The following is a 288,358-nucleotide window of genomic DNA, read 5'->3' as shown; positions in this document are numbered from 1 at the left end:
ATAACCACTCAGACTGTAAAAGCAACCACATCAGATGATACAACACTCTCAGCATCACTTTCCACTGAACTTATTGGTAAATTTGCTCAGAACATGTCACCTCCTTTTTATGGCATATTGGTGATAGAACCGGGGCCTGAGTTTGTCCACCATAACCATCAGAAAGGCTGGGTGTATGTGTGGTTTCTGCCCTCAAACACGGCTTTGGCTGGGTTCCTCATGTTCTCTCACATCCTTCTTCTAGCTACAGGGTTGTCGCTTATTCTTGCTACCATGTATGGCATGTATCGCCTCCACAAGGCCACGTATAAGCTAAAGGCTGAGTGTGCTCGTCATGAGGCGTAGCGCTGGCTTATCGGGCTGGTGCACAACTAGATAAACGATCCTCTTCTAGCGGCTGACAATTACTGTGTTTGTTTTCTCTGAACACATTTCCTCAGGAAAATCAGACTTTGAAATATGATGGAATTGAACCCTGTGGGGTTTTTCAGAAAAAAGCACATTCAGATGGTATTGTGTTTAATTTTATATCACAGCTAAACTAATATCTGTCAATAGTCAGCATACAGAGCAAATATTTGAATGTTCATCAATCAAATGGGAAGATTTTAGGTCTATTTTGAAACTGGGTAGCTATGCAGACTGCTAAAGTCCTGCCTGTTCATGTCCAAATTATTCAAATTAAAAGTCCCCAACACTGGTAAAAAGATTCATGCTATGATGCACATATTCAAACTCTTTAAAAAATATTGTGGTGTAATTATGATAATAATGATAAAATGAGAGGATTGTATAATGCCTTATATACATATATCATTGTTTATTCTATAGTCATACAGTTTCTGTTAAAGCCGGAGAGAGCCACTGAAGAATCCACCTGTTGTTGACCACTGTTTGTTTTTCAAGCATATAAAGTGAAAACCTGGTTTCTTCCACTGGTCTTTTGCTTTCACCATGTCTCGAGTCATACACACTGATGCCTGCTGTATTTATAAATGTACGTTTTATCTACTATGCCAAGACTGCAGTGCTTCAGCAGCTTATAGATAACACACGTCAGTGTTAAAGCTGCAGGTGATTTGTTTCCCTCCAGTGGTGGATACTTGAAACTGCAAGACGAAAGCGCACGACTGGACAGTGTCTACTTTTATATTTGTGCTATTTACAGATGTTTATTTCAAAATGTTAAAGCTGTGTGTGTTGTGAGCTACACTTTATATACCCAGTGCCTGTTGTGTATTTCTCTTTGTAAGGCATTCATGTAATGGCCTTTTTTAAAAGCTAGGTTAGGGTTAGCTGTGATGCTGTCATCATTTGTATTTTATGCCATGAAAATGAATGATTAAAGTGGTTTTTTTTTTATATCTTAAACCTGTCCACTTCTGTGATCAAACTGCTAAATATTTGACCGATTGAGCAGATCGTGGTCAAGATTTTGGAGTATCTTGTTTAATCCCACAGCACCTGTTATTCGAACAGCTGCTGTAAACAACCATTATTCCTTATCTGGATTTGACTTCCTTTTCAGGAATGTTACAGAAATGTGCTTTCCCAGAAGGAATTACACATCTTCACAGGAAGATTATGCCCTAATCTTTGTAACAACGTTCAAAACAGGAAACACATCTATCCATGATGTCACGAGGTCAGTATGTTTAGCTTTTGAGATGACGAATCCATTTATGAAATGACGCCCCTGTAATTTCACAAGCCTCTGTCATAACCTCAAAAATGTGAACGTACATCCAGCCCAGTTCCCTTTTTAATAACTGTGCAACATGTTTCATTACAAAGCCGCTCTTTAATTCTACCGAAGTTTTGACACAAATGTTTTTCATGAGAAAGGAAATAACTAAAGGTGAAGTTCGTACATTTAAAGTTTCATTTGTGAGCAGCTTGTCCTCACAGTTGGACATTACACATTGTTCTGTAGAGACTAAACAAGGGGCCATATTTGCCTGAGTCACAATAATTTTTCAAGTCTTTTAAACCCTAAAAATGACGGCAGATGCCACAAATTCCACGAGAGGTGATTGGACGCTAAACCAAGCAGCAAACAAAAGAGGATGAATTGGTGAGCAGTGCCCAAGTTCATTGCTATGACAACAGGTGATTAGGACTTTCCAGCAGGCTGAGCTCACACAACAGTGGGCACATACACAGGGTCAGCGTGGGGAGAGGAAAACTGCAGGGGCACAAGAAATATTGGACCAATGTGGAAAACAAGACTTTAGGAAGAGAAACAAAAACCTGTTGATTCATAGCTCTGGGAGGAATCTTTCATTTGTCTATGTTAACCTTCTAACTTTGACCGTAATGCCAGCTGGGAGGGATTTCCCAAAACATGAGCAAATGTGGAATTCCCAGAGTCTTGGCTGCAGGGTGGAATTTTAATGCTCTTGATTAAGCTGATGGACATTATGGACAATGCTGGGCATCCTCTGCACACGGCCATAAACAACCAGAAGAGTCTGTTCAGTGACAGGTTGCTTCTCCCCAAGACAAGAACTAACAGACTTAAAAACTCCTTTGTCCCACACGCCATCAAACTGTTTAACTCCTCTCTGGAGGGGAGAGGGAGGGGAGACAGGGGGACAAAGGAGGGGGGAACAACTAAGCTGTAGTGCCTCTGCACCTCACTGTACAATACCTTGTGCAATACTTTTTGTAAATAGTCAACAGTGCAATAGACTCAATACTTGAAATGTGCAATTCACTTGTATTTTTATTTTTTATTCCTATTTATTCTATTTATCCCCTTCGTATATTTTATTTATATTTGTCTCTGTATTTATATATGTGTGTGTGTGTGTGTGTGTGTGTGTGTGTGTGTGTGTGTGTGTGTGTGTGTGTATATATATATATATAACAGTTCTGTAACTGTAACTTCGGTCGTTGCTGTGCTTTTTTTGGAAGTCGAATTTCCCAGAGGAACCCACCCGAGGGATTAATAAAGTTCTATCTTATCTTATCTTATCTTAAGCCCAATAATAAGCTGTTTATTTAAAAAATAGGAATCTGGAGAACTGGTGCCAGAGGAACAACCTCCTTCTAAACGTCAGTAAGACAAAGGAGCTGATAGTGGACTTCAGCACTAAGCAGGAGAGGAACTACCAGACCCCCGTCATCAACGAGTGCCCAGTGGAGAGAGTGGACAGCTTCAAATACCTCGGAGTTCACATCACGCAGGACCTGTCATGGTCCTGTCACATCAACACCGTGGTGAAAAAGGCCCGACAGCGTCTCTACCACCTCAGACGCTTGAGAGACTTCCAACTGCCCTCCAAGGTGCTCAGGAACTTTTACTCGTGCACCATAGAGAGCATCCTGACGGGAAACATCTTAACCTGGTTCGGGAACAGCACCATGCAGGACAGACGAGCTCTACAGAGGGTTGTGCGGTCAGCTGAGCGCACCATCCGCTCCGAGCTCCCTGACCTGCACTCAATCTACAGCAGGCGGTGCTGGACCAAGGCCAGGAAGATGGTGAAGGACCTCAGCCATCCCAACAACAGACTGTTCTCTCTGCTGAGGTCAGGAAAGCGATTCCACTCCCTGAAGACCAACACAGAGAGACTGAGGAGGAGCTTCTTCCCGCAGGCGATACGGTCTCTCAATCACACCACCACACAGTACTGACCCACACATATGGTTCTTACACACACACTGGACTTTCTGGACTTTGGTTTTGCACAACACTGGTCACTATATTCTTCATTTCCGGTTAATACTTGTACAGCTGCTGTTATTGTGTATATATTTATTTATATTTCTTCATACATTCTTATATAGTTCTATATTGTGTATTTTGTTGTACAGTTATTTTATTTTCAACTTTAATTTATATATTTTATCTTATTCTTTCCCAGTTAAATTTACCCTTCATTCTAATTTGTGTTGTACAGTTATTTCATTTTTAACCTTAATTTATATTTTATTCCTTCCTAGTTAAATTTACCCTTTTTAATTTTTCATATTTATTTCCTATCTTATTCATAGCCTTTTCCTTTTTTGTTTTCTTTAGGTCACGAGCAGTTGTCCAAGCATTTCACTACATATCGTACTGTGTATGACTGTGTACGTGACAAATAAAATTTGAAAAAAACAGGCTGTAAGTTGAGTCATACTGAATGTACATATCCTAATATTCCTTTCTAAATCCTCCGTAAAGAACATGCACTCGTTACATCACAAAGAAGAGCAGCTATAACTGTAACCCTGCTCAATCCGGCTTCTTTTTTATATATTATGTGTTCACTGAAGTTCACTGAAATAATAAGGTGAACATTTGATCAGTCTGTAAATCTGTGAAAGGATTTCAAAGCTTGGTATCTTCACATGGCTCTGTAACTCACAGCTAAGTGTTTTCAGTTGTCACAGATTGCATGTTCTGGTCAGTTGATTTTATGACTGAGAACTTCAGCACTCACAGTTACATGTGTAAGTTTGTAATAGTGCATTTAAAGCATTTCTTTAAATGCTCTCACCCCAACCAGTCACAGCAGATGGCTCCACCCCTGCCGGAGGTTTCTTCCTGTTAAAAGGGAGTTTTTCCTTCCCACTGTCACCACAGCGCTTGCTCATAGGCAGTCGTATGATTGTTGGGTTTTTCTCTGTATGTATTATTGTAGGATTTCCTTACAAAATAAAGCACCTTGAGGCGATTTGAGGCTGTATAAATAACTTGAATTGAATTGAATGCTGAGGAAAGGCAAGTGCTGAAGCTTTTCTAACTGCTCCGTAACATTAAATACTGTATACCAGTCCTCACTCATAAGTTGACATTTCTATGGTTCAGCACCATTAAGCTGGTTTGTCTGGATTGAAGCTGAGCGCGCTGGTTTTCCTGTTTGTTCTCACAGGCTCTCATGGGGGAAGGAATTCACTGTTTCTCCACAAACTGGTGTGCAGGTACGTGTCCCCAGCTTTCACAGGCTTGAATCCAGATAAGTGTTTCTTTGTGGACGCGAGTGGATCAGGCAGCTTTGTCCACAGGTAAGACAGGCAGGTGCAAAAACACGGTGAGTGGGTAATCTTACTCAGGAACAAGAAAACATGCTTCACCTATCAGGAGAGTCCAGTCTCACTACAACATGACAATTTTAGTTCAACAATCCAGTGAGGAATAGAGAGGAGAAACGAGGTGAGTGTAAGTGGAATCAGACATGCCACTGGCTACTAGGCAGCCACGCCCATACCTGTGAAGAGCACCTAATACTAATACTAGTACTAATCAAATGTCAATAATAAACATATGCCATGCGTTTCCAGCAGGAAATTCTTTTTATCCTGAACTCTTTTACTGAAAACTGTAGAATTAACAGGATAATAAACTCGGACCATTTTGCATTTAATCATTAGTTATTGGTTATTAAACTCTGGGTTTAAGCCTGTCTGTCCCAGAGGTTTCTTCCTGTCAATCTTCCTCTTTTTCTTTGCAAGTACTTTCTCGCAGAGTTGCATCTATTTGATGGGATTTTTCTATTATTGCAGGGTCTTTACCTTACAATAGAAAGCACCTTGAACAGAAGAACAGAAAATGCTATCTTGTCATGCAGTCTTTTGGGATACTAATTTAGAAGCTATTGTACACAGAATGTGGGATAGATTTGCTTTATAGTAAAATATGCAAAACTAAAAACATACAATAGCTCTCATGTCGGAGGCATGTAAATCAAATCAGTTATAAAACACAATTATTTATGTTTCAATATTGCAATAAAAGTGTTTAGGACAGTTTTGTGCACTGCAGCAACATCTGCCTTTAGATGAGCTCCACCCTCATTATCTGTTTCCAGTAGTTTCCTGTGTGATAGAGTTTAAAAGCTAAAAGCTGCATATCACTGGCAGATCAGAGCCATCTTTTTCACCTAAAAACCAGAAAACAAGACAAATTTAGCACTAAAGCTTAATCACATAATAATTCCCTTTACTGTTTGTGATATCAAAGAAACCGTTCCACTCTGTTTTGTAATAGCGTGTTTGGCTCACATGAGAAATATGCACACAACACGAGCAAAAGCTGTAGAGGCAAGGAAAGCTTCGTTGCTTAATTCTATCCAGATGTACTAAATGCTAAAAGTTGTTCCTGAACTTACCCGCACAAGACTTTCATTATGATATGAAAATAATAAGAAAATGAATAGAAAATGTATCATTTTTGTTACAGCAGAGAGAGTGAACGCTCATTCAGTGTGTTTGTGGGTGGATTGTGTTACAGTCTGTCCCTAAAAGTGGATTTGGGAAACCAAACCCATCCATTTACAAGCATACCATGAATGTTACTCCAAAGATATGTGCAGACCATACTTTGCACACCCAAGCAGACACACAAACAACATTGCCACAAACTAAAAACACAAAACAATCTCCATTGTTCTGTCCAGAGTCACTTGTCACCCTTCCTGTAACCACTAGCACACATATACATCTTTCCTTGTCCATTAAATAAAGAAGCTTGAGGCATTAAAAAAAGTGTCTTTGCTAAGATGAAACAGAGACCAAATACCCACATAAACACAAAATCAGTTCAGTCCCAGGCTGGTACCAGAGGGTGGGGCTTCTGCTGGTCTGATCCCCCTCCACCACATTTAGAAAAAAAGGGTGAGTGTGTGTGAGACACCGAGGGGGAAGGAACGGCCAGGAAGCTCAGAAACAGGATCTACACATTTCTTGTGTGAGACAGAGAGAAAAAAAGCTGACTTATAAAATTTGACTGATGACGAAGAGCAGGAAAATGTGATGGTGTGAAAGTTCAGGCAGTGCTGGAAACTTTCAGAGGATTAGTAAAACTGAGGAGGAAGGGAGGACGCACATAAAAGAACTCCACACCGACTCACTGTCTCTGTTCAGGGATCGCAGCACGAGAGGTAAGCTCAGCAAAACAGCACGCTGGCCTACTTTGTTCCTTTATTTGACTTTTTCTTTTTTTAAAACTTTTATTTACTTAAGACTTAAGATGTGTCCAGTATATTTCTGAGGTAAATGTAACAGGAAACAAACAAGATAAAGAAGTCGGTGACAGTAATGTGGAATAAGATATAATGTTAGTTTTTCTTCTTGTTATTTTTTAAATATTAAATTTATAATACGTTGTATAGTCATGTGTTTTCATGTGTAAAACAATTAGCTTTTTAATATGTCATTATTATAAGAGTTACGTTTTGAATTACATGACAAAGTGTATTTTTTATGTCATGTCAGCTACGGTGTTCATCAAAACATGCTAAATAAAACATGCATGGCCTTCTGCAGCTCTGCTCCTACGCTCTTTTCACAGAACATAATGTTCTGAGCCTTTAATTATCGAAGGGAGAAAAACATCTAAGGAATTACTGGTGAACTGGAAATGGTTTAACCATTATATTACAACACAGATCATTTCAGGCTGTCCCAGTGACGAAATGACAGTGGGTTTGGGTTGGACTGAGAGGATAAAGTCTGCCAGAGATGACACATAGTTTAGGTGTTAATTTACCTTTTCTTCTCCCTCCTGCTGGCTCCTCCGCTTTTTAATACGGCGAAAATGATCCCATATAACAAAAGGAAGGGTATTCCACGGATACCTAAATTTTATTTTTCAGTAGTTCGGTAATTAGAAACCCGTCTATGACTAAAGTCTGAACTCTGACCGGCCACATTCACAGCAGGAAAGAAAAAGGAAATAATCATGAAACTGTTCGGTGTCTCTTATAGGAAAGTTAAAAGAAATAAGAATTATGAGGAATTAAATGAGGTATTATGTTAGTATGGCTAGAAATCATGTAAACGTTATAAAATTGTAATAGCAGTGGAAACAATGACTTCACCCTCACAGCAGGAATCTAGTACCACCTCTCCAACCTTTTAATGAAAACAGAAAAAATGTGTTAAAATGTGAGCAGCTGGGACGGACCAGCATGGATTTTATGACCTCCTGCTTTTGATGAAAAAAAAAGAAAAGAAGGAAGTTAAGAAATCTGATGCCTTTGAGTTCGTTTGAAGGATATTTTATTTTGTCTTTACAAAGTTCCTTCCTGAAAGACACTCTTGTTGCAAACTAATACATCTCATCTACTGAGAAGCAACTCAGGCTTGCCAGCCCTCAGTTGCAGGACTGTGAATTTGGTGAATTTGTGTGGAGAAGCAGGTCATGATGCTGGCAAGGTTTTGTTCCAGGAGCCGTCTGTGCCTCTACAAACAGTGAGAACGGCTCAGCTTCCAAACTTGTGCAGGCAGTCTGGCATGCTGAGAAGCAGACAAAACACTGAATTTCATTTGCTAACAAATATTCAGTGTTCACTTTCAAAAAATTTTGCAAAGCAAATTATTCAGGCATGAGTGGTTCAAAATTACTGCTTAACACAAATGCTGCATACACGGTTTTGCTGCCAGAGGCCTGCCAAGCATTTAGCAGTCAGTTCTGTTGGTGGGCAGTGCTCCTAGCTACGGGCAACATTGGATTAATTTATGCAAATGTCGGCTTCCTGGACGAAACACAAACTCAGAGGCTACACCATGAAGACACTGTTACTAATTAGAGCTGCATTCAGTAGAACTTTCCTATCATTGTGATGGTTCTGGGAGCAGAGAATCCCAATCTGACATGGAGAGGAGATAAATAAATCCTTTTCTTTACTGCCCTGTAAGCAAAAAGGTTTTGCAATAATAAATCAAATTTCAGAGTAGGTCCAGTGGCGTTAACACACCAGAAATGCAACAATGTCCATTTTCCCTCATGAATATCCAAAGTGGAGCAGTTCAGTTACTTTCGTAAGCAAAAATAACAGCGTTTGTTTAATGAGCGCTTGCTGGCCTTCCACATAAAGCAAAATCCCCACAGGTTGTACACAATCTTAATGTATCCAGACTTCTTTTTCTTAAATATGGCAACAAACATGGCTCACACTGATTTGTTTAGTGACTTTGGCATGTAACCAATCAACATATGTTTCTTCTATTTTAGGGCAATAATGGAGCTGCCAACAACACTTCCTGTACTCCTACTTCTCATGGCCCTCAGTGTTGTCTGGGCGTGTCCGGATGGATGCCAATGTAGAGGAAGCACAGTCCAATGCGTTGGCCTGTCAAACTTCCCCATGCCGCTGCCGTCATCTGCCACCAAACTCTATTTTTCAAAATGCAGTTTTAACTCTCTGGAGCCAGAACACATGACGAATTCGTTGGATTTGTTGCTAATTAAAGAATCTCTTTTGAGGGAAGTGCGCCCTGGCACGTTTAATTCAACACCACATATCGGGTCCTTAACATTAACTGGTACCCAACTGCAGGATCTGCCAGAAGCCTTGTTGAAAAATCTGCAGAAACTTGAGGCTTTGACACTAAGCATCAACAACCTCTTAGTACTTCGGCCTCAGTGGTTTTCCCTGTTGACCGAGCTTAGAAGACTTGACCTTAGTAGGAATCTTTTCACTGCAGTACCTGTGGAAACTTTTCATCCACTGAAACAGTTGAGCTACCTTTCCCTTTCTGGTAACAAAGTCAGCCAGCTATCTAGAGAAACCTTTAAGGGTCTTTCTCAGATCATAACTTTACGCCTTAATAGAAACATGCTACAGGAGCTTCAAGTTGGTACTTTGGATGACCTTGTAAACCTGGGAGAGCTGTCACTACAAGACAACCAAATCACTCACCTCCACCGTGACCTGTTCTCCAAGACTCCAAAACTCCAGAAGCTGTTTCTCTCCAACAACAAGATCACATCTCTCCCAGAAGGGATCTTCCTAAACGTGCCAAATCTTTCCCAGATCTCCCTGTATGAAAACCAGCTGGAGACTCTGGGGCCAAGGGTGTTTGGGCCCACGGCCCTTAAGGAGCTGTGGCTGTATGACAACAAGCTGAGTCGTGTGGAAAATGACACGTTCAGGAACCTGACTCAGTTACGCCTCCTGGTCCTCAGTCGTAACCGGATTAGTTATGTATCCACCAGTGCATTTAGAGGATTGGAACAGCTGGGAGAGGTATCCCTGCACACCAATCTGATCACGACCCTGCAAGCTGGGACTTTCCAGGTGCTACCAAGACTGGTCAACATTTCTCTGGAAAACAACTTCATCAAATCCCTCCCACGTGGTTTCCTCCAGGGTCTGACCCACCTGGGACAGATAGACCTGCGAAACAATTCCCTCCCTAACCTACCACAGGAGAGTTTAGATGCCCTTACTGCATCAGAGGAAGTACTCCTCCAGCAAAATCCCTGGAGGTGTGACAAGGATATTCTGCCACTTAGGGACTGGTTGAAGCTGCACCCATCAAAGACCAACCAAAGCCTTGTGGTCTGTGACGCTCCTTCCAGTCTGAATGGCGAGATGATTGCTTTGCTGGCAGATGAGAACTTGGTATCTCTCAGCTCTACTCAGGAGCCCGTGCTGACCTCAACAGAGAAGAGGAGGAGGCCACATACACCTCCAGCCAAAAGAAGCCCTCCCTCACCAGCTGTCAAGACGACCCCCACCTCAGAGTATGAAAAGGTAACCAGGAGTGGACAAGGGAATACTGGAAGCATTTCTCGTGATATTTCAATCACCCTAATTGTCATCGCAGTAGTGTGCACTGTCATCATCAGCACTGTAATTATCAGCTGTATTTGCTGGAGGAGAAATAAGAGTGGCACGGGGAATATAGGCCGCAGGAGTACGAACTCTGTGCTGTAGACTGCAATTCAAACAAAGCACACGAAGAACTTTTAGAGGGCGACTTTGGAGAGTTGGTAATTGAGCCTGAAAGGCACCAGAGAGTTCATTACCTTTCAGTTTTATTCATCAGATTTACCCCTCAGTGTGTCTTCCTGACTGTGCATCTTTGAGGAAAGAGATGCCATCTTAAATACTAACTGTAACAACAAATGCCTTAACAACTTTTGGCCAACCTGGACATATTTGTGAATGTAAACTGAAACATGCTTCGCCTGTTGAGTTAACCACCCAACGACTGTTTTTCATTAACAATTGTTGCAGCTTGACGGCTGATTTTGTGCTAACAACCCAACATTTAGCAAATAGTTGAGCTTCTTTGCAAAAGCGTTACAATATACATACAAAAGATGTAATATGGAGTTCACTAGGGGCAGGGCTAGCTCAGTAGGTAGAGTGGTGGCCCCATGATCGGAAGGTCGGGGGTTCGATTCCCCTGAACAGCTACCCTGAGGTACCCCTGAGCAAGGTACCGTCCCTACACACTGCTCCCCGGGTGCCCAGTGGCTGCCCACTGCTTCACTGAGTGAATGGGTTAAATGCAGAGAGGGATTTTCCCCACGGGGACCAATAAAGTACACTTTCTTCTTCTACTATACTATACATCACGCTTCAATAGCCTGAATAAATGCAACACTTCTAGTGAGAGCATGTGCACGCTCTCTTATTTACTGAGCTTCACCATTCATACTAGGTTTGACAAGTCTGACATTATTTATATAAATATATACATTGTTTCATATTTGAATTCTTGTGAAAATGATTTTAAACACGTGAAAGTTTTCAGCATGACACTGACATAGTGGGTTGTACATTTAATAAAACGTAACAAAAACAACAACCCAGGAGTACTAATTTTTTTTCCATCCATCCATTCACTTCCGCTTATCCTTTTTCAGGGTCGTGGGGGGCGCTGGAGCCTATCCCAGCTGTCATAGGGCAAGAGGCGGGGTCCACCCTGGACAGGTCGCCAGTCTGTCGCAGGGCCAACACACAGGGACAGACAACCATTCACACTCACTTTCACTCTCACATTCACACCTAGTGGCAATTGGGATTATCCAATTAACCTATCCCTACAAGCTGCATGTCTTTGGACGGTGGGAGGAAGCCGGAGTACCTGGAGGGAACCCACGCAAACACGGAGAGAACATGCAAACTCCACACAGAAAGACCCCGGCCTGATGCTGGAATTGAACTCAGGGCCTTCTTGCTGTGCGGCAACAGTGCTAACCACCGTGCCACCGTGCCGCCCACTAATTTTTTTAAATTCATTTATTTTAATATGGTAAAATTAAAAGAAACAAGGCAAGCCTCACGCTTCAATCACATAAATCCATACATAATAGCCAAGTACAGAGTGTCAGCATGAGTACCATTGTCAAGGTCCGGCTGTGTGGGAGGCAGGATGTGGACCCAAACAGAGGACTTAGAAAACAATAAGTAAACTTAAAATCTAACTGTAATGCTGACTATCCACAGAAATAACAAAAGAGCAAAAACTTCTCCAGGGCAAGAACTGGAAATCAGAGTACAGGTATATAAGGACAACACGTGTCAGAATCAGAATCAGAATACTTTATTGATCCCTGGGGGAAATTATTTTTGTTACAGTGCTCCATTATAAGCCAACATTAAGACAAGACAGACAATACACTAACTAAGAATAGTACAATATATACATATATATATATACATACATACATACATACATAAGTCACTCATAAATAAATAGCTGAACAAGAAACATGTGTAGTTATAGCAGCAAACAGCAAACAAACAGCGTGTCAGGGAGACACGCTGCTATGAGGGAAGACACAGCAAAGAACAGAGGGAGACTCAGACGATAAAAACCAACCAGGTAATGTAAGAGATGGAAAACAAATTAAACTAAGAAGTCCAAAACACAATACCCTGGGTTAAACACCCAGTTACATCTACTATCCTCTTGGTAAAATCCATTCTACATCCACAGTACCTTCCATTACACTGCCATCTAATGGAAAACAGTCACGATAAAGTCTGAAATACTTTAGCTGGAATCCAAAAGTTCCACCTGAAGCTTGCCTATGATTACAAACTGGAAGCAACAAATTCATCAAAAATGATGTTGTGCATTTTTTCGTGCTGTTCCAGTGAGGAAGTAAAAAACCAAAATAACAAACACATGTGCGTTTTAACTGGCCTGAAATATTGTGTTAAGCATGTGTTAAACATTAATCACACAGCTATGTATGACGTTAAAGAAAAACTCCACAATCTTGAATGCACTCTGTAGACGTGTGCAGTAACTAAAAAACTGATGCCTTGCTCTTATCTCGGGCTGCAGAAGTGTGCTGCGCCACGCCTCAGATGCAACAGACTTACAGCCTGTTGGAGCCTCAGTAATAATTACCTAACTCGCATGTGTCTCGTTTTTGCTGGAGCTTCATCCTCCAAAAGAAATAACCTGGTAGGTACCCTTTTCTTTGATATTTGACTAGGTTTAAAAAAAAAAGATTTTCCAGAGAAATTGCAGGTCTGAATTTGATGCATCAAAAACAAATCATGCTAAATTACAAACCAAAATGTAATTCTTGAAAATTTTGTATGAGGGTAAAAATATTTTTTTCTTTTTCTAGTGAATAAAAATGTCCAGAGGCGAGATCATCGTTTTCTTTCTACTTTTCATGCCTGACTTTTCACTGGCTGAAACCCAACCATGTGAAAAGGCGACTGACTGCCCCAAAGAGAACCAGGCAGTTTTTAGCTCAGCTACAGAAATCCCACGCTCTCTCAGACCCAAAGTGACAGAAGTCTTTTTTTTGGTTAGCCATATTACAACAATACCAAAAGGAGCCTTTGCTGAAAACCCACAGCTTGAAAAGGTGGAGTTCATAAACAGTAACATATCATCCATCGAGCTGGGAGCGTTCGAGGGACTGAAAAACCTGAAAAATATTGAGGTCTCTGGCAGCAAATTAACGTCACTCCCAGTAGGAGTCTTTAACGACCTCAGCAACATGGAGGAACTCGTACTCAAATCTAACAAGCTTCAAAGACTTGATAAAGGTTTGTTTGAAGGCCTTAAAAAACTAAGACACCTCCTGTTGAATTTGAATGAGATTAAGTTGATTGAAGATGAGACATTTGACGGTCTTGACAACCTTTTAATGCTCCATTTGGGTAAAAACAATCTCTCTGCTGTGTCAACTCACTGGTTCTCCAACCTAAACAAGCTGGAGGCATTCCGACTTTATGAGAATCAGCTGACCACCATTCCTGAAGACTTGTTTCAGAATTTACCAAACTTAAAGGAAATCAGCTTGCATGGAAACCAGATAGAAGAATTGCCTCCCAATCTGTTCCCTCATAAAAACAAACTGATTAAACTGTTGCTGGACAATAATCTTCTAACTACTTTTCCTGAGGGGTATTTTGTTGGCTTCCCTCAGCTTAAAACACTGACCCTGAAGAACAACAGGCTGAAAAGTTTGCCACCAGTGCTGTTTGGAGAAATGCCCAAATTGACCGAATTAAGCCTCCAGCAAAACAATCTCTCCAGTCTCCCTAAAGGAGTTTTTGGCCCTCTGAAGAAAATCAGGAAGCTGGACCTGTCGAAGAATAAATTCGTCACCTTGTCCCCTGAATACTTTGAAGGCCCAGAAAAGCTCACAGAACTGAATCTACAGAACAACATGATAGAGTCACTGGATGAAGATCTGTTTGAAAAGCTACAATCACTAGCCACTCTCAAGCTTGCTCACAACAACCTCCAGACGCTTCCTGGAGATATTTTTGACCCATTAGGAAAGCTCGGGAAGCTTGACCTCAGTAACAACCCGTGGCTCTGCGACTGTAACCTGATAGCCTTCCACAGCTGGGTGACCAGAAATGCTGCAAAGCTCACGTCTCCTCCACTCTGTGAGTGTCCCGAAGATTTGAAAGGGACGAAAATGCCCTCATTAACACAGGATCAGCTGATTTGCCCAGCACTTCCACCCACGACTACCACAACAACTACACCCACAACTACACCCACGACAACACTTCCACCCACGACTACCACAACAACTACACCCACAACTACACCCACGACCACCCCAACCACAACTACACCCATGACAACAACTACACCCACGACCACCCCAACCACAACTACACCCACAACTACACCCACGACCACCCCAACCACAACTACACCCATGACAACAACTACACCCACGACAACACTTCCACCCACGACTACCACAACAACTACACCCACAACTACACCCACAACAACACTTCCACCCACGACCACCACAACAACTACACCCACAACTACACCCACGACAACAACTACACCCACGACCACCCCAACCACAACTACACCCATGACAACAACTACACCCACGACCACCCCAACCACAACTACACCCACGACCACCACAACTACACCCACAACCACCCCAACCACAACTACACCCACAACCACCCCAACCACAACTACACCCATGACAACAACTACAGCCACGACCACCCCAACCACAACTACACCTACAACCACCCCAACCACAACCACACCCACAACCACCACTACATCCCTGACTACGACAACTACACCCACAACCACCCCAGTAACAACTGCACCCACGACTACCACAACAACTACAACCACCCCAACCACAACTGCAACCACAACCACTCCGACTACAATTGCAACCACCACTACTCTGACCACGACTGCACCCACAACAACATCTACACCCACAACCACCCCAACAACAAGTACAACCACAACTACTACAACAACTACATCTCCTCCACCCACTCCAGTGATCTTCTCCTGTCTGAACGTGACAACCTCAGAGCAGCAGCAAGCTTACTTTGTTCCTCAAGACAGCACAAAAGTTCAGCAGTGCAAAACTCATCTGAAGGTTTACATTGTTATTCTGGTGGTAGAGATTATCTGCACATTGGCTCTGGCTAAGTTCACCATTTCACTTTATCACCTACTCCAGCGCAGTGAGAGGTTGTACCACAAAGTGAAACTCACCCGCTTCTCCTACAAGAGGGAAGTCATCCTACGGCCTCTGCGAGAGGCAGAGACCCGAGGACTTTGAATTTTCTGAGGTGCTGCTAGAGATCAGAGTTTAATCATCCGAAAGATCACCAGGATGGCAAATAGGCCAGAAGCAATCATACAACTTATCACAACATCCTTAAAGCTGTAATAATTCATCTTAAATGATTTGTGAGCAGTGGAGCGATAAGATGAAGAAAGAATAAGAAGTAAGAATGATGCATACACATGCATTAGGTTTTGTATCCCTTGCTCAAATGTAATGTTTCTGGATGTTTTCTCTGTTTTTGCTTAAAAATATATGCAAAAGATATTAGTTTTTTGTTTTTTTATGTCAAATATAATAAAATGTACATAATTAAAAAAGACGTTTCTGAAACTAGTCATTACTGAGATTTCCTTTAACACATTCTTACAGCAAGGGGGTGGCAGAGATCCATAAGATCTCACTCACATTCACCAAAAACAAAAAACAAGAGGTGCTAAGAATAGGACCAGTTCTGCAAATTAGAGACACTGTAACAGGTAAGAGAAGTGCTCACTAACACAGATTTGGACAGATTTGTGAACAATATTTGAGAGTCATGGGTCTTTCAATTTTAAATCATGCTTTTTATTTGTTCTTGTTTCTAATGTCTCTGTAAAGCACTTTGAATCACCTTGTTGTTGAATTGTGCTATACAAATAAACTTGCCTTGCCTTGCCTTTGTGCATGTAGAAAATGTTTCAGATCTTTAAAAAATGGGAGCAAAAGTGTTGCGTTTATATTTTTGTTCAGTGTAGTTCACTGCCACACAAAAGCAAATTCTCCCAACATGTTGAAATTGGGCTTGGTCTTCCCACACTCTGCCACCATTGCTACAAGCGATGAAGCGCCTTGAGGCGACTTTTGTTGTGATTTGGCGCTATATAAATAAAATTGAATTGAATTGAATTGTAACCTCACTACTCAACAAAGTGATCCATGTGATCCCTGTACTGACTCCTTCCCACCTCTGACAAATCCCACAACTGCAGAATTGTCCAAGAATAATTTTTTTACAGATCACACCGCTGTGAGTGAAATCAGGAGTGTACAGGGTGAAGAGAAAAGGCGAGAGTACGGTCACCTGTGGTGCTCCTGTGCTGTGACTGACACACACACACACACACACACACACACACTGTAGTATATAAACGCTACATATTTTCAGTATACAAAAGCATGGTGTCTTATCAGGGCCCCCTGGTGGATCACAAACGTACTGCAGGTGGGCTGCAGTAATAACAGGAATTCAGTTTGTACATTTCTGTAATTTCAATCACATTAATATAAATGTATTAATTGATATAATAAGTGAATAATTCAAGGTGGTTAGTTTTGGATATTACAACTGACCTAAATTTATTAAAGTTTGTGTTGGGTAGCATTAGCAATTTATAGCCAACAGCCTAAGAGCTTTATGTTCTTTGCATGGTTCACAAGGAAATGCATCATTTTCTGTTGTATTTGATTACAGTGAAGGTTTAATGATGGGTGGGTCCAATTTTATTTCCTGTTTTTTTTTTTTTTTTTTTTTTTCCGTGTATCGTGCCCACCCCCAAGATCCTATATGTATGTGTAATGAGAGTGTGAGTAACGTGAATGTCTAAGTTGTGGGATAAAATTGAGGCAGAGGCAGCCAGAAGGGGACAGAGGGGGGGGGGGGGGGGGGGGGTAGCCTCCTCTGCACCCTGGTGACATACCCCTACTCCAAGGTCCTGCATGTGTGGGTGGTTGTGGTGGAGCGGGAAGAGAGAGGCAGCTGGAGATGGGGAGGGAAGGAAGGGAGGGGCAAGGGACCCCTCCCTGGGGCCAGCTCCCCCGCTGACCCCAGTAGGCACCCCCATACTCCGCGACCTGCCAGGGAAAGGGGGCCCAGGCCCATCCAGACCGGGGCCCAGTGCAGCAGCGCCTCCCGGCCCCACAGAGCCCGGGACAGTCCACCCAACCCCACCACAGAGAAAACTGCACCCACCCCACCATCCACTCATCTTCCAGACTACATAAGACAATAAACACCCAGGCTGAGATCTTCCTCCACCTCTCCTGTGTCTCCCCCTCCTGCAGAGAGAGTTCCTGAAGAGAGGAAAGCTCCTGCAAGATGTGACAAACTCCCCCACCAGTTGAAGAGCCCCCCAGGTGGCTCGATGCACCGGCGGCACCCTGCTCCAGGGCTGGGCCCCCATGCACCCACCCGCCCACAACCCCGGCAGCACACCAACCAGGACCCAAGCCCCCGAGGCCCGGCCCGGGCCCCAGCCCAGAGACGGAGCGCCCCAGAACCTCACGCCCATCCCGGACCCACCCAGGGCCAGCCAGGCTACCAGGTCAGTAACCCACGTCCGTCAGCACAGACCCTCCCCTAGCCCCGCTGCACGCAGCCGCGAGGAAACAGTCACCTGAGAGCCAACAGAGCCCCTAACCGGACATGACCGCTACCCCGGGTTGAGCCCCCCAAGGAAGATGCCTCCGGGGAACCCCCCGACGCCCTAAGCCTGTCCCTACCCCCACATCAATCACATCAGTGAAGGCGGGACCAAACTATGACCCCCCACCCCCACTAGGTGATGGAGCTGATCAAAGGAGCCCAGAGCAATTGATCTGATGTGGTGGCAGAGGCTGTATCAAGACTAATGTAATCTAATAGATAATTTCTATATTGGTTAGAATTAAGATTATTTTTATTTTTCCAGTTCATGAGGACTGTTTTCTTGGCTATGCATAGGGCAGTGAAAACCATATGGGCTATATTGTTTTCTGAAGTGACATTATCTAAGCTGCCCAACAAACACACTAAGGGGGAAGTTGGAATGTTACATTTCAGACACCCACCCATTTCCTGGTTTTCAAATGAATCGCAGCACTCTCGGCTTTGGGAATGGCTGACATAGAACGTGGCAGTAAGTCTAGCTCAGGAGCATGCCAAATACTCTTGGGCAAAATACTGACCCAAGTTTCTCTCCCCTGCGTCCGTCGGACCATGAATGTGTGTGCATGTTAGATAGAAAGCACATACTTAGAAAACGGTGTTTGTGTGAATGACCAGGCTGATGATGCAAGTTGTATAAATTGTGCTGGTGTCCCTTGTTTTCCCTTTTACTGGTGTGTGTGTGTGTGTGTGTGTGTGTGTGTGTGTGTGTGTGTGTGTGTGTGTGTGTGTGTGTGTGTGTGTGTGTGGTGTCCTGGTTTTCCTGGGACACCAGGAAGGGTTGTTCCCACTGTGGGGACCTGCCTCACCTGGAGGCATAATCACACACACCTGCAGCTGACCAGGCTCGTCTGGAGAGCTTCATAGAAGAGTGGCTGAGCTTCTGTCAACGCTGGATCGTGGTGTGACCTCCAGTCAGTTTCTCAGCAGTAACTGTTTGTAGTCAGTGTGAGTCTGCCACAAACTGTGAATGTACTAACGGCTGCCTCTGTGATTTCCCAGGAGGACTCAGGAAACGAGAGGGCAGCGTCATAAGAGGCACCATAAATATATTAAATATATAAAAATGAAGCTGTTAGGTGATAAACAAATTCCTATGTAGTTCCATCTGATAGCAAAAACACGATTATTTAAAAATTTGTATTAACAAACATTTATAAATAACACAAACAATTTTTAAAGAAGACAGTAAAAAGTCTGATTACAAAAAGCATTTCTTTAAAACAACACAAAATTAATGATTACAATTTTCTTAAAAGTGTTATTAGTGTGTGAGAAGTATGTGGACACCCAGCTGGTTATTTATGTGACCAGCACACCATATGACATGTTTCAATTTATTTTAGTTTTTTAGTTATTTATTTTATCTTATCTCATTTTAATTTTCTTTACTTATGCTTTTAGCATGTACAGCACTTTGTGAACTCTGGTTTTATGTTAAAGTGCTTTATAAATAAAGGTGGTATGGTATGGTATGGTATAAGCTGTTCTGTCACATTGTGAGAGCCAACCAACCAGCAACCAGGATTCAACACACGAATGGCCTGACGACAAAAACTCCTCTTGAGCCTCTCTGTTCTTGTTCGGACGGTGTGGAACCTTCTGCCTGATTTCAGAAGCTGGAACAATTCGTTGTTGGGATGGGACGGGTCCTTTAAAATCTGAGTTGCTGTAGTCCAGCATCTCCTGACGTAAATGTCCTGTAGGGACGGGAGAGCAGCCCTGCGGCAGCGTTCTGCCACACGGATCAGTCTCTGAAGAGCTTTTTTATCCTTGACACAGCTGTTTCCATACCAGGATGTGATGTTCTGTGTGAGGATGCTCTCCACAGCGCCTGTATAGAAAGTCCTGAGGATCTCTGGAGAGACCCTGAACTTCCTCAGTTGTCGTAGGTGGTACAGGCGCTGCCTAGCCTTTTTGGACTGGACCTGATTGTCTGATTTATGAACAGTCTGCTGGGCACTATTGTGTTAAACGCTGAACTGTAATCAACAAACAGCATTCGCACATAGTTACCCTGTTTCTTGTCCACGTGGCTGAGGGTGGTGTGCAGGAGGTGGGCGATGGCGTCCTCTGTGGATCTGTTGGGTCGGTAGGTGAACTGCAGCGGATCTGTGGTGTCTGGGATGGAGGAAGAGATGATGTTCTTCAGCAGCCTCTCAAACACCTTCATTACCACCGAGGTCAGTGCAACTGGCCGGTAGTCATTCAGGAATGAGGGCTTGTTGTTCTTGGGCACAGGGATGATGGTGGATCTCTTGAAGCATGTGGGGACCACAGATTTCGCCAGTGACTCGTTGAAAATTGAAGTGAACACACCTGCTAGCTGGTCAGCGCAGCACCTCAGCAGACGGCCGGTGATGCCGTCTGGCCCCGTCGCTTTCCTTGTGCTCACTCTCCTCAGCGCCGCTCAAAGTCATGCTCTGCAATGCTGATCGCTGGTCCCTCTTTTTTTTTTTTTTTTTTTTGTGTCCTGTTTGGATCTTTAGCCATCAGAATTGTTGTCTTAAGGCCAAGAAAGATGCCAAGCGGATTTATTTTACCAAGTGGATCATCATGGCCTTGCCAAATTGGTCCATTTGATTGACCTTTATTATAATTATGAATTTATTTTATTTTCAGTTGCTACAAACGGGACAGACATGACTGGGGGATAGGACAGGGAGAAAGAATGAAAGAAAGAGAGGGAGAGAAAGAAAACCAAAGGGGCCCATCCGGACCGGGGCCCGCAGCAGCAGCACCGCCCAGCCCCACAGAGTCCAGGGCAGCCCACCCGACTCCACCCCAGAGAAAACTGCACTCCATCATCCAATCATCTCCCAAACTACACAAGACAATAGACACCCAGGTTGAGTTCATTCTCCACCTCTTCTATATCTCTCCCCCCACCTGCAGAGTGGGCTCCTGTAGTGAGGAGACCACCTGCAAAGATATAACAACCTCCCCACCAGTTAGAGAGCCCTCTAGTTGGGCCGATACACCAGAGGTCCCCTGCACTGGGGCTGAGCCCCCCTGCACCCACCCGCCCACTGCTCCGGCGACACAACAGCCAGGACCCAAGCCCCTAAGGCCCGGCCAGCACCCCAGACTGGGGGGCGGAGCACCCCCAGACCCCCAAGCCTCCACGCCCGTCCCGGACCCTCCCAGGGGCAGCCAGGCTACCAGGCCAGTAACCAACGTCCGCCAGCACAGACCCTCCCCCATCTCCGCTGTACGTAGCCACAAGGAAAACACCATCTAAGAGCCCCCAGAGCCCCTAACCAGGTCATGGCCACATCCCCCGGGTTAGGCCCTCTAGGGAAACGTCCCTAGGGACTCCCCAGACGCCCTAAGGCCGTCCCTACCCCCATATCAACCACAATAGCGAAGGCAGGACCAAACCATGACCCCCCACCCCCACTAGGTGATGAAGCCGATCAAAGGAGCCCAAAGGGATTGATCAAATGTGATGGCAGATGTTGTATCAAGACTAATGTGATCTATTAGATGGTTTTTATCAGAGGCGGAGCCAGACATTTGAAACACCCGGGGCTTAGCCAAAAAGGGTAGTATGCATGTGGGATTTTTTTTTTTTTTTTTGGGGGGGGGGGGGGGGGGGGGGGTTATAAATGACTGAAAGATTAATTGGCTCTGTTTTGAGTTTTGTTCAAAGAAGAATGACTTCATATACACTCAGAAAAATTATGGTTCTTAAATGGTTCTTCAGATGTCTTCATGGTTCTTTAAAAAACCATATATATATATATATATTCCCTATAGGGAAAAATATATATCATATGCAGGACACCTAAAACTAGTTTTTTAATTAGGCAGCAAGGCAGAACAAGGTCAGGGCTGTATCAAGACACGAGGACTAAACCCCAATTCAACCAGACCCAGAACTGATCCAGAATTAAAACAGGACTACAACAGTTCAAAATCAGGACTACTGAGGACTTAACCAAGACAGAACCAGAATCAGAACTAGATGATAGTAGCACTAAAAATCATCATAGACCTGCACTACACTTATTTTTTTAATTCTACCAAAGTCCACTATTTAGATTGAGAAAAGTTTATATAATTATTTAGCCTTGTTGTGCAAACAAGCCTGCATAACTTAATAAATATAGAATTTGAAAAATAACAAACCTAAAAAGAAACACTAGGTACGAGATACATGAGGACCTATGATACGGTGATACTTTTGGTAAACAACCATTTGATTAACATGTGTGTCTCACCTGCTCTTGTTCCACCTCTGTTCTGTCCTCATTCTCCATTTCCCTCTCTGCTCCTCTCTCTCCCTCTCTCTCCCTCTTTGTGCTGACAATCATCAAATATACAGTTATACAGATATTTACAAACTCTTCAGATCAAAACACTTTTATAATTGTAACATCAAATCAGACTAAATGTTTATTTTTTAGATTGATAAATATAAAAAACATATTTGTTAACTTTAAGAGTAAAGAGAGAAACTATCTGTATTTCTTAATTGTAAATGGCACCAAATTGTATTCAAACTGAGCCACACTTATGGAGCTCCACGATTCTTTTCCTGGTGTTTTGGTTGACATCTCTTGATTTTCCCATTTCAAAGAAACAGACTCTGTGTTTTGCCTTATATGCATCCACAGCTGTGCCACCAGTTTACTCACATGGACTCTACTAACCTATCAGAAGCTTCTTCAGCTCAGAATGGAATCGTCTGGAGTTTCTTATTAATTAACAATAAACTTAGAGTATATGTACTCCTAAATTTAATGAAAGTGATAAAAAATAGAAGCTCTGTCTCTCTTTATTCTGACATTTAACTAATTCAAAATATATTTCAATATTTATCTAAAACAAAAGTTTACTCTAAATTGATCTTGTACAGTAAAAATGTTTTATGTTTTCTCCCTAAAGTGTATGTAAATATCTGGTTACAAATGTGAATATCCTGCTGTGTACTGAAATCCCTCTTGTTTTGCATAGAAATATACTGAACAACATACAAAGCATAATATATAAAATAACATCTACCTGAGTTTTTTCTTTGAAAGAACCCTCTAATGTCCATTCTTATATTTCAGTACATAACTGAAACCGATTTAGTCGGGGAGGGTAAGAACTGAAAATATGAAATAAACACACGTAAGCTAAGACTCTCTAAAAAAATAGCATTTGTTCGGCTTTTCATTTTGCCATTTGTTGATTCACTTGAAGAGCAAGTAACGTAACATGGGTCAAGTGATCAGTTTGATATCAATCTTTCGTGATGCACCGTCATATTTACATTATTTGTACGGTACGAATGATTTGCTTTGGTACCTGGTCAAACTTAAGCTCTCCTTGGTATGGCTGGCTCCGTTTCTCCAACAGCGCACACAGGCAGCAGCTGCCCCGCCCCCTCGCTCAGTCGCTTAGTGTCTGAGCTCGGATCATACCAATATCAGGGGGGATTCACGCACAGTCGTAAATTCCCCCAAGTGTGCACTATGTGCTTCGAATATTGTGTGTACTTTTTGTTTTATACAGTTGTCAGCCAGGCATCTATGAAAAAATTACACTCCAAAAGACCCCGGGCTTCTGACAAAACAACCCGGGCTTAAGCCCAGTAAGCCACCCCCACGCTCCGCCCCTGGTTTTTATATTGGTTAGAATTAAGATTATTTATATTTTTCCAGTTAATGAGGACCATTTTCTTGGCAATGCATAAGGCCGTAAAAACAACGTGGGCTGTGTTTATTTCTGCAGTGACCTCATCCAAGTTGCCCAGCAAGCATACTAAAGGGGAGGCTGGAATGTTACATTTCAGACACTTTGATAAGTCTTCACATATCTCACGCCAGAATTTCTGAACTGGTGGACAAAACCAAAGAGCGTGGATGTAACTGTCCGGTGTATTTGCTGTGCAGTGTGAGCAGTTGTTGGAAGGCGTATAGCCCATCCTGAACATCCTATGACCAGTATAGTGCACTCTGTGTAATATTTTGTATTGTAATAATTGCAAACTGGGATTTCTGATCCATTGAAAGGTTTTTAAGCATACCTGAGACCAAAAGATTGGGTCTAAGCTGATTGATAAATCTGCTTCCCATTTTGCAACAAGAAGGGATATTGATTCATCTATTTTAGAAAGTGTTCTGTATATTTTAGACAATAATTTGGGGGGTTTTAGACTAAAAAACTGTACCACACTTGGTGGTGTTTGTAATTCAGCCTCACTGGGATTAAATTTCTTTTTTACTATGGATTTAATTTGTTGATATTTCAAAAATCATTTCTTGTTGATCCCATATTGTGTAACTAGTCTGGGAATCAATCGCATTGCACTTGACGCACTCCAGCTGACTTACCTTTGTTTGAATGATGACGTTTGGCGGCTTAAAAATAGCCAAAACTTGTACCCAACCATTGGTAAACTGGATGTGCACCTCCAGAGATTTATAATTACGAAACTGGTTCGCTGTGTATGTACTGACTCCACAGACAAGGTACGTAAAGATATCGGGGTAGGACAATGGCAGTAAGTCGTCAGGGTCTCTACTCCACTGGTGTATTTCCCAAGTACCGTCTCTTTGCATCCGAACGCAATCGGTCTCTATACCACCCTTTGTCTTTTGAGCTGCTTTTAAGCATGTTTCTTGCAACTGTCCTTCCAACACAGTGTGTTTGTTTTGATTCGTGGCCCAGAAATAGGGTGCAGCCCTATAGTTCCTCCACATGACACACAGGCTCAAAGTGATCAAAAACAGCAGAGCTGGTGAATTTCTTGGAAAGGTCCTGTGAAGGCAGGGCGATCATAGATCGACGATGATTTAACCTTACTGATAAAAAAACTGCAAAAACCTTTCACAAAAAGGAGAGGAACAATGGATAGGGAATATGCACCGACTATCATAAGGCCAGAAAAGGCAGAAAAATCAGGGATTGGGAATTCTGCGCCAGTAAACCGATTTGCTTTCTGGGGGATTCCAACCTGAACCGATACAATAATGAAACTATTCGCTGACAGCTATCTGGGGGCTTCCTTCTACCACTTTCACCAAATTTTAGAGAAAACTCCAGATCACCTGCTCTTTAAATTGGTGGTGTTATCAGTTGGAATAAACAACAAAGATCAGGATCCAGAAGAATCTTCAACTAAACAACTGAGGATGCTGTACAGGAAAGCTCGAGCAGTTTTTTCTTCTCTTCCATGGGAACAATGATGAAATTTGACAGTGATGAACAATTTCCTGACTGATCGCTTCCTGGTTCTGAACCTGCTTCCTGCTGACCAATTCCAAACAGTTGGGGATAACATTCTTAAAACTTATTTTTTTACTTTGGCTTTTGATTCTGTCTAGTTGGCTGTTTTAGCTTGTTGCGTTGTTACCTATTGTTTGTTGTCCTCTTCTATTGTTTGTTTTAACTGTCTCATGTTTTTATTGACTGTGAAGCACTATGGTCAACACTGTTGTTTTTAATATGTGCTATATAAATAAATTTTGATTTGATTTGATTTGAACATTCACTGGACACAGGACACAGCGGAGCGTACACTCTTACATTGGTGCGAACAATTATAGTTAAATGTTTAGTGCATATTCAACCTAGGGGTGGAAACGGGACCCACTGTTGATTTGTCGCGGGAGTGTTTTAAATCTGTCGGAATCGTTTCACCCCACAGAACGTCAGGTGCGTATGCTAGAGAGGGTCTCACCTGTATTCCAGTTCCAAAAACACATGATAGACTGGCGCTCCAGAGGGATCTTCATTTGTATCATAGGAAAATTAAACGAACTATTTCTCACAAAATAGGAATAAAAATAAAAATGCCTTGGAGGCAAAATTCCCTTTACCCTCTAACTGGGAGCCTGTATGGGAACAGGTGGACGCTAAGATGAGGCGCCGCTTTAGCTGCAATTAGAGCAGGGCGATATGGCCAAAAATATTTATCACGATATATATTTGAAAATTTGCGATAACGATATAACCGACGATATAATTGATGCGAGACAAAATACAACTCCACAACATTACTAGCGCAAAAAGACAATCTTCCATTTATTTTCACTTAAACAAGAAGCTGGTTTTTATGTACATTAAAGCTTTATAAAAATGTAACAGTGCAAATGCAAATTACTTGCTGAAAGTTTAACCAAAAGGCATTTCCAGTAGAAATGGGCTGACATATCCTGAGCATAACCATGTATAATATCCACTGAAGTTAAAAAGAGGTGCTTTGCAACATTAAACTGCAGTGTGCAGTACGCATTTTTCGGACCATAAGGTGCACGGGATTATAAGGCACATTAAGCGAAACAAAGCAGTCAGATAAATCAAACTTTATTAAACTCATTCTTCTTGCTTCCTCCACTTCTGTACCATTGATTCATTAATGTTGAATTCTCTGGCAGCTGCTCTATTCCCATGTTGTTGCAGTATATTAATGACTAACCTCGTATTGTGGATGGATTATCTCAGTTGTTCTCCTGACTGAAGTTTGGTCCGTTTACAGCATCCTGCCATGCGATTGCATTTGTTTCTAACCATGAAGAACCTTCACGTTAACTTTTATAAGTGGAAAAGTGTTAGTGTTCGTCCTCCAGCTTCACTGTTTATGTTATGCTAACATAGCTGTGTCGCTAGCGATCACGTAGCACATCATTATATACCAGCTAGCCCAACTTCAGTAACCGTACAAACGTCACTGCTGTTTAGTTTTCTGTCTTCATTTATGTTGGAAGTGATAGCAGAGCTGTACGTTTGATTTTTTTCAGAAATCTTTCAGTCAGAACATGCAATATCATGCTTAGGTAACTAGCGAAACTAGCGAGCTAACTTCCGCTAGCTTCCTGCTAACTTCTAACTCCGTTAAATGTAATAACTTTTGTTTTCATGGATGCCTGGAAGTTAAACTTTATAGTTACACCTGGTAAAGCAGCAATGCTGATCGTTTTATTAAAGATGAAAGAATTTAGACAGTTTTTAACTCTAAGTGATGCTGCAGTGTTGTTTGACCTGAAGCATACGGAGTTTAGGACCCAGATTACTCCCAGATTTAAGAGCATCTTAGTCCGACAAATACGACAATAACAACGGCCGCTTGCATGTTCTGCAAAAAAATGTGCTTTGTTGTGTATCTGACGGACAAACACCAAACCAGTTCCACATCACTGAAGTTGCACCATTTTTACAAACCAATTCTGGTTCATCTGTTTCACTCAACAATCGGCCATGTGCGTATGAAAACAAAGGCACTGCGCATGCGCGTTTTACTCCCATTCTATCACGATATTTCATTTTCCTATCGTTGCCTAACATTATACCGGTATTACCGTGAACGGTATAATATGGCCCAGCCCTAGCTGCAATGATTTTGAATTTAACGCCAAACAGTACCTCCAAGTGGAGGGACTGCAGTGGGAGACAGATATGCCCCATCTTATGCCAACTTCTACATGAGTGAATGGGAAAAGGGTGCTTTGGTGAAATGTCCCTGCAAACCTTTCTTCTACCTCCGCTTCTTAGATGACGTTATAGGGGCCTGGTCGTACACACGGAGGAATATATTGAGTTTTTAAAGGTGTTGAATGACCATCGTGCTTCAATTAAAGTTAAGAATACGTTAGATCCACAACAGGTGAATTTTTTGGATACAACAGGTTTTTTTTGAGCCTGTAGATGAGCAGCACAAAAGAATACTCACATGAGTATACTTCAAGTCGACACACACTCACGCCCTCCTCCATAAGACCATCTACCATCCCAAACATACATTTAAAGGCATTGTTAAGTCACAGATCATCAGATTTTACAGAATAGCATCCCGTGAAGAAGACCTCCAGGAGTCCATCGCTGTCCTCTTCCTCAGTCTTAGAAGTAGGGGATATTCAAACAGGTTCCTCAGGGCCATTAAGAAGAAAACTCTCTTAGAACTGGGCTCACCCGGGACCACTAGCCCAGGGGCGGGGGTATTGTACCTCTGATTACCACTTACTCTGCATCACATTTGCCTCTACAGCGGGCCTTCATTTGTAACTTTGAGAAGCTTCCAACCAGTGTGAGCCACTTCCAAGATTGTAGGGTGATAGCAGCTCACAGAAAGGACAAAAATCTAAAGGATGTGTTCGTTGAAACGAAGCTCTGGGATCACCATGAGTAGAGAAACCGAGGGACGAACCACTGGGCCCTAAGACAAAAGCAATACCTGTTCAATCCACATGGGGGAGCTGAAGCTCCAATTCTGAATAGAATTACACTTAATAGTAGAGGGTGGGCCATTTATATGGATACACCGTAATAACATGGGAATGGTTGGTGATATTAAAGTCCTGTTTGTGGCACATTAGTATATGTGAGGGGCAAACTCCTCAAGATGGGCGGTGACCATGGTGGCCATTTAGAAGTCGGCCATCTTGGATACAACTTTTGTTTTTGCAATAGGAAGAGGGCCATGTGACACATCAAACTTATTGGTAATGTCACAAGAAAAACAATGGTGTGCTTGGTTTCAACATAACTTTATTCTTTCATGAGTTATTTACAAGTTTCTGACCACTTATAAAATGTGTTCAATGTGCTGCCCATTGTGTTGGATTGTCAATGCAACCCTCTTCTCCATCAGATCTATTTTCCCTTTTTTAGAGGAATAAAAACCAAAAGGGATTCGTGATCATAAATATGGGACAAGAATAAAGAACTTACCTGAAGGAGAAATGGCAGGACCTGAGATGAGGGCCACTGAACCAAGTATAGGATGGAAAGAAGGCGACAGCACTCAGACTCCTGGCTGCCAGTGCACTGGACCCATAGTTTATGGCTACAGAAAAGCACTCTCTTTATACCTAACCCCTGCTAAGAGTAATGCACAGTTTTCTTTTGCTAAGTCACCTCCTGAGATCTTCAATCACAAACCGAGTCTCATTTCCACTTGTAGAAAGGGAAGCATCATTATTTATCCAGGCTTGAATGACTGGTGTGTTTTAGTCTGCTCTTCCTTCCCTATCTCTCTGTGATTTACAGATAAAGTAGCCACAGTTTTCAGACTTTCTGATCAAGCCAACAAACACAGAGTTGAAATAGTTGTTTCCACCACGCTGCCAGGGACACACTTCACATGGGATTGCTGAGAATGTATTTATTTATTTGTCTGTTAGCCTAAAAGTGGAAACGAATAAAGAAAAATATCATCAGCCACACTGTTATTTCTTTCTTTGAATGTGTAAATACCAGTTAGATTGCTAATGTGGCCAGAGTCACAAAGAGGATATGGAGGAAAGTGAAAGCTTTTCTTTTAGCACTTCTCGTCTAAGCACACGAGCTTGTGGTCCATCTTTCCAGCCTCATCCTCTCCAACAGTGGACTTTTTCCTCTTTTATAATAGATCCATCCATCTCTCTTTAGAACTGCTTGTCAGAGCCATGGTTTGAAAGCTGCAGCAGCTTGGAATGACTAGTTAGCCTAACATGCCTGTCTTTGGACTGTGGGAGGAAGCTGGCATAGAGAAGAGCACTCATGCAAGCACAGGAAAGAGCAACTAGTGGATTCAAACCTGTGAGACAAGAGTGCTAACCACTGCATCACTCTGCCACCACCTCTGTTCTTTGGTTACCTCGAGCTTGGGGTCGTATGATTGCAGAGGGTCGTGAAAACTGCCCAGCGCATCGCCGGAGCACCACTTCCTGCCATAAAGGACATCTACAGGAAGCAGTGTCTGAAAAGGGCTGGGAAAATCATCAAAGACCCCAGTCACCCATCACATGGACTCTTCACCCTCCTGCCCTCTGGGAGGCGCTACAGGAGCCTCCGGACTAAGACCACCAGGTACCGGAACAGCTTCTTCCCCACAGCTGTCAGACTCCTGAACTCTGCCTCCTGACATCTGACCCACGTTAACACATGGACTGAACATACACACCCCCACAATGGACAACTGTACCCTCAAACACAATAATAACATGGACTGAACCACCACTCACAACCACCAGCACTTTATATAGCCTCTGTAGAAATTATCCACACCCTCACTTATCTTAACTGCACTACTGTATAGCTCTGTGTAAATAATCATTCTGTACATTCGATAATCTTTAATCCTACAACTGTTTACAACTTGCATAGTTCCCATTTCTGTATAGCTGTATATCCCAGATTCTGTAAAGTTATTTATTTCATATTCTGTATAGTTTTTCATATTTATATCCTGTTCATATCCTGTACATAGCTTGTACTCACTACAGCCTGTACATACTTATAGTTATAGAATATTCACAACATACTTCATACCGTGTACATTATAACATACCATAATAGACCCATTTCTGTAATATACTCACATATCTATATTATTGCTAATATATATTGTAATATAGCTATATCACTAAAGCACTTCTGGATGGATGCAAACTGCATTTCGTTGCCCTGTACCTGTGCATGTGCAATGACAATAAAGTTGAATTCTATTCTATTCTATTCTATTAGCAGCTTTGTTCTGTTCAAGAGAAACGAAGAAGCCTTTGTGTAAAGTAACTTCTAAGATGTTGTGGGTTGATGAATAAGATACACATGCATTTATGTTACGCTGTCTATCTTCACATGGGACCAAACTTGATTTCTGTGAGTCATGATGGCATCACGTCACACCAATCTAGTTAAAATGCTGATTTTTTCTCTGTTAAAGTCAATAAATATCATTCGATTCCTCTAATAAATCTCCTCTTACTAAGATGGCTTTAGTGTCACAGCAGCCACTGTTGATCAGTAAAAACTCTGACTTTTCAATTAATCTTTTCATGTCACACAGATATGAAAACAATGCACTTTACCAATACATTACAAAAGAGAGCTCACATACAAAAAATTAGTTAGATCTACAAAAAAATTGCAATAGTTTCTTAGTTTAAACTGTTTATAAAGCAGTGAACTTTGACCTCTGCTAATCTGCAATGTGATAATTAACAGACAGCGAGGCAAAGGGAAGAGGATTTGATTCTTGTCAGAGTGTGAAAGTTGATTTGTGTCCAGAGGGAACAAAATATAATCGATGCTATGTCTTCTGCTTTTAGCTGTCACACAGCAGGTCATCTTACCCGTCGCACCAACAGTCTGCATGTCCTGTCTCTCATTTCCTCCATGAATCTTCTTCTTTTCCTCCTCCCATAGTCTCTAGATTTAAAATCCCTGTTCTCATACATACTGCACATATTTCTCTTTCCTCTTCCATTGCCGTTGGACAGTGTCCACTCACACCTTGCTGGCCAACAACACAGATCTTATTGATAACCTGAAGTTTGATTTGGCAAAGGTTTTGTAACGCAGACTCTTCCTGACACAACAGAGTACACTTTTGCTGTTCAAAAGTGATGTTGAATGAAAATGGAAAAATGTTCAATAGAAGTCCTTAAAGTAGCCAGACAGATTAAACCAAACAGACCTCACATTACTCCTTGTTTAGTGACCTTTTCCATTACCGCACAGGCCTACCATGAAAACAAATGAACTGTAATCAGCTGGCTTTAAGATCATATTTTGACGTTCAATGGCTTTACATTTCAGCAGTTTTAGCTGAGCCAAAAGATTATCATCCAGAAGCAGACAAAGTTGTCATATCCCTTGAAGACTCTGCTTTTAGGGAAGTTCTTCTAACGAGCCTGAAATGGAGCTGAGGAGGTAATTGCGTGTGAAAAGGGCAATGTACTGAAGAACATAAGAGGCTATAAAATAAGGAGGAACCCATTATAGCCAAAATAAGAGATTTCAACTGGAAAACAGTTTAAAGCAAGCAGGCAGAGTTTCAGCTGGAATGGTACAGCTGATTACCTGGGGTTAATGACCGGCAGGCTCCTATTATAGAGAACATATGATAGAGATGTGGCCAACTAATTTTGGGGCAAACTAACTTTCATTCTTCAGTGAATCTACTTGTTTTATGGTACAATGAGAGAAGCTGAGGGAAAGTTCTTGATCAAAAGTTGTTACAAAAGCCAGAAAAAACTTCAGTGACTGCAGTTTTAGTAGGATTTGATGCAAAAACTGCAAAGACTCAAAACTAAACAAAAAACTTTATAGATTTTCTCCACGTACACTGAATGCACCACAGCTACAGAGGTGCAGAAGTGTACAAAATGCCGGTCACACTCAAAACCTTATTTTGTTTGTTGATGAAAAATAAAATCGGGCATGGCAACATTTTTTATTTTATGACAGATATTTGGGGGGAAACGAATATTTAAAAAATGTAGCAGATTTCTTTTCGTTTGATAAAATATAACCAAGTGCAAATGTTTTTGTGAAACTGCAGGACAAACGTCAGGACTCCTTAACTGCTACACATGTGGGCATGTAGATTACCAGTTCAAAGCTTTTTCTCTTTGCTGCTGTCAGTTACTGGATATTTCTGCAGATGAATTATTTAAATCTTCCCAGAACAACAGACATCTTCTCTTGGCTCAGCAGGGTCAGTTTCACAGCTGCCTTCAGACAGGCTCACAGACTCCAGCAGCGCTGAAACCTGCTGTCAGGAGCACGTTCAACAGAAACACAGACACTTTATACTCATTTTATTTTTTTAAGTTTAGTGTATTACATGCAGTGTTGGGTAAGTTACTTTAAAATAGTAACTTAGTTACATCACTAGTTACTTCTCTCAAAAGTAACTCAGTTACTTCAAGTTACTCGTTACTTTCAAAGTAACTAGTTACTAGGGAAAGTAACTAGTTTTACTCAGAATTCTCTTGTTAATGTGTTGCTTCCATAACTGGATACCCAGCAAGATTACCAGTCTTCTAGCTTGCCTACTTGCCACAAGTGCACTGTGCCACCTACCAATAGAAAGGAAAAGATAATGTGCATATTTCCACAAGAGAAATCCCACGCCTGGACCGTCATTGACTGCTGCCATGATTCTAGCCTATGTCACAGCGTCATGTGCACCTTTAACACAAAAACTGCAGTCGTGGTGCTTTCGATTGTACTCAGAACTCGGAAATTCTGCCTTCTGAATAGGAAGATGTAGGTAACACCAGACTGCAGATGAGCCGCATACAGGGCTGGACTGGGACAGAAAATTGGCCCGGGCATTTTGACTAGAGACCGGCCCACCATTATAGGAAAAATCTTAAAGCCTTTGAATGAAAATAAACACTGTTGTGACAGTGATGTTCACTGTTCTGATGGTATATATGCATCAATCTATCAATCGTTTGTTGTAAGATTCAGTTAATTATTTTTTTAAAAGCGAGACATTTTAAATGAGAATAAGAAAGAAAAGTATTTCTTTGTGCCCCCCATTCCCTGTTAATGCCCTACATGCCCCCCTGGCAACACTTTGCTAGACCCGCCCCTGCACAGTTACCAGCTGTCAGCTACCTAAAAAAGGATCCTGGTGTTATTTGTCTCTCAGAAACAGTTCATAACTTCAACTCATCCATGTCACCTAAAAGGTAAACCTGTTTCTCCATCACAGCTCTGATGGTTCAGTAAGGACATCTCCTGGTTTCATCTTCATGTTTCCCTCTCACCACATATCCAAACCATCCTGACCAGCAGCTTTACAGCTGTGGCTCCAGCAAACATCAGCTGATACTAGAAATTAATATTAAATAAATTCTAACAACAGCTGATCAAGCTTAAACGTGCTGCTGTTGTTTAGCGCGACATCCGCTGGTTTCCTCTTTCGGCGCAAAGTGAGCGATAAACAAACAAGAGAGAAAAGCCGATCAGCTGATCATTGATCAGTTTCATGATTGAAGTAGAAACAGGAGAGGGAGGGGAGAGAATGAGAGAAGAAGAGGCAGCTGTGCAGCAAAGACACAGAATAACTCCAGCTTTGTGCCTTTTTCATTGTAGCTGAATTACGGGACAAACTGTTCCTTTTCACCTCAATAAGAAACGCGTAATATTTTCTCTGAATACGAGACGGGACGGTTGGCAACTCTAATAACTTATGAACAAAATAAAGTTCAACATCAGTAACTTCATAGCACCACCCAGCTGTATAGAAACTCCGTCATGCTAGCTGGCACGCAGTACGGAAAAAGTCAGAATAACGAAAATAAACTCCACCTACACTTGGTTTATATCTGACCCAGAGAGACTGCAGGTCATAACTTCTTACCTGAAGTTCAGTTCACACTCGGACCGGCGGCCACGTCGGGTCTCTTTTCCTCCTGCCTCCCTTTTCCTTCATCCACCTGCTGGCCTCCACCACTTGCTAATGTTACTGAATCTGTGGAAGCTCCGCGATGCCACCACACGAAGTAACGAGTAACGACCCTATCTAAATCCCAGTAACGACTAACGCGTTCCTGATTTTGGCATAATAACTAGTTACCGTGCTCGTTACCACAATAATAACGTAGTTACTGTAACGCGTTACTTAATAACGCGTTAGTCCCAACACTGATTACATGAATGCCTGCAAACACAGATGTTTCTGTACACAGCGGGAATTACGAGCACAAACTGTCACATCATGACAATGCTAGCTTCCTGATACTGACAGCATTAAGGTTTCTCTAAGGATTATATTTCTGCACAAATGCACATTTCTCTTAATGCCACAACATGAAATATTTGACACTTAAAGAAAAATCAATTTGGGTGATTTTCTTTTCAATTTAAAAATTTACATATGTCACAACCTAAACAAGAAAAAACATGGAAACTGTAATTTGTAGTATTTCAAAAGTAATTTGCAGCCTACATGTGGTGTGTTTTCCTAACCATAGTTATGGTTGTACCTCATACTTTATACCTTTACAGGCACTGTGTGTAAATCTCACCACTAGATGTCAGTAGACTGTGGATTGCAGTTAACTGAGGACTGTTTCCTTATCCCTCCCTATTCAAGTGCATAATCTACTGTAGGAGAAAGGACTGCAGTGAGTATAGACAGTGAGTCCAGTGTTTCTGTCAATATGTCAAGTGTCTATTTACTGCAGATGAGGCTGTAAACTTAGTCCAATATGAGCCGACGAGTCAGCGAAGCTCACTTCTGTCCATTGACAGCGTCACTGAGGAAGCTTTGAGGATTTCTTCTATGTCAGTAAGTGCTGCTGTTTTTCTGTTAGCCAGCATCAGTGCATCTGACATTGTTGGACTCGAACACTCAGAAAATAAAGTCTTATATGATGTGTGAACTGTTTAACAGAGAGAAAGTGAGATTTTTAGGGCGCTCGAGCCTCACATTAGCTGAATTGCTGTTAGCCGTCCAGTGATGGCAGGGTTGCGTGTCTATTGTCTGCTGATAATAAGTAATTGCAACAATTTTGGGAATAACAAAGCATGTATGTGCATGTTGAGTTTTCTTCCACCCCCTCTCAGAGGATAAAACAGAGGTGTGAGCCTTTATATGTTGAGTCTGAAGGTGCAAACGCAAATTAAAATTTGTCCCCATGGCACACAAATACCTACAAGTTCTGTCCTTTCCTTTCCAGTTTGTTAGAAGACGCAATTAAATATATTTTTATGAGTAAAGCATTCAGTTTTTCTATTAAATAAACTAAACATGACTGTCCCTTTAAATAAGTGTGGACCAACACGCTGTTGCTTAGTTTGTTTTACTGCAGTAGCCTTTACATGTCCATGAGTAGTCACGTATGCAGTGAGGGGGCCTGGACTCAGGCACTTGAAAGCACAGCCACCTTGGCGCTGGTGTCTTGCGCCTCCCACCCGAGGAGCATTCAGCAGTGCCAGCTGAGCCCAATCTCTGCATGGCAGCTGCACCTCCAGCTTAGGAGCTTAGGTCACCATGACACCTTCTCATCTGCTCCTTAAAATGGAATCAGCCAGGGAGCCTATAGAGAAGCTGCCTATAGAGTGCACACAGATTAGCTATCATTCCGTGTACTGTTAAGTATTACTAATATTAAGTGTCATCACGCTAAGTATGCCCTGACTGATATATGAACGCTTAAGCCCGCCCAGGAAATGACGACCTCTATCCAGGAAGTACATCCATACAGCAGCATTATGTGCTTATGTGGTAGAGTGTATATAATGATCAGTTACTGAAATAAAACCTTAAACAACAACCCTGAAACAAGTCTGTAACTGTGCAAATGTGACCACCGAGCATTATGCCACGATTCTGTTCAGTCAAGCATCTCAGGACAAATTAGAGTTATGCAGTCATGAATGGGCTTTCAATATGCTCCCTCAGCTCCTGTTTGTTGTAAATCAATGATGGTGCCAGGTCTGTCTTGTAAAAGGGATTATGCATCTCAAGTGACATTGCAGTTAACAAAGCAAAATCAATATTTAAAAGATTTTGAGTAGAATTCTCAATAAAGAGAGACGGTAAAGTGCAGCCTCAGAAAAACAAGCAGTTACATAATAGAAGGAGCCTTAGGAATTTAAGCAGGAATGTTAATGAATAGTAGTGTGGGATGTAAAGTCATAGTTTATAAACTATTAAGAAAATGAAGATATTTTAATTCCACCCTACAGTGATGCCAGTTGTAATAATACTCACATATCTATATTATTGCTAATATATATTGTAATATATCTATATCACTAAAGCACTTCTGGATGGATGCAAACTGCATTTCGTTGCCCTGTACCTGTGCATGTGCAATGACAATAAAGTTGAATTCTATTCTATTCTATTCTAATAGGAAAACGGTGAAACTTCATAAAAAGAAAGTGAAAAATGTTGAAGGGCCTGAGCTGACGCGAAGATGAATCTTGGACGATACGCTGCACACGACGCCAGCGGCCCAGCTGCCAAAACAGGAAGAAATAATGGCTTCAAGTAATGACTTGTCAGCCTTTGTATGAAGGAATGAGACAGAAATAGCTCCGCTTGAATTAAAAAAAAGAAGAAGAAAGTGAGTCTATTTTTACTCTGTCCTCTTCGCCTTTTGTCTAATTTTAGTCTAGAATTAGTCTCGCTGGCTGCCTGAGCAGGGGTCTCATCAAGCTGCACAAGGGTGCTGAAGATATTACAGGAAGGAGTGCACATTTCTTTTAACTTTAAACACCTTGATTCACACAAGCACACAAATATTCACAGTTCTCAGAGTCAAGGTTTATTCATGGAGAGGTCAGTGGGAGTCATCCGATTAGAGAAAAGCTTCAGGTATTTTGGGAGCTTTTCGACTCTGACATCATTGTAAAAGTCACTGCAGATGTGAGTGTCATTGACTTAATGAGCGGTTTCACCTTCGCTATACCCCCAGTGATGATGAGGCATTAGCTCAGTGTGCAGGACACCAGAGTACACTTTTGCCGTTCAACTTTAACATTTCCAGGCAAAAAGCACTTTGCTCATAATTGGCCTGTGCAATTAGCCAGACTCTCTCCTTTGTTCATGAACAGCAGAGCTACAGTCGGGGTGAAGAAAGAAGAACGTTTCATGTACTGCAGTTTTCATCTTGACCAACTATACAGCAGTTCAACACAAACTACTACTTTGCTTGTTTGTTTTGCTGGATGTGAAGTTCTTTTGACAAATGACAAATTAAAGGAAAACAAATCTCAGCTGTACGGAGGGCCTTTTGGTTCCACAAACCAATGGGACGATAGAGAGGAGCAGTCACACCCCTCAGTAAAACGATTAGGTTTTAACCTGACCGACGACAACATTCACACGTTACAACCTCAGGTTCATGATGGTGTAAAACATGCTTCTACATCACTCCCTGTCCACAGATTTGCGGAGTAAAAGACGAGCAGCACACCGCAGACGATGCTCCAAAGGACAGCACAGTCCATTTCTTAGTTATTATTTATGGATATATTATTGAGATTATTTCACGTTAAATACTGAAGTTAAATGGCACAGCTGGTCAAATGGTGTAAGGCACTTGGTGCTATAGCTAGTAACTGACATCATTTTCATACTCGTATCACTCAGTTGATCTTCTTGTGAACGATAAACAGTAAAGATTCGTATTTGATTGTGTTTGTGAGGGAATTCAACTCAGTTCTGAAACTATTTTCACCATCTATTGATTTTTTTTTAAATTCATGGGTTAAATGCTCTAGTGTGCAGTACTGTAGTTTCAGTAATGTGTTTATATAGCCATTATATTTATATACAGCTGATTTTTCAGGACAACTCTTCACTCCTACATGGACAGCGAAGAGTGAGCACAATTTCGGACATAAAGTGAGCAGCAGCATAGACTCTGATGACACAGCAGCCCTGATTGAGAATGAACAGTCTCAGTCTGAGGTAAATGTCACCTAAGCCTGAAATCAATTGCAATCTCCCCTTAGTGTTGTCTCCCAGGAACTGGATGTTCCTCCAGCCAGCAGTCCCGCTCTGCTTGGGCAGTACCGAGGATGATACCTGACACTTCCTAAACTTCCCCCTGGAAGCTGATGGAAAACTGCATCTTTAGAAGCTCACAGTAATGATAAGAACGACTAACAAGAGTTGGCTAAATGATAAACAGATGATGGGCTGAGTATCGTGTGCCTCACACAGCAGCATGGTCGACCTGAGTGCCGGTGTGTATCTCAGTCACACGGAGGTGTGTGAGACGACACAGGAGGTGATTTGGTGCCCCAACATGTGTCAGCAAGCAGATTCACACAATAACAGTCTGTACACCATTTATTTTGACACAAAATTCTCTGTCAAGGTCCCGATAAATCAAACGTGACTGTCAAACAGCCGGTGATTTTTCTAAAGAACAAAGACGTTTAATTTCAACTTAAAACATCCCATGAGGAATGTTCCGGTTTTAAACTCTTTCAGCTCAACAATTACAACAAACTGTCATCGATGTTGGATGAGAAACAGTTAAGAAGAAGATCTGTGCCTTTGTTTAAATGCTCAACATAAGCACTGGTGTAGCCGGATACAACAAATGCTGTCTGTGTGTGTGTGTAAAGTTAAAGCTTTGACGGTGTGATACTTTTGGATATGCTCCTGAGTTATATAGAGATCGATGTTTACCAGGTGTAGTAGCAGGATACTGCATTAGTCCTGGTGAAGGTCATTAAGAGCTCTGTGCAGGATACCCTTTGGTAATTCGGTGTATTGTACCTGTTTAACTGCAGTCACGCCACAGGAGCGATGCTAAACTTCCTGTCTTGGGTTTAGTTCACGCCAACATTTGCCTCCCAACAAACTGACAAACGTTTTGTTACTCAGTGACTTCTAGTGCCAAATGTCAGCTCCTCAGGAAACTGTGAAGATGTCTGATCATAAGTGTGAGCGCTGATGAAACATCCTTTACACAATTACTCTGATTACTTGTTTCCCTGAACTTCAGAACATGAACACTGCTGTTCAGGGTTACTTAGGTTCACACACACTCGCACTTGCTTGGACCTCTTACATTCATTCAGTACCATATGAAGATATTACCACAGTGCCTGTATTATGGAGGCCAGATCAGTTTGTTTCACACACAGTTTGTGTTTCCATCCACCAAGTTTCTTCCATTTATCCGATTCAGAGCATTCAAATAAATCAAATTCAAATTCAAATTTTATTTGTCACGTACACAGTCATACACAGTACGATATGTAGTGAAATGCTTGGACAACTGCTCGTGACCTAAAGAAAACAAAAAAGGAAAAGGCTATGAATAAGATAGGAAATAAATATGAAAAATTAAAAAGGGTAAATTTAACTAGGAAGGAATAAAATATAAATTAAGGTTAAAAATGAAATAACTGTACAACACAAATTAGAATGAAGGGTAAATTTAACTGGGAAGAATAAGATAAAATATATAAATTAAAGTTGAAAATAAAATAACTGTACAACAAAATACACAATATAGAACTATATAAGAATGTATGAAGAAATATAAATAAATATATACACAATAACAGCAGCTGTACAAGTATTAACCGGAAATGAAGAATATAGTGACCAGTGTTGTGCAAAACCAAAGTCCAGAAAGTCCAGTGTGTGTGTAAGAACCATATGTGTGGGTCAGTACTGTGTGGTGGTGTGATTGAGAGACCGTATCACCTGCGGGAAGAAGCTCCTCCTCAGTCTCTCTGTGTTGGTCTTCAGGGAGCGGAATCGCTTTCCTGACCTCAGCAGAGAGAACAGTCTGTTGTTGGGATGGCTGAGGTCCTTCACCATCTTCCTGGCCTTGGTCCAGCACCGCCTGCTGTAGATTGAGTGCAGGTCAGGGAGCTCGGAGCGGATGGTGCGCTCAGCTGACCGCACAACCCTCTGTAGAGCTCGTCTGTCCTGCATGGTGCTGTTCCCGAACCAGGTTAAGATGTTTCCCGCCAGGATGCTCTCTATGGTGCACGAGTAAAAGTTCCTGAGCACCTTGGAGGGCAGTTGGAAGTCTCTCAAGCGTCTGAGGTGGTAGAGACGCTGTCGGGCCTTTTTCACCACGGTGTTGATGTGACAGGACCATGACAGGTCCTGCGTGATGTGAACTCCGAGGTATTTGAAGCTGTCCACTCTCTCCACTGGGCACTCGTTGATGACGGGGGTCTGGTAGTTCCTCTCCTGCTTAGTGCTGAAGTCCACTATCAGCTCCTTTGTCTTACTGACGTTTAGAAGGAGGTTGTTCCTCTGGCACCAGTTCTCCAGATTCCTAATCTCCTTCAGGTAGGCCGTCTCGTTGTTATCAGAGATCAGGCCCACCACGACGGTGTCGTCAGCAAACTTGATGATGGTGGTGGAGCTGGTAGTGGCCACACAGTCATATGTGTACAAAGAGTACAGCAGGGGGCTCAGAACACACCCCTGGGGGGCTCCAGTGCTGAGAGTGGTGGAGGCTGAGACATGTCCGCCCATCCTTACTGCCTGTGGTCTGCCAGTTAGGAAGTTGGAGATCCACTGACACATAGATGAGCTGAGTCCCAGATGCTCCAGCTTGGTGGTGAGTGTGGAGGGAATCATTCACAAATGATTTGTATTGTTTTTATTTACAGTGAATCAACAAAAACAAAGGAAACAAACTTGTATTATACTCTTGATGCATCTCAGTCATCCAGGAAAGCAAAATCTCCAAAAGTTGATTCTGTTCATCTGGACGTAGCGTTTTGTGGGAGAAACGTTTCGTCACCCATCCTTCTTCAGTCTCAGCTGACTGCAGGTTTCAATCTTATAAACAGGACATTTGCATAATGACTGAAACAGCCCACTGAAGGAACAATGGGCTGGGAGGTCAGTTCCTTTATCATAATTATGCAAATTCTCATGACCATTGGTCAACAACCACTGATCAATCCCCACAGACACAGCAGCCAGGGAGGCAGAAGAACATCAAGAAGGCCCTGAATAAATGTGGTTATCCCAGCTGGACTTTTGTCAAAGCTGGAAAGGCTCCTAAAGAAAGCTCCAGCCGATCCAGGAGAGAAGGACAACCGCTGCCTAAGCGAAAACCTCCCATATGTGTCAGGAGTGTTGGAGCAGTTGAGACGCATTTTTTCTAAACACCGGGTCTCTGTGGCTTTTAAACCCCAAAACACGCTGCGCCAAAAATTGATCCACCCCAAGGATCGGGTCCCCCGACACAAACAGAGTAACATAGTGTACGCTGTTAAGTGCAGGAGGATTGCCAGGATTTATACATCGGGGAAACCAAACAACCTCTGGCTAAGAGGATGGCACAACACAGAAGAGCCACCTCGTCAGGCCAGGACTCTGCAGTCTGTTTACACCTACAGGCCAGTGGACACTCTTTCAATGATGAGGATGTAACATCCTGGACAGGGAGGAACGCTGGTTTGAGGGCGGAGTCAAGGAGGCCATTTACGTGAAAAGGGAAAGACCATCTCTGAATTGAGGAGGGGCCTAAGGGTACATCTGTCACCATCTTACAATGCTGTGATTGCAGCCATTCCCCAACTCTCTGTGACCGGGACTCATGGTTATTGATCAGTGGGTTTTGGTCAGTGGTTGTTGATCAATGGTCATGAGAATTTGCATAATTAAGATTAAGGACCTGACCTCCCAGCCCATTGTTCCTTCAGTGGGCTGGTTTCAGTCATTATGCAAATGTCCTGTTTATAAGATTGAAACCTGCAGTCAGCTGAGACTGAAGACGTCACCTGATGATGACGAAACGTTTCTCCCACAAAACGCTACGTCCTGAATCAACTTTTGGAGATTGTATTGACTAGATCTCAGTCCAGGTGCTGTCATTCTACAGGAAGATCAGGATGGACTCGACCACCCTGTGTGCTACTTCTCAAAGAAGTTCACTCTTCCCCAGAGAAGGTATTCCACCATCGAACAAGAAACCCTTGCCGTTCTGCTGGCTCTGCAGCATTTTGAGGTTTATCTCGGATTAAGCAGGGAGCCCATAAAAGTCTTTACAGACCACAATCCGCTTGTTTTCCTTTCAAGGATGTACAATAACAATCGTCGGCTTATGAGGTGGTCTTTAATCATTCAAGAGTACAACCTTCAAATCTGCCGTAAAAAAGGGACAGAAAATGTCCTGGCTAATGCACTGTAGTCTGTTTAGGGTTTTTGTTTGTGTTTGAAGGATCCAAACTGTTTGTTTGGTCTTGTAAGGGTGGGGGTGTTACGTGTCTGCAGGCTGCATGTTTTCTTTCCCTCCCATTTTGTTTGCCATTCCCTTAGGTCGCAGACTGCAGGCTGATGTCAATCTGGGGACGTCCAATTAATTAGAGGAGGGAGGCCCTAATTGGACAAACCAGGAGTGAAGCCCTTGATAAGGAGACTCACCTGTGGCTGGGGGCGGCTCTCTTCTCTCCTTGAATTGTTTGACACATGTGTGACGGTTTCCTGCTGTCTTTCTTTTGTTTGATGATTGTGGTGGGAGTAAAGTGGACTAGGTGAGTTTGGGGACCCCATACACTTACTCACGTAGAGTCTTTGTGTTAGAAACACTAGGTAAGTAGGTTGGTGCCACCCATGTAATTTTGAGCTTGTTTTAAGTTGAGGTTTGGGTCTATCTCTCCTGTTTGTTGCTTTTCTAGGATAGTAGCTCAGCTCAGCTAAGTTTTGGTTTTGTCTTTTTGGTGTTTTTTTTGGCACAACCTAACTGTCCCTTTTCCCCCCACATTTGTTGTTTGAGTCTGGGTTGTTTATTTTGTGAGAGTGCTGCCATTAAACCTTTTTCATAACACCTGTACTGAGTTTCCGGAGTTGTGTTATCCCCTCCTGCCCTCGGGGAGACGTAACATACGGTCATACCAATATTTTGGTCCTCCTCCCACTGAGTGCGGGTATTGTGAAGACGTCTCACCTCAGCGCAGCGATGGGCAAATTCAAATTAAAACTTTATGTCTTCTCAGTCCTTTGACCCAAAAGCTGTCAGCCAAACACGCGTCACTTAACTACAAATGCAAACGTGGAATAGCAAACACTAGCATCTGCCTTCTCTTCAAACGCACACTCGTGTTTGAAGACACACACCTCCTACTCTGCCTGCTGACATTCAGTCAGTCATGTCAGCAGCGATGTCTCACAGAGGGCCGTCTGCTGTGTCAGGATGCTCCCCGAGTTAACCTCACCACGGGCCGCTCTGAGCATTAAGTAGCAATATAAATGGAAATTAGACCTTCCAATGAAGAGTAAATGAAGTGCAAGGAAACAATATATGTTCCCAGATAAGTAACAATGATAAAGATGCCACAGAAATTAAATGACTGCCTGGATTACTTGCTTGTTGGAAGAACCAAAGACTGAATGGAATGAATGCCTCAATTAGGATTTGTGTGTCTTATTGTTAAAACATATACTTCTTTTGCTCCACCAAAACTGAGCACCATGATAACTATTTTAGTGGAGATGCTGAAAACTTGAACACGGGGTCAGGGGATTTTTACTTTCTACACTGCTGGTACTACACGTTGGCTTCTAAAACAATTTCAAGTTTAAACAACACTAGCTAAATATACCACATTAAACCCCTTCCCACATCACTGCTTCTTTAATCCTGCCTGAAAAAATGGTTGGGTTTGTTCAAACGGCAGAAACCAAACACGAGCTCAGTGACTTTCACTGTGGATGTTTGACGCTCGTGTTCCAGCGGGCAGGAATCTGTCAGGATCCAAACGTTTCAGAGACACGTTCGGGAAAACTTACGGAACGAGCTTTCACCTTCTCGGTTATAATAATAAAAGCATGATGTCTGGGTGGGTGGGTGACTGTGGATTCTTGTCTGTGTGTGGCTTTTTTAAGCCGTGCCTTCAGGGCATCGAGATAGCGATCACACCGGGTCACAGCAGCAAGCTGAAAAACGTGTAGCCATCATCTGCTCTGACAGAAGTAGCAAACGACCGCCTGAGTTCACAAGAGCCAACCCTCCCTCCTGCTGCTGCCAGCTCATCACATGAGCGCTACCGTGTTTCCATCATAAACAACAGAGGTAGCTGATTTCACACAGGCAAACATGAACCATCATGAACCAACAAACTAACCATTTAATAACCATTTAATCCGATTCAGACTCACGGGGATGAAGGCTGGGATTTTTCCCAGCTGTGAGAGGGCAAAAGGCACGGCACACAACCCGGACAGGTTGGCAGTCTGTCGCAGGATCTTTAAAATACGCATCAATATCAGTGTTTCTTTATTGTTATCCATTGTAGATGCTGTGTTAGTTTGTCATGGGTTGTTTCTTTGGGGTTTTTAAGGATTGAAGACATCTGTGTCCCAACAAAACTGGCTTAATATTTACAGAATAATGTTCGTCTCTCCCCTATTGCACCGTCGAGGAGCGTGCCAGCATACATTTCACTGCATGTTGTACTTGTATAACTATGCATGTGACAAACAAGCAACCTTGCATCTTGATCTTGAATCTTAACCAGAAATATTGTCGGCCATCTGAAATAATGTGTGAACCAATGAACTACAGGAACTAGCTTTGCTATAGTTAATATACACTCAGCCACTTTATCAGATGTTTTTGTGCGTTTAAAAACACAGCTGCTGCACATTCATGGTCAGTACTGTGTGTTTGGCTCAATCAACGAGTCACAAACACACAACAGTGGCTGGTGTTAGGCATGTGGGGCTACTTTGACTTTTTTAGTGGGACGTCCGAGCTGAGCGGCTGTTCCACAAATAGCTTCACTGGGAATTCAGGAATGCACCATAAGAACCAACAATTCCTGTTTCTGCTCAGTTCAATCCTGAATTAGACATACATGCCTAAATGCACTGAATTGCTCCGATGTGATTGGCTAATTATAGATATTTTATATATATATATATATATATATATATATATATATATATATAATTATATTACATTCTTTGTTAATGAGCAACTGAACCCGAGGTGTACCTAATAAAGTGGCTGGTGAGTGTACAATTTAAAATAAATACAAACTTATCCGTCCACTTGGAAACAAATACTTATTATTTCTGATAAAAAGTCTTTACATTTCCTGTGGGTGTAAATATTCGTTCCTCCAGGCTGCTGACCTCTCACAGATATCCTGCAGCCCCTTGCGACCCGGTGCTAGATAAGCAGGAACAGAAAAAGGATGGATGGATGTTTGCTGTTGTTTGTGCCAAGAGGGAGCATGACGCAGCGGTCAACCACCGAGGCCGGGCCCGTCAGGTTAGAGCGCCCTTTTTTTCCTCGGCGCTCTCAATCATCACAGAACAATCTCACATCGCAGCTCTCCCGGACCTGCCACATTTCATCTGGTGTCTATTTATCACGCTGGGGTCAGACGGCTCCTTCTCCTCAATAAAAATACTCACTTGTATTGTATTTTTTTTGGGTTGTATGGAAGCCCCAAACGCAATTTCATTGTTCTTGACAATGACAATAAATAAATACTACTACTACTACTTTATGTGACAAAATACTTTGAACAGTGGGTTTGCAGTTGAGCAAAATGATTCATGCAAATGCTGCTCGAAGAATTGTGCAAATATTATCACTGCGAGTCTGAAAGCAAAGAAAGGGAAAACAGATGTGCATGAATAAAACAAAGGGGCTGACACACAGAGATTTAGATAAAAATAAAGAAGACTGGAATGGAAAAGACATCCCCAACAAATCTCGACACCAGAAGAAGAAAAAATAAGTTTAAAAACAAGCATGAACGATTTTGAAGGGATACAGATCTGCATACTGTCCAGCACTAAACCCACTGAATGTGATGATGATTGAGGAGGTGGCACATTAGTCGTGTCTGCCCAGTGCAGACTCGTCAGTGTGCTGTGCCTTTTTGATAGTTGTTGATGGACTTGGAAGACTAATTCATCTCCATTACAGTGACATATTTCTGTGCTGTCGTGCTCAATTAGATTCCACATCAGTGAATAAACCTCTGTGCAGCACTCCTGTTTTTCCCTCCTGCCACTTTCAGTGATGACAATACTGGAGTCACTTTAAGCCTTCTGCAGGTGGCCTGGCTGTGGGCTGATTTCTGTAGGTGTGGAGCAAAGACAGAATTTGTCCTCGGTGAAATGACATCTGCTCGCGATCCCTGATGCAGAAACTCATAAATATACAAGGATTAAGGGGGAAAAGTCACTTTTAATTCAAGATGTTCTTTTTTTCCAAGACACCTGTCACGTTTCCAAGTAAACAGTGTTCATGTGAAAAATCCGCTTCAACAATGACACATTTACTCAGTAGCCCACGAGGTCCTGCACCCTCTCCTCTTTAATTCAAAACAAAAAGAATCATTTTAGGTTGCAGACACATGCCAGTACTTCACACTTCATCCTGTTTGTACTTTTGCATTAAAAATCCCCCAGCGAGACTAATTACCCTGCATGATTAGAAAAAACTATGGCCTGCTGTCAGCTCAGCGATGAGGAGTTGCTCAGATTTGGCAGGCGAGTGAGTAATGTGACAGAGGACTCTTAACTCAAAGTTGATCTGTGCTGATGCTGAACACTACAGCACAAACAGCCTGATTGCATTAAAATTCAGTTTGTCCTCCTCGACAGTTACCCTCAGTGTCCACCATCAGCCCGGAGCTCGAGCACTGCCATCCATACCCACATTAGGCACGAGGACCCTGCTTCAAACTCACTCAGAACAGCGAGTTTCACACTTCAAGTCATTTAGCTGTGATGTGTTTTTACTGTCTTTGATTGAAGCGCCTGCATGAGAGCAACTAGCAATCGTCATAAGTGTTCTTTATATTCAGATCATCAGCAACATCTTCAAGCCTTGTCAGGCAAGGTCACAGCTTCAAGTGGCCCACTGGAATTTCATGAAGCCAACACAACAGTGTGCTATCCAGCTCTTTTTGGAGTCTTATGCTGCAAAACCAGCCAGGGAATCCAGTCGAGAGCACAAAGCACAGGGTCTTTATACGTTTGCCTCCTATCAGACACTGAAACAAGCAACGTGCTATGATGATGCTGGCTGTGTTTGCCATTCACAACAAGAAGTCAGGTCTGTTTTTTATCTGTGTGTGTGTGTGTGTGTGTGTGTGTGTGTGTGTGTGTGAGCATTTCCACTAGGTACGGTCCATTTCATAACAACCAAACATAAAGTCTAGCTTCTATACACAGCTGACATATAAATCTCAGCGACTGCACCCATACAAAGCCCACATGTGCATCTTTTATGTGTGTTTGTGAAATGCTTGCTGTTGCTTACACACAGGAGAGTTGTTGAAAATAAAGAGAAAGGAACTGTGAACTCCCTTGGAGGTAATATAGCGTGCTTGCCAGTGTTACATAAGGCAGTGATTGCTCCTTTCACAGACACTGGCACCTCTGTGCTTTTCTCAACTCCATGCTCACGTTTTTAATACTAACAAACGCTGAAATGTCAGCAGTGTGGCTCTCACTCGGACCACTATGAAACCATAACATGAGTGGGTGAAACTGTGTTTCCCCTCAGTCCTTGTAATAAAAAAATGACACTTGCCTTAATCTGTAAGAAGCTTAACCCCCTACTGTGAGATGGATTATAATCTCTACAGACACAAATATGACAAGGTTATGAACTTTGCAAAGAAAAATCATCACAGCTGTCCTTGACCCAAGAATGCAAGTACTAATTAAGTTCAAGTTATTAAAAAAAGGCCAACAGATTAGTTCCTGATTATTTCCTAAGATCAGCAGAAACAGATGTCCAACTTGTTCATTTCGTATTTAGCTGCAGCTCCTTAAACATCGCACCTCTGCTGAGGTGCTGCTCAAACCCAGGTTGCTTTCATAGTAGCTTTTCCTTTATTTTTGGCTCAGGTGTTTCTCGTTTTCTTTTGGACAACACCCCGGAGATGAGTTAGGTTTAATAGTGTTACAACCAGAAAACCATCCGGTAGTAGTTTTGGCCCCGTGAGCAGCTGCTATGTGCTGCTGGAAAAGGAGATCTGCATGTTCACAAAGGTTCAATATTAGGAATGCATGTTTGTGCACCTTTTCCTTCCAATTTTCAATTAATTCGCTTTAATGTAGCAGCCAGCCTTCTGTGCACACCGACCATGTGGAAGGAGCATCATACGGACAAATAAAAGTTTGAATGTGTCGGAAGTAGGAAGTTTTGGACCCAAATTTAGGTTTCAAACTTCAAAATGAAATTCAAACAGAGACAGAATCAAAGTACAAAACTCCCCAAAATGTCTGGGTGGCAGGAACATACAACCAGAGAGAAACAAACAGATGCTTGGACAAAGGAAGTACAGGACTATAAATACTCACACTGCACTGACAGCTGACAGGGGAAGTGACCACAGCTGGGGAAAATGAGGCACAGGTGAACACAATCACTGGGGAGGACACAAAGCTAAACAGACACAGAAAACAACAAACCAATAAAACAGGAAATGAGTAAGAAAAACTAAGCAGGGAAACTGAAATGCAACAATAAATTAAAGTTGATGAAACGGCAAAGGAAGGCACAAAGGCAGAGGATGAGGACACTAACATATAAACAGTGACTGCAGCTCAGAGCTAGAGGTGATATAAATATATTCAACAGCAAATTGAAACTCAAAACCCTGGGTCTCAAACCCAGGGACCATGACAAAATATGAACAATAAGACCACGATCATCAAAACTAAACCAGAAAAAGGCTTAAAGTACTTTTGCTTTACATGGGATGAATATAGAATATATGAGTTTTCTCCTGAGATCCACTTGTAGAAACCTGATGCAACACTGGGTGTTTTAACATCCTTAACATCAGACGTTTTAGCGTGAAACATGGGAACTGGCTTTCTTTTGGCAACTATGATGAACTTGGAATTATTTTTCATCCCTGAAGGTTTCCGACTCGCTAAGAAACAAAACACACGAGCAATGACCTCTTTTACTGTTGCAGCTGTCTGCATTACTTTGCTCTGTAGCGTTGTTCGTGTAGCATGGCCAGTTTAAATCAAAGGAGAAATTGAGCCAATTACAATTTGCTAAAAAGATGGAAAATTAGCAAAAAAAACCATCATGTTCTTCACCGTGACTCAGTGCAAGAATGACTGCTTTAAGCTCTTAAGCTATTAAATTAAGTAGTTGGTTCAACAAATGTGAAGCTGATGTGAAAATCGCCAGTTTGCTTTCTGTTACAACGGCTCGTTTTATTCACAGCCACTGTGAGACGACTGCACCAAAGTCTGTTAAACTTTGGTTCATCGCACAAGTCAAAGGACAACCTGCACATGACTTCCTCTGTTTAGTTCAGAGATGCTTAAGTTCACCAGTCACTGATGAATTAGCAACTTCAGATAGTGACAGCTGATCTGTGTGTGTGTGTGTGTGTGTGTGTGTGTGATAATGCTCCTGACTTCAGAGGCACGGAAACAGCATCTGCATCAGGTAATACAGCTAAGATTCGTTTCTGAGTGTCTTTCAATATCTTTCAACAGCTTTTTGTTTGTTTTTAAATTCTAAACATGAAAATGAATCCATCCCGTTTGTATCTGCAGCAGAGGGTTTGAGAATGAAGTAAACAAAGTGTGTCGCTCTTCCTCCTGACTGCTCTCTCACGGGTCCCAAAAGAAGTAAAAACCAACAACAGTGTAAACTTGTGCACCTTCTGCTCATCTGTCACATTAGTGACAAGACTGAGCTCAGTGAAAAAGACAAACCTGCAGAGAGACTGAGAGTAATAGGCTTGGTGGGGAAGGGGAGGGGTGTTTCTGCTGCATTGCTGGGTTTTGCACTCCATCGTTTCTCCATCTCATTTAATTTATCAGATGCAGCCTGGTGGACTCACCCAACCTTGGCAGTGGTTATGCTCACCTTGTCAGTCAGTCCCTGTCTCTGGGATCACATGACATTTTCAGCAGCACTAAGAGCAATAAAACTTTTTTTGTTTGCATGGTGAGGGTTCATTTGCTGCTAAAACGAGGCATTCAGTGTTGTTTCAGATCTGCACCATTATCTGCTTTGGCAACATGTCTAGCTCAGTTTTTAATTCTCGTGACTCCAAGCTGCACGTTTTACAGAAGATCTGCACCAGTGACAAAAATGAAACAGCATTATCCTGATGGCGTGATGAAAAGTATTACAGCTTTAAATACTAGAGGGGGGGAAGCATTTAATTATGAATACTTTCCAATAGTCCAACACTTATTTCTTTGTATTTTGCTTCAAAGCAGTCAGAGTTGTTTTTTTCCAACACAAGGGATGAACCAGTGTTGTGTCTACACACAACATCTTAGTAAAGAAATTCAGTTAAAATGACATTTTATCACTGGGCACTTTCTTATAAGCAACCTGTCACAAAAGCACATTTATTTAGCTGAATCTATGCCAATGATAACACAGTTTGACAGGCATAAAGTATAATTTTTGCACCAACAAGGTGATTCCCTAAAAGCTGCAAACTTAGTGTGCAGTCTACACAAGTGAACAAGTGAAAGACAAAAGAAGAGGCAGACCTGAAGAAACCCAACCTGCAGCAAAGGAACAGTCTCTGAAAGTCATGTCCTTAAGAAATAAAATAAAGAAATTCATTAGGACTAAGTGTGTGTACCAGACTTCATATTAGTCCATGTCGTTTCACTGGCAACAAGAAACATCAGTCTCACGGTAGCGCTACAGAAAAAAGTCAGAGAATTAGAAGGAATCATTGGGGAACTTCATTTAATCAGGAAATCTCGGTACAGACCAACAGAATAAATTGCTGGACAGGCAAGCAAACCAACACACTAAATTAAACCGCCTGTAAGACTACATGAATGGGTCTAGAAAAAGCTGAATTTACCACTGTGCCAGATGTGCACGTCCAAATCCCCAGAGCCATTTGTAGCACAGAAATGAGCCAGCTGTTGTGGTGTGGTGGGTCAGCACTGGATTGTGCTGATTCTGATACCACACAGCTGCCAGAGAGTGAAACACATAATAACACTGTCGGGTTACGCTCTCCATCAGTCACGGCAGTGTTAAGATGCCCTTGAGGAAATGTGAAGTTCCCAGTAGACAGGCGGTGTCCGCTGTGGATGGATGGAGAGTGCTGAGAACAGATACATACGTAACTCAGATTTAACAACAGGGAGCAAACATGTGCTGTGTAAACAGGAGCTCTGCTGTTTGGTTAGTGTGCCAGCTATTGGATCACTTCTGAAATACGCAGGATTTTGTTAACCATCCAAAAAAAAAAACCCACACTACAGCTGCTTCAACATCTGCTTCCAGGGTGAACATTACTGTCACCGGGGCGATCGTGGTCAAGAGTTGGCCTTGTAATCAGAAGGTTGTCGGTTCGAGCCCCGGCTCCGACAGTCTCGGTCGTTGTGTCCTTGGGCAAGACACTTCACCCGTTGCCTACTGGTGGTGGTCAGAGGGCCCGGTGGCGCCAGTGTCCGTCAGTGCGCCCCAGGGCAGCTGTGGCTACAATGCAGCTGCCATCACCAGTGCGTGTGTGTGAAGGATGACTGGATGTAGTGTGACGCGCTTTGGGCTCCATAGGGACTGAGTAAAGCGCTATACAGTCCATTTACCCAGCTGCCCAATCGCTTTCAGCTGCAGCTTCCTCTTCCTGAATGAGGTCACTGATTGGCTGCAGGCCAAATAAATTATCTCTACTTCCAACCAAATATACCTGTGTGGCTGGCATTTTGCACTCAGGGCTCATATTACAGTTGAATTCTATAGATGTTGTGCACTATAAGCAATAACTTGTACTTTTTAATGTGTTATTAAACAATATTCATGATCCATGAGATGAAGGACTTTATACAAAAGAAGAATCGATAACATCTCAGTGCTCAATCCTCTAAAAACATGTTCAGTCTAATATTTACAAATGATGTCACCTGACATCTTACCTGCGCAGTATCACTGCGATACTACCATCCTGTGAAAATCTCACTATACTATTTCTCAGCATCGTCTTTAGTTCATTTCAGAGTTGTTATCCCTCCATGTGAATGAAGGCTCTTTGCATCTTTCTGAGAAGCTCTAATGGGAACAACAGAGTCACAGCAACTAGAGCGACGCAGCAGCGACATGCTGGCACACTCAGACTTCCAGCCGGAACTACAATCTTCTGTGCAGGTATTCAGTCAAGGTCAGTTTCAAAGCTGGCCAAGCTTATGTGACACGACTGGATGCGTTTGGGAAGATTGTCTCGCCATCTTTGCGGTTTTTGCAGGTTTGTAACTCTGAAGCTATCAAGTGCAGTGGTTAAGTCTTTTTACTTGGAAAGCAAATGGTTGCTAGTTTGATTCCAGTTGGAGGAAAAGCATGTGACATAGAAACAAACTAGTTGTTTGACATTCAACCTGATAGGTTTGTAGCTTGAACCTATTCGCTGGAATGTTGAGGACAATATAATTACACAGCAAGCAAGACCCGAAGTAGGCAAAGTTCTTCTTGTTACTCATGCATGAGGGAGACCTGCCTGGAGCCAAGTGTCGTTCCACCACTTGACCTCCATCAGACTCTCAGCCAGGTTCCCCATAGCACTCCTTTTATTGTGGTTACATGAATATGCATAGGGTCATTAACATATAGCATCTTACATAGGTATACATGTAAACAAAGAATACTGTGTGTGTGTGTGTGGGGGGGGGTACTGCTGATCAAAGGGTCATATAACATGAAAGCACAAAAGCAAACATCCTTGGTCAGGAAGAGGGTAGTCTCCCCCTCACCCTAGATGGTTCACCCTAGATAACACGGTGAGGAAGTCCAGCAGTTCATCTAAACAAAAAGCACTTAGACTAGAACAGATGTAGCTACGTTAATCCTACCGTAAAATAATAAGACAAAGTACGGCCTCTCTCGTGCTCCCAGAGTGCTCTCTAATGCACACAAAGTTTGCAGACTATTAAGGATCAAACCTCTACCAATCTACAATTAATTATAAAACTCTAAGCATATATAAGTAGATATTTTTAAGCATAAATGACAATCAACAATACAAAACCTAACACAACCAACTGTGAAAATCTGTCACCATTGACGTTTTTAGGGTTTAGTTTCTGCTGTATTTATCACCAGAAGGCTTTTTATACAAGCGTGTTGTTGTTGTTGAAGAGAGGGGGTCATGGACGTGTTATTGGCTGTCATCGCTGACAGGTGGCACTGGGAGATGACCACACCGTCGCTGTGTCAGCCTGTGAAACACACACCGGGCATGCAGCCAGCTCTGATGGGATTTACACAAGAGGAGAAGAAAACCCGCTGCTGACTAATCCTCGGGGAGCTAAATGTAATCATTTTTTGTCACACAGGTTGGACATGAAATGATCTGTGTTGAACTTGGCACAAATGTTACTTGTTTTTGTTTTTCTAAATCCAACTCAAAACACAAATTGCTGGCTTATATTATTATGTCATAAGAATGCATGTAAAAACCCACAATCACTTTATCATCATTATTTTTAAAGTATATTTTTAGCTGATATTTCTTTCTCTGTTTTTGCCCGGAAATCAACAGGAAACAGGCTGAGATCAAACCAGCTGCAAATCCAGCTGTGGCCTGGAGATGTTACCTGAGGTGTACAGAAGGACGGTGAAATGAGCGGTGCATGTGCATCAGCACTAAGAGTTGGAAGCTGCGTGTCATTTAGGTAGTAGTTGGTAGCCTGCAGCAGTTAACTGCCTGATTGTGGATGCTGTCTCGTACCTCATTTCTTCATATCGCCGGTCCCTTCGTTCTGAAGGTGTCGGGTTTCTGTTCATCGCTGTGAGCAGGCAAGTAAGACAGGAAGCAGAGGGAGGGAGATATCAGACAGGGATGACTAACTGCTCATTGGTACTAAAAGGACACTTTCACGTGTGAGCCAACCTGTTTGTCACAGTGGCGCAAAACTGCAATGACAAGATGTTCAGCACGTTTAACGGTGGGATCTCACTGGAGCTGACAAAAATAATTAAGAAATGAGAAAAAGACTTACCAAAGGGAGCCTGCTGAGATGTTTCATGCTGCTGTAGCCTGGTTTGTAATATAGTCATCGTAGAAAAACAGATGAAATAATTAAAAGCACACCCTTTGGCAGTTTTTTTATTATATCTTTATTGAAAAAAGGACTTGTTACAATAAAGTGCGTTAATATTATTTAGTCCTTTTGTTTTACATTCAGTAACGAAAAGTGAACTCGGTGGCTTGACAGTGTATACATAATGCAGCATGTTTAACTTATTTACATAAAGTACATTCAATACATATTATGGAGGGTCGACCTGACATTGTACAATACATGGGAGATACACCAATTCAGGGCTGGTCTCACCTAAATTCAGGGCGGATGGGGGACACAGAGCTAATCCATTATTCCATATTTTGTAGAATTGGTCTTTTAGAATTTTTAAAAAGAATGTCAATGTTTCCATTTTCCATATTTCAAAAACCGCATCAAACCAATCCTCAAGTGTTGGCGGAGTTGGATTTGCCACTTTCCGGTTATTGATTTTTTGCTTGCCGCTAATAGGGCTTGTAAGAGCTTTGTGTTCGGACCAAGCCAGCAACCAGGCCCAAGTACAAATTTACAAAATTAATATCAAATTTTATCTTAAAAACCTTAAAAACCTGGGATATTGCAATGTTTGTTAAAATAATCCCGCATTTGAAGAAACCTGAAGAAATCTACTTGTCTTAGGCCATTTCTTATTTGTAAAGATTGGAAACTCTGAAGTGTCCATTTATGTGTGAAGGGATGTTGTTGGTCCACTTTCTATCCAGGACTGAAATCTTTTATCACTTTCATTTGGTTTAAAATCTGTGTCATAAGCACACCATCTAAATTCTTTTAGTATTCGTTCACTACCACATATTTTAATCAATTTATTCCATATTTCTAGAGTGTGGCTTATCCATGTTCCTTTACCTTCTAAACCGTCTGCCAATTTTTTATCCGCAATTGAGGCTTGTAGTTGAAATTTCCCCTTGTGGGCCTGATAAAGGTATATCAAATCAAAAATTTAGGGGTTGTATTGAATTCTATGGATTTCCACTTAGCTTTCAAATTAGGGTTACACCATTGCAGCAGGGGGATGACCTGAGATGCATAATAATAGTATTGTAAACATGGGAGCACTGCCCCACCTTTTGCCTTGCTTAACTGTAAAATACTAAATTTAATTCTTGGTTTTTCCCCTGCTAAATAAAGCGCGAAATCCATTTGTCCCATTCCCCAAACTGTGTTTGACTTACTTCAACAGGCTAAATAAATAAATTCTAAATAAATAGAGGAGTCTTGGGAGTACGTTCATTTTCACTGCTGATATCCTTGAATTTAAATTTAAGAATCAATCAATCTGAATCGGATTTTATGGCCTGTGACAAGGGACCATAATTTACTTGTGATAGATTAGAAATATTCTTAGTTAGAATTATTCCCAAGTATTCAAGTGTTTCAGCTTCCCAATTTATATTATAATTATCTCGTAAATTGTTAAATGCTGTATAGTTTAGTGTCATTACCTGTGTACCTGTGTTTAGTTTATAACCAGACACTTCTCCAAAGTCGGATAGAGAGGACATCAACTCCTCAAATGATTCTTCAGGTTCCCTCAAAAAGACCAAAACATCATCTGCAAACATTGCAACTTTTTGTTCTTCACCGGCGGTACCTTTAATTTTAGTATTGTTTCTCATAAACTGACCAAGAGGCTCAATATAGAGTGCAAATAAAAGTGGTTAGACCGGACAGCCCTGCCTGGTCCCTCTTTCTAGAGTAAGTGATTCAGATAGATCTCCATTGACTTTCACCCAAGCCCTTGGTTTATCATAGAGGGATTGTATTATTGAGATCAATTTATTGTGAAAACCAAAAGTCTTTAATACCCTGTAAAGAAAAAGCCATCTGACTGAGTCAAAGGCTTTCTCAGCGTCCAGTCCCACCAACACTGCCCACACCCCACCTCTGTTTATTTGTTCCATAACATGTAGGGAACAATGTTGTCCACTGTTTGCCTGTCGGATGAAACCACACTGATCCAGGTGTATTTTGTAAATTTTTTTGAGTCTCCGTGCCAAAATTGCTGTAAATAGTTTATAATCCAAATTTAATACACTAATCGGTCAATAACTGCTACATGCTGTCCTATCTTTACCCTCTTTGGGAATGATGGAGATAACTGGACAGGAGTAGTGGGTTTGGAGAGAGTTCCATGATTTTAGGATGGAACTCTCTCCAAACATCAATTATCCCCAATTCCTCCATCAATTGATTTGATTTTTTTGTAAGAGCATCTGAGCTAATAGATGCTCCAGACACATCTAGTTTAGGGTTCAATCTCATATTGAAATCACCTCCACAGATTACCAGGCCTTGTGAATTCACCATTAAATCAAATATTTGTTTATATACTGTCCAGTTGCTTCCTGGAGGAATATACACATTTATAAAAGTCATTTCCAGACCTTCAATTTTGCCCGTAATTTTTATAAACCTTCGCTCCCCATCCTGTAGTTCTGATATGTGTTCATAATTAATTGTATTTGAAATAAGTATAGCAACTCCTCTCCTAGGGCCTCCCTTATATGAAGACGAAAATATGTTTTTAAAACCGTGTCTTCTCAGTGTATCATGTTCTGATTGACTCAGGTGGGTCTCCTGGAGGAACCTGTGCCTTTTCCCTTTTTAATTTAGACAAAATCTTACTTCTTTTGACCGGATTTAGAACTTCATTTACATTAAAGGATATTAATTCAATAGGTTCTCCCTGCATTCATACCTTGCAATTCCCCCCTTTCTCCCGCACTTCATATAAGCTGCTGCCTCGTAAACACAGTAAAACAAAAATTGCCACCAACAAAAAATAAATTGCGAAAACTTAACACTCACACAGCCCTCTTACTGACCTGCAGCAAGTCCAAGGGAAAGCCTCCAACCCAAAATGAGTTGCAGGGCCCTCTACTGCTTTGGCCGTTTTTAGAGATTTTACATATGATTAGAAAAATGACCTCGTCCTTGCCAGGATGAACAGCAGCATGGTGTATTTATTGTACAGTATCACTATTTGTTTAACTGAGGCAAAAACAGAAGCAGTGTGTGAAGAACCAAGTTCATCCCATGATCCACCTTTAGCAGCATGTATGACTTCATTAGTCTTTCACATTGTTGTGGAGGAATTTGGTTTCACTCTTCTTTACACCTTTGCTTCATCATCGAGGTTTGTAGGCATTCATTTATGCGCAGCCTCTTAATTTCCCACCGTAGCTTTTTAACCAGATTGTAAGTCGGAAAGATGGCCTCACATTTGACTCGGTGTTACTCAGCGTAACTGTATCCCAAAATATACAGTTGGGTTCATGGTTGGCTCAGTAACTGCAAGGCCCCCAAGTCCTGTGGCTGCTAAACCAGCCAAATCACCTGGGATGACGTGTTTGTATGCTGTGCTGTGCAGCACAGCCAGATCTCTGCACTTTGGTCTCATCTGTCCCAGAAGCATCGTTACAGAAGTCATGTGGTCTGTTTAGATGCAACTTTGTAAAGCTAAGCTGTGCTGCTGTGTTCAGAGAAGAGGTTCTCTCCTGGAAAAACTTGCAAACAAACCATACTCGCTTAGTCTTTATCTTTAATATTTAAATGCTAAATGAGCCCCGTAGAGTCTGACATGGAGCTCTTGGGTATTCTGAAGATTCTGGGACTATATCACGGTCTGACCTCGTGCTGGAACAACAGCAGGAAGACTGGCAACAGCCACCAATGTTTCCCACTCGTAAATAATCTTCTGATGGTTTGGAAAGGGTCATATAATCCTTCCTGGTCTCAGAGACAGCAACAGTCGCTTCTTTACAGTCATTATTGATGTCTTTCCTCCTTGGTTGCGTTAGCACACGTTGACTACTCCAGATCAAATACTGTGAAAACCTCTGCTGTTACAGGGGTGCCACACAGTTTTTGAAGTTTCGGTTCATTTTCATTAAATAAAAAATGTGCAGTTCAATTTAGACATTTTAGTAAGTGGAACATGGTGACATTAGACATTTTCTGTTGGGAGCCTTTTGTTGCTAGAAGCAGGTTTATTATATTATATTTAAATATTCTGGACACAAACACATTTTGTACTTTTTTGCTGCTTTTGTGTGGATCTACGTAGCGACTCCCTGCTGAGAAACATCACACAACAAACTTTTGATAAGTTCGTTAAGTTAGTAAGTCACTCCCTATGACTATTAGCTGCTTTTGAAAAGCACATAATATGTTGTAGATTACTTGTTACCCCTTTAAAACTGCAACAATTTAAGTAATTTTTCCGTTACTTTAAAGTAAATGTATTTCTTTTCTTCATTTCTGGGAATGAATCCAGATCAATGGAAACATCTACATGCTGTAGATGTTTCCATTGATCTGACATTAGATCGATGTGGACACTGAGCTCATTTTTACTCCTGGTTAATGCGTTTTACTCTCAGCAGTGGCCTTCAGGGACTTACCTGATTCAAGAAGAAAGATTTCGGTGAATTTCCAGGACTCAAAGGAGCTCTTGACTGACGTCACAGCCAGTGACTAGCAGTGTTGGTCAAGTTAATTGAAAAAAGTAATCAGTAACTAATTACTGATTACTTCCCCAAAAAAGTAATCCCGTTACTTTACTGATTACTTATTTTCAAAAGTAATTAATTACTTAGTTACTTTTTAAAAACACGATTTACAACCTGAATAGGTGATAAAGCGATAGATCTTTCATCCCAATTCTACTTTTTCTGCATAATCCATCATACAAAATGTAATCAAATGGAAAAGTCTCTTTTTAAAACTTGTTTTATTAGTTTTAATCTTTTAACTTTATGCATCAAGCAAAAATTTTATTCTATGCAACATTCTCTGAGTTGAAGAAATTAGTTTAACATTGAAACCTATTTTCTGCACATTCCAGCTCATAAAATAAAATATTTTTTGTGTTTACACTCAGTCCTTCAAATAGATGCAAGTAAAACACAGCAGAACATAAATAAAGTCAAAGACTCAGCGGTCCTGTTGCTCTATTTTCACCTGTAAAGCAGGAGTGGGGTAGGCGGAGGGTTACCCTGGTGCAGGTGTGCCGCGGTCAGTGGAAGAATCCGCGAGTTTCTCTGTGAGTTTCCCATTACGTCGTAGCTACTCGGTGCTTGTTGGAAGTTTAGGGGTTTTTTCGCTGTAAAAAGAAGTTTTCTTCCCACGCACAGCGGACACTAATGTTTTTGTCCCTTTTTATGGAGTCAAACTCAAAGTAAGGTCAGTACTTCCACGCTTTAAACGCTGCACGCTCATACTCTCTCTGCACTCGATATGTGATCCATTGTTGATCTGCACACAGCTGTTGTCACGAATGTCGCACTCGCTTACGTCACTGTCATGAGACATTCTCGCAAAAAAATCACGGTTTTAGTAACGCAGTAATGCAGTGTTCCTACGGGAAAGTAACGGTAATCTAATTACCGTTTTTGCAATAGTAATCCATTACTTTACTCGTTACTCGAAAAAAGTAATCAGATTACAGTAACGCGTTACAAGTAACGCGTTACTGTAATCTGCCCATCTCTGGTGACTAGTGCTAATAACAAAAAGCATGGACTTACTGGCAAATGAGGAGGAGCACAAATCAAATTCAACCCAGGCTTGGAGTCTATGCTGTGATGGGCTGAGAGGCCAGGTACACCTTAGAAAGGTGAGCAGTCTATTGCAGGGCTAACACACAGACGCTCACAGCCATTCATGCAGCCAGTTAACACAACATACAACTTACATGTCTTTGGACTGTGTGAGGAAGCACTCGCGCCCACATCAGCACGGGAAAAGCATCAAACCCCACGGTAAGGCTGACAGTTTCAAACCAGGAGTCTTCTTGTTGTGAGTCATTTTCATGGTGCCAGAGGTTGGTCCCAATAAATTGTTTGGAAATAATAAAGACAATCGTAGATTCTGAATTGATGCAAAGCAAAAGGAACAAAATAAACTGACACATTTAAACCTTTGGTGGGGGGGGGTCACTAACTGTAACTACAGACTTTCAGCATTTACTTCATCTTTTCACAGTTTTTTAATGTAACTAGTTGCTCCCAAACACAAGACGTGTGAATAGTCATTACAACATCATGAGTTTTACAATCAGCAGTTCCCAGTGTTTCAAATTAGCTGGAAAACTCTGAATGTTGTTCTAATTGTGCTTTTGAAACAGCGCACTTAATCTGCGCTTTAACTGCAGCGTCGTTTGAGGCAGTGATTTGCTTATCTCAGTGCAATATGCTGAAAGGTTGGTGTTGATGAAGAGCCACCGAAGGTCAGCAGGATATTAATGTAGTGTGCTAATCTAGAGATTTATTCATACAGCTTTATTACCGAAGATACCAACGGCTGCACTGGAAACTTTGTTACTGACTAATTTATCATATAGCAGAGTGGCCGCTGTCTCAGCTGGAACAGACTTGCTGCTTTCATACAGATGCAGGTACACAACCTTGTTTTCTTTATTATATTCAGGAGAATTCAAAGCCTGCCAAAGTTAGGAATGGTTAGAAATGGACTAAACCTAATTTTTTTAGCCGTTATCTTTCAAGTCCAACAGCTAAAAATTGTTTTTATCATCACTGAAAAGGGAGGTGTCACTTAATTAGCCTTTAGGAAGTGTAAGCTGAGTGCTAACTGGTATGTAGCTAGTCTCCACTTCCATAAACTGCAGTGAATCTCTGTGATATTGCCCATCCAGCAGTCGCAGCTATCATGCATGTGTCATGAATTATTGAAGTGAATCAGTTGCCAGGAGCCTTATTTCATGAAGATGAGCTTCACCTGAAGTCATGGCTGATGGCAGCCTGCTGCAGCTGCTCATCTGGAGCTATGGTGCACAGCGTATGACGGCATAAATATGGAACAGAGGAAGGTTTACAGTAGCTGAAACCTCAAAAGGAAAAGCAAGAATTTCTATCTGACTTTATTCCCATTGAGCATTCAACACTGAATGCTGGGACTGTATCAGCAACTGGAGCTCTATTTCCCCACTCCATCAGGTCCATAGCCTCCATTCCTCAGTTATCCCCTGACTGTAAACAGCTAATCCCATTTAAGGTCAAAAGGGAACTGAGTCCATTCCAAGGTGAGAGGTGAGTACACTAAACCACCATATCAAGGAACTGCCACATCTTTCTTTGGATGCCTAACGTTAACCAGTGAGAACATGATCTTACTGTATGTACAATTTACCAAAAAATACATACTCATGTAGAAAACAAGCGCTTTTCGATGACACTGCAAAGCCCTTTGTAATCCAGTTTCCATTTATACTCAAAACCATTATGGTCTTCTAATTGTACATGTTTTTTCCCAAACTGTTCACCTCTGGCATTACTTGAAGGGGACGCTTAATAAAATCCAAATAATCAATACTGCTACAGTGACCTTGCCACAGACAGTAAAGTACACCGATAAAAGAGGAGGCACTGAGGGGTCAACGCTGTTTGAAGGCACTCACAGCTCGGTGGGCCAGTGAATGCAACCTGCTTTTATCGGCCACCAGACAACCAGATGCAGCAAACACAGACAGCTGGATTTGCATCCTAGACACCCTAACAATCAGCGGGCAGCCGTATCAAAGCGCTGCAGACCCCTTGATCTACTTTTTATGTTCAGCAAGAAAATGCGTTTACTGATACATATAAATAGTTCTCCATGTGATCATTTCTAGTGCGATTAATCTGGAGTAGCTCGGCGGACAAACAAGTGTGTGTTTGCATTTCTGTGTACGCTTCTGCTCATCTGAGGGAATATTTGAGAAACATAAATTATAAATCCCATGCCATGCACAAATAACCGTGGTAATGAAGCTGGCAGAACAACTGGATGCGGTACATATTTAAACAGGCTACTTGCTTTGTGGACATATCATCTGGGCATTAAAGATTCAGACGCAGTGATAGCCCAACGTTAGAGAAGACTGCAGGGTGAGTAGTTTAGAAATGGGAGCATTATCTAGTCAGCAGGGGCCGACGATGCACGCAAGAGACCCGAGCTGCCGGGACAAGACCGACGGGACGGCGAGTGTAAGATTTACTGTGAAGTTTCCACAATAGTTCTGCAAAAAGAACCCAAACTGTTACTGTTGCAGATTTAGAAGGTTAATGATATTCACGTGGAAAAATATAGAACAGCATATGTGATTATTTGTTGCCTTCAAGTTTCAGTCTTTGTCTCCAGAAAACATCTCAATGCTCTCACACTATAAACAGAATCAAACATCCTCGCAGTCACCACAGCGAAAGCCCTGGGTTGGCATTAACTGCAAAAAATTAGAAAGCAAGCTTTTAAAAGAGCTATAACTTCAGACGGCACTTTTTAATCTGTGCAGTTTGTATTTTTTCCTAACTAGTGCCTTTGTTTACCAGGTCGGATGCTTCTCTGCAACATTAGCCTTGCTTGATTCTTATCTTGTCTATGATTTCTAGCTGCAGTTGGAAATAAGGGTATAATTTACCACAGCACAGAATACAGCTAACACGAGGTATTTAATATTCCAGTACGTCATGGTTATCCAAGACCATTTGCTTAATCAAGAAACAAGATCCTTACTGCCAATAAACCATTAAAAGAGTGAGAGCTTATCTCCTACTCTACTTACAGCTGGATGTTGAAATGACTGGAAGAAGCTTCACCCGTTTATCTTCAGGACACAGTTAGAAGTTTGGACCTTTTAGTTAAAACGTTGACTTTATAAGTTATATTATGTGTCATGGTAAAAATATCACCCGATCCTCTGCAGGGCTTAAAAATGATTAACATACATTCATTCAAACATCAATGAGCTGATGCAGAGTCATAAAGCGTAGGCCCAAATTTTTTCACACACAAAACGAAAACAGAGTTTTATTACTATCATTATTATTATTATCGTAGTAGTACGAGAAACGAGGAAAACGTGCTTAGATCTGCGGATTTTGTGTTATAGTGATATTTGCCGGCTGGCAAAGAGCTTTCTTCTAAATATCAGCTTGTTTGATTACCTTAACTAACTCATTAATAATATTTTAAACAGTGCATTTACCAAAACCTCAGCGTGTTCCTGTCTGCTTAGGAACAGCGGCGCCTCAGAGGGAAACATGCTTGTTGGAGTGTAAACTGGTACAAAGCGTCTGCCGCTCTACATCGTTTGACATCATTTGTTTGCTCCATTAGCTTTGTGTCATTCTCCTCTGCAGCTCCGCGGCTCACTGCTAATGATTTGTCCTCCAAAAAGCAGATTAGGAGTTAGTGTGTTAGTTACATTATGTGTAAAATCAAAAGAAATCACATTTTTGCCTGAGATGACCGGACGATGCAAGTAGTTTTTAGCCGTTGGATTAAGAAGTCCAATATTTAGGTTTGTGATGCAGCAGAAAAAACGATTCTCTGAATTTCTAAAATAACACGTCCAGGAAATAGTGCCGTTTTTCTGGTTGCATTCAGGCCAAACCATCAACACCTCTAATAGACTTGTTTGCAAAACCACACTTTCCGATTGCAGGGTGACACTGTGTGAAGGTCGGGCCTCTCCGAAGCAAACAAAGCTGGATGATGACATCACTGCTGCACAGCAAAAACACACACGCATGACAAAGACTGACAAATAGTCAAGGAAGAGCTGCGATTGCTATTTGATCATGACAGGAGGGGCAGAGCTGTGTTGACTGATAGCATCTGTGGCCTGTTGCTATGTAGCAACTGGTCGCCTGGAAATTATTTCTAGAGTAATGAGTTACCGGCTGACGAGTACTTCAGTGGAGATCCGAATGTGTGATTGGATTTATAGGCAATGAGATGGTACGAACCTCGGATACAGGAGGAAAAATGCGGTTTTCGTCCTGGTCGCGGAACACTGGACCAGCTCTTTATCCTCTCGAGGATACTTGAGGGTGCATGGGAGTTTGCCCAACCAGTCTACATGTGTTTTGTGGACTTGGAGAAGGCATTCGACCGTGTCCCTCGGGGTGTCCTGTGGGAGGTGTTGCAGGAATATGGGGTGTCTGGCCCATTGCTACGGGCCATTCAATCCCTATACAACCGTTGCAAGAGCTTGGATCGCATTGCCGGCAATAAGTCGGACTCGTTCCCGGTGGGTGATGGGCTCCGCCAGGGCTGCCCTTTGTCTCCGGTTCTGTTCATAATTTTTATGGACAGGATTTCTAGGCGCAGCCAAGTGGCGGAGGGCTTTCACTCTGGTGGCCTCAGAATCTCATCTCTGATTTTTGCGGATGATGTGGTTCTGTTGGCTTCATCGGGTGAGGGCCTCCAGCTCGCACTGGAGCGGTTCGCAGCCGAGTGTGAAGCAGCGGGAATGAGGATCAGCACCTCCAAATCTGAGGCCATGGTTCTCAGCCGGAAAAGGGTGGAGAGCCCACTCCGGGTCGGGGATGAGTTCCTGCCACAAGTGGAGGAGTTCAAGTATCTCGGGGTCTTGTTCGCGAGTGATGGGAGAAGGGAGCCGGAGATCGACAGACGGATTGGGGCTGCAGCTGCAGTAATGCGGACGCTGCACACTCCGTCGTGGTGAAGAGGGAGCTGAGTGTAAAAGCGAAGCTCTCAATTTACCGGTCGATCTACGTCCCTACCCTCACCTATGGCCACGAGCTGTGGGTAGTGGCCGAAAGAACGAGATCGCGGATACAAGCGGCAGAAATGAGCTTCCTCCGAAGGGTGGCTGGCCTCTCCCTTAGAGATAGGGTGAGAAGTTCGGCCATCCGGGAGGGGCTCAGAGTAGAGCCGCTGCTGCTCCACATCGAAAGGAGCCAGCTGAGGTGGTTCGGGCATCTGACAAGGATGCCTCCTGGGCGCCTCCTGGGTGAGGTGTTCCAGGCATGTCCCACCGGGAGGAGGCGCCGGGGCAGACCCAGGACACGCTGGAGAGATTATATCTCTCGGCTGGCCTGGGAACGCCTTGGTATTCCCCCGGATAAGCTGGAGGAGGTGGCTGGGGAGAGGGAGGTCTGGGCCTCTTTGCTTAGGCTGCTGCCCCCGCGACCCGGCCCCGGACAAAGCGGATGAAAATGGATGGATGGATGGAGATGGTACACTGCAGGTACGCCTGACAGCAAGTGTCACTGTTTCCTCTAGCGTGAGAGATAAGTTCCTCCTGTACTGGTAATGAACCAGTTAAATAAAACCTTGGTCAGGCCCGTGTGTCCACAACAGGTTCAGCTGCACTAGTTGCCAGGAGCCTTATCTCAGCTTCGGTGTCACCAACTGTGACGTCAGCGAAACAGCTGTCACCAAACAAGTGATATATGGAGTATAATGGACATTTTAATTTTTAAGCACCACATTTCTCAGGTCAAAAATAGGTCGAGCCCTGCTAATAATGGGATCGTCAAATGTGCCAGCTGCATTTGATCTCGCCATCCATTCGCATTATTTCAGTCACTCCTTAATTTACAGAGATTCTGGAGGTCAATCCAATCCGACATATTTCCGTGAACTTCTGAGACTCAGTTTGGTGTTTATTTTATTAAAAGTCTGCATTGGAGCAGGCTGCGGTTTTATGAGAATAAAATCTATATAACACTTTTGTATAATTGCAAATCACCAAAAGCTCTCATGTTGCCCAGAATTTCATGCTCGGTGTTGAAACTGTGTTTCAATCCCAGTCAAATGCTTATCAAACCGAATCTGTTTAAGTCATTTGTCTCACCATCTGTGGTCCAGGTAAAGACTTAACTATGGTTTGGGGTGAATACATGAATTCAAATGACGCACTTCCAATATCCTTTTATACTTTTAATAGCTTTGTGGGCAATGATGGTCAAAAGAATATCAGAAATAATTATCATTGAGTATTTATGGCCATACGTTAAAGTTACAGCTGAACAAAAAAAAGAGTTTTTACCTGATGATGGTGTTAATTAATACCTGAATCATCAAGCTATATTCTCCACACTAAGTGGATAATTCCAAAAAGCTGTGACCAAAAACCGCCCCGCCGGTGACGCCCAATGAGTTAGAGGATCTGCATGGTGATTCAAATTTAGTCAGAGGGTCCAAAGCGGTTGGTCTGCTTAGAATGAGCCGAGATGTCTGTTGGCAAAAAGCAAAGCAGTGACGTCATGATTATACCAGAAATCAGTCAGTGTTCAAAAGACTTTGTTTGTTTTTGGGGGGTGAGATGCACCATGGTCGAATTCACCTGTGTGAACACTGAAGCATGTATATGTGTCACTGACATGAAACTTGGTTTACGCTTTTATTCCCACTTTCCAACATTCTCAGTCCGTACGTCTCATTAAAAAATCACAGCAGTACTGCTCAGTATTTATTGTAATTCTTCTTTAGCTGTGTTTTGTAGCTGGTAATTATCCAAAGCAGATAAAACAATTCATTTTCAATTTGACTGAAATAAGTGGCCAGCCAAAGAGCAGTAATTCCCTTCTTGTTAACTTTAATAATATTTTCACCATTTCTGTTAATCTAAACATAGATTTAAAGGCCAGCACGTGCACATGTGAGCACCATTATGAAATATATAACAATATGACTCCTCGATAAAACACTACAATCTGTGATCATATATCGATTTTTAAAAATAGGTCTGTGTACGTTTGGTAAACAATAAAGACCCAGGATGTAATAATCGTGCTTTCTTGACTTTAGACTAGATTTTTTTAATGTAGTGAAGCATGAAGAATAAGACAGGACTGATGTGTTGGTGTTGTTGCACAGCAAATTACAGTGAGAGCTTCTGAAAAGCAACAACTTACACCTTTATTAAAGGACAGTGTGTTAATAATTACAGATGTGTTTGGTTTGATGTCCACACAAGCCTCTGCTGCCCTCAAAAGATCCTGGGCCGTTTCACAAAGACAGTTAATTCCAGTTCTTTTGGGTGATGTTCAGATACAGCAGAGCTTCAACAACATTTCCAGGGAAACAGGATGTAATGATTAGACCGTGCTCAGCGCCTCCAATCACGGGAGTTTCCAGGGTTTTTAAAATTTGCTGACATGAAGGGGATCAGGAGAAAGGTGGGAGGGGAGGCAAAAATCAGAACTAAAATTAAACTACAAAGTACACTATTTGCACCTAAAATATAGTGGAAATGTGGCATTACATAGAAATACTTTACGTTCAATACGTGAGTAAATGCACTAACTTGTTACTCTGTTCCTATACATCAGGGGTGTCAAACATAAGGCCCTGGGGCCAGAATTGGCCTGGCAAAGACTCCAACCGGATGGCACTGGAAAACTTTATGTTCATAAGTTTTATAACATTTCCCACTGATAAAGATCTCCCCCATGGCTTCTGATATTACACTGAAATAATTATTTAAACATTCATAGACTAACGCAAAGGACCGTTTCTTTGGCCCATCCCACTTAAGATCAAAGTGGGCTGTACGTGGTCCGTGCTATAAAATCATTTTGACATCCATGCTGTACGTGCTCTCATTCATTGGGTATTGTAAGATTAACAGTACTTTACTTTTTGCCTCCAAATGTGAGGACACATTAGAGCTGTGGCCTTCAGGTTGTTAGTGCTCATGCAGCGGCAACCCCTGAACCAGATGGTGTACACCAGGGGTAAAAAGAGCCATCAGGCTGTAGAGGAGTCTTTTTCACTCGGTCAGCTTGTGGGACTCTGCAGGCAGCTGACCAGCAGGCCAAGCGGGCTGTGGCTTCAATGGTTGTCAAAGCAAAAACTCAGGCGTGGGAGGAGTTCAGCGAGGTCGTAGAGCTACGCTTTGGGTCAGCCTTGAAGAGATTCCAGCAGACTGTCAGACAACTCAGGAGGGGGAAGCAGCTTTCAGCCCACACGATGTACAGTGGGGATATTGTTCTGCTTATCTCAACTGAGAATATAGTCAGGGGGTGGAAGGAATAATTTAAGAATCCCTCTGCCTTTTACATAAATTATCTCTTGACAGGCAGATACACAAAAAGATGGGCATGCTTTACTGCTTTGATATGTGACTCGATTACTTCGCTAAGGTTTCTCAAGCTGCATCTTGAAGCAAAGCATGTCTTTGAGGGCTCTGCTCAGCTATATGTTCAGTGTGAGTGCTTATATCACCAGATGTCCAGATGGTGGTGCACTCCACATCAGTAATCCTTTGCTACACGTCTGCAAAGTAAGGTAAAGTATTGATTAAACTGCTAAAAAAATATATCCCTGTGTATCAAAACTAAATGTTAGGAATTGTTTTCCAAAATAATCCTTTCATCCATCCCAATAGCTTCGGTGTAAATGTGTGGCTCACTGGATATACGAAGAAGTCTCCTTCACTCTCAGTCTGCACCCAACAAGCTGTGTGACTCCACTGAGGGGGACACAGTACCAGCTGACACTGGCAAAGTGTGTTTACTTTGCAGGAAAGGAAGAATAGAGGAAAATGTTTTGCTATTAGGTGCAGAACACAAAGCGGCCCTGCTCCAGCTGGTCAGAGAAGACAAAAGGTCAAAAATCCTTCCAGAGTGTCGAGGTGCTATCAGCAAATTGAAAAAGAAATTAACTAAATTTTCACCAGAAGCTGAACTTCTGGATGAAGTGTTGTTGAAATTCTCATAATACATAACTCCCACCCCCACCAAGACATTGTAGACCTACATATGTTTTCATGTAGGTATGAAAACAGGCAAAGTTGCCATTGCCCCGTTAGATCTAATCTGAATCCGTGTTTTTGTTTGTTTGTTTGTTTGTTTGTTTGTTTGTTTGTTTGTTTGTTTGTTTGTTTGTTTGTTTGTCATTGATACACTAATCTGGAGCTGTTCCGCTCCCAGTGAGCTATTTTAGAATAAAATAAAAGCTTGCTGTGTATTTGATATTCTGTTATTCAGTAGAAAACATCTGCATACATGCGTGTGTACGTGTGAGATTAAAACACGCGCACTGACAGTAATGTGGGCTATACTTTAAACATATAGATCTCCTACGTTGCTAAGAAACCACATGTCTCCATTGTTTTTGATCACTGAATTGTGGCTTCCACTAATTAAAACGAGTGAAAACGGCAACTAATTGGTTCATCGCACGCAGATGTCACGCTCTGTAGACGCTGTTTCCTCTGCGTGTTTTAACCGTGTCATTCAGCTGCTTTCTCAGCGGGAGGCTTATAAAAGCTTATAAAACGTTTTTAAAATCAATTTGCTCATGACAAAATCCTTCTGCTATAAATTCTTCTTCTACGCCTGTGAACTTTTGAAATTTCCTGAACACGATCTTGAGAGCGAGCGAGCGAGAGCTGTGCACGTCATCACTGGGGGAGGCACCAGAGGGCTGGGTTAGAGGGAGTAGTCGGGAAGCAGGAGAGAGGAGCGCGCTATAAGAAGAGAGAGCCCAGCAGGAGCGTCAAAACATAAGCAAGACCGAAAGGAAAACGCCAGCGCGCTCAGAATGAAGACTTGAATCTCGAGAGAATTTTATTTTTGTTTGTTTGTGTTTTTCATGTAAGGACTATTTCAGGAATCTGCAAGTATTAAAAAACCAGGAAAGAAAAGAAAGTGCCGTCCGGCGTCGCTCTCCGTGTGTGTCAGCGCGCTGAGGTATCCTGGATGAGCGCAAAGTGTCAGCTTCAGCACCCGAGGAGAGGACAGCTCCGCTCTGTCTGCTCCTTTTTGGACCTCCAGTCCAAAAACTCTCCTTCGGCTTCTGATGTCCACACTTGGAGTTTGACACTGTGCGCCCCATACAAGCCGGGAAGAAGTGTAAAAGGAAGATCCAGTGACGGAGAGAGCCGCGACCGACTGTGTGCTCAATATGTACCAGGGGCATTTACAGGTAAGGAGGCAGGATGTGCACGTCTCAATTAAGATGGAAAACGAAATGTTGCAGTTGTGATGGAACAAATGAACAAGATTTGGATGCATTTGTAGTTCATGTTAAGAGCTTTTCTGTTTTGTTTTGTTTTTTTCATTCCTTGTGGGTTTAGTAATCTCGAGGCACTGCTGTTTCGATGTTGACGCCGTATTTACCTGAGAGACGTGTGCTGATGCGGGCCCTTCAAGTTTTGGGGGGGAAATTTGCTCAAAGAGGCTGTTAATACGTGAATTTAGTCCAGCACTCGAGTCTGCTACAGCCTTCATTAGCTGCGGTAATCACCGGGGAGACGGAGGGAGTGAAGGGCACTGTGGCGCGCCAACTGCAAGTGCAGGTGCGTGCCAAAGGTAAACAGGAGGCAAACCTCGTCTGTTTAACCAGGCAGCCCGTGACATCGCAACAAATCACTCGCGTGACGTCACGCAATTTGACGTCAATTTTCAGTCAGCTCTTAATAAGAGCCTGAAACTCATCTGAGACGTTAAAACGAGGCGAGCTGACGACGATCAGCTTTCTGACTTCAGCAGAGACCGGAGGGTTACAGTGAGCAGCTTCCAACAGCTGCATGTGTGGCGTGCGGTACAATCACACGCTGTCACATAAACAGTAACCCCCTCCTCTGCGGTTAATGTTAGCCTCTGCTTTGCTTTATAAACATGGAGTGAAATTTACACGGCTGCTTGACAAAGATACATTCGTTTCCAGACAGCTGATTATGTAATAAAAGACCAGCAGTCCTGAGTCAGTACTCGGGAGCTTTGAAGACCAACATTTAATATTTCATGATATATTACTCAAGCAGCGGTATTCATTGAAAATGCCAACAGTTCTTGCCTGGATGACCACGGACGTGTTTGTTATGGGAGGGTCAGCGGAAAACCTCAGAAACTGGATGATTTTTTAAAAAGGAGAAAATCACGTGCTTTGAATCAAAGTTTTCTCTGTTACATTCATGTTTCAGTTGTCAGACACTTTCTGTGTTTTTCATCACATGCACGCAAGTCATTACACTCTGTGCCATGTTTAGATCACAGCTGTAACAAAACACTGTGCTTTCTAAGAGATTATACGGAAGTTATTTAGCAGCAGTGAGTAATGGGAATATTTTTGCTTTGACATCCGCTTGTGTAAGGGATACATTTATTTTTCCATCCCTTTCTCCTTGAAGTAAAGTGTTTGCTTCTGGGAGAGCATATGAAATCTGAGCTATCTAAATCGGTAACACTATCAGACTCTTGTCGGAGAGACACTGGAACTGATAGCATGGCTTCTTTGGGCATAAAGGAGGACTGTTTTTCCTCGAAGAGAAGAGGCTAATATGCACATTTGTCAGCGCTTTTTTGCAGAAATTAATCAACGTGGAACACTTTTAGAGTTGTTCGCTCTTCATAACGGTTTAAATTGTATCACACACAGTCAGTAAAACATGAAGTGCACGTCCGTTATGTTTGCATTTTCATTTTTGCATCAAGCATTTCACAGGCCTAATGTGACCTCCAAATTTATGCTGGAGGTGGAAATCACTGGGCGTAATGGGTCGCCGGAATTTCAAGTGAAGCTCACACTGCACACACTTTGTGATGCATTACTGGGATAGGAAATCCGTCAGTCAGAGCTATCAGATTTCCTATCCCAAAGTAGCTACACTTGTAAGTTCTCCTTTATTACACAATTGTCAGTCAGCACGATTTGTCAGCTTATGAATGTTGCAGCTCAGGAGGCAGCTGGCTGGGGAGCGAGATAAGAATGTCCAGTTTCCATCTTACCATTTCTTATTTGATAACCTTCTCCTTTCCCTGCGACCTGGATAAGCGGAGCATGTGCGGGCCAGTGTGCAGTTTAATCCAAGGCTTTCTGTATTTCCATAAACACATTTTGCATAAGTGCAGGGGATATTCACACAATGAAACATTATTGGATGAATCAAATATTTTGGCCTGTGCATGGTCTCATGATTGATGCCAAGTGTTGGTTGGCTGTTGAGGATTGTGGTCTGCAGAGAGCTGCTGGCAGAAATACAATGCTGGACTTGTGTCTGCTATTTTTTTCCAGTTATTCTTTTTCCCCTAAATGAACCCTAAACACATGGGTAATGATAACACCCAGCATCCAGGCAGTTACAAATGTGTGTTTGCGTGTTATGGTATAAAACGTGACATCGAGAAACGTTTTACCTTTAAGAGAAGGGTAAACCAAAGGTGTGTAACAGCTGCTCATCTTTATCAAAAAGCTACAAAACATACTGTTTCTGTTACTTCCCTGCATATTTCACTTGTATACAGTAGTACATTTATTAAAGTTTAAGATTTAGTACACCCATTCTTCATCAAACTACATGAGAACATTTCAATTTGTACACTGCAATCGCTGAATTGGCTTTAGCTGCTTTGGTATTCGTGTTTACAGTATATCTAATTAGTGCGTGTACTGTGTGTATAAAACATACTGGCTTAATGGAAGCGACGCTCCAAGGCCTTTAGATGTTTGCTCTGTTAAGCGCAACATGATTACGTAATTTGATTACCATTTTTCAAGGCCCTCGGGGAGCATCTCAGATGGATGCTTTCGCTGATCAGAAGTAGATCAAGTCTCTTAAGATCACAGTCATTCACATCAATATTGTATTAGACGTGTACTAGATTTACTCATACAGTTTGCTGTCTTGGGTGAAAGCTTCTTAGTTTGCATTTCATTTCCTTGTCTTTTATTTGTCACAGCATGGCGCATATCTTTGTATTTTTGGGTTCTTCTCAGTGCAATCAGCCAAAAGCTTTTCTCAGAGCTATATTCATGTATTCAAATGCAAAGAGTATTTAGAGTATTTAAAAGTAGAATGGGAGGCAGAGCCTTCAGTTTTCAGGCCCCTCTTCTGTGGAACCAGCTTCCAGTTTGGATTCAGGAGACAGACACTATCTCTACTTTCAAGATTAGGCTTCAAACTTTCCTTTTTGCTAAAGCATATAGTTAGGGCTGGACCAGGTGACCCTGAATCCTCCCTTAGTTATGCTGCAATAGCTGCTGGGGTTTCCCATGATGCATTGAGTTTTTCCTTTCCAGTCACCATAGACCACAGACCTCTGCACTGAATCACACTTGTTATCAATCTCTGTCTCTCTTCCACAGCATGTCTTTATCCCGTCTTCCTTCTCTCACCCCATCCCTAGCTTTCTTCCTGTTAAAAGGGAGTTTTTCCTTCCCACTGTCGCCAAAGTCCTTGCTCATAGGGGGTCATATGATTGTTGGGTTTATTGTAGGGTCTACCTTACAATATAAAGCACCTTGAGGCGACTGTTGTTGTGATTTGGCGCTTTTTAAATAAAATTTAATTGAGTAAAAATAAATTGTGGTAATCGGATGACCTGTATATCCTATTAAACACAAATATTAGAATATTCAAATATAACTACTCTGAAAATTTAAACAATGCTTAGTGGATAAAACCTTTTGGAGAACTTAAAAATATTAATGAATCAACAGATTCAGAAAAAACAAGGGAGCATACAAGAGCGTCAGGGTATCACAACCCAGCAAGAGAACGTATGCAAGCATGCATGTAACATCCTGAAACACCCTTTCATCGGTCGGAGCTGTGCAATCAATCAGGCTGTACTTCATGTATGTTAAACTCTTAATGTTGTTGTTGTAAGGTTTTTATCAGCGCCTCTCCCACAGCTGTGGCGGTCAGCTTGAGGGACAGCAGAGGACTCCCGGAAGCTTTTTCCACTATTTTAAAGTCTCCTTGATTTAATGAACCATGGTCTTGATTAAGAGCCATTTAATAGGCCTGACTATTTCAGGAGCCAGGATAATGAGTGAAATCAGGTGGCATCCGGCTGGAACAAAAGCTCCACAGACAGTACTGCTCTCCTTGTTGAAAATATGTAGCGGGGCTTGAAACCTGTAGACGTCCTAACTACTGTAACACTTACAAACCGTTACATTATGGATGTTCAGGAGATTAGCAGCCCCTCAAACCCTGAACATTTATTATTCACCATTTATTTTTTCTTAAGAGTCTCAGTGGTTGTTAAAATCATGGTCTCTCTCACTGTCTGATGGTATCAGGGCATTCTAACTTTTCAATATATATGAGACTACTGTCTTATAAGGTGGCGAAGTTGGCCATTCAGGAGAGACACAGAGTAGAGTCGTTCGTAGGGACTGAGATGAGATGTTTTGGCTTCTGGATTTCTACTAGCTAAGGTGTTGATGGTATGTCTGCCTGGAAGGAGAACCCAAGGCAGACTCAGGACATGCTCGGGATTATATCTTTTGTCTGGCATGGGAATGCCTGGGTGTCCCAGATGACTTAGAGAAGGTAGGTGGGGAGAGGGAGGTCCGGGCATGTCTGCTTTAAATGTTTCCCCTGCAACCTGGACTCATAGGAGTGGCAGAAGATGAACGGATAGATGGATGGAGACACTGGGGTCTGAACTTGCGTTTAAACTTCCCTTATTTTTACTTCCACTTATCAAAACATCAAAACCAACTGCAGTATCTTGTCTATGTACTCCTCGTGTCCCCAGAACATCTCTGATTTTTCAGGGCTTAGAGACAGGTCCTCCAGGGACAGCAGATTTTTGGGTCCTGTTTGTTGCTGGGTAGGGACTTCATGAATCCACTTGTGCTAGTGCAAATGGTTTATTGGATTGGTATATGCAGAAATTGGAGGCTGAGTGGTGTCCTCGAGCTGTTCCTGAGCAGTGTTTGCAGCGTAGTGGGGTGCACTGTCTTTCTTGGGGACACAGCTGCTGTTAGGCCAGTGCCATCGCCACCATGTTTTTTTCTTTGCATGTATTGGGTAAAAAGGTTCATTTAAGTGGTGCTACGGGCCTTACGGACTAATTTACATACATTTAGATAGAAGTACTGCTTTGAAGCATTGTCCTGCTGCATATTCTGTGAAGTCATGCACAGCTGTTCTGTGCCATGAACACTAGTTTAACATTTGTGGTATTTAAAGTATGGCTCGTCTGTGAAGCACTTTGTTGTACCTGTGACTTTTAAATGTGCTATAGAAATAAAATTGAAATTGAAATTGAATTAAAAATATAAAAAATACACATTTTCCAAACCAGAGAATTGCTGACTCGCGCCAAATATGTCTTTATACAGAGAGGAAAAAAATGTCTAATTAACCACAAGATAAACAACCTGAAAGATTTGCCTTCTGCCGCTGCTTTCTAAGGTAGCCTACGTAGCCGACATCCAGCCTTCAGTCACTGGGCTTTTCTACTTCCCCTGTTTGGGTAGTTAAGGCTGAATAGAGACCCTGAGCAGCTTGTGGAGCTTGTAAAGCGGACTAGACGGAGACTAAGAGGGATTCAAGCATTCATCAGCAGCTGTTGCCCTATAAGCAGATTGAGGAAAAAAGGGATTGTTCTTCTTGCCACGGAGAATGGGAATTTTGTCATGGCTGTGTGCAGGCAGGCAGGGAGAGAGGACCCAAAATGCAGGACTCACAAACGCAGGAACTAAAGGGTGAACCTTAAGCAGATTTATTGATGTGCACAAACTGAACAGAACTGAACTGCGAATACAAAACTAAACTAGCAAGCAGGCAGGTCGGCAAACTGAACACACAGGGGAGGTATGAAGGTACGACGCGACAGCGAGCAGGGGAAGACGCTAAATACAAGAGGTGAACAGAGCTAAGAGGAAACAGCTGGGAGACACGGCTGACGCTGATTACACTGACGAGACAGGGAGAGCACAAAGCTGAACGCACAGACATAAGGCACAGACCTACAAAGTAAAACAGGAAGTACACGACAGACAGAGAGATCCAGACGAGACACAGAACTTAACAGACACAGAAAGCAGATAAAATAACACCGTGGACAGACAGAAGGAAGAGACAGAGACCGGGAGACCAAATAACAAAACCTAAAAACAAGAACTCAGGAAGTGCTACCAAAACTAGGAAGCTGAAATACTAGGACAGAACCAAAACAGACAGTCATACTTTGTAATAAAATCAAAAGGAAAAGTACAAAAGCAAAAACACTGGGTCACTGGCCCAGGACCGTGACAAATTTTGTTATTCACTGTCATCTGTCCTTTCTTTGAACACCCGCCCATTCATGAAACAGAATAATCAAAAAAGGAGGAAAAAAGGACATTAAGTCCAGATGTGGGTGTGAATGATGTGACAAGAGGTTGGGCTGAGGAGAGCGGACGGAGGAGAAAAAGGGTCATGATGCAGTCATGTCACATTGTACTGAATATTCATCTCTTTCCTGTTAAATCCAGGCTCCAGTCTGTCCTTTGGAATCACAGTTTCCTGAATAACCACCTGCTCTCTGACTGGGATGACTTGGAGGATTCATATCTTCCTGGACCTTAGTCATTCATAAGGGCACAATTCATTAGTGCCCAGCTTTAACATAAGGAAGCTGTGGTATATGTGCAGTATGTTTATATCATTCACACCTTAAGAGTACATTTCTATAGACCGTGGCTCAAAATGTGCACTGCTCAGCGTTTTGAGGACTCTTTTAAAACCGCTGGACTCGGTTGCTATTATACAGTTTTTTGCAGACAGGAGCTTCTCTACACCAAAGCAGTGCAGCAGCTCACAGAGTAGCAGAGCAATTAGGCTGACTGTCTTAGCTAGTGACACACACAAAATCGCCCTCACCAAATGTTAGCACAACTTTGCAAGCTTTCTCAAACGGGAAGCCTGTAACCGAGAGAGGATGCAATCGACGTAAGGAACCCGGCTTCACGGCTTCACAGCTCTACACCATCATCTCTGTTCGCTGATTTCCTCCGGGTGTCTTTCTGCCTCAAGTCTGTTAACACGGCAGCCCTCCCAACCCCACGCCGAGAGTCCCCTGAGCTACTGTACAGAGCCACATTTTTCCTCCCACAAAAGTAGGACAAGCCTCAGCATCTTTGTCACTGGAAGCGGAGGGGCTGTGCAGAAGAACGGGTAGCCCATCCATCTCTTTCACCCGACCCATTCATAACAGCCATTCTCCAACTGGGAATTAATTTGCTCCAGAAACCAGACATACGAGGGCCTGAGTGCGGAGAGCGCATGTGTTTGGGCCTCCAGGGATATATAGGAGGTGTCATGGATGAGAGCTGTTGGTAAACAAATACGCAGGTTCACTGTGCCAGATGTGAGCATCACCTCCACGGGGCTTCCCGCTGATAAGTTAGTTTGGCCCCTCCTCTGTAAATTCACCAGATAGATTTACTGCATGCATGTATAGCGCTTTATCTACTGCCACTGGTCTAAATATATTAACATATATCATTTTCAAAAGACATTTCTTTCAGCAATTTATTGTCAATAATAATTTTGAAAAATGGCTCTGAGAGTTTACCAGAGACAAAAGTGAAGACTTTAAAACTGATAGTTTCACCTACATGAAGCAGTCAAGAGGTAGAAATGTGTATTTAAGATCTTTAGTAGTGCAAAATGTGCCAGTCTTCAGAAACGTAGTTCTCGTCCAGATTTAGTTCAGCTCGTGTGAACACATGATTAGCTGCTTTTGGTTGCCCAGCCTGTCACTTCAACTCAAACTAAGGCCCCAACTCTGCATCCTGTTTTTGCTCTGAGTTTATTTCTGCCATTTTGGGGCTTCTTTCGAGATTTTGGTCTGTTCTTCATTAGCCGTGTGTTTTGGTAACAAAAGAAATGACGCTTTCATGCAGTGAGCATTGTCCTAATTGTATCCCAACCACTCGCCTCTTTACTTTGTTTATGTAAATGACAAAAGTGATCCCACCGGTGTAATTTGAGCTCAGATCTTTCAGTCACTTTGGTAATGGATGGACAGGCAAGCTTGAAAGTGCCAACATTAAAGGAAAGATGCGACATGTAAGCGTTAGCGCCGCACGGACATGATTTGACTGGCCAAACTGGTTCTTCTGTGCTTGAAACATTATCACAGCTTAATAAAGTGACGTAACGCCGTTTCTAACAAAATCAGTTTCAAATTCATTTATTTGTTTCCCGCAGCCTAATATCTCCCATTTATGGGATACAAGTAACTTTTTAACGTCTCGTGAGTAGAAACAGACGGCGAGAGAGAGAGAGGGGCCACAGGAAACTGCAAATAGTCGGGTCTATCCGAAGGTTGTTGCTCCATGGGGAACGCTTGAAATCCCGCTCTCAAATTCACCGTCCCTGCTGTTTTAATGTGAGAATCTGTTTTTGTGCCCCGAGCAAGAGATACTCATCTTTTGATTTGCTGACTCCCAGCTTCCTGCCTTCTGTATTTGAACCTAGACTAGCAACTTCACCATCAGTGCTCAGCCTTATACAATGGCTCTTCCTCTGTGAACCAGTAATCTTGTCAGATAATTGCAGGAGAACACTCCACATAAACCAAGGTCTGCAAATTATCACATCAATTAGTATGTACCCACAAACACCAATTACATCCCTCTCATGATCACCACTAATGACAATTTGAGCACTCTGTCGCAGCCCTGTACTTACAACCAAGTGCTACCCAGCAGTTTACAGCTGTGAGAAGCAAGCTGTTTGTAGAGACGCCAAAATAATGAAACTCTGAACTAAAGCTGCTCTAATTTCCTTTAATTTTAAGAAGCTTTTGCCACATGAAACACTAATTTGTCAAAGCTCTCCTGTGTAAGGCTGTAGTGAAAAAGGAGCCTTTGATGTTATTTGTAAATGCGGAGTGAAGGATGAAGTGTGGAGGATAATGATACTGTAGCTGAAAAATGTGTCAATTAAACACTTTGTGCAAAGATATGCTGCAGAAATTGTGAGTATGAGATTTGTTTAGGCTTTCTTGATGGATGGATTTACAGCAGCGCCCCTCTACTATTGTTCACTGAGCTACTTCCAGTGGAGTTCACCTACTCTATGAGTTTCTGTGCAAGTCTGTCTGTTGGAAGCAAGCGAGCAAGGAATTGCCTTGCATTTCTATAAATACCTGTGAGACACACAGTTAATGAATTCCCTGGCAGAAGTTCAGAGTTGGGTTACAGAGCAGAGCTTAAAGAGGAGCTGGGTGTACAGCTGGGATGCATGTATGTGCAAGTGTGCGCCAGCTGAGAGGGCTAAAGGCAGGAAAGCATCGCAGCAGAGCAGGACTAACTTCTCACCTGGGGCAGTCCCACATGCCACTCTCCATATGCAAATCATCTCACTCTTGTGCATGTGCAGGTACAAGCTAAGAATATGTGTATATATTTCTCCAAATGCACATGTGGTACCTGCATGCAGTTGTCTGCATGGATGCATCCATATGCCCTTGAGCATGCATGTTCACACAAGTGTAGATAATGAGGCAAGGCACGTTTGTGTGATTCATATTCCTCCACATGACAGGAGCTGCAGCGTGCCAGAGAGGAGGTCAAAAGACCCCGCTCGCATGGCATCTCCCCACACATGCATGGAATGAACAATGCTGTTTGGCAGCTAAATGGGTGATGCTATATTAATACTATCTACACAAAACTAGAGATGGACCGATCCGATATTAAGTATCGGTATTGGTCCGATACTGACCTAAATTACTGGATCGGATATCGGAGAAAAATAAAAAATGTAATCCGATCCATTAAATATCACGAAAGCACCTCACAAAACTTGCAACGCGCCGTAACTCGCCTCAGAACGTTAGCACTCGGAGCAGTATGCATCACGTGATAGAGCGGCTGTGGCATGCGGGACCTGTCGGTGGTCTGGATAGCATGTGGAGCTTCGCTAGCAACCCGGCATTTCATCTCCGATAAAGTTATCCCGAGAGAAGTAAAGCAAGTGTGTAAGTCCATCTCTGAATGTTTGTAAAGCATTCCTGCGTTAAGCTTAACGAGCGACTGCCTCTCGCTCTCCGGCTGCTACTTCAATCATGAAACTGCTTAATGATCAGCTGATCGGCTTTTCTGTCGCGAGTCCGTGACTCTAGTTTGCTTTTGGCCCACTTTGCACCAGAAAGAGGAAACCAGCGGCTGAACAACAGCAGCACGTTTAAGCTTGATCAGCTGTTGTTAGAATGTATTTAATATTACTTTCTACTCCAGGATCTTTTTCTACAGCTGACGCTGGTAACTGTGCAGGGGCGGATCTAGCAAAGTTTAGCCAGGGGGGCCGATAGGGCATGAACAGGGAAAAGGGGGCACAAAGACATACTTTTCTTTCTTATTCTCATTTAAAATGTCTAGCTTTTAATAAATAATTATCTGACACCCAAAGTTTTAATTTGATGTAAAATGAATAGAAGTCCATTACTGTATATAGTAACTATTAAGTCTAATATATATACCCTAGTAAGCTATAGTACTTTTTCCTTTGGGAAGGTACCATCTGTGCAGTCTGCAATTTTGTTGAAGAAAGATGTTGAATCTATTTAATATTTCTTGAAAAATAATTGATTTCTGTGCATTTTTTTTCACACTGCATCAAATTAAGGTTGATTACGTCGATTAAGCATCATGAGGTGGAGCGTGAGGGGTGGTTCCCTATTTTTTATTTATTTATTTTTATTGTTGCTGGGAGTTGGAACTCTATTAGTTAGGTTGCTTAATATATATGCTAAGTACTCTTTAAAATACCAGAATAGTGAGGATGGTGTAGGTTTAAGTTTATTAGATTGATCAGTACAGAATAGCTTTAGTGTAGTTGTTGTTTTAAACTTGAGTATGAACTTATACAAAATGCAGCAAGATATTAAAAAACAGTTTTGTTGATTAAAAAACACTATATCGGATTCATATCGGTATCGGCAGATATCCAAATTTATGATATCGGTATCGGTATCGGACATAAAAAAGTGGTATCGTGCCATCTCTACACAAAACACCCGCAAGGAAACACCCGTGTGGTAAAGGTTCACAGAACCAAAGTCTTTCCTTTAACGGTGTTTGTACATGACCAGACCTGCTGCATCCCAGATAAACATGACTTTTTTAATCTTAGGTTTGGTGAGAAACAACATATTGCATCGCATGCGTAACTGGAACTCATAAGGCCATTACATGGTCACATGTCACTGTTAACATATGACAGATAAAAGCTGTGACTGAAAATGTTCGATGACTAATAAAACTAACACTGAGACATAGTGAATACTGGTGGATAGTATTTTGGGGATTCTGTGGTATTAATACTGCAATAAAGCATCTGAATGATTTGATAAGGACGGTGATGACAAAGGCAACGGTTGAGCTCCAAAGCACCTGGGTCAGAATCACCAACTCTATCAGGATGTCAACAAAATACCTGATTCCTCATTTTGATCAAATGTGGAACATAGAAAAGTGTTACAACGTCATAGTAAAACTGACCTTTGACCTTTGGGATAGAAGTCAGCATCAGTTATTATTTGGTTAAATCACATGTTTTTGTAACCACTTCATCCTCATGAATTATTTAAAAAAATACAACTAATTTATTCAAATAAGAATTCTGACTCGTGACAAAATGTGAATTCAGATTCTGAGGCTGAGAGTTTCTCTTCTGGGGAGAGCGACTGATATATGTAGAGTAAAATAGATGAGAAATCATGTTTGTTTGGCTTTCAGTGGAAGCAGCCGGCTAATATTTTAACGCAAAGTGTCGATTCTTGTTTTGAAAACGAGGACTTTAGGAAGCAGCTCAGACAGTCTCAGCGTGTCCCTGGTTAAAGTTATTCACGTCTGCACACCTCACCTCTTGTGGCAGACATTGTTCTATTGTGTCCTCCAGATCTTCCTCTCAGCGTAATCCATCACAGACAAAAGCAGTGAGAGTGTAGGTGTTTCTGTGGATCTGTCACAGTGTCTGCATCCAACAAAACTCTCATGTGTGGCTTGTTGACTGTGACAACGTCTAGTTGAAGTGATGTAGATATCAGGCTTCAGCTGTTCTTTGTGTGTGGCGTAATTACACGATAACAAATAAGCTGTTTGCAAAGTGACAGCATGCAGAAGTCTGCACGCTCAGAGTCACCATTCACGGTAAGTAACGTCTAATCTCGGCACATCAGATTCTTATGCTGTCATCACCATTAAACGTATTCCCTCAGGAGTCATTTTGTGTAGACTGGTCTGAAATGTTGTGAAGTGAGCATCTCTAAAAATGCAAGTAGGCATTAAAGACAGAGAGGAATATTTTTTATATGGCAAATATGGGCTGCTACCCCGACCTCATATAAACTAATATCAGCATTTATTCTTTTATTCCTGTAAACTTTCTACTTGGACCAAGAACTGTGAAACTAATCAATCATTAGAAGTTCAGTGAATGAGCGTCCACTGCAGTAGGTCCGTAATACATTTCTGCTCCATCTCTCTCATTCTGTGCATGAGAGACAGTGACTGATTGTGTGCTTTTTAAATTACTAATTGACAGCAGAAATTGAGCAGCATGGTGTGAGTCTATTTTTGTAGCACTACACACCAATTTACTCAGCAGGGAAGCTGCACCAAGCCATGAGTGGAAGTATTATCTTGCTGTTAAGAGCAACAATAAAAGCCCATCTAGTGTTATATAAGTCAAAGCCAGTTCACGTTGAAAGTGTTCCTAATGTTTTCGTCTCTCATGCGCCAGTCTCACAGAACATCAAACGAGTAACTCGGCTCTCTCAGACAGGCTTGTGAGTCAAGCGCCATCCCAGCACCTCCTGCACATTTTGTGCTTCCAGTCTATTTTCTGTCTTTTCCTCCTCTGGCAGCTTAATGAGGTCAAATTCCCGCACGACTGTGTCGCCCCTCACAGTGTATATGCGTTCATCTTATTAATGGTTTCTGTAATTACTGGTCAGACTTACTGTCTGCTTTCTGCTTTCACTTTGATCGTATAAATCACTGAATCCATACATGAAAACACATCTGGTTCTTGTTCCTGTGGAGCTACGTAAAAGCTGCTTGGATGCAGTAAATATCCGGTATCATTTAGCTGATCGAGTGCAGTCTGGGGACTTAGCTATAGAAAATAGTACGAAATGTTGGGTTAGCTTCCCAGCCACACAGAAATACACTCACTGGCCACTCTTTTAGGTACACCTCTTCAGCTGCCCATTAATGCCAATCATACGGCACCAAGAAAATGTTGATATGGTCAAGATGACCTGCTGAAGTTCAAGTTGAACATTAGGCTGAGGAAGACACATGACATGGTTGTTGGTGTCAGATAAGGTCTCTGACAGATCTTTTATGGTGAGTATGGATACATGCTCCTCTAAGATCCATGAAATGACATGTGGTGTGCCTCAAGGGTCGGTTCTAGGCCCTGTACTTTTTAATTTGTATATGTTGCCTCTCGGCGGTGTCATCAGGAGGCATGGAGTGAACTTCCACAGTTACGCTGATGACACGCAGCTGTACATCTCTGTGTCTCCTGATGACACCAGACCAATGGATGCCCTTTTTAACTGTATCTTGGATATAAGATCTTGGATGGCAGAAAACTTTTTACAGCTTAACCAGGACAAAACTGAAGTTTTAATTGTCGGTCCTGAGGCTCAGAGAGAGAAACTCTTGTCTAAATTAGAGGCATTTTCACTATGTCCTTCGCTACAAGTGAAAAACCTGGGTGTTATTTTTGACTCTGAGCTTGGTTTTATCCCACATTTTAAACATGTAACCAAAATTGGATTTTATCATCTAAAAAATATAGCCAGAGTCACCCTATTCTCTCTCGGGCCAACATGGAGATGCTGATGCATGCTTTTATTACCAGTCGCATTGATTACTGCCCTGCTCTCTGGTCTTCCTAAGAAGAATATTTCAACTTTACAACTTTTGCAAAACTCTGCAGCTCGTGTGCTGACGAAGACCAGAGGGCGGGCCCACATTACACCGGTTTTAGAATCGCTGCACTGGCTCCCCGTGTGTTTCAGGATCGATTTTAAAGTTCTTTTATTGGTTTTTAAATGTCTTAATGGTCTTGGGCCTTCTTATCTCTCAGATCTGCTTTTACCATACGAACCCTCGCGGACCCTGAGGTCCTCTGGTACTGGCCTTTTGATTGTCCCTAAAGTCAGGACACATACTCACGGAGAGGCAGCTTTTCAGTGGTATGGTCCTCGTCTGTGGAACAGCCTGCCGGAGGAGCTCAGGGCCGCAGAGAACGTACATGTTTTTAAGAACAGGCTCAAGACCCACCTTTTTAATTTAGCTTTTACTTAGCGTTTATTTATTTTTTATGCTTATTTATTCTATCCTGTCATTCTATTATTAATTTAGGATTTACCTAATATTTCTTGATTTTATTCTTATTCATATTTTAATCTTCTTACTCTATTTATATTTATATTTATATTGTATCCTGTTCTTATTTATTTTATCATTTTACCCTGTATACATCGTATTGCGTCATATCTCCAGTGTTTCCTCGGAGGGCGCTCTCTGCACCGGGGCTGTTATTGACCGTGGCTGCTGGGTCTCTGGGGTCCTCTCAGCCTGGTTGGGGGGCTCCTTGGCCTCCCTCCTGCTGTGTGCCCAGCCTGGAGGCTGCGGTCTGTGACCGGCTCCCGGTGCAGACGGCTCTCTGTTATAATGTTTCCTCACTTGGCTCATGCGAGCCCAGCCCAATTTTTACTCTTTAAGTGTGCGCGTGTGTGTATGTGTGTGTGGGTGGGGGTGGGGGGATATATGTGTATTGAGAGTGTGGGGAGTGAGTTGGAGGGTGGGGTGGGCTGCTTTTAACTATGTAAAGCACTTTGTGCTACATTTTTTCTGTATGAAAAGTGCTTTATAAATAAAGATTGATTGATTGATTGATTGATTGATTGATTGATTGATTGATTGATTGATTGATTGATTGATTGATTGATAAGGTGATCTGAGTATTTCAGAAATTGGTGAGCTGCTGAGATTTTCCCTGAAAACGGTCTTGAGGGTTTTCAGAGAAAATATCCAGGCTTGTGAAAATTAGACAATGGAAGAATAATGCCTGAGTTTATGAGATGGACACATTTGCACGTTTCAAGACACGTGTTAACAATTCTCCGAACATCAGATTAAAGTGCAGCTATTAAAATAAACTGACCTGCAGAGGTGTTCTTCGAGCACATGATGGTTGTCCCAGTTAAACCAAAGGACACCAGCACTAACTGGAAGTTTCTGGATGGATGGCTCAATGGAAACAAACTTACAGTAAAAATAACCCCCCCTCCCACACACACACACACACACACACACGTACGTCTACTCACCCTCTTCTATTTACAGTATGTTAAAATCTCAACTCTGTGCACATTAGCGTGCATCATTTGTGAAAATCAAATAAATGTCTATTTTAAATGAAAGGAAACAAAGCAAGACTCGCTGTGTAAAGTTCATTTAGAGTTGAGGCCTTACTTAAAATTATAATCTTGTTCCAGCTTATTGATAAGCAAGCTCTTGAGATAAGAGTTGCATGCCTGTGGTCCTTCAAGCATGCCAGTGTAGCCTGTGGAGAGTTTCTCAGGGTTGGCTCTGTTGTTTTGTTTCCAGCTGAACTGGAGAAAAATCAATAGAGGCCAATGAAAAGTTCACACGGATGTCTCGGGCTCAGTTTCATGAGCATCTGCTTAGATACGCTGGAAAGATAACTTTCTGAATAACTACTAAGTGATCTTCAACCTCAAATACAGTCATGGTCTGATCAAGATGCAGCTGAGGGACATTTAACCAAATATTAGTGGAAGTGTTTGTATGTATGAGGCTGTATGAGACCGTGAGCCTGTCGGGATTCAAGAAAATCAAAAATAAATTCAAACTTGTGCATCCAATTCAAGTTTTTACAGATGAATGTGCACAATCAGTCCACCCAGATCAAAGAAATCATTAAATGTACAAAATCACTATGGCATGCATGCCCACAAGTGTCTGTAAACCTACAGAGTCCAAAGGCGCATAGACACATACAGAGAAACAGGGAGAGATTTACAGCCTTGAGCAAAAGGGCATGACCGCTCTGTTTTCAGCATTTCTTTACCATCTCCACGGCCTCACCTCACTCATCTTCAAGATTGCTATCATGTCAATTAAAGCCTATCCTTCAGCTATCATATAACCCAGGTTAGTTAGACAGGCTGCCATGGAAAAGGTCAGTCAAAGCTTTAACGATGGTGCAGTGGGATCTCCGCAGAGCGTAGGGAGGCGAGAGGCAGACACAAAACAACCACCAGGAAAATGATTACTTATAGTTCTTATCTTAATCATTTAAATGTGAAACTCTCAGACTGTTTCCTGTTAAAAGGATTATAGCACAACTTTAATGATTTTTTTTAACAGCTTTAAAAAACGATATCATGGTGCAGTCGATTTGATGCATTTGGTGTTAAAGTTCAGCTTAGTGAGACTCCTGGTAATGTTAGCTGAACTGCACTGCTGAGTCCTGCAGGCCAAACATGGCACTAATAATGGTGAATGTTGCGGGTTTTGAAAAAGCATATATTGTCATCCATATGATGTCCTGTTCAGGTTTTACTTTGCCTATTTCAGCACAACAATGGGCCTCATTCACTTATATTTACATAGAAATGTTCTAACCATGTGCAAAAAACAAGTGCGTAAATAAAATTATCACCAGATTCATGAAATGTGCACAGCAGCCTGTTTCGGTCTTATTATTCTCCATATGTTCGTGAATTAAATTCAGATTATACAATCTACATACAGTCTTTCTTCTGTCTGTCTACTGAACCATTTGTCTGTTTAATCTAATGAATTCAACTGCAGGTGTGAAAAGCAGTGCAGAGCTGAGCAAGAAAGCAGGAGAAAGTCTGACTGAAGAAACTGAAAAGATCATGTCTGAGGAACCTGAAAAGGTGAAAACCAGGAAGAAGTGAGCAGGCCTCAGGCTGAATTCATGGAAGTTCTGAATATCATTTCCCCTGAGACACTCGCTGTGCCGCAAGTCAAGAAAAGTTTGGACATCAGAAATAAAAAAAAAAAAGACTGACAGATGATCCAAAACAGACAAGAAGAGGTGGATAACAAGGAGCAGAAGATGAGAAGGTCACCACAAAGGATAAAAACATCCCTGAGAAATTAGACTGTAAATGATTAGATCAAGCAGTAAAGATGCAAATCACTGTATCAAATGTGTCCATCCATCCAGTTCCTTAAGCACTTGTGCAGTTGAAGGTGTGTAGCGTATCCCATGGGGTGTCATGGGGTGGAGGTACACCCTGGACAGCTGGTCACTCTATCACAGGGCTAATGCAAAGAGACAAGCAGCCATGCACGCTCATATTCACACCCACAATCCCATACCTCTTTGGACGTCTGTGGGAGGAAGTTGGAAGGAGAAACCGCACAGGTAAGGTGAGAAATAACCTCCACGCAGAAGGACCCAGCCTGTGGATTTGAACCCCCACTGCACGAATATATTTCCCCAATGTTAATGTGTCATTTCTCTAAATGCTATCAAACCATCCAATAACAAAATCTTCTGTTCAGTGAAGAGTGACTGTACACTGTGTCAATTCTAATTAACAAGCCAATTTTCCACTTTCCAAAAGACGTCCATAGTAAAATATGAAAGTTTCAGCTCTGTCAGTACTGTTACAATACTTTTATATATAAGTACAAAAATGTCTGCTGTGCACTACAGAGGAATCTTCCAGGCTCTGAAGAGCGAGATAATGTGTGGTAGTTTCACTCCACTGTTGGCACTTTCATGGCCATAACAGCAGCAGCAGAAACATCATACATTCGAACTCTCCGAGCTGAGAGTTGCTTCCTCACAGCACGTTCATTATTTTAGTGTGTTCCTTTCTGCGTTCATTTTCCATGCAAACTTTTCAAAGGGCAGCCGGACAGGGAGAGATGGAAACTTTCCAGGCTGGCAGAGGGTTTAAAAAAACAAAAAGCTAAGCTGTATGACGTGATTACAAGTGCCTCACAGCCCCTTGTGTAATCAGCACCGCTGCCCACATCTAATCTTGTGAAGAGCACCCCCCCCCACACACACACACACACACACACACACACACACACACCACCAGATGACCAGTTAAGAAATGCCCCTGTTATGATGAAATCCTCAGGGTGGTGATTTGCACCAGAAATGTGACATTTACATGAAAGAAACGAGCTGCAACAGAAGCATCGAGTCCATCACAATAGTGATGAAAGCAGCTCTTTAACAGTGATTGCTTGGTGATATCATGTTTGTGTTCGGTGCTTATCACAAGTGTCAAAATATCAGGCAGAAAAAAAAGAAAGAAAGCGCTGCTTTGGTCATCTGTTTTAAAAATAGGAGGCTGAAGTGGCCACACGCAGAAGCTATTGTGAAATCTGAGATTCGCCCAATCGATGTTCGGGCTCAAAGCCAGCTTCTACTCTTAAGTTGTAGATGCTGTGCAGAGGAATGATTGTGCTGCGTCTTTAGTGGATATCTGTTTTCACGCACAAAGCATGTTTCTGACTCTAATCCCACTCACACCAGCACCTGATAATTACAGTTAATAGTAGGAAACCTTTTCTTCCATAACCTCCACTGCTCCTGCTCTGAGAAGGAATTTGAAATAACAACTGATGCTAATGCTTCCTACGAAGCAGCCCAGTGTTTGATGTTTTTTACCAAGAGCTCTTTACAAATATGTCCCATAATAATCTGCATGGAAGGGCATCTGGGACTGCATGCGAGTTTGCCAGTGGGTGAGATTATAATAGATTAGACTAATTACATGTGATGCCAACAGGCTGCTTTACACTGATCCATTGTTTGATGATGAATGAAACTGGAGTTATACGGGTTGCTGATGTGACCGCCTGCTGCTTTCGTTTAAAAGGTGAAAGCGTAAAAAAGAAAGGTATCGAGGGATCAGAGAAAAAAAAACTGTGTCTAAATGTGCTTTCAGCACCATCAATAAATGAGGAGACACAACAAGGCGAGCCACGTCACAGTCAATGGAAAAGTGTGCTCTAAAGTTGGAGGAGTCCCCTCCATTCAAAATAGCTACTTCACATGAACAGCAGTTTTCGCCATTAAATCTGCTTTTGTGATTTTTGATTATTTCTGAGAGTCATATCAGGACATTGCTCTGAGAAAAGCCCAGCTTTTTGACATCTCATATACTTGTAATAAATGGCATCAAGCGAAATAAACTCTTGATCAGGGTCACGAAATTCAAAAGGGATCAGTGCTTATTTTAAGTTAACAGCACTAAAAAAATTATCTTAAAAGTGGGATACACACTTTTGACAGGAGAAATGAGTCAGAGGTCGACAGATGGATTGGTGCTGCGGCTGCAGTGATGCGGATGCTGCACTGCTCCATTGTGGTGTATAGAGAGCTGAGCGTAAAACCGAAGCTCTCAATTTACTGCTCGATCTACGTCCCTACCCTCACCTATGGACACGAGCTGTGGGAAATGACTGAAAGATCGAGATTGTGGATACAAGCGGCGGAAATGAGCTTCCTCCGAAGAAGGGCTGGCCTCTCCCTTAGAGACAGGGTGACAAGTTCAGCCATCTGGGAGGAGCTCAGAGTAGAGCCGCTGCTCCTCCTCAACTGGCTTCCAAAGGAGCCAGTTGAGGCGGTTCGGGCATCTGACAAGGATGCCTCCTGGGTGAGATGTCCCAGGAGATTCGGGAGAGATTATATCTCTCGGCTGGCCTGGGAACGCCTTGGTGTTCTCCCGGAAAAGCTGGAAGAGGTGGGTGGGGAGAGGGAGGTCTGGGATTCTCTGCTTAGGCTGCTGCCCCTGCGACCCGGTCCCAGATAAGCTGAAGAAGATGGATGGATGGATGGATGGATGGATGGATGGATGGATGGATGGATGGATGGATGGATAAATGGATGGATGGATGGGTGGATAAATGGATGGATGAATGGATGGATGGATGGATGGATGGATGGTTGTATGGATGGAAGGATGGATGGATGGATGGATGGATGTATGGATGGTTGTATGGATGGATAAATGGATGGTTGTATGGATGGATAAATGGATGGATGGTTGTATGTATGGATGGATAAATGGATGGTTGTATGGATGGACGGATGGTTGTATGGATGGATAAATGGATGGTTGTATGGATGGACGGATGGTTGTATGGATGGATAAATGGATGGTTGTATGGATGGATAAATGGATGGATGGTTGTATGGATGGATAAATGGATGGATGGTTATATGGATGGATGGATGGATAAATGGATGGATGGATGGTTGTATGGATGGATAAATAGATGGATGGATGGTTGTATGTATGGATGGATAAATGGATGGTTGTATGGATGGATGGATGGTTGTATGGATGGATAAATGGATGGATGGATGGTTGTATGGATGGATGGATGCAATGGGATACTGAGCTCATAAGAAGTCACAGAGATTTGTGGCCATGTATTGCTCTTTGGGTTAGCCAGTGATGTCATGCAGTTTTTAGATGGTTTCCTGCATTCACCGAGATCAATGGTAGTGTGAGAGGGCATTCATCATTTGACAGATCTCTTATCATTGTGGTAGACGTGTAATGAGCTGCCTGTGGGCACGTCTCTCTCTTTCTGTCTTTGTCACGGTGCCTCTTTATCACACAGGGTCAGGTGTACCAACACTGACTTGCACACCTCCCCAAACCCGCACATATACACGCACTCAGACAGCCACACAGACATGTTGAAAGAGAAGCAATTGTTGCCCATTGTGAAACATTGTCACAATAGAGAGCCATCTATAACAGCTGGCAGCTTAAGGTGTGCTCCTCTCCACGGGGCCTACTTTGTTTTGACAGATTTGTACTATTACAATGAGATGATCACAATAGGGCCATTAGACAGCTGAGTGCACCCTTTCATAAAATGAAATGACTTTGTATGATCTTCTGTCACTGTGAGGAAGTCTATATGTTCATTCATTGTACTACTTTTTCATTCATGTACCTACAAGTGCTCCCAATTCTAAATCCTGTAAGTATGTCCACAAACTTTCCACTTTAAAGAGCACGTGAGGTCACCCGCTTCACTCGGTGGCTCACGCCAACTGGATCTACTGAACTCGTCCAGTAAATGTTTTTAAAGCATCAGTAACTACAATGATTTGCTAAGTGCATGATGACTGCTTAATGGTCCACCTGGATATGCCTTTACATTATGTTTGCACAGCGTTTTAGGCCCTTCACTTCCATCCATTTTCTTAACCACTTATCCAACTGAGGACCACGGGAGTGGGGGCTGCAGCCTGTCCCAGCAGTCTGAGGGTGATATATGAAGCCTTGACGATTCCTCTCCTGAGCTGTGCTAGGAAAATATTTTACTTTTCAGATTTCATAAAACTATTTATAGCCAGGGCAGAGAAACCAAAAAAGCCAATTAAAACACTGAAAATAAGTCCAAAAGATAACAAGAATACAAAAATACAGAGAGAAAACCAGAGAAAGCATGATGGGAAGAGCAAATATTACAAAGTAGCACATACACAGATGTTTTAACAAAGGGTACACAGGACAGGAAAATAAAATCAATAAAGTGCAGTATCACAATGTTTTGCTTGGCAATATTGCAAAGATGCAGGGGCAACAAATATCTTACATCTTATCATAAATATCTTTTTAGTTGTGGAATAATATAATCAACATTTTTTTTAAACAGATGTAAAGCAAAGATGGAAGCATCAGAGGAAGAAATCAGCAATCTGCAGTTAAATGAAATGTATGGACTTCTTTTGGATAGTTCTTTAAACATAGATGGGACAAAGCAGATGGTTATTACATATGGGATTATTAGGAGTGCTATATGGAAGTAAATAATCATTTTGTTCGCACTAATACCAGAACACATTTTTACATGATATCAGCAATAATGCATGCATTTATGTTCAGTTGCGTGCACGGCAATCAGAGACACATCAGAGCTAAAAACCTCAGATGAGGGCAGTAGCGGTTTTTGATACGGGCAACATGGGCGGTTGCCCAGGGAGGCATCGTGGTGGGGGGGCGGCATCACAGGCATCAGTGCCCTGACGTCATGCCAGCGTATATTGGGGATGGCATAGGCACCGATCGGTTTTCTATCGCCCATTTGCTGGGAGTAAGGGCGCCCTCCGTTTGCAAGGTGCGCCTGCTGCTTGCGGCACAGGGAGGAGAGGGCGGGGCGGGGGGGATTCTCTGGCTGGCTGGAGCGGCATCCAATAACCAACTCGCAAAATAAAACAAAATAAAAACAAACCAACAAACACGAAAACACCAGACATTATGATACAGACTTATAATTTGCACCGATGTTTTTTCAAAATTCTGTATGCAAAAAGTGAGCGCGAGAGCCCTCGGTGCGCCTGCTCGCTGCTGAAATCAAAGTAAACTTTATTGTGATCTCCGCTACATACAGTCCAGTAATATATATAAGAAGAGTAAGAAAATAAATACACACTTTAAGATCAGGGGTAAAGGGCTCAATAACAATTTAAAATTTATAATTTACAGTTTGATGATTTGAAGTCTCACATACAACCCGTCGAAAGGGGCGGGGCCGGCTGCTTCCGAATAGAGCACATTTCAATCATAATGTTGTAAATCCAAGCCCATTATGTATTCATGATTTGAATCCTGGGTTGTGCGAAATCCCAGAAATAAACCCAGAAAAAGCCAATCTGTGAACTAAGGTGTAGGTCTGTTAGGTTATGTTGTGGTGATCCTCGGGTTACAGTTGGTCCAAGAAGAAATGGTAAAAATAGTAACAGTAACAGACTAAACTCCAAACAATACTATGTTGCAGATTTTACACATTTAAGAAATAGCACTAATATATAGAGATCACTCAATTATAAATGTCAAGGATTAACAGAGGGGATTATAAATAAATATCAAGAAAACTGCCGAGAATATTTCAGAGTAGAAAAGAGCGTGTGTAAAAAGGGTGTAACTATTGCAGTGTTTGCAGTGTGTTAGATGGAGGAGTTGTACAGGGAGCCACAGGCAGGAATAATTTCCTGTGTCGGTCAGTGGTGCATTGTGGGTAATCTCAGTCTCTCACTGAACGTGCTTCTGTGACGAGCCAGCATGTCATGTCATGGAGTGGGTGGGAGGTATTATCCAACATTGTCTTTATCTTGGACAACATCTGCCTCTCAGACACCACCCTAACGGAGTCCAGCTCCATCCCCACAACATTAGTGGCCTTGTGGATCAGTAAATTTAGTCTGTTGGCATCTGTGACCCTCAACCTTCCTTCTCTCACCCCAACCAATCACAGCAGATAGCCCCGCCCCTCCCTGAGCCTGGTTCTGCCAGAGGTTTCTTCCTGTTAAGAGGGAGTTTTTCCTTCCCACTGTCGCCAAAGTGCTTGCTCATAGGGGGTCATATGATTGTTGGGTTTTTTCTCTGTATGTATTATTGTACAATCTACTGTACACTATAAAGCGCCTTGAGGCGACTGTTGTTGTGATTTGGCGCTATATAAATTGAATTGAACCTGTTGCCCCATAGAGGATAGCACTGACCAAAACAACAAGATAACATCAATTAGTAGGGATAGTGAAAACGTCTGTTTACGTTTGTTAGTCACTTGGCTATATAGTAAACAGTAGACACTGATGTAGCTTACTGAATCTTTTGGATTGTGTTTCGACAACAGTTTTATGTTAATGTACAACCCTTAATATGTTTTGTGTGTGTGTGTGTGTGTGTGTGTGTGTGTGTGTGTGTGTGTGTGTGTGTGTGTGTGTGTGTGTTGGGGAGGGGGGGGGCAGAGGGAGTGTTCGCCCCAAGGCGCCAAACAGGCTAGGACCACCACTGGATGAGGGTGTAGTATCTAAAAAGGAAACTACTTCAATAACCACTCCTTCCAATATTTTGCTAAATATGCAAGAAATGGGGAACACTAGGTTAATTTAGGTATTTGATTTTTGCTGTGTCATTATTATTGCATTATAATGGTGCTGCACCTTGTAGCAGTGGGTTCACACTTTGAATCAGGTAGTGACAGTAGGTCACTGTAAAGAAGGCTGCCCTTCACTTTTTGCACTAATAAATAAATGCTACTGGCTGCAATCACTGATAAAATGTCCAATTTTTTTTTCTACATCATCATAAATATCTTGTTGAAATATGACATTTATTACTTTTCGAATTACCCTGAAATATCATGAAATCATTTTGAGGCTATATTGCTCACTCCTATTCCCACACACTGTGATGTCATAGATACAGCTCATAAAATAGGTCTGAGTTTATGGGCAGATGAGAAAGCGGCACAAACCGAATTCAAACAGGGGCTGGAGTCTGTCCGGGCTGTGCTGGGTGAGAGGATCAGTGCACCCTGGACCAGCCTGTCGCAGGGCTAACATACATGTAGACACACAGCCATTCTTCTGATGATTCCCACCTTTAATATTTATACACTGAGTACTTAATGTGAGATGACAAATGGGGGGATGAGACACAGGTGAACCTATTGAAAAAAGGTGTGGACGATCATGACAAGTGATACAGCAAAATTAACTCATGAGAAACAAGTAGAGATGACTCCCACTAACATTATAATGGGATAATAACAAACCAAAACCCTCTGATCATAGTTCAGCTCTTCAGATTCACAGAGGTAATCTAATGTTAGCATATAGCAACACTGCAATATGGTAACTGTTCAACATACGCACAATGCTAGCCTACAAAGCTCATTTTATTGTTTTATCTTAATTTTTAAAAAAAAAAGCAACAACACAACCAAAAAAACAAGTTTTTGAGAGCAGCTCGAAAGCAAAGTTATAAAATGAAACAGAGAGAGTTAGAACTGATTGAGAAGAGGATGCTGGCAGTCTGAGGTGTAGTTCTGTGTCTCAAATAGCTTTTAAAAATGTTTTCTTTATCTCTGTCCGAGTCTGTCTGAACACCAGAAGCCCAAAAAGCTTCCTGGCTCACTTTATCCTGATAACAGTATCAGCCCAAATAGGCGCCGGTCCAGATCGTGTCCTTTAGACAAAATGCCTGTCAGTTCAGTTTAGATTAGAATTACTTGTAAACCAAATGCTTTTTTTGTGTAGGTGGAATTTTTTTTGCCTAATTTGAAGATTTATGTGTATTGTTTTTATTTGTTTTTTTATTTGTTAGTATATACATATTGTACATATTTTATTCTAACCTCATTATAATATGTAAATACCTCCATCGAACGAGCATTCGTTTCCTCTCGCAGCAGGGGTGAGCGTCCTCGAACAATAAGCCAATCTCATTTGCACAGCAGGACTTCAGTTCAGTAAGGAACTTGTGAACGAGGATATCGTGGGCTGACAGCAGGGAGGTAGGGCTGGGTGTCAGGGCCTCAGGAGAGGCAGCGTGACACCACAGTAATCAGGGTGAGGGCGGGCAAGTATAACATCATTTCAGGAGGTCTATGCTTGACCTACAACTGCCAGTAAATGCACAACACCGTAAACCTGATTTGCAGCTTACATCTGTCAACTAAGCCATTTTCCCCTAACTATCATCTGGATCCAGTCCTACCATATGTTAGCAAATATATACGGGCCTCTTGCTTACTACTCTGCTTGCCGTTTAAGTAAGCCATACAGTATCAAACAAGATATCAGGAGACAGAAAAAGACGTCAGCGGGATTTTGACCAATGAATAAATAAGAAAGGAGTCTAGGGATAAAAACAGGTAGGAGGCTGTTGTGGTGCTAATGGTTGCACATAAGGATCTGCTCCCCTCCTCCTCATCCTCCTCTCAACAATTCTCTGTTCCTGCAGCTGCTATTTTCAAAGGCTTTAATTGGCCAAAGTCACTCAAGGTGACAAGGGCCCCATGGGCCTGTGTCTGGGCAACCTGATTACTGTGTGCGTGCGTGCATGTGTGTGCGTGCGTGCATGTGTGTGTGTGTGTGTGTGTGTGTGTGTGTGTGTGTGTGTGTGTGTGTGCACAAAGGTATCACCACGGGAGCACTGAAGTCAACAAGGATGTCATGCAGTTGCTTGTGGTCTGAAAATGACTTAAGGATGTTTTTGTTTTAATTGATGTTGCTGTTAAAAGTGTAGCGCAGCATAACATCAAACCAACAATATGAACATTTTCAGGCAGGGAGGCCGTTAGTAAGATGTTTTTGGATGACCAACACAGCTTTGCTTGTGAAATGAAAGAATGAAGGCTACAGGGTTGCCTCTAATGCAACCAGGAAGTCCACGGTTTTCAGTTATGGTTATTTAAAATCATCCCAACGCCACAGCAATGCCCGATATGCATCCATGCATCTATCCATCCATCTACTTCCGCTTTATCCCAGGCCGGGTCAAGGGGGCAGCAGCCTAAGCAGAGAAGCCCAGACCTCCCTCTCTCCAGTTTATCTGGGGGAACACCAAGGCGTTCCCAGGCCAGCCAATAGATATAATCTCTCCAGCGTGTCCTGGGTCTGCCCCGGGGCCTCCTCCCGGTGGGACATGCCTGGAACACCTCACCCAGGAGGTGCCCAGGAGGCATCCTTGTCAGATGCCCGAACCGCCTCAACTGGCTCCTTTCGATGTGGAGCAGCAGCGGCTCTACTCTGAGCCCCTCCCGGATGGCCGAACTTCTCACCCTATCTCTAAGGGAGAGGCCAGCCACCCTTCGGAGGAAGCTCATTTCTGCCGCTTGTATCCGCGATCTCGTTCTTTCGGTCACTACCCACAGCTCGTGGCCATAGGTGAGGGTAGGGACGTAGATTGACGGGTAAATTTTACACTCAGCTCCCTCTTCACCACGACGGAGTGTGCAACATCCGCATCACTGCAGCCGCAGCACCAATCCGTCTGTCGATCTCCGGCTCCCTTCTCCCATCACTCGCGAACAAGACCCCGAGATACTTGAACTCCTCCACTTGTGGCAGGAACTCATCCCCGACCCGGAGTGGGCACTCCACCCTTTTCCGGCTGAGAACCATGGCCTCAGATTTGGAGGTGCTGATCCTCATTCCCGCTGCTTCACACTCGGCTGCGAACCGCTCCAGTGCGAGCTGGAGGCCCTCACCCGATGAAGCCAACAGAACCACATCATCCGCGAAAAGCAGAGATGAGATTCTGAGGCCACCAGAGTGAAAGCCCTCCGCCACTTGGCTGCGCCTACAAATCCTGTCCATAAAAACTATGAACAGAATCAGTGACAACGGGCAGCCCTGGCGGAGCCCATCACCCACCGGGAACGAGTCCGACTTGTTGCCGGCAATGCGAACCAAGCTCTTGCAACGGTTGTATAGGGATCGAATGGCCCGTAGCAATGGGCCAGACACCCCATATTCCTGCAACACCTCCCACAGGACACCCCGAGGGACACGGTCGAATGCCTTCTCCAAGTCCACAAAACACATGTAGACTGGTTGGGCAAACTCCCATGCACCCTCAAGTATCCTCGAGAGAATAAAGAGCTGGTCCAGTGTTCCGCGACCAGGACGAAAACCGCATTTTTCCTCCTGTATCTGAGGTTCGACTAGCGGACAAACTCTCCTTTCCAGCACCCTGGCATAGACTTTCCCAGGGAGGCTGAGGAGTGTGATCCCCCTGTAGTTGGAACACACCCTCCGGTCCCCCTTCTTAAAGATGGGGACCACCACCCCGGTCTGCCAGTCCAGGGGTACTGCCCCTGATCTCCACGCAACATTGTAGAGGCGTGTCAACCAGGACAGCCCTACAACGTCCAGAGCCTTCAGGAACTCGGGGCGGACCTCATCAACACCAGGGGCTCTGCCACCAAGGAGTTGTTTAACTGCCTCAGTGACCTCGCCCCTGGAAATTGGCGGGTCATTCCCCTCATTCCCAGACTCTGCTTCCTCCTCGGAAGACGTGTCAGTGGGATTAGGGAGGTCCTCGAAGTATTCCTTCCATCGCCTGACAATTTTCTCAGTCGAAGTCAGCAGCGCTCCGCCAGCACTATACACAGTGCAGGTAGAGCACCGCTTTCCCCTCCTGAGACGCCTGACGGTTTGCCAGAATCTCATCGAGGCAGTCCGAAAGTCTTTTTCCATGGCCTCTCCGAACTCCTCCCACACCCGAGTTTTTGCTTCAGCCACTGCCCGAGCCGCATTCCGCTTTGGGTGTAAGTGCCCGATATGCACTTATACCCAAATGCAGCTAAAGTATCAATAAATATCCTGTATCTGTGTAAAGACTTCATAGAAGATAAATGTGGCAAATGCCATCGCAGGTTTACCCTCGATGCATTTCAACATCTCCGTGTGTTGTAGCCTGTAGGCCACAAGCTACGCCTGTAGCCTACAGTATACTAAACATTATTAAACAGCAAAAACAAATCTGGAATCCAGCTAGCTTGCAACCTAAATGCTGATGTTTGCAAACATTCTGCCTGCATTGCATCAGCATGTTAGCTTTGCAACTCATTATTCTCATGCTGACTTAAGTATTTAGCTCAAAGTGCTCAGAGACACTATGGTTGCTGTATACTCCTGATTTAGTTTTTGCCGTATGTCAGTGTCTTTTATTCCTATCCCCCTCTCTCTCTCCTTAAATAGCTCCAGGTCTATTTCAGTCCCACTGATACTTGAGACAGAACAGACAAATGTGTGGGCCTGAATTTAATTGCAGGTATCCAAGTGATTAAAGGCAATTTTCTGGTTTAAGTCAAATATTAAAAGGTCGGCCTGTGATTAGCTCTCAGCTTTGAAGTTACACAATATGATCCATTTTCTTCCTACAGTCTGCATCTTAGCAATAACCTCCAAGGGAATACTGTACTCAACAACATCTTTGTCATATAATTGAAAGGCACCCGGACCAGCATCCCCTATTCTAAATGGATAATTAAATCAAACACATCTTGGTGGAGTAGAATAGTAATGAAAGCAGAAGCCATATTTTGCAATTGCTCAGATGTAGATGAGTGCGTAGAAGCCACACATATGACAGCTACTTTAAAAAGCACAATGACAAACTCATTTACAGGGAAAAAACGCTGTGCAGCTGCCCTGATCTAGGACAGTCAGCAGCTCGAACTGAGATGTGTCTGCAGCGAGAATGTAATGCTATTTTCCAGCTAGCTGCTAGTAATCAGGTTACTGTATCCTCTTGCTCAATGCACAAAGGGGATCCTCCTCTTTTACCATCATCCCTCATTGTTACCAGCTGCAGGCCAAGCTGCAAGTAGCAGCACAGCTATAGTGTAAGTAATGACTTGGGCTGGCTTGGCAAGAGAGGCTCAATGTCCTCTTTCACTACAGTTTTTCTTAACGGAGCAGGTAATGAGGAAAGAGCATATTGGTCACTGAGTCTAGAGCATTTGGTTCTGCCAGGATATGTGGAGATATGAGAGGGGCTGCAGAGTGTTTCTAGGTGGTTCCTGGAAGAGGAGGAATTACAAATCACTGTTAAATAAAGAATAAAAAAATGATTTTTTTAGTAGTCTTTCAGTGTTGCTCTGCTCTGCCCTTGCTATTTTCACTCGTATTAATCATAGCAACAGATGTGCCGAAACATGTCAGGAATGGAGATGGCGGCGCCCTCTTTCATGACAGTAATGTCAGCTTTTTATTTTATCCTCCAGCTGGTGGCTCTGCTGCTGTTGGTGAAACTGTGCATACTGAGCACTGATGAGGGAGGGAAGAGTTTGGCTGAAGGTACAGGTGGAGTAAGCACTTATGCTGTATTGAACATGGTAAATTAGAGAGACTGGGGCTGTCCATTTGATTACGCTGTCGTGGGAGGGGTTTAACGTCTGGATTAGTGTATTGTTCTCACTGGTGTCTATCAGGCCTTCAACATCAAATCAAAGAGTTTTCTGCAGATTTCTGATTCATGACAGAAATCAGGTATTTGAAATCAGTAAAGAACGATGTTACAGAAAGTGGGAGGGTATTTTATGTCAACCTGAATTTACTTTCATTTTTGGACAGTCAGTGTCCTCTGAACAATAATGAAAATACCATAAACACTACTGTAAACCATTGCTTTTCACCACACATTAAAACTCTTTATAAAAACCAACTACACCTGCTCTGTGAGTGGGTTTGTTGTTTAAAATAAAACAAGCCACCACGGCATGTCATTACTCTTTGTCGACACAGTGCATTGAGAAGCAAATTCACATGAGGAATTGCTGGTATTTCACAGGTTCACCGCTTCTTTCAGGAACTCACAGATGGTATTACTGAGTGTTAGTCTGCAGCTACTGTGGAGCGAACTGACTCACCATTATTTGTTTTACAGCTCAAATAAAGACATTGCTTGACTTACTTTTATGAGCCTTGCTGCCAGGTCGCTTGGGCTTTTCTGGGGACTGAACAATAAAGTCAGTCTAATAACACTGTATAAGTCTATGCAGCCAACAGAAGGCTGTCACTGCAGGCAAAGAAACTGAACACTTTGCTCCCATGGCTATGTTTTCCAGGGGAAATTATTTTTTTTATCTTCAGTACTGCAAATGTATTATATTCAATAACTCGTTGGAATTTCATAGATGTATTTAATTTTCTTTCTACTGCTTAGACAGCCAAGTCTTCTTTCCTCACGTAATCCTCAGTTGTCACATGAACAACTTTTTAATCGTGTAAGGTGAACTCAGTTGTTTCTCACTGCTTGAAATCCTGTTTAGTTTAGTTTTATAATCTCACTTCACCGTGTTTTGTCTACAGTGTGCAGTGGTAAGAAGCGAGGTTTATTATACTCACAGTCTTTATTTAAAATCATTTAACTTTTACGAAATTACTCCTCAGTTTTTAATACATTCTACATTTTGCATTTAGTACTTTTGTAGTCTGCTGGAGTTTGGCTCTCCTTCATTGAAATCCTACTGACAAACTAGACTGCAGGTATCCAACATGCAGCAATGACATCAGCCTCCTTTTCATTGTTGATGGCACTTTTTTACACCATGTCAGAGAGGTATAAGTTTACTGCAGGGAACAATAAAGGGATAAAGTCATGAAACACAGCTTAACACAGAAGCAGTGTCAGCTCATGTCTTCGAGGTGCTGACTGTGACTCTCAGAAATGTAGGGGCCTACTATGAAATGGTCTTGGTCCAGTATACCCAGTGAAGCAGTTAACGAGATGAAGTCTATTTATGTCGACATTATATGTGACTTTTGGCCTTCCCTATCAGTGACTTCTCTGCTTACATTGATGGTCAAGGTAGTTAGTAAGAGCAAAGCGACATGTTAAGACAATAAATCTCAGAATGCTTGCTAATGTAATTTTCTTTCCACAAATGCACAGATAATATCTGATCTCAGAGCAGTGAAGCCAGAGCCAGCAGCGCCTTGTCTAGCATGGTAGTCTCCCCTGTGTTTCCTGTCAGAGACACGGGGCTTTACCTACAACAGCCTGGCACAAACAGCCAGAAGAAGCTGCTGGCTCTCAACTTGGCAAGCTCAGGCTATGTTAAAGGGGCACACAGACACACTCATGAAACAGACCTGTGCTACAGATTCCAGTGGAATGGAAGACAAGCACAGTCTAACCTATTCCACATAATACATATCTATATCCACAGGATGATGGAAGCTTATGAGACTGAACACTGTTTGAAATGCTTTAAGTTTGTGAATAACACTGTAATTTATGTCTATTTTAGATTTTTCTGGGCAAGCAGTGCCTGCTTTGCTTTCCCTGGTGGAACGTCACTGGTATCGTTTAACTTTAACTGGTAACAACAAATACGTATATACCCTGATTAAGTCTACATTACTTTTATGTGGGGAAAAAACTCTTTGTTGTGTGACTCTCATCAGCAACACGGTGCAGCTAACAGGAGACATACCTGCACAGCTCCACTGTTGTGTCTGCCTACAAAGTGTTATGAAAGGTGGATAGTGCAACATTAAATGTAAAGCTTTCCTTAAGGTCACAAAACTGTCCTTAACCTTTGCCACAGCTTTGCTTATGACAGAATATAAACTCTGAGTGAGAATCAGAAGATAAATGAGCTCTTTTGTTTTTTGTGAGGTACAAAGATTAACAGTTTTCATGTTGTACAAATGTTTTAATCATGTCATCCAGGAAGCCTTACAGACGCTTTATCTGGCATCGGTTTGAACAAAAGATCTTCTCATTATGTGCTGAACATTACAACTCAGCTCACAAGCTGCCATTCTTTCACAACTAAATTAATGAACTCGTCAACCAAAATGAGCCCATACTTTATTCAAAATCACCCGTGGAAGCAGCAAGTGAAGGTTATGAAATTCAGAACGTAACGACTGTGAGAGCACAGTAAAGTTATTCTTTTCTTAATCTGACTGCAAATTTCACAGTTTGACATCTCCTGTAGCTTCAATGAGTAATAGGTGACTATATATATATATATTAGTACAGCTATATCAAATAGTGCTGACATAAAAGCTCAGACGGACGTTGATGCGTTGTCGTTCCATCTCACCTTTTTGACACGATGACTCGTTTAAAGAATCAGGGGAGAAAAGCAAATCAGTCTTCTGCCTAAGAGAGTGGAAGTCAAAGCAAAGCCCATTATTTTGGTTTCTGAGAGTGGAGTCACTACTCGAGAGTGTACAAAAACAAAGATAAACACATCATGAGGCAACAATCAACCAAGTGCCTCATTTCACAAATGTAATTCTTATTAAAGCCAAATACATATGAAAGTAGTTACTGTTGTTTTTGAAAGAGACATCACAAGGAACAAAACATACATTTATTGACAGTTCGATTTAAATCCTAGTATCTCTTTCAGTTTCCTTACCTCCACACACACACACACACACACACACACACACACACACACACACACACACACACACACACACACACAGTTCTTTAGCATCAGTAGCCTGAGTTATGCAGTATAAAAATGTTAATGTATGCATTTATAATGACAAACAGCAACGCTTTATCCAGCGCTCCGAGTGCTCAACCAAGCACACTGACAACCAACAAAATCCTTATTTTTCTTTGCCAAATCAAATTCCAGTTAATGAAATGTTCATCTGCCAACAAACACGTGTGAATACTCCATCTGGGATGGGCCCAGAGCTGTCACTAATGAATACCATCCAGCCACCTTTCACAGTGAGGCTGACACTTTCTCAGCTGTTTCTCTCACCAGTTTACAAGTACTTACAGACGAGTGGATGCAGTGTCCAGTCTGCCTACATACTCATCGGTCAGGTGTAGGATGTCGATCTCCCCCCTTGTACAGTCTAACTTGAACTGACATGCTTTTTACATGCTCTGTGATCCCATGTGAATCTTTTATGAGCCCCGGCCTGTGTTTCATGTTCACATTTCATTGTGAGCGTCAGAGCCACACACTTTAGTATTTTATTTTATTCTATTCTGTACAGTTGTGTACTGTATTTATTCTTATTGTATTCTAATTTTTGCGTCATAACTTTTGCACTGTCCACTTCCTGCTGTGACAAAACAAATTTCCCACGTGTGGGACTAATAAAGGTTATCTTATCTTATCTTATCTTATTAGAAAAATAAAAACTGAAAAATAATGCACAAAAGAGAAACAGTAGTTGTAATTGTATTAGTATCATATTGTGGTGTGTCAGCTGGCTGTTTTACATTTTTTTTCTAACTCTCTCTTTAATAACATCCTTTCAGATCTTGACTCTGGGGGTTTTGTGAAGTAATCCTCCTGGAGTGACAAAAAAATTATTAAAAATAAAAAACTGAAAGATAAAATTACATAAGTATCTACAGCCTTTTCATGACACTCAAAATTGAGCTCAGGTGCATCCTTTCTCCACCCCCACACCTGTCAGATGTTTCTACAACCCGAGTCCACCCGTGGTAAGTCCAGTTGGCTGGGCATAATTTGGAAAGGCACTCCCTTGTCTGAAACACAGATCTAAGGTGGGATATAGAAAGATTTCTGTGCAATTGAAGGTATCCGTGATCCCAGTGGCCTCCATCATCCATAAAAGAAAGTTTGGAATCACCAAGACCTGGAGCTGGCCAATCTGGGTGATCGGGGAAGAAAGGTCTTAGTAAGGGAGGTGAGCAAGAATCAGACAGTTACTCTGACAGAGCTCCGGTGTTGCTCTGTGGAGAGGGGAGAACCTTCCAGAAGGACAGGGCCGTGCAGAGACGTTTAAAGGGGCGGGTGCTCAAAGTTAAAAAGGGGCACATTGAACCAGGCTGAATAACAACAACAAACATTCATCAAGAATCTAATATGGGCAACAAGTAAAGCAAACGTAGCCTATGTTTTACCTGATGGGTACAATGTTGCTGTTGAGGGGTTGCTGCTGCTCCTGCTGCTGATAGTGCTGGAGGGCAGGGCTGTGTTGATCTGAGACTGTAGACATTAAAAAGTCCACAGGAGAGATGGTAGCTGATTAAACAAGTGTCATGAGATAATAACAAGATGCAAAGATTGGTGACAGCGCTTGGAACCATAAGGCAACAAAAACTGTGAGAAATAATTTAGGCTCTGCCTGTGAATCACTCTTTGCTTCTCTTCTTCCTTCCATCCCATCATTTCATATATCACTCTCCACTTGCTGTCTATCTGAGAACAAGGCACAACTTGCTATTGCAATAAACTATAATCTAATTATCCACACCTAACAACTCTTGCACTTAATCTATAATAAAATGATGACAGAAAAATGTTATAGCACTGCCTTTAGTAGCCTCACACAGCTCCTACTGTTTCCTCCTCATGTCCTTACCAGGCATGTCTGCACAATGTTATATCATCAGTAATAGTTTTTTTTAAAAATCCATCTAAATAAAAAACACACATGCACACACACACAGTGACATTTTAGACCTTCTTCAGAATACTGTATATACTATGGGCATCACTGTGCTGATCCAGAATCCTTACATTATTATTTATTACTAGAGCTACAATAATAAAGCAAAGAGGAGGGGGAAGTAATAAATATGAAATAATGTCATTATGATGATTCCATTTGTTTCACTATCCACTCTGTGCAGGGCAAATCTTATTTTTACTGCTGTAAAATCCAAATTTTGTCTTATTTAAAATATAAATCTAATATAATCTGCTTCTTAATGTATGTTCTTTAAAAGACAGCGTGTTTTTTAATATATTATAATTATAATAATGCATTATTATGTGGACATGCATATTAGATCATTTTTTAGTGAAATATAATCCCCCCAGAAAGGCAGGAAAAGCCCGGTAACTTACTTTAAAACTAAATATGTTCCCTAAAACGGTGACAGAGCTACAGACCCATGACAGCCTTACACAGGTAGCCAGCAGCTGAGACCAGCACTACTTGTGCAGTTAATACAAGGACAAGTAATGTTTGTCGCGCTGTTGCACACACAGCACGCTCATTTGTTTCTGTTCATCAGTTGCAACAAGACAGCTTACCAACGTGTACGTAATAAGCTAATACTCCTGTGTGCTACACACTACAGTTTACGCTGTACACCTACTTACTGGTTTTGTCGCGTCAACTTGTGTTTCTCCTGCAGCTCCGGACCGCAACAAATGCGCGTGCTCTTTGTGAGCTCGTTCCCGGCTCGTAACCAGCGCGTTCTGCCGTCAAGGGCAGATCATTGGTTAAATGTGATCATGTGACTGATGCAAGCCAGATCCTTTAATTTAGCAAAACTGTGATTAATAGTTAAATATTATTGTTGAGGGGCACAGACAGGACTCCGCACGCACACACACATTAAAAAATTTTTAAAAGTTGCCTCAACAAAAGGGCACTTTGGGCACTTATCAGGAAAGGGGCGGGTGCTCAAGCCCCTCTAGCCCCCCCCCCCCCTGCACGTGCCTGCAGAAGGACAAGCATTTCTGAAGCACTCCATCACTCAGGCCTATATGGTCCTCAGCAAAACGGACGTGATAGTCCTCTGGTCTCTGGTCTAATGAAACCAACTCTTTAACTGAATGGTATGGCGTTATTTTTGTGCCACTATTCTGAGCGCACGTAAAAAGAGTTTGCAGGTGCAAGTGTTGAATTTTGAGGAGAAGTTTATTTTGAGCGAAGAAAAGCTGAATTTAAGTGAACAAAATTTATTGCTGCGTGCAAAAAATGTATTTCCGTCTTTGCTATTATCCACACACACACACACACACACGCACACACACACACACACACACGCACACACACACGCACACGCACACACGCACACACACACACACACACACACGCACGCACAAACGAACAATAGCAGCCCCTCTCGCTCAGTTTTTGTATTTGGGCTCTCAACATTTCTGCCTGTGAGCGCTCAACTCTTTCCGTACACCGTTATATTTGTGCCACAAAACCAGCCAATCACAGACTTGGATGCAAAAAAATCTGATTGGCTGTTTTGGTCTCCAATCAACTCGAAATGACAAAATGCCATACGCCATAGCCTACGTCTATTGCAGCATAACTAAGGGAGGATTCAGGGTCACCTGGTCCAGCCCTAACTATATGCTTTAGCAAAAAGGAAAGTTTGAAGCCTAATCTTGAAAGTAGAGATAGTGTCTGTCTCCTGAATCCAAACTGGAAGCTGGTTCCACAGAAGAGGGGCCTGAAAACTGAAGGCTCTGCCTCCCATTCTACTTTTAAATACTCTAGGAACAACAAGTAGGCCTGCAGAGCGAGAGCGAAGTGCTCTAATAGGGTGATATGGTACTACAAGGTCATTAAGATAAGATGGGGCCTGATTATTTAAGACCTTGTATGTGAGGAGCAGGACTTTGAATTCTGGATTTAACAGGAAGCCAAAACAGGAGAAATCTGCTCTCTCTTTCTAGTCCCTGTCAGGACTCTTGCTGCAGCATTTTGGATCAGCTGAAGGCTTTTCAGGGAGTTTTTTGGACTTCCTGATAATAAGTTCAAGTTCAAGTTCAAGTTCAACTTTATTGTCACTTCAACCATATACAGTTTAAAAATACACAGTGAGGCGAAACAACGTTCCTCCAGGAACCAAGGTGCTACAAGACAACACTCAAAAAAATCTGTTGTTGGATGAACACAATTTAATCATGGCACCCTTTTTGCACACAATTTAACCAAGTACAATAAACCCTTTTGGATCATGTCAAACCAACACATTTAGCATTTGGTGGTTTAATGTAATCAGATTACGTTGGATCAACATACTATACTTACATTGATTTGAAGTGATTTATTTAAGTATGTAGAGTGAAATTTGTTTTAATTCATTCTACACAATTTAAAAAGTTTAGGAAAACAGAATTAAATCTTGTTGTTTCAACAACTACTTTGTTAATCAAGGCAATGATTTCACTCATTTCAACCAAATTATTTCAATTAGATTTGTTTACATTTGTTACACATTTAGAAACCCACTACTTTACAAAAAAAGTCACAATCAGATTATGATAACATTATCTTTATTAACTGGATTTAGTGGACAATATAAAAGCTTACCATTTTTGTACACCTGCAAGCATTATGCCACTTCAAAAGGTAAAATGTTAGAATACTTATTTACATAGGTAATATGTTGGAACCAAAGCTTCCACAACTAAAAACAGATGCAAAATTTGCTCAATATATTGACTGCATTTTAAAAAATTAAACTAAAAGATAAAAATACATCTCCCACTTGGCAAGTTAAAACATGTGACAAAATCGAATTGTGTGAATTTGGAAAAATAAAATAAAATAATTAGAAATATTTTGGGGGCAATACAACAACAACAAAAAATTCCATAGGTGATGAAAATCTATATTTGTTTGGTGTATCTCATTGAAATAATTATTAGTTTGACCAATTTTTATATTTCTGTATTTATTTTTTTAATTTTGGTTGCAGTCCTCCACAGCTAGCAATATAGTTTTGCTGTGTTTTAAAACATGCTAGCAAGCAAAATGGAAACAATAATACAGTGAACTTAACAGGTGGCAGTGGTCTTAAACTTTACAGGACCTTGATACATAAACACAACATAGTACTTCTGTCAGTACTTCTGATCCATTTTGAGCCATCTATATAAGGACAAACAAAAATCATCTGCAGTGCTGTATAAAAGGTGAATTGCCCAACAGAGAGAATCCAAAAACTTAAAAAAAAAATGTTTTAAATGAAAGAAAAAAAATATAAACAACTCAAATATTAACATTATATATTGGAAATCACCATTGCACCAATGAACCATTCAAGACCTATCAGTCATTTTCAAGTGCTCTCACCCCATAAGCTTGTTTTTCAGAAACTGTACCTTTGAAGACAGCTTTTGTCCATCAAGATTTAAAAGTATCTTCTGGAGGACTTCAAAGGTGCATTTAAGTTCTGGTGGGTAGCTCAGGTTCAAACGGTATATGAGTCCAAACAACAGAGCACATGCTTGTGCAATGTTACCCAAATCAGTGTTAGCCTCCACACCCTCAATCACGACACCAACGTCCTCTGGGTCATCTTCAGGTTCAGCACCCTCCTTCTGGATGACGTACACCCCCATCACAGTTTGCTCCATGCAGCTTTTTGCCTCGCTGTCCGTATCCTACATGAAAAAGTATAAGACAACAAAGTAAAATTTAAGAGATTGTTTAAACAACTGTTTCTATGCTGTTCATAAAATCCAAGTAGTCAAAGTAATAAACAGAAAATTACACCACTAAAGTAGTTGTTAGTAATTACTCCAATACATAAATTATAAAATACACCTCTCATGTCAAAAGAGGTGGCATAATTGACCTCTCACCGGCCCCTCCCCCGAAAGGGCCATTGTCCAATTACACATTATAGCAACCGTTACTGTGTCTGACAAACATTAACCTCAAGCAAGATGGAGAAGCGGTGTGCCCACCGATACGCCGAGAGATTGTGTCTGGAGGAGTTGTGTTCTTTCCATTCACAAAGTCAAAAACAACGTGAATGGATTAAACAGTGTGTATGGCCCCATTCCCAGGTAAATGTACCGAACATTATGAAGCATGTCTGCTCGCACATTCGGGTACCCATTGGTGCGCAGAGGAAACCATTTGTTTGTCGGACGTAGCAAGAGTAACTTAGGGGGACAGGACTCGAGAAAAGGCTAACTCAGCTGCTAAAATAAAACAGGTATAGAAGTAGGGCTGCCACAAACGATTATTTTGATAGTCGACTAGTCAGCGATTACTTTTGCGATTAGTCGACTAATCAGATCATCATCCATTGAACATACAGCATACAGCTTATTGCACCAGCAGCATCTGCTCTTATATAACTATCATTAGCTTTCAGCTTTAAGTGTTTAAGGTCTGTGCTAACTAAAAATAAAGACAAGATGATAGTTTATTAAATTTTAATGAAATTTGCAGATTGTTTCGGTGGAGTTTAATAAACTCCTTGCTATCTAAACTATAACAGGACACCGGAGTAAATTCTCCAGCATCTCACACTTCTGATAATCAGCTGTCTGCTTGACGTTTATTCAGCTGTGTAAAAACTATAACTTTAATCTCATCCAAACCGATTTACTCAGGAACAAATAAAACACTGAAAAAAGCCAAACAACATTTTGAAGTTATCTAAGTGACTTATATATCATGTTTAACCTGAGTAGTGAAAGACAGCGGTGGGTTTGAAAACGATCTGCCGGGAGTCCGGTGTTCTCACGGCTCTAGTTAGCCTAGCCCCTGGCTAGCTATCGAGCTAGTGGGTAACAGATGCCTCCGAAAACGTCGGAGCGCTTTTGAAAATATGTGGTGTCTTGATAAACTGAGCAGATATTTGAGGTTTACACAGCTACATTCTCGCCTGAAAATATGTTAAACGTTTATTTTGTGACCCAGAAAGAATAATAAGAATAATATTAAAACTAACCAGCTGCCGCCATTGTTGGAAACTAAGCAGGGCCGCGATGGGCCGCGCTATGAATTCTGGGACACAGTTTCTTCTTCTTCGGGGTTTAACGGCAGCTGGCATCCTTAGACATGCAGTGCTGCCATCTTCTGTTTCAGTCCATTATTACACTCTTAAATCCTACTGATTCCTGTGTCTTTTGTGATCTTACAAAGCTTCAAACGACGCGTCGACTATTAAATTAGTCGTCGACGATTTTGATAGTCGACGTAATCGTGACTAGTCGACTAATCGTGGCAGCCCTATATAGAAGTGTTAGTACTAAACAGCTCAAAGTTCATAGACATTTCTATTTACAAATACTGATGACCATAACAATGAAAAAACAACAGGACTTGTTTTAATCCAAGTACAGATTCAAAAGCAATATAGTCTTGATGCATGTTAAATGCATTGTATGTTTGTGTATCAAGTTTAAGTAGGCATAAATTTCTTTCCTTCCAATACCAAATTCCAGAAATTCTTTATTGCAACGCTTAATACTGTTTGGTATTCAAGACATCCTTTCCCCAATACCAGGTGTCTTGTTGCTAATCTCAAAATTTTAATTTTAATGATTTGCATTTGAGGCAACGTCACAATTTGTATGAGAATGTTACAGACAACATGCTGTCACAATGGCTCACCAAGTACTCCTTTATTAACTTCTCATAGTCTTCGTTTAGGTGGATGCACAAAGACTTCAAGATGCATGCTCGTCTGGTATGGATGTTGTCATGCTGGAGAGGAGGAGGAGATAATATGAGCCAAAACCAGTCTGTTTTTCTTAAAGCTAGGGTAATCAGTTAACTTGCATAATTATTCTTTAGGTTAGAACCTGGCATGTACCACTTGTTAAGCCGAAACAAAATTGACAACTTCATCTCCAAATAAAAGTTATTTTTGCTGCCTATGACAAAGTCTACTCAATCCTAATACAAACCTTGGAGATGGCAAGCATGAGACCTCTTATTTTCTTTCCACGTGTCCCTCCTTTGGTCAGAAAGATTTCCATTAAGCGTGCCGCGTATTGGTCAAGCTCGGCAAAGAAAGTAGATAGCAGAGGCTTTGTGGTGATTCGCAGAAACTCCTTCTCAATCTGCAATAGAGAACAAATACATTGATTAAAAACGCAACTGTATATTTCACTCACTTCACATCTAAGCTGACTAAAGCTGCTTTTAGAAGACCATGCAGACATCAGTGCTGTCTGTGTAGGACATGAATCAGTCTGTGTCAGATACTGAATTTGAAATTTCCACTAAAGTCACAAGTAAGAGGCAAGTGGAACCAAGATCTAGGCCATTTGCTTTTTGAAGTTTGCAAAGACTGCTAAATTGCACCAGTGGTAGTTCACTCTTTGCAACACAGTATGCTGTTCTAAACAGATTTTTCAGGTTTATTTTTAGTATATTATTTGCAATTGGTGTTTGTTCTGGGAAAGATATTGCAGACTGAGCAATAATCCATTTCTAATGGGGGCCTTTCTTAAAATGACTGGTCCCAGTAACAAAGGCGCTTGTCGACTCAGAAATCGAGGGAAAACCAACAACACACCCGGCAGAACATTATGTTATTTACACGGGTGCACATAAGTGGTCCGCATGTGCGCATTCGCTGTCAAAATAAAAGACGCGCAACAGATAAGAAGTTGCAACGCACGTTTGCATCCATATAAAAGGCACTGTTTTTGTCCGCTAGAGTGGGATTTTCACGGCACATTCTGCACCACATCTGTGTGTTCATCATTTGTTTGAAGCCAGCTCACCTCCTGCAATCACTTTTGCGAGAATACGCGCTTCTTTTGTGGTTCGGACTCCTTCTGACATTTCTTTGGAGGTGGAGGAAAACCAAAGTAATTGCTTAAAGGAGCTTCTTCGACATATTTAAGAGTTCTAAACAAATATGTCCTCATCCAGAAAATCTTATGTATGCAAACACGCGTTGCAACTTCTTATCTTGTGCGCGTTTTTTATTTTGACAGCAAATACGCACTTGCGGACCACTTATGTGCAGCCCCGGTTATATAGCTCGTCATGTTGCAGCCACAGAAATTCTTTTGTCCATGAAACCATAAAGCTGCACTTTCTTTTTGCCTTATAGTCTGATTTGTCATAACTTTTCCGTTTTGTGGTAAGCTTTTCTTTGGCTGTCACTTCTTCACCCTGACCTGTCTTATTTGGCTCAGCAGAACTAAAATATATATCCTGCTGCTTTTACACACGCACTCACATAACACTCAGCGATTGTCTGCGCGATCAACCTCTCACATGTTTAAGCTGCGGGAGATTTCACTTGTCATGTTTGCATAGTAAGCTAACGATTGATAAGACGATGTCAGAGGAATTGGTGCACAAATTATCATCACTCACAGATCAGTGCTGTCGCTCTCTATACACAGGTCGCGCGACTGCAAAGTGAAAGCAAAAAACAAGCGCAAATTCAAACGCGATTTCAATATGTCACATATTGACAGTGGCTCACCGATGCCAATGACATAATTACCCAGCTACATTTCCGAAAGAATGCAGAAGCATTGACATATATTTTTCCTTCTTATGACAGCCCGACGGGCAGGGCAGAGATAGATTTTGGTAGCCCGACTGGAAAAATCGCTAGCCCTGGGACGTCGGGCTAGCCATTTTGCGAGCCCTGTACAGTGTTTCAATAATTGTACCTACTACTCTCCCTGATGGAACAACGCTTGCACTGCCACATACAAGTCACTGAAAGAAAAAAAGAAAAGCAGTTTTAAGGATAGTTTTATTGGCACCTTTTTTTCACTTTGATTAAATCATAAAACTATCATAAAAAATATATGATGGTAAAAGGCTTACCATGTATTAAAGAGGAGGCACAAACAATCAGAAAAAGGGGTCAGCTTTCTTTGTGGTGTTACTATGGTAAAGAAAACAGAAAAAATTATTTTATAAAAATTCCACAGTGGATTTTTTTTTACTTTGTTGCAAATGTATAAAAAAAATACAAATACATATAAATACCTCTTGCAATATAAAATTCACAGATAAATATCCAATCTGTTGCCAAATGTAATAGCAGTGTTTCACACTATGCAATAAAGATGCGGGTAGTTGCGGTAAAGGTCCGACAGGCAATTTTCATAACTATCCGCCATTGCCTTTTCCTCTGACCTCGTGTTTATGCTCTTTTTCCCATGCACTAGCATCAAGTCAATTCGAAGGATGCAGCCCCTGAATTTGGACACAGCTAATATTTAGCAAATCGCGCATGCTAGTTTAACTTGCATTACTGTGAGAGGCCGAATGCTTAAAATAAAAGGAGAGAGAAAGAAAGAAAGAAGAAAAAATGCAAATGATAATAAAAAAAGTGAACAAAGACCATGTCTTGCAATAACCGTCATTTAAAACCAAAGTGAATGCTAACAGAGCTAGGTAGAAGTTCAATGAGACAACCATACTAGCTTTAGCTAACTTCATTTACTTTGAAAGTGAATTACAAACGTGTTAAATATTGAATTAAACATATCAATAACCGCTAAAAACACTATAAGACTAACTGCAAAAACGGGTAAAAAAAAAAAAAGAAAAACAATGAAGTGGAAATGCTAATAATAGTATAAATATACCCAGAGCGGATTATAAATCAGGTATTAGACGGTACCGATTGGCACCGTCTAATACCAGATTTTCACTGTATTTGCTCCACTCCCGCTGTCTAATGACAACTTACACATTTGGAATTAAAAACATTGTTAAACAATTAATGGACAAAACAACTTCGTTTGACTAAGATATTTTGAGTTATTTATTACTTACCTGTATTGTGGAAGATTCCGCAGAGGGAAATGGCAGTCCACTGAACACATATAACTTCTCCGCGTTCCCGCCTCTTCACTTTTGGGAAGTTTGAGCATGCGCACTAGGCATCGGTTTTAGAGTTGTTGATTTAAAATAATTACATTTAATTGAACTGAAGAATGCAAATCTAGTTCATTAAACTTTTTGTTATTTTATGTTAAACCAACAACTGATAATGATTTAAAAACCTAAACTCAATATGTTCATGTTAAATAGACAAATGTCTATTGAATTAATCAAACAACTGCCTTAGTTGACTTTTTTGAGTGAAGTTAGTGCAAAAAAAAAATATATATATAATATATCTAGTAATAATATGAATTACATGTAATGAATTACATGTAATGAATTACAGTCGTCCAGCCTGGAAGTAATAAATGCATGAACTAGTTTTTCAGCGTCACTCTGAGACAGGATATTTCTAACTTTAGAGATGTTAAGATAAGATAAGATAAGATAGAACTTTATTAATCCCTCGGGTGGGTTCCTCTGGGAAATTCGATTTCCAAAAAAAGCACAGCAACGACCGAAGTTACAGTTACAGAATTGTTATATATATATATACACACACACACACACACACACACACACACACACACACATATATATAAATACAGAAACAAATATAAATAAAATATACAAAGGGGATAAATAGAATAAATAGGAATAAAAAATAAAAAATATAAAATGTTGCACAAATGGAAGAAAGCAGTCTTACATATTTGTTTAATATGTGCGTTGAAGGACATGTCCTGGTCAAAAATGACTCCAAGGTTCCTCACAGAGTTACTGGAGGCCAAGGTAATGCCATCCAGAGTAAGAATCTGCTTAGATACCATATTTCTAGGCTTTTCAGGGCCGAGTACAATAACCCCAGTTTGATCTGAATGAAGAAGCAGAAAGTTAGCGGCCATCCAGGTCTTTATGTCTTTAAGACATTCCTGCAGTTTAACTCATTGGTGTGTGTTATCTGGCTTCATGGACAGATAGAGCTGGGTGTCATCTGCATAGCAGTGTAAATGTATGCTATGTCTTCTAATGATGCTGCCTAAGGGAAGCATGTATAATGTAAACAGAATTGGTCCTAGCACTGAACCCTGTGGAACTCCATAATTAACCTCAGTGTGTGAAGAGGACTCTCCATTTACATGCACAAACTGGAGTCTATTAGATAGATATGATACAAACCACTGCAGCACAGTACCTGTAATACCTACAGCATGTTCTAATCGCTCTAATAGGATATTATGGTCAACAGTCAGGGTCGAGGGAAAGATGTATACAATGATGCACAGAGACATCCTTGCTGATAATCTTGATGGCTTTGGTACCACTCTGTGAATGTCTCTGAGTGGCGCAGCCAGAGCCCAGACCTGAGCCCAAGTGAATATTTCTGGAGAGATCAGAAAATGACTGTGCACATCCATTTTGATGGAGCTTGAGAGGCTCTGCAGAGAAAAATGGGAGAAACTGCCCAAAAATAGGCGTGTCAAGCTTGTCGCGTCATACTCAAAAGGCTTGAGTTTGTAATTGCGTAGAAAGACTGTGAGCATTTATGCGTGCTGTATTTAGGTTTTTTTATTTTTCATAAATTTGTGAAAATCTCAAGCAACATTTTGGTTGAATAAGGCTGTAAGATGACAAAAGTGAAGTCCTGAGAACCCTGATCAGATGTACTGTGCATCCTGTCACTGACTGCATTTGATTGTTACCGGTGTGAGCTGAAGAGATGGATTCATGGGTGATTGGGCCATAGTAGTCTGGTGCACACTCAGTAGCATGCTGCCTTTGCTCTCATTTCATTTAAGCCATGTTTTCTCAGTTGTCCTAGGGAGCAGCCGTCTGTAAACCCTCAGGGACAGCTTTTCACCATCTATCCCCATTATAAGGCATTACCGTCCTCTGCCTTTCCCAGAGTGTCACTTCATTTTTGTGAAAGCTCTGCCATGGCACATCCTCCCCATAATGAAATAGATCCAGTTCTGCTGCACTGAAATTAGGTTTACAGGGAAACTGTGGAATGATGATTTTCCTGTACATAAATCTAACCTTATTATGGAGAGTGTTAATGAAACAGCAGTTAATTAATTCTTTGCTGTTAAATTGAGGACTACATCTGCAGCACAGTAAACATCATTGGATCCACCATTAGTTGGGAGACATGGCTTGTCATAAATAATATGTTAGCATCACTCCACAGCAGCTTGTTTTTTGAATTTGGGTTTCATGTTTGAGCTCTGGTAAATTGAGCCTCTGAGGATTTGGTCTCTAATAGCACTATGAAGACATTTTTCTTTCAGTGGGACCCTGCTTTTTTATCTTATCCACATCAGATTGTTTGTAAAAACAGGATCTTTTTTATACTTCCTTGCATCATTCCTCCTTAGACATGGTAAACAAGCTTGGAATCCTTTATGTCTGTAGATGTTTGTACTAGTAATGTATATGAATATAATAGATCGTGTCCACAGACTTTAGGGTCATTCTTTTAACCATCTACATGTCTTGGTAGCCGGGGGTCGGTCCGCCAGGGCCTCTGCTCCTGTGCATCGCTCAACTCTCAAAGCACCCGAACCCTACGGTGCCTCCTGCGGGTGGTGGGTCTGCAGGAAGATGGGCCCATATCCCTTTTTCGGGCCGTGCCCTGCCGGGCCCCTTGGACTAAGGCCCAGCCGTTCCTCGATGGTCTTCTCATAGGGGTCTTCTGAATCGCTCTTTGTCTGGTCCCTCACCCAGGACCAATTTGCCATGGGAGACCCTACCAGGGGCTAGAAGCCCCTGGACAACATTGCCCCTGGGATCCCTGGGACACACAAACCCCTCCACCACGATAAGGTAGCGATTTGCGGATGCGTCTACATGTAACAGTAAAAAAAGCCCTAACACTGGCAGCTTTTGTGTTCCAGTCTTTAACACTTTCTTACACTTTCTTAAGACTGTCTCTCGTGTTTTGACCTTACAAGACAGGCTGTCCTTTGTGTGTGACACTAAAGCAAAGTCAAACAGTTTTTCTTGGGTCTGATTTGCAGCACAAACCTGACAGTAGTAAATGCTGCTGGTGCGGGAATGCAGCCGCATAAATGTTTTCAGTGAATCGCTGAAACTTCTTTTGTTGACTGAGACACTTAAAGCGTCACCAGAGCTTAAATCCACACAGACCTTTCTGTGAAATCACCAGGCAAGGCATTAGTTAGATCACCAACCAAGCCATGTGTGGTTGAACAGGATAAGTTGATTTACTTCACAAGATACCAGACTGAATTTACTTTTATTGTTATTTTAATAAATGAATCTATGAATTGGTGTAATCTGACTTTGAGGAAGGGATGAAGATTGGTACAGGTGAAGAGGAGCCAGTTATAGCATAGCTCAGCATAAAGACAGGAAGACACATGCAGTTAAACATTTATTACATTTTAATTTTTGTCCTGTCATTTTCAAATGTATCAGGAAAATGTGTCAAAGCCCCCAAATCAGTTTACCGGCTGCACATTAACCACACACAAAGGACTGCGCTGCACATTTTCATGTCTAACATGTAGAGGAAATTAAATATGCCTCTTTAAAAGAATCACTCACACACACAATGCTTAGTTTTACCAGGTGTTGAAATGTTTTAAATTATAGTTGTCAGAATAAGAACCACTTCTTTGTTATTATAGAACTGTGACACTATGCTACAGTATGGTACATTAGATAACATTACAACACAAAACAATTAAAAAACAACTTTTCCGCAGCCATTGACGCATCTAATTACTTCAGTGGCTCGAACTGCAGCGTTGTTATGGAGGAAATGAGGTAACCAAGGAATCAAAAACCTGATTAGACATGAGAAATGAATCCACCACGCTGTGTTTCAGGATTATAATCATGTGCACATTTGAATAATTGCATTTGAATAAGATAATTTCCCACAAGCACAAAAGAACATTGCTTTACAAACTAAACAGTGTCCTTTAAATTAGTTTTAGGCTTTGAGAGTTAGACATGTCTAGAGCTCTTACTACCCCGACACTGACTTAATGTCACATTTCTCAAGTCTTTATAAACTACTAGGGAACACGAGTGGGTACTAAATATTCTCAGCAGACAAGCCTTAGTGTAGAGTGCAGTTTTTTGTACTGGAACATAAATTTCCTTCAGCTGCAGGAAGTAATTTTGAACATGATTTGTATTAGCCGCCAACAAAGGAATGCTTCGTCTTAATGTGCTGCTGCTGCAAAGACTCGCGCTGGACCGTGCGAGCCAATAGTTTGTGACAGTGATGGATGAGCTGCTGTAAGCACAATAAATTACCTAAATTATTTTTCAAGCACATCAGGTTGCAGCTTTCCGTGGCATGTTTGCTGCCAAAGTTCCCCATTCATTATAAGAAACTATCCCCATAACAAGTATGAAGGCCAGTAAACATGGCACGAAATGTCACGCTTAAATATCAGCAGTAAAAGTGATGGTAACATTTATAGGTGTAAGCCTTATTCACAGTACTACTGGAAGTCAGTTATTGACATCAATATCTTAAGGAGGGGGTGCATTTCTGTCTGAACCTCATCATTCTCCCTTTCCATCAAAGAGAAAAATGTATTTTCAAAGGTAACGACTAATATTATTTTACATGTACAGTACTGTGGAACAAACTGGTCTTCAGCAGTACTCTGGGCTTTCTGGAGGTTTTTCACATATCTATGAAAAATACCAAAACGTTCTACGGTACAGAGGAGGCCAAGACAGACTTAATCATGAGTTTGTACAGCCATCTGTACAACATGGTCGAAACTCTGTGTCACGGTCTGCGTGCAGGCAGGCAGGAAAGGACCCAATGCAGGCTCGTACGCGGAGGTGAAACTTAAAGTCAAAAAGCAGCTTTACTGATGGACAATAGGAAAACTTAAGTAAACCTGAAGATACAAAATCGACCAAGGGCAAAGACACAAAGGGGAAAATACGAAATAATCAAAATCTAAACAGGAATAACCAAGGCACTAGACAGGGGTGTCCAACTCCAGTCCTCGAGTGAGAGTCAGACAGAGAGGTTGCTTTTCCCTGAGAGCTGCAGCTTTTAGATGCACTCTTGTTCCGACACACCTGACTCTAATGAATGGCTTGTTACCAGGCCTTTGCCAAGCTTGATGGCATGCTGACGAGGTAATCCAACCATCTCATTCAACTGTGTTGGAGTAGGGATGCAGCTAAACGCTGTAGGACAGCAGCTTTTGAGGAGTTGGACACACTTAAGACTACCAAAGAGACTTAAACATGATACGTCACACTCTGTCACAGTTTGGGCTTTTCAGTCAGTGGTGTTATTATTGTTAACTGATGGAATAATGAACGTAGACTGGACATGCTTTCACCTTTCAATAAATTCTTGTAACTATTTCTGTTTATTTTCCAAACCAAATATAAAAGATACAGAAGGGCCTGAGACTTTTCATACTGTATGTCTTCATGTGATAGATTTAGGATGTATGAATGTTAATGCTAGCCCATTCCACCACATGTCCAAACGTATTCAGCAGAGATGCTTGTCTGTTCTCTGTGTCAGGGACAAAGCACCGCTTCTTCTCAGCAGCAGAGGTCTGAGTGCAGCTCTGCTCTGAAATCTGAACTTTAGCGTTTGTGAAGGAACAGATTTGTATGTGGAGAGTCTGCCTTATTTATTTACATCTTCTGTTTGAGTCAGTCACAATGCTCCAGTGGACCGCTTATTATTATTATTTGCCACCATATATCAGCTCACTGCACTCAGTAGTGCAGCAAACATTTTCCACTCAAACCCACAGAGGATAAGCTCATCCCTGACTGTGATCAATTTTCCATTTCCACAGAGGGACCCAGCTATTGTTTGCGGCTTCTCTCTGAAGCTAAGAGGAAAACATGAAAGAGGTGAGACGCTAGAGGTGAGCCAGCAGCGCAAAGACATGCATCAGAAACTACTTCATACTGTACCATGTGGCTAACATGGCACACAAGCTGTGTCCACGTTTCTGACCATAAAGTAAAGAATTGATGTTATGTCCTTATTTATCACCATATCTGAATATATCTGTGATATCTCAGTGAAACTTTCATCAACCAATGGTTGATAAAAGTGACTATTTGCACTTTTTATCTAAAAATGTTTCTCTGCTCTTATATGCTGCTGTCGCCATTTAACCTTATAGATTTTCTCTAGTATTTCCTTAATAAATAGTTATTTTAAAATAGGAATTCAAAACAAATTTCCTCAAAAAAAAAACACTGAAACCACCACACCAATACAGCCCTTATACCAAGCAGCAACCTGACAAATTAAGCCAACGCTAAACAGAAGGAAATTGAAGTAATGAAGGGTCGTTAATGCTGTTTAAAAAAATTTTTTAATCCCCATAGACCAGAGGTGTCCAACTCCAGGCCTCGAGGGCCGGTGTCCTACAGGTTTTAAATGTGTCCCTGACTCAACACAGCTGATTTAAATGACCTCCTCAACATGTCTTGAAATTCTCCAGAGGCCTGGGAATGAACTAATAATTTGAATCAGGTGTGTTGACCCAGGGTGAGTTTATGCAAATATAAAAAAAAGTCACTTCTAAAATAAATACACAAATTGTGTAGTCATGTATTTTGGTGAGGGAGATATTTATATTTATATATATACCTGAAAAATAGGATCATGGCCAAGCTTGAAACCTGGATCCCCCGTAGCCGGTTACCAAGATTACGTGAAGTACCTTCAGTAGGTCTGTTAGATGATGTTAATGCAGCACTACGGACAATACCTACAACCACGATTACCGACACTAACAAGCTGATCTACAATACGGCAGCAGTGATCAGTGAGATGCTTGGCTACAAGTTGAATAGCCACAAAGGGCAGTACCCTCCATGGAGAAGGAGGCTAGAGGCTAAGATCAAAGTAGCACGGAGGGAGGTTAGCCAACTAACGGAGTTGCAGAAAGGTGCGGCAAAGAAGGTGCATAAGAAATACAGCAAACTGTCCATACCTGAGGCCTTGGAAACTGCCAAGCAAAGACTCACAGCCTTGGCCAGCCGCTTGAGGAGGTACACCAGAGAGATAGAAGGCAGGAGAATAAACCAGCTGTTCTCCACAGAACCAGCAAAGGTGTACTCTCAGTGGCAAGGGAACAATACTGGAGGTGGTCAGAGGGCCCGGTGGCGCCAGTGTCCGGCAGCCTCGCCTCTGTCAGTGCGCCCCAGGGTGGCTGTGGCTACAATGTAGCTTACCATCATCAGTGTGTGAATGTGTGTGTGAATGGGTGGATGACTGGATATGTAAAGCGCTTTGGGGTCCTTAGGGACTAGTAAGGCGCTATATAAATACAGGCCATTTACCAATAAGAGAACAGCACCACCAAGGCTGGAGACAGAGCAATACTGGAAGAGCATATGGGAGAAGGACGCAACCCATAACGGCAATGCTCGGTGGCTAGTGGATCTGAGGGCAGACCATAGCAACCTCCCTGAACAGGGTCCAGTAACCATCACAGTGGCAGATATCCAAGAAAGGGTCTCCAGTATAACGAGTTGGACAGCACCAGGGCCCGACATGGTTTACGCCTACTGGCTGAAGAAGCTGACTGCACTCCACGAGCGTCTGGCAGCACAAATGAACCAGCTGCTAGTTAACGAGAGACACCCGGAATGGCTAACTGAAGGCCGGACGGTCCTGATCCCCAAGGACCCCAAGAAGGGACCAGTCCCCTCCAACTACCGACCAATAACCTGCCTCAGTACTACATGGAAGCTCCTGTCAGGCATCATATCGGCTAAGATGAACAGGCACATGGGCCAATACATGAGCGAGACACAGAAAGGAATTGGCAAGAATACCAGAGGCGCAAAACACCAGCTACTGGTAGACAGAACAGTCAGCCGAGACTGCAAGACCAGACTGACAAACCTGTGCACTGCCTGGATTGATTACAAGAAGGCCTATGACTCAATGCCCCACAGCTGGATACTGGAATGCCTAGAACTATATAAGATCAACAGGACCCTGAGAGCCTTCATCAGGAACTCAATGGGGATGTGGCGTACAACACTAGAGGCCAACTCCAAGCCCATAGCACAAGTCACCATCAAGTGCGGGATCTACCAAGGAGATGCTCTGTCCCCACTGCTGTTCTGCATAGACCTGAACCCCCTCAGTGAGATCATTAACAAGACTGGATACGGATACCGACTACGGAACGGAGCAGTTGTCAGCCACCTCCTGTACATGGATGACATCAAGCTGTATGCCAAGAGTGAACGAGACATCGATTCACTGATCCACACTACCAGGCTATACAGCAATGACATTGGAATGTTGTTCGGACTGGAGAAGTGTAGTCGGATGGTAACAAAGAGAGGGAAGGTAGTCAGAACTGAGGGGATTGAACTACCAGAAGGCAACATTGCAGACATAGAGGACAGTTACAAGTACCTGGGGATCCCGCAGGCAAATGGGAACCACGAAGAGGCCGCTAGAAAAGCTGCAACCACCAAGTACCTGCAGAGGGTCAGGCAAGTCCTGAGGAGTCAGCTGAATGGTAAGAACAAGATCCGGGCCATCAACACGTACGCCCTGCCCGTGATCAGGTACCCTGCTGGGGTAATAGGCTGGCCAAAGGAGGAGAAAGAAGCCACTGACATTAAGACAAGAAAGCTCCTTACCATGCATGGAGGGTTTCACCCCAAGTCCAGCACCCTGAGGCTGTACGCTAAGCGGAAGGAAGGGGGCCGGGGACTGGTGAGTGTCAGCACCACAGTCCAGGATGAGACAACGAACATCCAAGAATACATTGGGAAGATGGCCCCAACTGACTGAGTGCTCAGTGAATACCTCAGGCAGCAGAAACCCAAGAAAGAGGAGGGAGACGAGGAACCATCGTGGAAGGACAGGCCCCTGCATGGTATGTACCACCGGCAGATAGAGGAGGTGGCTGATATCCAGAAATCCTACCAGTGGCTGGACAAAGCTGGACTGAAAGACAGCACAGAGGCACTAATCATGGCAGCACAAGAACAAGCTCTGAGTACAAGATCCATAGAGGCTGGGGTCTATAACCTGGAAGTCCCGAGATCAAAATGGGAGATGCCCCCAAGGGTGGTGGAGAATGACCGAGCTAAGATCCTGTGGGGCTTCCAGATACAGACGGACAAAATGGTGGTGGCTAACCAACCGGACATAGTGGTGGTAGACAAACAGAAGAAGACGGCCGTAGTGATCGATGTAGCGGTTCCGAATGACAGCAATATCAGGAAGAAGGAACACGAGAAGCTGGAGAAATACCAAGGACTCAGAGAAGAGCTGGAGAGGATGTGGAGGGTGAAGGTGACAGTGGTCCCCGTGGTAATCGGACCACTAGGTGCGGTGACTCCCAAGCGAGGCGAGTGGCTCCAGCAGATCCCGGGAATAACATCGGAGATCTCTGTCCAGAAAAGCGCAGTCCTGGGAACAGCTAAGATACTGCGCAGGACCCTCAAGCTCCCAGGCCTCTGGTAGAGGACCTGAGCTTAAAGGATAAACCGCCCGCAGGGGCGTGCTGGGTGTTTTATTTATATGAAGCCATACTCGCTCGGACTTGCCCGGATTAAAAAGGTCTGCGTCAGATGATGAGGAACCAGGGCACCCTGATGAGAAGTGGGCTACTCCAACAGAGAGAAGGGCATCGTTGGGCAAGAGAGGAAAAATAGGTCACTGTTGGAATGCTACTATATTAACCCAAGCAGAAGAGGTTACATGAGTGGGATGAGGGACCTATGGGATCTTTGACACCCAACATCCACGCTAACTGAGAAACAGTGATAGATGTAGTGATGCCAAATGACAGCAACATCAGGAAAAAGGAACACGAGAAGCTGGAGAAGTACCAAGGGCTCAGAGAAGAGCTGGAGAAGATGTGGAGGGTGAAGATAACAGTGGTTCCAGTGGTAATCGGACCACTAGGTGCAGTGACTCCCAAGCTAGGTGAGTGGCTCCAGCAGATCCCAGGAACAACATCAGAGATCTTTGTCCAGAAGAGCACAGTACTAGGAACAGCTAAGATACTGCAGGACCCTCAATATACAGGATTTATCAATAAGAATACTGCAACTTGAAATTCTATATTTTTTTATGCAATGAACATACAAGTATTGACCCCAAGTTCATCTTGGGAATCCTTCACCTTGAAATTGTACGTCTTGGTGGACTGGCTGGTTAAGGGTCTCTCGGAAGTGTTCGGCCCATTGTTTGTTTTGCTCTTCTTGGGCGATCGAGAGCTTCCCATTTTTTTCCTCGACTGTGACGTTTGCATTGGTCCTCGATCCAGTAAATGGTAAATGGCCTGTATTTATATAGCGCTTTACTAGTCCCTAAGGACCCCAAAGTGCTTTACATATCCAGTCATCCACCCATTCACGCACACATTCACACACTGGTGATGGCAAGCTACATTGTAGCCACAGCCACCCTGGGGCGCACTGACAGAGGCGAGGCTGCCGGACACTGGCGCCACCGGGCCCTCTGACCACCACCAGTAGGCAACGGGTGAAGTGTTTTGCCCAAGGACACAACGACCGAGACTGTCCGAGCCGGGGCTCGAACCGGCAACCTTCCGATTACAAGGCGAACTCCCAACTCTTGAGCCACGATCACAAGTAAGCTTGTTTACGATGCGGTATAGGGTCTTGGAATCATTCCGATCCGCTGCTTCCTGAGTTTCGGCACCTTTTCATTCTAGCCATTCTTTCTTGTCTTTCTGACAGCTTTTCTTCACTAGCCGATCTAATTCTGCGTAGCATCGGGTTCCTTCCTCTCTGGCTTGTTCGGTTTTGGCCTGCTCTCTTTTGAGCTTCGCAATTTTTCTCTCATCGATCAGTTCCCATGTTCTTCCTTGGATCCACTGTTCGTTTCTCTTTCCTCTGTCTTCTGATCAATAACATTGGAAGACGCAGAGGAAACTGCAACTTGAAATTCTATATTTTTTTATGTAATGAACATAAAAGCTTGTGGTAAATTTTAAAATACATGGTTGGATATAAAGTTTTACAAAACTCACAGTGTTCACATATAGTCAAACTGGTCCCAGTGAGCTACCAGAGATATAATGGTGTCATTTAATCATCTCCTGTGAGCTCACAGTGTAAAACATACACAACATTGATAAAAGGAAAAAAATCTAATGTGATAAACTTTAATTCCTAAAACAGTTTTTGTGAAACAAATGAATTTCTTTGTGTAAAAGTAATGTAAAATGTGTCCACTGAATGCCAAGTAAGACATAAAAGTAACTATTGTCTCACTCAAAATATAATATTGCTCATTACTGCAGGCCACTTTATCTTTGTTGTATGAGATGCATCACCTGGCAGCGCACTACAGTGTAATCTGGTTTTAAATGAGGAGATAGTGACTTACATAAGGAATAATTAATGCTCACAGGCTTGTGTAATTTTAAACTGCTTAGGGGGGATATCATGTTTCACAAGATTTAGTCTCAAACTGCCCACAGAGAACGTTGTCAGTAGTTAAAGGACATTTTCAACAAAAGTTTTTAAATGTTAAACTCAGCATGTGGCATTAATACCAGCAGGAACATTTCAAATACAGATAATCCAGCCATAAAAAGCTGGCAAACAAAAATAAAAACATAATTTCCACTGAACTGCAAAATCTCAATAAATAAAACCTGCCATTGTTAGCAGATTGTTACATCTGAGTGTAGATGGAGACAGCTAAACAGCCAATAAGTCCAATATGAGTATATCACACACTGTTATTTTTATATTCTCTCTTTCCTGATCGTGGGAGATGATTTGTATTTAAAAGGCAACTTAAATACAATTGTGGCCATAAACTGTCTGTATCTATAAAGTGGGGGTAATTATTGTCTGTGAAGGTTCTCAGTCATCCAGGTCATCGTAGTCAAAGGAGCTTGGAAAGAAAAGCGTCTGGACTTCTTTAAGTTGCTTGAAGACGTTTCACCTCTCATCCGAGAAGCTTCTTCAGTTCTAAGGTCAAATGGTGGAGAGTCCCAGATATAAACCTAGTGGGAGTTTCCCCCCACAGAGGGACAAAAGGACCCCCTGATGATCCTCTAATCGCCTGAGCCAAGGTGTGAAACTGGGCGTGGGTCACAATCAGCCAGAGTTTCGGGTGTGTTCATTGTGAAACCTGGAGGACAGATGAGGAGAGGACAGATGGTTCGAAAGAGGAGTGAAAGAAGCCATCTATGTCCACTGTGAGCGACCATCTTTGAACAGAGGCGGGGGTTTACGACACCAACTCTCTGCCATCTATAATCCAGTTTTGAGATCCTTCCCAGACGCCTTAACGCCCACTCACATCCTGGGCCATCTGACCTCAGGAATTCACATGATAAGGTGGGGCCAGGTTTCACAATGAACACACCCGAAACTCTGGCTGATTGGGACCCACACCCAGTTTCACACCTTGGCTCAGGCGATTAGAGGATCATCAGGGGTCCTTTTGTCCCTCTGTGGGGGGTCACTCCCACTAGGTTTATATCTGGGACTCTCCACCATTTGACCTTAGAACTGAAGAAGCTTCTCGGATGAGAGGTGAAACGTCTTCAAGCAACTTAAAGAAGTCCAGACGCTTTTCTTTCCAAGCTCCTTTGACTGGGGGTAATTATTATTTATTCCTCGGCTAAATTTGTAATTTTGCTTACTTCCAAGAATTGAACAGTCTGTAATTGTTGTGGTAGTGAAAAATATCAACCAAAATCTATTTAAGTATAACTTTTATGTAATGTTTTTGCACTACTACATGAGCAAACTAATGAAATAATTATTTCCCCCACTGTATCAGTACAAACTCAACGGACTCCTGTCAGTAAGAATGTTACAGATGTTCAAAAATGTTATAAATGATATAGTTCTAACCTCTGAAATGTAACCTTAGAAGGAGAAACAAACTGCCTTTTTTGTAAATAATGTTTTTGTGTGTTTCAGTTAGTTGTTTTTTTTTTTCATTTATTGCCACGACTTAGATGAACAATTAAAAACTTACTTACTTAGACTTAGATCCTCCCATGCTTTATGTGGCATATTGGGCGGCAAACGAACGCCACCAGGCTCGATCTTGTGCCCGGGCTTCAGCTTCATCCAACGTTATATTCAATGTCTTTAGGTCTTGATGGAATGACCTTCACCAGGTGTTGCGGGGACGTCCTCATGGTCTTTTAACGCCCAGGGGTTGCAAGCGCATCACTGTTTTTGGAATCTGTGCGTCATCCATGTGGAGGATATGGCCGGCCAGTCGGAACCTTTTGCGTGCAACGATGTTGTGAAGTTTGACTGTGCCACTCCTTCGCAGGATCTCCTTGTTGGTGATGTGGTCGGTGTAGAGGATCCTCAGAATCCGGCGAAGACATCGCTGCTGAAAGACGTCGAGTTTGGTGTTGATGCAGGCCGACACCTTCCAAGTCTCGCTGGCATAAATGGCGGCTGGGATCACGATTAAATTAAGCAAGCGGTTTTTGATCTTGAGGGAGATGGTCGGGGAGGACCAGATCTTGTTCATCCTCCGAAATACCGCAGCTGCCTTTCCAATGCGGCATTTGACATCCGGCTTGCCGCATGACGTAGTCGAGGGCAACGAGAAAAAGTAGAGGTGACAGGATGCAGCCCTGCCTGATGCCGGTGGTGATTTCGACGAAGTCGGTGTGGCCATTTCCGGTCTTAACGCAACAGCATGATCGCAAGTACAGGTCCTTGAAGATGTTGATGAAGATGGTAGGGACACCATACAAGTGCCGCATCTGCCAAAGAGAATCGTGGTGGATGCTATCGAAGGCCTACTTGAAGTTGACGAAATTGATGGCGAGTTGTTGTCGGTACTTGACGCACTGTTCGATGATGTTTCTTAAGATGAAAATCTGTTCTGTGCATGATCGGCCTATCCGGAACCCAGCTTGCTCTTCTAGTAGACGTTGGTTGAGGGCACTCCTCAGTCGTCGAAGGAGGACGGTACAGAATGCCTTGCCAGGCACAGAGAGGAGGGTGATGCCTCTCCAGTTGGTGCACTCGGAGGTGTGGCCCTTCTTTGGTAGCTTGACTATGGCGCCCTTCCGCCAGTCCTCCGACACTGCCACTTTGCCAGCACTTGTTGAACAGGGTCGTCAGTTCTTCCACCATGGCTTGGCCGCCGTGTTTCAGGAGCTCTGCTGGTATTTCGCCTAGGCCAGCCACTATGTTGTCCTTAAGGCTCGTGATTGCGATCTTCACTTCCTCGATGGTGATTCTGCCAGTATTGACCCCAAGTTCATCTTGGGAATCCTCCGCCTTGAAATTGTATGTCTTGGTGGACTCTGGCTGGTTAAGGGTCTCTTGGAAGTGTTCGGCCCATCGTTTGTTTTGCTCTTCTTGGGCGATCGAGAGCTTCCCATTTTTGTCCTCGACTGTGACATTTGCATTGGTCCTAGATCCAGTAAGCTTGTTTACGATGCGGTATAGGGTCTTGGAATCATTCCGATCCGCTGCTTCCTGAGTTTCGGCACCTTTTCATTCTAGCCATTCTTTCTTGTCTTTCCGACAGCTTTTCTTCACTAGCTGATCTAATTCTGCGTAGCATCGGGTTCCTTCCTCTCTGGCTTGTTCGGTTTTGGCCTGCTCTCTTTTGAGCTTCGCAATTTTTCTCTCATCGATCAGTTCCCATGTTCTTCCTTGGATTCACTGTTCGCTTCTCTTTCCTCTGCGTCTACTGATGGTGTTTTGGGCGGACTCCACAGTGGCGTCCCTGAGGCCAGTCCAGAGGTCTTCGACGTCTTCCATTTCTCCAAGGAGGGTGAAATGATTTTGCAGCTCTAAAGTGAAGCCATTGACAACGGTCGGGTCCTTGAGCTTCTCGATTGCGAACAGTGCATTTGGTGCGGGCTGTCTTTGTTTCCGAAGTTTGAATTTGACTTCCGCTCTGACTAGGTGGTGGTCAGATCCAACATCTGCTTTTTGACATGCCCTTATGTCTTGCAAAGCCGACCTCCATTTTTGGCTGATGCAGATAAAATCAATTTCATTGAATGTACGCCCATCCGGTGACCGCCATGTCTTCTTGTGGATCTCTCGGTGCTGGAAGTATGTATTTCCAACGCACAGCCCATTGTGCTCGCAGAAGGATACTAATCGTTCGCCGTTATCGCTGAGATGCGTTGAAGATGCATGCGATCCAACCACTGTCTTCAATCCCAATCGGTCGCCGCCCAGCTGGGCATTAAAGTCTCCGATGAGGATCTTAAGGTCGTAATTCGGGATGTCATTAAAGATGTCTTGCAGCTGATCATAGAAATTGTCCTTGAAAGCGTCTTCCGTATTGTCCGTTGGTGCATAGACTTGCACAATGGTCTTCTTGGTGTGTCCAAATCCAAAACGAGCTGTGATGATGCTGTCGTTAACAGGTTTCCAAACAACGAGTGCGCTCACGGCTTCTTTGCTCAATACGAACCCCACTCCATGTTAATGTCGATCTTCATGACACAAGTACAAGATCGTCTTGCCATCGCTGATAATTCGGCCACTCTCTATCCACCTCATTTCACTGATTCCAAGGATGTCTAGCTGATAATCCTCAAACTCCTTCAAAAGTTGAGCCAGCCGTCCGCTCTGATATAACGTGCGAACGTTCCATGTCCCAATTCTTGTGATGGTTTTGGCAGAGAATAATGCTTCCATCGGGCGCTGGATGCCATTTTTGGTTTCTTCCAGCACCCTCATCCTGTTTGAAGTAGAATTCCAGCCACATTGTCCAAAACTTCTGCTTTCGTTTGTCATTTCTGTAGCGGTAGGGTTTTTTACAGGTACGGGTTGCTAGCCCGACGCCCAACTCTACTCCTTTCTCATCCGGGCTTGGAACCGGCCATGGCGGAGTTAATTAAAAACGACATATTCTAATTGCTTGGAGTTAGAGACAGGTTTGAACAGCAGTGATCACTTCAGAGGGCTGATTAAAGCATGTAATAGTTGTGCCATTTACTGAAATTTCAAAGTCTTAGACCGAAAGATAAATCCTTAATAGCCCCATATGAAATATTGTTGTTTAATAAACATCTGATTAAGCTCAGATATGTTTAAATATTTTTAATTCTTCATATTTAAAGACAGCCTCGGTGTCTCCTGATATAATCCCACACTGACTCCATGACACTGAGATTAGGGCTCCGTGGGAACCAAGTCATCTATAATAAACTTCTATGACAGACTCCTTGTTTTGCCATTGGCTGAAGAAACTGCTTCCTAATTTGGGAGCGATCAGAACCCTGTCTGAAGTCATGGATTACTAAAAACAGTAACGTACATGTAATAATTCAGAAAAACAGAAAATCTGACACCTTGTTGAGAAATTAAATTGAACAGCACAGAAGGTCTGCAAGCCAGTACAAAGTGAACACAAACCTGGTGGACCGTCTACTGCTGGCTCACGTAAACACTGCACAGAGAGAAGATTCAGCTATTTCAAAACTGCATCTCCTGCCATTCGGTCTAAACAACTAACAACACATTTTTTAGGCTTCATCGAAGCCTTTATGATTCGTCTCTGGCCATGTAAATGCTGGCAACGTCTTATCAAGACATGTTATAGTGAGAAAGTCTGGAGAGAGGGAGCAGGTGGCTTTTGGGACTCTATTAAGAGCATTAGGCTTTCAAGGAACGTCTCCCTCAGGCGCATGCATTTTGCAACATGATCAGTTGAGGAAATTAGCGGGAGAAAAGCCTAATTCATTTTACTGGAAAGTGGAATTGTGAAAAAGCCCTAATAAGATCTAGCTAAAAGGCTTCTAGTGTGCTCTCCTCTGTCTGAACAGGCAGCCTGACAAAATGCAGAAACTCAAACGTGATGAACGTTTGCTGGTCAGCAGATTTAATTGCAGGAAGAAAAGCCATTTCCTGAGATGAAATGTGTAGTCTCCTGTGAAGTGGTGATTCAGTGACATCTGTGTGTCTTAAAGGGATTAATAGCATACAGTACTATCTGTCTTCTGGCAGTGGGCAAAACATGACATGAGGGCGAGTCGCTGTTGGTTTCTGCAGGACAGCTGCTGCCATAGAGTCAAGGTGCAGAGGATGACAGTAGGCTGGGAAAATCAATTTGACCTCTTATATAATCTGTTTTTACTGTTATGTAATATAGCCTTAGCAATTATCGGACGAGCTTCGAACAGTTGTGTTCCTGCAAGAGGTTGTAGGTGGTATTAGGACAGTTTAAGCTCGGAGGGTAACTTTGAGTGTAGCTAAAGATCCTGGATACAAGTGCACACTTTGACCGCTACAGCTACGTGAAGCATTAAAATAAACTCTGTAGGAAGCTGAGAAGTAATACTCCACAGGCATATTAACTTATCAGCAATCAAACTGTGGACCTTTTGATTATGTTATTTAGTTTTGTCATCATCGGTTATTTATAATAACACCAAGACCAGAGGGTATCAAGACCAAGACAAGACCAAGACCAAGACTGAGACAAAAAAGTCTTTAAACTGCAGCCAGAAGCTGCTTCGTTTATGGGTGTAAGCATTTTATGTGTTTTTGCGATGCACTCACACAGCCCTCCTCATCACTGTCTACTGTCTCACTCACTTACTGAGAGGACAGGCGCAAGCTCCACTTGACTGTCGTGTCTCTCACATAATGATATTATCCCATATCCTCGCATGTGATTGGCCACAATATGGACGCTGTGTTTTGAGTTTTGTTCAAAAAAGAATCACTCATATAGGAAAAATATATATAAGATAAGATAAGATAAGATAAGATAAGATAAGATAAGATAAGATAAGATAAGATAGAACTTTATTAATCCCTCGGGTGGGTTCCTCTGGGAAATTCGATTTCCAAAAAAGCACAGCACCGACAGAAGTTACAGAGTTATACACACACACATATATATAAATACAGAGACAATATAAATAAAATATACGAAGGGGATAAATAGAATAAATAGGAATAAAAATAAAAATACAAGTGAATTGCACATTTCAATATATCACATCTGCAGGACACCTTAAACTAGTTTTTTAATTAAGCAGCGAGGCAGAACAAAGTCGGGGCTGCATCAAGACACAGGGACTAAACCCCAATTCAACCAGACCCAGAACTGATCCGGAATTAAAACAGGATACAACAGTTCAAAATCAGGACTACTGAGGATTTAACCAAAACAGAACCAGAATCAGAACTAGATGATAGTAGCACTAAAATCATCATAGACCTGCACTACACTTATTTTTAATTCTACCAAAGTCCACTATTTAGATTCAGAAACGTTTATATAATTATTTATCCTTGTTGTGCAAACAAGCTGCAAAACTTAATAAATATAGAATTTGAAAAATAACAAACGGAATCTAAAAAGTTACACTAGGCACTGGATACATGTTCTGATGAGTTTTGGCAAACAACCATGTGACTAACAGGTGTGTCTCACCTGCTCTTGTTCCCTCCCTCTCTCATTCTGCTCCTCTCTCTCTCTCTCTCTCTCTCTCTGTTCCTCTCTCTCTCTCTGTTCCTTTCTCTCTCTCTGTTCCTCTCTCTCTCTCTCTCTCTGTTCCTTTCTCTCTCTCTGTTCCTCTCTCTCTCTCTCTCTCTGTTCCTCTCTCTCTCTCTCTCTGTTCCTTTCTCTCTCTCTGTTCCTCTCTCTCTCTCTCTCTGTTCCTTTGTCTCTCTCTGTTCCTCTCTCTCTCTCTCTCTCTGTTCCTCTCTCTCTCTCTCTGTTCCTTTGTCTCTCTCTGTTCCTCTCTCTCTCTCTCTCTCTGTTCCTTTCTCTCTCTCTGTTCCTCTCTCTCTCTCTCTCTCTGTTCCTTTCTCTCTCTCTGTTCCTCTCTCTCTCTCTCTCTCTGTTCCTTTCTCTCTCTCTGTTCCTCTCTCTCTCTCTCTCTGTTCCTTTGTCTCTCTCTGTTCCTCTCTCTCTCTCTCTCTCTGTTCCTCTCTCTCTCTCTCTGTTCCTCTCTCTCTCTCTGTTCCTTTGTCTCTCTCTGTTCCTCTCTCTCTCTCTCTCTCTGTTCCTCTCTCTCTCTCTCTCTGTTCCTTTGTCTCTCTCTGTTCCTCTCTCTCTCTCTCTCTCTGTTCCTCTCTCTCTCTCTGTTCCTCTCCCTCTCTCTCTCTCTGTTCCTTTCTCTCTCTCTGTTCCTCTCTCTCTCTCTCTGTTCCTCTCTCTCTCTCTGTTCCTCTCGCTCTCTCTCTCTCTGTTCCTCTCTCTCTCTCTCTGTTCCTCTCTCTCTCTCTCTCTCTGTTCCTCTCTCTCTCTCTCTGTTCCTCTCTCTCGCTCTCTCTCTGTTCCTCTCTCTCTCTCTCTCTCTGTTCCTCTCTCTCTCTCTCTGTTCCTCTCTCTCTCTCTCTCTCTCTGTTCCTTTCTCTCTCTCTGTTCCTCTCTCTCTCTCTCTCTCTCTGTTCCTTTCTCTCTCTCTGTTCCTCTCTCTCTCATTCTCTCTGTTCCTCTCTCTCTCTCTGTTCCTCTCTCTCTCTCTGTTCCTCTCTCTCTCATTCTCTCTGTTCCTCTCTCTCTCATTCTCTCTGTTCCTCTCTCTCTCTGTTCCTTTCTCTCTCTCTGTTCCTCTCTCTCTCTCTCTCTCTGTTCCTCTCTCTCTCTCTGTTCCTTTCTCTCTCTCTGTTCCTCTCTCTCTCTCTGTTCCTTTCTCTCTCTCTGTTCCTCTCTCTCTCTCTCTCTCTGTTCCTCTCTCTCTCTCTGTTCCTCTCTCTCTCTCTCTCTCTGTTCCTCTCTCTCTCTCTGTTCCTCTCTCTCTCTCTGTTCCTTTCTCTCTCTCTGTTCCTCTCTCTCTCTCTGTTCCTTTCTCTCTCTCTGTTCCTCTCTCTCTCTCTCTCTCTGTTCCTCTCTCTCTCTCTGTTCCTTTCTCTCTCTCTGTTCCTTTCTCTCTCTCTGTTCCTCTCTCTCTCTCTCTCTCTGTTCCTCTCTCTCTCTCTGTTCCTTTCTCTCTCTCTGTTCCTCTCTCTCTCTCTCTCTCTGTTCCTCTCTCTCTCTCTGTTCCTTTCTCTCTCTCTGTTCCTCTCTCTCTCTCTGTTCCTTTCTCTCTCTCTGTTCCTCTCTCTCTCTCTCTCTCTGTTCCTCTCTCTCTCTCTGTTCCTTTCTCTCTCTCTGTTCCTCTCTCTCTCTCTCTGTTCCTCTCTCTCTCTGTTCCTCTCTCTCTCTCTGTTCCTCTCTCTCTCTCTGTTCCTCTCTCTCTCTCTCTCTCTGTTCCTCTCTCTCTCTCTGTTCCTTTCTCTCTCTCTGTTCCTCTCTCTCTCTCTCTCTGTTCCTCTCTCTCTCTCTGTTCCTTTCTCTCTCTCTGTTCCTTTCTCTCTCTCTGTTCCTCTCTCTCTCTCTGTTCCTCTCTCTCTCTCTCTCTCTCTCTCTCTCTCTCTCTCTCTCTCTCTCTCTCTCTCTCTGTTCCTCTCTCTCTCTCTCTCTGTTCCTCTCTCTCTCTCTTTCTCTCTCTCTGTTCCTCTCTCTCTGTTCCCCTCTCTCTCTCTCTCTCTCTCTCTCTCTCTCTCTCTCTCTCTCTCTCTCTGTGCTGACAATCAAACCAAACACCAACATCATCAAATATACAGTGGAAACCAGATATTTACAAATTTTCTGTTCCTGCTGTTTTGGTTGACATCTCTTGATGTTCCCATGTCACAGAAACAGGCTCTGTGTTTTGCCTTATATGCATCCACAGCTGTGCCACCAGTTTACTCACATGGACTCTACGAACCAATCAGAAGCTTCTTCAGCTCAGAATAGAATCGTCTGGAGTTTCTTATTAATTAACAATAAACTTAGAGTATATGTACTCCTACATTTGATGAAAGTGATAAAAATAGAAGCTCTCTCTCTCTTTATTCTGACATTTAACTAATTCAAAAGATATTTCAATATTTATTTATCCAAAACAAAACAAGTTTACTGTAAATTGATGTTTAACAGTAAAATAATGTTTTTATGTTTTCTCCATAAAGTGTAACTATCTGGTTTAAACTGTGAATATACTGCTGTGTATTGAAATTCCTCTTGTTTTGCATAGAAATATACTGAACAACATACAAAGCATAATATATAAAATAACATCTACCAGTTTTTTCTTTGAAAGAAGCTCCTCATGTCCATTGTTGTGTTCATCAGTACATTACTGATTTATTTAGCCGTGGAGGGAAACAACTGAAAATATGAAATAAACACACATGTAAGCTGAGACTCTCTAAAGAAACAGCATTGTTGTTGTTCGGCTTTTCATTTTGCCGTTTGTTGATTCACTCAACAGTTGTCAGTCAGACATCTAACGATGAAACAAATTACACTCCAAAAGACCCAATGCTTCTGATGCTTAAGCTCAGTAAGCCCCCCCCCCCCCCAGCTCTGCCGGCGGTTGACTCCAAATCTCCCGAGAACTATGTCGATCTAAGAAAGCAAGACCGAGACAGCGAGACCAAGACAAGACCAAGACCACGTAAAAGTGGTCTCGGGACACCCAACTCTAGTTAGTGGTAAATGGACTGATTCTTGTATAGCGCTTTTCTGCTCTCCCAAAGCGCTCTGTACAACATTCACACAAACAAGTGCTTTCTAATTACCATTCACACACCGATGGATGCATCAGAGAGCAACTTGGTGTTAATGTCCGAGGATATTTGGCACGCAGACTAGTAGGAGCCAGGGACTGAACCACCAACCTTCCTGAGCTACAGCCACCCCGTGCTCATCCAAATGATGAATGATGATTTCCTTGATTGTTGATTGATGATTGTTTTCCTTTTTTTCATCCTTTCAATTGGTCTTTTTTACTATATAATAATTTTACTATCGTGGGTATCCAGATTTTAACACGCTGGCTTCAGTTTTCGTAGTTTTCACCTTAACAAGTTAAATATATGCAGGAGAAGAGGAAATATTGAAAATAGTGTAGAAACAAATCATTGCATCACACAGTTTAATTTTTTAGACCAAACTTTTTATATTAGCACTTGCAGTTGTACCCATAGTGGAGTCAAAGCCTTACACTCTGTATAATGAGCTCTTTATAATCATCACAGTGTGCAGAAGTGCTGCTGTGGACAACCATACTCATCTCTGTCCACAGTCAACCCTCTACATCGTGCAGTGACCTTCGTTTCATTGCCATGGTCTTGTGGAAATGTCTTTAGTTGATGTGTTGATTATCAGACAGCCTGTAGTATTTGTCCATCATCATAAGGTAAAGTATGCTCTGTAAGATGCCCTGGATGGGGTCGCACTGAGTTGTCCAACTGTCCTGACACAAGTCGTTGTTGATCTCACTGTTGTAGGGGAAAGACTCTAGGGCTGCAGATAAGACTGTTGCCATGGTCCTGAAGGAGATACCAAGTAAGGCGTCATCAGAAGGGAAGCCCCTCCTCACAGTGACTACAAAGGTGGGCAGATGCATTTCAGAAACACCCCACCCACCCCCAATCCCAAACCCACCCCCTGGATTAAAGCAGAAAGTCCTCCTGTGTTGGTCACACTGAAACACGAGCAAAGCTTTGAGTGTCCTATAACTGACCTCTCCTGTCTACTAACTCCTAACTTGAGCCTTATGACTGTTGTATCTAACAAAGAAGCGAAAATTATTTCATTTCCAGCTGCTCTATGGGGTATAAAACCCACCTAATGCATCACTACGTTTGTACAAACAGAGCCTAATGATGTTACCATCTACACAAGTAACCTCAAATTCACTGCAATTATTCATGCGACTCTTTATCTTTTCCAATTAGCCTCTGCAACACTCATAGTGCTCCTCCACTTCTATATTTAACACTGTATGGGGATTAACCACAAATTTCGTGTCCCATTCATAATCGGGTCAGTCAAACTTCCTCGTGAACTTTTTACACCTCATAAGCAGCTAATCCTCAGCACAAACAGTGTGTGAATGCATTTCCAAAAAAATGCTATGTCACACAGCATGGCATTGAGCTGTTGGTGGTGTTCTTTGAACCAAAGACTGCAGCAAATTACTGCAGCCATTGCTGAGCTTTTCACTTCTCTGTTGCTTTTTAAGTGGTAAAGCTGGAGTCTATGCACCAAGTGCCAGTATGAGTTTTGTTGCCCTGTGCTTGATTGCTTCTGTGGGTGCTGCTGCTGCGTGTGTGTCTATGTTTTGATAAGCTGTAGCATGCTTTACTCCTGTTTTATTTTCTAATGCAGTGTCTGGTTTGATAAGCTCTCATACAACAGATATAATTTTCCCACTTAAGTGTGGGGGGGATGTAATTATAGCCCCAAATTGTTTGCTGAGTCGACACCAACAGAGTACGATTTAAAGATTTATCTTAAACCAAAGTGTAAAGGGTCAGGAAGGAATCAGTGATTGTTAGCACACGTTTCCTGTATCTGACATTTCTGCTCATTTAAGATGCTGCAGTGAGGCTGAAATCAAATTAATGGAAATAATAGATCAATAACTTATTCTCAGTTTGGATGTTAGCAGCTCATATTTCTCCTGCTACTTTACATTGAGTTTTATTGCTGCTTCAAACAGGCAACGCTCCATCAGTTATGCTCAGCGAGTCTGATCGACCACCGGCGAATGAGGTGATAACGGCCTATTGAGTGTGCTGGTAGGTGGAGGAGGCCGCCGACTGGCAACATGCACGAGGCTGATAACAGCTGATGATGACCATTCATGGTCTAAAAACATTCAGACTGGGGGGGTTTACATTTTACAGCCTTCAAATGTCAATAATCTTGTCTTCAGGCCCAGTGAGTGAAAAGAACATGAACACAAATGTCATTACCATTTTGGGTTTACTTCTCACAGTGCAATGATGACAGCATGTTTCCATGAGGCCACAGGCTTCAACTTTCAAAATGAATCAAAAATAACAAACAATAACAAAACAATATAAAACCTCTCATTTCATTTATTTATTTATAAAGCACGTTTAATAACAATAGGGAGCTGACCAAAGTGCTGTACAAAGTAATGACATTGACGACAACGACAGGTAAGAAAATTAAAAGAAAATTAGGATAAAAGAATTGGTAACTCTCCTACAGTTTCGAAAGCCAGAGTAAAAAAATATGTTTTCAGATGCGATTTAAAAAGAGTAACAGTTGGGGCCTTTCTAATGTGGAGAGGTAGATCATTCCACATTTTCAGTGCCACAACCGCAAATGCCTGATCTCCTCTATGAACCATCCTAGGCTTATGTAAGGAGCAGATGTTTGCTTGATCGAAGGGCTCTAGGGCGTATAAAGCTGCAATAGGTCAGACAAATAGTCCGGTGTCTGGCCAAGTCAAAAGTAACATTTTGAATTTAATTCTAAAACGCACTGGAAGCCAATGAAGGCTCTTCTCACTATTGTCTTCACATAATTATTAAAATGATCAAAGCCACAACAACTAATTAAAGACACAAACTTAGAGGCCCATCATACATACTAAGCAGGTCACACATGCATGCACTGCATAATGTATAGAAAGTGAGTTTCCTGTATCCTCTCTTTTTAAAAAGGTAGAAAAATATGTCAAATTATAACAGTTAAATCATATTTGAGTACCACAGACATGTAACAGTAACAACCACTTTGCTTGCTTTTTGCACACCCTTCACCAAACACCCCCCCCCAGTGTTCGCACACTGTTGTTTAAACATTTTATGTGCTAAAATGATTAAAGGGTGTATATGAAAAAGTCAATTTTTCTGCAGATTTTTATTTTTTAATATCTGGATTGTCAGTTAGTCAAAATCAAAATCACCAGTAAAATAATCTTAAATGACAGCGTCGAAGCGAATGCTGGATGTTGTTTCCACTCGGCTGGACTCAACTCATGATTGAAGTGCTCTCCAGTGGCTGAGGCAGCAGTTTGAGAAGTGTCCCTGCCTGATGTCACTTAGCAAGTGATGGAGGCTAAGCCACAGCCGGTGGTCCCTTTAGCCGCACGTCAAGTCAGGTCAGGTTTGTTTGGAAAGCCCAAGATGATGCATGATGTCTGAATGGGCCACACACACACAGGCTTCAACCAGCCAGACTCTTTATGATGATACATGAAAAAGAATCCGCATGAAACAAGACGTCACATTCACCTCTTCCTCTAATTTAATTCACAGCTCTGATATCCTCATTTCTTCATCCATATAAAACTAAACTACAGTGATGATCTTCAGAACTGTGTGCTACTGTATGTGCAACAGATCTGCTGTTAATTATCAGTTTTTGTTTTATTTTTGTTATTTTGTTCATTTTTTATTGACTTTTAGTAAAAAAGGTAAGATTCAATGTGCAAAAAGTACCTTTTTAAGTATCCTAAAAAATGGATACATTCCTTTTTTAATATTACGTTGTACTTTTTTCACACTGTCTCCTAAAAACAAATCAGTCAGGCAAAATGTTGTACTGGATAGAATATTTCAAACCTTTATTTACAAGCAAAATTCAAATTGAATTAGTGTCCTTGGCCAAAATAGGCAGGGTTAACCTTGGTTTCGGAGCTAACCCACCATGACTCTCAATGCCAGGACAAAACGGAGTAACCAGAGAAATAAAAAATATCCAGGATCCTGTTGCTGTGAGGAAGCCGTGCTAACCACTGATCCAGTTCCAGTCATTATAACAAGACACATTATAGAGCCAGCTGTTAGGACCGATCTTCAGCATTAATAAAACCAGTCTTGGACAAATCACAAGAAAAGTACAGAGCGATGGGCTGTTGAATTGATGATTTTTGTCCAAAGGCAGTCTGGTAGCAAGCTTTTAGTATGAAATAATGGCAGCTTTATTCTTCACTCAAATATATAAGGGAAGAAATTATTCTTTTTTTTTAATATTTCACTTTTGACTCTGCTGCCTAAAGTCAAATCATATAAAGCCATCACGATGACTCATAAAACCCCAACAAGCCTTTGGGATGAATAGATCATCACCACCCACAAGAAACTGCTTGGAAACAAAAGTAACGAGTAAACAACCTGATGCATCACGGAGAAGCTTTCTAATGATTTGTAAGAATCAATTTTGCATTTTAAAAAAGACTTGCTGCATAGTTATATAATCCCTGACCACAGCTCACAACCACGTGAACTCTATAAAGCATACAACCTTGACTGTTATCATTTTTCTAGCCAACCATCCATCGCATAGCCGCCAGCTTTTAGCTAACAGCTGACATTAGTTCTCTTTGCCTTTATGTAGTGTTTTCCATCCTCTGCACCTCCTCCTACCCTCACCTCAGCCTCCCCTCCTTCAAGGCTCTGGTACACAATTCCCCTGACAGCAACATCTGAGAGTCAAGCCCAAGTGGCACAATTAGTTGAAGTTTTCTATCACATAATATTCTAGATTACTGCTTAAAGCACTTGTAAACAAAATGCCAAAGTGCTTTGCATAGGAGAGAGTTAAAAAGAAAGGCAGCGAGGGAAAACAGTAACCTCCTCATAGCAATGGGCAAACAGCTCACAAAGCTCCTCTCCTGCCTTAGAAGTGAACCTGTAATTAGTGTTTGCATGCTACCTGCTCTGTGCCTCACACATCATCCCAGATAAACATGGTAGATTTTCTGTCCCCATTTTCTGGTTGATTGGAGGAGGAAAGTGAAGAGGTCTCATCATTTCAAAGCCATGATTTAGAACAGACTCCTGTGGCAATTACACAAAGTGCTTTGAAGAACTACATCAGCTTACAGTGATCGTTTAGGGTTGGGCGTAGATCGTACAGAGTCCTCCATCAGAAGGCTGCCAGCAGTCATACAGAAACAACCTCCTCTTCACAGGCGTGCCTCAACTTATAGGCTCAAAAGCGACCGTTCACAGTCAAATCAAGCTTTCAGTCTGTCAGACTCCACACTCACACTAACATCTTTAATGATGCACTTAGGCACAGCAGTGCTTTTGTGCTGAATGCTAATGGGTTATAGTTTCCTTTATGACCGTTCTAGTTTAGTGTTACCACGCTACCATGTGTTCCCCCTTAAGGCGAGACTAGTGTTTAACATTTAACCTTGAAAACATCCCAAATGTAGTCAGTTACAACGCCAAGCTTTACAACCTCAGGCCTCATGTATCACTCTGGAGGATTTTAAAATCCAGTAGGGTTGTCACCCTGTCCATAACACCAACCTGTGCTAAAATCTCTCATCTGCAGCTCTCCCAACTCACCAAATGATACGTCCATCATGGTCATAGTAACACCAGATGGTGTCTTTAGTGAATGTGCCACACTTGGAAACTGTTGAAAAATGGAGTTGAGCCTTAAAATGAAGCCAGTGCAGAAATAGCAAAAACAAATGCAACAAATCAAATGGCACTTGAAGCTGGTTTCAAAGCAAGTCGATGCCAATAGAGTCCCATGATGACATCCCCAACTTTTCAGCAGAATTAAACATATTTACACCCTTTTGCAGAACATTTTTGGTCTCTTTTCCTTAAAATTATATATATTTTACGAGTGTGACCGTTCTAAGTGACAGGGGGTGTTGATATAATCTTTATATGAAAGATTAACATATTTTAACATAGCCATTGTCAACCAAACAACTTTAAACTTTAAATATTTCGGCCATAATCCTTTTTTTTTCCTTATTAATAAACCTTGATACCTGGATGCTTATACAGTTCAGATCTATAATTCAAAGAGTAGCCCTGCACTAAAGCTAAACCTCCTTTATTGTCCATTTTACATTAAAGGCAACCATAATTTACAAAATGAGCAGTAAGTTTCTATAAAATAAAACTTGAAAGAAGTGATTAAAACCATTAACTCGTTAGGAAAGCCTTTACTGAGATCATAAACACTGCAGGCTTGTGTCCAACTTAAGAACTTATTCCCATCAGGGGAGTTTAAAAAATGTAGGGTGGAGGCATTTTGGCTTTGGCTTCATTTTTCAGGGCCAGAAGCTACAGCCATCTATAGTCTGTGGGTGCCAGCTTATATCTATTAGATAACACATTTTTCTGTCTGGTTAATTATAATGTCAGTCTATCCTCCAGTTCTGATGATGTTGTATATTTGCATGCATTTAACACTAATTAGCAGCTATTTGTTGCTGTGTCCCATACAGCCGATGTTTGCAACTTGTTCATCAAGCATGCTAATGTAGCTAACTGTTAGCTTAGCACTCCAGCCTCTGATCTTATTCTGGCTCCAAAAACAGCATGGCAACAAGCATAATGCCAGAACTGAAGCCTGAAAACAACATCCACAAACTACTGGGTGACATCTATTAAAAAAACATGTCACTAAAAAGGCTAAGTGCTATCAGTGCATAATCACAAAGATTTATCACCTTGACTTAAAACTGAAATTTGCATCCTTGATTTAAAGAAAAGGCCTACTGTACCAAAGATGTAGTTTTGTGTGAAGTTTGTCACCATATTGTTTCAAATGTCACATTTTCTGGGGATATGCTAATGTCAGCTGTCAGCAGAACATGGCTCAGCATGGATCCCAATCATGTCTGTCAAAACTTTAAATCTCAACACTATTCAATTAAATCAGAGCATTACTGGAGGACTCTAAATGATGTTTTCTAAATGAGCCACATGCTGCTCATTTGACAGAACTGACCTTCAGTCAATCAATCAATCCAAAAATAAATAAATAAATAAACAGAGTGGAAAAATCCAAAGTCTTGTGACGTAGAAAAAAGGGTTATAAAAACGCATCTAAAAAGAAAACAGGCCAAACTCACAAATGATTTATTAGATGCTTTGAATGGGAAATGCTTCTTATCATGGTTATCGTCCACTGCATGAAAACACAGCTGCAATCCAAATGCTCAGTCGCTGTGAGCATGTGCACTTATGAATGCCTGTTAAGGTGTAAAGAGAACACTATACAATATCTATACAGCTCAACTGGTATTTAACGACTCGGTTAGCTCGAAGCATGATGTGTTAAGTACATTAAAATCAGAAATAAGACTTCAATCCTGAAGACACCAGACAGAAGGAAATCTTCTGTTTTATTCTTACGTGCAACACGCTAGAGAATGCATTTGACTGCATGCACTCATGCATACGTTACTGTACCACAGGCAATATAACAGAGCTGATTAATGCTTCATTTAAACATCAAAGCTGTCAATACAGAAATCTATAAAGGAAACAGAACATATTAATGTACCAGGAAATTAGTACATTAACTATCAAATAGTCAATTACCTGAACTGCTCACAGTCAGTTCACTGTTAATCTGAATAAACCTTTAATTAAGTAATGTTTTCACAAAATAACGGTCTGCAACACCAGTTACTTGTGTAACTGTAATTAAAGTTGCTAAAATACTTTACATACAAAAAGGTTCAGATGAATATGAGGAGACATGATGGTGAAACCTGTCAAAATATGTTGGAAAGCTCATTATGTTAAAAAAAAAAACTATACATAACACAACAACTGATTTGATCCATTTCAGTCTGACTTTAGGGGAAAGAATCAGTACAGGAGCTGTTTTATTGCAGTTAGGCTTATGAACAGCACTTTAACTTTTGCTCTTGTTATTTTACTGGACCTGACTGTAGCTTTGATTTTGCCAACCATTCGCTTCAATAGAGTGAAGCTGGCTACACACTGGAGACCTTACTGGGCAAGCAAGTACAAACGACATATCCACTGAAATGGGCAGGAAATAAACTCATCTCAATCCTCAAGGAAGCAACCGAAGTGACTACCAATGAGAGTGAAGATTACCTTTGACTGACTGGTAGTAAATAAGCATCGCCTAGGCAACTGGGGCCATGTTAGAGCCATCAGTTTCAACGTGATGTGTGACAAGCTAATCGCTGCTAATGTGAGATGGTGTAGATGGAAAGGCACTCGAGTGGCTCTTATGCAGTTTATCAAACAGAGTACATCTTAACACGTGGGATCCCACAGGGCTCAGTCCTTGGACCTGTTTTGTTTCCTTTATATCTGCATCTATTCAGCCATGTAATCCATTATACACGAGTGTCTCTCTTACGAACTGTGTACCTTTAATTCTTACTGCTGAACTCTGATAAAAACTTAAGTCCTCATTATTGGTCCTGATCATATTTCTAATAATGTTAGTCCCCTTTGTTGGACAAGTAATAACTGAGTAAAAGCAATCTGCTAAAAACTTGACATTATTTTCAATCACCGACTCAGTTTTAGCCACATGTCCAAGTCTAATCCATTTTTGCTTCATACAAAATGACTCCAGACTGCAGTTTAAGATTAAATCACTCCACGCTATGGCTCCACTTTAGATCTCAGAATATCACCCTCAGACTCTTCACAGCAGACAATCGATTAAAGGTTCCACAGTCCAGTCTTTAAAACAAAGGGACACTGTGCTTTCACTGTTTTAGCCCAAAACTGTTGGGCAATTTTTCTTTGACCATTAGGCTCAACACAATCAGGTGCTATTGAAAAAAAAACCTACCTCTATAAATGGGCTTTTGTATAATGTTTTACAGTATTTTCTTATATTTTTAGCCTTGCCTGCATTGCCTATTGTTGTTACACATACTGTATATATGTCACTCTCTATAGTGAGAATGCAAAAACATAAACAGGAAACAGAAAAATAGAAGAGCAATGGAAGAATTTTTCCTCTCACAGAAACATTGACACCTATGGGTTTTTTTCTTTTTAACTCAGGTGATATGTAGTTGATTGAGAACAAGTGATTTAATTAAAAGCAACAAAAAGTCACTTAAGATGAGTCACTTCCTGCATTAAAGGCCAGCAGCTGAGCGGTTATCCGGGTTAGTTCATATAAAGCATGCACTCCTTTCACACCGCTAACAGCTGTAACTGATTCAGCAGTGGCTTAGCCTCCGCTCACACTCAACTGCACCTTTGCAGAGCAAGCACAGTCTGTAAATCACTTAATATGACCTTTAAAAACAAGTCCACCCTCATGCATTTCATTTTAAGATTGGTTGCTTCAGACCAAATTGGACAATAACACACTGGCTGGCAGCAAAAGGTGAAATAAGGCTACTCGGCATTGTGAGACTTCCCATGGACAAAATCTCTACTCAGACAGCAGAGCAGCACAAACACAGCCTAATTATCTGTGCTGGGTCACTGTTCCTGCTGCTCAGCACAATCTCTCACTCCACAAACCAACGGCCCGTCTCTGGGTATTATTCATGTCCTCTTTAAAGCATCTCTGCTGCAGAGCAAGGATACAACCAAAGCTGTCACTTCTCCCCTTGCTGATCACCACTGATAAATAAGAGTAAGAAAAAAACACAAAGAAGAATTCATATAATGTCAGTATAATGTAACAGAGGCACAACATATAATATGTTGCCCAGTTTTTCCAGTTTTCTAATTGGTTTTTATTTTCATTCACTCAGTAAAAGGACTAGATGTTACAGTCCCTGGTAATGCATTGCTTTAAATAGAGAAAATCTTTCAGGGATGGCTGTTATGAGGAAAAGTAGCCCAGAAACTTTACCAGCGGCACATATCGTTGTGTGCCTCAACTTTCGGTCTTTTACCCAGGCTAATCTGCCATGTTTCCTTGGTTAGGTTTAGGGGTTAGAGATCTGATCTAAATTATCATATTAAAATTTGGGACACATCGTCAGCAGTGGACCTTGGATTCATCAGGTGTTTTGGCCATTATCTCCAAGGAGGCCCTGCCAGGGCTGATCAGGCCCCGGAGTGTGTCAGTGGTTTATGTTAACATTGTTATTTCTCTTCTACTTTCTCCTGTTTAGGTTTCTACAATTTATTCTCTATTCAATGCAACTGAGAAATACTTACCTCTTTAACATTTATGGAGCCTCGTTTTAATTTAATTTTCACTTTTGGCTTTTAATTCAGTTTAGTTTCAGTTTGTTTCCAGAGTGCGTTTGTTTATTCGTCTTTAAAAATGTTTAGTTTTACTTTAGTTTCTATTAGTTTCAGTGCTATTTCTAGTCCCCATTAATTATTATTGCACAGAGGACATATGTGAGAACAGCGTTCAGGAAAAGCACGTGACTCACAGTCTTGTACACACCAAAGTCTGATCAGGAAACAAACACTGAAACTAAGAATATTTCCTGTATATATCTTCAAATTTTATTTCAGTTGGTTTTCCAAGTTCACAAAATTGCAGTTTGAATATTTTTCAGTGGTTTCATTTTTATCTTTGTTACCTGAAATATTTTTTCCCACGTTTTGACATTTAGCTTGGCAGAGCAGATCCTAAAGAAGGTGAATGACTCCCCAATCAAAGCGACAAATGGCTTTTACGTCCACTGGACTTTTCTCATCTTGCTGACTACTGAAAGCTGCTCTTTCCTGTCGACACACATTTACACAGATCTTTCTAATACGCGCATTGATGATTACCTGTCACACGGCCATGTTACAATGACCATTTAGCCCAATATTCATGTCTCTGAGCCCGCGGTCAGATATTTGTTTTTCATAATTTCTCCAACAGAGGTCGAGCAGGGCCCAGCATGCACTCCAGATTTATTCAGGAAGTCAGCATAATTGTAAAGTAATATAACGCTATCAAAAGCCCATCCAACACTTCATCGAGCATATGGCAGATTGTGCTCAGCGCACTTCATGCTTGCTAACTAACAGGACCTTCATTAAAATTCTGCTTGTGGCCATGGCCTGCAGAGCAACAACAGGAAATGTCACATTTCCTCGCTGCCAGCATTATGGACACGCTACACAATGACATCACCGGTGGCGGCTGCTTTCCTCTCCAAATGATGAAGAAATGGCTGGCAAATTGAGACCAGCTGCACCTGAAGTGTTGTGAGGATTCGTAGTACCAATAATGAACTGGATGTGACCTATTCAGCAGCTGCTCTGGCAACCCTACAAATTGGTGCATCAAAGGCAAAGTGATTAGCATTTCATGGTTTGGAAGGTGAGATAAGCAGGAATGGTTATGTAATTATTGTTCTGGACACCAAGCAGCTCCGAGTCCAGCTCGTCTGGATCTCAGTGCATGACACACACTCCAATAACCTGCTCTTCTTTCTGTAGTAACCTGAGGGTTTGTTGGTGCCATAGAGATGTGATTGTGTGATAACAATCATGAAATACCAGCTGTGTTCAACCATATGCCACGCGCACACATCAGTTTGCAGAGAGAAGTCACAGTGGGCTTAGCCGAGAGGCCGCAGGTTCAGTATGTGCCGTCACATGCTGTCGTTAAATAATGTGCACCACGAGCATGTCGCCCCCCAAAGGACAGAGTTGTAGAAGTTTACACACTCATAGGGATTTGACAGTATAGCTCTGCTGTCATGTGAACCAGTGGCCTGAATTTCCCCTCATAATAATAAGGCTTTGGGGGGCTTTCACAGAGGATTTGAAGGGAGTTTAGCATGAGAGACATGCGAAGAGAGCCTGAACTGTCTCATGTGTTTGTCCCTGCAGCTGGTGAGCGAGCAACAAGAGAGCCGCCCGCTTCTAAGCCCTTCTATCGACGATTTCCTCTGCGAGACCAAGTGCGATGGGGTTTCCCGCCCAGTTACTTCCAACACAGCCGGTACAGCACTTTTATTTCCGCATTTAAGCTGATGATAATGTGCTTACATCAAGTATTTTTCTTTCATTTGTACAAGCATTATATTTAAATCTACTCATATTTAATAGCCAGGAAAACCTTTCTGAGCCATGTTGGGACTAGAACAAATGGATGTCACTTCCTCTTTTTATCCAACACGGCCAAAATCCTGGAGACGAGTTTCTTTCTTTTATATAATTTACCTGTGCCTCAAGTCAGATCAATAGACCTTCATATATTATATGATATTTTGATTCTTCACTGTCCACAGGTTGCACTCAGTGATGCCCAGTGCTTGCACAAACATTAGCTGTTGAAGGATGTACTGTATATATATATTAAAAAAAAGGTTTTAGCATCTAACAAAGGTTCATTCTAACATTTCCTTTTCAGCTCTATTTGCAGTTTTAACACTATCCCTACTAAACACCCCAGTAATCAGTTTTATTCACCTCATACAATAATGTTTCCTGTGATTCTCACACATTATAGTGGACTGATTTATTTTCTACTTCAAACATTAAAACTGACTATATTTAAAGAATTATAATACAAATGTATTATAATTAGTGCTTTAAACGATTGTTTGTGCTAAAATAATCTGGATCAGACTCACTGTTGAGAAACTCAACCATCTGACATTAACAGAAGCTGAACACCATCTTGATTTCCGCATGGCATCGTTTGCAGATCAGACAGCTGACACATGTCATCTCTCGTCAGCTGAGAAAAATGCTGTGAGCAACTCTGTCTCTCCCTAATGGAAAAATCATTATGTTTAGGAACATAAACTGCAGAACTGAGGGATTTATTTCTCATTGTGATTTGGAAATAAGAAGTCAAAAATAAGAATAAAACTCTGTGTTTAGGCAAATTTCACTGGGTACAGTCTCCTGCTGCTGCAGTTTGCAGCTACATAAAATGATGCAGGTGAAGCAAATTTTAGGTTTGATTGTTTGTGAACTTGTTTTCATGCTGGATGGAAGTTTCCGGAACCACACGACACTTAACAAAATCGAACAAGCAAAGATAATTACGAGCTCAAGTATGCTAATCCACATGAGTCCTCCGTGATGATGCTTTCTCTGTTTCACTTCCATCTGCTGTTCAGGTCGACAGCAGCAGGTTTTTTTGCTCTTCTGAGTCTTAAAAACCTCCACAGTTAATTATGAATTGATGTCACAGGTATCTGGGGTTTAGAACCGAGTCAATTATACATCTATTTAAATTTGTGATTTAAAAGAAAACAGCGCAGAGGTTTGGGGGTCTCCATCCGGACCAATGCAGCTCTGACATTAACGCATTCACAGAAAGTCGCTTCACCAACACTCTTCTGCTCTCATTTTTTCCTTTTGTCATCACTTTGATGTTTACTTGCTAGTTTAAATAGTCAAAGGAAGGCTTGAAGGATGTGTCATTAACAATGTGTTCTTTATAAAACTGCTAAATATAAACGAATCAAAATGTAAATTAAAACAAACTAATTCTGGCTGAAAATCCTGAGTTTGGGACCACCAGCCTCTACCTTTCTTTCACCTGCACTCCCGTCGGAGCTACTTCCTGTCCTTAAATCACAAGGTGATGTGGTAGGATTGTGTCAATACATGATATTCTTGGGAATTGAAGTTTGAAAAGTGATTGCCAAAGATGACATTTCGATTGTTACTAGTAAATTAAACATTAAACAAATTAAACACTGATGTGTGCACACTTGGTCCATTCTTGGATCGTTGCACACTTGAATGTGAGTGTGGGGAGTAGCTTCCTTCATCAGTCACAAAACAACAGAGTGTCATTTTGTCTACTGGCTTGATTTTAGTTTTTGTAGTTGTGTCAGGCCTTTCGTTTTGTGATGATGGAGGGTCAATGGAAATTGTACTTATTAGTCAGTATAATCTTTCAGTGATATAAGTTTGCATATGGTAGAATACTGCATGTAATCATTTGTGTTTAGAAGTATATAGTTGGTGACATAGTGAAATGTTTCATCCTAGGGGGCCTGTAACACTTTAAGGTGTTTTAGCGTCCACCCCCACATCCTGGAGAAGTGTTTTAGAGTATATTTCTTAACATGGAGGGTTACACATCCCTCTAACTTTGTGGCCAATAATATGTTCTCTCTCCACTGCAGCAGCGAGTCACCGCTGAACAGTTTGGTCTTTGTCCAAATTGTTTCACACACCCAGAGCTCTGACGTGGCCCGATGGAGACCACTGGTACAAGATAATCAGCTGTAATTTGTCATTATGTTTTGGCTCACTGGTGTCAAACTGAAGAGATCAGGACTCTCGATGTCTCAGTGGTCATACTTGTTTACTACAAACCCACTGGCCGCTACACAGTAACTACTTCTAAATGCTTACTGAGGAGGTTTCTTCCTGTTAAAAGGGAGTTTTTCCTTCCCACTGTTGCCAAAGTGCTTGCTCATAGGGGGTCATGTGATTGTTGGGTTTTTCTCTGTATCTATGAAGCGCCTTGAGGCGACTTATGTTGTGATTTGGCGCTATATAAATAAAATTGAATTGAATTGAATTGAATTACTGTGCGCTGTATTTCTTCCTAGCATCATCATTTCAAGGAGACTCTGGGTGGCAAAACAATTTTTACATCACTGTCTCTTCATAAAGCGTTCGTGATTCTTTTGATGCTGGAAACTCTTCAGGCAAGCATCCACACGAGTGTGTCTCCCTTGATTTCTAATTGTATTTGTCATCTAAAGAGCACAAGGCTGGGAAAACGAGCACACTCTCTAATTATGTAGAGATTTCAGTCAACAAATACTCTCAGTTGCTTGACATGAAGCAGCAGCATGCCGGTTATGCAGTCACGTACCTGCACTTTTAAGCTCGTATGGCTCAAAAGACGTCGTCGGCTCCTCGGAGGCGAGCAAGAAAAGTTTGTGGGTTCCTCAAATATCCAGTGTATGAAAACGTTTTAGTGTGGGTTTTAGCAAGTCATGAATTTTTAATCTAACCTCACAAAAACATGTCATGTATTTGGTTTGCAGTGTTTCTCACTAAACTACTGATGGGAAATAAAGGAAGCGAGTCTACTGCAAAAGGACAAAATGCCACGATAGATACGATGCAAAGGTTTTTAGTCCCCACTCATTTCTTAATATTTTTGCTTCCAAGGAGCCAGACTCTCTTAGAATTTTTTAAATAGCCCTGAGCAGGAGTTCTTCAACCTCTGAAGATCTTTTTCATTTTTAGTCCTCTCCTTGTACCTGAGCATTTTCACAGTAATGTTTTCTTGTTTGTTGAGCCACCTAACATGACTCGTGCTTGAGTTACTGCACTGACCAAACTGCCTCCAGAGCCCGTCTCATCCTTAGCAGACCGTGCAGTCATTTGCAGTATATTTAGATTGGCTGAAAAGAGCAGCAGCAAATTTTTAGATGCCCACCTAAGGGGGAATACTCCAGCTTAAGTACCGCTGACAGGTCTACATGCCACGTCAGAAACCGTGCCGATCAAAATCAAAGCCCGTGGTGCACAAAAAGTGAAGCCTGCTATTCAGTCTCATTACAAAGTTTTACAAGTTTGATGCAACCTCGAAGGCCTCTTAAAGTAAAGACGCCAATAAAGTCGCAAATTACATTTGAGATAAGGAGATGGTCAACTCACAGATTACTAATTTTTAAAAAAGACCAGAGTGAGGGGGGAAAGTACTCTATGAAAATTTAAGTGCAATCCAACACTCCAACAGATTTGATCAAATTAGAACACGTTTAATGAATGCAGTTTCCATGGCTATCAATGATCCTTCAGATGACAGATGAGAAGCTAACCATGTGCCATCTCCTCACAGTTCTCTCTTCAACTCTGGACCTGCTAGATCTCAGCGAACCTGGAGAGAGGAGGAACAGCAGGGACAGAAAGAGTGCCCTGTTATCCCAGGGAGACAGCCAGAAGAACACCTCACACAGGAAAAAGACAGATGAGACAGAGCTGATCCAGGTGGAAGTTGAACATACGGCACCAAGCATGCGAACCCCAGAGAGGGCATCACTGGACTCAGGTAGAGAGACGCTCCAAAGTTTGGGTGATTTTCTGTCAGTAACACTAAATCACACTTAGTATCAGGGATGACCTGCTCCAATAAAACTGAATCCACTCCACGCTGCCAACACTAATGTGCAAACGTGGTCAATCCTTCATCAGCCTCCACTCGAGCCCTCTGACACACCTTATAACTTGAACAACTACAACTCCCATCATCTTGTGTGGAAGTGACCTCACACGTGCACAAGAGTGGCCACAGAAGCACTGAGTCGATTTAATGTAATGAAAGGGATAAAAGAAAAGAAACAGCCAGTTCCTTTTGTGTTTGAAAAGGTTAAAGTCTGTAACTGTGCAGAGCGAGTGTGGTGAATAACTCATGGGAGGGAGACTGGTTATAACTGTGATGTCATTTAAAGCAGAACTTTGTGTCCTGATAGATTTGTGGACAGCTGATCGTCTTCTCGTTTTTTAAATTTGTTTAGATTTGTTTTGTTTTTTAGCTAATTATTTGTACTCTCAGAAAGACGTGTTAAAAGGTTTGTGTTTCAAAGCTGGAAAAAATAACTTATCTTTGAAAATTAGTGTCACCATTTAATTGCACACCAAACCTGATTAATTTAGCTTTTTGTCTGAACACATTAGCGTTTCCCCAAATTAACAGAAAGTGGAACATCTGTGTATGTTTCACGGGCAAATTTGAAATGACATTTCTTTGTTTTTCCATGTTTCACTTTGGTTTTTTGTTATGTTATTACTGTCACCAGTTACAATTGGCTCACTGGATAAATGGGAAGAATTGAATCCCAACCCTGAAAGAAATGGCAACAGAAAATGGAAGCTGGAGAGACGACGTTCTTCTAAAAATTCATCTAATGAGTTTCTGTGGTAGGTCCTTACCTCTATATTACTCTGACTGGATAATAATCATATCATCTTTTTCATATCTGTCCAGCATCATTATTATTTACACTGGAAATCTGAATTCCCTGTCAGATGTCTAATAATCAGTAGCCAAAGTCTCAGAGCTTACGCAGCTTTTTGTGCATTAAAATTTGTGTCACTTTGTAGGAAAAATGTCCTTCAGACTTGTTTTTATCCCACCTCTAAGAACCGTCTTAGGCTACGTTCACACTGCAGGCGAAAGCACATCAAATCCTGACCCTGCGACTCATATCCGATCATGGTGTGACAGTGTGAACGGCACATTGAGAGACCAGTGTCGGAGTGTTAAAGAACAGCTTTGAAATTCTCATGAGTTGTTTGCAAAAGAAAAATCACCATCATATTGCAGCTATCCCTTCGGCGCCAGCTGTGGGCTCAAGGCTGGAGCCGAACAACACCACCCTGATAACGACTGTGTTGAGTCTGTTCTTCCCATTCCCTGCAAGGCCACCTGGGTTGGCTGGAAGACTGTTTACTTAGCCTAGCAGGGCGAAGGACAGTCTCAGCTGAACTCTGGACACACACACACACACATATACACTGATAAGCACTCACCGACGCATCACCCTCCCTACCCCGGATCCAACGCCACCTCCAACGCTTACCTCCCATCCGTTGTGGACACCGGGTCAGCTGGAGGCGCAGTCAAAGATTGCAGCGGTCCCAGATCAGATGTACACACTGGAACACTTTCCCATGTTGCTGTCGGTGTTTATTGTGCTATGGTGTGTTGATATCTGTGCATTCCTGTACTATCCTTCTGTGTTACACATTTCCATGTTTTTTTCCTGCTACCTGGCCTGACCTGTCTCCCCAATGTGATGTTTGTGTATTGTATGTACGGTCGGCAAGGTCTGTCATCTCGGTTGTGGGCAAAAGACCTGCAACTGACAAATAAAGGCTCTCTCATCTCATCAAATCCGATATTTTCAAATCCGATCTGGGTCACTTTCGTATGTGGTACTGAATCCGATACATATCCGATGTTTTAGAAAGCGACTGCTGTTTGATGGTCATGGCGCATTAAATCCGTCTTTTACGTCACTGACACAAGACAGACGCCAACTATCAGCGCCCAGGAAGACGTTGTGAACACTTCCTGTTTGTTGGGAAGACGATGTTGGAGAAACGTGAACATTTTATTTGTACTGCTCCTCTCTAAAACAGTCATACGGATAAACTGTAATAAGGATAATTATTAGGCCATATGTAAATAACTTTACACTTATAATTATAACTTAGAGCAAAATTGGGAAACGTAAAGTCCGAAGTCTTTATATTAAGGCCATCAGTCAAACACTACTGCTTGGTCTGGGTTGTGTGTGACGTCTTCTTTTGCGCATGCGGACGCGTTGAGCGTTCACACTGGAGACCGTTTGCTGTCACATTGTATTTGTAGTGTGAACAAGCAGACAAAAAAAAATCGGATTTGATCAAAAATTCAGAATTGAGCATCAAGACTTGCAGAGTGAACGTAGCCTTAGTGTCTTTATGTTCAGGGTTTTTAGGCCCACGACTTCCTTTGCTTGCTTCTTGTTAGACAAACAGTCCTGCTGAACATTTTAGGTAACTGAGGAAACATTACTTTAGTAGACGGTGAAACAGGGGAGACCGAATGTTTGTCCACCTGTTGATTATATAGTGTTTTATCTGCTATTGGCAGAGTTCAAAGGTAAATATTTACCATGGTGATGTTTTATGCAAACATGTAATAAAATTACATTTTTTTACTGCCATTTTCTAATTATTCATCTTTAAAGCTCTACTGCCAACATGTTTAACATGCTGGCTCATCCCAGTCCTCTCTCTTTTTTCTTTAGGTCCATAGATTGTAAACCACAGATAGACTCGTCAAATAAGAATACCCTGGAAGCAAACACCAAACTGGAACCAGAGTCTGCACTGGCGTCACAAGTAAGTGCTCGGAGTGTGAGTGGAAGGCAGGAATCCTCATTAATGCACTGTGTGCGCACTCGAGGTCTTTTTTAACTGAGAAAGCTTTCCACATCTCCGACATTAGCGTTTCCCTTTCCAGAACCCCCCCCAGCACCACCACCCTCCTTGAGAAAATCAAACTACATGAACATACAACTGCAGGAAAAGGCTGTGGAACCTCCCAGCATTGATTGCCTGTCATGTCCTGAGTCTTTGTCTAAATCACACTTATAAACAAGTACAAGTGACCACATTAATGTCACACATTCTTACTTTGTGTAGGCTTTGTGAATGTCTGAGATCCTGATGTTTCCAAAAACTGACATCAGAGCTTCAGTTTCAGAAGCTGGAATCAGAAGAAGAGCACGCCGCTGTAAATAAAGGCCGTCAAAATGCTTCTTGACATTCACGTAAAGATTTCATGATGGGACAAATGGGACTCTATAGGAAAGATTATTAAGAAGCATGAAGCTGTAAAATGCCATAGAAGAGACTTTTTCAACATCACTCCATTTTCTAAACCACTGTTTATCAAATTTTGAGACCCATGGAGCAGACGCCAGGCAGGGAACACCCTGGAAACATCCAGGACAGGTTATCAGTTACCATTTCATGCTCCATATTGCACCTACAGTCAATTTAAAATCTCCAATAAAACTAACAGGGTGGAAGTCAGAGTACCCAGAGATGAGCCACATACGCACAGGGAGCTGGAGGAAACTGAGGAAATTTTCCCAAAAGAGGGAGTTCTGCAGGGATTATTTTAAAAAAGCACTAATCATCTTCAAAAATGTCTGTTTTTGTGACTCTGATAAAGATTAGTCCAGATGTTAGGAGTAATCAGTGCAGAAATCCTGGTCATTCCAAAGGGTTTACAAACTTTTTTACTGTATTGTTCTGATTGTTGCACTGTTATATACGTTTGAAGAACTGATGACTTAAGCTTTATTTACCAACTGCATGTTTATGTTGTGTTACAATGAAAGTTTGTATCTAATAAGACACCCTACTGTGTGTTGTTTACCCATCATTTTGTCCTAACACCTACAATTCTTCCATTTCAGCTCAACAGGCAGTATATTAGTGGAAGACATGTAAGCCTCCCTATGCATCCTTTCATATAACACTGAAAGACTTATACATTTGTACCAGTGAAACAGCATCACACCTTCTCAGAATATCTGGCTCTAAAGACCAAAAACAAGGTGACTGTACTGAGAGCAAAAAGTAAGATAAAGATCAAAGTTGGCTTGGGATGGATTCCTTTGTGGTGCTACTAGGTCCAAATGTCAAGCGCTTTCTGCCTTAGTTGGTGTCTCTGTGTAGGTCTGCATAGGGGTCTTGTTTTCAGACGCCATTATTAGATTAATAGCCTATGAATTATTCAGCAGCCTTACTCCAAACCCATTAGTGTTGAGCTCACCGAGCTAGCTAAGCCTATATCACCTTTTCAGCACACTGATAAATAATAGATTTGGGATTAAAGATAGCTGTCCGAGACGGGGGCCGGGGAGCTATTGGCAAACAAACACACCAAATTTGTTTTGCTCAGGAGTTACATTGTAGCTCGCTGACAGAGATACTGTAAAGAGTGGTTTTAGCTTCCCACACAGCAGGTACAACACGCACACAGAAAAAAAATGCATGCAAAGATGAGGCGGGTCCTGCATGAGATTTACATACACGAACTAACACAAGTGTATAACTCAACCTTCAAAGGAAAAATCCACCCTCGTTATTTTGTGGAGTTAAACATCAAGGAGGAGAAAGAATCGTCATTTTATATGTTTATAAACATGAAAAGAAATCTTTTTATGATGCAGTTACAGTGCATGCTCACTGTGAGCTCCAGCTTCACGCTTCAAGGTTTTATTGTTTCCTCAGTCCCTGCTTTTAAAGAGCTCATCCAACTGTAATTTGCCAGTAAGTCCTCATCCTATCAAGCCTTTAGTAAAAACATCATGTCTTAGAAATATAAGAAGGGCAACTGGAGGGCACATCCTCTGCCAAGACCAATGTCTGAAAGAAAGATTTCAACATTTAAAGGACTCTTGCTTGGCACACGCTCAGCCTCTGTGCTAGCCTTCATGAAATTAGCTTTTGTGGTTTTTGCATAATCTTGATAAAAACAGACCGAAAACAAATGGCCTCCACCTCAGTGCCTGTCCTGGCAATCCCATCTTACATTTTTCTTTATCATCACGAGCTCAATAGCTCTGCAGAGCAGTCTGGTGCTTACTTACTTCCACTGCTTTTACAGAAACATTTTGCATTTTAAATGCAGATTCTTGGGGTTTCCTCTGGGCAGCAAGAAAAAGAAAACACAGACAAACAACAGCTGGAAAAAAGCAAAACAATAAATACCAACAGGAAATAAGACACTGCTTGAAATTCAGGGCTCATTATTTTAAACCTGAATACGTATTTGTTTTTTTAGCTATGACTATGTCACCAATCGACAACCTCTGTGTGCATGACTGAGAAAAGTCTCATTAAAAACAATTCTGCAAAAGAAGAAACATTCCTCAACAGCGATGTGAGAGACTCATCGCCAGTTATTGCAGAGGCTTGATTGCTGTTCTTAGTTATCAGGTTTTCACACAGGGTTCCTATAAGTTTGGACACACCTTCTCATTTCATGGTTTTTCTTTATTTTTACTACTTTCTACAGTGTAGATACAAACTGAAGACTTAAAATCTATGAAGCAACATATATGGAATTACCCAGCAAAGACAAAAATGACAAATAACTCTAAACATGTCGTATATTTTAGAAAGCAGCCATCCTTTGCTTTGTTGACAGTGGGTTAGGGTTTGTTGGGGTTTTATTCAAAACTGAAGGCACACTGAACCAGCATGGCTACCACAGCATCCTGCAGCCACACACCATCCCATCATTTATTTTCCAACAGCACAATCACTCCACACTCACCTCCAGGCTGTGTGAAGGCTGTTTGACCAAGAAGGAGAGTGATGGAGGCCTGGCCTCCAGTCACCTGACCTAAACCCAATGGAGATGGTTTGGGATGAGATGGAGCGCAGAGTGAAGGCAAAAGGACAATCAAGTGCTCAGCATCTTTGGAAACGCCTTCAACACTGTTGGAAAACTATTTCAGGAGATGACCTCATGAAGCTCATGGAGAGAACGCCAAGAGTGTGCAAAGCAGTAATCAAAGCAAAGGCTGGCTAGAATCTAACATGTTTTGAGTTATTTCACACTTTTGTCTTCTACATAATTCGTCTGTGTTCATTCCTAGTTTTGATGCCTTCAGTGAGAATCTACAATGTAAACATGAAAATAAAGAAAAACCATTGAATGAGAAGTTAATAGTGTATACACTACCAGTCAGGTGGTGTATACACGATTAACTGATGGCCAAGGCAACGCCCAATCACATCATCAGGTTGCACTGTGTGAATTGTAACCATGTAATCTAAATTCCATCTTGTTATGAACTAAAAGTGAAAAGTGTGGAAAGAAGCCCAAAAAACAACCACCAAGGATTTGGAATAAAAGTTGTTAAAATGTTGTCTGGTATGAAACTACAGCAGGACTGGAGATCTCACAGCAGAATAGTAAATCTCGCCACATTTCTGATTTAAGCTGAAGACAGGAAACTGTGACAGAGCACTTTCGGGTGGATTTTTCCTTAAGCAATCCAAATACAGAATCCTGCATTTGTGGCAACTTTTTCTTTTTGGCACTGCATGCATTTTGCTCTTCATGAAGCACTTTCTTGCACCCATTCTGGGTGACATTAAGATGAATTTTGCATTATATCTTTCCAGATGGGAAATGTTACAGATAATAGCTGGCGGGACTGCAAGCACAGGGAGCAGTCTCTAATAGATTTCCTAGCCCTGCGATACATACAGCTATTGCTATGTCTAGTAAGCCTAATGCATTGTATACGAGTATCTCAGAATCATTTACTTCTCAAAATGAATGCATATGAAGTTGTGTAAACTATACCACACTCTGATAATGCAAAACTACTTGCGTGTAATTGGTTGGTTTCCATTTTCTCAGCACAGCAAAGCTTCATTATCCAAGTGTGTAAGTGGGAATCTATCAGCATATTCTGGTTTTACATTGCATGCACACAGGAGTGAGCCAGGCCGGAGGGTGAAATTGTGAGAGGCTGGATAAGTAGGATGTGGTTCAGATGAGGAGCAGGTCTGCGAGGCGAGGGCTGGGCGGGTGGGTGCTGACAGTAGTGATTCGGCTGGCCTTCCTAAGCATGTCAGAGGCTTTGTTGAGGCAGGGATATTTACTCATCCCTGAGAAAGCAGAGACGGCTGACCCTGCACACTCTCCCTGCCCGCCTGTCCTCCTATCTGCGCGTGTGTGTAATGCGATGTTCTATGTTTGAAGCGTGTGTGCGAACGTGATGGTTTGTCATGTGCAAGTGAGTGAAGGTAACGGAGCCTGTTTGCGCATAAATGTTTATATTACTATGAAATGTGTGCATGCATGTGTGTATGACAGGCTCGCTTAACGAAGGAGCAGCGGTGGGGGAGCGCGCTGCTGTCCAGACATCAGTCCCTGGAGGAGGAGTTTGAGCGGGCCAAGGCTGCTGTTGAGGTAAGCAGAGTTCTCTTTAGTACATCTGTCAGCAAAGAGGCTCATCCGCCGCTGACTTCTACTAAGACTTAACAGGAAGGTTGGATGTTCAGTTTCCATCAGCTAAACTGTTTCGTGCATGCACCCTTCCTGGCAAACACCCTCTTTTTCTGTGCGAGTTTCAGGAACGGGCACGAGTTAGAGAGACGGACAGCTTACTGGAATCCAGCCCTACTCATCGAAACAACATTCCTTATTCCAGCTTGAGCTTATCTTTGTAATTCACTAAGAAATGCAAAGAAAAAAACAAGCTGTGAAAAATCGTACTTATTAAACAGTGAATCCCAAGGAACTTAAACACTGTTCTTCTGTAGTTTATCACGACCCCTGATCAGCTGGGTAAAAGTAATTTTCTCTGTTATCGACATGATAATACTCCTCCTGCTTTTTTAAGGGAAAATCTTTTGAGTTTAAAGAATTGCAATAAAGGTTCTGTGGGCATTAAGCCATGAGAACTGTCTTCAATATCACATTTCAACCATCATTGCCCATGTATTCAATTCAGTTCAATTCAATTTTATTTATACAGTGCCAAATCAAATAAGGGCGCTTTATATTGTACAGTAGATCGTACAATAATGGATTCAGAGAAAGCCCAACTATCATATGACCCCCTATGAGCAAGCACTTTGGCGACAGTGGGAAGGAAAAACTCCCTTTGAACAGGAAGAAACCTCCAGCAGAACCAGGCTCAGGGAGGGGCGGGGCCATCTGCTGCGACCGGTTGGGGTGAGAGAAGGAAGACAGGATAAAGACATGCTGTGGAAGAGAGACAGAGATTAATAGCAGATATGATTCAATGCAGAGAGGTCTGTTAACACATAGTGAGTGAGAAAGGTGACTGGAAAGGAAAAACTCAATGCATCATGGGAATCCCCGGCAGCCTACGTCTATTGCAGCATAACTAAGGGAGGATTCAGGGTCACCTGGTCCAGCCCTAACTATATGCTTTAGCAAAAAGGAAAGTTTGAAGCCTAATCTTAAAAGTAGAGATAGTGTCTGTGTCACAGTACGGCTGTGTGCAGGCAAAGGAAGGACCCAAACGCAAACTTGTAGAGACAAAGGTAAACTCAAAAAACACAGCTTTATTGCTGGTGTAGGGGGACAATACAAACAATACAAAGCTAAACTGGGAAACTGAAGCACAAGGCACCACAGGGAAAATCACACAGCTATGAGGGAGGACGCAACGCTGACAAAGAGAAACACGGGGCTTAAATACACAGAGCGATAACGAGGGGGAATGAGCCACAGGAGGAGAGCACAGCTGGGAGTAATAACGCAGGACAGACAAGGGAAGCAAAACTAGAAACATTAACATAGGACAGACTGTGAAAGTAAAACAGGAAACACACGGACTGAACTCAAAACATGAAAACTTAACAGCAACTGAGACAGAACATAGGGACCTGAAACATGGGACAGAAAGGCAAAGTAGACACAACATGAACATAACAACGCCCACAGGGAAAGATCAAAACAGAACACAGAAGCACAGGACCTCTTTCAAAATAAAATAGGAAACAATGAAACACTGACATGACTACATGAACTTGACAACATAAGAAACAGACATGAAACACATAAAGGATAAGGGAGACTTAACACAAGGGTTGAAAACACAAGGGGAATATAATAAATAAATGAACATAGAAAATTTAATGAGCTTAAACATACACTATAAACATCAAAATGAACTAAAACTCAAAACGCTGGGTCATAAGACCCAGGATCGTGACAGTCTGTCTCCTGAATCCAAACTGGAAGCTGGTTCCACAGAAGAGGGGCCTGAAAACTGAAGGCTCTGCCTCCCATTCTACTTTTAAATACTCTAGGAACAACAAGTAGGCCTGCAGAGCGAGAGCGAAGTGCTCTAATAGGGTGATATGGTACTACAAGGTCATTAAGATAAGATGGGGCCTGATTATTTAAGACCTTGTATGTGAGGAGCAGGATTTTGAATTCTGGATTTAACAGGAAGCCAATACAGGAGAAATCTGCTCTCTCTTTCTAGTCCCTGTCAGGACTCTTGCTGCAGCATTTTGGATCAGCTGAAGGCTTTTCAGAGAGTTTTTAGGACGTCCTGATAATAATGAATTACAGTCGTCCAGCCTGGAAGTAATAAATGCATGAACTAGTTTTTCAGCGTCACTGTGAGACAGGATATTTCTAACTTTAGAGATGTTGCACAAATGGAAGAACGCAGTCTTACATATTTGTTTAATATGTGCATTGAAGGACATGTCCTGGTCAAAAATGACTCCAAGGTTCCTCACAGTGTTACTGGAGGCCAAGGTAATGCCATCCAGAGTAAGAATCTGCTTAGATACCATATTTCTAGGCTTTTCAGGGCCGAGTACAATAACCTCAGTTTGATCTGAATTAAGAAGCAGAAAGTTAGCGGCCATCCAGGTCTTTATGTCTTTAAGACATTCCTGCAGTTTAACTCATTGGTGTGTGTTATCTGGCTTCATGGACAGATAGAGCTGGGTGTCATCTGCATAGCAGTGTAAATGTATGCTATGTCTTCTAATGATGCTGCCTAAGGGAAGCATGTATAATGTAAACAGAATTGGTCCTAGCACTGAACCCTGTGGAACTCCATAATTAACCTCAGTGTGTGAAGAGGACTCTCCATTTACATGCACAAACTGGAGTCTATTAGATAGATATGATACAAACCACTGCAGTGCAGTACCTGTAATACCTACAGCATGTTCTAATCGCTCTAATAGGATATTATGGTCGACAGTATCGAACGCTGCACTGAGGTCTAGCAGGACAAGCACAGAGATGAGTCCACTGTCAGAGGCCATAAGAAGATCATTTGTAACCTTCACTAAAGCTGTTTCTGTGCTGTGATGAGCTCTGAAACCTGACTGAAACTCTTCAAATAAACCTCTGCAGATGATCTGTTAGCTGTTTGACAACTACTCTTTCAAGGATGTTTGATATGAAAGGAAGGTTGGAGATTGGCCTATAATTAGCTAAGACTGCTGGGTCTAGAGATGCTTTTTGAGTAAAGGTTTAACTACAGCCAGCTTGAAGGCCTGTGGTACATAGCCGATCATTAGAGATAGGTTGATCATATTTAAGATCGAAGCATTAATTAATGGCAGGACTTCTTTGAGCAGTTTTGTAGGAATGGGGTCTAAAAGACACGTTGATGGTTTGGAGGAAGTAATTATTGAAGTTAACTCAGAAAGATCAATTGGAGAAAAAGAGTCTAACTTAACATCAATGGTACTAAGAGTAGCTGTAGATAATATTACATCTGTGGGATGATTACTGGTAATTTTTTCTCTAATGATAAAAATGTTATTTGTGAAGAAGTTCATGAAGTCATTACTAGTTAACGTTAAAGGGATGGTTGGCTCAACAGAGCTCTGACTGTTTGTCAGCCTGGCTACAGAGCTGAAGAGAAACCTGGGGTTGTTCTTATTTTCTTCAATCAGTGATGAATAGTAAGATGTTCACTCATGATGGCTCGTGCAATGTGAATTTCTACCTGAAGCCCCATGGAGCTGATTTCCATTTGATTTCTTCAGCTCTTTTTTAATCTCTTTGTGAAATGATCACTATTGTGCTTCCTACAACGTAATCGGCCTGTGGTGCCAACTGACACAACAGTGTGTGTAAAATCCACAGAGGAGAGTTCATGAGTGGGCTGACCGAGAAAAATATTCACGACTCTGAGCGAGCTTGCAAACGGACGGTAAACAAACCGGACATTTTGCCTGATGTCACAGGATAAGTTACAGTAATTAGAGACATTATTGGAGAGCGCACAGTCGAGTGAAAAAAGAATTTATGCATTTTTTAAATAAAACACGACACATTAAACTATGTCGTTATTTATTTAACAAAAGTGAAAGAAGCAGCGTGTAAAGCACAGCCGTATACTTCCAGTTCTGAGGTTGTATTTTTCAAATCAGCTAAGAAGAGACTAATTTTCTTGTCCTGTCGGGGTCACCGTGAAACATGAAACACTGCTTACTCGCTTCTGTTTTGTTCCTAAAGTACTGTTGTCACTTTTCAAATTCTTTGCCCACCAAGTTACTATTTGACCCAACGATTACACGAACAACAACAAAGATTTCCCTGTAAATGTTTGTTCTTTCACTTTTCAAACAGGTTTATTTTTGAAACGTTACAGCATAGTCACTAGGTACAAATAAACCAAAAACACTGACTTTCTAAACTGGACATAGGATAACAGACATAACCACGAAGGTTGTGTTTCTGTAATAAAGTCATTTTACCGCTCAGCAGACGTCTGAAAATGGGAGTAAGCCCTGCACTGCTGAAGGTTACAATAGACTGCTGCACACCGAGCTACGTGCAATGATCAATAAATAACAGAAGTGAGAGGAGCAGCAGCAGTAAGGGAGTAGAGCCGCCCGTTCGGGGGATCCCATCCCAAATTTGACGATGACGTAACATTTCATATTAGCGAAAAGCTGCATCCACCCAAACACCTGTACAGGTTCTGGTCGTCCGGTGGCAGATAAATGATGAGATTTAGAGATTCTCCTTCTGAGAACGGCGTATCGATTCGTAACAGTATCTCACAGCCTTGATCGAGAAGCCTGAGTGCTGGCCTTCATTTGATGCGAGCCGTCAGCCATTTTGGCTTCGCTTGCCAATGCCAAAGACCTTAATTGCATAATTTCAATTTAAGCAGCTGTGCATATGCATGCTCTTTCATACTTACAAAGACACGGCGGTAGAGACAGCACAGACAGAACATTAAATCAGCACAGCGTCTTTCTTCCAATTCATTCAATTAGACGAAGCAGCCAAATGTAAGAAAATTAGGACCCGGGGAGGATTCGTGGAATTAGCCGTCTAAATAAGATTCATTTTACGAAGCTGGCACTTATGGGAACCTGTAAGCTTATGCCTTTAGTGCCTTTGCACATAAAATCTGTGGAAAAGGGAGGATAAAGTGGCAGCGGTCCAAGACTACTAACTATACAGGGGAGATATATTTAAAGTATGCACAGTGCATGTCACACGAGGACGCCGTAAATTACTTTGAGCTGATGACAATGTAATGCTTTCATTAAACAGAGAAGCCCTGAAATTGCTGCAGGCTAAATTGTGACTTTGGGAAACAGCGTTTTGGCTGAGGGGCATAGGAAAAGGTCCCACAGTGGTGATAAAAATGAGACGAAGGTGACTGCGCACCCTCCCGTTTGATTAAAACGCAGCGGCTTCAATTTTATCTGACAGAATATTAGTCTGAGGCAGTCTTGGTTTAAGTTGCCTTTGTTGCGGCAATGTAGTTGCCGACAAGTTAGAGATGCAGCCCTGCGATCAAAAGGTCAGCAGTTTTAATCCACAGTCCTCCTGGGGAAAATTAGGATGGGGAAAGTAAATGAGTAATGCCTCCACTACTCTCAACAATCTCCATCTCTGTGCCCTCCAGCAGTCCACAAAATTGCAAATGTTGGAGCTGTAAAATTTTCAGCGTGAGAATGAAGACGCACAAAGCATCTCCTAAAAAAGTATAAATGTACCTGCATTGAAGAAAAATGATATTTATATATTTGATGAGTGGTGAATGCAGCATGAATGGAAACTTTCAAAATGTGGAGTGCAAAAAGTGAGCCTTTGTGCTTTGAAACAACACTTTGGGTCACTGAAAAATGAGCTGGTGAAAGTTCCTTCCAGTGTGAAGGTTTTCAGGAGCCCAGGTTCTGTGTTTACATGCAGACTTGTCATGTGTAAAAAACATTAGCATGGCCCTGTTTATTTGTAGGCTTCCTATATGTAGGCCAGTATTTGTACACATTCAGGGCTATATCGCCACATTAGACATGCTCTCAACAGCTATTTTTTAAAATTGAAAGCAGAAAAAAGTATTTGTAGCCTAACATGGAAACATAAGTGAAAAATAAAGAAAATCCATTAAATAAACTATAAGCTATAGTGCAGTATGTAAGATGCTGTCCCTTTATCTACTTTGATCCCACAAAAAGCTTCATTTGGCTGTTAATTAAACTTTCTATGTACTTTAATGAAATATGTATTTGATCCCCGATCAAGGGGGCGAGCTCTTGATGGCGAGCACAGAGGGAGCGAGGGAACACGAGGGAGCGACGGTGCAGATGTGATGGGTTGGGGAAACATGAACATAATGAAGCGAAACACAATGAGAGAAACAAGAACTCACACAATTAAATAAACACAGTTGGCAAGGACACAATAACCAAAAGCTAAACAGAATAAGCAACCGAGGCACTACAGAGTCAACCGTAGAATAACAAAGTAGACTAACATCATACAAAATGACAAAAACCATGAGAAAACTCAAAACACTGAAAACAAAAGACCCAGAACCGTGACAATAATGTGTTACCAAGTGGTGGCTGTGGTCCCAGTTATCTTCAAACTTGTGTAGTTTTGGGCTGATCCTCCACCTTCCTCATCATCATCCTTGTGTGGAGCTCCAGAACGAAGGCGACTGTTTTTTTATTGCTTCCATTTCTAGATGATCCCACCAACAGTTGTTACGTCTCCCGATGGTCTTGTAGCCCACTCCAGCCTTGTGTGCTGTACATGCATAATGACTTCAGATCAAGTTGATTACCTGTAATCTGCATGAAACATGGGCTCACAGGCCTGGTATCACTGGCAGCCAGAATTCCAGCTGGATTCAATGGGATCAAGTGCTTATTTCACTCAGTGACATTCAAATCCATTTATAACTTTTATCTAATGCATTTTTTCTACATTTTAGATTGTTATTCTCTCTGTCACTATTAAAATAAAACTACCATAAAACATTGCAGCTGCGTATTTCGTCAGCAGCTATCAAATAATATACTGCAGTGTCTACTACAGTGAGGAAGAATACAATAAGGAAGTAGGTCCTGAAGGTCACATCTTCACTACTATAATAAAAGAAGCAAACTTTGTTGCTACTCCGGCTCAACCTAGAGTAAGGATCTTTCATTTCAGTTTGTTTGCAATCAGCCACAAACCTTTACATGAAAAAGCCCTCACTGAAGTAGATCTATGTGCTGTTATCAAAGACATCCATGCAGAAGGTCTGCCGAAATGCACTGGTAGCACTTTGTCCACAGCAGTGCATTTTACTCGTCTCTGAGTGACATTATCGGGACTCTAGCTTCCTATTTTTGTCTCGCTGACCAAGGACTTGGCCTACGCAGCACAGAAGTGGGTGGCTCATTAACATTAAAAGGCCAGGCCAGTCCTGCTCCGGAGATGAGAAGAGTCCTTTTTTCTGGAGTCTGCTGCTGTGTCACTGGTAAATAATGAGACTTTTTGTGATGCAGGCCGCCTGGGCAAAGTGGATAAGTAACCCTGTTCAAGTACTTGTTTTCTTCCAAAGACTGTGTTTCAAGGTAACAGTTCAAACTGACATCCTGTTAGGCCAGTTATCATCGCAAATTTCAACATCACAAGGAACAAAACAAAATAACATTCATTTATGGATTATTAGCATTTTTTCAGTTAGCGAAAAGCAGGAAATATTCACTTTAGTGTGATGAAGGTTGGTCTGATGGTTGCCAAAAGCTTTAAAGCCTGTGGGTCTCCATTCCCTCTGCACCTGGTGATAAAGTCGTTTGTATAAATGCAGACATGAGCGAGATCTGAACTCATCCATAAGACAAAGTTTCATGTTGCTGTTTGAATGCTAACTATGCTGGTTTACACACACAACTCCCGTGAGTGTGCATCTCTACCTTTATATTAAGTCTATAAGTCCACCTGTGTTTACAGTAACGATAATGCTCTATGCAAAAGGGCATTTCATAATCATTTATTATAAATAATTATGGCTCTGTTTTTCCTATCAGGCCTAAGATAAATATATTGCACCTTTCGTTTTTTAGCTGACTTATCGAGAATTTTCATTACAAATTACCTTCTCAGCCGTGTCCATTTATTTTCACTGCATTCATCACCTCAGCCCGTTTGAGTAGCACGCATTAATTGGACTCTAAAGGCAAAACATAAGTATAGTTTTTCCATAAGTAGGCGACACAAACAGCGATGTGCAAGCTCTGTAGAGGCTGCTATGATTATTGCTGTTGTTAATAATGTATTCATGAAGTAACTAATGAAACCCCACCTCATTTACAAGCAGCGGCGACATGTTTGGTTGTGGGAAGCTCTCTGTCTCTTTCACGTAACACTTCATCAGAGCTGCTGAAATTAGAGTCGCAGCCGTGGCCTCACTCCAGTCGTACGCAGGATATAATTACCTTGCTGTGTCTTTGCCTTGTTCCTCATAATTAAACTGCCAATGCCAGCGTTGAAAACATCCGTCACAGCATTATGAAGAAATATGAATTTCTTGTCATTTCACAACATGCATGTGTATTTACTCGATTTTAATTCTCCGAGCAATTTACTGAGCGGTACCGCAAGCAGTTTACCGTCTACGACTTGGAAACATTGAGATGATGGGTAGGTAACAGGGCCAATGCAGGCCCTGCGATAAAAATAATGAAAAAACATTAAAGCCGTAGTATTTAAATTACCACAATGACTGCAGCCTGCCATAAAAATCTATTATAAGAACATGAAGATGAACACTGCCGGAAGCCAGGAGGAAATGATGCTGTGCAGGGAATCAGGATTCGGGACTAACAACTGGAAGTATGGATCATATGAGCGCAATATTGTGGATTTTTAATTTATTTTAAGTAAATGGTAGTTTCTTAATCTTATACTGATTTTAGGGGTAAAAACTGTATTTTAGCATTTTATTATTAGTATTAAGGAAGAGGGTCGGAGTCATTGTTAACCTTCAGCAGTGTATTTTTACACACTTTGTAACTGCAGATAGCACTGATAGTGGTGTAAACAAGCGAGCTGCTGGGCATCTTTTCTCCGTTATGTTCTGTAACACAGGAAACATCCTGACACCAAGATGAATAATACAAGCCTGTAATAACAGCCAATCATTAAGCCAGTCAGACTCAGCCGATGTGAATGCAAGACTAACGTGTGCTGGTTACTTTCAGCAAGACATTTTAAGGACTTCCTGCTATGATACTCGCAGTTCTCACACTGGATCACGCTGGTCACACTTTGTATATCAGTTCGATTTATTGCATAAATGCTTGCTTAAACTTAGAGTACAATGTGTGAAGGAGAGATGAGAAACACCTTATTATTTACATGTGGAGTTCAGATTTGGGCCCAGACTGTCAAGTCAGGGCTGTGTGCAGGCAGGAGTGGTGGTAAGGAGGACCCAAAGTGCAGACGCTCAGAGGCAAGAGCGTACTTCAAAACAGCTTTAATGCTAAACTCAAAAAGTACCAAAACTGAGAATCCAAAATAAACACGGCCGGACGGACAGACAGACGAGAGTAGATCACGACCAGGACGGAAGAAAACACAGGCATCCTAACACAGAGAGATTTATTAGCTCAGCTGTTTAACCCTCTCGAGGCGGGCGTCGCCGATTTGCAACAGTTAAAAACTAACAACCTGATTACCCCACATACATATTTTATGAGTTTGCTGTACTCAGAAGTACCACTGCAGGACTTGGTTGTGCATTAGCAACAAAAAGTTTAATTTGAGCCTGAGAGGGTTAATAGAGGGTGTACTGCAGTATTTAAGAGGGACCAGAGAAAAAAGGTACTTGGTGTTGTAGGGATTTGGTGGTTTCAGCCCAGATGATACTCTTCTGTTGCACCACACACACCAGCAAAAACAAAAATGCTAAACAAAATAATGTGGTGCAGCGACACAGGGCTATGACACAAACTCACGTTTCTAAATGTAAACAGCTACTCGACCTCCAAATTTCTGCTTCAAACACCGACTCTCTGATGCCATGCTTCCTGATGGAGCCGACAGCGAAGGCTCCCCTCGATGCAATTTGTGTGCAAGTCAGCAGTCTGCAATTACCTGCCATCTTTCACCACGAGGGGCCACACCGTGGCCTTGATGTCAGTCAAAAGGATCATTTCATGTGGAGATCTGAGACCTTTGACACAAACACATGTGTCCTTATAGCAGGTCTCTCTGACCCTGCTTGCTTCTACAGTGTCTCACACACGCATGTACTGTGTGCGACGCTGTCATGTTGTCATGATGACTATAAAGGACTGAATAAGTCAGAGGAAGCTGCTCTGCTCTGTTTGGCTTCCTGTTCTTTGCTCTGCTTCTGACAGGAAGGCGGTCACAAATCATGAAATAAACCAGCTGGAAAGAAAAAAGTGGCCATGCAGAGTATTCGCGTTTTGCATGAAAGGCAGTCATGTCATTAAGTAAATCTGTAGCGACAGGCATGTACGTGAAGAGAAATGGGACCGCACACCAAAAACTGCCCCATCATGTTTACTGTGTACATAAATAGGACAGGAACTTGTAAGCCGTATGGCTGCACACCACACAACTGTGCATCCAAAACTTACATTCCCAAATTCCCAGTTATTTCCAGACAGGACTTACAACATCCTGCTGATATCCCAGCTGCACATGAGACTTACCACACAAATGGTGTGAGAAACAACACAACACTGCAAACTGTTACACCCCGTTTAGCGACACTGCAGTCAATTTACCTGTGACACGCACTGCAAACAATTCGGGTCTCAGTACAGCTGGGAAGCAGCGCTATGCATGACCTGTAATCTGGAATATAAAGGGAAGTGGCACAATCAAATAAACAAAAAACAAAGAAGGAGGTTAGTCCGCCCTTACACAACTCACTCACAATCAATACCCGCCTTCACGGCTGGACGAACTAACCAAAACAAAATTCCAAATCAATCAAAAGAACGAACAAAAAAGGACAGCAGAGACAGCACAGCTGAACAACACAAACAACATTATGGAATAAAATATTACCCAATAAAATATCAATTTTGTGAAACCATTCAAAGTCAAAGCTAAAACACACACTCAATATACCTACAATATTGATCCGTCTCCCTGCGCGCAGTCGATCGAGGGCTTGATCAATTCTTCTATTAAAACTCGTGGTCACACTACAAAAGTCCAGCGACACGCATTAAAAACGGGCACCTACAATAACAAATTATCCAAACAAAATGGCAAAAGTCTCTTACCGACAGTATGCCCACTCGCACCCGAGTGAATTAATCACTCTTCTGTTTTTTCCACAGAAGAGTGCTGACCTCACCCCACACACCCACTACCTTTTCATAGCTCTTCAGCCAATCACCTGGCAGAGAGCAACAAACTGCCAGGTGACACGTGTTACAATCGGTTTTCTTAAAGCCTCTTTGAAGTGTTTATAGGTCTGCTACCATAATAAATAAACACAATTCAACAGTTTCCTTATCATTAGTAGTCTTGCCGTTAATTACATTACAGTAAGCTGTCGTATTCAAGGGTTATTGCAAAACAACACAAACTCTGGTTGATTAAACTAATTGATGGCAAACAAACATGTATTTAAAAGGTTCCCAGTACAGGCTTTGATTTCCTGTCAGAAGAAATGTTAGAAAATGCTCCAGGAAGCAAACTCCCACATTACACTGACAGCCTTCGGTCTGCTGATTGAAGGGTGCAAATATCATCCTGATAGAGTTCCTTAAGTCCAACTCTGTCAAGGAAAGGTGAACATTTTGTGTGTTTCTGATCGTCTTAGAAAGAACAGACCAAGCTTAAAATATGCAAATTATTGAACGGCAGAAACAGTACTTCAGGTTTAGCTGCTGTTTTGAAGAATTAACCGATTCTGTTGAAAGAAGGTGCCAGCCGCGTGTTTCATTCTGGTCGGGTCTTCATCCATTTCCTGCAGCTGCATTTCCAGCATAAAGCATTTTTCCTCTAAACTCTGCCTTGACATGCAGATGTGATGAGTCATCAGGAGTGTGAGGTCTGTACATTACAGCACGGAAATAGGCAGACGTGACATTTCCAACAGTAGGGTGATTGCAAATTGCAAGAGCTAACTATTCACTCATTTCCCCCCTGTCACCTTCCACTCCTTCCTTCCTGTTTTCTTGAACTGTGTCCTCTCTCTCTCTCTCTGATGTGTGCAGTCAGATACCGAGTTCTGGGATAAGATGCAGGCAGAGTGGGAAGAGCTGGCTCGGCGAAACTGGCTGACGGAAAACGAGCAGGCACAGATTCCCTCCACTGTGTCTCCGTACGAGAAGGTCACTATCATTAAAATGTTACTCTCAGCGCGCACGCAGATTCGTCCTGATGACAGTGATGCAGGAATATGCAGAACTGCGTGTGCGCCTAGAGTGAAAGTGTGCAGTATGTTTACATCTGACATCTATAAAAACCTGAAACCAAATATAGTTTTATCAGCCTTTGTAGATCAACATTTAAAATATCTGAGCTATTTATTGTCTTCCACGTTGATTTAGTGTCCAATTCTGTATTTATCCATGTGTGACTGTCAGAATTTATGCAGCCATAAAATGAACCTGTGCTAATATTCTCACAATGCGCATGAGGGAAGATTTATGATTAGTAAGTGGCCTTGAAGTCTCAAAGTGATGAATGAGTGAGCAACGGAGGGATTTTAGGAACAGGCGTGATTAATGGAGGCTTGTCACCCTGAGGTTAACGGTCAACTATCAGAGACTTTAAGGTTACTGTAATGCACCGAGCTTTGTGGATCCAGAACTTTTATATATGTGAATGGGTTTTAAAAATGAGGAATGACGTGTAAACTAGTGTTAAACGACTCCGTGTTGAATGTGAAGCCTTTGGTCTCAGTCACACATACCTGGTAAGCACTAGTATCCATGCAAAGATGAGTATTCCTCTAGTGGTTGCCAGTAGTTACTGGAGGTCGCTTGCCGTCGCTGTGAAACTGATTCTTAAAGACCAGCCAGTGATGCCATCACTACCAGTTACTATACTGTCGCTTAGCATTAGCTGATAACAGTGGTCACCTCCAGTTTGTGTGGAAGATACCTAATTGTCTGCAAGCACTGGCTAACTACTGGCTAAGTGATTGTGAACCTGTGACGTGTAACCTGTCAAACTTTCAAGTTTCACTAGCTAGGAGGCCAATTAGGGAGTCTATGCAGACAAGTGGCTTCTTCCATGTAAGCTCCAGGCGACCGTGGCAACCTGCTAGTGACCAAAGAATTTAAATAGAAGTTTCCAGCAACATAGCCAACACTCATTAGCCAGGTTGTTGGGGAATATGGATTTTTTTTCACCTAGAGTCAGCTGCCGGGTGAATGCTGTGCCACAAAGGGATGAGGTGGTCTCTAGGTCTGTTTGACCGATTCCCTATTGTGTATGAGAAGAGTGACAATATGAAAACCCAAGAGTGAAACAGCGAGTAAAGCTAAAGCTGCTTATTTTATTGAAAGCAGCACAGATAATTAAAGTCTAAGAGTCTAAAAATATGCCATTCTGAAGAAGAAACATACAAAAAAAAAAAGTAATAATTTAGTTGTATTTATCTTTCTGGTTCACGCCAGACTGATCAACACTACTTGTTAATGTGTTGTGATGCAATGTAACAACGCCTGCACACTGACCTGCATGTTTACCGCATCACAATGACGTTTTCCCGAGTTTCAGAGGACATGAGCACATGTCTGAGCATCACCCACCAGCTGACCTTCTTATGCCAGGAAATCATGTGAGATCAGACTTGTGGGCTTTCTGTATTGATCCCAGCGTAGCGCTCGTTCTTAAGGAAAAATCTGTTTCAAAGTCATCGTGCTCAAAAGCACGCAACACACCAGGGTAATCACAGTTTGAAAATGCAAAGTTTAACATTTAAAGAGAGCAGACAAACCCTGGGGAGCTCAGTCCAGGTTTGATGTGAAGGAGAAAAGATCAATTCCTGCTCCTGCAGTTTTGCTTAAATATACAACTGCACAGGACACTTGGTTTGCAATGGAATAATAGAAGAGTGAAACTGACGTTGCCACTGTGCTTGTTTTTATCTTTTCTTCTTGCTGATAGGGTTACTACTTCCACACAGATAATCCTTATAAGGACTTGCCTAATGCATTCGAAGAGGGACTGAAGAAATCCCGAGAGGGCGATTTGCCAAACGCTGTGCTTTTGCTTGAAGCAGCTGTCCTACAGGACCCTCACGATTCAGAGGTGAATTCTGCTAATATACACATGCACAGAGCTGTCAACACACACTGTTTACCCAGTCAAGTCAGTAGCAGAGCTATTCATATTTACAGACATTTGTATACTTTTAGAGTACAAATGGCCGATAAAACTGCAGCCTTACGCCGGCTAACTGGACTGGATCACTGAGGCTTTCATTGCAAAGCTATGGCTAAATCCTCCCCTGCTACAGAGGAAGAATGCCTCACTGACCAGCTGATTTGGTAGGCAGCACCCACAGGCTCAATGCTGATTGCCTGTAGAGGTCAGGGGATTTTTTCCCTTTTAAAAATAGTTGTTTACTGTAGCAAAAAAATACTCAACTTGCACTTGATGAGAATTTCCATTTGCCCAGTGAGATGAACAATAGCTCATTCTCCTTTTTGTATTCCTCCCATTTCAATGGAGTGACCTCTTTGCGAGCTGAAAGAGCAAAGCCTTCATTCAAAGTACTTCGGAATCCCCTGGAATATACAGAAATGTGCCAGTTATTCCGAGGAGAGGATTATCCCACGGTATATGGAACTAATACGATTCCAAATTTCCTTGTAGGGCACGTAGCGGCTTATTGGCCGACTGCGAAGACCTCTGAATCATTCAGAAATCATTTGGCGCCTGGTTTCAAAGAGCTGAACAAAAAAAGCATGTAGAGAGATTAGAACAGGTTATTAAATGTGCCCTTACACACACATCATACAGTGGGACTAATCTCATAATCTGGATTGGATTTCAGGTTCGTTATATCATTGTCTGGCCTCTTGTGTTGATGAAGGCCCTAATTCAAGTCAGTGTCGTCCCTCTAACACATAAACATATTCCAATTAAAGAGGACAGCAAGTCATTTAAAGCTGTGAGATAATGATCTGCTCAGCTGAGCAGCAGAAGGGGATGATAATCAGCTGCTTTGGGCAACGATGAGACAACCCCCAAAACAGGAATGCTTTTTTTCCTTCTTGTTTTCACTAGTTTTGCATTTGGCTAGGGTCAGTGTTACTACTGGTAGCATGAGGTAATACCTGGACCCTACAGAGGTTGGTAGTAACTCCTCCAGGAAGGCTCATCAGTACGTACCATTGCAAGGAGGTTATCTGTGTCTACCAGCACAGCCTCGAGAGAATGGGGGAGATTGGGGTGTGCCAAGTTACACAGGAAATGGGCAGAAAATGAGGGGCAAGAGGACTTCTGGAAGAGATGAATCCAAATTTGAAATATTTGGTTCAAAGTGTTGACAGTATGTATGGAGGAGCAGCCCTGAGTGTCTACAGCCAACTTTTAAACACGGTGGAGGCACAATCGTGGATGCAGTTACCTTCACATTTTGATCCACTGTATATCATCTATAAAGCATCTGATTGGCAGGGGCTTCATGTTTCAGCATGACAGCGATGCCAAACACGATGCCAAACAATGCAGTAAATGCATACCTGGATAGGTCCCATCGCGGTTACACACAAAAGAAACTATATTTATTATTAAAGTATGCTCTTTTTCAGTTTTACTACATAATATCTGATGGTGTCTGAGGACAATAGTCCAAATAAAACACTGTCAGTCTTAATCATCACTGCATATACCCCAGTTGTACTTCCTTAAAATTAGCTGGAGCCAGACAACAGCCGTGGCAGCATAGGCTGTACACTGTTTCCACCGTGTGTTTTTTACTCTTTGTTCTTTACCTGTTTGTATTGTTTTGATGCAGGCCTGGCAAGTCCTGGGGACCACCCAGGCTGAAAATGAGAACGAGCAGGCAGCGATTGTCTCCCTCCAGAGGTAATGACAAACAACTGCATTCAGTTCCCATTTAAAATCAAAAAACGCTCGCAGACATTGGAGTCAGTCAGCTGTTGCTGCTTGGGAACACCATATGTTTGCACAAGTGGGACACTGTGGAAATATCATGTGAAAAGATGAAGCCCAGCACGTGAAATTTGCCTGCGAGGTTTCACTGAACTGTTTAACAGCAGTAGGTTCAGCGAGAACAAAACCAAGTCATAACTATATGCCGATGTTAAAACAGTATTATAAGAAGAACACCATCACAGTTTTGTTCAGTTATCCTTAGATGGAGATGGGAAGAGCAGGCTCTGGGAGTTTTATTCTTAAAACAGAGACACCCCACATGGATGGTGATAGCACAGAGCACGTTTATGAGCAGAAGCCTCAATGGGAGGTGGCCCACTTTCATTCAAACTGGTGAAGCCGGAAATGACACCTTTCTGGGAATGTGAGTGCTGACAACAGAAAACACAAGAGATTCAGCAGAAAGTGTTCTTCCTTCAGATATGGTCCATTTTTCAGAAGAAAGAAACAAGACTAGGAAAATGTGATCGCTGTTAGACGTGGATTACAAACGGTGTCCGCTGTCATGCAGAATATCTTAGTTGGCCTGAGATTCCTGCGGTCCAGCAGAGTCCTACACGCTCCTTCTGTGGTTTGAATGTCTGTGTTATGTAATGGCTCCATCTGCGAAGGCTCTTTTTGTATGAAGTGAGATTAAATGTTTTTAGCTTGTGGTTACAGTGGCATCGTTTCAGATTCACAACACTGCTGTATTCTCTTTTTTATCTGTTTGTGGAATAATGTCATATGCTTAACTTTGTTTTGCCATGTTTATGCTTTAATTCAGAAAATGTCTTCTTTGATACAAAGGCTACACCTACAGTACTGCTATTTGAAATAAAGCAATTAAGATGTGATCGAAGGGCAGACTTTAAGCTATGACTCGAAAACCGTATCACATTAACTGTTTTTTTATGCAAAGTCCATTTTCAGACAGGTGACTGAAAGGTGGGTTTTTGACGAGGTGAGACCCGTTCCCTTGTTATTCGATGACAAATTAAGCAGATGAAAGATCTGATTCCAATTGTTTACCTTCTGTTTAGTAGCTGTTTGCTGGAAACTGCCAAAAAGATGAGACGTTATATGTAAAGTTCATCATTAGGCTGGAAAACAAAATAAACATAGAAAGGCCAGTTCATGCCTTACTCTAAGAAAATCACAGAGGGCCTGGAAGAGCACAAAGTAGAGCAGAATTGTTGATGCAAATGATGCAAAGAGAAAAGCACGCCAAACCAGAGAAATGAAGCAAACCACATCGTCCGTCAAACACAGTGGAGGCTGTGCTATGGCACGGGCATGTGTGGGTCACAACTGTTTATTGATGGTGTGACTGCTGATAGAGGTAACAGGATGCACTGTGAAGTGTACAAGGCTATACCCTCTGCTAAATGGTGCTAAACTGATCAGAAAGGATTTCACAGTGCACACCAATAATAAGAAGCATACTGCACATAGCAAGGCAAACATGGCCGACTCAGTCACCGGCTTTCAACCAACAGATCGTGCTCTTTAGTTACTGAAGAGAAAACTGGATACAGAGAGATCCCAAAAAGTAACAACAGTAGGAGGCTGAAGGCCTGGCAGATCATCTCAAGGGCGGAAACACAGCATTTGGTGATGTCCATGAACAGTTGTCGAGGTACAGGCCGTCAAAATCTGCAAATTGTGTCTGACGGTCTAATTATTTTTAAGCCTATAAAAATGGGGGACTAAGTATAAAGATGTCTATAATTCCTAAACAGTTTCGTATTTTTGTTAAACGCCTTGAAGTCAAGTCTGCACTTTGATCACACCTTAATTGTTCGATTAAAATCCACTATGTACGGAGGCAAACAATGCAACACTGTGTGAGTATTTATGGGCCTAACTTTATATGCAGTGAACGTCAGTGTCCTGAACCAGGGTTTACGTCATTTGCAGTGGGACTGAAATAATTTGGTTTGTGCGAGATTAGGATGGTTTTAAGGAAGCTGGCACATCAACTGTAGCAAATCTGGCTAAAAAATTATCTTGTTGAAAGCTAAATCTCGTTTTGGCCTCCCCTTTAGTCTTTCAACTAATCCAAGTCGTTCATCCAACACTGTTCTGTTCTTCTTCCCTTTTCAATTATGAAGTGCCAGCACAGTGGCAAGCGTCCACGTGATATAACCGGTGATATAACTTCAGCAATTACTACAAACATACTTTCCGTCTCTGGAACAACCACCCATGCCGTTTTGCCTAAGTGCAAAGCTAATTCAAATCATCAGCTGTGGGTAGCATGCAAACACGACTCTCTGCAGCAGAGACGGAGCAGGAGAAGTGTTGCTCGTTCGCTCTGGCCCAGAAATCATTAGCCTTGGCCTGATGTTCCTCTGCTTTGGCCTGTCCCAATTAATGCTTGTCAAATCTAGATTTCTCTTTGAAGTGAACACCTTACTTGATTTCTCTTCTCCCGTGAACGAATCGTGTCTCCATCCAGGTGTTTGGAGCTCCACCCAAACAACCTTATAGCCCTCTTGGCTCTGGCAGTGAGCCTGACCAACACTGGTATGCGCCATGATGCCTGTGAGGCCCTCCTCCGCTGGCTGAGACACAATCCCAAGTACAAGCATCTTGTCAAAGGCAAGACTCATCTAACGGGATCTCCAAACTCCCAGCGCAGGATGTCTCATGCTCCCAACCTGGGCAGACATGAAAGGTAGAGTATTTAAACTCTTTAGACCTAATTAAAAGGATCACTACAGCATAAGAAAACCTGCAGTCTCTTGTTTGCCACTTTATTAAAGATGGACGGATGTCTCGTATGTTGGCTTTGTACACATATCAGAGGCTGCAGCAAGTCAAAGGTGTTGTTGATGAAGTGGAAAGCAACATGTAGCTGTGCAGGTTTCTTAAACTTGTAGCTGTTAACAATTACTAAACCAAGTTTAAGACATTTCACTTTAAAATCTGGTCCTGGGTGTTTGTTTTGTACACTAATACACTGATTATTTAACAATAATTGGCTATTATTTTGCTATCTGTCTGTTTTCTTCCACCTCTCTAATTCAGAGTCACAAGGAGAAGGGTTATCTCAACTATTATAAGCTACAACCCGGACAGGTTGGTGTGTGTTTAAAGGGCTAACAGAGAGAGACAGACAAGCATTCACACCTGCAATGCTAACCACAACACATACCTTCAGGACAGGCATGTGGACGTTAACCTGCAAGGAAAGAAGGGTGTTGGTACTAGCAGTTAACATTAGCCACACATCAGTTTTTCCTTCTATTTATAACATTATAACATACTGAATTTGTGTGTTTTTTTAATTCAACAATAAATATCACGTGCTGGGAATATTTTTAATTCTAGCAAATATGAATGACAAAATCCTTCTTCCACAGATTCCTGGTTCCTTCTTTCCTAATAGCAATTGTTGCCACAGCTGACGATGCTGTGGCAGACGGGCAGTTTGACGTGTGCTTACACTCCGTTGCAACATTATAGCAGACGGCTTCATTCATTTGGCTGGCTTATCTTTATTATTGGGATTGTTCGTGTCTCTAATATAAAATATATGCACAGCCAAAAAAATAAAAGGAAGACACTGAAACTGTCAATAGGAAACAAACAATCATGCTAGATATCTATACTGACATGGACTGGGTAATGAAAGGATGCTGAGATGGTGCTCAGAGTGGGCCCCAAGAGTAGCTGACAACAAAGGGGCGTGCTCCTGGTGAGGTAACTGATGGCGTCCTGGAGGAGCTCCTCCCAGATCTGGACCAGACTATCGCTGAGCTCCTGGACAGTTGGAGTTGCAGCCTGGCGGCTTCGGATAGACAGAAACAGAAAGTTTCAGATGTGTTTTATTGGATTTGACTTCTGTTGTTAAAACTGGTAAAATTACGATTCCAGGATTTGTTAATACTCTCGTATATGTACTTGTGAAATGTAGTACTGGTGACACTGGTAGTGGCAGTAATACTGGTGAGATGGTAGACGGAGGGTTACAGTACATGTGTGGACCTTGTTAAATTACTTTGTTAAGTGCGTGCTGTCTGCAATATTTTAAGTCGTATAATTGAGGTTGTTTGGTATATCTGATCTGAAAGACCTAATTCCACTCCCGAGGTAAAGTAGCGCTTTATCAAATCATTAATCGTCTAGTCAGTGTGAAGAGACACAGTTACAGCCCAATTACTGCGGTCTCCCCTCTAGTCCACGGAATAACATCCCTTTAAATTTTTGCTGCTCACCTCATCCCTCATTTTCTATCCCTTCCTTTTATCGCTCTGCTAAGGCTCGCGTCACAGTTTTCAGATACATGCACTGCTAAATATTAGACCACAGCTTCACTCATGTTTACAAACATCAGTGAACATGTTTACAAACTGTTTACAAACAGAAATTCATTCTTTCCATACGACCGGCCTGGTTTCCAGTTTTCCTCTCTGTACCGCCCCCATCATTCCCCCGGCTGCCTCTCATCATGTTACGCTGTGAATAAAAGTCCAGTGCACATCATGGCCCTGCAGTCTTATGCGTGCTTACTCAGCAGCCTTAAGTCACACTAATCCTTATCTCAATTTTGTGTGTGTGTGTGTGTGTGTGTGTGTCCACAGCTCCCTGCTACCAGAGGTCAAGGAGCTCTACCTGGAAGCAGTTCAGCAGAACTCTGACAGCATCGACCCAGATTTGCAGACGGGCCTCGGGGTGCTTTACAACCTCAGCGGAGAGTTTAACAAAGCCGTGGAGGCCTTCAACACGGCTTTGTCAGTGCGGCCCGAGGTAGACACACAGCCCTACGCACTACACACAGGGGCACGGTTTAATATGCATGGTTCTCCAAAAAGATGACTTTAGGCTGACACTTTACCATATACCAGTCAACAACTTAGCAGCTTTGTTAGTTAGGCTCTACTTATCAAGTATAGTTTTTAAAAGAGAGAAGGGAAATAAGTGATAATCCAAACACGGCTCATAACACATGAACAGCTGGCACTGCATTAATGCACCAATGTCAACGGCTTTCATACAACAGTGGATCGGTTGCTCACATATTACATCCATGTTACAGCACAACAGTGGGTTTTCTGTTGTCGTGGTGTTACGGCCCTAGCAGGGCCTCCTCCTGAAGATGCCTGTGTGGGCGTGTCCCACCACCTCTTCTGCCTGAGGTGCCACCTTTCCCTTTTACACAGCTGACTCGCGTCAGTAATCAAGGAGATTTAAGCCCAGGGAAAGGTGAGCTCTGGGCCAGAGTGCCAGTAGTGTGGTTACAGCTTGTGAGCTGAGTGCTTGTTGTGTTTGCAGCTAGTGAGCTGCTCTTTCTTTTTGGCTTACGTTTTACTTTATTGATAAGGTATGTAATTTAGACTTAGACTTTAGACTTAGTGGTCTTAGTGTTTCAGAAACTGCTGATCTGCTTTCACACACAATCATCATCTCTCAGGTTTAGAAAGAATGATTCAAAAAAAGAGAAACTTGGTGAAAATCCTTCCTTGGTGTCAGCGGTCAGTCAAAAATAGCTTCCAGCTGATAGGAAGCCAACAGTAACTCAAATATGGCACCAGTTACCACAGTGGGTGAGCAGGCGATCGTATGTCTTCCCTGTCTTTCTCTGCTTTCCTGTCTAGTTCCATTATTGTAATCAAATAAAGGCAAATGCCAAAAAAATAACCAGTTATTACAGGCAGTGTATAAAAAGAGCATCTCTGAGTGCACAGTGCAGCAGCAGAAGACCACACTGTCTGCCCCGCCTGCTTAAAACAGGAAACTGAGGCTACAGTTTACATGGATAATACAAGACTGGAAAAATGTTGCTTGATTCAATGAGTCTCATATTCTGCAGCAACAATCGCTTCATCCGGCTTCGCATCAATAGTTCAGGCTGTTGGTGTTAGAGTGGTGCTGGGTACAGTATCTGGAGAAGCGGCCCCTTTTGTGCGCCACGGACCAGTTTAATGTCGGACCATATTTTCACGGGCCGGCCTTTAAGGTGTGGCGGATAAATACAACAAAATAAAATGATACAACCGAGACAAAAACTGTGGCGCTTTGTAAATATAATAATAAAAGCGAATTCACTGTGTAATTGTGTAACTTTATTAGCAGCGTCCCCCTGAACAACAGCGAGAGTAACATCCCCCTCTCTGTTACTATGGTAACGCGTAAACGTTTCTTTCAAAATAAGACGCACAACTTCAACACGGGAAAGACCCAGGGAACTGAAAACTGAAACCTCAAGCCTCGCAGCCCGGTATCAAACGAGCGGTCCGTGGCCCGGGGGTTGGGGACCGCTGATCCAGCGCACTTTGGGCCTCTTAGTACCGACCGGTCAGTATTTAAACACCACAGCCGACCTGAGTATTGTTGCTGAATGTGTCCATCCCTCTGCTGACAGCAGAATAGCACACTACGTCCCATGGATCAGATCAAACTGGTTTCTTGAACATGACACTGAAGTCTCTGTACGGCCACCACAGTCACCAGATCCCAGTCCAGCAGAGCATCTCTGGGATGTGGTGGAACGCAGATAAATCTGCAGCAGCTGTGTGTGTTGGTTGTGTGTGTGTGTTATTATCGTGCTGATGTGAACCCTTCAGGAATGTTTCCTGTGAGCGTGTGCTGTGCTTTCTAATACTGTACATACTGTAAGAGCCAGACTTCCAAACACACGCAGCAGACACGAAGCCCCAAAGCATAGCGAGGATGAGCCACGATATCAAGGGAGAGCTTGTGCAAACAGATGCAGTGAGGCACAGCAAACTGTCACAGCAATATGCGAACTGTCGCGCTGCCAAATCTGGCCTGGTGAACTCCTGACTGGCACACATATGCTCTCGCTTGTGATCCAGCACAACGGTTGAGCAAGACGCAATCCGCACACACATACACAAAAACACACATAATTACGCAGAGAGCTAAAAATAATCTCAGATGCATGCATATTCACTCCACTAGAACACACAGGCATGCGACAGATAAAATGGACACGCACGCAAATACAACCAAGAACTTTTCTACCATTTCTCTGTATGCAAATGAGCTCCATCCTCCCAGCACTGTCCCAGGCCGGCATGAATATTACTCACTGTTAAATCCAGCCTCCCGCATTTGACTTGGTAATATCAGGTCCCCTGCTGGAAAAATAGCTCTGAACACAAAGGGAGATAATTATACCCCAGTGCTGGGCTTAGCCAGAGATGAAGGATCCCTGTAACAGACCATGACCTCTGTATGTGCCTGTCTACCTGCAGGTGGGAAACAACAGCAAGGACATCCTTTGTGATATAACTCAGCTATCCTTAAATTACCCTTCTTGAGTTACTTTTAACCAGGGGAGATGTTACAATGCTCCAAAACAGCCCCTTGTTATTTAGGTCTCTAAAGAAAGACTGCTTTGTCACGCTGTCACTGCAGATGGAAGGCCATGTGATGCGCAGCAGCCCAGATTATCCAAGTCCTAATTAGTCCATCTATTGTATTAAAGACACTGCAAGCTGATTTTTAGGTCCTTCAAAGGTGGACAGCGTTTAAGCCTTGAATAATTAAATAATAATTGAAGCGATGTCGCTGATGAGTTTTAAATTGCACTAAATGACTGAATGCAAGTCTTGAGTATGTTGGTTATTTAGGCTGGCAGCATCTGACACCACACTGAGCTGTACCAAACCTTCACTACCTGACATTTCCTATTCCTCAATCAACCGATGACTCGCACTCTTGTGCAGGACTACTTGTTGTGGAACCGCCTCGGGGCCACGCTGGCGAATGGAGATCGAAGCGAGGAGGCGGTGGAGGCTTACACAAGAGCCCTGGAGCTGCAGCCGGGGTTTATCCGGTCCCGCTACAACCTGGGCATCAGCTGTATTAACCTGGGGGCACACAGGTGAGTGATCTGTGAGTGGGATAGCATTTCTATTCTTTTTGCGTAATGCAGTGGAGTAGAATTAATAAGCATAACAGCCAAAGTGTAGGTCAGAAAGGGCAGCAGTTGAAGTAAGACAATGCACAGAGTTAATATGTGAGTTTTCATAAATGCCAAATAAAAGCATGACATCTTCACACTGAGAAGGCTGCAGACGATATTGGCTCAAAAATCAAAATGTGGCTGATTAATTTCCTGTTGATAGATTTATTATTGCAGCTCGAATCTAAATTGCAAAATGTGTGACTTGGTGCACAAGATCTCTTCTTATGAATCATTTATCTCGTGTGGTGAGTGGAATACTGTCTGCACATATCAATTCTGCTCATGATACCAATCATATGCATTCATATGAGTTTTAATATGTACCTGCCAGACAACACCCAAAAGGCAAATGCTTATCCACAAACAGAAAATATTCAGATTGAAGCTACTATCAGCGTAGAAATACAAGCAGCAGCACACAACCAGAAATCTGACATGAGCAGACATCAAGACATATCCAAACTCAGCCAGTTACACTCAGAGATGGGCAGTAACGCGTTACATGATGAGTAAGTAAGGGATTACTATTGCAAATTACTATTACTATTACTATTGCAAAAACGGTAATTAGATTACAGTTACTTTCCCGTATGAAACGCTGCGTTACTGCGTTACTGAAACCCTGATTTTTTTGCGAGAATGTCTCATGACAGCGACGTTCGTGACAACAGCTGTGTGCAGATCAACAGTGGATCATATCTCGAGTGCAGAGAGAGTATGAGCGTGCAGCGTTTAAAGCGTGGAAGTACTGACCTTACTTTGAGTTTGATTCCATAAAAAGTGACAAAAACATTAGTGTCCGCTGTGCGTGGGAAGAAAACTTCTTTTTACAGCGAAAAAAACCCCTAAACTTCCAAACAAGCACCGAGTAGCTACAACGTGATGGGAAACTCACAGAGAAACTCGCGGATTCTTCCACTGACCGCGGCACACCTGCACCAGGGTAAACCTCCGCCTACCCCACTCCTGCTTTACAGGTGAAAATAGAGCAACAGGACCGCTGAGTCTTTGATTTTATTTATTTTCTGCTGTGTTTTACTTGCATCTATTTGAAAGACTGAGTGTAAACACACAAAATACTTTATTTTGTGTGGAATGTGCAGAAAATAGGTTTAAATGTTAAACTCATTTCTTCCAGTCAGAGAATGTTGCAGATAATTAAATTTTTGCTTGATGCATAAAGTTAAAAGATTAAAACTAATAAAACAAGTTTTAAAAAGAGACTTTTCCATTTGATTACATTTTGTATGATGGATTATGCAGAAAAAGTAGAATTGGGCTGAAAGATCTATCGCTTTATCACCTCTTCAGGTTGTAAATCGTGTTTTTAAAACGTAACTAAGTAACTGAGTAATTAGTTACTTTTGAAAATAAGTAATCAGTAAAGTAATGTGATTACTTTTGGGGGAAAGTAATCAGTAATTAGTTACTGATTACTTTTTTCAAGTAACTTGACCAACACTAGACAGCTGTCAGTGGCCGAAGTAAATAAATAGCATAGACACTAACAAAATAAAAGCATAGAAATAGTCATAGAAACAACAGGACTTCATGTAAATTTACTCTAGTTCAAATGAGTAAGTTTTCTAAACCTTACCACTAAAACGCAAGAAATGCCTTGACGTTGAGGTAGCTTTAAATGTCTGCACAGTTGCCTTAATGCAACCACACAGGTCCTGTTAGTTTGGCAGGTGAGACATCTGCTTGAGACGTCTCGCAGAGTGATCAAGTGCAGTAAGGTTTGTTATGTTTTGGCCTTTTTGTTTATATTCTTGTTGTGCAAAATAAGTTGGTCTCGTCTTCCTCCCCTCACCCCAACCGACTGGGCGGGCCTCTCCCTGAGCCTGGATTTGTCCAAGGTTTCTTCCTGTTTGATGGCAGCAACATTTCTCAGGGTCATCTTTACCACTGTGTAGTATCGCCTCTTCTTTTAACAACAGTCTGTACGTGTCTCAGAACTGAGGAGACCAGCTGATGGAATTTTGTGATGCAATGACTTGCTTTTATTCCTTCTTCCCCAGAGAGGCGGCCAGCAACTTCCTGACTGCCTTAAGCCTTCAGAGGAAAAGCCGGAGTCGCCAGCAGTCCCACCAGGTGATGTCTGGAAACATCTGGGCGGCTTTGAGGATAGCTTTATCCATGATGGACCAGCCTGAACTCTTCCAGGCTGCAAATATCGGCGACTTGGATCATCTCATGCGGGCCTTCAACTTAGACATTTGACGACCAGGAGGCAGTAATGCTAACATCTGCCCCCTCTTCACTTACTATCTGATTTCTACCCAACAGCCAAAAGTCCAAAGTGCACAGTCAGAATGGACTGATGGACGTCAGAGACAACAGTGTATTTTTATGCACGTCCAAATTAACTACAGTCGTCAAAGCTATTATATTTTTCACCCAAGTACCTCGGAGCAGTTCTGGGGACAGGTTCTTCCAAGGGTTTGAAGGGACTGCTCTGTGTTGGATTTGCACTGTAATTTGTGATTTCCCTGAAGAGCACAAGGACGGGCAAAGATTGTACGAGCAATGCCTTAGAGGACACATCAATTAAAAACTGACTCATCCAGCGGAACAGAGCCGGCAGAGACGGACGGTTGTACGAGCCTGATAGAGCAGACCTCACAGGCCATTTTCAAAGAAAAGAGAGGAAAAAACATTTGACTCCTGAAGGATGGATTTAGTGAGCAAATGACAAAGACTGCAGCGTATAACCTGGAACTCCAAGCTCTGTTCCTGGCTTATTTTCATCCTTTCAATGGGAAAATAATGATACTGCATGAATAAGCATTTTCATAACTGGATTCTTGTTTCAAATTAACATACTTTTAGAGGTTTTCCCTTTGCACATCAGATAAACAGATATAACTTCCTCAGTCCGAGTGGAATGTGCAAGCCTTACTCAAAAGCATGCGACCAACAATATTTATTTATACTATTTTTATGAAAACAGAAAAAACCCACACTAAGCCATTTTCAGACTAGTTTCATTTTCTTAAATAACTGCTGTCTTTTGAACTTGAAAGCTTTCTGAACCACTAATTTTTGTTTCGCTCGGTTTTTCTCTCCTTTCTTTTGGCTCCTAGCTCCTCTTTGTTCCCTTTAAGCTGACTGCAGAAACACAGAAAAGCTATAAAACCTTCATTAGTCTTTTCAAACTTTAGCATATGAAAACGTTATTCTTAACAAGTCTAAAAATATCTCTTTTTATCTTCTTCTGCTAGTTCTGGGATGGCTTCAGAGTTACTAATGACTACTGTACACATTATTCAGTCCTTTTTTATTTTTGCTGACCTGACTCAGTTTGTTTTCTGTTGTCAGTATCTGCTGACGCCGTCACTGGTGTCTTTGCTGCTCCTCCAAAGACAGCAAGGCTCATGCATTTAATAGTCATAATGCATGATTTGAATATTTACGTAAGCTTGGGCAGAATGCTGCACATGTATGATGAACGCTGTTCGTTTCACCACACACTTCAAATCACATCAGGTTGATGTTCAAACTCGAGATGGTTATGCATCTGCAGAAAACATGATTGTGTAAATACAGTGACTCTCCTGCTGCAGGACGAAAGCTTTTCCTTAGACATACTTTTTAGCTGACAGCTTCACTTGCATCACTGCTGCTAGTTTGAAAGTCACTCTCTGAAGTGAATACCCTGTACCTCGCTGTGCAACAGAGTAAATGATAGATAATCTTCTGTACTGCATAGCTCAGCACATTCGGGTGTTTATCAGGCGTGTCCACGGTCTGAGGGTTTTTATTGTAGCTCCTATGCAAAAGGTCATGTTTTATGTTGCCATTCTGAATTGTTGCGGGTCCCCGTCTGCCTCGGCAGACTGAAAGGAAGCGTCATTTCGGTGTTTGGAAAGAAGACTATCAGGCAGAACCAGAGACCAGTGTGAGAGCCATTCATCTTCCAAACTGTACAGCCGGGGTGTCACGGTCTGTACAAGAAGAAGTGTTTCATCAGGAAGTTGCCAGAATGAAAACAAGTGTTCTCCCAGGGAGAAAGTGGTCAGAAGCTCTGACTAAAAGAAAGACTGATCGACACAAAGAGTGCAGCCTTCTGCTTTTAGAACCAGGTTGCACGGACATAAATAAATAGATCAAACACTAGACGAGAAGTCAGAGATACACAGCACATATGTGCATGCCTCTAACAGTCGGCCTCAGAGGGGAGCTAACAGCGACTTTGGCAACGAGGCCAAAGCAGGGGTGCATGCACAAATGTTTTCACGGTGGGAGACTGGACGATGATAAAAGGTATCCTTCGCTGGAACAAATCAGGTTTACATCCAGGAGTTCATGTTTGATTTCTGTTTGATTAGCATTAAATTACTGTGGAAGTCAAATTTAAGCATGCTTGTAGCTCCATACATGCCAGCGAGGGTCTGTCTGCCAGTTTGGCCCAGACTGAAAGGGGTGGCGTGAAATTTGCTTCCAGCACGTCTCCCAAAAACAAAAGTGTCACTCGGCTGGCAGAATGGGTTTAGCCCAAATAACTGCAAAGTTTGCGACGGCGCCATGAACCTGCATCGAGCTACCTTTAGAGCCATTTGGCTGTCAGCGTTTTAATATAATAAAGCTTGTGGTTAAATTCGATATGGAAGCTCTGCAATCCCTCACCTGCCTGCTTTCTTGTTCAGCCGCTGTTCTGTTCTTTAGATCATTGCCACACTTTCACACCCAGTCATAATACTCTCGTTCAATCACCTTCTTGCCTGCCTTCTTTGAGCCAATTAGCTTCCACTCTGGTTTAAATCTGTGCTCTTCATTGCTCTCCCTTTCAGACTGTCATTTGCACAACCCACCTCGTCCCCATCTCTATTTTCATGTTCACCACCACCAGCGTCTAGACTCCAGGGGGTCCTGTCCTAAATCCTATTCCTGCTGGGACAGGTAAGATGGGTCACCAGAGTCTGATCGCCAAATACATTCATTTCTTTGTCTCAACAAATCATGTTCAGTTCTTGATCTCTCCTTATTGAACACAGGAGATATAATAATAATAATAATGATAATGGATACTTTATTGATCCCCATGGGGAAATTACTTGTTTTTCTCTGCATTTGACCCATTCACTCAGTGAAGCAGTGGGCAGCCCACTAAGCAGGCGCCCGGGGAGCAGTGTGTAGGGACGGTACCTTGCTCAGGGGTACCTCAGGGTAGCCGTTAAGTGGATTCGAACCGCCGACCTTCCGATCATGGGGCGACCACTTTACCTACTGAGCTATCCCTGCCAGTATGTTATCAGTATGTTAGCATTGTCAGAGTGAGTGCTGCATTTCGCTCAAAGCTCCACTTTTAGGCTCACAGAGCAGCTAGCGTGGTAGTCCAGTGCACGACGATCCCCCTCCAGTTTTCTTTGCTAAAGCGTTAACTCAACCCTGTAGGAGGTCCCTATCAGCGAGAGGTTCTGCAGGCCAGGAGCTGTTCCACATTTTTACCTGGCATGCCTGTCCTCCCAGGTGCTCCCAGGTGTTTTACAAAATCAACTCTAGTTGTCTTATGAGGTCGCAGGCCCTCGCTCTTTTCCATTTCGTTACAGGTTACCACAGGTTCATGTTTTTTAAAGAAATCTTACATTGCTGGGCCACAACCTTCTTCTGCCGTCCACATCATTCCATAGTGCATTGAGATAGGATGCAGTTTTCTTTATTTTGCTGAACCTACTACTGTACCTTCTCAGGTGAACTGACCTAGCCTAATGCATGCACCTGTGCAACAAACTGAGGCTGTTTGCATGTTAGATCCTTTACATTTCTACTTTTTTAATGACGTTTTCATTCGTATGCATGACATACATGGAAGTGCTTTCTCTTCCGACCCCAAGAAAAGTAAATATATCATGAGGTTTCCTTGCAATATCGCTATAATGCACTTTTAAGTTCGCAAACTTTGACAAAACATGATGTATATAAACAGTATGTATTCTACACAAGATGCTTTTTCTTGCATGGAAGTGTGAGAGGCTCAAAATAACGAGTCTAAGGCACAGCACACTGCAAACACACTTCAGCTTGAATACTGGCTAATGAACTGGATAATCATAGTTATGCACAAATGTTATATTTATTACTTCTACAAATTACAAACATGTTTGTAACCACTGCAATGACCCCAACCTATAAAGCTGTCTAGCTGTTATTGCACAACTCTTTAGTGCTGAAAAGCTTTTATGTAGACTTTCACAACCTGCTGTGACCCTTTAACAGCTGTTTTTATAAGGTTTTAATGTTTGCAAGAATCACTTCATTAGTTCTGTTTACACTTAAGAAAGAGGGAGAGTAAAAGTGGACAGTCATACAACAGTTCAAATTCACAGCTTTTACACAGACTTGCTCACCGTGTCTTCTATTGTGGAGACCTAAAGTGTTCAAAGGTGAGAGTTACGCAGTTTTATGGAGTGAAAACAGACCAAATACAATCGCTCACTGACTGCTGTGTTAGGTACACCTGTTCAGCTGCATAGATGCAGATCGTGTGGCAGTCACACAGTGCAGATGTGATTCTGAATGTGGTTGTTGGTACCAGAAGGACTAGCGTGACTACTTCAGAGACTGTTGACTTCTGGATCTCTATAGTTTACACAGAGTAGTCTGAAACCAGGAGCAGCAGATGTAGAAGAGCATCTGTGAACATGTAACCACTGCTGTCAGCTAAGAACAGGAAACGGACCATCAAAACTGAAGATTCGAAACACGTCTGGTCTGATGCTCCTTGGCTTCTCCTGACATTCGGATGGCTCGGTCAGAATTTGGCATAAGCATGAAAACATGGCTGCCTGTGTCAGTGGGTCATTTTGGTCCCCTTGGTATGAAAATGAGCATCATTTAAACACAGCAGCCTACCTGATAATGACCACGCTGATAAATGTTTCCATTCAGCTTCTTGGATAAAATAAGATTTAATTACATATTGAATTTATTAAAAATGTGTGCAGGGGTACTAGCAAGGTGTACCTAATGAACTGTCCAGTTAACGATCCTAATGAGGCAATCACATCTTTGGCTCCGGCATGTTTCTATTAACTGAAAAAACGAATAAATACCCAGACACACAAATAATTCTTCGTTCTAATGAAACAATGATACTGAAAAAAAAAAAAGGTCAAAACAGAATAAAAAGACTCCAAAGGAGGGGCATTATTCTTCATTTCACTGGAATAACTTTGTTTTTGTGTATCAATAAGACACTTTTTATTTGGCTTTGTCCACTTTTATTATCTCTAAAAGATTTGTGCTTTTAAAATGTGGGAATTGGTGCTTAGGGTACAGAAAATCCATAAAGCATTCGTGATGGCTTCACTGGTTGGGCTCATTGAGGTTGCTGTTGCATATGTACTTCCTCCACTGCTCCGGTTCAGAACGTGCACCTTGTTATCATTTATTTGCGTCACACGTATATGAATAATATATTTTGAGGGATGAAATTAGAAATAATGTAATTTGTATACAGCCACTCGTTTATTGAAACACCTACTATAATGCATATTACTCTCCCTGTATAATCACGAGGTCAGCATTAGCACCTTTGGAACGTACAACATGAAAGTAATCTTTTAAAATAAAGTGTTGTTATATATTCGACACTCCCGTGTCTTTATTGTGCCGACTCCTGCCCGACACGATGAAGCCAGGTCTCAACAAACATGTCGTTTATTAAATGATCCAAACATCGTAAGTAAACAGTGCCACTGGTACACTGGACTGCCATGACTCTGTTCACATACACCTAAGCCATATTTGGATACATTACAAAAGTCAGCTTAAAATAATCAGTTCAAGGAGAGCTCTGAAATGAAAACTACAGAACTGACAAAAAAGGCAGAAAGATTAGAAACAGGTCAAGAAGCTTTTTGACATTTAGTTAAATGGAGAGAAAAAGAGAATGAAGCTCACAAGAGTACAACGGTACAACCCAGACGACTAAATGTCCATCTCTAGTTAACATGTTGACAGTGGAAAAAACCTTTTTTATATGACAAAATGAACCATTACGTTTTAAACAAGGTAGAGAAGAATGGAAGCGACGGAGCTGGAGAGAAAGCTGAAAGACGAGGACAGAAAGACGGCAACGAGCCGGGACCACGAGAGGAGCAGAGACAGCTACCCATCATTAGGCAAAAGCTTGTCACTCACTCAGCGACGACGAGAGGCACAAACACAAGACTTGCATAGAGATGTTTAGTATTCCCCAATGCATAGACAAACAGTTTCTCTGGTAAGAGGCTAAGATTTGCTCAGGGAAATCGAGGCACAGTGTTGTTAAAGGGGAGTCATATGGATTTGTTATATAAATTACATTAGTGTTTTTTGTCTGTGTCAATGAAAAACGCCCGTAGAAACCATCGTGGTGCTGTTCTGCTTTTCTTTTCTACTCTCTTTGTCAACAGCACGTCTTCCCTTTGAGTACGAGAGCCTAAAATAATTAACTGTAATTCAACGTTTGATAAATTACGATTAATTTGAGCAGAACTCCACCTTCAAATATGCTACCGGAAGCAGACCGCGCTCTCCGAGATTAACAAAACGTGAATAAAAATAAAGATATGAAGCCAAGTATGGAGATACTGACAGTCAAGAGCACAGTGTTTAATCCATCCTGCACATTATGAATATTACTGAGCAGATAAAGCAGAGAGCTGGAGGCTAGACCAGCTCCAGGCCCTAAAGAGTGGCCCGCTGTAGCATCACAGTCATGTCTGAGTGTTTTGTTTGCAGCGAGCACCACGAGTGTATACATTCAGAGGAGGTACGGTCACTGTACAGCTGTTCTCGTACAGCTGTTCAACAGCAGATTTGGTTATTAGTGCATATTGCTCTAGACAAAAACATTCAAACTTACATGGCCTGAAACAATCGTTTTAGCTTCTGGGCTACAGTCTGAATCTGTCAGAGTGATAAAAGAACCAGCGGGAGCCAGGTGCAGCCCAGTAACAATTATGTCGAGTTTGCAGATATTTTGCACTTTGAGCAAAAATTATGTACACAAAAGGTTCACCTACGTTACTATGCAACCTCCCTGAACAGGGACGACTGGACAGCCAGGCTGGCCTTAATTAGATCGAATCAAATGAATATAATCTCCTTGGCAGTGCCGCACTTCAGACATGAGTCCTGGTAGTTTGTGACTGGCAAGTACAGTGCAGATACAGGAAAAAGTCAAAAAAGTGCAACAGGGACAGAAATGACACTAACATCCTGACAGCCGGCGCATCAGGGCGTTGAAGGTTTTTCATTAAATGTGACAAACGTACACGTCGGCCTCGAGCATAACTGGGACGAATCGAGTTAATGCCCATTTATCACTCTGAAACTCACGTGGTGACTTCCATGTGTGGAAAACCAAAACCTTTTCATTCTTAGTGAATTTTGCTCCGCTTCATATTTGTAATGTTTTACATGAAGCACTTGGGATTGCACTGTGGAAGGAGCATCGCGCTCCTCTTCTCTTTCCAGTTTCTCAAAACATTCAATGCAAAGCCCCCTGCAGCACAGGAGCTTCTTGTTTGTTGTTGCAGTTTCAGAGCAGGGCTGGCAGTGAAGCACTGCACTTAAGTACACATTTATAAAATGCACCACTTTGGGAAAAAAGAAAAAACGGCACAGTGACTGAAGGCAGAGAAGAGGAGAAAGACAGAGTTGATATGTGGCGTTGTTTCGTGTAAAGAGCACAATCGTAGAAATTGCACAGATCCCTCTGTACCAACACTGTAAAGACATGTTCTTTCTTTGAACACAAACACTGATATTTAAAGCATAACACTAATACACAAAAAGCACATCGCTTTCCCTTCTGACCAGAGTTCCTGGTTGCTCCAGAATGACATCACAATAAGGCAAGCAGCTGGTCGGAGAGGTTATCCCATCGTTCCCACTGAGACGTCACAGTTGTCTGCCAGTCTTCTGGGTCTGTGGTTATTTAAAGGACACGGCGCAGCGAGCAGCGGTCTAACTGCTCGACAGTCGATGGTAAAAGTAGACGTAGCCCAAGTCCTTTGGAGGTCTTTCTGACAAACACACTTTGTGGTCGTTGTAGATCACCCACCTGCAGGCGGGAGAAGTGCACATTAAATTCACACAAATGCTTTTAAAGTGTCATTTTTCTCAAATTTGAATGAAAAGATTTAATGGGTTCATTATTCTTTTTCTACTCAGTGTAAAGAGGAAACAGGCTCAGTTATGATCCAGCAGCACGCAGCCAGACTGGTGAACTATCGTAGAACTAAAAACAATAATAAATCTGTACACAGTTAATGCAACGAGATGAGACATCAGAGATGTTTCTGTGACAGGTCGTCAGCTCTGTAACATGAAACACTGCGTGCCGCTCACCGTCCCTCCTTTTTGATGTGACAAACATAATGTCCAGACATCGTGGACGCTCCCATGTGACTGATGAAGGCGAAGAGCTCATATCCTTAGAAAAAGAAGAAGAACAAAGTCAGTGAGTGACAAACTAACGCATATTTACAGAAAAACAATTAAAGTGATAATTATCTAATAAAGTGCTCATTTTCAGTTTTAACTTAAAAACAGGTGATGTATTTAGCACGTGGGGATAAAATGAAGGAATTTAAATTGTTTTTTGATGCTGCTACACCTTGAAATCCAGTGCCCAGCAGCACGTGGGTACAGCACGCGTCATAATCAGACCTGACTGGGGCTAAAATGGCCCGTGGACGCTCACAATGTCGAGATTAAATTCAAGGGCAGAGAAGCAGTATGTTTCTGTCGGAGCGGCGGTCGTGCAGAGTCACTCACGTCCCGGTCCGTCTTTGACTCTGGGGCCCGACGCGTCTCCGTCTGGGGACAGCGTGGAGTCGCTGTGCGAGTTGGCGTTGGAGAAGGCGTTGTCATTGGGCTCTGTGTCAGCCATGTCTGAAAGGGCATCACTCTCCTCCTCCTCCTCCGGGTGGGTGAAGATCCAGTCGAGAGCTCGTTCAAGATTATTGTTCTGTAAAATGCCAAAAGCGGCGCAAACACGGTCAGCTCGCTGACATTCAGAACTAAAAAGGCCGTAATATCCCAGGAATGCTAAGAACCATAGGGAATCTCTTCTTCTCATGCAGATGTGAACATGCTCACCAGGTAATGGACCGGTTCTTATACAAAGGGCTTTTCTTAACCTCCTAAGACCCGAACTCTTCCACGGCATGCATTTTTATTTCTCTTTGATATTTGGTCACATTGGGGCCCAATGAATGTAAAAACAAAGAATTACCAGATTTTGTTTTTTTACATTATTTGAGTTTTTATGAAAAATAGGAGCCACACATGAGGATATTTGTTTAAAATTCTGATAGAACAGTAGCAGTATAATGTCCTCGTGAGTGGATTTCAGGCCTTTGTAGAGCAAAATGGAGTATTTTGGTCTAAATAACCCAAAATGTGATGTCTTCATATGTGGACGCCAGGTCCTAGGAGGTTAAAGCACTTTTATCTCATTCACACACATTCATACAAGCAGCTTTTTTCTAACATTCACACTCCAGTGAATGCACTGGGAGCAATTCGGGGTTCAGCATCTTGTCCAGGCTGCAGCAGCCAGGGATCAAACTACAAACTTTCCAATTAGTGGATGACCTGCTCTACATCCTTAACCACACCCACAAATATTTCTGCTTTTCCTGGAAAAATTATTTCCTGAAATGCTCAAATCAACAGTGACAGTAGAAGCAGTACTCGTGGGAATAAAACCAGAGCTGATGATTGAATTTTGGGGGGATTTATTTTCCCCCACAGCTCCAGTGCATCTTGGATAAACTCCTCATAAAAAGCAGTCTCACTTTTAGGAACGTGTTAAATGAACAATTATTTACTAGAAAGGTGAACGCAAACATCTGCCTGTGCTCATTTTTCCACAGAGGATGTTTGCGTTCGGTCCAAAATAGAGGTGTGATGCCTGGGGAATGTCAGCGTGAGGAGCATGTCGGGATGATGAGGAGTTAAGCTGCCTGATGTTGCCGGGCGGGTCACTGCGCTTGAAGAGCAACTCTCTTTTTCTTCCTAATTTTGTGCTAATAATGAACCAAGACTTGAGACCGCTTCTCTGTTTCACACCTCCATCCCTCAGGACCAACGTGAGCTTTTTTCCACTTCAACAACACGGAGGCAGGCAGCGAGTTGGGCTCACTGATGATGAGAAGCCTGGTGTGTCTATTTGTGCGTCTGACTAACAGTCTGCTGGGCTATTTTTGCTGAGGGCGCACTTTGAAAGATGAGAATCAGAGGCCATTTCAAAACAACACTGATAGATTTACTGCAACTGTATCACGCTTGACTCATTGAAAAAATAAATCAACACTATGAATGCATTCAAAGTGAATCTTATGTGATGATACAGCGAGTTAAAGTGTCAGTGAGCCGTGAGCTGTTCCTAAACCTGACAGGCTGCTGGGATTACAGCTAAATGCAGACATTTCTAATCCCTCTGACATGTACGACCAATCACATCTGCACTTTGCCCTCTGTTTAAAATCACCACGCCGCCTTACACCAACTTCACCTCCTGACACATTGTTCCATTTGCTCAGTGTTTCTTCGAGGTTTACAGGCCGTATTTTCCTGATTGTTACCCGTTTTAATGACTCAATGAATGACTAATTGTCAGAGTTTCTTTCCTCTTGCGTTTCAAACTAACAACATTTATGGTGCCTGGAGGTCAGAGCTGTGTTTTTGTCCCGAACCCATCAGAGACAGCGAAGCGCGTGGGTGGTTCTTTGTCGTCCGGATTTCCGTCCTCGGCTCTGATTTATTTCTATATAAATATGTAAAGTATTGCATGTTAAACAGGCTGAGATACAGGCACCACCTTATCGGCTCAGACAGGCTGACCATCGCTGTCCACACAGGCCGTCGGGTGCCCCTCGTGTTTAAAACAAATCCCTGCTCTCACGAACTGCAGCAGAAGACCTTTTCAGTCACACAAAATGGTATTTGTAAGACATCCTGGATAATTACCAAAATAATTATCTGATGTATTTTAAACATTTTTTGTGCTAGTGGCTAGAAAGACTCCAGTGGACATAGTGGGCAGAAGACTGACCGTGGCTTTCAGCGCGTGGATGCTGTGAGTGCGGGGAAAGCCCATTGAGGTAAGGATGGCAATGCTCTCCTCGGGGGGCGAGTTGCCCAGCAGGGCGGCGCCCGTGGGGCTGTCACCGGCGGAGGGGCCGGGATCAATCATGGAGGGCAGAGTGAGTGGCTCTGCAAAGTCTGCGAGGAAAAAGAGACAAAGGAAAAAATAATGATGCAGCACATTCCCATTTATGTTTAACCTAATTACTGTGCGTTTCTGCTTTGGAGGTCAAAGGTCGCATTTTCTAGAGACAACGCTAATTCAAACTGTAAAGCGATTAAAGCTGATCACAGACGTCCGACTGGTGTGTGACTAACTGGCACTAAGAATATTTCAAACACAGAAACAGCAAACGGTCACGTTAGGAGGGCGTGTGGGAGGCATCCCGATGCTCTGTAGTGGAAACGACACACACAAATGCACCCTGTGGATTGTTTGTCACAGTCAGGTTTGCTTGGGGGGGTCTGCACACCACGAGTGTTGATCTGTTGAGGTGCTTACGCCTCTCCAAACAGATGTACAGGCTGGCAACGAACACCAGGAAACACCTGGACCCTACGCTGAGGGACTCCAGCTCTGTGGGGCTGGCAGGGATGGTCCAAACACAACACCCTTCGTGACGAGTCTCCATGTAATTCAGTGAGTATGAAAATGATGTGAATCATATGCTACAACCTTCAGTTTCACCAAATCTAAACTAAAGTGAAGACCAATGGGAGATCTGAAACCAGACTGCAGTGCACACCACCATCAAACAACATGAGGGGAAAGAAAGTGTGCGACTCCCTTTCAGAGACTTTTAGAGTCACTTGAGCTGTTCTGGCAGAGCGTGGCCGCTCACCTCACTGACACACTTCACTTTTCTTTGTCTCGGGTTTCAAATAAGGTAAATTCATACCTCTGACTGTAGACCTGTAATGTTCCTCTTTCTCAATTCAGACTAAACTAAACTAGTTGGCATAAAAAGCCTCAGAAACACCATCTATGCACTATCTGGACAGCATATACTTAACCTCCAATACCATTGCTAGAAATCTCAGGCCATTTCCTGAAAGAGAGGTCTTCTTTGACTTGCATGTAAATCAGGTCTCTATCACTACTTTCCTTTAGCTGAAGTACTGAGAAAATGAGGCACCTATCTATCTATCTATCTATCTATCTGCACGATAGAGACAAAAGTTATTGGTCATCCATCAAGCCAACCATCTGTACTTTTGCTCATCCAATCAGGCTGGTGTATTTCCAAGGCAGGCTCCCAGAAATATTAGGCCACACCTTGTAATCTTTGAATCTAGTGTTTTCAGTTCCACAGGTGTATGAACTCAAGCACCTGGCCATGCGAACCTTTGTGAAAGAATGGACTGTTCTAAAGAGAAGATCTCACTGAATTTGAGCGTGATGCTGTAACAGAACGCCAACGACTCGACAAGTCACCTACTAGATAATCCACGATAACCTTGTAAGTGGTATTACTGCAAAGTGGAAGCATTGAAGAACCACTCAGCCAGGAAGTGGGTGACCATGTAAAGTTACAGAGTCACTGAGTGCAGAGTGCAAAATGGTCAATGGTAACTTTATTGTCCCTGATGGGAAATTGCCACCAATGCTTTGCTGACGCAGTAACTGCGAGCTTCAAAGCTCCTGTGAGTGTAACATGTGGCTTGTCCAGTATTTCTGTTCATTTAGTGTATTCTGAACTAGATTTCTGTCCTTATTATCAGGATGTAAATGTGAAAAAAAATGCTGCAGCACGAGTACTAGCAGGAACTAGGCTGATCATATTTCTCCAGTACCAGCTTCTCTTTGTAAAATGCAGAACTGAATATTTTTTAAACAGAAAAAAGCTCAATCATATCTGAAAAGGTCTTATGTTTGCTATTGGCACTTCCCTCCCTTAGTGCAAATATGCTTGTTGTTTTGTAAAGGAATCAAAGGTAGAATACTGCAGGTATTACAGGTACTGCACTGCAGTGGTTTGTATCATATCTATCTAATAGACTCCAGTTTGTGCATGTAAATGGAGAGTCCTCTTCACACACTGAGGTTAATTATGGAGTTCCACAGGGTTCAGTGCTAGGACCAATTCTGTTTACATTATACATGCTTCCCTTAGGCAGCATCATTAGAAGACATAGCATACATTTACACTGCTATGCAGATGACACCCAGCTCTATCTGTCCATGAAGCCAGATAACACACACCAATGAGTTAAACTGCAGGAATGTCTTAAAGACATAAAGACCTGGATGGCCGCTAACTTTCTGCTTCTTAATTCAGATCAAACTGAGGTTATTGTACTCGGCCCTGAAAAGCCTAGAAATATGGTATCTAACCAGATTCTTACTCTGGATGGCATTACCTTGGCCTCCAATAACACTGTGAGGAACCTTGGAGTCATTTTTGACCAGGACATGTCCTTCAACGCACATATTAAACACATATGTAAGACTGCGTTCTTCCATTTGCGCAACATCTCTAAAGTTAGAAATATCCTGTCTCAGAGTGACGCTGAAAAACTAGTTCATGCATTTATTACTTCCAGGCTGGACGACTGCAATTCATTATTATCAGGAAGTCCTAAAAACTCCCTGAAAAGCCTTCAGCTGATCCAAAATGCTGCAGCAAGAGTCCTGACAGGGACTAGAAAGAGAGAGCAGATTTCTCCTGTTTTGGCTTCCTGTTAAATCCAGAATTCAAAGTCCTGCTCCTCACATACAAGGTCTTAAATAATCAGGCCCCATCTTATCTTAATGACCTTGTAGTACCATATCACCCTATTAGAGCACTTTGCTCTCGCTCTGCAGGCCTACTTGTTGTTCCTAGAGTATTTAAAAGTAGAATGGGAGGCAGAGCCTTCAGTTTTCAGGCCCCTCTTCTGTGGAACCAGCTTCCAGTTTGGATTCAGGAGACAGACACTATCTCTACTTTCAAGATTAGGCTTCAAACTTTCCTTTTTGCTAAAGCATATAGTTAGGGCTGGACCAGGTGACCCTGAATCCTCCCTTAGTTATGCTGCAATAGACGTAGGCTGCCGGGGATTCCCATGATGCATTGAATCATATCTGCTATTAATCTCTGTCTCTCTTCCACAGCATGTCTTTATCCTGTCTTCCTTCTCTCTCCCCAACCAATCACAGCAGATGGCCCCGCCCCTCCCTGAGCCTGGTTCTGCTGGAGGTTTCTTCCTGTTAAAAGGGAGTTTTTCCTTCCCACTGTCGCCAAAAATGCTTGTTCATAGGGGGTCATGTGATTGTTGGGTTTTCTCTGAATCCATTATTATACGATCTACTGTACAATATAAAGCACCTTGAGGCGACTGTTGTTGTGATCTGGCGCTGTATAAATAAAATTGAATTGAATTGAATGTTATGCAGAGATTTCTGGCCTGTTCCCAGTCAGCTCCCAGTTTGGATGTGGGAAACAGACTCCCCTCTCTGCCTTTAAGATGAGGATTAGAAACTCTTTAAGCCTGAATCTTATTTATGCTGTCTGGGTCTGTCCCTGAAAACCTCCCATCTACTCTATTTCAGCCTCCACAAGCTTATATGCCACTGTTGCATATCATTAACTCTTTGTCTTAGTTAGCATTTGTCCCTCGCTGTCCTCGCCGTCCCTTCCTGCAGGTATCTCTGGCTTCAGAGCTGCTTGTTTACCATCTGCTTTTACTGGCTCCACCAGCCAGCCCAGTGTTTACTGTCATACTATTATTGTTTGTCGTCTGTTGTCTCTCCATGCTCATCATTTCCCTTTTTACCCTCGGTGCCTCAGCTGAATGCAGCAGATGGTTGCCTCTCCCTGAGCCTGGCCCTGCCAGAGGTTTCTCTGCTAAAAGGGAGTTTTATTCCTCCCTGCACCGTCATCAAACGCTTACCCGAATATTTGAGCTTCTGTCTGTGATACAGTAAAGCGCTAACCACCATTTCAACTTGTAGCTATTTTAAACGCATTAAAATGAACTATATGCCAATCAGATTTTTTAAAAGAGAAATCAAAGGAATATTACTTTTATATCTGGTGAACGTTTTACATATGCTGAACAGTGAAACTGAGCATGGAATGGAAATACTCATTTTTAAGTACAACACACTTCTCTTACTTTTAGTTGAATTTGCTGAAGGTGCACAATGACCGCTGAGGAACAAGGACACTCCCAATAGAACGACTTACTGTTGGCCATAAACACAGCCTTCATTACTCTGCTTGCCATAAATTAAATTGCGCACCACTTATCTCCCCCTATCATCTCTGTCTCGTTCTCCTTGTTTTGCGTCCTTCTGCTCGCCTCCTATACAGATGTGTTTATACCACAGAAAGACGCCGCTCTGTCAGGCTGCCGAACAGAAGAGCAGATGTTTGCATGTGAAGTCTTAAACTACGGCCGTGTCACATTGTCTTTAAAGCCCTCGTGCTGTTTATATTCACTGCGGCGTCTAAAGTGATTAGGTGAACAGCGGTTTAGTTGTCAAACCAAAATAAGCTGAAAGAACCTCCGTGCAGGATCGGACCCTTTAGCTGATGTCACTGAGCCTGAATGCAGCCCGTTTTGTAGATCCATCAAGCCCATTTAAAAACTCCTCTGGAGAGGCCCTTTACAGCCAACCAGGGAAATAAAAACGTGAGTCTGCACCTCAGGGGAACATCTCAGCACAAAGACACAAAGTCAGTCCAGACAAAGTTTCTGGAGACGATCGTGCACGCAGGTGAGCACAGATAAGCACCTGCAGCACACAAAAGAACACAGTGCATGCAATGGAAGAACATGAGATGTGATGCGTCTCTCACTTTCAATTACCTCTGTGTTTAAAAAGGTCCCCAACAAATAAACGTACCTGTCTGTGTAATGCATTCTGTCAGCACCACAGTGGGGGAAATGCCTTTGGCTGATATGTGGATAAAAACATGCAACACAGACATCTTATGTAATCTGACCAACATCTAAACTTTGTCTGTTTTCACTGCAGCTCTTCTATTACTTGTCTCTAGTATTTCTACCTTTGTCTGGATTACAGTTACTCCTTGAATCCTCAGCACTCTCCCCACACTCATTTCGTATCACCACCATGCTGTCTTGAAGCCTCGCTGTGAATGTTTTCAGGTTTAAAACACTAGTTGCACTTTGACACACTATAACGAGAAGGCCCGGCTCACAGTCGCTGCTTTAATTTATCCCAGAGCTGTTCTGTCAGGTTGAAGCCAGGACTCTGTGCAGGCCAGTCGTGTTCTTCAACCTAACATGTGTTCATCCTCGTCTTTATGGACCTTTCTTTGTGCACTGGTGTGCAGTCATGTTGGAACAGGAAGAGGCCGTTCCCAAACTGTTCCCACAAATTCAGGAGCATGAAGTTGTCCAAAACATCTTGGCATGTCGAAGCATTAAGAATTTCCTCCTCCACCAAACTTTACACTCGGCACAGAGGAGTTCTCCTTCCACTTCAGTTGCTGTTGTTCCCAACTGCAACCACTTTGTTATAACGCCACTAACAGTTGACTGTGGAATATTTAGTAAGAAGGAAATTTAACGAGTGGACTGCACAGGTGGTGTCCTATCACAGCGCCGCGCTGAAATTCACCGAGCTCCTGCAAGCGACCTGTTCGTGGCACAGTTGTTTGTAGAAGCAGTCTGCAGCAGCTGACTTTACACACCTGCAGCCACAGAAGTGACTGAAACACCTGAAGTGAATGATTTGGGTGGGTGCGTGCTTCTGGTGATATAAAGTGTACATCGTGGAAAAAATGCATTTGTATTGTTTTTATTTAGTATTTTATGTGTGAAAAAAAGCAAATAAGTCCCAACATGTAATTTGATACCAGCACTAACATGTTTATAGCCCTGAACTGAGAAAAATGTTTGTACAGAACTTCTGACTGTAGAGGTCATGTGACATGTTTAATTTCACACTCCACCACGACATCATCCTCCATCCTCGGTGCATTGTGCCGTGATGCTGGCTCACCTGGCTCTTCCATATGGGCTATGATCCAGTTGAAGGCCATCTCAGGGCCCATGTTCCCCGTGTAGTACACCGCCTTCCTGCAGGCCTCCAGCGGAAAGCCCATCTCCGCCAGCTGCATTACTGCAGCCTCGTCTATTTCTGGAGCTGGGGACACAACAAATCAGCATCAATAACTAAAACATGCAGTTGCTGATTCAACAGTAGCAGTGGCTTGAGTCTAAACAGCCAAACAGATTTGTGGCGACTCCCTCTGTGGGACTCATTAAACAAAGAGAGCAGAGGAGCGTCGGGCCTGCAGAGGCATCTTTGTTGAGGGATGATTTATCAAGGAGAGAAATGAGTCTGGCTAAAGCAAGCAGAGCTGCACAGCAAAGCCAAGTTTGTCACAAAGTCGAGAGCAGCTGCAGCACCTGCTCAGGTAGGTCAGAGGTTTAGCTCGCTAGCATTCATCACCACTGCTTCGAGCTCGAAATACATTTTCTATGGTTATAACTTATAGAAATGTTGCATGTTTATTCAGTTTGGCACACAGCTGTGCAGAGAAATTAAATACTTACAGTCCAAGGAGCTCATGGAGTTATCTGAAAGAGGAGGAGGACACGGCACAGTCAAGCATCACCATCGCTGGCTCTGTATTTACTGTTGATTCTGTTTTGGAATCATTTCACTCTTTGAGAATAATAAAAGATTTGCAGACATTTGTACAGATAGCATCTATAATCGGCCAAGACAATATCCTGGAAAATCTGAGCTGCCGGCACGTTATTAATATTCACAAACAAAGGTACAGTTCATCAAACAAATCCATTGTAACACAGGGAATCCAGATGTTTTCGAGTACCCGTGGCAGGTCCTGGGCACAGTTGGTATTTCTGTCTTTTAAATTTTCTTTTTACCTTTCTCATAAAAGGATCATTTAGCTGCAGAACATCAAGGGGAGAAGCAAATGTCCCCTCCCACACCCCTCATGAGTCACAGAAACACTGCCCAACTGTGTTATTTTGGACCGTGAAATGTTGTCAGTGTCCTACAAACACATTTTATTTTACACAGATATGAAAACATCGGGTGAACGAAGAAAAAAAATAATGCAGAAACACGGCCTGAGAGCGGCACAGGCTTTTGTTCATTTTCCTTTGTTTTCCCCTCATGGCCTCAGTTACAGCCCCTCGGACGGCTGCTGGGTTTTATCCAGTTTGCTATATTAACTGAAAGGAAATACTGACCCAGTGAATGCAGCTGGAGTAGCCATCTTCCATGGTTTCTTTTAAATCGCAGGTTTGCTTTAATAGGTTTAAATGGATAATGTGAGTAACCAAAACAGGGAAGGAACAAAGCTGAACCAGTTTCAATACATCGTGTGCAGTTTGTGATTGTTAATTTTGTATTTTTTAACCAAAAGAAAAGTGGAAGCAAAAGAAAACAATTCACTTTCCATTTTCTGAATGGCCTGGAATAATTGAGTGAATAGAAACAGACCAATGAGAAATAATGTGCTTCAAGCAGCGTACAGGAAAACACATTTGTGTGCTGCTATGAAATCAATAAGAATCACTGAAGCCTTTTGGAGATAGAAGTGCGACCAACGATGAATCACTGCGAATTCCAGCAGGGGAGGAACGGGCCAGCGGTTCATTTACAACCAGCAAAACTCATCATATGAATGTGAAATAAATAAATCTGAAAGGCCATTGAATGCAGCGTGTTGTCTCCTCTGACCTGTTTTCATTTCACAGCTTTAGCTGCACGATTTACAGAGGCAACGCTGTTGTTAACCTCCTGAAATAGAAGCTCAGAGCGACGTGCAGATTTGCTGCAAATAAAAGCATGTGTGTGTCTGTGGCCCTCAAAGATATCTGTACAGGACGCCAAGCCGTAACAGGGTCTAAGCAAACCAAAACAATGATGCTCTAATGTGCAGATACTCCACTCAGATTGTTTGACACCGACAGTACAGCACACCATGTTCAGTCCTAAAATATTTAGGCACACTAAGACAAGCGAGTGCAAAGTTTTTCTATTGTGTATTCATGTGCTAAGATGCAGCAGACGAAACCAAAGAAAGATCCAAGTTTATGGATGTGTGAAGCACAGCAAAGGCTGCTCTCAGATGTTACCGTCTCTGCTCGAGCCCACCCCCAAATGTGCTCACAGCCTGAAACATTATAGGACTCTCTGTACTTCACATCTGCTGAAATATTAACAGAGACAGCGATGTAGCTGAACTTTACAACAGGAGGAGGAAACTGCAATCACAGAGCAGAGAGAGACGAAAGGCAAACAAAAAGGAGGGCACTGCCTTTGTGGGGTTGATTTTTTATTTTTAATAAGGGCTAAAGTGGCATGGATTTAACGGCTGAAATATTACCAAGCCTGCAAAAAAGTTTCTTAAAAAGTGACAATATTTTATTGAGTGCTATAACTCGCTAGCTTCCAGTACTTTAATCCCAGAGCTGAGGGAAGTGCGTTACAAGGAGATCTGGTGAAATCATTAGAACCTATTAGGCTTAGCCACACTGTGAACACAAACACTCTTCAGTAATTGATTGAGCATGCCTTTCCTGTGGGATTCCATTTAATGTGTCCTTAGGAGGGAATATGGGTGGCTTTCAGCAGAATATTATATTAGAGACAATTTCACAGACCATTTAATTCACAAAAATACCCGAGACCTGCCAAAAAGGATCTGGGGCACTGCAGCTGGTTTAAGCAGCAACGTGTTATGTTATAGGGTAAACACAAAGTTTCATATACTGAGGTGTTTCTAGCACATAAATGGAGTGAAGAAATATTCTTGGCTTTTTTGGCTAAACAGTACAACAAAAGGCTTCGCGCTCTGGGAAAACAGTGCCCTTTAAAATTAATAAGGGACTGTGAAATCAAAGATGAAGGGCCAAAAACGCCCGGAGTAATTAAGGGTGCTGGTACACTGTTTTTCTAGAATTCATGCATGACTGCTAACACCCCTGTAGGCCAATGCAGGCAATTTATGAGAGCCTGTAACCTTCTCATTGAATTCTGGGTGAGAAAAATGGAGCAGCATCTAATAGATGCCATATATTATAATATATGGATGTTTATTTGTCAACATCAAACAGAAAATAATACAGAAAAGAGCAAATTGTTAAACTCAAATAGGCTTAAAAACTCCCTCCTCCATTTTATTTCATACCTCTGGTGTCTTCGGGTAAAACAATGGGAGGCATGAGGTCCGGCAGCTCTTCTTCACCTGCCTGCAGCCCCGTGGCTCGGAGCCGGTTCAGATCCAGGAAGTCGGGAACGTCAATGACCACATCTGCAGAGCGAGATATAAAAGTATCAAACTGAAGAATCCAGCAGTAAGAACAGTGAGCTCCCAGATCAACTTTTACGATCTATATGTGAGGCGTGAACTGACCTTTTTCCCCATTTATGAACTGAACACTTTATGAACATTTTAAGGTGCTAAACACACCGATTGATTTTCAACTACCAGCTAAACAGCAAAAGCGTTTTACGGACACCGACAGGATGACAGATAAACGTTTATAACCATGTGTTCAAAGTGCAGGTGAAACGTTTTCTCCACCCGGCAACAGATTCACTGCTGTGCCTTGTGAACTGCAGTTTAATGGTGCCCTCTGCTGGGGGTTTATAGCATTGCACTTACTGAGACATGCTGGTGGAGGGAAATATAAGGTCAATAAATCTGATCAGTCACTAAAGTGTGAGATACTAGTTACCTAGTTTTTTCGGCACCCAATCAACTCCAAATGTGAATTTCTTAATCTGCACCACCAGATACTCTGGGAACGAGGCAAATCGGGAAGTTCTGTAAAAGAATGTGTTGAAAATTCAGTTTATGAATCCAGCTGGTTTTCGTTTAAATATACTGGTTAAAAAGGGGTGTACGTTGGTCATTTCTGGCCCGAGAACAAGTGGACGTTGCTTACTTGACTCCAGCTGACTTGGCCTGCAGTGCCGAGCTCCAGAAATCAGGAACATTTTCCGGCTCTGTGAAGGCCTGCAGACAAGCAGTGAAAGGGATCCGCGCTCTCACTGGTTCAGGAGGGGGACGCATGTTCTCTTCTGCTTCCTTACGCTTGACCTCATATGCAAGTAGCTCCTCTGGTAATGAAAAAAACAACAAAAATGTGTCACTTTCATTTGCAGCATTCTCAGAACTGAAGGTGCTGCAAAAGCTGCAAAAGCCAATGTATTTGTTGTAAGTGTAGCATTGCAGAGCTTTAACTAAAACTCCACTGTTTCAGTCAAATACTCTCATCTTGGCAACATTTAAATAGTACATACAATTTGTCACGTAATACTTTATATCAAGCTGTGAAGGTGTAATTATACCTTACATACAAAACAGCTCTTAGCCGGGAACATTATTCCCTTCTCAGAGCAGGTCCAGTTCATTCTCCCACTTGCTGCAGTGACCAGAGGCAATCGTGGCCTCCATTCGCATTGTAAGCGTGTGGGGGCTCCGTTACCTCGATTGCTGGCGGCCTCAAATGGAGCGGGCAGCTGGATGCAGTAGTCAACCCGCTGAGTGTAACGGACACGACGAGTCTGGCAGCACTGAACTCGCTCCTCCACCAGGAAGCGAAACACATCACTTGGATTCTCTGAGCCTGCGCTGTTCCTCTGCAGAAACACCAAGATTTACGATTCAGAGACGCTGAATATGAGCATCGATAACAGAATCGGACCACATTTGGATTATGTGTCAGGCTGACTTTAGTTTATTATCCCTAAAGCAGGCTTGGCCGAGTCCAGGCCTCGAGGGCCGGTGTCCTGCAGGTTTTAGATCTCACCCTGGGTCAACACACCTAAATCAAATGATTAGTTCATTACCAGGCATCTGGAGAACATCAAGACATGTTGAGGAGGTCATTAACCGTTTAAATCAGCTGTGTTGGATCAAGGACACATCTAAAACCTGCAGGACACCGGCCCTCGAGGCCTGGAGTTGGACACCACTGTCATAAAGTATTAGTCCCATCCATCCATCATTAATTTTGTTTCGGTTATCTGGGGCCGGGTCGCAGGGGCAGCAGCCTAAGCAGAGAAGCCCCGACCTGCCTCTCTCCAGCCACCTCCAGCCTTTCCGGGGAAACACCAAGGCGTTCCCAGGCCAGCCGAGAGACATAATCTCTCCAGCGTGTCCTGCCTCTTGGCCCGGCACACCTCAACCGGCTCCTTTCAATGTGGAGGAGCAGCGGCTCTACTCTGAGCTCCTCCAAGATGGCCAAACTCCTCACCCCATCTCTAAGCCACTGTTAGGGAAAATATTCTAAAACACTTCTTCAGTAAAGACTCAGAGAAGAGAAACACACAGAACTTCTTGCTAGCAAGGGCAGCCTCCAAACTGAGACTCGCACTAAGAAACTGCCCCGGTCTTTATTTATACTTCAGTGAGCGTTTGTGTGTGTGTGTGTGTGTGTGTGTGTGTGTGTGTGTGTGTGTGTGTGTGTGTGTGTGTGTGTGTGTGTGTGTGTGTGTGTGTGTCTGTGTGTGTGTGTGTGTGCGCGTGCTGCTGATCAAAGGGTCATATAACATGAAAGCACAAAAGGTACATCCTTGGTTAAGAAGAGGGTAATCTCCCCCTCACCCTAGATGGTTCACCCTAGATAACACAGTGAAGAAGTCCAGCGGTTCATCTAGGCAAAAAGGCACTTAGACTAAAACAGACATAGCTATGTTAAAACAATAAAACAATAAAACAAGGTGCAACCTCTCATGCTCCCAGGACGTGGGGGTGCATTCCTGGAGTGCACACCAAGCCTGCAGCCTGTTAGAGATCACACATCCTGTCACTACACAATTAATTATATGCCTCTAAGCATACATGGTTAAATATTTCCTAATACAAATAACTACATGCAGTATTCTACCATATGCAAACTTATATCACTAAAAGATTATACTGACTACTAAATACAATTTTCCATTGACAGCCACTCTTCAGAGAAAGCTCATTTCCGCTGCTTGTATTTCGGTCACTACCCAAAGCTCATGACCACAGGGGTAGGGATGTAGAACAACAAGTACATTGAGAGCATTGCTTTCACACTCAGCTCTCTCTTCGCCATGATGGACTGGTACAGCGTCTGCATCACTGCAGCCACAGCATCAATCCGTCTGTCAATCTCCTGTCCCTTTCTCCTTTCACTCATGAACAAGACCCCAAGATACTCCTCCACTTGGGAACTTGTCCTAGAGTAGGCACTTCACCCTTTTCGAGCTGAGGACCATGGCCTCAGATTTGGAGACTATGCAGACCAAGCTCTGCAATTAACCAAACACCCCATACTCCCTGAGCACCTCCGACTGGATACACCAAGGGACAAAGTCGAATGTCTTCTCCAAGTCCATGGTCCTGGTTCCACGACCAGGACAAAAACCGCATTGTTCCTCCTATATCCGAGGTTCGACTAACGGATACATTTTCCTTTCCAGCACCCTGGCATAGACTTTCCCAGGGAGGCTGAGGACTGTGATCCCCTACAGTTGGAGCACACCCTTTCTTGAAGATGGGAACCACGACTCCGGTCTATCAATCCAGAGGTACCACACCTGATCTCCACGCAGCACTGCAGAGGCGTTTCAACCAAGCCCGCCCTACAACATCCAGAGCCTTCAGGAACTCAGGGCGAACCTCGTCCACACCAGGGGCTCTGGCACCAAGGAGCTACTTCAGTGACCTCCCCCCGAAAAAGACGAGTTGTCCCCCTCGTCTCCAGACTCTGCTTTCTCTGCGGAAGACTAAGGAAGTCCTCTGAGTTCCATCCACTGTGCAACAATGTCCTCGGTCGAAGCCAGCAGCGCTCCACTACACACAGTGCAGGTAGAGCACTGCTTTACCCTCCGAGTCGCCTGACGGTTTTCCATGTTTCTTCAAGGCAGTCCGAAAGTCTTTTTCCTCCCTGAACTCCTCCCACACTCGAGTTTTTGCTTCAGCCACTCCCAAACCATGTTCCGCTTGGCCAATCGGTACCTATCAGCTGCCATCGAAGTCCTAGGCTAACCAAACCTGACAGGACTCCTTCGTCAGTCTGATGGTTCCCTTCACGTCTGGTTCGGGGGACACCACCACGACGGGTACCAACCACCTTGCAGCCGCAGCTCAGTGCAACGGAGGTGCTGAACATGGTCAGACTCAATGTCCCGAGTCTCCCTCAGATTGCTGTTGAGCTCTGCCGGAGGTGGGAGCGCTGGCATATTAAGCAAATTATAAATACGGTTAAATGTAACAGCTCTATTTGACAATGACATAAACTGGGGAAGAGGTGGATAGAGACTGGATATATAAATCACAGAAACGACTGTCTTTGCCGTGGTCTCTCTAGACTCTCCTGGCAAGACTTAAGCGTGACTGCAGTTTGACCCACATTTCTTAATACAGCCATTCAAAACACTGATGTGACTCTTTAATTTACCAAATGCCTCAATGGAGAGAGCTGCATCTTTTTTAGAAAACTAGGAAGAATCATTATCACTGACAGGCTCCATATCCTCAGCAGGGCTGATTGAAGCAGTGTTTATTTGAAGACTGTGGTGAAGGATGGCACTGTGATTAAAGCACTCGTTTGCCAAGGCCAAGGCCTCTCTGCACCCCAGCCCTTCTATTCTAAGATGCTACAGCAATACACGAGTTATAATGTCACTTCAGCCATATTTGTAGGATGGCACAGGCTGGGCGTGCTGCTGATGGTGGTGATGTTATTCAGGTTATCCATGTATGGGTAACTAAACTGGCATGTAAACACTGACTAGTAGGTCAAAGGAGGTGTGGAAACAAAAACAAAAATGTTAATCACATTTAGTGTGAAATATATCTACAGATGATTTTTTTTAACAGCAGCCACAGAGGTTAGGAGAGATTGGTTGTTATGTTTTGTTTATGTGCAGACTATCTCAGGGCATGCGTCCTGGGTGAGGCAGAATCGGAGGCATTATCTGGCCACACAGTGTAAGCGATAGCAGAGGTCTATAGATATCCTGCTTGAGACAGACATTTCAGCACACCCCATGTTTATGTACCAACCAGGGAGACGGCGTGCTGTGTTTAGTCGAAAACAAACGGCCCCTCCTCCAATAAACTGTCTGTCCCCGTGTGTCACACTCACCATATCCCACAACAGCTCCCACTCTGTGACAATGTCACAGAAAACTGCAGTTTACAGCACATCGGTCACGTGGGATGTTTTACGTCATTTTAAAGATTTTCTGTGACGCAGCGAGGCACGCTGACAGACGTCAGGGTTTTTTAATTTTACAGAGCAACATTGTAACACTTACATCAAATATAGAATTCACAGATGTATTTACATTCACATTTCTAAAAGTCGTTTGCCAGATTTATACATTCATCAGCCGCTTTATTAGATACACCTTGCTAATACCATTTGGACCCCCTTTGTTTTCTTAACTTCTCTAATTCTTTGTGCCAACAGGGTGCTGGAAACAAAGATCAGAGATTTTGGTTCGACATTGCTGCAGATTTATTCAACTCCACGTCCATGATGCGAATCTCCCGTTTCCACCACAACCCAAACTTGCTCTAGTAGTTTGAAATTTGGTGACTGTGGAGGCCTTTCAAACTGCAGTGCGTTGTCACTGAAAGCAGTTTAAGATCAACTTTGTGCTCATTTGCATACATTGATTCCAACAAGTGTTTATTTGAGTTATTGCTGCCAGCCTCAGTCTGACTCTGACGTCTCGTACTCGCACTCACTGGATATTTTCTCTTTTTCAAACATAGAGAAGGTCGTGTTGGGAAATCCCAGCAGTTCAGCAAACTCTGCAGTCACAGCCTGTCACTTTCACAGTCACTGGAATCACCTCTTTCCCATTCTGGTGCCCAGTTTGAACTTGAACACAGTATTTGCATTATAAGACAGTTGAACAGGGATGTCGCGGCCTTTTACGTTCCAAACACCAAAAAAGTCCAAGAAAAGGCCGTGGGTGGCAACGGGAGGTTTGTTTTAGAACGCACTTCTGACTCCATTGTTTAAAAATCATATGCCGTTTATTTCGTGGAAAATTATAAACAAAAATCAGCCAAATAACTTCTTAAAACTTAAAATTAAACGAAAGTTAACTTAATTTGCTTTAACAACTTCAAAAGTGGTCAAAAAATCATTTCCTAACCCTCCCGTCTTCCCATCTGACATTTGGCAAACAAAAAACCTCTTTACCACACCCATCCAGGGTGCTCTTAATCTCTTGATTAATGAGAGGGTCCATAAGCTAATAAACCAATCACTTTGCAAAAGCTTCTCCAATAAAATTAATTACAAATTTACATAACAAAACCAGGTCAGTATATTCTTACACCTTTAAAGAAAAAACAAAAATGAATACAGATTGCATTTTATAAACATTCAACAAAAATGGCCACAACAAGGGATGTCTAATAAAGTGTGTAATTAGTGTACATGTGGATATGTGAAGACATTTTTCCACCCGGCTTCACTCACCTCCACCAGGTTGATCATGTGCAGGAGGAATTCATGAGCATCTTGTTGTCTGTTGGAGGAAAACTCTGGGTGTCCCCTGCTGACCAGAGCCTTCAACATTCGAGCAGAGATGCCCTTCTGCTGGTGCTGCAATTAAAATATATATACACATATAAAAAGATGTCTCACATAATCTGACTACGCGTAAATACTCGGCCTTTTCAGAGGACCATATAACACAAGAGACAGCTGACCGAGAGTGGGAATTATAGATGTTGGAAGGAATGTGTGATGTCAGGCTAATCAACATGTTTGTCTAACGTGACAATAATATATGTGCTAAAATATGATGCTACAAAGTAACACAGATACTTCAAAAACTCGCTGCTGTGGGGGCACGGTCTGCGGTGCTGCTGCAGGGGTGATGGACACACCTGCACGCCATCTGCAATCACGTCTTGCCGGCTTAAAAATCTGACTGGGTCCTGGGTTGTTGATGTCAATGCGAGTTGGGCTATGAGCTGCAGCTGACTGAGTGTGTGAACAGCAACCAAGTATGCTGAAAAGCATGTTAACGACAACACCATCGGGTCTGCGGTGGGTTCTTTGCACTGGCATCGCCACCTTCTTTGTTAAAAAACTCAAACTTTAAGCTAGCTGTCACAACAAGAAATACAGACGTCTGCATCACAATGCTCAGGTAAAAAGCATCTTTTCCAATGCTCGCCATCACTGTTGATACTTGCAGCTTGTGACTAAAACTTTGTTGCTGCCATACATATAAAAATGTGCTTTCACAAAGATGCAGCAAAAACATTTAACCTGGCTCCTTCACACATATCTACATTTACTTTGGTTAAACAGAAGTTAAAGTGTGAAAAAGCATAAACCAGCAGTTACTATAAAATAAGCAGACGTTTAAATATGTTGCTGCCATCCAATCTATATTTTTTCTCTGCAATCAAACAAAAGTAATAGTCTTTAACACGTAAAACCACCAACCTCCATCACGAGAACGTGTACCAGCATTAAGGAAACAATTTGATGAGACTCTGTGATTGTGCTGGGTCACACTGACATAATACAAGCTCTCCCCCCACATCTCCCCAGCTGTCAATATATGTCCAACCACGATTCCCCATCACACATGCAGGAAGCTCACAGCTCGGCCTGGTGGCTGGTGAAGCTTATGGAAGAAGCCCAGGGCTTACAGAAATAACCCTTTATGGCTGTCCTGTAATTTTGTGGCAGATGTGTACTACGACTCCGAAAAGGCAACAGTTTCAAATGACAAACAAACACGTAAATATTCATATAAATTAAACAGTAGCACATTTTACCCATGTAGCAGCATAAAGCTGTGATGTGAGGAACTAAAAGGCAGAACACAAAATATTAATGGAGCTGTTGAAGTCGAGCAGCTCAAACTGCTGTCAACAGTTTGTAGACCAAATGAAAACAGCAGGAGGAGGAGAGAAGCGACTTTAAACATATATAAACTCAACTACACTCCTTAAAAAACAACTCTGTTACGTTACTATGAAAAACCAAACGTTAAATCAAACTGAGCGGCTAAATCTGAATGTTAGGATTATTCGCATGCTTCTGTTGCTTATGGACCCAGTTTGGAAGCTGGACATACCCAGTTTAACACCTTGTATTCTTCTTTCATCACCTGTTCAATGAGCTCAGATTTCATGGGCGGTTTGGAGTACTGGCCTGAAAGCAGTCCATGTCCCAGTTTAGCCCTGCCACACAAAAACACACACATAAGCATAAAGTAGAGTCTTATTTTAGTCTTGCTGGGGTTATTTTTTAGATGGCACACCCTGAAGGAAGTGTGCACAGATGTCAAGGAAAAAGACACTACAAAACCTTCAGACAGGGCACTTGGAGGCCAGCTCGTGATAATCCTGAGTTTAAACTAAAGCAGGCTGTAGTCCTAAGTGCCTGTTTTGTTATTGGACTGGCTGTGGCGCCTCTTTGCAGCTCTTTGTGGTTGTTTCTTGTCTTATAAATACGTCTGTGCAGTGGTACTCCAGAGAGACAATTAGGAGAAATACAGTCATTTAGATTCATTCAAGGCTGATGACAGTTTTCATCGACTGTATACTACTTCATATTTATTAAAAGTGAAAAGGAGCAAGCAAGGGGACCTAGTCTGCTTCATTTGTTTCCCTGTCATATATACACTATTACACTGATGTTCTTATTAAACAGTGAGGTCATGTAACAGTTATCCCGATCCAGGCGTGTTTTCATGGGCGTTTTTCCACTCTTGGATCAAAAGCAGACGTCCGATATTCAGTAATAACAGGCACACAGCTATAGCTGCGAGGACAGTAGCTCCACCCACCTGCTGTTCAAACCTTGTGTTTATGCAGAGCAGCCAATCAGACGGACGTTTGCTTCAAGAGGAGCTAAAACAGTTTGTGCCAGACGGTGCATGAGTCCATAAATGTGTGATAAGTGGCGTAAACCCGGCCCTGTGTTAGCCTTACAGCTTACAGGTCACCTGCTTAACTTAGTGAGGCACGCAGCACCGCAACTACTGCAAAGATCTGGAGGAGAGCCTCTTCAAATGATTACACGACCTTTAGCAACATGCTAATTTAATGAACTTAAATATTTGGTGGCAGAACCTCAGCTCCAATCCCCGCCCCCCGAATGCGTCATGTGTATCATGAAAGACTTTCCTGTTTGTCCTTCAGCACCTTGACCTTTATTCACACGTAGCGTTTCTATTAAGTACCTGTTTACAACATAATTGTCTTCAGAATAATCCAACTTTAAGAGAGCGCCATTATACAAATAAACGGTTTACTTTCCTATGACCCATTTCTCGCTGACAAGCTCTAACAGTGACAGATATAAACGTGTTTTTATCTGGCTGCGTGCCTCACAGCATGAAATACACAGCTGATATCTATCGCCTTCCTGGCTAAGAATCTGCTTCCCATTCATCACACCCACAGCATCTGACTGGCCTCTTGCAACATACTGGCTTATGTGACAAAGTCAAACAGATTTTACAACTAGCATCAAAATTCATTGGCAAGATTTGGTTCTATTAGAAAACGACACATCGTGTTAATTATGTTATAATTAACAAAATATTCCAGTCCTGAGCAGCTAGAAAAACACCCTCTCCTGTTTGTGCAGTTCCACACTGCATAACGTGACACTGCAGTCACTTACATTTGAGTTGCAAAGTCCTGGGTGGGGTCGAGCGGTGAGTAGTCAAATATCCTCTGAAGATTACCCACATACCTGGAGAGCAAAGCATGAGTCACACTCTGACCTACAGAGGAGCATACGGGATGATGGACCCTCAGGAACATTAACTGTAAAGTAACAGTTTTAAATATTGCTCAAAAGATTTTTTTTTATGTCCTCTGTCGACTGACATGAATAAATATTTGTAAATTATTTTGAACAACAAATTTACACTTTAAACACTTGATAAAAAACAGCTTTGATTGTTAATAAAAACTGAAAAAGTATTTCAGATTCTTCTGTGGTAACAAGACCTCATTTTTAAACTGGCTCTAAAGAAAAGCAGTCTTTCTGTGAAACCAGTACAGAATCAATAACATCTGACATACGAGATATTACTCACATCCTTTGGAAGTCTGGGATGCTGAAGAGGACCTGCATGACCGTACTAAGGTAGCAGCTGCTTCCCAGATTTTTGATGCCTGTATAACCAGAGCCATACACCTCCTTCAGCTTCATGCCCGACTCTTGGATCACCTCCCACTCGCTGACTCGCGGCCGGGGTTTATTGTCTGTGTGGTGCCCGTTTTCTGTCTGAAGGGGGAAAAGGGAAGCTATATTAGAAACACCTTTTGGGAGAAACAGAGTCTTCATCTGGTTCTCAAAGCTGGAGAGAATTTGACTGGAAAGTCTATTATGGTTTTTAAACTCCACCCCACATGAAAAACGCCTGGTTAGACCAAAAACAGCGTTGGAGAATCCAGGCAGGTCAATCCAAATCAGTCCTACACTTTTTATTCATGTACTAAACTAAACTCTGAGATGTTGTTCTTTTAAATGTGGATTGTTTTGATTGAAATATCCCCAAAAACCCCAGACTGATGTTTTTGGGACTGACACCTATTGGCACGATTTAAATACAGTGTTCATCAAATTTATTGGAGCATCTGACATACAAACAAGAAAACATAAATATTTACAGCTCTTTCAAAAACTTCAAATCAATCAAGCATAATATTCAACCACTGTAGGAATGCAAGTCAATTTGTGTAATTTGGCATTTTAATCAAAAATAATAGTGTGCTTCACTCATACAGATTAATATGGGAGAGGATTAGGGCCACTGGAGTCCTCTTCCATAGCATTAACCATTACAGAAACACCAATTACTACATTTAAATAGCAGTGATTTAGGGCAGCTGTGTCATAAACCTCTCAGTGAATTTAACAGCGCTACATCTCTTCAAAGTTTTCTTTATTTCACGTAAAGAAATGTAACAAATGTTTGTAAAACTCCAATGAAAATGTTCAGTGTGTAGCTGCAGCAGTGAAGCGTGGTGTGCGTTTGTTATTGATTTGATAATTGACTGATTATTACTGATTTCTTTGATGTGTTTTAGATGTTTTAGGCTCAAAGCAGCTAACTTACTCCTTTCTGCATCTGTAGCATGTCTATTCCAAAATGTGACAGGTGCTCTGATACGTGCGGGTCCAACACAGCTTCTTCTTCCTCAAACGAATAGATGTCTGAAATTTAAAGAGCAGTTAATCACTACAACAAGATTCATTGTTGGGATGGTAACTTACTCGCTTTAGAAATGAACTACAGATGGATGAGATCTTGCTTTGTATTTCCAAGAGTCACTGTGTGAGCTTCAGGAACAAAACTTTGATCGGACAGTCGGTAGGTGAAATTATTATTATAGCTACACGATGCTACACATTATGTCAAATTTTTAAAAACGAAGCGAGTTTAACTACATATTATTGTGTTTTAAACACTACCATAAATTTGATCTAAACTACAAGTTTTCTGTAGTTTTCTTTGCATTAAAGATCAAAACAAATGTAAAGGAAGGATCACTGACAACGTGAAATAAATGAAATTCTGGATTCGTGGAACGGCTCTCGTGATGATATCAAGAGTCCCAGACCTGCTCCATCGGGGGTGATGGTGTCCAGTTTGACAGCCAGAGGGTAGTTGGTCTCTCTGTAGTGCTCCAGCGCATGGCCGTTACCACCGCTCCCATCAAAGAACCACTTCCCACAGAGCACCGCTCCGTCTGTCAGGTTCAGCCACAGGTTCTCTCTCATCTCACACTTCTGACACTTCCAGCCACTGCAGACAACAAAACAGACTCGTGTTGTTGATGTGCCATTTTTAATCACTCAGTCGTGCCAAGCCTCACTTTTGACTGCAAAATGTCTGTGAAGCTTCTCAGTCATCCAGGTCACAGCAGTCTAAGGAGCTCAGATGGAGAAGCGTCTGGACTCCTTTAAGCTGCTTCAAGACGTTTCACCTCTCATCTGAGTTCTAAGGTCAAAACAGTCAATCTGGGACTCTCCACCATTTGACCCTAGAATGAAGAAGCTTCTCGGATGAGAGGTGAAACATCTTCAAGCAGCTTTTCCATCCGAGCCACTTAGACTTTTACTGCAACATTGCATTTTCCTCAACAACAGGGGTGAAAGTCGTCGGATTTACAGGTTCTCTCCTGTTCTTTAGTTATCAAAGCAACAGAAACAAAGACTACAAATACAAGACTTTCCTTATATAGAATCATTAAAAACATAGACGTTTACATCCATGCCTATTCAGACACGTATAATAAAGTACGCAGCAAAGCCTTTAATAGGTGGAAACCAAAGATTACTTTGATCAATGAAGTGTCAAATGTGAAATATGGTTCACATTTCGTTTTGGCTTCACTAACGAGGTTTTTGTAGTGTGTGCGTGCCATCATTCTGTTTGCAAACACAATAACCTGAATAAACTGGACTTCTATCCAGAGATGCCTTCAAAGTCAACTTAATGGCTTCGTGGTCAAAAACGGACAAAAACCGTAACTTTGAAACCAGAATTCTGTGGTGTCGTGATTATTGTTGACATACACAAAGTACGTGTCAGATTTGACCTCTGACCTCTTCAAAGTCAGTACATTGATCTGAAGGTCAAAGTGATCATGGTGCTATATAGAGCTGTTGTTTCTTACTGCCGTTATTTGTATTGACAGCATACAGGGAATAACACAGACTTCACTCCGACCTGGGTGGGATCCTGACCCCGTTATCCAGCTGTCTGAGGCTTCTGGCATGCCGAGACACCTGGATCTCCTCCTCCCAGGACTCAGGCTCCTGTTTCTTGTAAGCTGATGGTGCATTGAGTACTGCATCACAGGCGATGGTCACCTGGACGTCAGCAGAGTCAGCGGTCAGTATTTTATTTCAGCAATTATTTTCTTACAACTGAACATAAAAGCTCAGAACCACAGAAAAGAGCCAAAGAGGTCATGCAAGATTTGTGCAAAAAAAAGGAAGTGTGTGCCACGTCACATGACTGATTCAACACCGAAAGAGTTAAGAAAAATCCAGCAGCAAAACACACCTGCTCTTTTATTACACTGTACAATTAAATATTTTCCACCGCGGCAACATGAAATCGCACATGCATTAAATAATAAAACAGACGTCGAGGTCGTGCCAAAGCCAAGCTCTAAAAGCCAAACTAACGAATAAATGTGTGAAAAGTCTCTTCTGTGCTCCATGCAAGCAGTAAACACAGAAAACAAGGCACATACAGGTGCACCACATGGTTCCCCGAAATGTTTGCAAAGGTGTACATCTCACAGGTCACCCACCAATCCTCTATAATGAAGTTCGTTTTTGAATTTTCACAGATGTTTTTGAACCTTGAATGTAAAACATATGGATTGAGACCAAATGGTGGCTCTACAAGACAGACGGGGTGGCCACTCAGGGAACCATCAGCGTGCACTGTAACGGTAACACCGACTCACTGACCAGAGCGGGCAACTCCTCAATATTTGGTAAGGGGATCTCGAAGTGGTCTGGAAAAATGACGAGCTTGGCCTCATCCTCGTATTCATAGTCCTCCCCGTTAAAATCACGGTTCAGCTCTAAATCTTTCAGGGAGGAAGCAAACAGTCAGCTGCCACTGAGTTTGTTCTGAAATATCTTTACTTGATGTTCTTTTCTGCTTGAATTTGAGATGATGATTTGTTCCTTTAGTCAGTAGCGGATTTCTAAGGAGCGGGTTTTGATCACCCTCCATACAGAGCATTTGTTTTCCACTGCAGCCTAAACGTGCATAATGACTCAGTGGGAAACAGGATCATAGGTTAACCCTGACAATGCTGTTATGCCTACTGATTGCATGCGACGTCAGCAGCTAGCGCCTTAATTAGATCACTGGACCAACGTGGGGATTATGGCGGATACGTACATAACCGCTGTCACTTCAAGATCTTAAAAGGATAACAGGAAGAACTGCTCCAAAGAAGGAGTCCTCAGGAAGAGGCAGGTAATGGCTGGAGGGCTGATCTAATCTACCCTTCATGGAGTGGAAGGAATTCCTCCGTCAGGAAGGAGGCAGAGTCACCTGGTCCTCTGGGCGCAGCGTCATAGCTGCAGCAGAAGCGTGTCAGCAGCCTGGACGGGAGGTTGACAGGCGGTGGCAGCTGAGAGGCCGGCGACTCTCCCTCTCCGCACCCCCAAAGAGGCGGAGATGAAGGGGAGCGGGCCAGGATTTGATTTAGAACAGTTACCAACCACATTTACAAATAAATGAGCTATATTTAGAGAACAAGATGAAGCGGAGGAAGAAGAGGAGGGGACACATCATGAGGAATATCTGACGCTTTGGGTAAAGGCTGGCAAGAGGGGGCGGCTGGAGGGTCACGACAGAGCAGGAGATGCGTTTCTGACCACATTAACATTAAACCACCAAAACAGTAAATTACTTCTGGAGCTGCACTTTTGCAAACACCAATCAACGAGATTTACTGTTCAGGTATGATTTAGTGCTTTAATCCTGCCTCTGCTGGAGTATAAACAGTTGATTACTCATTTTCCTGTTCTCATGCTACAAAATCCGTAAACATGATCGTCGTTACTCTGGTACATTTAAGTTCTGACGATAGGTCTCGTGGTGAGGAAAGGAGCATTTAGTGAGTTTCTTGTACCAGTGAAGTAAAACCCTGAATGCTTTTACTTATATTCATAAGGCTGTAAACTCTACTTGCACCACTGCCTCGGTCTTACCTAGAAACACTTTTCCATTTCTTCTTCTGGGGATGGCGCCGCCTCCAGCAGCTCCGGTGGCTTTCTGTAGGAAACATCACATTTAAACACCTTTCAGCACCCTGCACAGACATCCAGAATTACTTGAAAAAACACATTTTTATGCCGTGCTAAAGCCAATCCAGATAGTTGTCATTTTGTTAGGAATAGATGCTGGACGTTCCAGGTGCCGGGTCAGTTTACAAGGCAAGCGGAAAACCCCGACCATGGCAGGGTCAACATACAGGATGATTAATAAAGTGCTTCAGTACGACAGATACTGTTTACATCATGTGTGGGCCTGTCTTTGCCTGTAGTGTGTGTCATGGTCTTTTTCTGCCTCTGCTGCAATTGTCTCTTCATTGAATGTCGTCAAGTGCGATCAAAAAGGCAGCATGAACACAAAAACAAAGAATAGTAACATTAACATATTTTAGCTTTGACACAGTTATTGAATGGCTTAGGACCGTGAATCTGCAGAATCATCAGTTGGCAGCACAACTCCACAGCGCCACCAACTGGTTTCCTTTCAGTTTGATCAGGTTGGCCTGAATGAGCCTCTCTCGGTGGGTAAACAGGGCAGAAAGACGGAGAATGCTGACACGCTTGAGACCGAGTGGACCCATGGGAAAAAACCCAGCAGACACAGGAGCCTGCAGAATGTGAGCAGCTGTTTGTGGACAGATCCAGGCATTGAAATAGCAGTTCTCTACAAAGCAGAGCAGAAGCCAATTAGAGGCAGCAGCTCTGATCTTTGTCGGTCACCATCCAGTTTTCATAGAAAGACAAAAGTGAAGCATGTTTTGGTTCAGATGTGATACTTTTGCAAAGACTGTTCCCTTAAATGACTCAGCAGCTCTGTGGCTCAGTCTCAACAAAAGCGTAACGTTACAGTCTTTGGACAAAACATCATTAATTGTAATAAAACTCTACAGTAATAAATTCTGTTGTGATATAAATGGGTTCAGTCGTTTCACTTTTGTAATGCTCGTCTTATTGTTGCTTTCCAATTGGAAAATTGTTTTTACTCATGTTTTACTGAAGCACACCTCACTGGTCCAATCTTAAAAACATCACAGCTTGATGAATTGTGGGTTTTAACGGCGTGTTCAGCAAACTAAGAAAAATAGATTTTAATCTCTTTATTACAAGTTAAAGAAATCCTCAACTTTCCACATAATTAGTAGCAAATTACCAAGTTAACTCTTGGAATTTTCCAAACACACAAAAACTAGAAAAACGTTCAGTGAGGAAAGTTAGAGGTGAGAAACAGGCCTGAAAACATCAAGTGTTACACACAAACAGGGGGGGGGTGTAATGATTTGCAAATGAACCCATAGGGGCCCAGCGGGCGATCGTGGCTCAAGAGTTGGGAGTTCGCCTTGTAATCGGACAGTTGCCGGTTCGAGCCCCGGCTTGGACAGTCTCGGTCGTTGTGTCCTTGGGCGAGACACTTCACCCGTTGCCTACTGGTGGCGCCAGTGTCCGGCAGCCTCGCCTCTGTCAGTGCGCCCCAGGGTGGCTGTGGCTACAATGTAGCTGCCATCACCAGTGTGTGAATGTGTGTGTGAATGGGTGGATGACTGGATGTAGTGTAAGGTGCTTTGGGGTCCTTAGGGACTAGAAAAGCGCTATACAAATACATTTACCAAGACGATGCTAACTTGCATCTATTATGCTGCATCAGCCTCTGTGGGAGGAGAGTCTGTGTCCTGAACTGGCCTACCTGCCTGCAGTCCAGCTTCACCAACTGGAAACACTTATTGAAATGAACAATATGACCGAGCAGATGTAGGACCGTGGAGCAACTGGGAGGCTGCATCAGACAGGGCCGGGATGACGTTCCTCTCCCAAAACTCAAGCACCTGGCCTACTCGCTCTCCAGACACTTTTTTCATAAACATTTCTCTCAGTTTACATCTGCGATAAAACGCTTTTACAACTTGACACGTTGTGATTATTTTTGTGCGCAAGAAATCTGGATTTAATTTGGTCTTATGTGTTAACAATCATCATTTAAATATATGAATCAATATTCCACACATCACTGGTTTTACTCAGGAGTTGTTTTTTTAGCTTTTCTGTTCGACTCTGTTAAATTCTATTAAATGAATTACCTTTATGTGCTACGGATTCAAACGTGCTCTATAAACAGGATTTGAAAAGCACTTTAGAAACAAAGATGATTTCTGTGCTCTGAATTCTACTTTAGTCTGTATTTACAATCAACGCCCGACAAAGCACATGGAGCAGGTGGAAGACGCACCTCTTTGACGTGCCGTTTGAGGTGCATGTAAACGCTCTGTCCTGTTTTGCGATAATGTCGCTCCACATGTTCTCGACCGAAGCCCAGGAATGTGTTCATACACACATACAGGCCTCCCTCAGACTCCTGCGGAGCAAAACAAACAATAACAATGAGAAAGCACAACTGGCACAACAACAACTGGCACACTATGAGCACATTTGAAATATTTCTTACCGTGGGAACAATTTCAGGATCTTCTATTTTGCCCAGTTTGCCAAACTCATCACGGTAACATCAAACACAGAGATGTGATTCTGACACTTTCCAAACTCTTTCTCGCTCAAAGAATTATTATTTGCACCAAAAACTTTCCACCTTTCAGCATTTGTGCTGCTGACAAGCATTAGTTTTAATGCAAATGCCTCCTCTGACAGGTCATTTAAGCCAAGGAAAGTAATTGATTATTGTCTCATATCAGGCTTCATACGAGCAACATGATACAACAATTTTATGCTGTTGTTTCTGAAACTGAAAAGCATCCCATTACAGGCAGACTATTTCATTAACAACATGTCTGAGCTCTTGGGAGAATGATTTTTACCTTTAGTAACAGCCCATAAGCTGAGACTGACTTGTGTCATGTCTTTGAGAGAAGAACACAATTCTTTGGTCATCTTGTTATTATCAAAAAATGTCCACATGAACAGTGACAGACACCTAAACATGCTTTCAAATCTACAATAATCAACCTTTTCCTTTCCTTGACAGTTCACTTCACATGGGAAAACAACACACTTGGAAAATACACCTTCAAAGTTAACCTAAATCTGCGACTGATAAACCTTTAAGTGGCCCAGAGTGACATATGAGCCTCAACAGTGCAAGGGTAAAAATAACCCAGTCCTCAGGCCAACATGACAAACTCCAGACAGCTGAGTCACCTTTAAAAACGGGTTCAGTCGAGAAAGCGAGATTTCATTGGGGCAAAGAAATGTTATTTATATCTGTCACAGGTAGGAAGGGTACCTGTGACAGATACAAAAATGCAGGGTTCAGTTCACGTACAGGAAGAACTGAATCATCAGCGCATGAAACCCCTTAAAGGTTCAAATAAAGTAAAGCAGCAGCTGTGTTCATGATGTCCCTGCTGTCCTATTCACAGAAGAAAAGTAAAATGACAAAAATAAAGCAGAATAAGCATTTTCATATAGCAGAAGCATTAAATCTTTCACTTTTTGACTCATTATAGTCACAGTGTTGCAGAGACACCATGTGACCCCATAAAAGCTACTAAAAACCAAAACAACACCATTAGGGTCTTTAAACGTGTACAAATCCTGTTTGAGAACAGAAACATCACCGTGGACACAGTTCCAGCCAAGCACCACTGACGCACTTTAGGCCATTTTCAGACAAATTACAGACTATAAAAGGCCAAGAGTGGAGCAGTGAACTCAGTGTGCTGCTGCTGGAGGGGGAGCCCAGCTTCAGGCAGGTGTAGGTGTGTGGCTCCGTTTATTGGTCTAACTGGCCTGCGTGTGGACCTCCAGTAGTAGTGGGGTGGTGTGAAGTGGACACAAAGGAAACCCCTTTCATCTCTTTCGCCTGAGACGTAAACACCCTTTAATTGTCTTTTCCCCTCTCAAGCTCGCGGGGACGGTGACCATGGAAACACGCTCATTTACAGCAGATTCACGTGCGCCGCTGAGCTCGTGCAAAACAAGCTGTCAGCTCGCCTGCGACGCACTTTCTCTCCCCAAACAAGCCGCTCGTGTCGCACCGTGTGTGTGTGTGTGTGTGTGGAAGGGGGCGACAGGCACACTTACGGGAGAGTCGAAAGAAAAGGCGCACTCGCTCTTGAACACCCGGTCTCCTGTTCTGGGGACCCTGATGGTGGGCATGTATGGGACCAGCAGCTCTCCGAGGTCTGCAGCCATCTTCGCATTCCTGCTTCTCGCACCACAGTGCTGCGGAGCCTCCGGGGCAGCGCCTGTCACAGGAGAGGATGCTATTTTTAAAGCACTCCGTCTCTACATTCCTCCGACCAGGGGGATGTGACGCTGAAAAACATAAAAATAAAATGACCGAGGGGTGGAGGCAGGCAGGCTGCTGCACGGTGCGGCGCAAAGCTAATGTTGTTCTTTTGTGTTTCTATTCTTTTTCCTGTCTCCCATCACACAAAAAAAGAAAAATCTCGGACCTGCGCAGAAATTACATTGCTGCTGTTGGCTGTGGTGACGCCGCTGTGCTGCTCCTGCTCACGGGGATGTTTTACGAGAAGGCCCCTCCCGCCTCTGAGGATGATTCATAAAGCCGCCCACATTTACTACAGCATGTTTCCAGCTTCCAGGATTCAGGAAGTGCGTGATTATGGAGGACACTTTGATTTTTAGTAGCTGCTGCTGATCCTTTATCAATCTGCAGTCGGTTTGTTTAAAAAAGAGAGAGAGCAGGAAATGTCATTGCTCTGCAGGATTTTGCGAATATAATAAGTAAATAAACAAAAAATATACTGCAGATGGCAGATTTTTATTTTTAATATGTGATTTTAAGTCCACTTGTGCTGCGTGTGTCTAAAGAAGCCCTTTGTCCGCATGACCAGGCTAGTCTTGTCTGCAGAGCTCTGCCACCCGGTGGACGCTCGTGTTCATCGCAAGAAAATAAACTATAAACCAACAGGAGACCAACCTTCCTCAGAGATCTGGAAGAATTTACAGTACAAATAAATGTAAGGTGCAATTTGTTTTTAATTGCACTTGGCTGAAGCTTTCTCAGCCCTGGCTAAGCATTTGGATATATCTTGATCTTTGTCAACAGGCCAAGTATATCCTGGACAGGTTGTCAGCTCGATGCCGGGCTGATACAGAGACGGACAACCATAGGAGACTTTTAGAGTCACTAATTAACCCCACTAACTGCACGCGACAGAGAAAATTCAAACTCCTTCATGGAAAAAAAAAAAAGTAATTATAGATATTATGCACATTTGATTTACTCTTCAACTTGAACTTTATTGGATGATTTCAGCTCAGAAGTATTCACACAAACTGAAGACAGGGGGTCTCAGTGGGTTTCCTGCTCTGACACAAGCTGCCAGTCCCCGATCATCTGTAACTCTGGAATATCATCACGGTAAAGGTGTTTGCTGCATGAACTGAATTAACACGCTAAAACATGAATATCAGAGTTCGATAGATACTTTATTCACGCAATAAGGGAAAAAATGTACAAACAGTGAGATTGATGTACAGATGACAGAAACATCTGGATTAATGGTCAGGCGATGACTTGGGGCTGTTGTCAATTAGCTCCTTGTTAAGGGTCGGCACTTGAAACCAGGGGCCGTCTCCTTGCTGCCTCATATGGCGACGCACCTCCAGCTGCGTCAGTCTGTGACAACAAAATCATGAATAAAAAGAGGCGGAGAATGTAACACCATGCTTTAGAAATGAGCAACCGGTTAAGTATGGAAGACTAATAATGTACGATGCTCGTAAAATAACAAAGAACTACATTTGTCACAGCTGCAGCACACACACTTAAATTGATTCCTCAAGATTTACCAATCTTATTAAATTTACCAATTTCAATAACCAATCTGCATATTTTTCAGAGAGCGTGTTCTGAAAAAGCCAAAGATGGTTCCCTCATAGGCTCGCCTGCACCTGTTTTCTTTTGGAGAGAGAAGAAAAACAAAAAACTGAGGTTTTCCACATCAGTGGAAGAATGCTATTATCAAGGAATGCAGCTGCTCTGCACGCCCTTTCAGGATCCCTCCCTGCACCAGAACTGCATCATGTTCTGGTGCTTTCCATGACTGGACACACTTAAGAACGGCTGCCGCTTTAGCGTTTGTAGTGAGTTTTCCATGACGGTGGTAGCAAACTGCTGTTTCCCATTTGTGCTGTAAAGCACATTTGTAAACCTCTGTGACAGTTAAAAACTCTCTCTTGGATGCTTCCCTCTGTAAAACTCAATATCAAGACACTGTTGGTTACACTACATAAACAGCTAAACACCAGCTGTAGCACATCAGTGTATCGTGTGGTGTATATGAGCCAAGCAGACACGTCTTCTAAAAGCATTTAAATTCATGTGTTTGTGTTGATGGTGAAGCGCACGAAGCACACTGGCAGTAACACCCACCTCATGTCTGCTTTTTCCTTTTCAATCTGGATCGCAGCCATCATCTTTTCGTAGTCCTTCACTGGGGAATCATAGATGTTCCGTGTGATCCACCTGGTGATGGGGTGCTGAAACAACAGCGCACAAGGATTTTGTGCAAACATAGGACTGTCCCTTTAGTGCAGGCATGTGACATACATTTGTTGCAGTTCAGTGTTATTGTGGTTACAGAGGAGCTTTGGTCAAGTAAACTTTCTTGAGGGGACATTTTTTATCCTGTTTTAATTCTTAAGCTCAAGATCCGCCTCACCAACAGCTTAAGGTCATAAGGAGCATTTACCAGGCTCTGCCCATGAAAACTCAGAAACCATACACTTTTTTTACAAAGATTATTTTCCTTTGGAGATGCTTTCATGTTGACTGTGGCTGGTGCTGCTGTGCGTTCGTGTCGTCTGGATCGGCTTTGGTGAATGTTTTGGGTTTGGTGTTGACATCTGTCCAGCCTCGCTTGTGGAATATTCCACTCTCACCCAAGGTGGAAGCGTGCCACTTGTGGCTAGGGAAGATTGAGTGCTTTAATGAACTTTGATTCACTGCTTGATCAAAGCTTGTGCGCCAAAACACACTGGAGGGTTTTTTTTTATAGGAATAAAAGCATTTTTAAGAAATAGAGTGCCACTGAGTCCTTTGAAGACTTTGCTTAAAAATCATACCCAGTTTAAAATTAGTTGCTTTCTCCTTATCAGAAGCCTCCTTAGACAGGAGACTAGCATGGCTGCTATTTTTAACTCCTTTCCTGGAAGTCCCGGTCTGTTCCATTGCACTTGTGCATCTGCAGCACATGATGGATCTCCTCCAGTGTGTCACTGCAATAATACTTCAACTCTAACTTCATTTTTGGGAAAAGGACAAAGAGCCAGAATCTAGAAAGTGCAAGGCAGTCGTCAGTGTGTGGACACAGACTGGTACGTGCTACGTACAGACTGCTTGCTCCAAGTCCAGAGATTATACTCTCACCATCTACAAGTCCGCTATGGCCTGCTTGAGTCCCAGTGATGGGACACTGGGCCATGTTGCCACTGTGTGCACCTATGTGTCTATGGAACTGTGCAGGCTGCACTACCGCACCCCCACACCCTCAGAGATGCAGGATTTTGAACTGAGCACTGATAACAAGCCGGACGGTCCCTCTCCTCTTTAGTCTGAAGGATGCTGTGTTCATGTTTTCCAAAAAACTTTGATTTGTCTGACCACAGGACTGTTTCCCCACTTGGCTCCAGTCCATTTTAAACGAGCTTTGTCCTGGATCATGTTCACATACGCCTTGTCTTTACATTATGATGCTTTGACATGCATTTGTTGATGACACGGTGACAGAATTATGACGGTTTATCTCTGACAGGAGCAAACAGGAGGGACACAAAGTAAGGAAGCAGCCCAGGGCAGACGCACACCCAGGCTACTGCAGCCCTTTGGCATACAGGTCGTTTGCACAACCAGGTCAGCTATGCCAGGGCTCCATGTCTGGTTTGAATGCAGAGCAGCCTGAGGGCCTGGAACTGAAGGGCAGCCAATATTGATTTTCTCCTTGTCCCTTTGCCCCAAAAGGAGGTTTCTCCAGAATCTCCAGCTGTGCTGATATTATTTACTGTGAATGATGAGATATTCAGTCTTCTTTGTGGTGAGAAACATTCAGTTTTGTGCAGTTTAGTGAGCTTCTGCTCATCGACACGTCTGAAACTCTGCCTCTCTAACATCATCTTTTTACACACAATCATGTTACTGACCTATTATCAGTTAACTTCATTAGATGTGAATTTCCCCCCAGTTATTTCTTTTTAGTACTGCTTACTTTTCAAGCTTTTTTTTTTTGGCCTCCATCCCATCAGTTTTTTGTTAAACCACGTAGCTCTAATCAAATTCAAAACGATCAAATGTTTTCAAATAATGTTTTCAAATAATTTTGGCCTGTTATAGGATACCTGTCAAAAAATAAAGATGCTGCATTGCACATAATGATGAGCCAGCTCTGCCTCACCGACATAACAGACATTTAATCGAGCAACATAATGACGTGCAAAGCACGCTGTTTCAGTCGAGGCTTCTTTTAACTCTACACTGAACGGGGCCCTCGGAGAGACTTTTACCTGAGGGACCCGTCGTAGCACCTGGGTTTGAAAATGTAACACAACAGTCCCATAAAACACTCACTGGAGGAAAACATGATGTTGGGGGGGGGTTAACAATGAATATGCACATATTATGATTACACTTCAAAATAAAATCCGTGAGCATATCCTTCCCTTAATACGAGTTTGAAGCAATGACAGAAAGAAGCACCACAAACAACCAAAGAGACAAAGGGACGCACCTTGTAGTACTCCCAGTGCTCGGGCTCGTAGCCTTCAGGAATTTCAGCCAGCTCTGCCTCACCTACACGACAGACATTTAATCGAGCAACAGAGATATTCATTCCATACGTATTTGAGTAAGTCCTGGAAAATATTAGAAGCCGATTAGAATACACAATAAAACACTTATGCTTACTCACCGATGAAGATATTCACCCCCGTGACGACGATAGCCACTGGAACACCAGTCAGCAAGATGTAAAATTGCTGAGGGAAAAAATGAGAAGAAAATCAAATATATGGCAAATTCAGTTGTTGATGCGTGCAAGTCACCATCCAAAATTAACCAAGTAAGAAATATCTCTTACTTTTTAACTCAGCGAACTGACTTTTTTATTTTTTTAAACCAGCTTAAACAGTATCATGTTGGCCATTTTAGTTTTGATGTATGCACTGCTCTCTGCTGCTGGTGCCTTTGAGCAAGGTGAGTAACACAAATGTGGAAGCTTGTTTTTTGGCTGAGTGTAAGAACATGAACACAAACATTCTTTAAAATAAGAGAGAAAACATGGTTACCATTTAGAAACCTGCACTGTGGGTGAATAATAAACTTCCAACAGTACGTCTGAGCAGTCAAGGAAAATATGTTGAGGGAAAACTTCCTTTGTTACATTTCAATAACAAGATTTTGTTTTGTTCTTTCAAAGGGTGAACACAAACATTATATTATAATGATACAGCAAAGTTAACAGAGAGCACTTCTGCAGTGTATGTACGTGAGCTTGGTGGATGTGATGGTGCTCTGCACTTACCAATAGGCGCAGAAATCTCCTGTCATAGTAGTCAGAGGGTTTGATGACAAACAGTCTCTTTCCGTGACCCCAACGGACCGCAACTGCAAAACAGGGCACAGTTACTATCATGATGCCTGTGATTGGTTATAGTGAGCACGCACGCTGCCTCTTCAGTTGCATGGAGGCTCTGTCCAGTGTACCAAGTATCTCTATAATGTATTACAAATGCAAAGTCTATGACCTACCACTACATCATGATTAGGTGGGTGGAGCTTGTATTTTGTGTTGTTTTTCTAGCAGGCTTAGATGTTTTACATGGTTGACACGTTTGCCCCATCTCCCTTGTTGAAGAGACGTTGTTTCTAATGGTGGCTGCCCGATTGAGTTTAGTGCTATAATTACATATTCATATAATTGGACTACAAAAACTCAGATTATGATTACGTTTCACTTCAACAATAAATAATCCCAGATTATTTTTGCAATAATGGCAGTCATCCATTACTGCGGACATCTTCTTAGTAATAATCTTTGGTTTGACCATATGGGCAAAAATCAAGAATGACCATCACTGCAGCTCTTCAAATGTGTATTCGTGTGGCTGTTCCCTTTAGAGGTTGCCACAGCAGATCGTCTCCCTCCTTCACTACATCCACAAATCTTCTCAGCGGCCTTCCCTTTTATCTGCCTTTGCAAAACAAATCCACTACCTCTCCTCTGTAATTGTCCAAACCATCTCAGCCTTGCTTCTCTAACTTTGTCTCCAAAGCGCTCAGCCTGAGCTCATGTGCTCATTTCTAACCTTGTCCATCATGGTCACTCCCAATGAAAGTCTGAGCATCTTTAACTGTGCCACCTGCAAATCTGCCTTCTGTCTTTTTGTCCATACATAATAGCAGACCTCACTACAGCCTTGTAAACATTTATTTTCGCTCTTGCAAAGTATTGCATGAACTGTTTAAAACAGGGGTAGGGAACTCCAGGCCTCGAGAACCGGTGTCCGGCAGGTTTTAGATGTGTCCTTGAGCCAACAAAGCTGATTTAAAGGGCTAAATTAGCTCCTCAACATGTCTTGAAGTTCTGCAGAGGCCTGGTAATGAACTAATCATTTGATTCAAGTGTGGTGACCCAGGGTGAGATCTAAAACCTGCAGGACACCAGCTCTCGAGGACTGACGGTCCCTACCCCTGGTTTAAAGGGTGTCCCACTGAGTCAGGTGGCTTTACTGAAACCTTATAATTTAAGGATATTAAAGAACATGTCGCTATTAAAAACATGGTGAAACACCTTTAGATAAAACTGCAGACCATAGCACTGCATGCAACAAGCAGATTTATGTTAAGCGTTGACACAGAGATGACAAACTATCATTCAAACCCTGTAACCCAACTAATGTTTACTAAATACGCACCGCTTACTGCAATGAAAAGGCAGAGGTTGAAACTGGAGGATAAACAGTGGCGTATATAAACAGTACATATGTATACGGAGCTATAATAAAGTCACTGTCTTCCTTTATTGACACCAGGACACACGTTAACAGCTAGCTCATGTTAGCAAGCTAACAAGGTCATGAGAAAAGACAAGCAGCCTTCCGGTCAGTCGTCTCATTTTTTAAACGACTGGGGTGTGTCTTACCTTTATCTGTGCGGGGGATTGCTCGAGTGAGTAAATTAGCCGCAGTATTTCCAGATTTCAGAGGACTCAGTCTGGCTGCAAAAGCAGCAACAGACCTGAGAACGCTCGTGCCCACCATCGTTACTTTGGGAGGACGGCCCAGCAACACGAACTGTGATTGGCCGTTAAGCGAATAAGCGAATCATATTTGATAAGAGCACAGGTGTAATTTATTTTCAACTGAAATGTTATACGGGGTTTTATTATTAAATTAATATTATAATAATGTATTTAGCACCATAAAATTATTTAAAAATATATCTTTCTTCTTTTTTCTTTCTTTTTCTTTTTAAGAAAAAGAGACAAAATGCATTCTGGGTAATATGGGAAGCGCTACATCAAAAATGGCGGCGTCCTCATCCGCAGGACGCGTTTTGACTCTTTGCAAGCAGTTTCAAAATGTCTTTAGGATATCCTCAGCGACAAACGCGCGACAGGGCGCTGTTAGTTCGGCCAAATGCCAGACTTCTCTTCTCAGGTAAGAGATCAGTTTAATGCATTCCCCAAAACGGAACAATAATGTGGGTTAACAACGACACATTCAAAGCTGTCGGTCAACAGCTCAGCAGTCCCTGTTTGCGCAAAGATGCCAGTGATTGTTTACAGCAAAGTCAAAGAGACAGGTTTTCTTTATTACGGTGAGGTAGAAACCCCGAGTTCCCATGTTGATGTACTCAGTGGACATTTATGGTTTTATGGCTGTATTTAAGACTGAAGTGAGATTTTGACTGCTGTGATCGTGGGGTCTCCATTATGTCCCATCAATACACAGCTGTTAACTATACGTGTGAAAAGTAAGTCACAGCCTAAAGACCAACTGACAGGTCAGTGATGTTTTAGGACAGAAGAGGCTCCAAAGAACTTCAAATGATCCAAAGTCTTATTTGACGTTAAAGAGCTTAACACCAAAAATATCTGCCTGGGATTAAACCAGAAAGTGCTGAAATGTAACACTTAAATTTCAAGATGGAATTCCCTGAATTCAGTTTTTGTTGTTTGGGGGTTTTTTTAATTGCGGAAAAATAATTTACCTGCTTCGGCATTTGTTATCAGGCTTACTGTGTGCACTTTCTTCATGTTCAACAGGGAGAAGTCTCCCATTGTCACCCCATCCTGGAGCAATCCCATCAGCTCTCCAGGTCAGTATCGAGCTCTGCACACAACCATCAGCAGGAGAGGACTAGAGGAGTTCTTTGATTCACCTGAGAACTGGGGAGAGGCCAATGTGAAGTCAGGTAAAATATTACAGCACGCAAAGAGAACATTGTCTGCAGGTTTGATTGTAGTTTGAATCAACCTGAATATGTTCATTTTATTTGCACCTGAATGTAGATCAGTGTAAACACAATCTGCTAAACACTATTTATCAGCACAATTTGTTAAAAAGTATAGTAAATACTGTTTAACAAATTGTTTGTGGTCAGATGTGTGAGTTTAGAGTGACATAACTTCTTGCACTATTAGGCGCACCGTGGACTGCCAAACAACTGAGAACAAAGAGCAACGAGGACTTGCACAAACTCTGGTGAGCTGTGTGGAAATGAAGCGTCTCAGTGGAAACATTTAAAACATTTAGCGGCGTGTAACCCTCTGATTGTGTCTCAGGTATGTCCTGCTGAAAGAAAAGAACATGCTGCTCACACTTGAACAGGAAGCAAAAAGGCAGAGGGTCCAGATGCCAAGTCCAGAAAGACTAAGAAAGGTTCGTCTCATGCTGAGCTGATAGCTGACACGATGTAGGTGCCAATGATTATATGAAGCTTTCTCCCCTCCCAGGTTGAGCGGTCCATGATCAGGCTAGAGACGGTGGCGAAGGAGAGAGAGAGTGCACTGCGTCTGCTGCAAACAGGACAAGAGAAAGGCCGACCAGGAGCCTGGAGGAGGAACATATTTGGATATGTGTACTGGTGAGGGCAGTCTTGCATATCAGACCTACATGGGAAAAAGATATGTCATACCTTTATCATATGGTGATGGGGAAACGGCCTGTTTGCAGGACATAGTAGGTCCATATAAACACATGTGGTCCAAGCTTTGTTACACATATTTCATTCTCAGATTGAGCCTGAAAAATATTATCAGTGTTTTCTTGGATTGAAAAATAAAATAAAGAGTATTTACCAAGAAACCAGTTTAAGCTGCTTTCAGCTCTGCGATATGCTGCTTGATCCTGCTGGAAGCAGTCATCAGAAGATCAGCATATTGTTGTTATAAAGGGATGAAATGATCAACAACTATACTCAGCTAGGCTGTGGCATTTAAATAGCCCCCACACATCATACCACCACCACCATCAGCCTGAACTGTTGATCCGAGGCAGGATGGATCCAGGATTTCATGTTGTTTATACCAAATTTGGACTATTGTCTGAATGTTGCAGCAGAAATGAAATCTCATCAGACCAAACAATCTTTTTCCAATCTTCTGTTGCCCGGTGCTGGTGAGCCCTTGTGAATTGTAGCCTCAGTTTCCTGTCTGACAGGAGCGGCAATCCATGCGGTCTGCTGCTGCTGTGGCCCACCTGATCCTAGGTTTGACATATTGCGTGTTCAGATATGCTCTTCTGTATGCCTTGGTTCTAACATGTGGTGATTTGAGTTACTGTTTCCTTCCTATTGGCTTGAAACAGCCTATCAGTTCTCCCCTGAAACCACCAGGCTATTGTTTGGACAGAGAACTGCCACTCATTGGACAAATTTTCAGCAGTTTTGAACTACTTGGAGCAGCCAATCTGGCACTAACAACCACGTCACGTTCATCTTAACCTTGCCGCAATGCGATTGGCTTAAAGCGCTTCGAGTGCTCAGAGTAGAAAAGCACCACGTAAGCACCCGTCCATAGTTGTGGTAATGAGCAGCTGAACCGATTCATCCTTGGCAAAGCTAATTTGAGACTTTTATTGGACGCCCTGTAATCTCATTGATTTATTTCCTCCACAGGTATCGATTCAAAGAGTATGCTATTCCCTGGTACATGAACAGACGATACAAGCGCAAGAGGTTCTACACACCCAAGTTTGTTGAACCACATATAAGGTAAGACCAGTGTATGCAATATCATGTACATTTTTAAGTACGTGATACTTTTCTTACAAAGGATTTTACTTCCTTTCTCCTTCAGGCTGCGTATTGAGAATTACCTTCGGGAAAGGGCAAGGAATGAAAACTTAAAGAAGAGACGTCTCACCAAGTTACAGGAGAGGTTCCCCCAGATTAAAGCTCCTGCATCCTGAAAATGTGGATCTGACTAGTGTGAATCAGCTCATCAAATAGCCATGGATGGACTGAAACTGTTGTATGACCACCTTTCATGTGATCTCAAAGATAAATTATGTAAGATGGCTCTAAAGTGTGCCGCTCTCTCTATTTGACCCCGACTCCGGTGTTCTTTACGCTCCTGTATGAAAACCCTCAGAACTTAAGTAACCAGTGGGCTATTGAGACTACAGCACTCAGTTAATCATTAAAAAAAAAACAACTTTATTTGTAAAAGACCACATGAAGCCAATGACAAGCAAGACTGAAAATTAAATACAGATTTGAGTTAATACCAGTAAGCACAGGTAGGAACGGACTGGCCTTTACCTGTGACGACTTGACCTGCTACATAGGAAGAAAAAAAAGGTTCATGAACCTTTTTTTTCTTCCTGAACGAGACGATATTCACGTCAAACTAACAGGTTGTTTTTCCAAATACATCCTAATCATCCCAAGTTTACCATATCAGCATTCTGCACAAATCATTTTGGCTTCTGTACTCTGTCGTTTTGATCAGAAACTTGACTTTTTGATTCGAGGTTCCCACCAACAACTTACAGATAAGGCAACCGGCCGACTTTCAGGGAGCTCTCAGAGGAGCTGAAATTGCAGATGTTTGTTTTCTACAAATCCCAGACAGGTGTATGGACAAACTCTGTTTTAAAAACAAGTCGTACAAAAATAAAACAGCGAGGTGTTCCTGAGTCTGGGTCAGAGGGGGGAACCATTCACGACGTTGAGCTTGCAGTGAAAAAGACGATGAGGATCGGGGGTCAAATCAAGGGCACTTCCTGTCCACGCACTGCTTTCCTCCCTCCTCATACTCCTGTTTGGAGATCCACATCTGCTGGAAGGTTCCCTGGAGGATGCAAGAAAAATGTTTAAAAGACTCTGAAAACACTTTAGTGCCTTTAATGTGGTACAGACATGAAGTCATTTTGTGTGTCCTTACCAGAGATGCCAGGATGGAGCCTCCTATCCAGGCGCTGAACCGGCGCTCCACTGTAGTGCTGTTTGCTATCAGCTTCAACCTCATACTCTGCAAAAGCACGCGATTAAAGATCTCTCAAAAAATGATGAACAAAATGTAGCAAATTTAAAATGGAAAGACAAACATTGCAGTACATCACTGACTAAAGCTAAAGATGGTACTGATAAAAACATATTTAGTGACATGCTGGCACTGGCTGATACTCACCGGAGGGGTTTTCTGGGAGAGTTCTCTGTTCAGTCGGTCAGTGAAGCCCTGAATGAGCGTGTTTCCACCAGTCACCACCACACTGCCATACAGACCCTTGGATAACAGTCACAGGTCAGTAAGTGGGGTTGTAGGGTTTAGGCACAGATACGAAGCACAAAAACTACTCAGATTACATAAAACGGTGTTTCTGAAAAGAAAATCCAGTTGAACGAGGTGCTTACAGGCCGGATGTCGATGTCGCACATTCCCACACTTGTTGTCACGACGTGGCCAACTCCTAGCATGGTGTTCCCAGACAGTCCCTAAAAGCGATCAAACACAAATGTTACATTCATAAATAAAAACATTTGACCACCTCAGAGCAATATACATTTAATCACCAGCGCCGTTCATTCATCCGGGACCTGCTGAGTAAAACTCACCTTAGCATTGGAGGGGTCAAACAGCCCCTCTGGGATCTTCAGCCTCTCTGCTCCAAAGTCACAGTTGTAGCCATTGGGCAGCTCATAGTGCACTGTGGGCATCTGGGCAGCAACCCTGATGAACAAAAGAAAAGGGGGGGAAAGTACTGAAATGTATCATATCGATCTATGTGTGAGTAAACATCTCTGGTTCTAATGTGACTCTTTTTCTAGTACAGCGTTAGAGTGAATCTGTTAAACTGAAGTACAGGATCAAACCACTCTCACTGTTCATCATATGGAGAGTCTGACACCTGCAGCACTGATGCCTGGAAGTCCTGGATTACACACTGGAAGAAAAAGACACACTTTCATTACCAAACATGTAATTATTATTACTGTGCTGCCGAGTTTGCTGCTTACATTACACATGTAGTTGTGCCAAGAGCGGGTGACTTGAGGTAGTTTCTCCTTTTTCTTCCAACTGGCTTGGGCTCCCTCCCGCACTGGATCCTGTATGGACAAACCCCCCCACTGTGGTTAGACTCATGGCAATAAGGGCTTGAACCCAGTAATGTGGCAATGATGTGTAGAAAAGCCAGGCGTGGTAAATGTTGAGCAAAGTTAATCATTTAACATTCATCAAATGAAACAATCACTCCCACAGATCGTACCTTCGATGCAATCATGTAGGGAGGGATTATCTCCACATTTAGCTCCTGAAACAGCTCCCTGCACTGCATGCTCATGAAGTCTCCAGCCAGGGGCGACTTGACGATGCCTGTTGAGAGTGAAAGAGTAACGCAACTTCAATGACACGGTAACTTTGTAGGCACCGTAACACATATCATTTAAAAGCACTCAAAGACCGTAATGTGACTTCAGTAACACCCCATTTATCATTTTCTACAAAGACTGCACAGTAACAGTGACCCTGAATGGATCACTCCCATTCCTGCTGGATTTTGTCCTCAGCATAATTAATAAATCTGGTCTTATTAACTAATGAATAAAACCTGACTTTGCTTTTCTATTTGTCAGATATCCTGTTCTTCATTTATCTTTAGAAAGACAGTAAACAAAAAAGGCCACAGAAAATTTTTGTGGATGTAGTGAAAGAGGACACGCAGAGTGCTGCTGTGACAGAAAACAATGCTGCTTAGGAAAACGTTAGATGGACACACGATCCGCTGCAGCAATCCCTGAAGGAAGGAGCCCAAAGGAGGAGGAGGGCAAGTACTTGACCAATCAGAAACGTTCACAGTAAATCCTGCTCCCAGTCTCACGATACCTTTGCAAAATAATCTCCCACAGTTCAAAAACATGCATGTTATGTTAACGGTCCATCCATCAGCCCTGCGACAGGCTGGTAACTTGTCCAAGGTGTACCCGCCTCCTGCGTTACGGCAGCTGGGATTGGCTCATCACAGCAAGCTGAGCTCTTCTGGTCAAACTGCAGTCCCTTTATGATTTTATGATGTGTATGTTACAATAGCTTCTCACCTTGCTGCAGAACATAGCCGTCGTGCACTGGAATTGCAGTAGTGTGTGTTGCACCACTGTCTAGAACCAGGCCTGTAGACCGCCCATTGGCAAAGCTTGTATGTTTAAAGTTAAAGAAATATGTGGTTTAAAGTCCAGCAGATGGCATGAAATTTCATCAGAGCTGTCTGTGATGATTAACTGAACGCACTGCTTTAGTGTCCGTCCTGGATGACGTGAAACAGTAAAGGATACGCAGAGAGCACGGCTGACTTGCAAAGGAAGAAGGCAGGAATGTTGTAATGCTCAAACATCAGCTCTGTTAGTTTCTCTCTCTTTGCTCGTGTGTTCCACTGCAAACACAGAACAGAAGTTAGCCCACTTACAACAAATCACTGCCAGATACACACAGATACCTGCAGATGGTGATGAGGGCAAGGACAGGAAACACACTCTTCACATGGCGCTGAGCTCAAATAGCTCAGATGTTAACATCAATGTGTCACATATTTATTTTTAAACAGAGCAGCAAATCAAACCGATTAATTTTTTGAGACTCAAAAGTTAACTCACCGACGCCTCTGACATGAGCACGGGGTGCAGGCTGGGTTCAGACTTGAAGTGCATCTTGTACGTGTGATCCAGAATAGCCTGGAAACTGTCCCAGTCCTCAACTAGAGGCAGAGTTAAGAGAAAACAAATGAAGGGCCTGGTAACTGCCAAACACCTCTGAAATCTTTTTTTATGTCACCGTACCTACATTAAAACATATGACAAAGCAATCACTTGTGCATAGAATAAGGTAGCCAAAACCATTTACATTTCATATGAAGAGCTGCAGCTTTTTGTTAACATTTACTAGTTTAAATTAAAAGACGTGAATATCAATCGTGGCTCAAGAGTTGGCAGTTCGTCTTGTAATCGGGCAGTCTCGGTCGTTGTGTCCTTGGGCAAGACACTTCACCCGTTGCCTGGTCAGAGGGGCTGGTGGCGCCAGTGTCCGGCAGCCTCGCCTCTGTCAGTGCGCCCCAGGGTGCCTGTGCCATCACCAGTGTGTGAATGTGTGTGTGAATGGGTGGATGACTGGGTGTAGTGTGAAGCGCTTTGGGGTCCATAGGGACTAAGTAAAGCACTATACAAATACAGACCATTTACCATAAGCAAATAACAGCAACGTTGTCATGCTAAGGCTTTGCAGTCTCTGTGGATACAGACCTCAAAAAGCCCCTTCATCAACACTATCATGTGTGTTGGGTCAGATGGTGGAGAAATTGGAGCAATTATAATTTTTTTTAGATAATAATTTGAGCACCAGGCACCATTTTTCCAGGTTAGCCCTCTAAGGGAGACTCTGGTCCCACTGTGCTCTTCTGCTGCAATTAAGATTTGTGTCACACTCATCTCTAAATAGCCTGAGAAACTCCAGTGGACCAGATTCTGATGAGCATCAGCAGCTAGGTCAGTGCACTGGGGCACTTGCCATCACTAATACTTTGGGTAAATGCTTTAAAAAGTGTCAACACCATCAGTGGACTGCAATCACTTAATACTTTAACTGGCAAAAGCCATTTATTATCTGTGAATCAAGCCACTACAAACAAACATGGCCATTACAATTTTTAGTTGTCCAACAGTCCAAAACCCAAATATAGAAGCAAACTGCTGCGATGTTAGAGCCTGAAATGGCTTAGTTAAATGAATTATATGAAAAAAAACTAACAGTAACTTTATGTCACTTCTGATACTAATAAATGTTCAAGTAAGTAAATCTGAAAACTAAGTAAAGGGCATTTAGGGCAAATGAATAATTGTTTCACCCAAAGAACAATCAAAAGATCAGTCGATGACGTGAACAACCATAAACTGCAAATATCTGAAATTTCTAATAAGGAAAGAAAACTGTTCAGCTGACCAGAACATAAAAACGAACCTCTAAAGCTTAGTCCGCTCCAGCATACAAACACCATCGCAGAAGAGCCAAATCACCAATTTAGTCTTTTTTAAACCAGTTTAGTTCATTTACAGCCCTGCTGCTCACTGGGGAACCAGACCAACAGCAGCAGCAACAGCCCTGGTTGGTGACCGTTAAACTGAAATCCAAAGTTTTTCAAAATAAGCCCAAACACAGTTTGGGTTATTCCGCACATGCCCCGTTATGACACAGACACTGCAGTAAACCACAGATTGCAGAGGGCTTGGCTTCCATCAGGAGAACACTGCACACCACAGCTGATGCTGATGAGCTGCCTTGAGCTTCAAATAATCTCATTAATATTCATGATGCGCTCCAGTCATATATATATACGTCAGCCAGGGTTTAACGAGCTCGCCAATGAAGTCGTTGTCAGACCAAAACAGACTAATTATGGATTTGGATCAAGCAGGCCAGATTATACACATTCACATTTGCATCAGAGATCAAAACCTGTTCCGTGTTTTCCAACAGCTCTTCTTCCCATTTATTTAAATCCTTTTTTACAACATACATATGAAAAGATCAAGGCCAGTCTTTTATGTACAGGTGAAAAAAGTCCTATTCTCCAATCACTTGGACTAAACGCTTACTCATGCCATTCTTGAGCGGAGACATGACCTCCATGTTCTCTCTGGGTACCCTCAGCTGATTGGTATCAATATAGTAGGTGGTGCCGCTCTGCTTGCCCTTGTCACCATCAGTCTCCATGGGTGTGCTGCCATCCTCTCGGTCAAGAGTCACACCTATTACTGTGGGAAAGTCCGCCTGAGATGGGACAAAAGAAACAAAACACACCAAATTACAGGTTAAGGCTGTTTGCAAGAGCCTGATTTCGGACCAGCATAACAACAGAAATTCACAAAAACTCCTTTCACAAAGTTAGTCATCCTCCTTTGCAGTGAGTGAATGAATTGACATTTTTGTGGAACACTGAGGTGCCATAATGTGATGCAATCCCTCCTGAATTATGAAGACAAACAGTTGGGAAATTTTCAAAAGTACCTGATTTGAATCTGGCTGTTTTTGACCAGTTTATTATGCAAAAACTGTATTTACAGTGTCTAGCTAAATGCTGAGAGGATTTTCAGAAGAAGAGGGTTATGTCAAAAGCAGAAAGAAAAAACATCTTTTAAATGGTAGAATTTGTGCTTGCATATAATCTGCTGCTAGGCGATTAGTGTCCATCTGTAATGTCTTACATTTATTCACACAAGATTCATTTTATCCCTCAGGACTTGCACGTAAACCAGAGGAAACAGAAAAAGGAAGTATTCTGGAATAATCTGAACTCAATTTATGCCTCCTGCCTCCAAGGTGACTCCAACCCTGATTTCTCATCATTGCCGTTCCCCCAGAGGGATGTTGAAGATGCACAGAGGAAGAAAAGACACGTTGTTAATAAGGTCATTCGAGTGAGCCACTTACCTTGGGACAGTCTTCTCCTGCGTAGCCAGCTCTTACAGAATAAGAGCCAATGTCAAACACCAATGCTCCCACCTCATCTGCAGAAATAAGGGAAGGGCTGCGATTGAACATTTTTCGAATGAAGTTATGCACAAAATATGGGGGAACATTTTATTCCTGTAATTTGTACACAATGCGGGCAAAAGTATTGGGCTACACATCTTAATCTTTGAGTTCATGCATTTTCACTGCCACAGGTTTATAACATCAAGCTCCCAGCCATGCAGCCTTCATAAAATCTGTAAAAAAAAACATGGGTCTTTGTAAAGAACTTATTGATAAATTAGACAGCAAATTATTTGAGACGTTCAACAATCTCTCCCAGAGTGATTGCAGTCAATGCACATCAGACTGCAACTGTTTGCAGAAAGGTTGCCACCAACAAGGTGAGATGTGCCTCCTTATTGATAGTATTCCCAGAATATTTTAATTTATTTAATAAAAGATTTATATTTAGTGTCACTGGATCGATACAATATCCCCACGCAAAACATCGCAATACTATGCTGTATCAATCTTAAATAATCATTAACCTCCTAAGACCCGAACTCTTCCACGGCATGCATTTTTGATTTCTCTTTGATATTTGGGCTGATTGGGATCCAATGAATGTAAAAAATATATATAAATTACTAGAATTTTTTTTTACCTGATTTTTTGTTTCTAAGAAAAATGAGAACCATATATGAGGATATTTGTTTAAAATTTCGACAGAACAGTAGCAGTATAATGTCCTCATGAGTGGATTTCAGGCCCTTGTAGAGCAAAATTGAGTATTTTGGTCTAAATAACCCAAAATGTGATGTCTTCATATGTGGACGCCAGGTCCTAAGAGGTTAAATACATTGAAGCTATCTATAAAGTGAGGTATCAAATACAAATTATATTACTTATATGTGTATATGCGTGCATGTGCGTTGTTTGTTGTTGTTTCTGTTCTTTTCTCCTCCCTCACCCAGGCAGCTGTCCCCACCTGTATGAAGACTGCCACCATCATCCCAGTCCCCAAGAGCTCTGCTGTGACAGCCAGTAGCCATCATGCCGATCGTCACGAAATGCTTTGAGAGGCTGATTATGGCCCACATCAAAGCCACCATCAGAGTCACTTCAGACCCACACCAGTACGCCTACCGGAAGAATCGATCCACAGAAGATGCCATCTCTTCTGTGGTTCACACCACCCTCACCCACCTGGAGCAGAAGAATTCCTACGTCTGTTTGCTCTTCATGGACTTCTTCTCCGCTTGCAATACAATTATCCCGCAGACACTTGTTGACAAATTACTGACCCTGGGACTGAGCTCCTCTCTTTGTAACTGGGTCCTGGACTTCCTGACCAACAGACCGCAGTCTGTGAGGATCCACAACGTCTCCTCATCTTCCAGAGTCCTCAGCACTGGCTCCCCTCAGGGCTGTGTGCTAAGTCCCCTCCTGTTCACGCTGCTTACATATGACTGCTCACCCATCCATCCAAGCTGTGTTATTATAAAGTTTGAGGACGACACAGCTGTGGCTGGTTGCATCACAAACAATGATGAGACCAGTTACAGGAAGGAGGTGGAACACTTGGAGGACTTTTGCAGGAAAAACAATCTCTGCTTAAATGAGAAGAAGACGAAGGAGATGGTTGTGGATTTCAGGAGGGGAAGACACACACCCCTGCACGTTGGAGGATCTGCAGTCGAAGTAGTACCCAGCTACAAGTACCTGGGTACATACCTGGATAGCAACCTCACCTTGAAAAAAAACACTTCCAGCCTGATCAGGAAGGCTCACCAGAGCCTCTACTTCCTGAGGAGGTTGAAGCGTGCGGGAATGGAGAGCTCAGTCCTCATCTCCTTCTACAGATGTGCGGTGGAAAATGTTCTGTGCTCTGGCATCAACGTGTGGCACAGAAACTGCACTGTGGCAGAGAGGAAAGCTCTACAGAGGGTGGTGAAGGCTGCACAGAGAGTTGTCGGAGGCAGCCTCCCAACCGTCACAGACATATACACCTCCAGATGAATGAAGGACCCCACTCACCCAGCACATACATTCTTTGTCCCCTCAGGCAGGAGGCTGAGGAGCATTAAATACAAAACCAGCAGACTGAGAAACAGCTTCATTCCAGAAGCTGGGAAACTTCTCCATGCATAATGGACAAGAACTGTTATTGTAGCACCTTAACCACTACTGACACTGTCACTTTATCAATGCTGGTCATCATGCCCTTTGCTGCTAAAGTATTTATTTACACCTATATTTATACCCACACTCTATACTGGTACTCAGCTTGTTGCACTCTACTTATAATATTATTTATTGTATTGTCTTATTAGCTCCTTGAATCCTTTCTAAGCATCTTACTATAAGCCGCATGCGTCACTAATGAAAAGGTCTATTCGGTACCTACACGTTTATAACAACTGACACCGGCTACCCGGAGGAACTATGAAGTTATTCTCTGTAAAACACAGGAACGACAGGATGGGTCATCAGTATGTCTTTGCAGGGTCTTTGTATTGGGTTTATCGCGATGAGAGCCTCGGTATCGTCATAACTACCGTTATTTTTACCGTTACATAACATAAACGGTATTTGTTCGTGAGCTCGGCAAGCCCATTTTCATTCATTTCCTTGCTAGCTAGACGACACCGGCTGAGTGACTTGTATAACACTTCACGTCTGCACGACTAAGCACCTGTGATATCTATATATTTGAACAGCCCTAAACACATGAGAATTAAAATGGACACAAGACTATATCGCTGACCAACTACGAAGCAGAACTTTAGCATAGCTAGCATAACGAGCTAACTAGCTACAAAGCTGGCTAGCTCCAACCAGGGACAACGTGGACGACAGTTGTGTATAAAATCAGCATATTATCATACTCACCACCACCGTACACTCCACCACTCATCCTCTAAGTTATAACGACAGTAACTTTAACAATATATGTTATTACAGGAGAAACACAACCACAAAGCGATTAATCACAACAAAGGAAATCTGCTAGCATGCATCAGTCCAACAAAGCGGGCTCCACAGTGCTTCGAGACAGCTGTCCAATCAGAGAGCAGCAATTCTCAGTACTTCCGTTTCCACGGTGATAGTCGGAAGTGACTGCGAGTACTTCCATGCTTTGGAGTGGACGTGGCCCTGAGGATTTCATATCGACGTGAGTTAAAACTCGTCATAAGTGTCTCAAATGTAACTTTAAAGATTAAAAATCGATGCACGGATCGTGCACGTGCAGACTTGATGAGTACACGCTGGTGTTGGTGAATGAAAAGTGGAGGACCTTGAGTCACGGTCACGGTCAGACTCAAAACATTGACTGTTCTAAGCGAGCATGTCCACGCTGAAAAAGCAGCAGCGCTGTTGTACGGACACGCTTATATTAGAAAATCGGAAATGCAATCCTTAGATTACACGTTATGCGTCATCATTGTCCAGCTTTTGCAGCTCAATCCAAGTTTTCCAGCCTCGTGTTTGTCCGGTGTTGGGTTAATTGCGCAAGCGCACGGTGGAAATGGTTAAGGAACTTGCTGGACAGTAGCAGAGTAGCCTCAGGAAAGGTGTTTATATAACTGTGCCTCTTCTCGATTTCTAATTACTAAAATACACTTTTTATGTAATATGTAGGTTCATACATGTCGCAATAGTGATGTTTACCATGTTATTAATTCAAAGTTAATATGAATATATCTTTGAAAGTTTTATCTTTTTATGGATTACTTATGAGGCCCAGTTGGCTCTTGTTTGTTAACAACCTGCAATATTAGACCAAGACAGTAACACTGGTTGTGCGATAAAAAGCATGTATTTTTGTTATTGATTAATTTAAATCAATTTGCTTTTTTTTTTTTCCATCCATAAAACATCAGAAAATTGGAGATAGCTCTGTTGTTTCAAGGTGGTATCATCAAAATGTTCCTTTGGCTAATAATGACACATCAATAAGATTATGTTTACTTTTTAAAGAGTATGAAACTTAGCATTTGTTAATTTTTTTTGCCTTAATGTTAGCTATAGGTTCATTGGTTGATTTATAGATTAATTAATGAGTTGAATTAGTTGTAGTAACAAAGTCAACACAGTCCGGTGGGTTACACATTCACCTAACAGAGTCTCTCTGAGACTTCGTCAGAAAGGCCACTCTTTACAAAAATCCGACAGCCAGCACTGCCTGCTGTGGTGACCCTTTGTGAATACAGGGAGCAGCTGAAGGTCGCTTCGTTAATAATAACGTCTTGCATTACAAGACCTACATTATGTTCACATTTTTATTTTTGTGGAAAGTTATGAAAAATAGCTCATTTTATTAGATCTAAATATTTAAAGCCAAATGTTAAATGTTGCAGTGAAGCTGGCGGCTCATCACCCTGTAGGGGAAAAATATCAAACCTTTTTGGGTCTTTTCAGCCTTTCAAATGTAGTTTAGGTTTTTTGCTGCCTTTATATAACTTTAAGCTCCATTGTTGTATGGAGGATTTAAGACATCTCTTTTAGGTCTAGAATGTAGTTTTCATTCCTTTTTTCACTTTAAAGCTGAAATGTCAATAATTATTTCTGAATTCTCTTTAGTGCAAAATAAATTTTTAACTTTGCTTCCTTCCAGCATTCATGCAGCGCTGCACCACACTGACCCTTGCTCGGCACAGCAGGCTCCTCTTAAGAAGTAAATTTGCACTTGCCCAGTGCCAGCAGTCAGCAGCTATGTCAAGTCTCCTGATCAACCAGCCCAAATACGCGTGGCTCAAAGAGCTGGGTTTGTCTGAGGACAACCCAGGTGTTTACAACGGTAGCTGGGGAGGTAGTGGGGAGGTTATCACGTCATACTGCCCTGCCAACAATGAGCCGATTGCCAGAGTTACCCAGGCTACTTTGGCGGAGTATGAAGAGACTGTTCAGAAGACGAAGGAGGCTTGGAAGTTGTGGGCAGACATTCCCGCTCCTAAAAGAGCGGAGATTGTGAGACAGATTGGGGATGCATTGAGAAAAAAGATTAAAGTACTTGGAAGTCTGGTGTCACTGGAAATGGGCAAAATCTATGTTGAGGGAGTTGGTGAAGTTCAGGAGTACGTTGACGTCTGTGATTATGCAGTTGGTCTGTCTAGAATGATCGGCGGGCCCATCCTGCCTTCAGAGAGACCGGGTCACGCCCTCATTGAACAGTGGAACCCAGTCGGCCTGGTCGGCATTATCACCGCCTTCAACTTCCCCGTAGCTGTCTACGGCTGGAACAACGCCATCGCTCTGACCTGCGGCAACGTCTGCCTCTGGAAAGGAGCTCCGACCACTCCTCTCACAAGTGTTGCAGTTACCAAGATCGTGGCTGAGGTGCTGGAGCAGAACAATCTCCCTGGCTCAATCTGCTCCATGACCTGTGGCGGAGCAGATATCGGCACGGCCATGGCAAAGGATGAGCGTGTGGATCTGTTGTCCTTTACTGGCAGCACTTATGTTGGCAAGATGGTGGCCATGATGGTGCAAGAAAGGTTTGGGCGCAAGCTGCTGGAGCTCGGTGGCAACAACGCCATTATCGTGTTTGAAGATGCTGACCTGAATCTCGTGGTGCCCTCTGCCGTCTTCGCTTCCGTCGGAACCGCTGGCCAGCGCTGCACCACAACCAGGAGGTTGATGCTGCACGAGAGCGTTCATGACACAGTGGTTGAAAGCCTCGCCAAGGCCTATAAACAAGTCCGCATCGGAGACCCCTGGGACCCCAGCACCCTCTATGGTCCCCTGCACACCAAGCAAGCTGTCGAGCAGTACCTGGCTGCCATCGAGCAGGCAAAGCAGCAGGGCGGCACTGTGGTGTGTGGAGGAAAGGTGATGGACCGTCCTGGAAATTATGTGGAGCCCGCCATCATTACAGGACTGGCTCATGATGCCTCTATTGTCCACACCGAAACCTTTGTCCCCATCCTGTATGTCCTGAAGTTCAAGACAGAGGAGGAGGCATTTGCCTGGAACAATGAGGTGAAGCAGGGTCTGTCCAGCAGCATCTTTACCAAAGATCTAGGCCGGGTTTTCCGTTGGCTTGGCCCCAGAGGGTCAGATTGTGGCATCGTAAATGTCAACATTCCCACGAGCGGAGCAGAGATCGGAGGAGCTTTTGGTGGGGAGAAACATACAGGCGGTGGAAGAGAGTCAGGCAGTGATTCATGGAAGCAGTACATGAGGCGCTCGACATGCACAATCAATTACAGCAAGGATCTTCCTCTGGCCCAGGGAATCAAGTTTGAGTGAGCCAGCCGGCTTTAAGCGTCGATGAGCCCCGAGGACAACACTAAATAGTTTGAATGGCCAAGTGAAATGCATGGTAATGCATTTGCATTCAGAAAGGTCAGCTTGTGTTTAGATCTGTCTCAGTCACATAGGATAAGTGTATCTGTATGAATGTAGTTTAAAAATATTCTGGATTTAAAACAGTTTCAGGAGTTTTTGTTCAAGGTTAAATTTTCCCCCAAATGTGTGCACCTTTCTACAAGCACTTAATGAAGTTTGGCTAATCGATCAATTACAATCGTTACATTTTGGAAGAAAAACTAGACAAAGTTGTAAATGTGTCGATCGTTGCAGTTCACCATTAACAGAAATGTTGCGTAGTCAACACTGGCTGTTTTGCACCCAGTTAACACATGAATATACTGTAATTTCTATAATACACAGTATTTTCCAGGCAACCAAACAACAATAAAAGGCAATGGGTTGACATGTGTACTGTCTGTGGATATTTCGTATTTTAATGCTTTCACTGAGAGAACCCAAGTGCAATAGTCAAATCCCAGTAAAATTTGGATCATGAACATATATCTTCTTCTTTAAACAAATAATGTGTGCTGTAATAATTTCCATGTTCGACATGCACTGACAAGGAAGTTACTCCCGTGACTTGGGCCTGTCCTGGAACACAGACGCTCAGTTAGATTTGGATGGGGGGTTAGAGGCCAGGTCAGTGCCTTTTTGGCTCTTTGGTTTATAATAAACAACCATGAAATTGTTCTTCAGTGGAAAAAGCGTTGTCGGTGCATTTTTCCCACGCTGGGCGAAAAGGTGACTGGGAAAATCTCTCTGCAGGTACACATCAGTGTAATGTCCAATAAAGGCCAGGTTTTGTGAAAAAGTTGGAAAGAGATGATCAAAGTTATTAGCCTGTTGCATTTTAATGTGACTGACTTTGAAAATGAAAGTTTTTAGTTGAGCCCATCTTATTTTTTTTAGAATTACAATCCTGGATTTTAGTTAAGATGTACACAGAGGGACGAGAAGATAAAAATCATATGTAAACAAGCAGCGTACATATTTATTATATTTGACATGGTTTAATTTTATGGAACTTTGCAGCTGCTGATTACTGCGATGATTCAGTCGACATGGTATGATATGCTCTGAGCACTGTTTAAATACTGTCACGTTGTTAGGTACAACAAAGGGACATCTGTTGAACTGCTCGTTAATGCAAATATCAGACAGTCACAAGGCAGCAGCTCTATTTAGGCATGTAGACACATCCAAGCATCAGAATGGGGAAGAAAGGTAATTTTGAGCGACTGAGCCAGACTGTTTTAATCTAATAAGAAGCAACTCAAATATCACTAAGGTAGGCAGAAGAGCATCTCTGAACAACCAGCACCCCTGATGCTACACCTGATGCTACACCTGATGCTACTCTCGGCAAGAACAGGTAACAACTCAGCCTCACCATAACTGGCAACGGAATATTGGAAAGATGCTAGCTGGTCCGATGAGTCTTCTGTGTGACATCCAGATGGTGGGGTCAGATGTTGGGGTGAATGACATGAAAGCATGGATCCACTGTGCTTTCTATTAATGCTTCAGTCTGCTGGTACTCTAATAGTGTGAGGGATGTTTTTATGGCACACTTTGGACCCCTCAGTACCAACTGATCATCATTTAACCACACCCTACCTGAGTGCTGTTGCTGACCGTGTCCATCAGCAACAACACTCAGCGGTTGCTAAAGGAAATAGCTCGCCTGTATTAGCACAGTGTAGCCGTCTTCTGCTTCCAGCAGGAGAGTGAGCTGTGGCACAAAGCTCGGGTAATCTCAAACTGGGTTTTTGAACATGACAATGAGTTCACTGTACTCAAATGACCTCAAGTCACCAGATCTCAATCCATTAGAGCACCTGTGAGATTTAGTGGAACAGACGTCACGCATTTGCTGCTATTATGTAAAAATGGACCACAATCTCAGAAGGATGCTGTTGAATCGACCCATTTCATTTTTGTCTTAGAATATTCTAAACCGTTACAGAAAGGAAGCACATACTGGACAAAAGTGTTACTGTGGGAATGGATCATTTACAAAAATGGTGTAGACATGAGGCAGTGTATAAGCAAGTATATACAGGCTGTGTATGAATAGAAGCGCGTTTCTGCCATTAAAAATAAATCTTAAAAAATTTACCAGGTAAAGCAATTAAGCAGTAATTTTCTCAGTTTTGAGTTATTGTGTTGGATATTTTTAAATTGAAATTCTAAGAAATTAACTCAAAATTTTGACTCACAAATGGGAAAAAAAAGGTTTTTTTTCAGTGACAGAAACAAGTTTTCATATACAGGAATGGTAAAATAAGAAGTCACACAGATGTCTCAAACTATAAATGCTCATGTTTGAAGATGCGCGTCAGAATCATGTCAAAGGTTGATGAGTATTTTGGAGCCAATTTTGTTTATGCTGTTCTTCTAGGAAGCCCTGTATGAAAACACGTGTGGCCACCTGCCAAGGGACCTGCAACAAGTTTTTTGGTGGGAAAGTAAAAAAAACTGGGATTATTCTTTCATTTCTATTTATTTACCTTCTTCAACTAGTACTGAAGAAATCAACTCTGTCCCTTTAATAGAAAAATTACTCCATCGGCTATCCTTTGTCTCCCCCCCATATATCATCACCCTCCCACTCAGTAGCTCTCCATCCTCTAGCTCTCCATTTGCTGCTCCTCCTGGCAGCATCTACACTCACGGCTGAAAGGAAGAACTGAAACCACGGCGCTCTGTGCGACTCATAATCCATGCCATTTAGGACATATGCAGAAACAGCCACTTCCCCTCCTCATCTGCACTGGAAAAGGTAGAAAAGCTTTCATTTTTTTTTTTTTTTTTTTTTTTAATGTCAAGCTTTTTGATTCACAGCAATGATGTATTGGCGCAGTAACCTCTATATTTACCAGGGAAAATGTACTTACTCAGGAATACTGTATACATTTAAGTACAAATGAGAATATTCCTACTGTTTTAATATAATATTTAAATATTTTTTTACATAGAAAAATTATGTTTCCAAGGCTAAAGTCTGCAGTATAAACCTTACTAAAACTCAGATATTTTTCTGGCACTTAACTCACCTTTTGGTGTTTGCAGTGTAATAGAGGAAACGCTGGTGACTGTGGTGTTTAGTGAGGTTGTGAACTCAGACTTTGTACCTGGTATAAAGTTGGTTTTGAGGCAGTGCAGAGGTGAACTGTAGATCTTATCTCATGTTAAAAATCTGTGGTGCACCAAAATGTCAAGTCAAAAAAAAAGGGAAAGAAATAGTGTGCTCGTGGTAATAAATTAATGATCATGTGGCGTTGGAGGGTTGAAGCTGTTTGGCGGCCTCTGCAAAGGGTGGTATTAGCACACCAAGGTTATTCCTCACTCCCCCAATACTGATGTGTGATCGACTTCTTTGGAAACTCATAGCATGTTGGTTCATGCTTTGTGCTGCTTGTTGCACCCCTGGTTTACAGAAGTGTCTGGGATTCCCCTGGACCGAAACACTCTCACTTCTTCTGTTTGCACATTTCCTCCGCAGCTTCTCCCTAAATCAAAAGATTAAGGGTTGCTCTTCCTTAATGTAATTGAGGGTGTCGTTTGATTAATAAATGTGGAAATTGTGTACTTTTGAAACCCACAGTGAAAATATAGCATCAAAAAATATGCGGCTTTTCAACAAATAGATAAATTTTTGGACACTAGTACATTTATTTGATTTTAACATGGATATTCACATTATAGAAAAACACTTTTGCTCTAAATTTTTCTTCTTGTAATTTAATGTTGTGTGCTGGAGACATAAAGCTTCGTGGGCAAAAAAAAAAAATTAAACCTGATTTTATTCTATGTGAGAAAGTCAATGATGTCATAATAATGGCATCGCACAGATCTATGCATATAGATGTATTATCTTCTCCAAAATGGACACAGTGTCACTTCTGTATTACATGTCCATACTTCTGTTTTGCTCTACCAATGTGGACAGCAGCAGTACATGACTTCACAGTCGTTGATCGAGGAGAGTGTGATTCCCAGCACAACACGCGAGGCATGATCACAGAAGGGTTCTTCGCCAAGCTGCTGCTGTGTGACACTCTCATGGCCCAGGAATAGCACTGAGATTAGACAAGAACCTAAACCCTTCATGTTATTTTTATGAGTTCATAATGACATCAATTGCCAAGACCCCCGAAGCGTCAAAACCATGGCAGAGCTGAAGACACAGTGTCTCCTCACCTCTTCTGTAAATATTGACAACAATTTGAACATAAACTTTCGAATTAGGATTCACTCCAGAAGCCTGTTGTTACTGATTTTCTGTCCAGTTCTTGTGTAATTTGGCAAACCTCAGCCTTCACCTCTCTCTGTTTCCCTTCCTTAAGAATGGCTCTTGACAGACACCTTTCCTCTGAGACCATTTGTGAGACTTGAACATAAGATGCATCTCTCAAATGCATCATGTGTCAGGTCTTTCCTAGATTTGATTCGCATACTGATCCTCTGCTGTAGATAGTTTTTGTAGGCCAGTCTCCTACATTTTTTTTAATAACGCACTGCACACTATGCTGAGATATGCCATGTTTTTGCACCACGTATTGCACCCAAAGCAGACAATGTCCAAAGAAAAAGTTTGAAAGACCTTCGGGAAGCCTGGACCCACTGCTCCAGAAAGCAGCCTGGCTCTTTGGAAGCAAAACATAACGGAATGAGGAGTGGCACAGCACTTTGACAAATGACACAGAGGTCACAGGACAGGATATAGACCATCATGTGTCCAAATGCAGAGATTGTTCTCCATCAAGCTTTTACTCAAAATACATAATTTAACAAGAGCCAATGAAGGCTAAGCTGTGGCAGTCTGCAAGTAAACCCAGAATTTGCCAACATCTATTTCCCTCATCACACAGAGTGAGACAGGACTGGTGAGCTCAGCAAGGCACGCATATTTTAAGTCACTTTGCACTCTTCAAGAGGGCCTTTTTTTCAATAATCCATTATGCATAGCAGCTCTGGCTCTCCCTGGTATTTCTCCTACCTTTTTGACGTCAGTTGCCATTTGTGAGGGTTACCCTGACAACGGCCTGCCTCCCCGGGAGATGTCTGGTGGATAAGACGGCCCCGATAAAGCCTTTTACTGTTGCTACACATTTTAATTGCCTCTGATACTGTGAAAGTATTACATGGGGGTGTGATGGCATGTGGCCTAAAATCGAAACATCGGGATTAAAAAAAACCCAACATTTAGGAGGTGGGGGATTGACGTCCCGTTATCTCCACTCGATCGGATCCCCCACGTTTTGGGGTCATTATTGAGCAGTCCTGTGAAACTGAATTGGATATGATAGATCTATTTTTGAGCACACTGTTCTACACAAGACACATGCATTACCCAGTTTAAAAATGTCATATATAAAGGTGGTGTAATATGAGAAAAGATCACTGGAATTCCCCTGAACAATATGCACACAGATTTATGATATGAGGCAGAAAGATCAGATATTATCCTGGTGATTTTATATTATTATTATTTATTATTTATTAACTAAAATGAAAAACAAACCCTAACCCCCTCCCCTTATGGATTTCCAAAAACGTCAGTGATAATACGCTGAAATGTATTATTACAGCATGCTGAGAATTTTGTATCCACGCTGACAAACAGAAAAATCTAAATTGTGCCGACCTGTTGATGGTTTTGGGATGACTTGTAGTCAGCAGTATACAGGTACGTCAGTTCTTGCTGTTTCTCCTATGCCATAAAATCATCGTAAAATTCAAATGATGTTATTCACTTGCATGACTGCTATGCTTTGAGCTGTGTTGCTAAATTCGAATAAATGCAAAAATGTACAACAACACGACAAAGCTACTGTACACAATACCTGTTCCAGGCTCCAGGAAACTATTTATAGCCTCGGCAACATGTGTGTCTTTCTTTTTTTCACACACCAGGCTATTGATGTTCTATTTTTACAGTGTCAATTTGCTCCCCCCAACCCAACCCTGCTTCTTCCTTCCTGGTTGCTAAGCAATGGACCAAGGGACCTGATTGGCCTAGGATGTGCTTTTGGACACACTGACTGCGATTCTCAGCTGGTTAATGAATTCAGTCTTTTTTGCTCACTATACAGAGAGAACACAAGCTGACTTCTTCTTAGGCAGTTATCTTCCATTTAAAACCAATCTCTGATCCAAAACACTACAAAAACACAAAACAAAAAAAACGACAGCACTCAGTGTTGACTAATGTAGCACATGACTAGAGCTGAGCTGTAGCGGTGTTCAGGCTGCATGATTTAGCTCTACCTTGTGCAATTAGGAGTCTATTTTTGCATAACTTCAGACATGATCTGACAAAACGCTAAAGGGTGACCCAGTATTATGTCATCTGTGAAACCGGCTGGCTTAAACTTGTTAGTACAACTTTACAAGCACGCTATAAATGAAACAGTAATACTAAATCCACTTAAATGTTCTGATTATCTTTATTATGACTGATAAGATGTATTTTCTATAACAAATGGGCAAATTATTGATTGTGGTTTTGGCAGGTGTCATCCTACGGATCGAATTTCTATTTTGCTAAATGCTGTAGAATGTGTGGTTTTAATGTATGAATACAGGCTAATGAATAAAACATACTGTGAATAATATCCTGTTCCGAGGCTGTGCAAATTAACACTGTAAAATAAAGAAAATGTAATCCCATTGGCACTAATGGCAAACCATCCAAGGCATATGTCTCTGCTATCATGGTAATCCTAATCCTCATACTACTGCTGTGTGTATGAATTAAATTAGACTTAATCTGCCCCCATGCAACTCCGAAAGGAAACCAGGCGCTGGAAAACTTTCATCTCCTTTCCATTGATTATGGCTCGTGCAGAGATATGGAAAAGCCTATCCCACTGCTCCCTTTCATTGGCCCCATTAAATATTCATCCTGTCCTAATGGAGAGAGATCGTTTTCAATGAACCCACTGCAGGCCAACTGCTGTGTGCCAGGGTGAGACTTGGCACAGCTGTCTCCTGAGGGATTTCAGTTTGTTTTAGACAGATTTATAATTCTAACTCACTCATTAGATTTGTCTGAATAGTAAAGCAACGAAATCCATTAAACTGTCAAGAAACCAAAGGATGACTAGAGAAAGTAGACAAATATTTCTGCTACTTTGATGATGAAGAGCGAGCTATGTTTGTCATACACATTTTAGAGCTGCACTTACCACTCATTTTTGATTTTGATTAATCGGTTCATTTCTTGTCTGGCCTTTCACGGTGCGAAGCTCTACAGCAGACCTGCAGGTACCTTCACGTCTCAGCCATCGCTAGTCTATGTGGTCACAACTGTTGCTGTTGACAGACTACATTCGTGAAGTTGTTAAAAACACTGCAGTCTCCTCACCTTTCACTTCTACTGCAGTGTCTGCGTTATTTACTCAGTTTGTATTTGAATGAGAGGGCAAAGGTGGAGTTTGCAAACCTTAGATGACTGTCGTTTGAATCACTACAATGACTGGCTTTTTAGGTCTAATATTTGTTTCCTGTATCCCATTCGGTTCCTTTTTGTAGAGGGAGCTGCCAGACGGTACCATTTCGCCCGTAGGGTGTACGAGTCATTATAGATATTTTTAGAGCTAGTTAAAGTGTTGTTAATGATTCCTCGAGATTATTGACGTAATTATAACTAATTTAGTACGACATTGTTACACTACAAGTTGTTGTATTAACAAGGAAACATGAATATGAATGTGTCATGTAGCGGGCACCCCTCAGCGTAGGCTGTTGCTATGTTCCCACTTTCATGGGTGTGGTGATTAGCCTGCTTGGTGAAAATTTTAGTCAAATCCGACACGAGTCGCGCTCGCTTCTGACCATTTAAACCGATTAAAACGGGCTTAAAATTAGCACGGCTCCCTTTGCGATTCCCTCACAGCTGTGGCCATGGTTGTCGTGTGAAAACGGATCGGTGTGACTCGGACTGAAGGACGGACGGAGCCCCAAACCGCCTGTTTTCAGGTGAGGACGTGCACTCAAGTCTTGATATTTTGGTGGCGTTTTTTTTTTATTTTTCTTTTACAAACGCTATTTCCTGCTCTGGTCGCGGCTGTTTTTGTTTGTTTTACATTGAGCTCGGCTGATATGCAAAAACCGCCGTTAGCTGGTTCGCTCCAGGCAGCAGTGTTGAAATAACTGTTCCCGGGCTGCGCTGTTTTCTTTCTCTAAGCTAAAAGCTTTACGTTGTTGAAATTTCTCTGCTCACCAAACGCGGCCTTTTACACACTGTCAGGCGGAACTGTAGGGGCAAAACCCTTCACTGGGCAGACAGCAGTTCAGATATTTCCATTTCATACATCTGGTTCTCTCATATGTGGCTGCGTAGATTTTCTTTTCCTTTTCTACTAAATATACATGACAGCCTTCCTCTGAGCATCAACTGGTGCCGCGCCGTTTGGCTCCTGCTCTTTGGTCCGTGTGTCACGGATGTATTCAGTGTCTTTACACGTTTGTAAAAATGGAATACATTTTGCGTTTGGTCTTTGCATAGTAAAGTGTTTCACTGTTTAAACAAAAAGCTTTTAAATGTGGGGAAAGCTAGACCGGCTAGCTGATTGGTCGATAAGATGATCGGAAGGATGACCACAAATGTCCGCAGCTCGGTGTTTCGCAGAGGTTCATGTCCTACTATAAACTGAGTATGCTCGGGTTTGGGCCTCTGCTTTGACCCAGAGCAGTGTGACGCTTTGGGGGGATTTTATTTAAGCATTAACCTACTTCAGAACAAGTGTGGAAGCAATGAAATCATAATCATGGCGCATATTTCCTGTGCAGTTTCATATGTGCTCTAGTTATTGCAGGAAGCCTCACCATACGGGACATTTTTCAGATATTTGCTTCATTCTCTAGATGTCTGGAATAGTCTGTAGGTCACCTGAACAAGTTCACACCTGTGGAGTTGCCCTGCTGCCTCCTACTCATTTCAGTAGGTGCACATTCACTACAAATCACGTTTTGTCTTTTTGGTGTGTTTTCTAACAAATAACCCAGCACGTGGCATCAGCTGAAGACAAACAAACAAAAAATCTAATACTAGTCAATCTTATCTAGTAATCGGAAGCTCGGTGGTTCGATCCCAGATATTGATGCCTTCATCTGAGGGTGATAGAGCACTTAGACAAAGCAAAAAGACCTTGTGTGAACAAGGCATATTGTATAAAGTGCTTTGAGTGCTCGCTAGACAAGAGCCTGAAAAACGTTGGTTTAGAGCACTGATTGATTCCAAGTAATTAAAATTTTATCACAAGGTGTAAGTCATTCTTTTTAATAATAAGAGGATTTGTGCTGTATACAGGTATAAGATATGATTTCAGAAGTCATAATATGGACAACTTACTGTAAGCACTGGTATAAGGTGCTCACAGCAGGCCCAAGTGTGTCCACACCTGGATGTTGGTAAACCTCCTGCTCATTTTATTTTGCCGTGCCCCTAAAGCTGCTGCTCTGTTAACCAAACTAGACCACTGTGTGTTCTCACAGTTGGATTTTTCTGATTCAGATCTCATAGGATTTGCCTTTGGAGTTCCCATGCTGTCCTTAGGTGTAGTTCTGCCTTAACATGAACTACTGTGTCTGTCTGTCTGCAGGAGCAGACACTGAACAGTCTGACACGGATGTAGAGTTTAGTGAGCGAGCAGTGAACTTATGTGTCTTGGAGTTGGATACAGTTCAGATAACGTTTGTATTCCTCACACATGATAAACACAGACAGGTTCGCAGTATTGATTAAGTCATAAAAGCAGCAACAGCAGCCAGTATCATAGTCAAACTATTAAACTATTAATTAACATTCAAAGAAACTAAAAACAGTGAGTTTAAAAAAAAAAAAAGATTATTATACTGCAGGCTTTGAGGCCATGTGTGTTTTTTCTGTTACTGTAACAAATCTAAATGTCATTTTAATATATTGTAGTTTTTATTTATTTTACAGATTTCTCGTGTCTTAATTAAAATGTTCTTTGTCCTGATGATTTGATGCTTTGTGAAACACTTTGTGAACTATATTGATCAGTACTTAAGTCATTACTCCTTACATTTGATTGCTGCTGTTAATGAGAAGTTATTAGATAAAAGTCACTTTGGCTTTATAGCTAAACATTTTGTGCACAAACACTGAGTGATGCTTAAGCTGTTTGTTGAGATTATTCTCAGTGATTTACCAGGTGACACATTCACCTGTAATGTGAAAGCTCTGCGGTATGAGACCAGGAGGAGACACACCCGGGCTCGGGGCATCAGCAGCTAGTGCTGGGCCCAGGCCTGGAGTCTTTGCACGATCAAAGATGCACATCTGTCCGCTGTCCTGATCCTTTGGGAAATAAGGGAGCAGCCGAAAATGCCTGTGGTCAGTTTTCAAAATAAAATGTAGCGTTTGTGATTATTTCCACCAGTGCCTTTCTGTCTTACATGTCCACAGTTTGAAGCAGGCAGCAGATGTTTTATCCCAGTTTAGGCACCGCGGTGTCCTGTCGGCCACTGGGAGCACCAGGCTGAACAAGATGAATGAATGCACGGAGGGCTGTGTGCTTGGATGTTGTGCAGAGAAGTAGCAATTGTGGCCTCCCGTGGCCTATCGCAGAGGCCCCAAATGTGGCGGCGGTGCCAAGCAGACCTATCTGCTATACTGGCACCACATACTAAACAATGGGCAGCTGCAACACACAGCTCCGCTTTTGTTGCGGCTGATCCTGGGCCATGATCTAGGTCTTTGTAGGCCAGCTCACTGGCTGCACGCATGACTCAAATCACACAAGTGGAGGGAAAAAATACACACATACATAAACGACCCGAGTTTCACAACTGTAAGTCACTACACGTAAATGTTGTATGAGCGTGTGTTTTGCCTGTCTTTGTGCTTACGACAGCACTTTCATGTGTTCTGTTTTAGCTGCTGAATGAATAATAATCACTACTGGAATATGAACATTCATGTGACACTCCCATAAATCAGTGCTTGCAGTTTTATTCTGGTTGGATATCCTTCTGTCTGTCAGCATTATGAAGCTGAATTATTTCTCACGTCATCTCCCAGCATAACCAGGAGGTGGAGAAGGTCAAACTGGGTGTTATGGTCCTCCACGAGAGGCACATGGTGACGTGGCAGAGAGGTACAGGGTAGTGGATCCAAAGCAGTGATAGCGTGGGTGCACATCACTGGAGAGCTGACGCCCAGACCCTTCTTAGTGGGGGTTGCGTCAGCTGGAGAAGCGCTGAGAGCGTTGCAGTGCCTGTCAAAGACCCCGTTGGCTGAGCCAAGGCCACGACGAGCAGTCGAGGTCTCTGTTGTGTCAGTGCAGTGGAAAAACGGGCCAAAACCAGCTCAAGTGATGTCGAGATAAAAGTCATCTGAACTGTATAAACATCTTATCATTATCTTATCATTATCTTATGTTGTTTACCTGCCTTTTTTTCCACGATTGTGCTCATGAATTACCTCGTGTACCACGGCTTTAAAGCATCTGCAAAACTGAAGCTGAAACACAAACATCCTCCTCGTTACATCTGCACTGTTTCCTGTGAAGAGGAAAGACTGAACTTGGTTTAATTGTTGAATTTTAGAAAACGGGACTAAAAATGTAATCTCCCTGAGTTTGTCTTCTGGACTGTGAAACAGAGTGGAAAGTCAGGGGGTGGGGCGAGGTATGTTGGAGCCGTGTGGAGGGGGGGTTGCTGTCCAAACATTTCCAAGGAGTGTGTAAGTGCTCTGTGACCCACATTCAGACTCCCCAAGGTAAAGGAAGTGGCAACCGGCATGTGCGCGTGCATGTTTGTGCGCATGCATCTGCAAAGGGATGACGCACTTAACCCTGACACACACATTTAGATAGACACTCACACACAAACTAAAAAATATATGCTTTCTTTCCCCACTTGGACATGTTATCAAATAGACAATCCAGATCTGCCCACAGTACACAACAGAGCACATTCAACACAAAAACACAGACTGCGGGCGGAGCAGCCAGTGCAATGCAGCAACACAAAAGGCTGATTGAGCCAGTAAAGGTCAGAGCCTGGCTCAGATGGCCTTTTGAACCAGACTGAGGAGGGTGTTTGAAGAGCCAGACCACCCTTGGAGCTCCGCCCGGCCCCACCCTCTGCAGCACCTTCTTCTTTGGTGTGAACCCAAACAGGATACTTGTGTTTGTTTCCCATCCTTCAACCTAAAAGTGTTTCTTCTGTCTTTCTTGCAGGCGTCAGCTGGTAAAGTGTGCGTGAGTGCGTGTGTGTGTGTGTGCGTGTGAGTTTGCATGCGTGTGTTTTCCCAGCGTAGTCGGTGTTTGGAGCAGAGCGTGGCCCATCAGCGAAACAATGAGCGAGCTGGAACAATTGCGACAGGAAGCTGAGCAACTACGCAATCAGATTCGGGTACGACGACATGCTGTTTGTGCTTTTTTGTTTATATTGTTGTTGTTGTTTTTGTGTGTGTGCATACATCACACGTGCGCCTCTGTGTGTTCACTGCATGCAGCGACACTGTGACGTGTGTAACTTTTGTCAGACCGTCACTTGAATAAACATCAGTCGGTCTGTGTGATTGCTGTTTGATCATCTCTGCGACTGGCGGTGAATCACAGCAGGTTTAAACACATTGATGAGCCGTTTGCTACGTGGTGGTTGAATACGCTAACATTTCCCGTTTTGTTACGTTGCAGGATGCCAGAAAAGCCTGCAGTGACTCCACTCTGTCACAGGTACGAGTTTAAGGTTACTATATATCTATAAATGCATTTACCATTCGGTTCATTGGTAGATCTTTTTGCCACACGTGTTACTTGTGAATAATGTGTGAAAAATTACATAAATTTGATCAATTATATCTCATGTAAATCAGAATAAAAACCGGGGATCTCAGTGTGTCAGTATTTACACATGCTGTCATTGGATCCATATAAATATCCCACAGACGTGCAGCAGCGTGAGCTCGTCTAACGTTCGCCCCGCTGCCTCGTCGACAGATAATGGCCTGTTTTTGGTGTCCACTGATGAGTGTGTGTGAGCCTTCTAGTGTAACCGCTGACACTTCTTCCTGTGTTTTGGCAGATCACAGCTGGTCTGGACTCGGTGGGCCGGATACAGATGCGGACGCGACGCACTCTCAGGGGCCACCTGGCCAAGATCTATGCAATGCACTGGGGGAGTGACTCCAGGTAGTGTGCTGGTTATACAGACAACAGAATTATTAACTGCAGCCAGGATGTGAAATTCACTCGAGCAATGTTCTTTTTCTGCTCTTTCATTGAGCGTCTGCTTACTACTAGAGATGGCACGATACCACTTTTTTATGTCCGATACGATATCATAAATTTGGATATCTGCCGATACCGATATGAATCCGATATAGTGTTTTTTAATCAACAAAACTGTTTTTTAATATCTTGCTGCATTTTGTATAAGTTCATACTCAAGTTTAAAACAACAACTACACTAAAGCTATTCTGTTATACCTGTATGCAAAAAAAAATATTTCATAGTTCAGCAATACTGATCAATCTAATAAACTTAAACCTACACCATCCTCCCTATTCTGGTATTTTAAAGAGTACTTAGCGTAAATATTAAGCAACCTAACTAATAGGGTTCCAACTCCCAGCAACAATAAAAATAAATAAATAAAAAATAGGGAACCACCCCTCACGCTCCACCTCATGATGCTTAATCGACGTAATCAACCTTAATTTGATGCAGTGTGAAAAAAAAAATGCACAGAAATCAATTATTTTACAAGAAATATTAAATAGATTCAACATCTTTCTTCAACAAAATTGCAGACTGCACAGATGGTACCTTCCCAAAGGAAAAAGTACTATAGCTTACTAGGGTATATATATTAGACTTAATAGTTACTATATACAGTAATGGACTTCTATTCATTTTGCATCAAATTAAAACTTTGGGTGTCAGATAATTATTTATTAAAAGCTAGACATTTTAAATGAGAATAAGAAAGAAAATTATGTCTTTGTGCCCCCTTTTCCCTGTTCATGCCCTATCGGCCCCCCTGGCTAAACTTTGCTAGATCCGCCCCTGCACAGTTACCAGCGTCAGCTACGTAGAAAAAGATCCTGGAGTAGAAAGTAATATTAAATAAATTCTAACAGCAGCTGATCAAGCTTAAACGTGCTGCTGTTGTTCAGCCGCTGGTTTCCTCTTTCTGGTGCAAAGTGGGCCAAAAACAAACCAGAGAGATGGACTCGCGACAGAAAAGCCGATCAGCTGATCATTAAGCAGTTTCATGATTGAAGTAGCAGCAAGAAGAGGCAGTCGCTCCATATATTGCTTGTTAAGCTTAACGCAGGAATGCTTTACATTCAGAGATGGACTTACACACTTGCTTTACTTCTCTCGGGGATAACTTTGTCGGAGATGAAATGCCGGGTTGCTAGCGAAGCTCCAAATGCTATCCAGACCACCGACAGGTCCCGCATGCCACAGCCGCTCTATAACGTGATGCATACTGCTCCGACGTGCTAACGTTCTGAGGTGAGTTACGGCACGTTGCAAGTTTTGTGAGGTGCTTTCGTGATATTTAATGGATCGGATTACATTTTTTATTTTTCTCCGATATCCGATCCAGTAATTTAGGTCAGTATCGGACCGATACCGATACTTAATATCGGATCGGTCCATCTCTACTTACTACGGCTTTGGTTTTTGTTGTATTGGAGCATTCGTACATTAATCACTCAGCTGTTTTCTGCTGGAGGAGTCCAGAGCAGTGAATGTTGGACTTGTATTCACTGAGATGCTGCTTCGCCTGATGGCATCTTTTCTGAATTGGCAGTAGTTGATCTGCTTTGTCTCTAGCTGGCAGTGCTGGCACTGAATTTGAGTTCTGGTTGGTCAGTAACAGAATGACCGTGGTCAGACTACATGGAGTCTGCCTGTGGGGCTGATGGTCTGCTTTTTATTGAAATCAAATATGAACACACCTTTAGAAAGCAGTCATAACCATAAATCCTCAGTCACATCCTGGGTTAATCTCTGTTGATGCTTCATTTATACAACATTTATTAACAGTTTGTAGACCAACACAAGCTCCAGGTGAAAGTGTGCTGCACAGCAAAAATGAATTTACAGTCGTGAGGTTCACAACCTCTCGTATTTATTGCTGTTAAAAATTGTATCTTTGTGTGTGTGTGTCACTCTCTTTCTTTGTGTCTGTCTTCCAATGCAATGCACTGGTGCAGTGACGACAGTCCCAGGTGTGGGGCTAAACTACTACCACTACTGCTGTTCATGTTTTTACTGCTACCTGTCTATTAATATGACTAATACCACCATACATGGGACGAGCACCGTTTTACTGTGAGCACAATAGTAATCGCAGCTACCACAGCTTATTTAATAATCTTCTTAAGGATGCAGTTTGTAAGTTCCTAAAATCAGAACATTTTTAAAAATAATTAATATATTTCAAATTTTACCAGTGAGGAAATCTTCAGCTGTCGCTACATGCACTGAGTGCTCGATGAATTCAAGCTTACAAACTGCCTTTTTAACGGTTTGCTGCAGTTATGAGCACTGAGACGGAGCAGTTAATGTCACCATGAGTGTGCATGCACATCACTAATCCTTAGGCAATACGTTGGTAGATACAGATTAATAAGTGTCTCTGTTTTTGTAGTTAGTAGTTTTTATTAACATAAGATGCAGTTTCATTAGAAGGTTCTGCTCAGATGCACAGGTGTGTCCTCGTTGGTGTGTAGGTGTGAATGTGTGCCTGGGTGTGCCTCGCACCCTCCAGGTGACCCTGCAGGTGGCCACTGTTTGTTTTGTATACAGCTACTGACATTTGAGCATGATAGCTCTCCTCTTGATTTGTACCGCAGCACCAACAAGCTACTTCCTGTCCCCGGAGAGATGGAAACACCCAGTCAGGATAGGAGGGAGGGGTTCCAGCTGTTTGTGCATCTGCACCATCTGTAGATCTCGCCCTATCGTACCCATCTCTGACTCCACCTTTTCTCGGGGCTATTTTTGCTGCCGATACATTTAGCCGCCCCACCTCTGCTTCTTTCTAGCGCTTTCCCACCCGACAGTAGACTTTTATGTAACTGGGGTAATAAATATTCCACAGAGTGGGACATTACCTGGGACGAAGAGGCTTCCAGCGGGAGAAGAAGTGAGAGCGTTGTAACCAGGCTGACAGTGCAGCGCAGTAACTTGCAAGGCTGGCTCTCATTGCTTTTAATGAAACTGGGTGCATGCAGCTTAGCTCGTGTAGGCTTTTCACCACGAGCTCAGAGTCACGCTGCTCTTCTCACCTCGTTTTTAGGTTACTTGTCAGTGCATCACAAGATGGGAAGCTAATCATCTGGGACAGCTACACAACAAATAAGGTTTGATTATTTTTGTTGTGATTTTTGTAACATCTACAACTGCACCTGCATTAAGATCCAACCCAGTGCAACGTAAAATAGTGATTTCAGACCCTCATCTCTCACGTATGCATCAGTTAATTATGGCTTCTACTTTCTTTATTTTATTTTGTTTGCAACAGCACCAGATGAAGAAATAGAAGAATCCATCCTTTCATTTCCTTTTTACTTAAGTTCCTATAAGTGAAAATAATGTTTTGATCTAATTTTCATCAGTTGAACTCAGCCTTGAAGCTTTTAGTCAAACTAAGGCGCCACATGAAGCGCTTTTACTGTATTTAATAACGAAATCACTTTCCTTTTAATCAGATGCACGCCATCCCTCTGCGCTCTTCATGGGTGATGACATGCGCCTACGCCCCTTCTGGAAACTACGTGGCCTGTGGAGGTTTGGACAACATCTGCTCCATATACAGCCTGAAGACCCGCGAAGGCAACGTGCGCGTCACCAGAGAGCTACCTGGACACACGGGTAAGCACACGCTCAGCCAAGAAACAAATACAGACGGTTAATTACAAACGAGCACTAGAGCCACATGAAGGGGAAAAGTTAGTGAAACTGTCCGTCAGAGTCTCAGAAAGTCATCGTTTGTGTTTTAGCTCGTAAACACAGGGTGGGGATAAGTGTGAGGATGTTGGGGAGCTCTGCAGAAAGCTGCAGCGATCAGAAGGAAAACCAGAACTGATCCGAAACGTTTGAGTCGTCTCACTAACTCATCTACATGAGCCGGTTTAGAGGCTGGCGTGGAGTCGTTTGATTCATCAATCTTCACATTTCAACTTTATTCTCAGAATGAATAATATTTTTCTTAATGTGGCCCTGATACTCTGTCATAATTCACAGACCCTCAATAAGATCTTTCATATTTCTTTCTTTTTTATTATTTGTTGCTTTTATCGGATAGTAAAGATTAGACAGGTGAGTCTGGGGGAGGGAGAGACCAGCGACCCTTATATTTATTTATTCTGTTTTCATATTAAACATTTGAATCCAATCTGACTTCTGTACTGTAGCTGTAGATCCTGCATGTCCTGGCTGACGGGGGCCATAAGGGCTTTTCTACAGTGTAGTGGCTCACACCTCCCCAGTTTGATTTCAGGAGGAGACATTAATCCCTTTAGGGTTGCATTAGGAAGCACAGCCAGTGTGAAACATGTGGAAGAGCTGACAGTAGGAGAGAGGAAGTACACAGTGTGAGTGGGGAGCACACAGGAGTCCTCGTCTCATCTGGAACCTTCTGTTTGCCTCCAGGTTATTTGTCCTGCTGCCGTTTCTTGGATGATAACCAGATACTCACCAGCTCTGGAGACACCACCTGGTGAGCAGTTTAAACCATTCAAATATTCCAGTGATGTTTCGCAGTAGACTGCGGACGCTCTTACGAGCTGCGTAACGTGCATGTTGTCATCACAGGAGGTTTGTAAAGCTGCGTGCAGAGCCTTTGATCACTGCGATGATATTGCAATACGATCCATGAATGAGAAAGTCTAATAAAGCATATTTTTCATAAAGAATTCATATGTCTTTCCTGCTTCCTTGTTGCAGTGCATTGTGGGACATAGAGACGGGCCAGCAAACTACAAGCTTCTCTGGCCATACAGGCGATGTGATGAGCTTGTCTTTGAGCCCGGACTACAAGACCTTTGTGTCGGGAGCCTGCGACGCCACTTCCAAGCTGTGGGACATCCGCGACGGCATGTGCAGGCAGTCGTTCACCGGCCACGTGTCTGACATCAATGCCGTCAGCGTGAGTACCCGAGATTTAATCGCAAGGAGACGTGGGAGCGTCGGCGATCACAAAGACTATTGCAGATTGATTATGTCTCAGCATTTTAGAAGTAAATGTGACCTGGTGTTTATCTTTTTTATGAGCGCTTCCGCGTAGCAGACTTCTAGGAAAATTGTGGGCTGATCCTGTGTTTATTCCAAACAAACGGCTGTCACCATAGCCTGACAGAGAACCGGGATAATACTGGAGCAAATGTTGAGCAGGAAGAGCACCCAGCCAAAGAGGGTGGAGGGTGAAGTCTGACTGAAATGTATTAATAAAGTTATCATTTAGTCAAATGAAAAAGGCTCATTTTAAAAACCTGAAGACGACGTGAAGCCTGGTTAAAGTTCACGGCCTTTATGTCAGCATGATGAAAGCAGAGCGAGTGACAGACTGAAGCTGAGCACCTTCCTGTGGAGGAGCAGTGACGTCAGTGTTTGACAACAATAATCATCAGTGTGTTGGTTGTCATGCTTCCTGTATTATAATCTTTTCCTGGCAGTGTAAAACAGGCATCGTCATAGAAACGACTTCCTTAGAGACAAAACCCTGAAAACGTACAATTCATCACTTATCTGCGCGATCCATGTCCCCCCCCGACAGTTTTTCCCCAATGGGAATGCCTTTGGGACGGGCTCTGATGACGCCACCTGCAGGCTGTTTGATCTGCGTGCAGACCAGGAGCTGATGACGTACAGCCACGACAACATTATCTGTGGCATCACCTCCGTGGCGTTCTCCAAGAGCGGCCGCCTGCTCCTGGCCGGCTATGATGACTTCAACTGCAACGTCTGGGACACGCTGAAGGGCGAGCGTGCAGGTGAGTCACACCTGAACTCTGATTGTGGGTTCTCTACTACTGACAAATGTCAAGAACTTATTCAGCTCCTGTAAACAGTTTGTGTTCATGAAGACGCCCATGTGACTTTTTAACGATCGGTGGCGTCTGTCAGCTAATGACGTGCACGTCAGTGAACCTTGCTGCTTGTGCAAATACAGCATTTCAGATTTCTTATTGTTCAACAGCAGGGTCCGACTGGTCCCATTAAGGTTGTGGTATTATTTAGAGTTGAAGGACTCAGATGAAGTGAGGGAAATGCACGCAAACTGAATTCAACTCTTCTGAAGTGTGTTTATTTAAATTCAAACCAGCGAAACCAGTGGACTTTTGTTTTCGACGAGATAACGGATGTAAAACACGAGCTGATAAATACAGACATCATGAAGGCCTGCATCACTTATACAGCTGATGTTTTAAAGTCACTGCTGACCTGCAGTCTCGATTCTCAGTGGGATGGAGGTTTGTTTTGACCCTACCTGTGACTGTGGTTTGTTTTTCACCCTCCAGGTGTGTTAGCGGGCCACGACAACAGAGTGAGCTGCTTAGGAGTGACGGGCGACGGCATGGCTGTGGCCACCGGCTCCTGGGACAGTTTCCTCCGGATCTGGAATTAAACGAGCCTGTCATACTCAAAAACTACCCCCTCCTCCCTCCACAACCCCACCCGGCATATCCCAACTCATCACTGGGCGGGTGCACACACTGTGTTAGCTGACTCTCCTTAACTCAGCCCCCAGTTATCATCTCTGCTGGTGACCTGTGAGAAAGCACCAGATGTTTAGTTTTGTTCACCGAGCTGTTGCTCAGCAGCAGAAGTCAGAGCGTCCAGGAAAAATGTTACAGAAAAGAAGATTTGGTCCTCACACGAATAATTTTCCAAAGGTATGTGTTACCATGACTAACAACATGATTAGCATCGGTGTCTAACATGTACATTTATATATAAAGACAGTATATACATATATATGTATAGCATTGTGTGTGTATATATGCATCATATATGCATATATAATGTGTATGTATATATTTTTTTAGATTATTTCCAGCCCTTGAGTTGTTTTTTTTTTTTTTTTATAAATATCATTTTTGATATTGTATTTTATTTTGAATGGACATACTCATGTAATGCAACAAGATGCCAAATCGTGTGGGAGTTTAAACGGATACAAAGCAGTGTAATGTTTCCAAATTTTCCCGTTGATTTAGTGGCACCGATTCATCGTGCAGGAAAACAGGATCTGACACCTAAACCAAAAATCAAACTCACCTTATTCACCTGTATCTCTGTGTCATGGTTACAGGTGGTGACATCATTCATGCACCCTGTACCTGTAAATGTTGCATTCATGTCAATGATGGCTGTGATCGCTCTCTTTTTAAAAAAAGAACAAAAACCAACAAAAAAAGCCTGAATCCCAGCGTTCCCACCAGTCTTTTATTTTGGAAGGAAGTGATTGGAGTGCTGTGGTTTAAGTCTGGATCCAGCTTTAACCCCAACGTAGAAACTGGTGAATTGTAGACTCAGATAGAAAACTTTATTTTATCCGAGGCCCTGCTTGAGTAGACTGTGGATGCTCAGGGGGCCGCTTCGGTCGCAATGATAGGATTGAAGGAGGTCGTTGCATCCCTGTTTCGTGCGGCCTACGCAATCTGAGATCACGCACCGCCCTTCAAATGACGCCGGTGTCCTTGCGCTGCAAGTGGACACCTTATCCCCGAGCGGCCTTTTAAAGGAGGAGCTTCATGTCAGGACCGCCAAGGACATTAGTGAGTCCATCAGAAGGAGGGATGACTTCCACAGCTCACCGTGACGTTTCTTTTCAATGAAGGATGGGTTGTTTGTCATTAACAAGGTGTGTGACTGGAACCATGGCAGCCACTCCCAAAGTCACAGCAGTGCCACCACAGGCCTGTAACAAGAAGAAAAAACAAAACTACACATTTTTAAGGGTTTAACACTTTCACTGTTTTCAACAGAAACATTATGAACTGTTACATATGGCAAGTGAAATGTACACTTAGTAGAGAGCTAGAAAAGCACTCATGAACTGTAGTACAAATGTTAAACCGTCGAGCACACGTGACTTATTTACACATAGACGTGGTAATTCTGATTTAAGTATTTTCTTATCGTGCATCTTCCATTATTCTCAGCTCCTTAAAAGGCTTTAAACACTCACACATGTGACGTGTGTGAGTTGGACCTATCCATCAGCTGTCTCAGGTGCCTATTTATAGATGTAAACATTGAGCCGCACGGCTGGATAACGAGGGTTGGTGCACCTGTGGATGTGGAGCTATCGTGTCTCCATTCTGCCTTACGATATCATTCATAATCGGAGGTTAAACTAGCTTCAGCTACCGTAATGTTTTTCTCTCACGCTTCCTGTTTAGGCGCTGATCAATAAGAACGTTTTCCCCGTAGAACACTACAAAACGAAGGCGTGCCTGCAGAAAACCCACCGCAACACCACAGACGGCTTAGAACGAGTGCTCAGCAGCACCTTTTATACAACTCTGCTTTCTAATATTACTACTGCAGATCAGTTTGTAGTATGTGTGAGATGCCCGTTTGCCCCCGTGTCAGTCTACTGACCCGCTGCTTCGTCACAGCTTTGCATCATGAAAGTCCTTTTTCAGCAAATGTTAAAAAGCAGTTCTAGTTTTTGAACCTGAGAATATCTTTGTGAGGTGTGTGTGGGGTGTAATCTGATGACGTTTGTGGATAACGTATAGATCCAAGTGTTAGACTGGTGCCAAAGTTACCCACAGACCTTGAGCTGTGAACTGAAAACTACACGTTAGCTCACTGTACTCCAGTGGCAGCCTCCTCCTCTTCCTCCTTCAAATCAAAAGTCACCTCAGCGTCTGATTTTAAATCCAGTCTGGTGTTTGATGATCAAACAGGGCGGCTGCTTACATGTGACGGTGATGATGAGGAGAGGACGATGAGTTTTCCCAGAGTGCTGACAGAGCTCATTTTTCTATTCAGGTCGGTGGACATAAGGTGTTCACGGGTCCTCAGCTTGAATTTAAAGAAGCAGTATGAAATTTTAGGAAATGTGCTTTCTTGCAGTCGTATCAGAATATTAAAGTTAATTAAAATGTCACTGGATGCCACTGTAAATACAAACTAATATTCAGACTGTCACAGAAACCAGACAACATAATACATGAATGGGTTTGTTTTTCCAATTTATTGCTTAAAAATGTATTGAGACATTTCTTTCACTGGGAAAAATTCACAGTAACGATGTGCAAGTCTCAAACTCACAAAACCACACATATCAGACGTGATGCATCAGGGTTAAACAGCCAATTCATCACCAGGAACATCCAAAGCCTCCATCCTGGTGTTTGTGATAAGAGTGTGGCCTTCAAACTGCACGATCGTGGGTTAATTACTTGACACTCGTGTGTCATTAGCATAACGTGACCAAAATGTACAAATTAGACTTTATTTATTAATCTAGTGTGACTCTGAGCAGCTGAGTCTGTAAACTGGTAGAGGTGCATTGTCTGTGATGCCTGACAGTAACTAGATGCTGCGTGTTTGTGTTCAGCTTCATAACGGCCTTTGTCACAATTAAAAGTGCTTCTCTTAATGAGGAAAAACACTTTTCTCAACATTTTTCCTGTAAAAACAGAAACAACTTCAAGATTAAATGGACTCGTATTCATACTACCTGAGCTGCATTCAGCCATAGCGCTTTATTCTGAGATCCACACAATGAAGAATAATGAAAGGCAGGGTTTCCTAGAGAGGCAAACGATGACTGTACAGAAATATGCAGCCTCTAAATATTGTTGTGAGATTTTGCCTTCCTTTCGGCGCTTTTAAAGAATAAATAGGATCCATCTCTGCCATCTTAGCGTGCGAGTCCCTGTGCCAGGAAGTGAGTAGACACCTTCCCCACAATGTTGAGCTGTTCCTTTAGTTTTTTCACTTTCATTTGCCAACATTAGCTGTGAAAAAAAAAACACCTCAGCCCTTAACAGCTTAAAAGGAAGGGAGTGTGTGTGTGTGTGTGTGTGTGTGGGGGGGGGGGGGGGTGTTGTCTGCATTACTGACAGTGACTTAGCAGACAACCATCGTGTCGCTCTGTAATTCAGCACTATTAGCAGCTGGAACCCGGGAACAGTAATCCTTTTATGTGCCTGTGCCGTTCGCTCATGCAAGTAGAGCAGGAAATTCTTCAGTCAAAAAAAAAAACAAATACAGGTGCTTGACTTCATCTAACTGTTGTATTTACCTGAAGTCTTTTCCATCCCCGCAGCCCTACGTGATGTCCTTATTTGATACTTTTAGAGTCCAAAAGTACCAAAAACCGCAGTGTGTTCATTATTGAAGTAGACTTGACTGCACGCTGTTGTTTTTCAGCAGCTTTGGCGCATGCAGTGCAGATGTTGAACCTCAGAGCAGGCTTGCAAACGTCATTGCTGCACGCGTTCGCAGTATTTTTGGCAAAGGCCGTGCAAGTTCATCAGAAAATGGAAAAGTTGTTTCTGAAAGTCACTCATCGGAGGAAAAAAGTATTCCCCATTAGCATTACAGGACCACCGCCGCCACCGCATGGTCACAAGAAAATGCACTGCCCTTCAAATCTACTTTGACTTACTGTTCTGAAACTTCCTTCGTTTGATTTTTATTTATTATGTTTTAAGCCAGTAAAGACCAGGGACTTGGTGCCATGATAATTCTCTTACAGTGCTATTGTGTGAAATTATAATCACTTGTTATGGAATAATTTTTATAGTCTTTTTTTCACACCAGACCTTTTTTTTTTTTTTGTATTTGTACAGTGGCGTGGTGATACTGATATGTTGCCATGAATTATTGTAACCAATAAAAAGCTTTTAACCAAGAAAACATGGATGGTCTTTGCAAACAAATACACAGCGCACACTCACGCAAACTTTCCCGCCCATATAACTGTGAAACATCTACACACAAAGTCAGTCAGTGAGGTAGTTTGAGCTCAAAATGCTCTTTTTAACTATTATGTAAAGCACATACGAGTCATTTGATCGTTATTTACTTAGAAGTTAAAACAACGCGCAGGTGCCTTCGTCAGGAGTTGCTGTGGAGACTCGTAGCAAATGTCTTGCTAACAAGTGAATCAAGTCATCAAGCTATAAACCACTAATATAAAATGAGTCTGTATTCTTAGGGAACTGCAAACATACTCGGAGAACCTCCGTCCTTAAAAGAAAAACGAAATCCTGCACAGTTCCTATGCCAAGCTGTTTTTTGTTTTGCTTTTATGGCTCTAGTCACACCAAACCAGCCTCCTAATTCAGTGACAGATTACAAGTAGTTGTGGTAACCAAATTGCTGGTTGGAAGCAATGTGTATCCTAATAACCGCACTGCATTCACTCTCAGATTTGCTAAGGCTTGCAAATATTTGCTAATTCCCAAATGCGGCCGATTGCCAAAGCATATCCGAGTCACTCTGTGCAACATGTCTGCAGTGTCTCAGTACAACAGCGGACTCCACTAAACTGGCTGTTTTCTGGTTATGCTCCTACATAAACCTCGGGTGCAGCAACTACATCACTATCAGTGGAGGAATTCCTCTTTCAAATTGATGTAGGTCTGGCTGGAGATTTCTGTGCATGTAGACAGCCACAGGTTGGGCTTTTGATTTTTGCTGTTCATTTTACAGTCAGTAGTCATTATCAGCAGCAGACGGCATGTTATTGTCGACTTCACGCCATTCAATCGTAAACTAGCAGCAGAGTGACTAATTTATTGCAATATTGAACACATTTGACCTTTTTTCTGTAAGTGTCCAAAAAGAAACACACAAAATCTCGTTTTAGATCGTTGCAGTTTTAATGCAATTTGGAAAATCTACACATACTTCAGGACACATTTGAGGAAAAAAAGTTTACAAAGTGCACACTGGTGTAGTCATCATCGGGTAATGGGTATAAATAAAATAGGGTATTATAAAATATATATATGAATATTTTGAAAGCTTTTGTTCTATACAGTTTGAAGTATTAGAAAATAGCTGACAAGGCTTCAGCTTTTCAATCGTACTCAAACGATTGAGTGAATTTACTGAGCTTCCTGTAACTGTGAAAATGTTTTCTTTCATTATTAAATTAATTTGTTTTTCACACAATGTAGATGTGACCAAACAGATGCACGTACAGTCGTACTGATTTGCTCCATAGAGGTTACTGAAATATTCACAGTCAGAAGCACATTAGTGTCCAAATACAGCACCCGACCGGTGGTGTGCACGCCGACCAGGATAACCGTGACCCGTGGAGCATATCTGCACCACAGGATTCAGGTGTGTTCACTGCTTTTAGAAGAGCCTGACATACAGCAGACCCTGTTGTGTCTGGGCCTTTGCACATCTCTCTGCTAATCATGAAGAATCGTCTTTTTTTTTTTTTTTTTAGATTAACAGTCAAATCTACAAAATCACAAAAAGAAGGGAAAAAATTACAAGTGGCTATTCAGATTGAAAACTGTTCCCAGGGTACCAACACAATTATAAATGAATAATTGAGAAGCTGATTATCAAAACATCGGCGCATAAACCTCGGCTGTAGTTTGCGCGATCTTGCAGTGACGTGGCACCGAACTGAGGAATGACTGACTCCGTGAGAGCTGAACTGTGGAGCGATGAAGAACAGGATCTTCACTGCTCAGGCTGCAAATACTGCTTGGTGAACTCCTCCAGCTGTTTCTCCAGGTCAGTGGCTTTATGTCTGCACACATCGTGTATAAAGAGAAATACTTGACTTATTACCTTCTTGGGTTGAGATAACATTTTGTGATATCTGTCATGTAGAACTCAACTACACGTTTCCAATTACTGTTATCATTCATTTGATCTGAGACGTTAACGTTCCCCACACTGGTTCCTGATAAATTCCCAGACAGACACTTTACTTTTCCCGTTATTCCCGATAAGAGAGGGAGCTGGACTGACCGCAGGCTCTTGGAGCGGCTCTGGATGCTCTCCAGCTGATCGATCTTCGCTGTCAGTTGACGGATTTCTGCCTCCAGCTCTTTCTGCGTCTGGTCCACCTGCTGACAGAGCCTAGCAAAGGTGGTTGCCATCTCCCTGGTAACACAGAGGGCACAGTGTGGCACTGCTTATTTATTTAGCTCTGTTACAGAGGGCGGGGCTGAGCTGTGTAGGTTTAAATTAGGAAAGGAGGCAGGAGGAGGGAAGCAAAAACCATGAGGCTATAACCTGTTCATGCACACAGAAGAGCAAGTGGCAGAAATGATTTTTAGATGGTTCACAGTGCACACCGTCAGCTCACTGGATAGACAGATGATATGAAAGGCAGCACACTTACTGTTGGACTTGTTTGCTACAGTTTGCACTCGTAAGGCTGACCATGAGCTGCATTTTATCGGATGCATAGTCCACAAACTGCCGCTTCAGAGCACGCTCCTTTGCCTTCGTGGTCCAAGTGAGTCTCTCGTATAGGTACAGCAGGCCATAGAGAGAGGCTGACAGGGCGATCAGCCTCCAGCCAACGGTTCTCCACACCTGAGAGAGAGTAGGCAGGTGAAGCATGCTTATTTTGCTGTTTCAGTGGTGGAAGCTTAGATTAAACATGTCGAGTTCAGCACCATGTATTTGCAAATACTACTCTTCTCTCTATAGGTTTACAAAGACGGTCGTCTAAACAATCCTTTTGAGCTACAATGGAACAAATATCAACCATTTTTAACAGGAAAATGTTAAACAGGCTAAAATGCACATCACAAAGTTGGGAGTACATGGTACATGTTAGTTCAGTGGTGGCAAACATAAGGCCTGAATTTCGTTGGACACACAGTTTTGGACATTTAGCTGAACTTTACATTACTTTTGATTTCTGAATACTGGAACGCCCTGGTCCATAACAAAGCTCAGGGAGTGCAACAAATAAAAACTCAATGTCAAGACAGTTTCTTACAGTTAAATATGTCCAATCAGAGTTCATATTGTTCGACTGTCCACTATTAACTGAGAGGTTAAAATGAGACCTGGGTTCTCGGGCTCCTTTTATTAAAACAGGTTCAAACATCTTTGACAGTGAAACCAGTGCTGTGGTTAAGAGCAGCTTCTTCTATTTCTTTCTTCTTTTTATTGTAAATCACTTTTGTTTGAAATGTGCTAGATAAAAAAAATGGACTTACTGTCTTCCTTACTCACACACCATATTTCATATGTTGGAATTAAAAACGACCTCAGACACAACATACCACTCCTCCAACGACCAGTACGCCCATTGAAGTGCGGGAATTGAGGGAAGCGATGGCTACTATCAGGTCCTCCTGGGTCATGAGGGCTGTCTGCTGGTTGGGCACTGCCACGGTCGTGGGGGGCGCAGAGGAGGAGGGTGTTTGGGTCTGAGGCAGTGCTGGGCGAGGTGTCTAAGGAATGACAAGCAGAGTTTTTCAGAATAGGATGTGAAAAAGTCTCATTACAATAATAATTCTTGATTGGTGCGCACCTGAAAGTTCTGGTCCACCAGTCTAAGAGCTCTCTCTGCATTGGCAGATCCCAGAAAGCGGTGGACTAACGCTTTCCAGCCCAGCGAAAACTTAAACTCAATGTCTTCCTGGAAGTCGCTGCAAAGTGTGGCGCAGTTTAGGTCGTAACTCATGTCAAACTTCCTGCTGTTCATCAGCATGGACACCTGGCTCTGGGTTGAAGAGGGAAGCAGAGGGAGCATGCTCTCTGGAAAGGGAGAATCCCAGCATAAAATGAAGAGAAGGCATATTTGGACACTAAGTGGGCAGCCCTTCAAAATGAGGACATTCACATTTGGACACATTTGGAGCTGGTATAATTTTAGGGACCTGCTGGGCTCAAAGTTAAGAACCAAATATGACACGTTTGTGTTGCACTTTTCCTTACAAGGAAAAAGAGAAACCGATTTATAGAACAGCTCCGGAAGTCTTTTCATCAGAGGGCACATTAACACCTTTACAACATCACTGTCACCGAGCACAGCTTGCATGCGTGCATGACAGTGACGCATTTGTCGCATAATGGGGCATGGAATGACGGCATTCAGCGAGGAGGGTAAATATAGCAGTGATCAGGGTGTAGCAGACATCAGCCTGAAGGCAAAAAGGTTCTGACCAAGTTTAGCAATGCTGCGAATGAGTGACGGAGCGAAAAAATGCTGCCCTGAAGCCATTTTCTAATAAAAAATATCCATTTCTTAAGAGATGAAACCATTTTCAGAAATTGCGTTAACGACTTCAGCTTTTATATTGCAACATTGCAAAGGAGCTCTTATTCATTAACATCCGTGTTACGTGAATTACCTATCATGTATTCCTGGGTGGACTGAACAGAGGCGTTGACAGCATTGGAGCAGCGGAAAGCCAAATTCTTGCCCATCCCCTCCTCCACGTGACCCAGCAGCTCCTGCCAACAGCAACAGGGGTCAGAGGTCAGATGGAAAAAAGGATCTTTGCACGCATGGCACTGTCACAGTGTTTATGCAGACTTTGCATCTGTTATTCCACTAAAACTGAAACTGGAACACTGTAGTGCTAAAGCTAGCAGATGCTAAATGCTTTCAGAGGCCTGTCAGATAAAGTTAAACTAAATGTGTGTAGTACACAGTGTAGCAGAGAGAAACTTCAGCAAGTAGTATGTACAGGCAGTTTATCTGCTTGGTGACTCAATGTGTAGCAGACAACTTTAATGAGCATCGATTGTTGACCCTTACAGCCGGCTAAGCAGAACATCATTTTATTGGCTTTTATTTCGTCTGAGGTGTTTTTATGCTGCCTTTACTTACAGACTTGTACATTTTGAGGACCTGAGGTGAGGGGTGGAAGTCACAGTGGAACTCATCAACAATTAAATGAAGGCGACAGATCTCCTCCCCCATGGCGGTGGAAACCTGGATAAAACGCAACATGGGAGCTCAAGTTGATCTAGTCAGTGACACACAATGGAGCTTCCTCTGGTTTCTGTCCAGGCATCAAGAAGTTTTTCCAATTTCAATATCAGCGAAATAAAGAAGAAAAAAAAACCAATTACAGTTTTATTTTTGCATATAGAGGTAATTAAGTTACTTTCATTTAAAGGAGAAAGGAAACAGACAAAAGCTCTGTTAATCAGCTTGTCACCTGCTGACTCTGAGAAAGTGATCCATGCGTTTATTTCATCCAGGCTTGACGACTGTAATAGTCTTTATTTCGGTACCAGCCAGGCTCTGCTCTTCAGCTAGTTCAGGATGCTGCAGTCCGACTCCTGACAGGCGCTCGTAAACATGACCATATCTCTCCAGGCTCGTTTACACTGGCTTCCAGTGCATTGTAGAATTGATGTTATTGCTTGTTTTTAAGTCTCTAAATGGAATAGCTCTGTCATACCTCTCTGACCTTTTAACTAAAAATACTGCAAACAGATCTCTCAGGTCAGCTGATAAGTTGCTTCTGATTGTCCCTAGCAGCAGGCTACACACAGAGCAGACTTTGGATCAGTCTGCCTCTTCAGATTAGGATCTCTCCAACACTTGACATTTTTAAAGCCTGTCTCAAAACACATTTTTACTCTCTAGCTTTTACTCATGACTGAGTGTTTTATTCTCTGTGCGTGTTTGTTCTACTTGTTACTTTTGTTACTATGTACAGCACTTTGGTCAACATGTGTGGTTTTTAAATGTTGCTTACAAATTGATTGATTGATTGATATAATATTTGCTATTTGCTGACCTACTGGCATTTATAACATCTGATAAATTTATCAGCTGATCTAAAGAAGAGACAGGTGAAACACCCTTCAATCAGGTGTTGATTATGCATAATTTGGCCACCAGAGGGCACCCTGCCATCTGCTGTTGGCAACGTGTTTGCTAATAAAAGCAGACAGCGTGACCAAGTTCATAAATAAACGAGAAATCTGTTTTATAAGCAGAAAAAAAACCTCTTAGCTGATATATAGTAATATCTGGCTCCTTAAAAACTATGATGAGATGAAACACCTAAGTGATCAGCAGATAATTAGCACTGCATGTGTTGGTGTAATCACAAAGTAAATATCTGAGGTTGGAGATCCTTCAGGGTAGAAAAAAATCAATTTCTCTTTTTGTCAGTGTTACCTTGGACTCCACGTCCTCACTGATCGCCTTGATCTTCTTTTTAATTTCATCGACTAGCAGGTTGAGTTGATTCTTGACAAACTCCAGCCGATCCATCTGATACTCTCTGTCCTCCAGTGCCGCCACTCTGAAGACCCCCACCCCCCAAACAGGAAATGCTGTCACACATGCAAACTAGCAGGTAAATAACTTGACAGTAAAACGTTGATTAGACCTGCACAGCAGAAAGAAGCAAAACAAAAAACAAAAAAAACACATGTTGACAACTCAAATGATCACATAATTTTTCAGCATGCTGATGTTTTATCTCTAGAAACCCTTCAGCTGGAGGAAGATCAGACATTATAAGTAAAGAAAACGTAGTGGGCGCTCACCTCTTCTCCGCGGCCTCGATGTGGATGGCATCCATTATGCTCTTGACTTGTTCTGTGATCTGCTTGGCCCTGATAGTGTGCTGCTCAAACTTTGTTTTCACTGCTGACTGCGAGATACACTCCTGCGAGGCCATAACACACAAGTTACTGTGACATTTACTGTGGCTGCTGCTGGACGCCGTGCGGGAACTTGCACGCCACCAGGGACGAATGTAGGACAAGATAAACACCTGCTACGTTTGACTTAAAAGAAGAAGAAAAGAAATGGAAACACAGGTGTGGAAACGACAGCAGCAGAGTGCGTATCTTGTGTCACGCAGCCCACATTTGGTCACAGTAGTGTGTTGGTGATCTCACAACAAAATTAAGAAATAAAAATCAACATATTAAGTGAATTTAAACACAAACGCAACAGAATGAAGGAGGAAGTGCAACATAGATAAGCAGGAATTTATGTCATGTTGGGATTTAAAGTAGCTGTTCTTCATTTTAAGTTAAGTAAAGAGTATCGCGATGACTTACTGGAAACAGATTCCTGACCCTGACAGAAGCAGCTCTCTAACGATATAGTAAATCTACGTCATCAGAACTGTGCTTTCTTTGTTTTTCTCACAGAGCACTTTTTGTTTCCCCTTTCCCAGCTGTATGATGATTTGTCTGATATGCTCTCTTCCAAACAATTCCTCCTTTATTGGGCTATTTCAGGTGTAAAGGAGGAGGAGAAGTGTATGCTAACTTGCTAACTGCCTACTTTAACATTTTCCTATGTTGGATGTAATCTGATGTTCCAGCATCCATCACTAACAACCCCAACAGCCAGACCAAGCTGCCAGTGAAGCCAAATGTCTCTTATTCTATGTGCTTTTATTCCCAGGATCTATACAGTAAAATACAACAAAAAACAAAATACCACAATAAGATGCAAAATTAAAAAAAATAAATAAAAAAAGCAGCAATAGAAAACTCAATGAAAAAAAATGTGGAATAAAACAAACGGCTGCCCTCACCTAAGTGAATCTAGATTTCAGCAATGAAGACGCAGGTTGATGTAAAAAAGGCGCAGCGAGTGGACGGCTCTGCGGGAGTCAAAGTCTGAGCAGCTGGCTGCTTCTGTCAGCTGTTACTGCTCGAGGGAAGACTCACGCCGACTCTTGGTTTTTTTTTTTAAACATCGAAACACACAGACTACTACTACTTTGAGCTGGCAAAGGAACATCTGAAGATTTCTTATTTATTCCACAAATGTTAGCAGACTTATGCAACAAGCTAAGTTCTGCTTCTTGTAGAGCAGCCACTCTTTTCTTCTCCTGCTCACAATGAATGAGGAAACAATCTCAGTTAGCTTAGCGGTGAGTTCCCTTCTTTCTTCAGCGGTAATTTCTGACGATGCGCTAACTGCAGCTCTCAGCAGGCATCCATGCAACCTAACGTTTCTTTGAATCCTATATTTGTAACGACTGAAACATCCATCCAACACTCAGTTTGTTAGTAAACATTGGAATATACGCTTCAATGTATTCGTTTTCCTAAACGCACACAAACACACCTCAAACCTCCTTTCAAAGCACTGAAACTCCTTCAGTCTCTCCTGGAAGCCCTCAGCAAGAGCGCCACCTGTTGGACAATTTAATCACATTAGAAAGATCATAAAGTTCTGAACATGACTGCAAAAATGCACGCGTACAATACTTTGACTCACATCGGATGTAAACATCTAAACCTCTAATTTAATATTCATTCATAGTTCTGCTTTATATTGATATCAAGGCTTCTGCGTAACACTGGTGAACACACGTGTATGAAATCTGGGTAGTACACTTTGTTAGTCCGACCTTCCCTGTATCCTCACCTGTTTCAGGCATGCCTTGTGCACGCTGCATACGGGAATTGAGCACCTCCTTTGCAGAGACAAAGAAAATGTGGTTGGGTGCCTTATCACTGTCCAAAACTTTGAGCTCATCCACCAAGAAGTTCACACAACGGTCTGTGTGCTGCTTCCTCACCTGAAAAAGAAGACACGCCACCTTCACGTATGAGGTTTTTTACATTATTTATTCTCAAAGTAACAATCTCTTTCATTGGAGGCTGATGACACAGCAATCCCATACTCACGTCCTCCATGTATTCTGGTTCATTTGCTGAGGCGTCCCAGCGATTGTTGAGGATGAAGATGTTCGGCTTTGAAAGACGCTCATTCACTTTGTGGAAAAAGTGCTTTTCCTAGAAGCAAAGAAGTTAAAGGACAGTCTGAGTAGTGCAGAACAGTAAAGACAGGAAGTCATTTCTTTCTTTCCAAAACAAAGCTCCTGCTTGATTTGACAGGGTGCAGACTGCAGGGGTAAAAATCCTCACGGTTTGCACACTTATGCAGAAATGGTAGCTTTATGTTTGCTACTCAGCCATCAAAGTTATTTACATAAATCCTCGATTTATATCTACAGAAAAGCCCAGAGTGGAATGCAAGTCTGCTTTGCCTTTAAGAACTGCAGCTGCGCTAAAGATCTCTGTGACTGGCTGTGTTTAGCTTCACGCTGTATGAATGTGCAGACAGAAAGAAGAGTGGGGCCTGTTTGTGGTCGGACACAAACACTGGCTGGTTGCACTCTTATCAGCTCAGCATAGAGAACATCCACACGGCCCCTCTGGCTCTCACAGAACTGGAAACTTGGAGTCAAACTGCTGTGCCACCATCCACTTATTTTTTTTATTTTTTTGCCTGTCCCATTTGGTTCTTTAGCCGTCAGAATTGTTGTCTGAAGACCAACAAGGATACCCAATGGATTTACTTTGCCCAATGGATCATCACGGCCTTGCCGTATTGGTCCATTTGATCGACCTTTGTTGTTATTATTATATTTTATTTTCAGTTGTTACAGATGGGACAGACATGACTGAGGGATAGGAAAGGGAGAAAGAAAGATGAAGGAAAAGAAAAACAGAAGGGAAGCGGGACAGTGAGAAAGGGCACTTAAAAAGAGAAAGAAGAAAAAAAAATCTCCTGGATCACCTGTTGAGAGAAAAAAGAGAAAACAAGCAAAAAACAAAGCAACATACTAAACAACACCATCACGTTAATCTAGCCAAGTGTAAACAGCAGTAAATACTAAATATTGAATGTTGTTGTGCAGCAAGCAGGACAGACAGTGCACAATGTGCTTGGAAATAGCAGCCAATAGAGGTGTAGTTTGTGTCTATGAACAGTGAACACCTGCGTGCACACCTATGTGGATCAGCGCGCTTGTATTCAAAAGGTTTCCCCATGTAACGGTCTGCTAGAGGATGTAGAGAGCCATAGCCCCGTCCCCCAGGGCATGAAGCAGGCATGGAAGAGATCCAGGCCCCAGACATCCAGAGGCCCCAGAGTGCGAGAGTCCAAGGAGGACCACTGGAGTGTGGGAAGAGCTGAGGAGAGCCCCAGATGAGGGGTCACCCAGTAGCCACGGAGCAGAAGCCAGAGGGGGCTGCAGTGGCGTGCCCGCCGGCTCTGCCGGCAGCCAGCTGTGCCAGAATGAGGGCCCCCTTTGCCCCGGAAGAGACCTGACCGACCAACAGGCACCAGGCCCCGCCAAGTAGTCACCGGGAGTGAACTGGTACATACCTGAGCGCCCAGCCCCGGACACCAAGAACCACCAACGCACCGACCCCTGAGGGCATCAGTTACCAGCAGGGAGTGTGGTGAGGGGAGATAGGTCTTTGGAGGACACCATCAACTTAAATGAAAACTTAGAGGCTTATAGAGCAATGACGGGTGACAACGGGCCGACGGACACAGCGACCCTATCATCTAATAGCTATCAATATATGCATTAATATACGTTTAAACAAGTAACTGACAAAGAAAGAGCAGATAAAAGATCAGTAACTAACAAGCCTAATAATGGTTTTAATAATGGTTTTGATGACTGACACAAGCATATAGGCAATCTGAAAAAAGCTGACTAGACAGATCAGATAAGATGACAGGTGCTGGCAATACGATGACAAAATTCAGAGCTGAATTACAAGCGGGAACAATGAGGGAATTTCTTTGATCAATCCTTAAGTGAGTGGCGCTCACCCATGGAGCTGTTTCGATGATTTAAAACGTTATCCGGCCTTTTCCCCAGCTCGGGTTATTCCCTATCTACGCATGAAAGTACTGCTGCAACTAATTATTGAAACAGAGTGACACCAGGACAGCAGCCAAACATGAGTTTGATGTGTGTGAGACACTTTACCGTGTTCATGAGTGTAGACTCCGAGTTTGCCACCAGCACAAAAACATCAGCATCCAGGCAAAACTTGTCTATCCAGCTGTCCAGCTCTAACGTGACGTCTGTTCCGGGGCTGGAAGTCAGAAGGGAGGTCAAATACACCAAATGTACGAGATAGGTGGACTTTTCAGATGCGAAGATCTGATCCTGTTACCTGTCTACAAGCACCAGGTCATCTCGCAGCAGAGCACATTTTGTCTTTGGCCAGAAGACACGTACTAGGCAGCCGGCATCCAGGCTTTCATCCATGAGAAGCGCGTGAGCCAGCTGGTTCACGGTCTGCAGACAGGGAGGAAATCCACTGATGTTAGGAATATTTACACAAAAAGTTTATAGTAATGCAAATGAAAATTATAGCACATTTTGCAGCCACCAAAATGTGTTAAAAACCACCGAAGGGTGCTGAATTGTCCCAAGAATCCATCAGAGTGTGAGAGAGTGTGTTAACAAAGCACCTTAGGTCTGTATGACTGGAAGAAAAGTGGCTTGTAGTGAAAAGTGCTTTGAGTGCTTGATTCGAGTAGAAGCGCATTATTTATAAATATGAGTAAATTTACCACTTGGAAACCCACCTAGCTTTAATCACTTGAGTTATAACACGTAAAAACACCGGACTGATTATTAGGAAGGTGAGACGAAGCCGCTCAGCTCCACACAGTAAACAAGACTGTAGGGTCTCCTTTAAATTTCAGACACCTGACACTGCAGTAAACAGCCTGCCTTCATGTCACATGTTCTTACATGGCTACAAGTTCAGCCTTTGCCCAGTTCAATTTGCATTCAACTGACTATTTACGTGGCTGTAGCTCACGAGGTAGAGCAAGCCATCGACTACCTGAAAGGTTTGTGGTTCAATCCCTGGCTGCTCCACTCTGCATGCTTGCAGACACATCGGAGTATGAATGTGTGTGAAGTTAGACAGAAAGCACTTACACAGAAATAAGTGCTGGTGTGAAAGCGCCATATAAGAACCAGTCCATTTAGCTACTCAAGTGCTACATTTATCTGCAACTGTGAAAAACTTCAGTCCCATTATTACTGGTGTTTTAATAGCAAACCACAAACAACAAGAATAAGAATGTATAGTATGATAGAAAGAGCGGCAAGCAGTGTGAGCAGATGCTCTGATTAACGACCACGGTGGCATTCTGGTGCGTGTGTTCACGTAAACTTTGTCCTCGGTTTCTCTGGAGGGGATCAGCTGCACATAATTACTAGACAGAGCTCGCAAACTTCCAAAAACATTCTGCTGCCTCTGAATTAAACTTACCTTGACACTCTTCTTTTCATCTGAGCCGTCTGTCTTGAGGTAGGCCTTATCGTCATCGGTGCCCTCCACACTCAAGAAGCAGTTGGTGGTGTGGCCAATACCACTTGGCAGCACTCGATCCCTCAGCATGGCATTAATCACTGTGCTTTTACCATTACTGGTCCTGAGATCAACAAACAGATTCTTTACTTACTTATTTAACCTTTATTCACACAGGCGGTCCCACTGACACTCGAGGTCTCATTTGCAAGTGAGACCTGTTGTTGCTCAGTGTGCTCATAATTTTAAAAACTCATAAAGAAATGAAAGTGTTACGTACAAAGTTCCTGTTATTTTCAGCTAGTCCAGCTGCTGTATGGTGCAATTTATTGCCATCTGACTGAATTACTTGAATATAGGACATGCTTGTTTTGCTGTAACACATTAGTTTCACGGTCAGGTAACTACTCGAGGCACTGACTCATAGTTAAAGAAAATGAAAGTAAAGACACGCCCTTCCACACAACAGGGAAAAGAGTGCTTTACATTCCCACGACCGAGAGCGTCACAAAAAAAAAAAACCCACTCTGGAAAATACCATTTAAGAATAGCACCGCTTTTGGTAGAGCATGTGTAAAGCATCATGGTTATTATAGTTCAACGAAAGTAAACATAAAAAGTAAAACTAGATGTGAAAACACCTGATTACACTGAAATAAAAATAAAAAAGACTTCTTTAGCAAGACTTAAGATGAGTGTGAGTCCACTTTCTTCACAAATGCACCGTTTATATTGTAATACCTGTTCTGATCTTCTTAAATCTCACAAACACATCACTGAAGTAAACCGATAACAAAAACTTTTTATTAATAAAATGTCATTAAATAAAAATAAATCTGGTCAACAGGTAGACTAACCTGCCAAAAAAGGCCACTTTCATGTGCCTGCGTGCCAGCACCTCCTTGATGACAGCCAGTTTGTCTCTATATGCCTTAATCTGCTCCTTCTGATCCTGAGTTGCGATGTTCTCCAAAGCTTTATTCCCGCTGATGTCTGTCAGCACAAAAACACAGCATGAAGAAAAGCAAGTGCTGTGCGCCTCCTGCACCAACACTCCTGATTGACAAGAAGTCGGTGTTAGAAGCTCCCAGGCAAACTTCTCTCACCTTCCACAAACTCTGAAGTCTCCTTCACGTAGTGGAGTAGCTGCTCGAACACATCGCTTATCGTCTTCTTGGCCACAACAAAGTGCTTGAGAGGGGAAAACTCGCCCCGGGCCGAGTCTGTCCGTCTGAGTGGAGGCGCCGCAGCCATGCTGGTCAATCTGAAACCGGAGGCGTCAGCAAGGACAAACACACTCGTATCAGCGGGCACGAACAACACCGCAAACACAGTTTGGATCGAGCCGAAACACTTCTGTTGATCTTAATATTACAGTTACATAACTTAAGTATCAAAGTATCAAACTGCAGTGGATGGAAGATGGATTGTTTATTAAAAGTGTTTTTAGCAAAGTTATCGAACAAGAGTTAGCAGTGACGCCGTGCATCTTCCTACACATTGCTACACACGGTGTTCAGATAGGTAGCTGTACACACATATGTCCGGCTTTTCCCGGTTAGTTATTAGCAGCTGTAACACTTGAAAATCTCTCACGGTGAGTGCTGTCCTGGAGGCTAACCGATTAAGCTAGGTCATGTTACAGGCAGCCGTAAGCTAGCATTAGCCCCGGCGCTACTTTTTTTCCTCACCGCTGTCCAAAGAGAGCCCGCGTCCTCTTCTCATAACACAAATAATATAGATCCGGGTGGACAATGCAGAGATCTCCTTTGCTTACTGGAAGATTGATTGCTGTCAGACTGGCCCGTGTGTTCACTGTAATGTCACAGCGCCAAGTTAGTTAGAGGAAGAAGTATGCTTCCGAAACAACTTTTCAAAATAAAATGCAGCTTTGACAGAAACACTAGAAAGTAGGGCTGGGTATCTCACTGATTTCTAGAATCGATTTGATTCCGATTCACAAGGTCCCGAATCGATTCGATCCACGATTCGATTCAATTCGATTCGATTTAAATCTGGGAAATTTTGACAGTCAGAAATATTATAATTCAGATCAGTACATTTACATATTTTTCTATCTATAAAAAGGAAGCTGACACTTTCCAGACTTTATCAAAGGTGTGAGCATCACAGCAGATGCCTTTGTGTCAAAGTAGCTGAAGATAAAACACAGAAAAACACGAAGGTGATTTTCCTGGCCTGGGATTTTATAAAAATATTCTGCAGTACATCAAAAACAAAAGAAAACCATTAATCAACATATGAACATTACCTCTGAAGTTAAACAGCAGCCGACAGTGCTGTAAACAACAGTAGACTTGTGCGTAACAAGCAAGCGAATAATGCAGAAAACAGATTTTTAGACGGGAAACTGTTCTTGAAGTATACTGAGAGAGAGAGAAAGAAAGAGAGATGTGCATGAAGTGTGGTGGAAGCAAAACAGCAAAAGTCAGAGGGAATTCATGACGATGTTTTTATGAAGCGTAGTTTGGATCTTCTTTTGCTGCTGGTTCGGTCAATAATGTTTGGAGAGAGATAAAACTAACAGCTTTAGAATCACCGCAAAAGGGCGTAAACACAAAGCGCGGACCCGCCGAAACTTCGCAATCAGCGAGCTGTCGGCTTTCAGCCCCGACTGTGTCCGTGCCGTCATGTGAGAGAAAGGCAACATCTCACTGATTCTGATCCATCGGCGGGTCCGAGCTTTGTGTTTACATCTTTGTGCAGAATCTGTGTTCCTGCTCTCATTTACTGTTTTAGCTGTTTGGGGGTTCTTGAAATTTTGTGAGGTTTAACCTGAGATTCTAGCGTTTCGGGCAAAATAAATTAATATTTAAAAAATCGATTCAGGATTTTAATGAATCGATATCACGTTATCCAAGCCAGAATCGATTTTAATCGATAAATCGATTATCAAAACCCACCCCTACTAGAAAGTACAGTACTGTAAATGTGACCGCTGCTAACTGATGTCGCTTTAGTTTAATTGCTGTTAAACTATGCGTGTTTTACTGTTTTACCGCTGCCATTGTTTTTAGAACTTAAACGTGTCACCCTTGAGAAACAATATCGACTCTATATATTTTTTCTCTTTGAAACCGCTTTAGCGGCCAATTGTCCTGACCGTTCTTTTATTTTCAAACTTTAAGTGTCTAGACTTCCTGTTCTTCCATTTGACGCAGCCCCCGCCAGCGTCAGCTCCAGTCTCAGGACAGGGGGCGGAGATAAGTGACGAAACGGTTGTCCGGAAACAGCCAATCAATGAGCAAAGAATGTGTCCGACCCGGAGCTCTCCTTTACTGTAAACGCCTGTCCAGGATATACGATTTAAAAAACAGACTCTCTGCACATGTTTCTGCAAAAAACGTCTAAGAATTTAGTGAAAGTGAAGTGAAAGTAAAACAAACAAAAAAAAAAACACCCAGTGAAACTGAAAAAAATAAGCACCATACCCGGTAAACCTGTTATTAAAACCAAATTAAACTAAAATCAAATTTAAAACGAAACCAAAGGTAAAAACCTTTGAAAAATGAAAATACGACAGCAACTCAACCCAGGTTGATGTTTGTGCCCTATCCCAGTTTGAAAGAGGTTACACACCATTTTTAGAATACATACAGTGCTGTGAACAAGTATTTGCTCTTTCTGTTTTCTTTTTCTTCTGTGTGTGTCTATTTGTCACACTTTCAGATCTTTTTCAGATTATCAAACAAATTTTAGCATTAGACAAAGATAACCAGAGTAAATACAAAATGCACTTTTTAGATCATGATCAAGAGTGGGGAAAAAAGCTATCCACGCTTGGCTCTATGTGAAAAAGGTCATTTGAAACCTAATAACTGGTTGTGCCAGTCTTGGCAGCAAGACCTATAATCAAGCAATCATTCTGGTAATTGGCAATGAGTCTTTCACATCAGTGTGGAGAAATTTTTGCCTGCCTTCTTTGCAGAACATTTTTAAATCAGCCAAATTCAGGGAACGAACGGGGCGGACATACTTTGTCTGGATTTTCTGGTAGAAAGCAGAATTCATGGTTTCATCACTTACTGGAAGTTGTCCAAGTCCTGAAGCAGTAAAGCACCACCAGACCATCACACTACCACCACCATGTTTGATTGTTAGTATGATGTTCCTTTATGGAAAAGCTTCAGCTTTTGTCTCATCAATCCACAGAATAGTTTCCTAAAACTCTTGAGGATCATCAAGATGTTTTTTTGGCAAATTTTGGCAGTCAAGCCTTTATGTTCCTTTTGGTCAGCAGTGGTTTCCTCTTTAGAGCTCTCTTGTGGATGCCATTTTTCCAGTCTCTTTCTTATTGTTGAATCATGAAATCTGACCTTAACTAGGGCAAGTGAGGCCTGCAGGTCTTTAGATGTTCTGGGTTCTTTTGTGACCTTTTGAATAAGTCGTTACTGTCCTCTTGCAATTTTGGTCGGGAAGGTTCGTCACTATCCCAGGTTTTCTCACTGTTGTTCACTGGAGTCTTTAGAAAAGCTGTAGAAATGACCTTAACCCTTCCAGACTGATAGATGTCAATGACTTTGTTTCTCATCTGTTGAGTTTCTTTAGACCATGGCATGATGTGCTGATTTTTGAGGTCTTCTTGCCAGCTTCACTTTGTCAGACAGGTTCTGTTTTATTGATTTTTTGATTCATTATATCTGGCAGTAATCAGGCCTGAGTGTGAATAGTGACATTAAATTCAGCTTTCCAAAGAAACACACAAAAAAGTGGTTAATCACAGTTAATTTACGATGTACAAAAGTAAGAGTTAACGACTTTTTTACAGCACTGTATACAGCCAAACTGGTAATCTCAGCAGCAGTTTGGTTACTAAAGTAAAGATTCAAGAGCTTTATTGTCAATACAGTAGTATACACAGTATACAGTGTACCGCAATGCTGTTTCACCCTAAGCCCCCCATGGTGCATTTATACATATATAAAGGATATATCTCCAAGAGATATAAAACTAGGAATTACAAATAAATAATAAAATTAAGGGATAAAAAGGTACTAATTACTAACTATACAATTCTATACAATACTATAATGGTAACTGTAAAATATTAACTGTACGATAAACAAAGATAAACAAAGACAGGACAGAGACAAAGTGGAATGTGCAGTAGGTATTGAATACCAGTTTCAAGTTATTGTCAGGATATTAACGAGACAAGACAAAGACGTGCAAAATGTGCAAATATAATATAATTTCGGTGTGTGTTCAGAACTCTGTGACTGAGTGTGCAAAGCATACTGTTCCCAGGACCAGTTCGTAGTGGATTTGTGGTAGTATTTGTTGTTTTTGAGTCTTTTGATGATTATTGCAAGGTGTTTGTAGAGGTGTATGTTTATATCAGTCCTTTTGTGGTAGTGAGTTGAGGGCCCTGCCTGCTTGGGGGAAGAAGCTCTTGCAGTGTCTGGTCGTTACAGTTTTAATGCTGCGAAACCGTCTGCCAGATGGAAGGAGGGAGAACAGTGCATGTGAGGGGTGGAAAGTGTCCTTCACTATGCTGTTCGCATGTCGAATGATGTGTCTGTCACAGAGTTGGGAGATGGATGTGAGAGGGCCTCCAATGATCCTCTCTGCTGTCCTCACGATCCGCTGCGGAGACTTCTTTTCAGCGAGGGTGCAGTTCCCGTACCAGATAATGATGTAGCAGCAGAGGACGCTCTCAATGGTTCCCCGGTAAAATAATGTGAGGATAAGAGGAGGGAGACTGGCCTTCTTCAGTTTCTTAATGATAACGACTGTGTTTAGACTGTTCCCCCCATTCCATGTAAGGCCACCTGGGTTGGCTGGAAGACTGTTTACTTAGCCTGGCAGGATGAAGGACACTGTCTCAGCTGAACTCTGGACACACACACACATACACTGATATGCACACACTGATCCCCCCCTCCCTTTCCAAACGCCTTCGATGCTTGTGCCGGGGAAGATGGCAGTCGACTGGACCAGCG

At 42.4% G+C, this 288,358-nt stretch overlaps 9 protein-coding genes and 1 long non-coding RNA gene across 19 annotated transcripts in view; 5 read left to right on the top strand and 5 right to left on the bottom strand.

Moving 5' to 3' along the window:
* LOC112430405 (uncharacterized) overlaps nt 1-11,532 on the top strand; it is a 13,708-nt gene extending 2,176 nt beyond the window's left edge. The window contains exons 2-3 of the mRNA XM_024798676.2: nt 1-341; nt 8,945-11,532. The exon at nt 1-341 is cut by the window's left edge and continues 1,604 nt beyond it. Coding sequence (XP_024654444.2) covers nt 1-341; nt 8,945-10,652 — 2,049 coding nt within the window. The 3' untranslated portion in view covers nt 10,653-11,532. The remainder of the gene's footprint in view (nt 342-8,944) is intronic.
* Nucleotides 11,533-69,649: 58,117 nt separating this feature from the next.
* Nucleotides 69,650-189,879, top strand: pex5la (peroxisomal biogenesis factor 5-like a). 5 transcript variants are annotated; one of them, XM_076880674.1, is made up of 16 exons: nt 69,650-70,086; nt 119,353-119,410; nt 135,761-135,865; nt 146,804-146,915; nt 150,744-150,953; nt 151,702-151,822; nt 153,700-153,793; nt 154,879-154,908; nt 158,304-158,399; nt 170,444-170,560; nt 172,347-172,490; nt 174,205-174,275; nt 176,806-177,024; nt 178,934-179,099; nt 182,045-182,202; nt 184,308-189,879. In XM_076880674.1, the coding sequence occupies exons 2-16, from the start codon at nt 119,402-119,404 to the stop codon at nt 184,507-184,509; spliced, it is 1,854 nt and encodes a 617-aa protein (XP_076736789.1). In that variant the 5' UTR covers nt 69,650-70,086; nt 119,353-119,401; the 3' UTR covers nt 184,510-189,879. The 5 variants fall into 5 exon arrangements, with proteins under 5 accessions (XP_076736789.1, XP_004570282.1, XP_004570284.1 ...); XM_004570225.4 differs by having other exon boundaries at nt 119,353-119,424; XM_004570227.4 differs by lacking the exon at nt 119,353-119,410.
* On the bottom strand, nt 107,173-113,778 carry LOC106675847 (uncharacterized). Its single transcript, XR_003024664.2, has 6 exons — nt 113,480-113,778; nt 112,520-112,580; nt 112,360-112,408; nt 110,626-110,781; nt 110,330-110,422; nt 107,173-108,360 (listed from the first exon to the last, which is right to left on the bottom strand). It is a non-coding gene; the product is annotated as an uncharacterized LOC106675847 (long non-coding RNA).
* A 53-nt stretch (nt 189,880-189,932) lies between the features above and the next one.
* Nucleotides 189,933-223,616, bottom strand: usp13 (ubiquitin specific peptidase 13). 4 transcript variants are annotated; one of them, XM_012924396.4, is made up of 22 exons: nt 223,518-223,616; nt 223,144-223,377; nt 221,336-221,461; nt 219,052-219,115; nt 217,792-217,913; nt 217,037-217,179; nt 215,925-216,109; nt 215,420-215,517; nt 214,394-214,584; nt 213,973-214,044; nt 212,417-212,522; nt 210,796-210,921; nt 205,804-205,957; nt 205,261-205,435; nt 205,051-205,139; nt 204,501-204,623; nt 201,886-201,909; nt 201,329-201,472; nt 195,341-195,510; nt 193,057-193,249; nt 192,628-192,712; nt 189,933-192,340 (listed from the first exon to the last, which is right to left on the bottom strand). In XM_012924396.4, the coding sequence occupies exons 2-22, from the start codon at nt 223,252-223,254 to the stop codon at nt 192,244-192,246; spliced, it is 2,598 nt and encodes an 865-aa protein (XP_012779850.1). In that variant the 5' UTR covers nt 223,255-223,377; nt 223,518-223,616; the 3' UTR covers nt 189,933-192,243. The 4 variants fall into 4 exon arrangements, with proteins under 4 accessions (XP_012779850.1, XP_012779854.1, XP_076736787.1 ...); XM_012924400.4 differs by having other exon boundaries at nt 212,450-212,522; nt 223,144-223,595; XM_076880672.1 differs by having other exon boundaries at nt 223,144-223,594.
* Nucleotides 223,617-224,498: 882 nt separating this feature from the next.
* Nucleotides 224,499-230,386, bottom strand: ndufb5 (NADH:ubiquinone oxidoreductase subunit B5). The gene is made up of 6 exons (XM_004570231.4): nt 230,226-230,386; nt 228,606-228,688; nt 227,994-228,060; nt 227,814-227,875; nt 225,464-225,570; nt 224,499-224,707 (listed from the first exon to the last, which is right to left on the bottom strand). The coding sequence occupies exons 1-6, from the start codon at nt 230,341-230,343 to the stop codon at nt 224,587-224,589; spliced, it is 558 nt and encodes a 185-aa protein (XP_004570288.1). The 5' UTR covers nt 230,344-230,386; the 3' UTR covers nt 224,499-224,586.
* Nucleotides 230,387-230,508: 122 nt separating this feature from the next.
* mrpl47 (mitochondrial ribosomal protein L47) lies at nt 230,509-233,606 on the top strand. Its single transcript, XM_004570232.2, has 7 exons — nt 230,509-230,742; nt 231,351-231,499; nt 231,729-231,789; nt 231,870-231,966; nt 232,041-232,171; nt 233,204-233,299; nt 233,385-233,606. Exons 1-7 carry the CDS (start codon nt 230,588-230,590, stop codon nt 233,494-233,496), a joined length of 801 nt encoding a protein of 266 aa, XP_004570289.2. The 5' UTR covers nt 230,509-230,587; the 3' UTR covers nt 233,497-233,606.
* Nucleotides 233,607-233,729: 123 nt separating this feature from the next.
* Nucleotides 233,730-243,063, bottom strand: actl6a (actin-like 6A). 2 transcript variants are annotated; one of them, XM_004570236.4, is made up of 14 exons: nt 242,922-243,063; nt 240,006-240,082; nt 239,171-239,345; nt 237,179-237,279; nt 236,861-236,958; nt 236,627-236,721; nt 235,798-235,904; nt 235,547-235,636; nt 235,412-235,473; nt 235,145-235,259; nt 234,944-235,024; nt 234,720-234,815; nt 234,474-234,560; nt 233,730-234,380 (listed from the first exon to the last, which is right to left on the bottom strand). In XM_004570236.4, exons 1-14 carry the CDS (start codon nt 242,944-242,946, stop codon nt 234,300-234,302), a joined length of 1,290 nt encoding a protein of 429 aa, XP_004570293.1. In that variant the 5' UTR covers nt 242,947-243,063; the 3' UTR covers nt 233,730-234,299. The 2 variants fall into 2 exon arrangements, with proteins under 2 accessions (XP_004570293.1, XP_012779855.1); XM_012924401.4 differs by lacking the exons at nt 239,171-239,345; nt 240,006-240,082; nt 242,922-243,063 and adding an exon at nt 238,536-238,801.
* A 13-nt stretch (nt 243,064-243,076) lies between these two features.
* On the top strand, nt 243,077-246,753 carry aldh7a1 (aldehyde dehydrogenase 7 family, member A1). Its single transcript, XM_004570233.5, has 2 exons — nt 243,077-243,204; nt 244,648-246,753. The coding sequence occupies exon 2, from the start codon at nt 244,653-244,655 to the stop codon at nt 246,279-246,281; it is 1,629 nt and encodes a 542-aa protein (XP_004570290.1). The 5' UTR covers nt 243,077-243,204; nt 244,648-244,652; the 3' UTR covers nt 246,282-246,753.
* Nucleotides 246,754-248,988: 2,235 nt separating this feature from the next.
* On the top strand, nt 248,989-270,236 carry LOC101484117 (guanine nucleotide-binding protein subunit beta-4). 2 transcript variants are annotated; one of them, XM_004570239.3, is made up of 10 exons: nt 248,989-249,129; nt 258,566-258,740; nt 259,028-259,066; nt 259,416-259,522; nt 262,651-262,714; nt 263,063-263,225; nt 264,006-264,072; nt 264,300-264,501; nt 265,129-265,345; nt 265,874-270,236. In XM_004570239.3, exons 2-10 carry the CDS (start codon nt 258,684-258,686, stop codon nt 265,978-265,980), a joined length of 1,023 nt encoding a protein of 340 aa, XP_004570296.1. In that variant the 5' UTR covers nt 248,989-249,129; nt 258,566-258,683; the 3' UTR covers nt 265,981-270,236. The 2 variants fall into 2 exon arrangements, with proteins under 2 accessions (XP_004570296.1, XP_004570295.1); XM_004570238.4 differs by lacking the exon at nt 248,989-249,129 and adding an exon at nt 254,108-254,333.
* A 946-nt stretch (nt 270,237-271,182) lies between these two features.
* On the bottom strand, nt 271,183-284,254 carry mfn1b (mitofusin 1b). Its single transcript, XM_004570241.3, has 18 exons — nt 284,087-284,254; nt 283,502-283,659; nt 283,253-283,388; nt 282,357-282,519; nt 281,241-281,365; nt 281,051-281,159; nt 278,946-279,053; nt 278,683-278,836; nt 278,380-278,447; nt 276,834-276,955; nt 276,460-276,586; nt 275,152-275,256; nt 274,670-274,772; nt 273,847-274,073; nt 273,596-273,766; nt 272,698-272,894; nt 272,322-272,456; nt 271,183-272,097 (listed from the first exon to the last, which is right to left on the bottom strand). The coding sequence occupies exons 2-18, from the start codon at nt 283,647-283,649 to the stop codon at nt 272,028-272,030; spliced, it is 2,268 nt and encodes a 755-aa protein (XP_004570298.2). The 5' UTR covers nt 283,650-283,659; nt 284,087-284,254; the 3' UTR covers nt 271,183-272,027.
* Nucleotides 284,255-288,358: the final 4,104 nt, after the last annotated feature.

The sequence above is a fragment of the Maylandia zebra genome, linkage group LG23 (genome assembly GCF_041146795.1).
Source record: "Maylandia zebra isolate NMK-2024a linkage group LG23, Mzebra_GT3a, whole genome shotgun sequence".
In the NCBI taxonomy this organism is placed as follows: Eukaryota; Metazoa; Chordata; class Actinopteri; order Cichliformes; family Cichlidae; genus Maylandia; species Maylandia zebra.
Note: the sequence above shows the minus strand (reverse complement) of the source record. Positions and strands in the feature narration are given on the sequence as shown.

What these genes read in the sequence shown, in the direction of transcription:
- pex5la (XM_004570225.4), top strand. Translation starts at nt 70,066, where the DNA reads ATGTACCAGGGGCATTTACAG. An exon ending in GCGATTGTCTCCCTCCAGAG is followed by an intron (nt 174,276 to 176,805) that starts GTAATGACAAAC and finishes GTCTCCATCCAG; the next exon opens with GTGTTTGGAGCTCCACCCAA. An exon ending in CTTTGTCAGTGCGGCCCGAG is followed by an intron (nt 179,100 to 182,044) that starts GTAGACACACAG and finishes ACTCTTGTGCAG; the next exon opens with GACTACTTGTTGTGGAACCG.
- usp13 (XM_012924396.4), bottom strand. Translation starts at nt 223,254, where the DNA reads ATGGCTGCAGACCTCGGAGAGCTGCTGGTCCCATACATGCCCACCATC. An exon ending in AAATGGAAAAGTGTTTCTAG is followed by an intron (nt 217,914 to 219,051) that starts GTAAGACCGAGG and finishes CCTCCCTGAAAG; the next exon opens with ATTTAGAGCTGAACCGTGAT. An exon ending in TGAGGCCGCCAGCAATCGAG is followed by an intron (nt 205,436 to 205,803) that starts GTAACGGAGCCC and finishes TTTCATTACCAG; the next exon opens with AGGAGCTACTTGCATATGAG.
- ndufb5 (XM_004570231.4), bottom strand. Translation starts at nt 230,343, where the DNA reads ATGGTGGGCACGAGCGTTCTCAGGTCTGTTGCTGCTTTTGCAGCCAGA. An exon ending in AATCCCCCGCACAGATAAAG is followed by an intron (nt 228,689 to 230,225) that starts GTAAGACACACC and finishes CCTGTTTTGCAG; the next exon opens with TTGCGGTCCGTTGGGGTCAC. An exon ending in GGAGATTTCTGCGCCTATTG is followed by an intron (nt 228,061 to 228,605) that starts GTAAGTGCAGAG and finishes TTTTTCCCTCAG; the next exon opens with CAATTTTACATCTTGCTGAC.
- mrpl47 (XM_004570232.2), top strand. Translation starts at nt 230,588, where the DNA reads ATGGGAAGCGCTACATCAAAAATGGCGGCGTCCTCATCCGCAGGACGC. An exon ending in GTCCAGAAAGACTAAGAAAG is followed by an intron (nt 231,967 to 232,040) that starts GTTCGTCTCATG and finishes CTCCCCTCCCAG; the next exon opens with GTTGAGCGGTCCATGATCAG. An exon ending in TTTGTTGAACCACATATAAG is followed by an intron (nt 233,300 to 233,384) that starts GTAAGACCAGTG and finishes TTTCTCCTTCAG; the next exon opens with GCTGCGTATTGAGAATTACC.
- actl6a (XM_004570236.4), bottom strand. Translation starts at nt 242,946, where the DNA reads ATGAGTGGTGGAGTGTACGGTGGTG. An exon ending in TCCGCTCAAGAATGGCATGA is followed by an intron (nt 237,280 to 239,170) that starts GTAAGCGTTTAG and finishes CTCTGCCTCTAG; the next exon opens with TTGAGGACTGGGACAGTTTC. An exon ending in TCTCCCAGAAAACCCCTCCG is followed by an intron (nt 234,561 to 234,719) that starts GTGAGTATCAGC and finishes GTGCTTTTGCAG; the next exon opens with AGTATGAGGTTGAAGCTGAT.
- aldh7a1 (XM_004570233.5), top strand. Translation starts at nt 244,653, where the DNA reads ATGCAGCGCTGCACCACACTGACCCTTGCTCGGCACAGCAGGCTCCTC.
- LOC101484117 (XM_004570239.3), top strand. Translation starts at nt 258,684, where the DNA reads ATGAGCGAGCTGGAACAATTGCGACAGGAAGCTGAGCAACTACGCAAT. An exon ending in GTGACTCCACTCTGTCACAG is followed by an intron (nt 259,067 to 259,415) that starts GTACGAGTTTAA and finishes GTGTTTTGGCAG; the next exon opens with ATCACAGCTGGTCTGGACTC. An exon ending in AGAGCTACCTGGACACACGG is followed by an intron (nt 263,226 to 264,005) that starts GTAAGCACACGC and finishes GTTTGCCTCCAG; the next exon opens with GTTATTTGTCCTGCTGCCGT.
- mfn1b (XM_004570241.3), bottom strand. Translation starts at nt 283,649, where the DNA reads ATGGCTGCGGCGCCTCCACTCAGACGGACAGACTCGGCCCGGGGCGAG. An exon ending in AGTCTACACTCATGAACACG is followed by an intron (nt 279,054 to 281,050) that starts GTAAAGTGTCTC and finishes CTTTGCTTCTAG; the next exon opens with GAAAAGCACTTTTTCCACAA. An exon ending in GCTTTGAAAGGAGGTTTGAG is followed by an intron (nt 276,956 to 278,379) that starts GTGTGTTTGTGT and finishes ATGGCCTCGCAG; the next exon opens with GAGTGTATCTCGCAGTCAGC.